This window comes from Amblyomma mixtum, chromosome 1, assembly GCF_055824585.1.
Source record: "Amblyomma mixtum isolate Tamu chromosome 1, ASM5582458v1, whole genome shotgun sequence".
NCBI classification, from domain to species: domain Eukaryota; kingdom Metazoa; phylum Arthropoda; class Arachnida; order Ixodida; family Ixodidae; genus Amblyomma; species Amblyomma mixtum.
In genome coordinates, this window is record NC_143012.1 from 275,890,331 (window position 1) to 276,131,273 (window position 240,943).

Here is a 240,943-nt window from a genome sequence, read left to right on the forward strand (position 1 = left end):
AATTATACCAAGATTTTCCGGAGAAAGCTGGAGCGTCTTCCAAGGCCAGTGTGCACAAGCGCGAGCACCCAAACAACGCAAGCACACAAGAGTCCTTTCACAACGAATCAAGCGATCAGAACGCGCCACGCAAAAGCCAAGGTCACATATACACGGTGAGAATGATGCAAAACGCCTGCATGACTTTACCACACCGCCTAAAATCCAAGCGCAACCCCGAAATCACACGTCCACGCGTTGACAGAGGCGGATCAAACAAGCAAACGATGCAAAAACGGCGGCTCAAATCCCGTCCGCCAACAATAAACGAAGCCAAGGCAATCCATGGGTGAAAATAACGCTTTGGGCCGGCTTTTCGTTATTTCCACCGGGTAGCAATAACGCTTTGGCTTGGATTTCCGTTATTCTCACCGGAAGTGTCTCCTGCGACCCGGTCGCAATAACGCAAGCGTTATTTTCACCCGTGACGTCGCATCCGGTTTGAAAACTGACGCCACGTCCGGCCATTTTTTTGTTGTTTTTGTCATGTTTGAGCCGAGCTACAGCCGAGCCAAGCATTGCTTGCAGTAGGAGAATGGCTGGACGGTGGGAGGTACGCGCGCTCGTGTTGCCCGTGAGCAATTTCTCTGTTCTTCCTGTCTTTTGGTATGTATACTGTATGTATTGAGTGATTGCCCGTTATAATGCATTCGGCATTTCATTTTGAACTTCCTTGCGCCCGAATATTTTGTGTTTGCAGATCACCAGGACTAGCACTGAGCCCGCTTGCCCGGCAGTGGACACAAAGGCCCTAAAGGTGAGACTCGTCTGTTTTATCCTGAGTTCTGCTCAAAAGCTCAGTGCAGTTCGACAGAAGAGAATATGCGCTGCGTATGTTTTTGTACCTTTTGTCAGCCCGGCCCAACGTAACTTTTGGTCATGTAAAACAGGCATGTTTAGCGTGCGCCCGAAAAAAAGGCGGGAAACTTTTGACAACAGTCCAGTTGAACTAACCGTTTATGCGGTGAGTTTTGTGCGCGGTCCGATTTTTGTGCCCCTGCTAATAGAAAAGTGTATAGATTACTGATTTAATGGTTCATTTTACAGTTGTGTTGCTGTTTATCCATACGAGCCGCTTTCCGAAACAGGGGCACTAATTGCGGCGAGATAAACGATTACGCTTTGGTGTCTGCAGCGCGTAAACATGTTCTTTTAAATTTATTTTCATTTCAGAAAACGGCACTTGAAAAACCGAAATGCAGTTTACTTGTAGGCACGGACCTTCCCGATTCCTGCATCGAGTCCGGCGTTCTCTTGCTGGCGCAGAGGCTGAACAAAATGGGACGATAGAATGCGGAAGCAGCAAAGGCTTTAAGGCGCCACTAGGTGAGCTCTCCACCTCCTGTGAATTTTAAAACTAGTGCTGTGCCACCTGCACTGAGCTTCGGTATTACACGGGGAAGGTGCTTGGACCCACGTAGCTAACGTGATGTCCTTTGATATTTTGGAAGCTTGTGAGTTGCATAAAGCTCACAAGGCACTGTTGCAGTGTGTGACAGGTCATTGGTCAAATGTTTAGGGGAATCCCCCAAGGTGGAGTAGATTTGTAATAAGGGAGTAATTACTCATTGGCATCCACCCGAGCGCAGCCATACGGCTACAAAGGAAAGCTATACAGCTTTCTCAGAAACTTCGTAGTTAAAGAAAAATTCGTCCTGGTCCGGGGTTCGAACCCAGGACCACCGCTACACCGGAGCAGTCACTCTACCAATTGAGCTAACCAGGACGGCAAGCTTATGGTAGGGCGAGATCGAATTGATCAATAACTCGAAGTGGGAACAGTGTTGGTCAAATGTTTAGGGGAATCCCCCAAGGTGGAGTAGGACGAATTTTTCTTTAACTACGAAGTTTCTGAGAAAGCTGTATAGCTTTCCTTTGTAGCCGTATGGCTGCGCTCGGGTGGATGCCAATGAGTAATTACTCCCTTGTGACAGGTCATTGTGGTAATGATGATTATGTGGCCATTTGCTTTGCACGGGTGAGTGGCAGTTTTTCGCCCTGGCTGTCAAGTAGAAAGAAAAAACAAAGAAAACGTGGGAACATTAACTCTCAACATGGCTTTCACCTGCAGACCCCAGGTGAACAAAGCCTGCCTGTATAGTAAACAAAGCAACTCGGCTGTTATGGGTCTAGCAAATTATAATTTTGAAAGTGGGCCTCCTGCTGTGAAACCGGGAACGTTTGTGCCCCTAGCGATAAGCAGAGGCGAGAAGCCATAGGCGAATGTAGGTAGGCCAGGTAGCTGAACGAGGGAGTAGTTCCCATATTTGAAGAACACATGGGAAGACAAGGACGAGGCGTTGTTTGTGTTGTTCCTTCTATGTTTGTCTTTTTTTTCCCCCACAAGTAAAAGCCGATATTTGTTGTAGTTTCACTTTTTGAGGCAGCCAAAAGATAGAGCACAGGGATGACTCACACAGCATTAGTGTTTTCGTTTCGTTCCTACTGTTTTGTGTACTTGCACCTCTTGACCTCAAATGCGGCATTGTCATGATCTTACGTGGCGCTATGCTGATAAAATATGTGTGCGGCACACCTATGGGTGTGTGGCGTTCAGGTTCAAGCACGAACGTAGGGCTTCCAGTGCAGTAGGAATTATGAGAGGAAAAAAAGCCTCAAGGATGGGGATGGGCAGTGTAGCTCTTCAGTTTGCTTTTTGTGAAAAATTCTGTGGCAGGAGGTTACATGTCAGCCCACCCCTTATGTAATGCTGCCTTTGGGCCATTGAGGTACAGATAAACTGATAAATAAACAACAAAAAGTAGTTTCTGTTCAAACAGTATAATTTGCAGCTTTGGTGGAGGATTTTCTGTGGCCCCTTCAGGGAGTGTTTACCCAGAAATTGTAGTTATTCCTTAATGCCTCTTGGTCCGAAGAACCAAACAGTAATCAATTGCCCTCATGCCTCTTGATGAGGGAATCTGAGAGGTTGAGGTTAAAATGATAATTTACCATAGCTGTGAACAATAATGGCTGGGTGTATCGCCGGAGAGAACAGAGGTCATCTACTGGACTGAGTGGTAAGAATTTCGGGTTGGTTAAAGCACAGATGGCTTAACATCATATCGCCAGATCTTGCACTGTTGGCGTGTGTGATTGTTGCGGTGTGTGTGGCTGGTGAGCTGTCAACTTGGGTGTGACAGAAGTTGTAAGCTCAGCCAGACATGCCTGTGCTGTTTGAGCTCTGGGCTAGAGCTTTGAGCGAGGCCACTGCATTGTGTCCCTGTTGTACATTTGGCTTTTGTGGTGCTCCAACTTCCTCCTTCCCCCACCTTTGCTCGGAATGTCGCCATGGGAGTGAGAGAAAGTGGTGTGATGTAATTAGAGCAGTGGCATGGCCATAAGATCCATCCGCACAGTACCACTTATAGGTTGTTTGCTGGTTTGGCACCGCCGTCAGGATTGAGGTGAGTTGTGAGTGGGCCACTGTAGAAAATGACATTAGAGCAGCAGCAAACGTGGCACCAATGGTGGAGAGCAAATTTTGATGTCTGTGTTGCCATTGTTGTCAAAGTTATCTGTGAGGCCATCAAGGGCAGCACCTGTTCTGAATGCATCGCATAGCAGTAGATCAGAACTTCACCTTTACACTTGGGTCATGGGCCTCACTGCAGGAGGTGTATCAGTCAGTTCAGATTTCACGTTGAGACGCATCAAATTCAGCAACCTTACTACTCATAAGTACAGTGAAACCTCATTAAGGCGTACCTCGTTGCACTGCAGAAAAACTATGTGCAAAGCGGCAATATGCCCAAACTGAAAGCGGCCTGAATATATCCACTTACCTGGTAAAAAATGATTCCTGATCAATTTTTTAAAATGTGCACTCGAAACCTTTTAACTGCATAGCTACCGTTCAGCCTCGAATGTGGCTTGAGCAGTGTATGTAATCCGAAGGCAAAATAACCGCTGGTCCTTAAGGGTCCTTAAAGAAGGCAATCGTAGCAGGGGGCGGCAGAAAGTTAAATGGGCGGATGAGATAGGAAATTTGCGGGGAATACTGTGGCCGCAACTGGCGAAGGACAGGGTTAGTAGGAGGGAGACATGGGAGAGGCCTCTGCCCTGCAGTGGGCGTAGTCAGGCTGATGGGGATGATGACACTGCCATCCTGCTGCAGAACATCTGCAAAGAGCCCTTTACAGGCAGCGTAGCTGTCAATACTGAGAGCTTCGCCGTGATGTGACACACTGCAGCTTATTTAATTTGGGAAGCAGGCTATCCATGACAGCGTTGGTAATATGAGAACGCAATGAGAAGGGGCTGGACCACAGCTGCACAGTGGCGCAGATCAGCCGGCAACGCAGCAGTGGTAGGTGCGGCGCATGGAGGAAAACTGAAACTGAATGTGACAGTGATAAGCAGTAGCTATAGCAGTGGCACGTCTGCATGGCTAGGGTCGTGGCTGCTCCATACCTCGGCACCATGAGCGGTGGCTCACTCACACTCACACTCATTACCACTCGCACTCACTACTACTCACACACACTCACACTCATGTCCATTCACACTCGCAACCACTCACTCACACTCGCACTCATGACCACTCACAACCACTCACTCAAACTCGCACTCATGACCACTCGCACTCACAACCACTCACTCGCAATCACACTCATGTCCACTCACACTCACAACCCCTCACTCACACTCACACTCATGACCACTCGCACTCACAACCACTCACACGCACTCACACTCATGTCCACTCACAGCCACTCACTCACACTCGCACTCATGACAACTCAAACTCACAACCACTCACTCGCACTCATGTCCACTCACAACCACTCACTCGCACTCATGACCACTCGCACTCACAACCACTCACTCACACTCATTTCCACTCACACTCATACTCATGTCCGCTCACTCGCATTTACGTTCAGTGTACTGTTTCCTTGTTTGCTGACAACGGAGGGGATGAGAGATTTACTGGCGCGGCGACTGCCCTCGTAGCTCCCCCAAAATTATCCTCAGTCGCAAAGATGTGGTGGTGAGCTGCCCAGGCTTTGTCGGGCTATTTGGCCAATTTGCACAGTTTCGATGCTCGAGGAAAGTAGTCACTCATCACGCATATTCCATGCACCGAATGCTATGCACCTGTGCTCCTGCGCTTGCTGCTGAGACGATGATTGCCTGTATAGCGTCAGCAGCTGAGATGCTTAGACAAGTTTTTGAACAGTGTCCATAGGCGTGCGCAGGGTTCTCCATGAGAATGAGCAAAGTTTTAGCGCAGTGCCCCCCCCCCCCCTCCTCCCCGCCCCCCACCCCAACCACCTCTCACCTAGGCCCCTGCCGCCAAAACGGAGAGCAAATATGAGGAATGATTATAAAACATTTATTTCCGTGTGATAGAATTGCTAAATATACAGGATATTATAGAGGTGTAGTTTTTTATTTTAATCTGTAACATCGGCAGAGGAATATAGGGTATAGAGAGGATATAGCGCGGCTGATTTTTTTGACGCTCAAAATGTGAACAAGTGAGGGGCAAGATTCACAATATTTCCAGCGTCTCCACAAGAGGTCTTGTCTCCACCCAGACGAAGACAGTCCTCTTGTTGAAACGTTCGCAAACACCCTGAGGCTTTCCCTCCCTTGTTCACCACGTGAGTACCGGCAGAGGAAGGCAGTCATTGCGTCGCTGAAGCATTGATGTAGCATCGCGCTTCCGGAGTAATTTCCGTTCTCTCTAGACCACAGAAACTATGACAGATTTGTTTTTTAGTTACTGTCACAGCAAAAAAGAAACTGAAAAGATTGCCTCCAAAATGACCTGGCAAGTAAACAGTTCTTAAAACGCAACATCAGAGGTCTTTGGCCGTTCAAAAACCTGCTTGGCGGTAGCACTGCACTGTAAACAACGACCGAATAGGTCCGACAGATTAAATGTATGCGGCAGACTTGGCTATTTGGGGGGAAGGGGAGGGGGGGGGGGGGGGGGCGCACCTCCTTCCCTTGTGCGTGTGCCTATGACGGTGTGCAAGTAATAATAATGAGTTTGCCTTGACAATATTCTTGGATGGTGTCTAATTACCAAGATTTGGTCTTCCTTGGCAATGACGTGTCCGTGACTCTGCATCAACTCATTGGAGTCAAGTGACGATTATGAATACTTTTCGCGGCATGGAAAATGGAGCGTGTTTTTCAAAAGATCGAGTGATTTCCTCACGCAAAGGAAAATGGCTGGAATGGGTCGCAAGTAGAGGATTTCCCCGCGTAATAACGATGCTAGGGGAGGTTGCCATTATCAATCCATTTACAAAACCTACTAAGCTTACTATGTGTGACCGATATGTGTACTGTACATATCTGCAGGCAGTACGTTTTCTGTATTGCCCATAATCCCTGTCTGAAGGAAGTTTTACAAACCAACGCGGTGTTTTTGAGGCCAGTGCATGCGGAGACCACATGCGCATCCGCGTGGTAATAGGGGGTGCTTACTTTGCACCCGATTATTCTCCAACGTCGTTCTCGGAAGAATGCATATGCAGCTAACTTGTTAGCCAATTTGAGCCAATCTGAAATGATATGAGTTTACTGGGAAAAAGCGCCATCCAGAAGTTCTTGGTGGAAATCGTAGTATCTGCGTCAAATGATGCCTCATGCTGTCCATGCAGATATCAGTTAGGGCAAGATTGCTGAAATCGGTGCGTGCCAACAGAAGTTAATGCCCTTGCTGTACACGAAAAATGAACAAAATCGCATTTCACGAGCTCATTTCGGTTTCACTCGCCAAATGCCGAAGATTAGGCGGCACAAATGAGAACCAAGCCTCGCAACATGCAGCGGAAGCTTGTATGCAGTTGTTGACTTGTTAGGAGAAGGTAAGTGACGCCAACCAAGTAAAATACAGAAAAAACGCGACGTTTCGGGACCGGCTCGGCCCCTTCTTCACGGTGTGACTACGGGCGAGCGCAGCTTGGCTTTTTAAGCCCCTGCGTGGAGGACCTCCGGGTCAATGGCCGCAGCCCATGGACATAGGATGAGGGGAGAGTCCCCAGGGAACGATTAACATTCTCTCGTGTTTGCTGAATGTGCCACGACTCGAGTAGAAGCCTCCTACGTGGGTTAGCTTCCGTTTCCAATACAATGGTGCTGTCGAAGTCAATTGGATGGTCACACCCTTCGCAGTGTTCGGCCACAGCGCTGCGTTGACGATTCATGTGACGGACGTCCGCTTTGTGTTGGCTCATCCTTTCCGCGAAGTTCTTCGTTTCCCCTATGTACGAAGCCGGGCAGACGGAACACGGAATTTTGTACACGACGCCCTGGGCCTTTTCTCTGGGCTGCCGGTTTTTTGGGCGGGGGAGAAGGTGACCAATAGAGCTGGTCGGTTTGTGCGTTGCCAGCACCCCTTCTGCCAGCACCCTAACAAGACAGACTTCTGTCGAATGTTTTCTTTTGAGTTGTTGACTTGCCAGGGCAGCCCCCACCTGCTCATATTGCCACCGGCGTAGTTCTGCTTACATGACGCTGACGGGAGCCTATTCATGACCAAAGAAAAAACATGTTTTTTTGGACTACGGGAAGAGCGTGGAGGAGCTTAATATTCAACTTTTTCCTGTGCTGCGAGCACAGTCCAGAGTCGCATATGTCGGCACCCTTCGAACTGTTTGTGAAAAGTTCCTGGCCCCCCTTCCGCCCGCCGCCCTCAGTTTTCTGTTCTCTTCTGGTCACATTTTCGGCTGTGGCGTCGTATGTTTTTTCTTCAGTGCCTTAGCAGCACTCGCTTGCACGATACCTTTAAGCGAAACGAAAACTGTCGTCCTAGCTTGATTCTTATTAACTTTCAGTCGCGTGTACTGCTTTTCTTCTTTATTTTTTTTTCTCGAGTGAAACGGTGACAATACTCAGGCACATTCTATTTTTTATCCCTTTCCCGAGTACATAAAAATTAATTTCGACCTGTACGTCCAACCAATCAAAAAAAGGTCCGGCTATTTGGTTGCCACCTCATATCCACTGCCGAAAATCGCCGAAACGTTTCATCACAGTTGAGTTTCCCTCTCAATCTTGTAGAGGTAAATTACGTTGATGATGATTATTGAAGGGTGCTTGACGTCTTGCAGATTCGATATTGCTCGATCACGTTGCCAGAGGACACTTCTGGAGAGATTAACTTTTTATTACCAATTAATAAAACAAAGAAAGATACAAGCAAGGAGAAAACTTGTTTACATTTGACTGACCAGTAGCTTTACGTGACGAAACCAGCCCTCGGTCCCGCCCAAACACTTGATTTTAAACCGTATGACCCTGCCGTCGGTGGAGACAGTAACCAATCAGGTAACTCCACAAACATCAACCCAATAAATCATTGGGGAAAGGAAAACGTCGCCAATCAACAACTGTAAAAGGACAACACAGCCAAGGATCGACACAGCCAATCAGTTATTTTGGAAAAAAGATAACTCACCTCCACAAACACTGCCCAAATATGTACATTTTCCACCATCAAGATTTCGGAGGTTTCTCCCTTCGTCCCGCGAGCTCCGCAAACATTCTCGATTTCCCACGGTGCAGGTTGTTTCAACCTCTGGTAAACTCAGGTTCGGGGAAAGTCACCTCAAGGCCCATCTGTTGAGTACCGTCACTTACAAACTGTCTTCAAGCCTGTAGCTAGCGTGGCAATGTCCTGTTGACCGCGCCTCAAGTTGTCAACGCGTGCTGCCATATAGACATGGGACAAAAGCTACACGACGAGGATCCGCCTTTCCGCAAGAACGTGCACAGTTGGATGCGACATGGCGTATATGTTCCCGGAGGGTGTTTGACCTTTCCCTTATTATCGGAATCCGTCGCTATCCCGCTCCCCTTATACCGCTGGGCAGCCAATGTGATTCATCCCCCTCCCTGCAGTTGTGCGGAGGGCAGAAAAAAAAAACTCAGTGGACATTCCTTTATCGCGAACCCGGACGCGACAAACAATGCACAGGACCGCGAACTTCACTACCACTATCAGCACGAAACAATAATTTCTGGCGCAAATTAAAACATAAAATATTGCCGTTTTGGATATCTCCTTGGGCGTCAAAGATATTACCAAGCCTGATGCTATGCACACACAAAAAAAAAAATTATAAAAGCCACATGCTTGATTTCCGACGCTGGGCTCTTTAAGTACATGATAGAAACAAGAATCCTCTGGCGTTACCGAAAAGCGCACTTGGTTTTCGCGTCGTTTCCGGGCTTGAGCCGGGTTTGTGCAGTTCAAGACCTGGGATAAAGGAGGTCGGGTTACCGCATGGGTTAGAGCCTATCAACAAATTACGGCCAGACGAGAGCTCTGCAATGCGCACACCTGGGCAAAGAAAAAAAACCGAAGTCCACTGCAGCACCCGAGGTCCCAACTTACGGTAGTTATTGCCGAGCAGCGGACAGTCGTTGTTTCAGCAGTAAGCATTTTAACTCATATGTATACGAGATCGAGCCATGCGGGGAGCGTGGCAAGAGACATATATCTATATTTTCAGGACTAGCAACGCGAAATTCGATAAAGGGTCTCAAAAAACTTGTAGCGGCTCATTGCATCCGCGAAGGGCCTGCGCCCGTGCCAACGGTGAACTACAAAAGCAACGAAAGATTGCCGTTCCCGTGCCAGCGGAATCCTTTCCTTCGGTTGTCCAGACACCGGCATGATGCCTTATGCTGCCTCGAGCGCCTTCAGTAGTGAATATTTTCTTCCCCGCAGCTGTCAACAACATGAAAATAGCTAAGCGGGTATCAGCGTCACGAAACATGGGCGACCGACTTCGCTGTCGCTTCCACCCACCACTCACATCCACTCATTGCCACTCACATCCACTCATTGCCACTCACAACCACTCATTGTCACTCATATCCACTCACAACCACTCATTGCCACTCACGCCCACTCACATCCACTCATCAATCATACCCACTCACCTCTACTCACGCTCACATCCACTCAATCGCATTCGCACTCATGTCCACTCACACTCACACTTATGACCACCCCCACTCACATCCACTCACTCGCACTCACGTCCACTCGCACTCACGACCACTCACTCGCACTCACACTCAGACCACCCACACTCACATCCCCTCACTCGCACTCACACTCTTGGTTACCGACACTCATATCCACTCACTCGCACTCACACTCACGTCCACTCGCACTCACGACCACTCACTCACACTCACACTCACAGACGTGAGTGTGAGTGAGGCGATATGAGTGCACTCATGAGTGAGTGTGCCGACCTATGGGCTGCTCGTACACCAGCACCTGCAAACAGGTTAGTGACGAGCCTCGGGTGTGGTGGGGACAGGCTGGCACCCCGCTTTCCTTACAATGGGAGGGAAGAGTTCTCTCTTTCCAGATGCGTCAAGAAGCTGCAAGTAGGCTAGGCATGTCAGCAACATGTCTTAATATGTCAGTGTGGCGTATGCATTAAAGCACTCATGAACTTTCCTTTTAAATAATATGCATTTTAAAAAAACTGTGCAGCCAGTAGTTTTTTAAACTTTGGCATATCCGTATCTTTACCTTCTCTCAGTATTGGTCACCTGCTACAAAACTGGAAAACTGCTCCTAATGGAATTTTGGCTTGCGGCAAAGACTGTTCCAAAATGCTCGTGGCCATTCCCTCCTCTCCACATGCTGTGTGGTGTGTAATATTCATTTTTCCCATGGGCATTGTCACATATGGCAAGCTGGGTGGTGTGTCATTGTTTGCGTAAGAACTTAAGGGCACTGAGAAATTCCCTAGGCAGCTGCTTGGCCACCCACTGATTTCAAGGTGATTCCACTCTGCTTTTCAATGAATGCTAAATCCTGACGCGATGGTGTCTGCAAATTTTTTTGCCACCTTCCCCCCTCCCCCCCTTTTTTTTGTCTCCTTCTTTTATTATTTTTTTTTCTTGGATGTTGCAAGTGCTGTTTTATGCAAGAAGCTTGAATTAGGAGCTTTGAAAAATTTGATTGCTGGTCTGCACATGATTGTCTCCATGTCCAGGTTTTGCGCCATTTCCTAATCCCTGGCATTTATTGGCACTTTCACTTCATTAAAAGTTTTGTGTGTGTGTGTGTGCTGGCACAAATTTTGGAAAGCTCTTTTTCTAGCGCTTGCAAGTTCCCATATTTTCGTTTTTCATGGGGCTGGAGCTTCATGGCACGTCCAGTCCATCAACTATTCCTTGGCGTTTTGATACTTTGTCCCATTGCAAGGAGCCGCCGCTGCTCTTAACTCTTTCCTTACCACGGGAAAAACGACCATTTTTCACATGTCTCAGACAAAATTTTTTTTTAGAAAAGGTGTGATAGATAAAATTATATAAAATGCATAACAATAATTCAGATAGAATGCGCTTTATAATGAAATTTATTTGAACACATATTCTGCTTGAAATGCTGTGAAAAAAAAATCAGTAAACACAACAAAAAGTAAAAAAGAAGAAAAGTTTTGTGTTTATATGACAATAACTTTCCAAACACTTGTACTAAAAAAATTCTAGAAACTACAAAACAATTCAAATTCTTTCTAAAACATGGCATTAAAGTTTGAAAATTATAACTTGAATAGTTTTCGAGCTAGAATTTTTTTCCTTCATGCCTCTTGAAAAGGCTCGTTTGAGAGTGCCCTTTATATGATTTTTACAGTCCAACAAAAAAAAATTGGAAGGTAATGTTATGCGCCAAACGAAAGCTTGGTAAGCGTGGTTTAAAAAATACAAATCAAAACTTATTTAATTTACGTCAAAAATTCAAACAAAAATATAAAACACAACAAGTATAGATGTGATATTGCGATATATAGTATGCGATAAGTATAGCTGCGATGTAGCTGCAGAATCGAAATCCGACGTTACAACATCTTCGTCCGAGTCACTGCTGCTCGGAGGATCTTGAAAATCAGCTGCAGAGGCTGGAGAATCAAGTGCACCGGGACTCTTCCGAGCGCGCGAAGCGCCCGACCTCGACGCGACGCCATCCTCACCGCGTATTATGTCGCAATAAGCCTATGCTCCAGGGGCACTTCAAAAATGCACGACTGGCGGGGAAATTACCAACTAGGCCGAAAATGGAACTAACCGTCTGAACAACAAACCAGATGCGCCCGCACAAGCGGACAGGAAAAAGAAAGCGAAACTATCAGGCCAACGTTCCGGGATCGGTTTGCGCAGTTACAGCGTCTGAACCAAAATCCGACAATGCAACATCGTCACCAGAGACTCTACTACTCGTAGCATAGATAATAATTGCAGTCAACGCAGTAGAATTGCGCGCAGCAAGGTTTTTCCGAGCGCGCGCCGTCTGCGCGCCCGACGCCATGCACGGAGCGTCCGCGCCGTACCCTCCGCTTCAAGGGCGTTTCAAAAATTCGCCCGTCGTGGGAAAATTGCTCTCTACGCAGAAACCGAAACTGTAGTCTCTGGAGAACAACTTAGATGGCGCCACATCACCGTAACGGCTACAATGAGGAGCTTCGGTTCGCACAAACAGACCGGAACGAGGAATCTGAACGCACAGGCGAGCGTTCTGGGCTCTCGTTGCCCAGTTTGGGCTTCGAAACAATACCTGATGATACAGCATCGTCGTCAGGGTCTGTGCTAATCGATACATCAAAAATAGGTGGTGCAAACGCAGCGGAATTGAGTGGAACGGGGTTTTTTCGAGCGAGCGCCATTCCCGATGATGACGGCTTGTTCGGAGTGCCCGACGCCGCACACCCAACTTCAAGCGCGTCTCAAAAATTGCCGCATTTGGCAAAAATATAAACTAAACAGGAAGTTGAAGTTTAATGTGTCAACAACAAACCGAATGACTCAGCAAGTCCGTAGCGGCCGCGGTCGCGCTGCCGTAGCGCTTCGAATTTTTCGATCACCGGTGATCGAAGCACAGTGGCGTGGTAAGGAAAGAGTTAAGATGCTTTGTCTCCTTGCTTTTTTTCATAGCCTTCTCCGCAGTGCTCAGGTGCATTTGGGCAAAGTATCGAAAAATGATGACTAGCTTGGCTGGCATTTCTTCTTAGTCAATGAATGCACCATGCCGTCAGAATTTGACGAAATTATGGACATGTACACCGGGGAATCGTTTCAGAAAGTTATCCAGGATTTATATTGTGAAGAAAAATAGTGTAACACGCATAATTTTTGGGTTTGTATACGGCAGATTACATGAACCAAGAACAGAATAGCAAGGTTCTGCTATATTTCTCTGAAGGGCTGTGATGGCTTTACAGGGTGTGAAGGACTGACTGAAATTAACGCAGTGGTCTGCCGCAAGTTTCAGCGGTACTTTGAGTGCCCAGCACACGGTCTGTTCTCATTGGTGTGGCATATTTTTGCTTCTAACGTGTGAGGCATGGCAGCCTGTCTGTTTTGGGTGTCTTTTTCTTGTCGTCCATGATGTGAGCGTTGTATATACTTGTTCATTCTGTACAGGTTCCCCGACTCGAGAGTAAATTTGGGCTGGTGCATATGGATAGGCATAGCTGCATTCAAAAGTATTTTCTGTGGAATAAGCCGTAGTCATAGCAATGTGCAGAATTCATGCACTTTCAGTGTACTCATGCAAGGAGCCACGCCACCCTAGCGTGGCATCAAAATCAATCTGAAAATCTTGCTCTCAGGCCTCGTCAATCTTGTAGGCCATTGCAGAAACAAACAGAGGCTAGTTTCTCTCTGGTTCTAGCTGTAATGAGATCATTAAAAGCTGATATTTTTTATGGAAATCTCTTGGTGCTTGTCTCATGGCATTGCTGCTGTCGAAAGGGATGCCAGTGTGAGCACAGGGTGCCTTCATTGGAAAGGCAGGAAACGGCAGTACTTTTCACTGATCGAAAAATCAGCCTTTGGCCTTTGAAAACCTGAAATAATCTCTGGCAGTACAATGAGCAGTTTATGAATCCCCTGAAAGCATGCGGAGTGTTTCGTTTAGATAATTTTCCAGCATTTTCTCAAAGTGGTGCTCTTTGTTTCTTCTGTAAAAGCACATATGGCCACCACTCTTATGAACCATTAAAGGAGAGCAGAAACTTGTGAGCATAATTTTAAGAAACTTCCAAATCTAAGAGCCCAGATCACTGAGGCACTTTTCGTCAGGCGAGAAGGAAAACAGCTGCCGAAATTGCTGCACAGATTCCGAATTGAAATGTGCCAGCATCTGTGGGCCCGTTATGGCTAGGGATTCCAATGTGGTGAAACCCATACACAAGAGTTAAGCGGGCCATGTCCCATCAAGAATGGTGCATCTTGGACAGCATTCCACGGTTGGAGCTGTCTCTAGGTGTCACGAGGCAGCGTGGAAGACGTAGTCTTGTTAAAGCTCTCACTTACGTTGTAGCTTGAGCTGCTGTTCATTGATTTTTTTTTGTGTAATCTTTTGTTTCTCAGCAGTGTGCCACATCACGTCTTTTCAGTGCGAACTGTGGCAAGAGCATCTCCACTTGCCAGCTTGGAAATTCAAGCTGTCAGGTTTTTCCCTACACACAGTTATGCTTTAGGCAAATTTTACCATTCTACATGATTTCCCCTCATTCACTGAGATGCTCAATAAGCATTAGGATGTGATAAATTATGAGAAGTAAAATATTTGTGTGGAATATTCCGTTTCATTGCTGCATTTTGAGGAAACATGTTTTTATTGTAATTTTAACTATCTGTATTGATATCTGAACTACTCTAGAATATTCAGTTGTATTTGCTGTGAATTTTATTGCTATTATCTGCTTCAAAATGAAAAAATTGATGTTGCCACGCACCTGGTAGAGAACATCAAATGCTGGGAAGAATAAAGAAAAGTGTAGCCACCTATAATAAAGAGATGGACTTCGTAAAAGGAGCTTTCTCAAACAAGGGAAGCAAATCTCTTTTCAATGTAGCTTCATTAATTTTTTTCTGTGAATTGATCATGTAAACTGTCCATTAATCGCCACTATGTTTCTCGCTTCGGCCGTCGGGAATTCAAAATGAGTACCTTGCTGGACACCCAGTTTTAATTTTCTTTGTTGAATGGTTCAGCTCGCCTAGATAGCATATTTAACTCAGGAATGCATTTAACTGCTACATTTTAGTCTTTTTGTCCGCATATTTTTGTTATTCCATGCACACCGCAAGGAAACTCGACTATGTAAACCACGCGGAAAGGTATTTGTTTGAGGGGGATTAGATTCTTATTTTATGTGCAATGTGGATAGCAGCAATGCACTGCACTGGGTGCATTTCATCCAATGCAAGCAGATGCTGCTTTCAGTTGGCATCTAGATCACAAGGCCTTATCCAAGCTGCAACGGGAACAGGAGCGTTGCTGAGAACTAGCTCTAATTTCATACGCAGCAAAGCACAAGGAAAGCAAATATTTATTTTAAAAATGCATTGTACAAAACAAATTTTATCTGCTTATGAATGCACAATATACTCGCGAGATCACCAAAAAGACTCCCAGAAATTGTTGCACCCTTTTATCCTTTTGGAATGGGCGGAGTGTTCCAAAGCTAAATACAACGCTGAAATCACGTATTCGGACTGAGATCGTCCCAAGTGAGCTGCTTGGTTTCAGAACTCGACGTTGCCCCTCACCCACTTGGCTTTGTTAAGCATATTGTAGTACCGGTCGGCAATTCGAAAAGCCCTGCTATGTACAGCATGTGTACGAGAGCAGACGACGCAGCAGTCTCTTTGTTACTTTTGGAGCCCGCGTGACCAGGGTTGCTGCTCTTGGGAGTGACGTCATAACACACCCCGGCGCTCAGAAAGCGAAACCGCTCAGTATAAGTAACACGGTAATAAATTATTTATAGTGCATATATGAATCGTGCAGCATGTATCATGTGTATGTGCCCTGGGGCAATGCAATATTTGAAACAAAGACGCCAACCAACAATTTGGTGTCCCCCCTATTTTAAGGTTTTGGGTTTAGCATATGGAGCTTTTGACCTCCTGTGTGCCAGCGTCGGAAGCCGCAAAAGGAAATGCGGCAGTGTTGTGGGTTGGCCAAGCTTAACTGCCAAGACTTGAAACCTGATAATTTCATTCTCTTAATTAGTACTGGTCTGACCCAGTGAAAACCTTCCGTTGTTTGTCTTGACTATTTTCATTCTCTCTTGAGCTCTGTGCACACTACTTTTTGTGTGTGGTTCTTCCAGCACATCTTCAACTATGTTGCTTTTATCCTTTTTTTTTTTTAAGATCTTTCAAATGTCCATGCACAAGGCCACTACAGGAGTGCGTAGGCTGCTGCGATAGCCTGTTGGGCGATGTTTAACAGTACCTTTTGCTGGGCTAGTTGGTGTGACATTGTGTTCAGGAAAGTAAAAACAGCACTAAATTCTACACAAACCACACAGAAAGACTGCAGCGCCCGTCTTGTCCGTCCTTCTGTGGTTTGTGTAGAATTTAGCACTGTTTTTACTTTCCTGAACACAATTGGGAGATGTCCTTATCTTTTTCTCTCTTGCATGCATTCCATTTTTTTGTGTGTGCATTTGTTTGTGGGTTTCTCCTGGTGGTTTATTAGTTGCATTTTACTTTACTTTTCTGAGCTTGCCCACTTTTGTTTTCTCTTTTCATGGCATCCAACCCTGCATATGGCTGACACTAGGGGGGAGACTGCAGCAACCGACCTTGCATGACGCAGCATTCTCTGGTCCAAGGCACCTATTCATCGTTCCAGGCTACTGGCTCAAGAACGTGCTCACAAGGCTGCACCTTGGCCTACAAGCAGAATGACAATATACCCATTGCTGCCAGAACTGCTGTACCAAATAAAGTATTCCTACCAACGTGCCTTGTCGGTGATTAATGAAGCATATGAATAGATTACTAACAACTTGGTTGGCCCTATAGAAAAATCATGCTACAAAACAGTCGGTTGAGACTATACCCAGCCTCCACATTGTTTCCTCTGCAGAGCCGCATATTGCCTTTCTGTTTATGCCCCTGCAGCAGAAAATGCTGCACAAAGTTAATGAGGAAAAGAAATTTCACTGACAAGCTGCCTTGAGACTTCTGCTAGAAGGGTACTGAAGCCCAGTGAAAATGTAGATCAGGTAATGAATGTTCGTAGGTGCTGCACGTGTACTTTCGATGCATAGGAGGGACCAGTTTCAACTTTTTTTTTACAGGTAGGTAGCACCTTTTCTGATTGCACCAACCCTTGATGTGGGATGCTTCTGCCTATACCACCACCTCATATAGCACTGACAGTGCTAGGAAAGCTCTTGCTGAATGTTAATCTGGGTGCTTTTAACTGAATGGTCTTTGTAGGTATTTCAAAAAGGTGAGGCAACCATCCTAGCACTACTGGGGTTCCAACCCACTGCAAATGAGGCAGATTCTGTAGCGCTTGGCTCTCGCTGGCAGTTAGTGAAATTGGTATCTCCCGAAACTGCACTCTGAAAGAGCGTAAAGAAAACTCTTCCACGGTAATTCATGCCATCCAACATGATATGGAAAACATCACGTGGCTAGTTCATCCATTGTTTTCAGGTTCAATACATCTGCCAATTTCTATACGGTAGCTTCAGTCTGTTGCAAACTACATTTCTCTTGAAGGCAATTTTTGAGCAGGAATTGGGTTTCACCCAGTTTTCATGGTGATGCTTTGGGCGCACAAACTGTGTAATGTTGGTCTTTGCCTGTTAACAAAGGGCCCTAAATGATAAAAATTATATTTGGTAAATTCGATTTACAGTCTTCTCTTACCGTTTCTGACCTATCTTTCCTCAAACAGAACAGTGGCTGATTGAATTCGCATCACTTGTTAATGTCTGATTTAATTTTTTTCTTGCTCTAACCTTTCTTAGCTGCTATGGGCCATTATTGCCCGAGAGGTATGTAGGGTCCCAGACAACACCAAACGTCCTGAGGACGTCCTCATATGGTCAAAACGTCCTCATCCCGAACAGGACATTCTCAATACTTTTTGAGTGCATCACAGCAAAATATCCTCATAAGGATGTCCTCAGTTTGTACTTCGCGGAACGACTGGATCCAGGACGAAAATTTCTCAAATGTCCTACAAACGTCCTATCCCAGGACAATATTGTGGCATTGAACTGAGATGAAACCAGCTTTATCTCTCGCACTCGGCTTTCATTTCGTAAAAACTTCAGGTTTATTAAAAGATACTTGTGTACAATAGAGATGTAATGTAGGAAACCATTCTGACTGAAAATATTGCGTGCCTTCAGGAGATATCTTAAGTTATTTTGGTTTGCAAACCTGGTCACATGTACTGCATGCTTCTGATGGGGTTGGAGTGTGCAAATTTTTGGGCAATTTGTTGGATTGGCTATTCCACTGAGATAGTCATTGTTGCATGTAGAATAGCCTGTAACTGCCAAAAAATATGGTGAACGAACCAGTTACCTGTTGAGTATGCGAAACTTTTGCAAAATTTGTTTGCTAAAACACAAGACAAGAAGCACGAAGAAAGCAGTTTCACAACCACTGCGCACACTGCCTACAATAATTATGAAAACAGTGACCCACATTCCCTGGGCTACATCATCGTCTGATGTCCTAAAAACAGACTGAGAAAGTCCTCCAGAGATAATCTGAGGATGTCCTGAGGACATACTGAGGCCGGACAACAGGACTAAATGAGGACCTTTTGAGGATTAGAAGAGGACGTCCTCAGGACAACACAATGTCCTCAAAAATTAATCCTCAGGACGTCCTGAGGATGTACTTATGCTGTCTGGGGTGTGTACTGTACACACACGGAAATCGCTTCATTCAAATCTGCGGTATTTACAAAAAGGTACTTCGGTCCCGTCAAAATCACGTATTTCAGTGCGACAAAACTGCCGGTAGTACACGCTTATTCAACGGCCGTACAGTTTACCTGTACTGGCCGATGATGAAGCATGGCAATGCAGCGTGCTGCACGCGGCCATCGTGTTTTCGACAGCCCCCGGACCGATAGTCTATGAAAGGCCATTGCACTATGCGCGCGTTGCTTGGTGTGGGTGTGGTCTTTGCGGCTGCTTCACTGCAGTTTTTTTTCCCCCCTGCGCTCCTGTCACGACGTGGGGCCAGTTTATTTTAGAACGTGCGAGGCCGATCGAGTGGCATCTATGAGGCGACGCTAATGCTGCCAGTGCTGATGAGCGGTCGCGTAAGAATGACAAGACCAGTGAATGAATTAAACTCTCTGTTCGGGCTTTCTTTATTCCGAACACTGTGTCAAGAACTATTTTCGGTCCCCTTACCCTTAATTTCAAATCGGCATGATTTGAACAAATTTTCAGACCCTTAACAGTTTATGCAGAACCATTGGCGCTTGGCGTTGCAACGATATATATCCTTTTCATGGCGCGCGCACAATTTGGCTCCAACGTGATGGTCCTTGCCTTCATCTTCAAAAGTCTTGGCGCAAATCTCAAAAGTTTACTCGCAACAAACATAAATATAAGACTGCTCAAAGAGAGCAGCACGCGGCTACAAAACCACCGTGCCGCACACACGTGTCCACTCTTGGCACCCTCAGTTCGAATAGAATTTGACCGAAAGTTTCAGTTAAGAAAGCGAGCACGAAACAACGAGAGTTCACCGTGAGTGCGTGTGTTTGAGGAAAGGTCGAGCACAATAGGTTTTGCCACTAAAAGCACTGATCGTGGTGCTTTCGTGCGGTACAGCGAAACGGTGATATCGATACGAGATGGAAGTACGCGTTATATGTTGTTCCGCAGCTGGCGCTTCTATAGTCCACACAATGAAAAGTGGAAGGATTGATTTTTTTTTCTGCAAATCAAACCTCGAGTAGAACCCCGCTGTTACGTTCGCGGTTGCTGCGTTTTACCAGTGCTACGTACGTTTTCATGAGCCAGTCCAGCTGAGATCGAAACCCATATTTGAAACTCGATCGATCGCCTGTATCTGTTACATAATGCAATTGTTGCATAATTTCCGCATCGCATGCCGCGGAAGTCGCCTCGCGGTGATAGTTTACACCGTTCCGGCATTTGTTCAATGCGTGTGCAATGTCAGTGCCGGGTAGAAAAAGCGAAACTATACACTCTATCGGCGCTTGTCCGCCGCTGTGTTAGGCGACTTCTGGCGGGAAGCCCCCACGCCAAAGCGAGCACGCTTACAGAATAGGTGATTTTTGGTGCGGCTGTTGGCACAGTTACATTACCGCTGTGATGCCAGCGCGAACGACCATAACGCGCGAAAACGAAACTATGCCGCGGCAGACGGCACACGAGATGCAGTTGCGCGCGTTGGCTCCGACGGTTTTGTTTCTGCCATCCGCTTTATTCTTGTCACCTGCACCTTATGATACACAATTTCGAGATTCCAATAGGCGATGATCCTATGGGATTAATGTGGCCACCGCAATAAGAGCGAAGAGGAGCGCGCGTACCGCACCTTCGCACGCTCTAGGCATGCTCCCTCTTAGCTGCTAAAACCCTTCCACAAACAGCTGCTCAGAAGCGGAATCGAAATTTGAGCTATATGTATAGTTGGCATAGCATCATGGAAAAAATGGCACACTCATCACTTGTGTTGTTTGGTCTTCTTTGCTCATGCAGAACGATCCTGAGAACCACACAGCCTTGCTAATTCCAGAAAAGGATGTGACGCACATGTCATAATAATAAAAAAAACTGCAGGCAACAGTGCATAATTTTTTTTCACGCTAAACATTCATCTGTTACCTGGCTGTTAATTTTTTTTTTTTTTTGCGGTCCTATGAAAAACTCTGCAGCAATGTGTTTTGTTGCATTTGATGCTCTGGTGCATTTAACAACTGTGGACACTTGAGTGCACTCTCAACTCTCGCCTTAGGTCGTACACACATATGTGTAGCCCAAAAAAATTTAACTTCATATTGTCTCTCCCAGATGCACACAAATCACATACATCACCACCTGGACAACATGACCACAGATTTCATGCATATTCAAGAATGCTGATTCCATGGCTGCAGTTGAGGTTTTCGGCCAGAAGCATGGGTAACGGGGCGAGCTGGCACAGGTTGATTGCTTGCAACAGAGATGTAATCACTAGCGAAATGCGTCGTAGTATGTGCACCGACATTTGCAGCTGAACTGGATTTTACTGAAATGTGAAATTTTTAGTAGTCACTGAAGAAGAAAATAAGTAAAGCGTGTATTGCAGAAACAAAAAAAAATAAAATTAATTCAGCTGGTGAATGTGAGAGTTTTCAGTTGCAAAGTATATATGCCAATCCTAATTTATCTTTGAGAAAGTACTCTACAAGCTATAATTAGTCCAAAAGTGATGGCCTACAGAGTGTTTCACTGAAGATGTGGCAATTTTTTAAATAGATTAAATACAGCTAAGATATTTATTTAACCCGCAGGCTTGTAAATTAATATATAATATTTAACTTTTTACCAGTTACAGTAATGCCCCTTATTATAGCTGACCATAATATCCGCATCAGTTTTTAGATTTCTCAAATTGTGATTCTCTCGGCTGCAGTGCACTGAGTTTGGGGTGCCCAAATGGGCGAAACTGCACGGGCCAGGTGCACTCGCAGCCACGCCTATGAGTGCATACCCAGCTCTTTCCTCGAGCAGTTCCCACTGCGGTCACTAAAGTATATACACACTTCATTCCCTACTACTGTTTTTCAAGCTCAGCCAGTGTAAAAGCAGATCCCTTTAAGAGCTGTTAATTCCTTACAAAAGAACTAATCCCAGCTGGGACACACCTTGCACAGAAAGATTACAGCAGAAGCCTTAACACAGCTGCAATACCTGCAGGTTTTTGACTGGTATCAACTGAAAATGTAGACAGTTTAGTCTGACAAATCCCAACTGACCCCTGCTGCACAACCCTGTGGTTTCCATAGCTGGTGACCACTCGAAATCTGCCATGCTTGTGAAGTTGACCTGCTATTGACTAGGACAAACATTTGGCTTTTATTATGGCATTAACTAGAACTATTTGCAATGATATTTCAGGCACACTTCAGTTTTGATTACACAGTTTCACTTGGTTCCAGCTCGAACAGTGAAGCTGCTTTGCAAGAGAAGGTGTGGCATCATATATTAGCAAACAGCTATGATTCTTAATTTGAAACTGTGGCCAACAGATTTCTGGTTGAGGCTGAGCGATATTAGTTCATATCAGCTGCAACTATGTCAAATTCTCAGTTTAGGATGTTTCCCTTGCACGTATGTAAATCCAGATGGCAATTGCCCAGTGAAAGCAAATTATATTCACCTGAACTATAGCTTATCTACTGTCTTCATGACTGTAGAAAAAAAGGTTTAAAGCTCCTTCAAGTAAGTGCAATATTAGTACAAGACCCACTTAATTTTCATTGAAAGGTATGATGGCATTTTCATCAAGCAGAGAGATACAGTAGGGATTAGAACTGCAATGTGGGACATGTGTCATATGGTTACTTGGTCATCACAAAGCTGAACTTTTCTTATTAAATAGAAGTAGAAATAATTTGCTTATTGTTCAGATGTCAGGTTGAAAGCTCTTGACTTTAGTTGTTACCAAAGCTGCTGAGGCAAGAAAATTGTGTAAAGCACACATTTTACCCCATTGAAGGTGAAGCATGGAAGAACATACCATCAGATGAACCTGTGCTCACTGAAAAAATAATGCAGACAGTACAATAAGAGCCAGCAGCCCCTGTAAAAGAATTTAAAGGCCCAGATTGCAGTATAAATCATTCATAAATCAATATGTTCAGAACAATCCTTGCAAAGTTTCAAATCAGGTTATTTACTGAGCAGAACAAATAAAATGTACTGCACTCATTCTGCCCACACATTTTTGATAAGGCATGAATGAATGCCTGACAGTGTAACAGACCTCTTAGCTGTTTTTCTTCCATTCACACAATATTAAATTAAAGATTACGAACAGCCTGACAATTGTAGATACATAAAGGCAAACTGTGCAATTACTCCTACCGGAAGCAAAAGAATCAAAACAAGCAAAAGCTACAAGAAACAATTATTACAGGTACAACAAATACAGATTAATTTTTTTTTCTTTTTGAAATGTTAGTCATTCTGATCCTAGTGTATCAATAATGAGAGTGTGATATTGCAAGAAGTGTGCTATAAAGTAGAATTCCTTTTCATGACATAGATTCTATTGTGCCGCGATTATACATTGTCAGCCTCACCTTATTTATGTTCTTTCCCAAGATGCCATCTTGGAAAGGCACTTTCATTTAACCTGCACGCACACACACACATCTTTTTCACTGCCAGAAAACTGCGTGTGGTAATGCAGCAAAACACTGAAGAATAATACAGCAGCTTCAGCTGCCCCTTAGGTTGTGCACAGATGGTACAGTAAAGAGCTCTTTGTGTGATCCACCAAAGCTGTCAGGTACATATATGCCAGTGTGCTGCCTTCCTGTACCTTGCTAAATTTTGTGGTTCCGCAACTTTCGATGGGAAGTGAATTTTGTTGAAAAGTTTCATATCTAAAAATGGTGATGAGTAATGTCTGTTTGTAAAAAAGACTATGGAAAGACCTAGAAACAGGAAAATGCGAACACTTGGTGACATAAGACAGCTATTCAAAACACATTTGAAACATTCTTCAAGCTTTATTGCCCACATGGAAAACATGAAGGAGTTGAAACAAATATTGTAATACCTTATCTAAGAGTATCATATCTGAGTTCTAATATTTTTTTTTTCTCATGGATACTAGAGTCAAGGATTTCACATTAAAGAGCAACCACAGAATCTTCCGTAATGTGACACAAACATACCATAATAAGCTAAGCTACCACTATAGTATAACAGAATATTCTAGAATATTTGATTCAGTTCACATATTCCATTGAATTTCAGCTGCAGGAGAGAGAACCGCGATTAAGTAAAATACCACTCTATCATTAGCCTTTGAAATATTCCTGAATGAGATCATTTTTTTTTTTGTGCGTTAGCTGAAATTCCATTGTCAGAAAATGATTTAAGCATATAATTTATGTTTTCCTGCAACTAATGCATTGCTGTCTCAAAGTGTACTTGATCTGTGGGCAAAACTGCGCTGTCCATGCACTGGAAGACCAAGCACCTGAAGTTATCGAGCTGAAGCCACTAGTGATTAAATTTTTTTAAAGAGTATGGAAGATAAAATAGAATCCAGCAGTTTACCAGCCTCTATATATTGGCAGTTTACCACCAGGTTCAGTTTGGTTATTTAATTTAATAATGAACGTCTATACAAAAAATTCTCAAGGATAGCGAAAAAGGGAGCTCAAAAGTCAAGCAGGTACAGTTTGCTTGGTAAAATCCTATGTTTCATCACATCAAAGATTTTCTGAACACTGAGAAAAAAAGTGCAGTTAAACAATTTGTCAAATGACGAATACAGCTCAGCTGCAAATTTGTCAAGAATTAATGCAATGCCCCTTCTTGTAATATCGCGTTTCTGATGATTAAAAAAAACAGAGACAGTTAAAAAATTTTTTCATGCATTCAAATAGGAATTTTTCTAGTATTTGGGATGGGGTCAATGACAGGTAAATTGGTCAGTAGTTCTCAATGCATATTTTGCCTTCCCTTTAATAGTGGCCTATATCAAAGCTTATCAAATCATATGACAGAATTTTCCTGAAACCCTTCAGTCAAAAAGAACGGAATGTTTGCAAGAACATGATGATACCATGGTAGCAATGAAGTGGGCATATTTTGCCTAAAAGTGCACTAACTTGGACAGATCCCCCTTCGAGAGCCTCAGAATGTATGTTAAAGCAGGTGAAAGTTTCTTCTAGTGCGCAAGTGGTGTCACGTTGTGTTACTGCCATTCTTGTTGCAAGCCTGAAATATTGATTGAAATTATCAGCTTTTTATGATGGATTATTCAGCAAACCATCAGTGCATTGAGAGACCTTATCTCCTCCGTGAAGGGGGTTAATCTGCGACACCTTTGCAGGGTTTTTTTGTTTAATTAACAATAACAGTAACAATGATGATAGTGCTTTGTAAGCATTAAAACAACTCTAAGTCTAAGAAATGCTTCTGAAATACTTTGGATGCAACTGCAGCACAAGCACTTACATTTGCATGAAGGCACAAAATAATCTTCTTGTGACAACATGAGAGGATCTCTTTTGCAGCCTTCTTGTTCCTGACAAACCTCTCACCACTCCCCAACTTCGTTCTCTTCAGTGCATCCTCTTAAGATACACACCTCACCCCTGGCCATTTTTTTGTCTACCATCTCAGAGCTTCCCCCTGCATGCCCCATTTGCTATCATCCCTATGCTAATCAGGAACGTGCCCTCTTTTCTGCCCCATAATCATCATCATCAGCCTGACTGCACCCACTGCAGGGCAAAGGCCTCTCCCATGTCTCTCTCCAGTTAACCCTGTCCTGTGCACAGTTGCGGGCACCGTACCCCAGCAAACTTCTTAATCTCATCCGCCCACCTAACTTTGTGCAGCCCCCTGCTATCTGTTTGCCTTCTCTTGGAATGCACTCTGTTACCCTTAAGGAGCAGTGGTTATCTTGCCTTCACATTACATGCCCTGCCCAAGCCCATTTCTTCCTCTTGATCTCTACTAGGATGCCATTAACACGCTTTTGTTCCCTCACCCACTCCGCCCTCTTCCGATCTCTTAACGTTACACCTATAATTTTCCTTTCCATAGCTCACTGCGCTGTCCTTAAGTTAAGCTGAACCCCACTGACTTTCAATTACAGCATTACCCATAGCATCGGACAAGCTGACATGGACCAGATGGCTTTGGTGACCCTGGCACAAGATATCCACGGCGCTTCATGTTGCATCATAATAAATCTGTTTCTCTCTCTCTCTCAGACTCACATACAGCTGCTGCAGCATCCATGTATGCGTGTGTTCCTTAATTTGAATGTGGGTGTTTGCACTGCAGTTACATCTGAAGTGTCAAACAAGCTTTCCTGGGACCTCGTTTTCCTCTTAATATATTTTGTTTACTGGTGATTATGTTGGAGTGCCTGTCTATTCTTTAGCTTGGCGGGTGCCATATATCAACTTTCTTCCCTTTGTGTAAATTAAATGGATGATTTGTTGCTTCACCCCACGTCTTTAAATAATGCTGCTCATTCGCCTACTTCTTTTTTATATCGTATATAGGACAGTTGACCACTTGCTTTTGTTCTGCTGTTCAGTATGCTGTAATGGGTATGTGAGTGCAGTTTACGACCACATAGAATGAGACCATGGTTTTATGCGGTTTATCGTACATCCCAAAGTGACTCAGACTATGAGGACGCCGTAGTGGTGGGCTGTGGATAATTTCGACCACTTGGGGTTCTTTAACGTGCACCAACATCGCACAGTACAAAAGGCCTCTAGCATTGCGCCTTCATTGAAATGAGGCCAACAAGGCCGGGATCAGGCCCACATCTTTCAGGTCAGCAGCTGAGCACCACAACTACTAAGCCATCATGGCGGCTTGCCCATGCTTTTCATTCAGTGTTTCGGTATATACACTGCATTTGTCATCACCTGTTGGGTCACTTTGTCAAGCCACTGACAGCAGTAGCTTTTTGTGGCTGCTCCCTCTTTGCACGAAAAGAAAATTCAATTTGAATTTAAAGAAATTATGCGTTAAAATATTTCGTTCCATCACCTTACTTATTCACTCTCAAGGCTCAAGGGCGTTATTTAGAGAAATGGGTGAACAGAACAAATTATTAACAGAACAAATCAGTTGCAGCTTTCTTGAAGGCGATGTTATTGACGATCACAGTGACAAAGGCAAAAAAGTAGTTCCAGTCGTTACTGGTGTGTGGATAAAATGAACATATGACATGCGAGAACACAGACTTTAAACATGTGGTCATTACGTGATGAAATATAGGGCTCATTGTAGTGCTCGTGAAACGCTGAAAATCAGTGCACCAGAGGAAAGAAATAGAAGTTGTAAAACAGAAAACAAGACTCTCTGTAGTGTTGAAATTGAATGGTAAAAAGAAAGAAAAATTTATAGTAAAGCAAAAGAAATATCAATATTGTTTTGACAAATTTGGCATCAAAAAAAGGGCATTTGAAATGTTAAAAACATCTTGCCATCCTAATATCACTCCCAAATTTTAACTAGAATTGCAGACAATTTTAGAATGTGTGGTAAAATAACTATTTTGATTCAAATTTAATACCCGCCTTTGCTGCTCTGCCAATGCCAAAACTGGTAAATTTTCTCGAAACATGTAATACCTAGGAGCACAATTTGAAACACTTTTTGTATAACGTGTCCATACCTCTGGACTGTAAAGTTGAGATTTCGGGGCATGGTCAAAGGTGTCTACCACTCATATTAATAAGACAGCAAGAGCTGAATTACAGCTATCCAACATTAAAATGATCATTACACTGCAAGATCAAATAGCCCCAGTTGAAGGACTCATTGTGCTTCTGCAAGTTTCAGTGGTTCTCGCTAAGCTGGTCCCAACAATACACGATCCCAGCTCTTTGAACAGCACTTCAAAAAACCTTGTTAGCAGAAGCACGAAGTTGGCAGTGCACAAAGTGCCATGAAATTATGGCCGACCATGCTCACGTCGAGGACCTCATTTCAACAGCAACATACACAAATATCTACACAGTAGCAAGATTTATTACAATGAAAAAAAGGTTTTCCTTGCTGCTAACCAATACCAAGTTGCCGATTTTGAGTATTTGCGACACCTACGGACAAATGAATTGTGCCTTGTAAATTACTTCTGCTTATATGCATTGCTTACAAGGTGAGTTATTATTGAGAAAGTTGGCTTAGAATTGAAGAAAGCATATTATATCAGTTTGAGTAGTTTAAGCACACAAAGAAAGAATGAAAACATGGGAAATGAGCTGCAACCAATCAATTTATTTCCTGGCTGAAGCACTGTACACAGGAAGAAATGAATCATTATTAGTATATATGGCTTCAATGCAAAGCAATACTGCAATTCAATAAGAAATTCAAAAGACAAGCCAGTTATGAAAGTTGTTCACGTGCCATCATGTCTGTGCTATTATAACCGGTACCCTAATCTCTTAAAAGACGTTCAATCTCATAGGTAAATGAATGTGACTTAAAGGGGGAGGGGTATACTCCATTGCCACGCCATCTAGCATGACCTACTGACAGAATTAAGTATTCCCACAGAACACCACTGCAGTACACCAATTGTCTGGAATGTCTTTTCTGACACCCATGCTTCCTAACACAAAATGTGCGTGGATTCAGGCAAGACCGCTTGAGAGAAGTGGTACAAAACAATTAAGGATTCAGGCCACCTTTTTGATGTTAATTGTGGAATATATTGTGGGCTTAGGGCACAACTGCTGTTAGCTTCGGTGCATAGGGCACACTTTGTCGTGAAGTTTCCATTTTGCCTTAATAGTAGAATGAAACTTTGGTCACTGACCATGTCGAACACATTGATTGACATTTCAGAACCCTAACAGATTGCTCGTCCAAAATGAAGGACCGGTCATGAAAAAGCAGCTCCTTAACTAATCAGGGCAATGACTTTGCATAAGCCTGGTGAAGGTTTGTTTCCCTTTGCTCTGATGACTGTCTTCAGCATTATCTATATTATAAAGGATTCCAGGTGCAGCCACACTTACAAATTTCTTTCAGTGGCAAAGATTTCCACATTATCCCAAGCAATTTCGCGCCCTGGTTGTGCATGTTCTGCCACAGCAGCTGTTCGATTCCTGCCGACATCACTGCGATGCTCTTTCAGCCGCCTGGGTATGTTTCTAGCTGTCTCCCCCTACGTAGACCGAATTAATCGTCGCAAGGTAAACGATTCCAGGGAACTTCGAACGAGGCAGAGCATCTTCAACATTTGCACAATCCCCGCGCAATTTACCAGTTATAGCACGTGGGCAATATTCACCTGGTGCGTTTTGAAAACTCCTGCCCTTCGTCTAGAATGTACAGGGTCGTCCACTCTTAGAACGAACACGCTAGTGCGTGGCCCCACTCTGGAGGGCCACTACGCACGACACGGCCGCGCATCGAAGCGAAGTGGTAGATGACGTGAAGCACCACGTCCAGGTCCAACTTCTCCTGCGCCACTTGGCTGCGATGAGCGGCCGTGCCGTGGCCCTCCAGAGTGGGGCCACGCACTCGCGTGTTAAGGGTGGACGACCTTGTACATACGGAACCACTGCTCGCTTCAACTGACGAATGCCTCAGGGACTGCAAAACCACCGTGCCTGGATCGTATTTATGACCCTGGCCCCACGTTGTACTGAATTCACATTATTAACATGCATATCCTCTTCGCAAATCAGGTTGAATGCTCGAAACAAATGAGCGCACATATTCATGTCGATTAATTATAACAAGACTTTCCGGAGAAAGGTGGAGCGTCCTCGAAGGAACTGCACAAGCGCGAGCACCCAAACAACGCAAGCACACAAGAGTCCTTTCACAACGAATCCAGCGATCACAACGCGTCACGCAAAAGTCAAGGTCACATATACACGGTGGGAATGATGCAAAATGCCATAGGAAAATGCCATAGGATGCATCACCATAGGAAACTTTACCACACCGCCTAAAATCGAAGCGCGACCCCGAAATCACACGTCCAGGCGTGGACAGAGGCTGACCAAACAAGCAAACGATGCAAAAACGGCGGCTCAAAACCCGTCCGACAACAATAAACGAAGCCAAGGCAATCCATGGGTGAAAATAACGCTTTGGGCTGGCTTTTCGTTATTTCCACCGGGTCGCAATAACGCTTTGGCTTGGATTTCCGTTATTTTCACCCGGTCGCAATAACGCCGGCCTATTCTCACCCGGGGCCCGATTCTCGATATTCGCCAATCCGCCATGAGCGGGGCGTACCCGTGACGTGTGAATCGGGGCGGTCCGAAAATGCGTAACAGCAGAATGTAATGACGACATTGAAGAATAAAGAAAAAAGTATGACAAAAAAATAAACGGTGTCGTCTGCTACTTGGCGCCAAGTACAAAAAACACCGCCGAGTTGCGGCGCGAAGGGGAGTTAGCAAAGTAGCGCCGTAGAGATGGACGGTGAATTGCGTTGCGGCGGCGGTCTCGGCGTACTCGCCGCACAGTGATGGTGCTGAATGCGACGCTAAAGACCCTGTGGCCGGTCGTCACGGAAATAAGAGTTTAGCGGTAATTGTGCTGCATGAAGCGAACGCTTATTGCCCGAAGCCATCGCGTAGCGTGTCGCGTCTCCGTACTTGTGAGATGCGGTCAGCGTCACGGGGAGAGGAATTGGCGGAGAAACGGCTGGCTCTCGATCGTAACCTCAACGCGTCAGTGGCGTTGGAAAGCTTTACCTCACCGTGTCACTTCTTCAGGTGCATAGACCTTAACACTACCCTTGGTTACGTTTGCAAGCGGCCGCGCACGAAACGCGACTGCGAATCGCGTCAAGTGCAACGCTATGAGCGCGTACGTCTTATTATCAAAAGCGTCAAATGCGAAAGCAAAATAGGGAGATATTGTTTCCCGCCAGTACTTAAAGAAAAACAAAGCTAAAAGTCCACTGTCAACAGAAGCATGTATTTCACAGTGTTGGCGTTTCACTTAATCTCAATAGGACATGGCACTCATCTTTTGCTTTGTGAACATTAACTAAGCCTGCCTGCAAGCAGACTTCACGGACTTTATATAAAAGCACCTCACGAATGCATGGCATAGAGTGGCAGGTACATAATTTCATTCAAATAAAAAAAGGCTTTCAATAATGCTATTTGATTTCAATGTTTGAAAAGGCCCTCAATCTCGTTAATTCTGTCTAACAATGAGCACACAGCACTTACCAAGGGCATATAGGCAGGTGCACCACTCGTGTGATGCAAGTACGCACCAAAATGTGAGAGGTGAAACAAAATTTGTCATGCCCATCCCTACAATTCCTTTGCTGTAGGACAACAGTAATGCATCCACAGCAGCACCAGGCAGCTCCTTTCAATGCAGCAAGATTCCTTGTAAGAGGGCAATGTGTGATGTCAAGAAAGGTGAAGTCAGCTGGAAAAAGATATCTTCACATATGCTACTCAACATTGGGGAACGGGACGAATATAGAGGGGGATAATGAAGGTGGAGGGTGATGCCACATCACAAACAGGTAATGCAGTGTGCAAGACACTTGCTTTATTTGCTTCATGCAAGTTATCGGTTTGGTTTATTGGGGTTTAACGTCCCAAAGCGACTCAGGCTATGAGAGACGCCGTTGTGAAGGGCTCCGGAAATTTCGACCACCTGGGGTTCTTTAACGTGCATGCAAGTTATTATCATATCATGCACATACACGCGTATTATCTAGTGCGCATGTCATATTAAGCCTGAACATGGCTCTGGGTCAGGTCAAGGAGCTGAAGGATAATAAAAACAACGGTGAGTTAAGAAGGAAGAACAGCAACACAACAAGAAAAGCACAAGCATGCACAGCAGCAAGATAACACACAAATGGGGCAAGAAATGCAAGGCTAACATGACCCACAGTATTTGAGGGAGGCAGCATCACAGACAAGCAGTGGTATTCTAGCAAAAGGTCTCTTAATGCAGCATGATAACATTGGATGATGTGGATTGGTTTTGGCAAGCCCTGTGCACTCCACGAGCAATCTACAAGAGGCCTCAGTCATGTTTCTAGCCTGATGTGCAAGTGCATGACTTTCCCTCTGTGCACACTCCTGACCACATACATATCAGGGCCATTGTTGGTTTTCTTTGAGGGGTGGATCACAATGCTGTTAGGCAACATTTGCACCATACACTGATGCAATAAAGACCCTGTGATGCCACTATTGCGCACTGCAGGAGAGTAATGCTCAATGAAATGCATTCACTCTCAAAGTACCTTCCTTTACTGTGAACTAAAATAGACAACCCTCTATGTACACTCAAAATATGATATCTACAGTTATGTGAAGGGCACCATACCAGATGTAGGTGCTGAAATGTCGGCAAATGTCTGAAAGGACACTGAGGACTAATCGAAGTTGCTCTGCAACAGTAGATTACCACATTCCTATAACAAAGGGCCTACCTGTACTGAGAACAAAGCTTGTGTACAGCTCAGAGATTATTTGTTCAAAGAAGCAGTTCAAAATTACCATGGTGAAGTGCGTTGGCAGGAAGGCTATTACAGCCCTTGGTTGGTAATAACTTTATTAGTCCCACTTCAGTGGATCAGGTGAGGGTTAGTGAAGGGGTGTTGAAGAGGTCGGCGACGGCCCTCAGGCCACTTTAGGTGACCAGGCACTGTTTGGCTGCAGCAACCTTCAAGGCCCAGGCCATGATGCAAAGCTGAAGCTCTGCCTGTGAGCTGCGCAGAGAAGCCTCCCATCGCTCCTGTGATTCCACCCCTTGGAAAGGAGGTTTCGGTTTGTTTGGGCAAGCCTGATATGAGCGTTTAAAATCCGCTCTGGTGCTCGAGCATAAGTGACAGGTTGGAGATTTCTCCCCTCTATGTATGTATTACACTCCACTGCATGAAAAAAAAAAAAAAACAGAACACTTAAAATGCCTAGTGGTGTGTGCACATGGAGGGTAAATTGTTTTTTTGAGCATGATTAAGGCAGCTTGAAAAATGGTAAGCAAGTCTGACTCAGAGTTTCCACGAAGAGAGTGTTGAATTAATGAACAGAAGCTATTCACCACCAATATAAGGATAGAACAGGTTGCAAAATGTTGATGAAATTGGAGTCATTGCAAGTGCCTGTGCATAAAATTTAAGCTCCCTGAAAAATTACCGTCTTGTACAGCTTTGCTGGCTAATTTCTCTTAAAGTTCTAGCAGAAGTATGAAACCAAACCAAGTCAGGTGGAAACAGGCTGCTATTCTTTTTTCACACTATAAGAATAATTTTCTTTTCTCACTACCACCAAGTAATATCATTAGTGCTGTATTGTATATGATGGCATCGCAATTGGTGCTAAGAAGTTATTGGGTGCCATGTGCAACCAGAAAAGAAAGGTATGGAAAGCCTGCACACACCACTGTTATCCAGCCGGCATTGCGTCAAAAGACAAACCTCACGCGTGGATGTCCGCAGTGAAAGTCACTGAAAAGAGTATTTGTAATCTGAATCAAACGTCAGCACACATCTGAAACTACTTCACTTTATAAAATAATAGATTTTACGTACAGAAAATTAACAACTTTCTTTCTGCCTTGAAACCCATGACCCCTGGATCGCCAGCCAGGCACGCTACCAACTAGACCGTGTAGGCACATTGACTTTGCTGAGGTACAAAGGGGGGGGGGGGGAGTGATGTGTGTGTGCTGTTGGCTTAATTTGAAGCCTAGCAATGTAATTACTGCAGTGAACTAGAGATGTGCCAATTAGTGAGAAACTAATTACAGTAACATTACGTAGGTGAACTGCAGTGTGGAAGAGTTCAAAGATAAGAATTGGGAACCTGTGTTGAGGCAACTCTGATAAATGTGTGAACCCGAATGAAGAACAGTGACTATGTGTGTGAAGAGAAACCGCTGCAGGGAGCCATGAACACTGTCGTGTCATACCCATGAATGCTGAGCTTAATTGTGCCCCTACATTTTTTGGGAGCGAGACAAGTTGCATTGCCTCTTAGGTGTTGCAATTTGCTTAAAAAAAGTGAGGTGTCTTTTACATGCAGAGTGAAAAGTTTGTGGAAGCCATTATTGGCAAATTAATTAATTTCCATCACTGAACTTCATACATCCAAGAATTCATTATGCAGCCTAACTGCGAATCATTACCTAGTGCAACAATGCATATTGACGAATGTGTCTCGTCTACAAAGATAAGAATTTTTTTGGGACAGACTCGTCTTTCATAACCGTTTGACAGTGGTGTACATGCACATTAGTGTTGCCTAGTTTGCAAACTTAAGTAGCCAGCAGTCGCCTTTGCTAAACAGAAAAATGGCAGCACGTACACTGATATGGTCCAGTCACACTAAGGGTTCAGGGGGTGAGCAGGTTGTCTAGGATTTTTCATAAAATGACCAAACAGCATCCCCAATTTGCATGAAGCAAAACGCAAGGGAACATGTCAATGAAAATGGGATCGAACAGAGTTTCACTGGGAGGACAGGTGGGCAGTGATCTTCCAATGCATGCATTCAAGGTTGATGGCCCAGCACAGAAAAAGAACACAGACCGCAAATCCTGGAAAGAGAAAAAGATCCCAAACCTGGGAAGACCGCCTGAGTAACCCAGAAAGATCAACAAAGTTTACTACTACTACTACGACTATTATGATCCATTTCCAGTTGAATTATTGGACCGGATCATGCCCTTCCAGCTACAAAATGCCATTTGGAGCTTTATTATTGAAACACAAATTACGTCCAGCTGCATAATTTATGCCTCCATTTACCTTCAACTGAATTAATGTACAATTTCTAGGTTTTCGTCACGGGTACAAATTTGAGCTAGAAGATGGGAATGGGTACACGTGTCAGAGCGCTGGCCAGGCCTTGCATTTTCATCTGGGAAAATGACCATGAAACAATTACGTGACTTTTCCTTCAGGAAAAATAGTTCACTGCTGTATAACTACGTGCAGCATGTGAAAGAAGCAGTCAAAAGCAAGCAGACAGAGGCAACCAAATGCCATGAGGCAAAGCATGTTGTGATTTCATCACACAAACAGTGCCACACAAGACGTATTGCACCCTGAAGAACAGATGTTGTAAATGACTAGAGACACAGCGACCATGCTGTATGTTGAGCATGTTGTGGACTGCTGGCTCTCAACAAACACCAAAGCAAACAATGCATTGGTGAAAGCATGTCCAGTCAACACCCAGGTGCTGGAAGGAAAACATTTTGGTGCTTTCCTGTCCTTCACTGAACTTAAGCACCAAATAAAATGTGCGTTGTGTACAAGCAGAACACGTAGGGAGGCACCACACGAAGGGATGGCACTTCTTCACAATCACCAAAGCATGTGTTGAAGCATGCACTCAGCAAGTTGGCAGACGGTAGGCTGAAAACACTTGGGGCACTTCCTGACTCACACAAAACTGCAGCACCAGACAAAAATGATTTCTACTGTCATGGATATCACCAATATGGTCCTATTCAAAGAACAGCACCAAAATGATGAAGACTTCATCAGCTTCCTGGCAGTATGCTATCAAACTTGAAGCAGAGCAAATGTATGCTGATTACTTGTGGCATAGCTACACATGACAATCACGGCAGTGAGTGCAATTCTCGAAAGCAGCTGCTGATCATGCACTTCCTGTCTGTCAGGTAGAATCCAAATGGTTCTGTGTCCTCCTCCCTGCTGTAGATGTTGGTGCTCCTTCTGTTATCACCACCTGCCAGTGGTGTCATGGTCCTGCAGCTGAGTGTGGATGAATATGTTGTGTTGCACAGTGCAAGCTCCGCTGACCTTTGCAGAGAACTCTTGACCATGGCGTACCATGACCATGACACCTTTGCAGACACCTCATGTAATCGTTCAGGAACCCGGTATCACCACCCAGCTAGGCAGCCAGTCCAGCCGAGGGGTGAGCGAAGATGAATCTGGCATCATGGCTCCCGAGCACACGAGACCCCACGGTGAGAGTAGTCCACCACATCTGCATAAGATGCAAACCATCACCTGCACATTAATCAACGCTGTGCACTGAAATCTTCCAACGAGCTAGACATTGCGTTTCCAAATATGAGAAATTGTTGAAGCCTCAAGTTCAACTATTGTCTAGTTTTACGCACAAATGTAAAATACGCTGACTGCAAAATCAATCATTAGTATCAAAACGAAGTGTTGCCATATAGCTAGAGGTACTTGATGACACATTTCCCAAACTGACGGATACAAATAATTAATACACACTTTTTATACTCAAGAAAACCACCACAGAATGCACTGCAAGGAAGGGCACAAGTTCAACTGTTTATGACTACCATGAGTTTTTTAGTATATGCATGCTTTTTCGTTTTGCACCAATTGAAATGAGGCTACCTTGACATTGCGGTCACTAAGAGAAATCCAAAGCCAGAGAACAACACTGCGTGTCACCCACACCTATCTCCACTGTCACCTGAAAAGTACAGACATGATTAATTTACATGTGGTTCTATTTACACTGTTCTTCCTTGCTCAATAAACTATATATAAATGCAGACAGATATCATTAGCCGCATGCAATCTTACTGCAGGCAAACATGCTATCCCTTCATGCCTGCCACAACACACTAAGCACGTGCTCACCAGTTTAACGATTTCCATGCGGGCAGCACATGGAGAGAGACTGCACATAAATGGGTCATGGATGGATCCCGCACAGATTCTTGTGAGCTGGAACCTTCACCGGCAGGAACACCACACCTGTAAATAAAATGTACAAGACTCATATATATTTGTTTTCCGTGTGCCCTTAGGGAAATAATTTTTTCCACCCTCCTACGGTAATTTCCACGTGACTGCTGCGTAACTGATGATGTAACACTGTTATGAAAATTTCAGCTTGAATAGCGAAATCACTTTAGTGTGCTTCATTAATAATGCTTAAGACAGGTTATAGTATTCTTTTACAATGTCACGCATTTTTTTTTTTTTTTCACACTTAAGGAAACGACGCCTTTCAGCTGATTTCACCGATGCTGCCTTTCACATTCATCAACACCAAACACAAAGAAATCGATCAACGTACTAGCATGCTAGGCTTTGTTTTCTCAACTTGGCGCTGTGTGCAAAAACTGAAACACAGTATGAAAAAAGCAACGCGAAGTGCCGAATACAAATTTCGGATTCTTGTTTTAAAGTCATCTCCAGCATGGATGCGAAAGGAATGAGAATGATGCTACACACACACGGATGTCTCGTCAAGAAGCCCGACACATTCCTGGAGTTTGTTGCTCGGCCGCGCGAACACCTCTCGTGTCATCCGCTCATCACGCGAGGCAAAGCCCATCCGTTCAGCGACGTTTCACAGCTGGCGATCGTCCCTCAGAGCTCGACAGTTCGGCACTGCTTCTCGCCGCAATGCATCCTTGCATAGCCACCACATATATGCCTCGTCAGATGATTGCACAGACGAGCTGTCTAGTCAGAGACAACTCGAAAGCATCGCGGTGACCTCGAAAGTCGCTCACCTTTCCCACTTCTAGGGTTTAACAAACGACGAATGAATGCAAGGAGCAGCAAATCGCAGCGCCGGCACCGCCATTCGAGCAATTTTCGCGCTTCACTAACCGCACGGACGGATGATTTCTCACCGCGAGCGAAGGGTTTGCAACGGGAGAGCAGTTAGCGCCCCCATGCGGCTGTACGCTTAAGCCTTCACTATTAACGCTCTCGAGGGTTGCTTATTTCAGATGAGCTCTTACAACGCGATATCATTACATTGTGCAATCAAAACAAGACTTTTGTAAGCTTAGTTTTGTCTTGAAATAAATACCCGTTAAAATGCGGCTACCTAACGCCGTATAAATCAGCATTTCACTAACTCATTTGCATGATTCGGGTACCTTTCGCCGGGCGAAATGATGGCGGCGAATTTCAGCCATTTTTTGCAATGGCGGCACAACGTAAACGTGATGAAACGTCATTCTGACATCACTCCAAAATGTGTGCCTATCACGTGATTTACGTGATATTGTTCCAACCAATCAGATTTTAGGAAGTTGCCATTTCCGGTGTGCAGCTATTTTCTCCGAATTGGCAAGTCGAGCGCAAGTGCTCTCGCACGGACCGCTTGTAGCTTCTTTTCCCTTCACAATCACATATATGTACCAGCCGGGCACCAAGAATAGCGCTACGAAAATGCATTTTCAATGCCACGTCAAATCGACGTCACCGCGAAAAGTGCTCGCGTAACCGACCCTGATTGACACGCCCATTGACGGCGATTGACACTTCTGACAGCCAATCAGAGAGGCAATATGGCGCCGACAGGCGAATGTGAATATCGAGAATAGGGCCCCCGGTCGCAATAACGCCGGCCGCTTGGAGCAGTCACAGCAGCCAGCCACAGCCGCCACAGTAGCCACAGCCTTGTCACAGTTTAGTTTACCGTAGACCGTAGCTGATCGTAGGTCGTGGGCTGCCGCAGGTGACAAACTACATGTTTCCAGTTCATAAGTGCGGTTAGTGCAAAAGGAAAAAGGACTAAAGTCCCTCAAAGCTGTGTTGAGTCGTGTCGACAACACTTTTTCGAAATGGAGTGCAACTCTTCGTATTGTGAAGATGAGCCAGCTGAGAAATGCCCTGGGAAACGCCAGAGAACTGAAACAGAACCCGAAATGGTACTTAAAGAAATGTTAACGAAGCAGCTTGACACCCGCTTTTCAGTCAAACAGTTAAGTGTAACCAGAATCGTCTACATTCTGCCCTGTCTTTGTGCGTTCTTGGTTTTCACTGTATGATTTACACGGGTATCAAACGTTTAGTCTTGCAGAGCAACAAAAACATTTCACGGCTGCTGGGAACTACGTGGAGCTCTCCTATGCCGGCACCCGATCTTTGGACGAGTACAAGGCAGATGACTCGCAAGAACGAGGGAAACGTGCTTTATTACAGTGTGGCCTTACAAGCGAAGAAGTCGAACTCTATCTGGAGTCGAAAGATACCGCTGTGAGTCGCGTGTCATTGTGCATTTGGCTTATGTGCGCGAAAATGTCACAGATTTTCAGCGCTACATCTCAGATACTCATCGAAATCTACTGCTTAGCGGAATAATGCTGATATGCAGTTTGCTGGATTCGTATTACGGACAAGCGTGTCGCTTCGCTTAACTATTTACGATTGCGTGTTGTATTCTATTTCAGACAATGAAACAAAAGCACCCTTTGATGGATCCAAGTTCATTCAATTCCAAGATAAAGGAAATAGAGTGGAAGATAAGAAACAGCAAAGATAGCGCCAAGAAGCAACTTTTTGATAATTTTCAGGGCGAAATGTGTCATGGCAATTTAAAACTGAACAACATCATGACGCAGTCGGAAGAAATCACTTGCAATGAATTACCTGCGAAGGTTCTGAAAGATCCTATGAGCCACATTGCAGACTTTTCACAGAGGTTGATGGAAAGAGTAATGAGTAAGAGGAAAAATAAAAGGAAAACGGAACCAAAAACTTGTTTGTTGACCACAAATGTCGACGAGCAGCATCCAGCAGAAGAGATCAGTGGAAGCACTGAAAATGACACGCCTCGTCCAGATCCCACGATCTACCATGTCGTAGTGCCCATTCCTGAAAATGAAATAGCATCAGAGAGACTTGGTCTTGATGAGATCAAGAAGTTGCCACGTTTCCAAAACTACAGTCCAGGGAACAAGAGCCAAGTAAGCTGACACGTTCTGTATTACTCGTGATGCCCCTCATTTTCGAGGGCATATTTCATATCATTTTGGAAATAAGCTGACTACCCAGAGCTTTGGTGTTCTAACGTCTGCAGCTCTGCAGGGCAGACTGTAATTGCTAAATCATTGACAGGAACTGTTTCTGGCTCACACATTTCACACTTCTGTGTTTGAAAGTAACTAGGTATAGTAGTTTGTGACTCCTACACCTATTTCACGCAGGTGCTCTACCTAAAGAACCTCCATCACAAAGTGGACATTCGGGAACTCATGGCACTGTTCTGCCGCTTCGACGAAGACACTTGCAGGGTGAAGTACAGGCTCCTGTCGGGAAAACTAAGGGGACAAGCGTTTGTCACTTTCCCATGTGAGTGCACGGTCCGTGTAAATTTTAGGCTTGGCACAAGAACTTTCTTTTGCATACTGTGTAGCACTGTTTCTCTCATTTCAGGTGTGGAGGCAGCAAGCAGAGCACTGGAGCTGTGCAACGGCTATGTTCTGCGAGGCAAGCCCATCATTATCGAGTATGGAAGAAATGAAACATAAAAACCCTGCCATTACCAACTGCCTAACTGTATACTGAAGTGCAACTTCTGTGTGTAATCGTACTTTTCACATGCATCTCATCCGGTGAATCACCACGTCAAAGGAGTTTGCATGTGTCATGATGCTTTTGATAATGCATCGTATTCCATTAGCAAAGTCCATATTCATCATCTAAAATGATGTTTGCACCCCTCTCTATGTCTCACTACTTGTGTAGAGAGTGAAGTTGACAATTATTATTAGTCATGAAAGGAAAGGTGCAGTTACCATGTTGCCCAGGGTGGACATGCGAATTGTGCCATAAGGGAAGAAAAGGAGGGAGAGAGTCTCTCTACTTGAGGGCTGTGGCTTAACTTTCATTACCTAGAGTTCCAACATGCAGTGTCATCGCATAGCATATGGGTTTCTTTGGCATTTAACTTGCATCGAAATATGGCCGCCCATTTGCATGTACAGGGCCCACAGAGACAGCTGTCAACAGTTTTATGTCCTTTCAGTGTGCTATTCCATCCTTTGATCCACAATGCAAGTGCACTTGGCAGCTGAGTGATGGCATATTGATGTTGATGCTTATCTTCTACCTGCAAGTTTCTTTCACCTTACTCATTTCCACTGCACTACTCAACAAGTGCATTGTAAAATGACGAACCCCAAGATAGGGCAATGTTTGTATTCACTTTTATTTCTTCAAAGTGACAATACAATACAAAAAAGATGAAGAAAAGTCTCTACTGCTGGCTGCTATGATGCTTCAGGCTTAAGTCGTTCTGTCCAATCATATGGCTTCCACCATTTGGCAAATTCCAGGACTTTCTTTTTCTGCTCATCAAAGTTTTCATGACGCTGTTTCAGCCACAGTCTTGGTTCCAAGTCTAGCATGCCACCTACCACTTCCTGGAACAACAAACATTTCCACTGTCAAGAGCTGTATGTATGGTTTGTGGTTATACTATACTAGTGCCTATGTTCCTTGCCACTAGGAAGAGACAGGGTAAGAATTTTCAAAACTGAATACTGAAGCATGCGTTATTAAGAAGATTGAAAGTCCTTTACACTGCCATCTTGAACAATGTTGAAATTCTGATGAGTGCGTGTACATGACAGGTATTTTTTGAACAATTGTGAACCAGAACATGATACAGGCTGCTAATCTGGAGCAGCTTGGACCGTTATAACCTCTCTGGTGACGAGCTGCTGCCCATCACCAGAAATTGCATCCGTCACACTGACTTTCTGGAGCATATTCACGAAAAGAACCAAGTAGAAGTTTCTAAAAAAAAAATGTGACTGTTGAACACAACTAAAAAAACAAAATGTTACGTACGAAAGGGCTAAAAAAAGAAAATTACAAACAACCAATCATACCTCAAACGCTACAAGGCAAGGTGCTATTGAAAAAATAAAAATACAAAATGCTTCTAGATAACAATAGATGAACGTAAAAGCTCTTGGAATTTAGATGTTAGTTTCGATAGCGATGCATGAAGGTAAGTTGTTGGAATCTTCGACTGTGCAGGGAATGAATGATCTCGCGAAATGATAAGTATGACAGATGGCCAGTTTAACTTAGCATGGACATTCATGACCCGGAAGAATGGCAGTTGCGGGCTCGAAAAAATCATGAGGAAGTGGTTGACGACACAACATATGAAAAAGAGTTACAAGGGTGGAGACACCAAATTTTGAGGCTATTCGCAAGTTTCACATACGGTGAAGCCTCCTCCAAAACCACCAGAAAGATGATACCAGCCGAAGGTGAACATCTTGGACTGACGTCTCTCAGCCAACTTCTGTCGCACAGTGCTTTTAGCAGCACATTATTGCATTTTGAGTGGCACTGTTCACACAGCCACGGAACAATACATTAATGTAACATCCAAGCACTCCTGTAAAGCACATGTAATGGGCAGAAAAGTGAAGCAATCGCATTTTCTGTCCACTGCAGTGCTTGAATTGTCCGGTCAAAGGCCAGCCTTTCGGAAGGCACTGGTATGCAAAGTATGTTCACGTGAGCAGATGCCACAACAGTCCGTATGTCACAACTTTTGGGGCCCACGTAACAAACGTTCTGCTCGTTGCTGCTCTTCCCTGGTTGTGACATCGTTGCACACCCCGGCACTCAGAAACTGAAATTGCTTAGCATAAATAATACAGTAACAAATTTTCTACCACGCATATGTGAATTGCGGAGCATGAATAACACGTCCTGGGGCAATATGCAACGTTTGAAACAAAGAACATGCCAACCAAAAATTGTGTGTCTCCACCCCCTTAAACGGACTATGTTGTGGTAGCTCGCTAAGTCTTCAAACTGAGTGCGAGTTTTTAGTTTAGTTTCACACTGGTGTGGTGTGAATAATCTGAGAAGATGAAATGCACAGCACGGTTCTGCAAGGCTTCAATGTTACTAAGTATGCCTGCTCAGGATCCCATATAGCTGATGCAAATTGAAGTTTGGGACGTATTTGTGTCACCATGCTAGTTGTTTTACATTGATGGGGGCCTGTTTAAGATGCTTTGTGAAGGCCAGCAAACGGTTTGCAGAAGCCAGAGCTAGACTGATGTGATGGTATCATGACAAGTTTGACTGAGGGTGAACACCAAGGTACTAACTTATATGAGGGTGTAAGTTCAAGGCCAGGGATAACTGATGGATATAGGGTTGCAGCGAGTGAAAGACATCAGTTTAGCTTTAGATACATCGAGGAACATAAGCCAGCTAAACGTTCGTAATCTTGTTTCAAAATAGCTGCCACCTCGTTGCTGGGCCACAGAGCACAGCTTGTCCTTTATAGGATGATATTTATGGTTATCGCAAAGAAGTGCATAAATACATTTTGGCTGTGATGCACATGTGAACAACATATGTTCATAATGTGATGCAGCCAGCTGCCATCAACATTTGCTATAAAAGACAAGGGCAAACTTCCTGGTTAGTAAAAGAGTCGGCAGATGAAATCTCGACCACAAAACTACTACCCTCGTTTTCCTTCACCTTCCCGAAGCAGAAAACGAAAACAATAAGAATAAGCATGATGTGTTTGCAAAACTCGTCATCTCAATAACCCTGTAACGGCAGCCAAAAACATAAGTTTGATAGTTGTACCTTTCCGAAATACACTGGGAAGTCCTTTTCATCTTCAATAACATGAGCAAATCCTCCTTGGAGACCAAAATCTACGGAAAAGTAGGGCAGGCCTCTGGGGATCTGCAATGATAACAGCGGCTTAGACATCATGTCACGGGGCTAAGAGGCAAGGTTTCTTGCACTACCCCCTTTCTCCATTTTGTTCTGCTTACAGGCCAAATCTGCACCGACTTCCTTACAAAGAGTAGGAGAATGGTGCCCATGGCCAAACCAGCTTGGTTAAAATAACTAGTGCCATTATGTTATGCCACAACAACATTACAAATGAATTGTTTATTAAGTGAATGCATGGCCATAAAACAAAAGAAAATTAACAGTAATCAATGTGACAGTCGTGATCAACAGTTTTTTAGTTCTTGGGTGTTTAAAAAAAGTGATCACACCCTGTTGCCTCTTGCAATCATTGCCGGCATGACTGATTTACAACTCATGTTTGCGACAAGAATGTAAAACGTGCATTTTTGGCAAGAGCACAAGACAACAAATGGCACTATAGTGCATGGCAGCCTTTTGGAGATGCACTTTTCTTAAACCGGCCACAGTCTCTATGCCTCTTCCTAGTCCATGGTCTATGCGACAGTAATCCTGAACATAACTGTAGATGAAATGCAAAGATCACTGCAGGATGCTACAGCTTTATTGCACTGAGAGCCACCAGCTCTTATCGCACAAATAAAAATGCTTGGCATGATACAGAAAATGGGCAGCATCACTGTTCTCAAAGCTTCTACCCTCCATAATGCTTTGGCACTTGCACTGTTTGACGCATTACGACACAGTAGCCATACAAAAAAAGAGCTCCACGCAACTCTGCTAACTGGGTACAGAGCTGTGTTGAAAGCAATGGCTTTCCTTCTTTCGTTATCAATTTCTTTCATTACCATTTACAAAAAGTTTCATGGATGCTACTAGCGTTTGATACATCTTCCTAGAGTAATTTACAATAGGTACCGCATTTACTCACATAATTTGTGCACTTCTTTCGTAAAATTAAGGCTTCAAAAAAGGGGTGCACTAATTACGTAGAGATTTTGCAAACAAGTCCTAAAGAAAAAAAAAACTCTGCAAATGCCATGTTGCCCCATACCCGCTTACGACCCACGTTAGGTAGTTCCCCGTGTGATGGCATGTGCGCAGCTCAAAGCAATATGGCCCAAAATACGGTAAAACAAAACTGAAGTAAACATACGGAATTCCGCAAGCTCTTCTTTGACAGGTCTACCAGCTTTTTGTTTTGGGCCCATTCACTTTCACATTCCAGAATGGCTTTCTGAAAAAGGGAGACAACAGACCACAGATACATATCGATTACATGATCTTTGTAACCATTGTGCAACTAAGTGTGCCAGTGTCCCACTGCACTGGTGCACACAGAAGGCACATAAAATTTCTTTCTACTGTTACTGTGCACTTCCCACTAATATCAGTGCTACTATTCCAATTACTATGCAATGTTGCTGAGTGTTTGCTTTACACAGTCACGGAGGCAGGAACACTACTGCAGTTCTACAAATAGTACCTATACAACCCACATGAATGTATGATAACTGACAAATCTACACCCAGTGCGGTGGCTCAGCGGTTAGGGTGCTCAATTACTGAGCTGGAGTTCCCGGGTTCGAACCTGACCACAGCAGCCGTGCTTCAATGGAGGCAAAACGCAAAAGGTGCCCATGCTAAAGATCCACAGGTGGCCGAAATTATATTCAAGCCCTCCACTGCAGCACATCTTTCTTTCTTCTTTCACTCCCACTTTCCTCCCTTCCCTTAAAGTGCAATTCCGGTGTCCATCAAGAGATATGAGTGTCCACCAAGATGCTAGACAATTACTGAGCCATTTCCTTTCCTCAAAAACCAATTTTCTAACTAAACTACACACTATTTTTTGTTACAAACCGATGTGCAGAACAAGAAGAGTGCTAGAAGCAAGTTTAGGCAAATCATGAAGTGAACCTGTACTTGAAACAAGTGCAGTTTTACATGTTGTCCAATGCCTTCACAAACATACAAGGCAAGTTCATGTGTGCTGTGATACCACTCACCTTGAAGTACATTGGTGCCAAATTTCCTACATCCATCGGCACAGGTAAGCATTCTATAACAGCATGTGGATGATGCCGGAATGCAACTGCTGTCTCCATAAATACTGTGTCTTTTCCCATTTCCTCAAACATTTTGGTCAGGCCTTTCCTGAACACCTAGGTCATAAGACAGAAAGATTAAAGAACTAACACTATTTAGAACTGCATCAGAAGTGTGTTCCTGAATTTAGGAGCTATAGCAAGCTACCATTCAACTATGGCTTGAATGTGGAACCAACATAGTAATGTGCAGTCAGCTTTTTTAGCTAGACAAGCTCTCTCTGGAACTAAAACAGCACTTTCAGGCACCATTTGAACAGAAACTAGACACAAACATTCAGTCAAGAAAGACTGTTATATTACTTGCAACACCTTTTTGACAGAAAGAGGTTCTTCATCAGCAGAGAAATACAAAAGTGAAGGCTGAAATTCTCTTTCTCTCCCTCTATGGGAGAAAGGGAAAGAGAGTCTTGGGGAAAGAGAGTCATGGCACCCAAAATTCGTAATCTGTCACTATAGTATTGCACGGCACTTCACTCTACAGTTTCACCTGGTATTCATGCATAGACAGCCAATAAAGAAATGAAAAAGTAAAAATCCTTCTGGAACCAAACGCTTCTGGTATTGCACTACCAAAGATATGCACCTTTAGAGTCTAAACATGGCCCTCTGCAACATTTATTCTCACACTGCCCTTTTCTTCAGCAACTGTAAAAACTCATAATTGTGATCCTGATGGTGATATGGCTGTATAAAAATGAACAGTATGTAAATGTAGCCAGACTCAGTGTTGAAATTTTAAGTTAAATTGCATTTGCCACTGAGCACCTGTGGAAAGCAAGACTGATAATGACATTATCAAACACAACTGACAAGTTTTCAACTGTCGCATAACTACACATTTTCTCGTCCCGACGCACCCTTTAACCCATTAGCTTCCAAAGACGGCGAATCGCTGTCCTCGCTTTAAAATATTTGCGTTAAATATGCGTCAACAAATGGCTCCACATGCTCTGCTGTTAATTTCCGGATAGTAGTTTTCATGCCATATGACACTAGTTGCTCACTAGTTTCGAAAATGTATTGCAGGAAAGAAATTATTTTCTCGCCGCATTTTTTGGACACAGCCATGTCGTTGTGGGGAGACTGAAGCTTCAGGGACGCTGAAATTCATGCACTGCTCTTACCCTAAACCATAAACTTTTAGATCAGTGCTTATTTCACCCGAACAAGAGGCAGAGAACACAGAATAAAAAGCTCTGGGCTTCTGGGCCCAATGTAAAAAAGGCACAATTGCAGCGGCACAGATGATACAAAGAGCAAAACCAAGGAAATTACAGCCAGAGAGAAGAAATCACGGAGATGAACACGACCAATCGATGATAATAAAGAAGAATGGCAGACAATAACACGTCACGTGAACTCAAAAAAAGATAGGGGCATAAAGCAAACAGAATTTAGCAGTGTAGGTATATGGTGCAAGCCTGAAGCTGTAAAACAAACGCGTGCGCACGGTTTCCACAAAACCTATGCTGACCAACTAAGTCATGGCACAGAAAGGATCGCTTAATGTGACAAGGCACTAAAAACATAACAAAGAAAGGATAATTAGCCTTTGAGAGAATTCAGTAAACCAGCTTCAGAAAAGGCAGTGATTTCAAGGCCCCTCTTAGCTACTCTATTCAAAAGTAGCGGGAGCACATAACATAGCATCTGCGCACCGTAGTTAGCTTGTGGGGTAGGTATAATGTACAATTTAGTGCGACACAGTGAATACTTTGGTATGGTGGTCACAAGTTTCAACACATTAGATAAAAAGGAAATGTTCTGTTTGATTTCTTGTTTGCAGCATTGAGCTAGGCGAAAGTCGTAAAGATGAAGAATGTTTGTTACATTAGCCATGTTTAAGAGCTCTTTAGCAGGGTAATCGGACACATTTAGATTTGTGGCAAGTTGTCGCTGATGCACAGCTAGCCTAACCTGATGTCGCCTGGGATGACTTCGTTGGTGCGGATGATGACACTGACTTTGGAGAGCCGTACACTGAACAAAATATTAGTACGCGAAGTAAGAACGCTCTCCTATTGCCAGAAATGTGATGAAGACAATGAAGAGGACGCTGACCTACCACCAGCTGCCGATATATATTGTAGGCAGCAACGCTATCGGCGAGGGGCATGCGACTGCTCTGGAGAGCGTGCAAAGTGCTGTGATAGGCTCTGGTTTGAATAAACAGACGCATATAATGGACTTACATTGTCTGACTTTGCATTTTTGGCTGTAACATAGGAAGTCCACTTACTATGAACCTCGGATACAACAAAAGCAATCGGCATGACCGCCAGGTTTGTTATAAGTGGACTCGGCTGTATTCATCAATGTGATGTTTTTTCTGGCTGTTTACATTAGCCACTTATTGCACCAAAAAGCGACTGAAAAATAATGCGCAAGACTGAGAAGAGAGTTCATCTTGTCGAGAGGATTGTTCACAACACTGTGTTGTCCCAATACACGAGCACCAGAAATCAGCTGCACCTCAATCCCAAATGCGCCTCTCAGTGGCACCATTTTGATCACCATATACCTCTGAGTGCGGCATACCAGAAAGCATTATGCAAATGTTCAGTGAGCAAAGCCCAAGAAAAAACAGCGAGTACTGTCGGCAGTGTGACAAGTGCCACTTCACACATCTGAATTGCTTTAAGTTTTTTTCACAAACAACAAAAATTTTACTTGCTCTGGATTTGCAACTGTCTCAATAACCGCATAAAATAACTTCTTGCATGTGACCTTTACAGCCCGAGTTATTACCAATTCTTTCCAGCAACCCAGTCGTGCTATGCCCTCGTGAACGAAACGGCAGAATAGAATGTGTTGAAGGGGCTTCTGAGGAAAGTACACCCTTCCAATTTTTTAACATGAATGCGCGAACATCGATTGGTTGGTTGGTTGGTTTATGGGGTTTAACGTCCCAAAGCGACTAAGGCTATGAGAGACTCCGTAGTGGAGGGCTCCGGAAATTTCGACCACCTGGAGTTCTTTAACGTGCACTGACATCGCACAGTACACGGGCCTCTAGAATTTCTCCTCCAAAGAAATTCCAGCCGCCGCGGTCGGGATCGAACCCGCGTCTTTCGGGCCAGCAGCCGAGCACCATAACCGCTGAGCCACCGCAGCGGCCGAACATCGATTGCCCGGCAAAGCAGTGCCAAGACAAAGCAGAGCGGAAATCGGGAGAGGGAACGAGCATGCGCACCGATCATGCTCCTCGAACTAGCGTTGTCTGCTTGGCTGTTGTGTTTCATGCAAAGCAGCCCCTGCAAAGCAAGTTTTATGGCAGAGTTCTGAGAGCACTTTTTTTTTGTGTGTGTGTTCTATCTAGTGCGTGTTTGTGGCTCTGGTCTGGTGCAAATGCATAATGTTCCAAGCACAATGGTAGGCCCCAGTTAAATTTAGGAGTAGCATCTTGAGAGTATTTGTTTTAACGAAGTAATTGAGCAAATACCGAGGGTCCTCTTCAGTAAGTTTTTTGTAAGTAATGATTGCAACTGGTTCTAGGGCATGCTAAGCTGTTTGCAAATGTGCGCTCTTTTCAGAAACAGCCACGCTATATGCAGCGTATAAAAACAACTGCTCTCAGCCTCTTGGCGCTCCGATGCATAACAGCCAATGATCGGCGGTAGGGGTTGCTTCGCACTAATTGGAACAGCCTAGCAGACGACGCTTACTCCAGCAGCAGGAATTGTGGGCATGACCTTGCCTCACATTCTTTCTCCTCTCCCTCTTTATCCTCTCCACCAGGCAGTCGACGCTCGTGCGTTCATGTTAAAAAAAATTGGAAGGGTGCACATACACTAACTAAATCATTAAATTCTCTCATCATGAACACCTGAGAGAAATAATGCACTTCTACACGAGCGTGAAAGTTGCACAGTCCTATCTGGTGGCTCTTTCATGGTCACATTCTGGCAGGTCAGGAAGCTCTCCCCGCGCTAGGATTGCCGACCTTTGAGCATGCAAAAAGTTACGAGAGGAGAGGGAAAGGTGCGTAGAGGCTGAAATTCAAATTTTGACTACGGACAACTCGGATTCTACAAAGCGCACTAAAAAAGTCCTTGCTACAGAATATTCGTGAAGCAGCCTCCTTGAATGCCCAAACGAAAGGAATTTCAGCCATATTCTTCTAAAACAAACACATTTATGGCCACTTAGTCATTTTCTTTGTCACTCAAATCCGTTTCCGCAATGAAAAATTTGCTAGTGTTCTTTAGCAAAACATTCCACACCGTGAGTGAAGAAAAAAGTTACAACACCAGAGAGCACTTCCTAGGCCACTAGAACTTTGCAATGTCCATCTTTATTTCTTGTAAAAGCAATCCTTTTACTCTAGGCCTGAACTGGCCCTACCATTCTGTCCAGCAGAGATTTCAAATGAAGCTGACATCACTGACTTCATGAAAACAGCTTTAGACACTTCAAAGAAAGTTTATAGGCACAATCATAGACGCTATACTGCAAAGGGTTATCAAGACAGTAATTGCTCAAGAGGTTCAAAACAATGCTTGTGTTGTGCTATTCATGCATTCATCACGTACATACCTGCACTTCAAGCCAGACATCTTCATCAAGTAATGTTCCAGAACAAACATGTCCCTGTGGGACGATTAGACAGTGGCCCTCCGTCAGTGATTGATGTGGTGGTAAGCATAAATAAGTCTGCAAAGTGAGCACAGAATAAACAACTGCATGTTACATTTTTCACCCAGTTTACTAAATTTCAACGAAACGTTGGCTGCTTACCCTTATACCAATGGCAATGATCAGATGCTTTTTCATCTCATGACTATCAATGCAGTATTTGCACTTCTCCAATGCTTTCGACATGTGCTTGTGCTCTGTCAGAAAAAGATTAAAAAAGTATGTTCGCAATTAGTTTCAGTGTATGCTGGCATAAAGCATTCAACACATCTGCAAATTACAACACAATACTACAAGATTCCCGCTTTACCTGCAATTTTTAAAAGTTCACTTTTGCTCTCATTACAGCTTTTTGAAAGTATGTTTCTGTGATACCACAAGAAAAAAAAAGGCCTTTCAAAAGACCTAAAATGCTTGATAGCGAACGAAACAGATTTCAACAATAACAAAACAAGGACGATACCTTGGATGGCTCTCATTCGGTCCCTGGCATCCTGTTTTGCAGAAGAATCGTACTGGCTTGCCTTATCCATGGCAGCATCATCAAAGTCATAATCTTGACTTGTCGAGGCTCGCACCTGGACAACGTATTCCCCACATGCGTACGTTCTCAAACAAAAATTCTCAAAGCCCAACTGCGTCTCTTTCGGAAGCTGTACACAGACACTACCAGTGTAGCAAGACGAATGTTATCATCATCCTCTCACCTTGCCAGCAAGGCGTGCAAACTCAGCATTTTGATCTTCAGCCGTCGTCATCTTCTCCCGCTCAAACTGATAACAGAGGAAAAGACAAGGTAACTCAGGTAGTGCAGTGCAAAAACAAAAAGAAGTCAGTCTAGCTTGTCAGCAATATGCATAAACATTAAAGGAACTCTGAAACAATTTGAATGTTGTGTCCTGATGCATAGACTTGGCAGAGAGAGTTCTTGCAGCTGTTCAAGTTTAGGCATTCGACACAAAGGGAACTCTGCAGAACAAAGATTCATAAATAATCTTTGAAAATTCCAAACCTACACCTGAGTCCTTCAATAGGGCTTTATGGTCATGAAACTTCATAACTCTATGGGAGAACTTGGTGCGCTGCCCAAAACAGCCGCATGGCAGCACTGGTGTCAGTTGAGGAGCATGTTTTGACGAGCAGTGGAGCGGGAAGCTATGTACTGCGTAGAAAGCGATTTTTTGCAGCGTGGTGTTTTCTTGTTTGGGCTGTTTATCAGGCACAGTGTCGAAGTATTTGAATGCATGTATTTTTGTGAACCACCGGTTCCGGCTACAGGAACAACGGCGACAAAACGTTTCCCATCTGACAATGAATTGAGAGAGACATGGAGACATGCCATACCCCAAAAATAAGTTGGTGACTACCTTTCGATTCCCAAACATGCGTGTTTGTGAGAAACATTTTGATCCCATGGACATCATTTGACACACCAAGTTCTTAGTGAATGGGGATGCTGCGTTACTGCAACACGAGCTGCCCAAGCTGAAGCCTAACGCTGTTTCTCAGTTATTCCAAGGGCTTCCATGATATTTGACCAAGCCCAATCCACGTTCTTGACCATCAACGAAGCAACACCGCATCACACCAGAAGCCTGCACAGGGATAACTTGTTTCCGAACTACCCAGCCATCGACGACACTACTGAAGCAGCTAACGACGGTGAGCATCAGTGTACACGGGTCTCTAGCATTTCATCATGATCAAAATGCAACTCGCTCCTCTTGGGTCAGCAAGAAAGCACCATTAGCACAGAGCCACCACGGTAGCTTTGGTAGCACTAGAATCACTCCTCAAACTCTACATTATCGTACTACTAAGCACATCATGCTCAAAACACATAACAAACAGCTTACCATTTGCTTGAGTGAATGTCGGTCGTCATCAGCAAAGTACCGGACCCGTTCGCCACCCCTGTCATGTGTAGCAACCTGTAACACACCAGCTCACTCATTGAAGACATCGCCTAAAGTAGCGCAAATCATCAAATGGTAACTTCTGCAAGCACGGATTGAATTTCTAAGTGTTTTGCAATACTCAAGTGCTGACCACTTGAAGGAGAGCTTACTGCCAGAGCACTACACTTTCAGTAGACTACCAACATTTGTTTCGTATAAAACCAGAATGAGTACCATAAGAATATAGAGACAGGCTATATAGGAAAGTGGTAAAACACTTTACAAGGTGAACACAGGCAGAAGGAAAGGAATAGTGTTTGTCCCACGTCCTCCTTCTGCCTCTGTGTTGGTCTTGCAAGTAAGATTTACTACTTTCTGAAACCATGAACCACCTAGCCTGTCTACAAGTGTTGTTGAAAGATAAGTTAGTTGTACACAGTCTACTCCTTGTCGGAGTCGACACAGCTTTTATAGGTGAACTTTCTTATTTTTATAGTACCAAACTTGCAGAAAGATTGTCGTGAAAAAAAAACGTGGCAGCAGCCTAGAGTTTCTTTCAAATTTTAGTCAACAAATGGTTCATGCTGTCACATTCTACAAAAATTTTTATCAACTTCAGTTTTTTCTATGCAGAACATTATATCCATGCCTGCATAATGCACTCATTACTGTCGTTTCAAATTATCAACACAGTGAAAAAATGAGAAACTAATTCAGAAATATAGGGACATAACTGCACAGAGAATTCATCAAGGATAACAATGCAAAAAAGCACGAGAAAATCCAAGAATTCATTGTCATGATATGCTTTTTGCAAGCTGGGCAGTCAGGTCAAAAACAATTTTTAGAAAACTGGCATTGTCTTGGAGATCACAGGTAGTTTTTGCTACCTACAGTCACAAAAAACATTTTTAATGTTTCTGCTGGGCTGTTTTCGGGAAAATCTTTCAGGATATAATTAGAAAGAGCTTATAGACATGAAATCTGGTGTTTCTAAAATGCAATTTTTTCTTTTCGACCTTTTCACGATTTGAAATTTGCGTCCACCTTTAAGACGAACTTGACGGAACCAGAACATTTTTCTCATCATAAGTTCGTTTAAGGGGAACATTAGTCTTAGAAAAAAAAAGTTATTAATGAAGTCACAACCAGAACATTTTCTGGGAACGTGCGTTTGCACGCTGGTTCTAAATATATCACTTAATTTCATGCAGAACTATAGTGCTTTGCACTTATATATTATGTCTGGAGAGGAATTTTAAGAAATTTTGCTGCAGGGAATTTTCTAAATGCATGCCATTAATTTGTCTTTACATCAAGGAATACAGTAGGAATAATATTATTATCTCACCTATCATAGACCTTGAGTTATGGGGGTTTGAAGTTGCCACGTCAGAAATGGGGAAGAGAAGTTTGTATTCCTGTTTCTGGAATGGCAACTTCAAAACCCTATAATTCAAGTTTAATGATAGGCGGGGAAACAGGGAAATTAAATTTTGACTCTCACTATGAAGCACAATTCCGTTCTATCAAATGTGTTCTCCAGTTTCTGTGGAACCCGAGTATATCACAATAAAAGAACAAAAACAACAAAAGCAGCCTCGCATAACAATTTCATGGCACGGAATGAACACCCACTTTTGCTTTCTTCCTCGAAGATCCACCCGCTTCCACGGGTTCTGACAGTGGGTGTTCAAAGCCCCGACCGTCAGTCTTGGTGAGAATGACCACTTCCTCACGACGAGAGCCACGTTGTGCTCCATCGGGGCACACACTGGCACCAGCACACTCTCTCGCCTTCCTGGCTTCCTCAATTTCCTTCTTGAGCTTGTCATACAGCACCGTGTTACCGAGCATTTCAGCCTTTATAAGCTTGGCACCAAGCGTATTCAGCTCTTTGTCCGAAAGTATCTTGGCCGGAGCAGCGCTCTCTTTCCTGCTCTCTGGGTCGGCTTCATCCATTTGCGCCACTTTCTTACTTGGACTTGACCTTTCAGGCACACTCGAAGCCTGGCTCTTACTTGGCAAAGAATTTCTCTTTTCGAGCGTGCCTTCAAGCTTCCCAGCGCCTTGTTTGTCTATCAAACAAAAAAGTTAGTGCATGTTCGACCAGTGAGCACACTGGACATACAAATCCAAATGTGTACAATCTCAACTTTGTGTCACAAAAACAAGCAGAAAAAAGAACCTTTTGATTCCTTGTAGAATTCCTTTTTCATCCAGCTCGGCTTTGATGATGACGATGATGATGAGTGCTCCCTCTTGTAGTGATGCCCGTCACCGTGACGATCGTGAACTGAGTCATCCTCCAGTGGTCTCTGAAATCTTCCCCGTTCCCCAGAGTGCTTTTCTGATCCCGGCTGTCGATGCTCCCTGTCTAAGTATAAACAAGTTCGGTAAACATTTTAATATTCACTGAAAACAGTTTCTAAAAGAATTTCCACCTCAAAGTGATACTTACGCTTTGTTTGGTAGGGTAGTTGGCCTCCGCTCTCATCATCTGAGCCTGGTTTCTGCATTCGTCCATATCTTTTTGACGAGCTGTGCCTCTCGTGATGTCTTTCTCCTCGCACACCTGCTCTTGACTCAGCTTCTGCAATAAGGGTCTCCAATTTTTCTAATGACTGAAACAAACAAAACAACAATACCATTAATAGAGCAACAGTTCCAATTATTCCAGTTTCATAACTGCCAAACAAAGAAACACTTCCAACATTGCATGTTTCATTTAAACATGGTTTCTTTCCTAAAGAAACATTACTCGGTGTCTGAATAAGAGCTGTAGAAGAGTGCACACAGCAGTAAATAGGGTATGGAGCCAGACTTCCATTTAGAGAGGATACTCTGAGTGTCTTCATTAGAATGAACTGGAAGTAGGTTAGCCTTCATTTTGCCAAACCAGCCAAACCAAGTGATCTGGCATTTTTCTAAAATGGTAAATGGTGGGCTGTCATTTTGTATGAGTCAGCTGTTCATGTCTCAAGAAGCTCACTTTTTTTTTGCTGCCGCCAAGACTGCACAATGGTTCACTTGTCATTTAGCATGCCCAAAATGGTTTTGCCATGCCACGACAAAACTTCAAGGGGCTGAAGTGACGCAGTTCTCATAAGTGTGAATGCCAGGCATGAAAGAAAAACATAGCCAGGCTGAAAAGAAAGAAAAGTCACTCTTCAGTCACATCATCATCATCATCATCATCATCATCATCATCATCATCATCATCATCATCATGCTGTGACTGAAGAGTGACTTTTCTTTCTTTTCAGTGGTTTCAGGCGTTACTTGGTCTATCTGAGGAGGCATTAAGCCCCCTTTGTCACAGCATTTCACCCCCGAGCACCAGGCCAAGGAAAAGCTTGGAGCCAGGAAAACCACTGGGTAACCACTGCACATCCAACCCTGCAAGGCCAGCGCTGCCAGCACATCCGAAGCCAGTGGCATTGCCATTTCAAGAAGAAAAGAATAAATAAATGAAAGTGCATTAACTTTCATTTATTCACCAAATGACAGAGCAAACCATTCCTTCCTTCAATCAGCAAGCAACAAATAAAGAGGCTGTAAAAAATGAAGACAGCAAGAAACCTGTACTTTGGAATATATTTCTGTATGGCACTAATATTGTGTAGCACTGAGTCCGCAAAACTGGCACAAGTCTGCAGCTTTACATAACACTGTTGTGAGTCAGTCAGGTAGCACACAGAAACTGAATGGAGCTGCACTCACAACCTCGGATGAAGTTACAGATAACGAACTGCAGAATGCTACCATAGAAGCAATGCTTGTGTTTTAAACGCAGTATTCAGCCATCTAGTACTTAACAGAACGGACAGCTGTTAAGCAATGTTCTGCTTATACAATAGCAGTCAATACTTCACACTGCCAGCAGAAATAAGCTATTGCATTTTCTAGACTATGGTCCACACGCGGTGTATAGTCTGCAGGGACAAATTTCGGCAGAAAAAAAAAAGTTTTTACATTGGCCGCTGATACTTCAGGGAAGCAGCCCAGATTTTCTTTAGGTGCTTCAGGTAAACAGCCAACATCTGTATACTTTTTCCATCGACCTCAAATTCTTTCTCTCCTGCTCGGTTCGACTTGACTGCTTGCGCACGCTCCACTTCACTGAGCTCGAATGCTGCCAGGAAGGAGCTTATCTTTTCATAGCCGAGCAAACGCTCTTCAAGAAGGACTACAAGGCCTCTGGCATTAATTATGCGTCAAGGCTTTTCACAAGCAATCACTGAAAAGCAGCCACTCTGTGTACCACCAGCAGCATTTGCTTGCATATCGAAGCCGACTACATTTCAGGGCAGATTTTGCTATGTGATTTAGCACGGCAGCTGACATCAACAGCCACACTATACTTCTTCACGTATGACACCTGATCTTAAAAAATTAAAGGGACACTGAGGAGAGCTCTATTAATATTTTTTTTTTATAGCAAAATCCGATAGTTCGGCATTTCATGGCTTTGTTGCCACTTGGCCGGCAGCGAAAGATGCATTTATTTCTAAGAAATTTGGATTCGAAGTTGAAAAAGTTTTTCCCGCCGCTCTGATTCAAACTTGGGATTCTCCTATGACGACACAGGACTAAGTGACGTGAAACATGTCGTGCACATGACGTAACGCAGACTCCGTGATTTCTAGCGGCCATCAGCGCGGCCCAGCAGCAGACGAAAAGAAAGCTACCGCCGGGCGCACGTTGAAGGCATCTATCGGCTATTGCGGCCGTCGCTTCGTTTACGTTTGTACCAGCGTTTTGCCAGCGTTACAATGGATCCCGTTCTCGAAGTCGTCAACAAAGTTCTCGCAAATAGACACCTTTAGCATACCGTGTACCTTGTTACCATTAGCGGAATACCGGGAGCCCCCATACCGCTGTGAGTAGGCCCTGATTGGTCCCGGCGCTGCAGGAGCGCGCATAGCTGTCGTGTACGTGGCGCCATCTGGCGACGTCAAGGAGATTTGCGCATGCATTTGCCGCGCCTCAGTGGTTCGTGGTTTCTTGTGTCCTAGTGTTGCTAGAACTGTTGGTTCTAGCAACACTGTTTTGTCCTATGACGTCATGAAGCTTGTACTTGCGAGTTTGGCCTGTGGCGGCGATACCTGTATTTTGGTTCTTGCTCTTTTCTACGTTACAAGAGCTTTGTTGTCAGTATGAATGGCGTTTTTGTAATCAGGAGCTGGTATTCTGTCGATGCAAGTCAACTTCAATTTCTCCTCAGTGTCCCTTTAAGTTATGTGTAGTCCGTACCACCTGAAATTCCAGCTTTTAGACATGTATAATCCGCAGACTATGGTCCAGAAAATACAGTAACTCTCAACATCATGTTGCTACGGCATCATTCACTCACCCCATATCGCTCAGCTGCAACTTCCTCCTTTGATCGCCCTTCCTCGGCTGCCTGTTCACGTATCCTCTGGTAAGCCCGTCTCAGCCACTTAAGACCTCCATCACCAACAGATGACGAGGCCAGCACTGGCTCGGCTGGTGCAGCCTCATCTTTGGGCAGTCCAGTCCCACCTTCTTTCCAATATGGATTCAACTCACGTTGATGCTGTCCAGGCTGAAACAGCACATGTACTCAATCAGAGCTGCAGCCGACTGTTGGTTCGGTTTGGTTTATCAGGTTTAACGTCCCAAAGCGACTAAGGCTATGAGAGACGCCGTAGTGGAGGGCTCCGGAAATTTCGACCGCCTGGGGTTCTTTAACGTGCACTGACATCGCACAGTACACGGGCCTCCAGAATTTCTCCTCCAAAGAAATTCTAGCCGCCGCGGCCGGGATCGAACCCGCGTCTTTCGGGTCAGCAGCCGAGCACCATAACCGCTGAGCCACCGCGGCGGCACAGCCGACTGTTCCGTTCCGAGATTATAACAATTTGTTTCAGATAACACACGCACTTAAAACTTATCTCAGTTTTCCCACATGTGGGCAATATGCAAATATGAGTGTAATGGCACTGTCAGACCTGAAGCAAGCACACAAATGCACTGCGGCTATAGCTACCAGCGTTGGAGTGTCAGCCATTGACACTGAGAACCATGGGCCAAGACATAGCATTTATCAAGATTGGGGAAGTCATACCATTCTCATTATTCGTGTTTTCATGAGCCGCAGCACCGCGAGTGGAGATTATTTCGCACCAGTCATCAGACACTTGTGCTAATCTCTTCTCGCTGCCAATGCAACTGTCGCACCATGATGCCTCCTGCAAGCAATGACTGGTATCACAGTACTCTTAACACTGGCCTTGACAACAAGCAACATAACGTGCAAACTTTGAACCTTTTAGCTGGCACACAACATCGGACAGCACCAATAGCATGTGGGACGCACCACAACTTTTTGCCCTCGATTGTACAAAACATAATTCGTTAAAATGTGACACATCCCCCAAGACAGGTCAGAAGCAAGGCAAGCATGTGAGTCGTATTCATATTCTCTTTGAAAGTGTGTGGCTTACAATACACACAACTGTACTGCACATGACCCATTATAATAATTATGTCTAATTGACAACGATTATATACGCACCTGGTCCATGGTCCTTAACGTCTTTTCTCTCTGTTCTGTTGGACCGCTTCTCTCGCCTCTTCTCTGCGCTCGATGCTCCTTCGCAGATATTGTCGGAATCACGTCTTCAATATTCATCCATGCGTCCCTCTAGGTGAAGAATACTGTGTTTAATTGGGCAACATGTTATGTGTCACCTGGCTATTTATGAACGGCAGGCAATAGTACATAAGCTGCTCAATGCAACTTCTCGCCTGTGCAGCGCAGTCAGAAAGAAACTACTGGGAGTTCAAAAAACACGAATGGAAACTAAGAGAGGAAGCCAAATGCTCAACCGTGTTTTCAAAACTTCAAATGTTCTTCTTTTTTTTCCTTCGGACTTATATAACGAAACACAAAAACAGTCATGCAAATTAATATTTCTCACCTGAACTCCTCCCGACGTTTCGCTGACGCTTTCGTCAGGCACCTGTTTCGAAGAGTCTCGAGATGCTCGGGACGGTGCGTCAGTCCATTCATCGCTACTACTTTCGCTGCTACGGCTGCTGGAACGCTGAAAACGTAACACGTACAACGTCTACCCATACTGCTGCATTAGAGAGGTGGTAGTTGCTAGTTAAAAACGGAACTGTGAAGAACTCACTGATCGCTGAGAAGCTTTCTTCGCCTTCATAGAGCGCTTTTTGTGCTTGTGCTTTTTCGATCTTTTCGTCGCCTGTAAAAACGCCGGAAAATAGCAAGCTTGAAAACCTGGTGTGGACGGTAAGACTCCACAACTTACACAGGGGGATGATTCCATTGCCTTTTCGCAGGATTTTGTGTACCAGTAGTAACACTACGCACCGCACAACTTGCTACTTTGAGTCGCGTACGGGCTAGGCACTAGTGAAAAATCCAAGCGATAGAGCTTTTGGCCCGCTCGTTTGCAGCTCGGAGCATTGTTACAACACCGAAATCATTTCTGCTCATACAGCACGAAGGGAAACCACAGCAAACAGCCGGTAAAAACATAACAACATCAGCTGTTGTGCTCAGCATGGGAGCACTGCGCAACGAGCGCCAAACGGATTCGGTTAAATTCGGCCACTTCGGCTTTTTGTGGCTTTCTTGCTTTCCGCTTGTACAGCAGGCCAGCAACTTAAACATATTGTTAACACAGACTATCAAAAATATGTATTAGTTTTTGAAAACTATTTTGGTAAGTATTGACATTTTTTAACAGACGGATTCTAGGTGGGTGAAAAGAGGTCGAAAACAGATCTTTATGCGCACGGTAGAGCGCGAAATTTGTATTCATGTAGTCCAACCATTGTCGCACGTTCCACCAAGGAGCTGTTTTTGCACAAGGGCGAAGTGTGCCTGTGTACTAGACGCGGAACGCGTACTGTATCGCTCAGATTTCTTCGCCGCAGGACCCAGTGAAAGGACAAACGAGTTACTCTTTCCACTGTGAATGGCGTCGCTGTCGGCCAACGCTAACCACCCTGCGCCCCTACCTCCGCTGGACAATGACAGCATATCAATTCTATGACAATGTTGCCCCAGTGGCCGTGGACCGTAAGGTACAGCCCAAGGGGTTTGGTTCTAAGCTGTGCTCTGGGGTTGTATAATGTAGAGTAGTGGGGCTCTTGCAGCGTCCACTCAAATCCGAACTTTTGGAGGCACGAGGACGAGAGTACCATTCACCTCCAAAAGATCTGGAACGCTGACAACGCATAACGAGCCACAGAGCATGGTCGAGCCACAGAAAAGCCCCTTGGGCTAAACTTCTGACTAAGTCGGTACATGTGTTCGCTTAGGGGAATGGCGAAAGAGTTGGAAGTCTCTCTCTCCCTCTCTGGCACTGACAGAAATCCTTCGCGAGAGATGATCAGTTAGCAGACGTGCTCCGATTCCTGTCCGGTATTTTGCACGAAGTAGAGAACCTGGATTCTGAGTGACGAATATTGTAAAATCTTGATGTAGCTATGCGTTGTATATGTGATTTGGTTTTGGTTTCAGTTCTGTAGATTGTCTTGTGACTTGTCTTTGTAAATGTGTACGGCCGGCGTTATTGCGACCGGGTGAGAATAACGGAAATCCAAGCCAAAGCGTTATTGCGACCCGGTGGAAATAACGAAAAGCCGGCCCAAAGCGTTATTTTCACCCATGGATTGCCTTGGCTTCGTTTATTGTTGGCGGACGGGATTTGAGCCGCCGTTTTTGCATCGTTTGCTTGTTTGATCCGCCTCTGTCAACGCGTGGACGTGTGATTTCGGGGTTGCGCTTGGATTTTAGGCGGTGTGGTAAAGTCATGCAGGCGTTTTGCATCATTCTCACCGTGTATATGTGACCTTGGCTTTTGCGTGGCGCGTTCTGATCGCTTGATTCGTTGTGAAAGGACTCTTGTGTGCTTGCGTTGTTTGGGTGCTCGCGCTTGTGCACACTGGCCTTGGAAGACGCTCCAGCTTTCTCCGGAAAATCTTGGTATAATTAATCGACATAAATACGCTTTCATTTCGCGTAATTTATGGGTTGTGCGAGTAGGCATATGTGTGATTCAACCTGATTTGCGACATTCATTACAACGTGGGACCAGGGTCATAAATACGATCCAGGCACGGTGGTTTTGCAGTCCCCGAGGCATTCGTTAGTTGAAGCGAGCAGTGGTTTCGTATGTACAAGGTCGTCCACCCTTAACACGCGAGTGCGTGGCCTCACTCTGGAGGGCCACTGCGTCCTTCACGGCCGCTCATCGCAGCCAAGTAGCGCAGGAGAAGTTGGACCTGAACGTGGTGCTTCACGTCATCTACCACTTCGCTTCGACTCGCGGCCGTGTCGTGCGCAGTGGCCCTCCAGAGTGGGGCCACGCACTCGCGTGTTCGTACAAGTTGACGACCCTGTACAGAGGGCAAAACACATGCCTAGAACAACCAAACTGTGTGTTCCGGAGCTCCCAAAGCCGCTGCGGCCAAGAAGGCAAAAAATGACGATGAAATTTTATGAGTTTAAAAGCACATGTTTACATCTAGACCCTTTTTAACCAAGTCTTATCGCTAGTTACCGCGTGTGACTTCCGAAACACACTCGGAGCGTGTTCTAGATATGCGTTTTGCCCTCTGTACATTCCAGACGAAGGGCAGGTGTTAGGCAATAGGTGAATATTGCCCACGTTCTAACTAGTAAATTGCATGGGGATTTTTTGAAATGTTGAAGATGCTCTGCCTCGTTCGAAGTTCCCTGGAATCGTTTACCTTGCGACGATTAATTCGGTCTACATCGGGGAGACAGCTAGAAACATACCCAGGCATCTGAAAGTGTCGCAGTGATGTCAGTAGGAATCGAACAGTTGCTGCACCTGGAGTCCTTTATAATATAGATGATGCTTAAGACAGTCATCAGAACAAAGGGAAACCTTCACCAGGCATATGCAAAGTCATTGCCCTGATTAGTTAAGGAGCTGCCTTTTCATGACCGGTCCTTCATTTTGAACGAGCAACCTGTTAGGGTTCTGCAATGTCAATCAACATGTTCGACATGGTCAGTGACCAAAGTTTCATTCTACTATTAAGGCAAAATGGAAACTTCACGACGTGTGCCCTATGCACCGAAGCTAACAGCAGTTGTGCCCTAAGCCCACAATATATTCCACAATTAACGTCAAAAAGGTGGCCAGCAGGTCCGGAATCCTCAATTGTTTTGTACCACTTCTCTCAGGCTGTCTTGCCTGAATCCACTCACATTTTGTGTTAGAAATATATGGGTGGCAGAAAAGACATTACAAACTATTGGTGTTCTGCATTGGTGTTCTGTGGGAATACTTAAATCTGTCAGTAGGTAATGCTAGATGGCGTGGCAATGGAGTATACCCCCCCCCCCCCCCCCCCCCTTTAAGACACATTCATTTACCTATGAGATTGAACGTCTTTTAAGAGATTAGGGTACCGGCTATAATAGCATAGACATGATGGCACGTGAACAACTTTCATAACTGGCTTGTCTTTTGAATTTATTATTTAATTGCAGTATTGCTTGGCATTGAAGCCATACTAATAATGATTCATTTCCTGTGTACAGTGCTTCAGCCAGGAAATAAATTGATTGGTTGCAGCTCATTTCCCATGTTTTCCTTCCTTGTTTGTGTGCTTAAACTACTCAAACTGATATGCTTTCTTCAATTCTAAGTCAACTTTCTCAATAATAACTCACCTTGTAAGCAATGCATATAAGCAGAAGTAATTCACAAGGCACATTTCACTTGGCCGTAAGTGTCACAAGGACTCAAAATAGGCAACTTTGTATTGGTTAGCAGCAAGGAAAACCCTTTTTTCGTTGTAATAAATCTTGCTACTGTGTAGATATTTCTGTATGTTAGTTGCTGTTGAAATGAGGTCCTCGACGTGAGCATGGTCGGCCGCAATTTCATGGCACTTTGTGCACTGCTAACTTCGTGCTTCTGCTAACAAGGTTTGTTGAAGTGCTGTTCAAAGAGCTGGGATCATGTATTGTTGGCACCAGCTTAGCGAGAACCACTGGAACCTTGCAGAAGCATGATGAGTCCTTCAACTGGGGTTATTTGATCTTGCAGTTTAATGATCATTTTAATGTTGCATAGTTGTAATTCAGCTCTTGCTGTCTTATTAATATGAGTGGTAGGCAACTTTGACCATGCCCCGAAATCTCAACTTTACAATCCAGAGGTATGGACACGTTATGCAAAAAGTGTTTCAAATTGTGCTTCTAGGTATTGCATGTTTCGAGAAAAATTTTTACCAGTTTTAGCATTGGCAGAGCAGCAAAGGCGGGTATTAAATTTTAATCAAAATAGTTATTTTACCACACATTCTAAAATTGTCTGCAATTCTTGTTAAAATTTGGGAGTGATATTGATATTTCTCTTGCTTTACTATAATTTTTCCTTCTTTTTACTATTCAGTTGCAACACTACAGACAGTCTTGTTTTCTGTTTTACAACTCCTATTTCTTTCCTCTGGATTTTTAGCTTTTCACGAGCACTACAATGAGCCCTATATTTCATCACATAATGACCACATGTTTAAAGTCTGTGTTCTCGCATGTCATATATTCATTTTTTCCACACACCAGTAACGACTGGAACTACTTTGTTGCCTTTGTCACTGTGATCGTCAATAACATCGCCTTCAAGAAAGCTGCAACTGATTTGTTCTGTTCACCCATTTCTCTAAATAATGCCCTTGAGCCTTGAGAGTGGATAAGTAAGGTGATGGAACGAAATATTTTAACGCATAATTTCTTTAAATTGAAATTGGATTTTCTTTTCATGCAAAGAGGGAGCAGCCACAAAAAGCTACTGCTGTCAGTGGCTTGACAAGGTGACCCAACAGGTGATGGCAAATGCAGTGTATATACCGAAACACTGAATGAAAAGCATGGGCAAGCCGCCATGGTGACTTAGGGGTTGTGGTGCTCAGCTGCTGACCTGAAAGATGCGGTCCTGGTCCCGGTCTTGTTGGCCTCAATTCAATGAAGGCGCAATGCTAGAGGCCTTTTGTACTGTGCGATGTCGGTGCACGTTAAAGAACCCCAGGTGGTCGAAATTATCCACAGCCCGCCACTACAGTGTCCCTCATAGCCTTAGTCGCTCTGGGACGTACGATAAACCGCATAAAGCCAAACCATAGACAAGCATGGGCTCATTCTACTTGGTCATAAACTGCACACACATACTCATTACAGCATATTGAACAGCAGAACAAAAGCAAGTGGTCAACTGTCCTATATACGGTACAAAAAAGAAGTAGGTGAATGAGCAGCATTATTTAACGACGTGGGGTGAAGCAACAAATCATCCATTTAATTTATACAAAGGGAAGAAAGTTGATATATGGCACCCACCAAGCTAAAGAATAGACAGGCACTCCAACATAATCACCAGTAAACAAAATATATTAAGAGGAAAACGAGGTTTCAGGCAAGTTTGTTTGACACTTCAGATGTAACTGCAGCACAAACACCCACATTCAAATTAAGGAACACACGCATGCATGGATGCTGCAGCAGCTGCATGTGAGTCTGAAAGAGAAAGAGAAACAGATTTATTATGATGCAACATGAAGCGCTGTGGATATCTTGTGCCAGTGTCACCAGAGCCATCTGGTCCATATCAGCTTGTCCGATGCTAAGGGTAATGCTGTAATTGAAAGGCAATGGGGTTCAGCTTAAGTTAAGGACAGCGCAGCGAGCTATGGAAAGAAAAATGACAGGTGTAACATGAAGGGATCGGAAGAGGGCGGAGTGGGTGAGGTTACAAACTCGGGTTAATGACATCCTAGTCGAAATCAAGAGGAAGAAATGGGCTTGGGCAGGGCATGTAATGCGAAGGCAAGATAACCGCTGCTCTTTAAGGGTAACAGAGTGCATTCCAAGAGAAGGCAAACAGATAGCAGGGGACAGCACAAAGTTAGTTTGGCGGATGAGATTAAGAAGTTTGTGGGGATACGGTAGCTGCAATTGGCAATGGACAGGGATAATTGGAGAGACATTGGAGAGGCCTGTGTCCTGCAGTGGGCGAAGTCAGGCTGATGATGATGATGGGGCAGGAAAAGAGGGCACGTTCCAGATCAGCATAGGGATCATAGCAAATGGGGCGTGCAGGGGAAGCTCTGAGGCGGCAGACAAAAAAATGGCCAGGGGTGAGGTGTGTATCTTAAGAGGATGCACTGAAGAGAATGAAGTTGGGGGTTGGTGAGAGGTTCGTCAGGAATAGGAAGGCTGCAAAAGAGATCCTCTCATGTTGTCACAAGAAGATTATTTTGTGCCCTGATGCGAATGTGAGTGCTTGTGCTGCAGTTGCATCTGAAGTATTTTAGAAGCATTTCTTAGACATAGAGTTGTTTTAATGCTTACAAAGCATTATCATCATTGTTACAGTTACTATTAATTAAACAAAAAACCCTGCAAAGGTGTCGCAGATTAACCCCTTCATGGAAGAAATAAGGTGTCTCAATGCACTGATGGTTTGCTGAATAATCCATCATAAAAAGCTGATAATTTCAATCAATATTTCAGGCTTGCAAAAAGAATGGCAGTAACACAACACAACACCACTTGCGCACTAAAAAAAACTTTCACCTGCTTTAACATACATTGTGAGGCTCTCAAAGGGGGATCTGGCCAGGTTAGTGCACTTTTAGGCGAAATATGCCCACTTCATTGCTACCATGGTATCATCATGCTCTTGCAAACGTTCCGTTCTTTTTGACTGAACAGTCTCAGGAAAATTCTGTCATGATTTGATAAGCTTTGATATAGGCCACTATTAAAGGGAAGGCAAAAAATGCATTGAGAACTACTGACCAATTTACCTGTTATTGACTCCATCCCAAATACTAGAAAAATTCCTATTTGAATGCATGACAAGATTTTTTAACATTCTCTATTTTTTTTGATCATCAGGAAGGCAATATTACAATAAGGGGCATTGCATTAATTCTTGACAAATTTGCAGCTGAGCTGTATTCGTCATTTGACAAATTGTTTAACTGCGCTTTTTTTCTCAGTGTTCAGAAAATCTTCGATGTGACGAAACATAGGATTTTACCAAGCAAACTGTACCTGCTTGGCTTTTGAACTCCCTTTTTCGCTATCCCTGAGAATTTTTTGTATAGTCGTTCATTATTAAATTAAATAACCAAATTGAACCTGGTGGTAAACTGCCAATATATAGAGGCTGGTAAACTGCTGGATTCTATTTTATCTTCCATACTCTTTAAAAAAATTTAATCACTAATGGCTTCAGCTCGATAACTTCAGGTGCTTGGTCTTCCAGTGCATGGACAGCACAGTTTTGCTCACAGATCAAGTACACTTTGAGTCAGCAATGCATTAGTTGCAGGAAAACAAATTATATGCTTAAATCATTTTTTGACAATGGAATTTCAGTTAACGCACAAAAAAAAATGATCTCTTTCGGGAATATTTCAAAGGTCAACAGATAGAGTGGTATTTTACTTAACTGTGGTTCTCTCTCCTGCAGCTGAAATTCAATGGAATATGTGTACTGAATCAAATATTCTAGCATATTCTCTTATACTATAGTGGTAGCTTAGCTTATTATGGTATGTTTGTGTCACGTTACGGAAGATTCTGTGGTTGCTCTTTAATGTGAAATCCTTGACTCTAGTATCCATGAGAAAAAAAACGATATTAGAACTCAGATATGATACATGTTTTCCATGTGGGCAATATAGCTTGAAGAATGTTTCAAATGTGTTTTGAATAGCTGTCTTATGTCACCAAGTGTTCGCATATTCCTGTTTCTAGGTCTTTCCAGTCTTTTTTACAAACAGACATTACTCATCACCATTTTTAGATATGAAAATTTTCAACAAAATTCACTTCCCATCGAAAGTTGCGGAACCACAAAATTTAGCTAGGTACAGGAAGGCAGCTCACTGGCATATATGTACCTGACAGCTTTGGTGGATCACACAAAGAGCTTTTTACTGTACCATCTGTGCACAACCTAAGGGGCAGCTGAAGCTGCTGAAGTGTTTTGCTACATTACCATGCGCAGTTTTCTGGCAGTGAAAAAGATGTGTGTGTGTGTGTGCGTGCAAGTTAAATGAAAGTGCCTTTCCAAGATGGCATCTTGGGAAAGAACATAAATAAGGTGAGGCTGACAATGTATAATCACGGCGCAATAGAATCTATATCATGAAAAGCAATTCTACTTTATAGCACACTTCTTGCAAAATCACACTCTCATTATTGATACACTAGGATCAGTATGACTAACATTTCAAAAAGAAAAAAATTAATCTGTATATGTTGTACCTGTAATAATTGTTTCTTGTAGCTTTTGCTTGTTTTGATTCTTTTGCTTCCGGTAGGAGTAATTGCACAGTTTGCCCTTATGTATCTACAATTGTCAGGCTGTTTGTAATCTTTAATATTGTGTGAATGGAAGAAAAACAGCTAAGAGGTCTGTTACACTGTCAGGCATTCATTCATGCCTTTTCAAAAATGTGTGGGCAGAATGAGTGCAGTACATTTTATTTGTTCTGCTCAGTAAATAACCTGATTTGAAACTTTGCAAGGATTGTTCTGAACATATTGATTTATGAATGATTGAGTGATTTATACTGCAATCTGGGCCTTTAAATTCTTTTACAGGGGCTGTTGGCTCTTATTGTACTTTCTGCATTATTTTTTCAGTGAGCACAGGTTCATCTGATGGTATGTTCTTCTATGCTTCACCTTTAATGGGGTAAAATGTGTGCTTTACACAATTTTCTTGCCTCAGCAGCTTTGATAACAACTAAAGTCAAGAGCTTTCAACCTGACATCTTAGCAATAAGCAAATTATTTCTACTGCTATTTAATAAGAAAAGTTCAGCTTTGTGATGACCAAGTAACCATATGACCCATGTCCCACATTGAAGTTCTAATCCCTACTGTATCTCTCTGCTTGATGAAAATGCCATCATACCTTTCAATGAAAATTAAGTGCGTCTTGTACTAATATTGCACTTACTTGAAGGAGCTTTAAACCTTTTTTTGCTACAGTCATGAAGGCAGTAGATTAGCTATAGTTCAGGTGAATATAATTTGCTTTCACTGGGCAATTGCCATCTGGATTTACATACGTGCGAGGGAAACATCCTAAACTGAGAATATGACATAGTTGCAGCTGATATGAACTAATATCACTCAGTCTCAAGCAGAAATCTGTTGGCCACAGTTTCGAATTAAGAATCATAGCTGTTTGCTAATATATGATGCCACACCTTCTCTTGCAAAGCAGCTTCACTGTTCGAGCTGGAACCAAGTGAAACTGTGTAATCAAAACTGAAGTGTGCCTGAAATATCATTGCAAATTGTTCTAGTTAATGACATAATAAAAGCCAAATGTTTGTCCTAGTCAATAGCAGGTCAACTTCACAAGAATGGCAGATTTCGACTGGTCACCAGCTATGGAAACCACAGGGTTGTGTGTGATCTCAGCAGGGGTCAGTTGGGATTTGCCAGACTAAACTGTCTACATTTTCAGTTGATACCAGTCAAAAACCTGCAGGTATTGCAGCTGTGTTAAGGCTTCTGCTGTAATCTTTCTGTGCAAGGTGTGTCCCAGCTGGGATTAGTTCTTTTATAAGGAATTAACAGCTCTTAAAGGGATCTGCTTTTACACTGGCTGAGCTTGAAAAACAGAAGTAGGGAATGAAGTGTGTATATACTTTAGTGACCGCAGTGGGAACTGCTCGAGAAAAGAGCTGGGTATGCACTCGTAGGCGTGGCTGCGAGTGCTCCTGGCCCGTGCAGTTTCGCCCATTTGGGCACCCCAAGCTCAGTGCACTGCAGCCAAGATGAGAATCACAATTTGAGAAATCTAAAAACTGATGCGGATATTATGGTCAGCTATAATAAGAGGCATTACTGTAACTGGTAAAAAGTTAAATATTATATATTAATTTACAAGCCTGCGGGTTAAATAAATATCGTAGCTGTATTTAATCTATTTAAAAAATTGCCACATTCAGTGAAACACTCTGTAGGCCATCACTTTTGGACTAATTATAGCTTGTAGAGTACTTTCTCGAAGATAAATTAGGATTGGCATATATACTTTGCAACTGAAATCTCTCACATTCACCAGCTGAATTAATTTTTTTATTTTTTTTTGTTTCTGCAATACACACTTTACTTATTTTCTTCTTCAGTGACTACTAAAAATTTCACATTTCAGTAAAAACCAGTTCAGCTGCAAATGTCGGTGCACATACTACGACACATTTCGCTAGTGATTACTTCTCTGTTGCAAGCGATCAACCTGTGCCAGCTCGCCCCGCTACCCATGCTTCTGGCCGAAAACCTCAACTGCAGCCATGGAATCAGCATTCTTGAATATGCATGACATCTGTGGTCATGTTGTCCAGGTGGTGATGTACGTGATTTGTGTGCATCTGGGAGAGACAATATGAAGTTAAATTTTTTTGGGCTACACACATGTGTGTACGACCTAAAGTGAGAGTTGAGAGTGCACTCAAGTGTCCACATATAGTTGTTAAATGCACCAGAGCATCAAATGCAACAAAACACATTGCTGCGGAGTTTTTCATAGGACCGCAAAAAAAAAGTAACAGCCAGGAAACGTAGCAGATGAATGTTTTGAGTGAAAAAAAATTGTGCACTGTTGCCTGCAGTTTTTTTTTTATTATTATGAATTGTGCGCCATATCCTTTTCTGGAATTAGCAAGGCTGTGTGGTTCTCAGGATCGTTCTGCATGAGCAAAGATAGACCAAACAACACAAGTGATGAGTGTGCCATTTTTTCCATGATGCTATGCCAACTATATATATATAGCTCAAATTTCGATTCCGCTTCTGAGCAGCTGTCTGTGGAAGGGTTTTAGCAGCTAAGAGGGAGCATGCCTGGAGCGTGCGAAGGTGCGGTACGCGCGCTCCTCTTCGCTGTTATCGCGGTGGCCACATTAATCCCATAGGATCATCGCCTATTGAAATCTCGAAATTGTGTATCTTAAGGTGCAGGTGACAAGAATAAAGCGGATGGTAGAAACAAAACCGTCGGAGCCAACGCGCGCAACTGCATCTCGTGTGCCGTCTGCCGCGGCATAGTTTCGTTTTCGCGCGTTAGGGTCGTTCGCGCTGGCATCACAGCAGCGATGTAACTGTGCCAACAGCCGCACCAAAAATCACCTAGTCAATAAGCGCGCTCACTTTGGCGTGGGGGCTTCCCGCCAGAAGTCGCCTAACGCAGCGGCGGACAAGCGCCGATAGAGTGTATAGTTTCGCTTTTTCTACCCGACACTGACATTGCACACGCATTGAACAAATGCCGGAACGGTGTAAACTATCACCGCGAGGCGACTTCCGCGGCATGCGATGCGGAAATGATGCAACAATTGCATTATGTAACGGATACATGTAGGCAATCGAGTTTCAATTACGTAATACATGGGTTTCGATCTATGGCAGCTGGACTGGCTCATGAAAACGTAGCACTGGTAAAATTCAGCAACCGCGAACGTAACAGCGGGGTTCTACTCGAGGTTTGTTTTGCAGAAAAAAAAAATCAATCCTTCCACTTTTCATTGTGAGGACTATAGAAGCGCCAGCTGCGGAGCAACATATCACGCGTACTTCCATCTCGTATCGATATCACCGTTTCGCTGTACCGCACGCAAGCACCACGATCAGTGCTTTTAGTGGCAAAACCTATTGTGCTCGACCTTTCCTCAAACACACGCACACGATGAACTCTCGTTGTTTCGTGCCCGCTTTCTTAGCTCAAACTTTTGGTCAAATTCTATTCGAACTGAGGGTGCCAAGAGTGGACACGTGTGCGCGGCACGGTGGTTTTGTAGCCGCGTGCTGCTCTCTTTGAGCAGTCTTATATTTATGTTTGTTGCGAGTAAACTTTTGAGATTTGCGCCAAGACTTTTGAAGATGAAGGCAAGGACCATCACGTTTAGAGCCAAATTGTGTGCGCGCCATGAAAATGATATATATCGTTGCAACGCCAAGCGCCAATGGTCGGGCATAAACTGTTAAGGGTCTGAAAATTTGTTCAAATCATGCCGATTTGAAATTAAGGGTAAGGGGACCGAAAATAGTTCTCCACACAGAGTTCGGAATAAAGAAAGCCCGACCAGAGAGTTTAATTAATTCACCAGTCTTGTCATTCTTACGCGACCGCTCATCAGCACTGGCAGCATTAGCGTCGCCTCATAGATGCCACTCGATCGGCCTCGCACGTTCTAAAATAAACTGGTCCCACGTCGTGACAGGAGCGCAGGGAAAAAAAAAAGAACTGCAGTGAAGCAGCCGCAAAGAGCACAACCCACACCAAGCAACGCGCGCATAGTGCATGTAATAGCCTTTCATAGACTATCGGTCCGGGGGCTGTCGAAAACACGATGGCCGCGTGCAGCACGCTGCACTGCCATGCTTCATCATCGGCCAGGACAGGTAAACTGGACGGCCGTTGAATAAGCGTGTACTGCCGGCAGTTTTGTCGCACTGAAATACGAGATTCTGACGGGACCGAAGTACCTTTTCGTAAATACCGCAGATTTGAATGAAGCGATTTCCGTGTGTGTACAGTACACACCCTACATACCTCTCGGGCAATAATGGCCCTTAGCAGCTAAGAAGGGTTAGAGCAAGAAAAAATTTAATCTGACATTAACAAGTGATGCGAATTCAATCAGCCACTGTTCTGTTTGAGGAAAGATAGGTCAGAAACGGTAAGAGAAGACTGTAAATCGAATTTACCAAATATCATTTTAAACTTTTAGGGCCCTTTGTTAACAGGTAAAGACCAACATTACCCAGTTTGTGCACCCAAAGCATCACCATGAAAACTGGGTGAAACCCAATTCCTGCTCAAAAATTGCCTTCAAGAGAAACGTAGTTTGCAACAGACTGAAGCTACCGTATAGAAATTGGCAAATGTCTTGAACCTGAAAACAATGGATGAACTAGCCACGAGATGTTTTCCATGTCATGTTGCATGGCATGAATTACCGTGGAAGAGTTTCCTTTATGCTCTTTCAGAGTGCAGTTTAGGGAGATACCAATTTCACTAACTGCCAGCGAGAGCCAAGCGCTACAGAATCTGCCTAGTTTGCAGTGGGTTGGAACCCCAGTAGTGCTAGGATGGTTGCCTAGCCTTTTTGAAATACCTACAAAGACCATTCAGTTAAAAGCACCCAGATTACAATATTCAGCAAGAGCTTTCCTAGCACTGTCAGTGCTGAATGAGGTGGTGGTATAGGCAGAAGCATCCCACATCAAGGGATGGTGCAATCAGAAAAGGTGCTACCTACCTGTAAAAGAAAGTTGAAACTGGCCCCTCCTATGCATCGAAAGTACACGTGCAGCACCCACGAACATTCATTACCTGATCTACATTTTCACGGGGCTTCAGTACCCTTCTAGCAGTAGTCTCAGAGCAGCTTGTCAGTGAAATTTCTTTTCCTCATTAACTTTGTGCAGCATTTTCTGCTGCAGGGGCATAAACAGAAAGGCAATATGCGGCTCTGCACAGGAAACAATGTGGAGGCTGGGTACGGTCTCAACCGACTGTTTTGTAACATGATTTTTCTATAGGGCCAACCAAGTTGTTAGTAATCTATTCATATGCTTCATTAATCACCGACAAGGCACGTTGGTAGGAATACTTTATTTGGCACAGCAGTTCTGGCAGCAATGGGTATATTGTCATTCTGCTTGTAGGCCAAGGTGCAGACTTGTGAGCATGTTCTTGAGCCAGTAGCCTGGAACGATGAATAGGTGCCTTGGACCAGAGAATGCTGCGTCATGCAAGGTCGGTTGCTGCAGTCCCTCCCCTAGTGTCAGCCATATGCAGGGTTGGATGCCATGAAAAGAGAAAACAAAAGTGGGCAAGCTCAGAAAAGTAAAATGCAACTAATAAACCACCAGGAGAAACCCACAAACAAATGCACACACACAAAAAAAAATGGAATGTATGCAAGAGAGAAAAAGATAAGAACATCCCCCAATTGTGTTCAGGAAAGTAAAAACAGTGCTAAATTCTACACAAACCACACAGAGAGACGGACAAGATAGGCGCTGCAGTCTGTGTGGTTTGTGTAGAATTTAGCACTGTTTTTACTTTCGTGAACACAATGTCACACCAACTAGCCCAGGAAAAGGTACTGTTAAACATCTCCCAACAGTTTATCGCAGCAGCCTACGCACTCCTGTAGTGGCCTTGTGCATGGACATTTGAAAGACCTTAAAAAAAAAAGGATAAAAGCAACATAGTTGAAGATGTGCTGGAAGAACCACACACAAAAAGAAGTGTGCACAGAGCTCAAGAGAGAATGACAATAGTCAAGACAAACAACGGAAGGTTTTCACTGGGTCAGACCAGTACTAATTAAGAGAATGAAATTATCAGGTTTCAAGTCTTGGCAGTTAAGCTTGGCCAACCCACAACACTGCCGCATTTCCTTTTGCAGCTTCCGACGCTGGCACACAGGAGGTCAAAAGCTCCATATACTAAACACAAAATCTTAAAATGGGGGACAACAAATTTTTGGTTGGCGTCTTTGTTTCAAATATTGCATTGCCCCAGGGCACATATACATGACACATGCTGCACGATTCATATATGCACTATAAATAATTTATTACCGTGCTACTTATACTGAGCGCTTTCGCTTTCTGAGTGCCGGGGTGTGTTATGACGTCACTCCCAAGAGCATCAACCCTGGTCACGCGGGCTCCAAAAGTAGACAAAGGGACTGCTGCGTCGTCTGCTCGTACACATGCTGTGCATAGCAGGGCTTTTCGAATTGCCGGCCGGTACTACAATATAATTAGCAAAGCCAAGCGGGTGAGGAGCAACGTCGAGTTCTGAAACCAAGCAGCTCACTTGGGACGATCTCAGTCCGAATACGTGATTTCAGCATTGTATTTAGCTTTGGAACACTCTGGTTTGGTTTGGTTTATGCGGTTTAACGTCCCAAAGCAACTAAGGCTATGAGAGACGCCGTAGTGGAGGGCTCCGGAAATTTCGACCACCTGGGGTTCTTTAACGTGCACTGACATCGCACAGTACACGGGCCTCGAATTTCTCCTCCAAAGAAATTCAGCCGCCGCGGCCGGGATCGAACCCGCGTCTTTCGGGCCAGCAGCCGAGCACCATAGCCACTGAGCCACCGCGGCGGCCGCTTTGGAACACTCTGCCCATTCCAAAAGGATAAAAGGGTGCAACAATTTCTGGGAGTCTTTTTGGTGATCTTGCGAGTATATTGCGCATTCACAAGCAGATAAAATTTGTTTTGTACAATGCATTTTTAAAATAAATATTTGCTTTCCTTGCGCTTTGCTATGTATGAAATTAGACCTAGTTCTCAGCAATGCTCCTGTTCCCGTTGCAGCTTGGATAAGCCCTTGTGATCTAGATGCCAACTGAAAGCAGCATCTGCTTGCATTGGATGAAATGCTCCCAGTGCAGTGCATTGCTGCTATCCACATTGCACATAAAATAAGAATCTAATCCCACTCAAACAAATATCTTTCCGCATGGTTTACACAGTCGAGTTTCCTTGCGGTGTGCACAGAATAACAAAAATCTGCGGACAAAAAGACTAAAATGTAAACGTTAAATGCATTCCTGAGTTAAATATGCTATCTAGGCAAGCTGAAGCATTCAACAAAGAAAATTAAAACTGGGTGTCCAGCAAGCTACTCATTTTGAATTCCCGATGGCCGAAGCGAGAAACATAGTGGCGATAATAATGGACAGTATACGTGATCAATTCACAGAAAAAAATTAATGAAGCTGCAAAAGCTGCATTGAAAAGAGATTTGCTTCCCCTGTTTGAGAAAGCTCCTTTTACGAAGTCCATCTCTTTACTATAGGTGGCTACCCTTTTCTTTATTCTTCCCAGCATTTGATGTTCTCTACCAAGTGCGTGGCAACATCAATTTTTTCATTTTGAAGCAGATAACAGCAATAAAATTCACAGCAAATGCAACTGAATATTCTAGAGTAGTTCAGATATCAATACAGATAGTTAAAATTACAATAAAAACATGTTTCCTCAAAATGCAGCAATGAAACGGAATATTCTACACCAATATTTTACTTCTCATAATTTATCACATCCTAATGCTTACTAAGCATCTCAGTGAATGAGAGGAAATCATGTAGAATGGTAAAATTTGCCTAAAGCATAACTGTGTGCAGGGAAAAGCCTGACAGCTTGAATTTGTAAGGTGGCAAGTGGAGATGCTCTTGTCGCAGTTCACACTGAAAAGGCGCATGACGTGATGTGGCACACTGCTGAGAAACAAAAGATTCCACGAAAAATCAATGAACAGCAGCTCAAGCCACAACGCGATTGAGAGCTTTAACAAGACTACGTCTTCCATGCTGCCTCGTGACACCTAGAGACAGATCCAACCGTGAAATGCTGTCCCAGATGCACCATTCTTGACGGGACATGGCCCGCTTAACTTTTGTGTATGGGTTTCACCACACTGGAATCCCTAGCCATAACGGGCCCACAGATGCTGGCAGATTTCAATTTGGAATCTGTGCAGCAATTTTGGCAGCTGTTTTCCTTCTCACCTGACGAAAAGTGCCTCAGTGGTCTGGGCTCTTAGATTTGGAAGTTTCTTAAAATTATGCTCACAAGTTTCTGCTCTCTTTTAATGGTTCATAAGAGTGGTGGCCATATGTGCTTTTACAGAAGAAACAAAGAGCACCACTTTGAGAAAATGCTGGAAAATTATCTAAACGAAACACTCCGCATGCTTTCAGGGGATTCATAAACTTATCATTGTACTGCCAGAGATTATTTCAGGCTTTCAAAGGTTGGTTTTTAAATCAGTGAAAAGTACTGCCGTTTCCTGCCTTTCCAATGAAGGCACCCTGTGCTCACACTGGCATCCCTTTCGACAGCAGCAATGCCATGGGACAAGCACCAAGAGATTTCCATAAAAAATATCAGCTTCCTATGACCTTATCACAGCTCGAACTGCAGAGAAACTAGCCTCTATTTGTTTGTTTCTGCAATGGCCCACAAGATTGATGAGGCCTGAGAGCAAGATTTTCAGATTGATTTTGATGCCACGCTAGGGTGGCGTGGCTCCTTGCATGAGTACACTGAAAGTGCATGAACTCTGCACATCGCTACGACTACGGCTTATTCCACAGAAAATACTTTTGAATGCAGCTATGTCTATCCATATGCACCAGCCCAAATTTACTCTTGAGTCCGGGAACCTGTACAGAATGAACCAGTATATACAATGCTCACATCATGGATGACAAGAAAAAGGCACCCAGAACAGACAGGCTGCCATGCCTCATACGTGTTAGAAGCAAAAATATGCCACGCCAATGTGAACAGACTGTGTGCTGGGCACTCACAGTACCGTTGAAACTTGCGGCAGACCACTGCGTTAATTTCAGTCAGTCCTTTTTTCCAACTTGGCCACTTTCTTGATCGTATTCCTCCCAATTCACTCATTTTTACAGGTAAAGAAAATTCCCCTGATGGTTCAAGGTTGCTACACACCCTGTAAAGCCATCACAGCCCTTCAGAGAAATATAGTAGAACCTTGCTATTCTGTTCTTGGTTCGTGTAATCTGCCGTATAACAAACCCAAAAATTATGCAAGTTACACTATATTTCTTCACAATATAAATCCTGGATAACTTTCTGAAATGATTCCCCGGTGTACATGTCCATAATTTCGTCAAATTCTGACGGCATGGTGCATTCATTGACTAAGAGGAAATGCCAGCCAAGCTAGTCATCATTTTTCGATACTTTGCCCAAATGCACCTGAGCACTGCGGAGAAGGCTATGAAAAAAAGCAAGGAGACAAAGCATCCTAAGAGCAGCGGCGGCTCCTCCACACTACACAAATGCAATGGGACAAAGTATCTGAAAATGCAAAGGAATAGTTGATGGACTGGATGTGCCATGAAGCTCCAGCCCCATGAAAAACGAAAATATGGAAAGAACTTGCAAGCGCTAGAAAAAGAGCTTTCCAAAATTTGTGCCAGCACACACACACACACACACAAAACTTTTAAAGAAGTGAAAGTGCCAATAAATGCCAGGGATTAGGAAATGGCGCAAAACCTGGACATGGAGACAATCACGTGCAGACCAGCAATCAAATTTTTCGAAGCTCCTAATTCAAGCTTCTTGCATAAAACAGCACTTGCAACATCCAAGAAAAAAATAATAAAAGGAGACAAAGAAAGGGGGGGAATGTGGCAAAAAAATTTGCAGACACCATCACGTCAGGATTTAGCATTCATTGAAAAGCAGAGTGCAATCACGTTGAAATCAGTGGGTGGCCAAGCGGCTGCCTAGGGAATTTCTCAGTGCCCATAAGTCCTTATGCAAACGATACACACCACCCAGCTGGCCATATGTGACAATGCCCATGGGAACAATGAATATTACACACCACACAGCATGTGCAGAGGAGGGAATGGCCACGAGCATTTTGGAGCAGTCTTTGTCGCAAGCCAAAATTCCATAGGAGCAGTTTTCCAGTTTTGTAGCCAGTGACCAATACTGAGAGAAGGTAAAGATACGGATATGCCAAAGTTTAAAAAACTACTGGCTGCACAGTTTTTTTAAAATGCATATTATTTAAAAGGAAAGTTCATGAGTGCTTTAATGCATACGCCACACTGACATAATAAGACATGTTGCTGACATGCCTAGCCTACTTGCAGCTGCTTGACGCATCTGGAAAGAGAGAACTTTTCCCTCCCATTGTAAGGAAAGGGGGGTGCCAGCCTGTCCCCACCACACCCGAGGCTCGTCACTAACCTGTTTGCAGGTGCTGGTGTACGAGAAGCCACGACCCTAGCCATGCAGATGTGCCACTGCTATAGCTACTGCTAATCGCTGTCACATGACTTGGGCTTTCTGCAGCAGATTTCAGTTTTCCTCCATGCGCCGCACCTATCATTGCTGCGTTGCCGGCTGACCTGCGCCACTGTGCAGCTGTGGTCCAGCCCCTTCTCATTGCGTTCTCATATTACCAACGCTGTCATGGATAGCGTGCTTCCCAAATTAAATAAGCTGCAGTGTGTCACATCAGGGCGAAGCTCTCAGTATTGACAGCCACGCTGCCTGTGAAGGGCTCTTTGCAGATGTTCTGCAGCAGGATGGCAGTGTCATCATCATCATCAGCCTGACTACGCCCACTGCAGGGCAAAGGCCTCTCCCATGTCTCTACAATTAACCCTGTCCTTCGCCAGCTGTGGCCGTATCCCGGCAAACTGCTTAATCTTATCCGCCCATGTACCTTTCTGCCGCCCCCTGCTATGCTTGCCTTCTTTAAGGACCCTTAAGGACCAGCGGTTATTTTGCCTTAGGATTACATACCCTGCTCAAGCCACATTCGAGGCTGAACGGTAGCTATGCAGTTAAAAGGTTTCGTGTGCACATTTTAAAAAATTGATCAGGAATCATTTTTTATCAGGTAAGTGGATATATTCAGGCCGCTTTCAGTTTGGGCATATTGCCGCTTTGCACATAGTTTTTCTGCAGTGCTACGAGGTACACCTTAATGAGGTTTCACTGTACTTATGACTAGTAAGGTTGCTGAATTTGATGCGTTTCAATGTGAAATCTGAACTGACTGATACACCTCCTGCAGTGAGGCCCATGACCCAAGTGTAAAAGTGAAGTTCTGATCTACTGCTATGCGATGCATTCAGAACAGGTGCTGCCCTTGATGGCCTCACAGATAACTTTGACAACAATGGCAACACAGAGATCAAAGTTTGCTCTCCACCATTGGTGCCATGTTTGCTGCTGGTCTAATGTCATTTTCCATTGTGGCCCACTCACAACTCACCTCAATCCTGACCGCGGTGCCAAACCAGCAAACAACCTATAAGTGGTACTGTGCGGATGGATCTTATGGCCATGCCACTGCTCTAATTACATCACACCAATTTCTCTCACTCCCATGGCGACATTCCGAGCAAAGGTGGGGGAAGGAGGAAGTTGGAGCACCACAAAAGCCAAATGTACAACAGGGACACAGTGCAGTGGCCTCGCACAAAGCTCTTGCCCAGAGCTCAAACAGCACAGGCATGTCTGGCTGAGCTTACAACTTTTGTCACACCCAAGCTGACAGCTCACCAGCCACATATACCGCAACAATCACACACGCCAACAGTGCAAGATCTGGCGATATGATGTTAAGCCATCTGTGCTTTAACCAACCCGAAATTCTTACCACTCAGTCCAGTAGATGACTTCAGTTCTCTCCGGCGATACACCCAGCCATTACTGTTTACAGCTATGGTAAATTATCATTTCAACCACTCAGATTCCCTCATCAAGAGGCATGAGGGCAATTGATTACTGTTTGGTTCTTCGGACCAAGAGGCATTAAGGAATAACTACAATTTCTGGGTAAACACTCCCTGAAGGGGCCACAGAAAATCCTCCACCAAAGCTGCAAATTATACTGTTTGAACAGAAACTACTTTTTGTTGTTTATTTATCAGTTTATCTGTACCTCAACGGCCCAAAGGCAGCATTACATAAGGGGTGGGCTGACATGTAACCTCCTGCCACAGAATTTTTCACAAAAAGCAAACCGAAGAGCTAAACTGCCCATCCCCATCTTTGAGGCTTTTTTTCCTCTCATAATTCCTGCTGCACTGGAAGCCCTATGTTGGTGCTTGAACCTGAACGCCACGCACCCATAGGTGTGCCGCACAAATCCTTTATCAGCATAGCGCCACGTAAGATCATGACAATGCCGCATTTGAGGTCAAGAGGTGCAAGTACACAAAACAGTAGGAACGAAACGAAAACACTAATGCTGTGTGAGTCATCCCTGTGCTCTATCTTTTGGCTGTCTCAAAAAGTGAAACTACAACAAATATCGACTTTTAACTTGTGGGGGAAAAAAAAGAGACAAACATAGAAGGAACAACACAAACAACGCCTCGTCCTTGTCTTTCCATGTGTTCTTCAAATATGGGAACTACTCCCTCGTTCAGCTACCTGTCCTACCTACATTCACCTATGGCTTCTCGCCTCTGCTTGTCTCTAGGGGCACAAACGTTCCCGGTTTCACAGCAGGAGGCCCACTTTCAAAATTATAATTTGCTAGATCCGTAACAGCAGAGTTGCTTTGTTCACTATACGGGCAGGCTTTGTTAACCTGGTGTCTGCAGGTGAAAGCCACATTAAGAGTTAATGTTCCCACATTTTCTTTTTGTTTTTTCTTTCTACTTGACAGCCAGGGCGAAAAACTGCCACTCACCCGTGCAAAGCAAATGGCCACATAATCATCATTACCACAATGACCTGTCACACACTGCAACAGTGCCTTGTGAGCTTTATGCAACTCACAAGCTTCCAAAATATCAAAGGACATCAAGCACTTTGTCCACAATGTTCCCCTTCTTAAGGACTCTTTGCAGTATCACCTGTAATAAGCTCTTAATAAAAGAAAGCTTGCTTTTCCAGTAGCCTCATACGCTCCATGCTAGTTAGCTACGTGGGTCCAATCACCTTCCCCGTGTAATACTGAAGCTCAGTGCAGGTGGCACAGCACTAGTTTTAAAATTCACAGGAGGTGGAGAGCTCACCTAGTGGCGCCTTAAAGCCTTTGCTGCTTCCGCATTCTATCGTCCCATTTTGTTCAGCCTCTGCGCCAGCAAGAGAACGCCGGACTCGATGCAGGAATCGGAAAGGTCCGTGCATACAAGTAAACTGCATTTCGGTTTTTCAAGTGCCGTTTTCTGAAATGGAAATAAATTTAAAAGAACATGTTTACGCGCTGCAGACACCAAAGCGTAATCGCTTATCTCGCCGCAATTAGTGCCCTTGTTTCGGAAAGCGGCTCGTATGGATAAACAGCAACACAACTGTAAAATGAACCATTAAATCAGTAATCTATACACTTTCCTATTAGCGGGGGCACAAAAAATCGGACCGCGCACAAAACTCACCGCATAAACGGACTGTTGTCAAAGGTTTCCCGCCTTTTTTTTCGGGCGCAGGCTAACCATGCCTGTTTTACATGACCAAAAGTTACGTTTGGCCGGGCTGACAAAAGGTACAAAAACATACTCAGCGCATATTCTCTTCTGTCGAACTGCACTGAGCTTTTGAGCAGAACTCAGGATAAAACAGACGAGTCTCACCTTTAGGGCCTTTGTGTCCACTGCCGGGCAAGCGGGCTCAGTGCTAGTCCTGGGTGATCTGCAAACACAAAATATTCGGGCGCAAGGAAGTTCAAAATGAAATGCCGAATGCCATATAACGGGCAATCACTCAATACATACAGTACATACATACCAAAAGACAGGAAGAACAGAGAAATTGCTCACGGGCAACACGAGCGCGCGTAGCTCCCACCGTCCGTCCATTCTCCTACTGCAAGCAATGCTCGGCTCGGCTGTAGCTCGGCTCAAACATGACAAAAACAACAAAAAAATGGCCGGACGTGGCGTCATTTTTCAAACCGGATGCGACGTCACGGGTGAAAATAACGCTTGCGTTATTGCGACCGGGTCGCAGGAGACACTTCCAATGTGTACTTGGTAATTGGCTATATACGTCCCGTGATTGTATATTGCCTAGAATAGTGATTGGAAAGAGTGAGTGAGTGAGTGAGTGAGTGAGTGAGTGAGTGAGTGAGTGAGTGAGTGAGTGAGTGAGTGAGTGTGTGTGTGTGTGTGTGTGTGTGTGTGCGTGTGCGCGCGCGCGCGCGCGCGTGTGTGTGTGTGTGTGTGTGTGTGTGTGTGTGTGTGTGTGTGTGTGTGTGTGTGTGTGTGTGTGTGTGTGTGTGTGTGTGTGTGTGTGTTCCGGAGGTCCTTCGCCCCCCCCCCCCCACACACACACTTCTTGGCATGAAATGTCTTTTTCTTTATGGGTATGCTTTGGTCATGCAACAGGGGCCGGAATACTAACCACGATTTTCGCACACGCTGAAGCCACGTGCACTTAATTACTGCATCCACTGGAGAAGATATACCCATAAATAGCGACCATGAAGCGACTGAGCCTCGACGAAACCTGCCTTTCGCGACGAAATGTGCGTGCCGCAGCCTAAAAGGTACACGCTAGCTCTTGCGCAGCAACAGCAGTTTTCGAGTATGTCGCGAGCACAGGTTGCGGGAGCTAGGAGTCACACCAGTCAGGAAAAAATTTGACTGGCGCGCATTTACGTGTTTTTTTTTTTTACACTTCAAGTCCATTTCTGCGGGTTCGATATGAAAATACGAGATCATTTCGTTAGGCAATGCGCAGGGATGTTGACATCTCGTGAGGCGCAAGGAAAGAAAAAGACCAGGCACGCACACTGCGTTGCTCCTCGCGACGGCGCAGAACACCGTTGATCAGATGTTGATCCGAGCAGCCTATTCCAGGAAACAATCATCCTACGATAACGGGTTTCGGCAACCGCAACTCGAGCCAACTGGCTATCTGCAAGGAGTTGGTCCAGGCACATCAACGGGACGACACCATCAAACAGAGCGCCTGAGAAGATGCGCTCGTATAACCAGCCTCTTTGAGTCTACCACTGAACCTGTAAGCAAGCACTGTCGAACGAGGCAATAAATTATGGCCTCTGCGCGGGAGTCCAGGGCCGGCTACGAAGCCACCGAGGGCATCGAAAAAAGGCGACATGACGAAAGAACAACCAGCACCAGAACAAGGCGGGACACTGATACGAAATGGCGTGCCGAAGAAGAGACGCGAACCATTTCGGATGGCGGCAGTCGTCGCTGGGGTAGGTCGCACACAGCTGCCGCTTCAAGGGACAGCCGTAACGAAAGGAAGGAGCACGTCGCCGAAGCGAAAGATGGTAGCGTGCAGCGGGACGACCACCGGGAGGCGGATGAGCCAGATAGGGACTCCAGCCGTCGGCAAGCTTCTGGAGGAGAAAAAGAGCGCGACGATGCTGGAGCAGGGAAAGACGCTAGCGGGACCAGTGCTGGCAGCGACAGAACGTCGTCCTTTTCCAAGCCCGGCGGCGGAACGGCCAGGACAGGGTCCACAGCTTCTAGCAAAGATGCCAGGCTCCATCCTCACAGCAGGGACACTCGAGACGACTACAGCCGAAGATCGACACGAAAAGAGTCACGAGATTCGGAACCTGCAGGACTGGATAAATCTGAAAAAGCGACTGATGATCCAGGAGTGTCTCGCGAACGTCGAGAGCGCAAAGGAAGCAGGGAAACCAGAGAAACAACTACAGCTGACCGGGCAAAGGAACCTCCGAGATCTAAAGAACGTACTGCTAGGCAGGGAGACGAAGCGAAAGGCATGGAGAAGACGCAGGCGGCCATTTCTGACGAGCAGTTTGACGAAGAGTACTCAACTGGCTCTGAGGATTACTGCGAAGAGATCAAGGAAGAGATCATAGAGCCCAGTGCCGACGAGTGGCGTTTTGGAGGAGGTGGGGCCGTGACGCGTCGCACAACACGTACCACCACGACCAAGCGAAAGTACGGCAAGCCGAGTGGTCGCCACTCAAATGACCGTACCATTTCAAAGAAGCCAGGCACCAGCGGCGATAGAAAGGGCCGCGAAGAGAAGCGTAACGACAAGACAAAACAGACCACTAAAGGCGAAATAGAGGAAGAGTCGCGCCCGTCAACTAAAGACAGCAATGACAAAACAGATCCGGAAACGTGCCCTTGTTGTGGATCTTGCTGGCCAAGCCACACGGCAGACACGCGAGCGAAACCAGTTCGAGGCCAAAGTAGAACCTGGCGGCGTCAATACCGCCTTGACGACGAAAACCCCGTCGGGGAAGAATGGTACGATGTACGTAATTTTGGACCCAGGCAGAGCTGGCGCTCTTTCCAGAGAACCGGAGCTTTATCACGCGACATGGCGCCCGCGGACGGGATGCTTCCTCTAAACGCGCCCCCACCAGCCTCATTGCCAGCGTATGCCGCACAGCTACCGCCATTCGTCCCATACGCAATGGGTCGTGGCCAAGAAACATCTTTCAGCGCCTACCAGCCAACCCTTCCGGGTACCTATCAACTATCCATGCCCGCGCCTTCACAAACCTTGTTCCCTGCGCCAATTGCTTTGCAGCAACCATACATGGTACCGCCTTCGGCTGCGGGTCCGTACTGCGCGGCAGCTCACGCCCCGTCTATGACAACCTTTCCAGTGGCACCGGGTTTTTACTGCCCCGGCTGCCGTGCACAAGCGTACTCCGACCACTGCCCGACCCCCGCCCCAACAATGAGCATGGAAGACTTCCTACGCCGCGAGCAACGCGTACGCCAGGAAGAGAGGCTGCGTCAGGAGGAGCGGCAGCTACGCGAAGAGAAGCTTCGGCGCGAAGAGCGTCTTCTGCAGGAAGAGCGGCTGCGCCGCGAAGAGCGGGCCCGCCAGGAAGAGCGAAGGCGGCGCGAGATGGAGCGGGAGCGGGTGCGGCAGGAGGAACAGCTGCGCATCGAGGAGCGGATGCGAGAGGAACGCCGATTGGCCGCGGAAGCCCGCCTCGAGGAACAGAAGAAGGAGCGGCTTGAGAGGCAACGGCGCGAGCGGCTCGATGAGCAGCGCCGCTACAACGACAGGCTACGCCAGGCGCTGGCCGAGCAAAGAATGGCCGACCGTGGAGCGCTGTACGGTGGTACGAGCGGTGTCCTGGACGAGGTGTTGTTCAAGGGCAGGCTGCGACCGGCAACTGCTGGCTCTGTCTACGTGGGCAGAGTGGCGTCGCAGGACGGACTCAGGAACTCCGACCTGCGTGAGCTACTGCTCAGGGATTCGGAGCGGAGGCAGCCAATGCGAGGCCTCTCCACCGATCGGCTCCGAGATTCCGCGAACATCGCCGGTCGCTCTTCCCGCTGGGAAGACGTGCGTCGCTGAGAAGGGCGATCCACGAGACGACCAGGCGGACGCCTGGACCCGTTCACGTGGTTGGACAGGCGCACGACCCGGCAGCAGGCACTAGACGTCGCACACTTCCTACGAGCTGCAGGTGCTGAAAATTGTTGATTTGGAAATAGTTGTTCAGTGTCGGCGGGACAGATGCGTACATGCATATGTAATTCTTTGGCGCAGCTACCTTACAGAATGGAATGTGTTGACACACTGGTGCGCTGCTGTGAACTGTTGTTTTCCCGTACCTATGCATGCAAGACGATGCGCGCAGACTCAAATATGTCTTAATGTGCCCGGAATTCCGCTTTTTTTTCTTTTTTTTGTGAGTGCTTGATAATGCGGCTGAATTCCGAGTTAATCACCTAAATATACTATGTGCCTGGGGTGTGTATGTGCACGTGGGTATAAATTTATCGTGCATGCTGCAAACGCCAACTGCGCCCGGCCTATGACCTATGACCTAAAGCTCCTTCATCCGCTTATTTTACTCATAATGCATGTGAAGACAGCTCGCGCTTTCCAAGTAACTTTGCAGTTCGTTGCAACGCTATAGACCTTATGCGAAATGCACTGCCATCTAACGGTCGCCGCGCGCGATCCGCCATGTTGGAGGATAGCCGCCGGATTCACAGTACGTACTGGTGCACGCTCGTCGCGCGCGCTCGAGTGTCACCGTCCTCAGTGCGCCCACATATTGCTTAGTGCCTTGCTGTAAGCAGAAGGGTCACAAAGACGCCCAGGGAAAAAATGCAAGAGCGCTTCATTTGAGCGCATTTCTATTTTTGGACTGCGATCCCCGACATCCGCGGCACAAATGTTGCAGAACCGTCCCTACAAGTCGAGACATCGCGCAACACATGTCGTTATCGCCATGTAGCAAATGAAATTAGAAATAAGCTTTGTAGGCACGAAGAAAATATCCCACAAAAGCTGTTTTTCTGCTCCGATTGCCCGTGAAGTGCTGCGATTATCGGCCTCGCAAGAGAGTGATCGTGATCAGCTGTTCAGTGGTACGGGTCGCGCTTTGTGAGAACCGTCGCTCCTAGTGTTATCCGCTGCAGCGGTCACACGCGTTAGTTTTTAGTGCGAATATTTGTTTCGACGGAAACACTAGCAAGGGTCAAGTGCCCGTGGCACAGAACGTTTGCGCTCTGCAAGTCAGTCAATCGTTTCTGTTGGACCAGGGAAAGGTGCCTATTTTGTGGAGCGACGGCTTGTATGCGTGTAGCGATTTCACTGAACCAGCCGGTTTCCACGAAACCGTGTGTTGTGTAAACAAAAGAAGAAAGGACCGTAAGGGCAGCCGCTCAAGCGGTACCATATTTCCAACTAGCAGCGGGAATGCATAACGCGCGTAGAATCCTCCAAAAATATCAGTGCACAACTGCTTGCTCGTCGTGGTAAAACCATAGACAGTGCTGCATTCACGGGCTACGTGCTTTTAACGGCGATAGTCCAAGAATGGTAAGCACTTGTGTAGTGGGGTCGTGCGGCGACCCAGGGGTCTATGTGCCCGGTAATAATAATAAAATGTTTTCTCTCTCGGTCTAGGGCACTAGGGCAAACTAGGGGCTCTAGAGCACTATATAGGCAAACAAACAAATGCTGTATAAACTTTGCAAGGAAAATGAAAAGCGTCGCATGTTGAGAGGCTACTTATTTCGACACTACCAACATGAGCGTGAAGTTTACTATCGTTTGCTTTCGGCGCCGACACAACGCACAGAAAACGCAACCACAACAACAGCAATTCAAGCAGCACGCCCGTCCGCAAAAAGTATCGAACCAAATAAAAACTGACTCAAACTAGACCGAAATGCGCACATTTTTAGCCGTAAACGAAAATTACACTTGCTTCGTGCATTTCTTGGTGTTCAGCGTCGTCAAACATACGTAGGACTCCGTGAAAAACTTGTAGCTCCGTACTCGGTGGCGTTCGGAAAGTGGTTTTGGACGCGTAGTAAGTGTCTGCGAAGTCACTTAGAAACTTGGGCAGCAGAAACAGGTCGACTGACCATTCAGTCATGTTTACAGGCTCAAGTGACAGTAAATAAGATTTTCGAGCCAGCACAGCAGTAAGGAAGCAAACGCAGGGCACGCCTAAATCCAGACAGCAGAGGCGGAACGAGCTTCTGTCATACTCCAACATGGCGGATTTCCACTGGTTCTTCTTTTCTCCGATAGATGGCAGCAATTTTGCATAAGGTCTATACAGTGTGTGCATTTGTTGCGATGATGAAACTGATCCACTTCAGCGGCGTGTTCACAATATGGACTACCCCGACCGTCGAGGAAGGAAATAAAGAGAAAACGATCGAACCGTATGCATACGATTGCACTGCAGGTGCGGATGGCTACTGTTGCTAAGCTCCAACTGACGGGCGGGCCTTCTAGCAGATCAGCCGCACCGCCAAGTACTTGCGTCCCAAAAGCAAAAAACCACGTGCGCGTCAGACCGCCATGTTGTTGCGTGCCATGGTTGCCTGCCTAAAGGGCAACTCCGGTGTTTTTTGTACCTTCCCTTATTTTACTGCAACTTTCACGGTACGTTCTCCGCAGTTTTGTGGCCCTTTGTGACAAGTTTCGTAGCGGGGCGGTGTTTTGTTGCAGGTCAAATAAATGTAAAATTTTTGTATTTCGCGGCCTCAATCGAGAGGATTTCTACGGGCAACCTTGCGTAAGTTACGTCCGTCTGTGTTTACTGAAAGAAAATTTCGAGCCGGCTTACGGTCACTTCACTCGTATAATGACCCAAAATTCTCAACAGTCGTCAGTTTAGCTGATCAAAGAAAACTGAAAAATTGGTTTTTGAAGAAAGGAAGGGAGTAAGGTGGGAGTGGAAGAAGAAAGAGGTGCCGTAGTGGAGGGCTCCGGAATAATTTCGACCACCTGGGGATCTCTAACGTGCACTGACATCGCACAGCAAACGGGCGCCTTTTCGTAAATTTCGCCTCCATCGAAACGCGACCGCTGCGATCGGGTTCGAACAAGGGAACTCTGGCTCAGTAGCCGAGCGCCACCACTGAGCCACCGCGGCGGGTCCGATCATGGCGCACAAGACAGGTTCATCATCATCATCATCATCATCAAAACGTTTATTTCCACCGAAATGAGAGCCCTTTTTGGACCCCCCGGCACGCAGGCCAATAAGGGAGCCCTACTTAGGAGCCTCGCAAACTAAGGTCTGGTGAAGACACATTGTCTCTTCACGGCCTCAGCCGCCAGGCGGATGGCTTGTTGCTGCTTAGCGGGGTCCTCGCTCCGCAGCAAGGTCTCCCAGGCTTCTCTATCTTCTATCTTTTGCTCGGCGCCCGGGCTTCCAGCACATTCCCATATGACATGGTCGAGAGTGCCCCTCTCCCCGCACGTTATACAATATTGGTCTTTCTCCTCTTTGGAGATTGTTATGTATACCCAGAAGGGGCTTATATGATTCCCCCCTTGCAATATTCTCCACGCAATTGCCTCCTCTTTTGCGAGGGAACGGTCGGGCGGCGGATAGACCCTCCTGCTCAGCTTATTATAATGTTCCGTGATCTCGTGGTATGAAATTAGGCTATCTTTCAAGACAGGTTTGGAACAGTATCCGTGACGTCATCGTGTGGTGAAAACCGTTTCGGTGCCCCGTTTTTTTTTTTAATTTTTAAAATATTTCTATTTGGTATATTAAAATGGTGTTTTGTACCGCAGCAAGGGGACTCTTCGTAATGTACACGTAACTGTCGACTCGAAATGTTCCAGAAACCTCCGGAGCTGGCCTTTAAGCGCGGCGCACAGTTGACGGTTTACACATTTACGCAACGTCGCGGGTACCATTTTGTCGTCTCCAGCGCTTTGCATGCCAGAACAGGCGGTGGTAAGCCCAATATGCACGCGCGCGGCCTTTCGCCGTGCTTCACGTGCTATCATGAGCAATATGAGTAGGAACAAGGGAGCGCGTGCCCGATAACCTCGAACCCTACTTGCAGCGACACGTGGAGGCCGCTTTCAGAAACAAAGTAGGGAGGGAGGTGTGTTGTTCCATTTCTCAGAAGCAGAAAACACAGCAGAGCCCTTTCCACAATGTTGCGAAAAGCGGCCGCCGGGCATCGCCACAAGAAGGGTTTGAGGATGTCTGCCACGCGCTCCCGAGCTCCTTCTGCTCACGATAGTATACATACAACAAAACGGCGGCCACTGTGACATCGATGGCCATTACGTCCATGCGCACGCTCTACGAAGAACAAACTCTGGAGGGAGCGTGACGCCACGCGGCGAGCTTTCGCAAGCCAAGTAAGTGCTCATGAAGCCGCTCTTTCCCCCGTTTCTTGCTCTCTGGGTCAGTCCCTCCACGGCATGCTTCAAGGTCATCGTCGGACGCTCCCTCCTGATTTTTTTTCCCCCTCCAGTGATTTAGCCCCAGCCGGAACTACGGCCTGAACCACTCAACCGCCCTAGCCACCCCATCTCAGGTTTGTGGCGCCCACCTTGACAATATACATACCCAATGGTCCTGTCCGCGCGTCACGTGCTACTCGAATTTCTTGCCGCGCCCTAGAATTTCTAACTCGGTTTCGTCGAACTTTTTTTTGTTGTCCTGAAAACACTGCGATTTAGCCCCAGAACGCTTCCTGTTTGAAGGAGGCGCGTTTTTCGAGCAAGGAGTTACCTCAGAAATAAAGAGAAGCATCAAAAGCTGGCTGGCTGGCTGGTCACCTGCACCGGCGCCTTATAAAACACTCCGCGGACTGCTTGGCATGCCGCGTTGCCTTATCAAAACCAGTGCGACTCTACACGTGTCGCCCGCTCCAGTGCGAAACGTTTTCATACCCGCCGCGGTGGCTCAGTGGTTAAGGCGCTCGTCTACCGAGCTGGAGCTCCCAGGTTCGAACCCGACCGCACCGGCCGCGTTTCGATGGAGGGGAAAAGCAAAAGGCGCCCATGTGCTGTGCGATCATCAGGTTGTTGTTGTTGTTGTTGTAGCCTTTGACAGAATGGCACATACCCACACTGGGGGATCGGCCAATAATCGGGAGGTGGTCGAAATTATTCCGGAGATCTACGGCACTTCTTTCTTCTTTCACTCCCACCTTCCTCCCTTCCCTTACGGCACGGTTCAGGTGTCCACCGAGATGGGAGACAAATACTGCGCCATTTCCTTTCCTCAAAAAACCAATTTTAAATTTTCAACAGACTATTAGAAACTATGCTTTCAAATGCCGCGCCATTGAATCCGGAAGCGCTTTGGGGACAGCACCCATGCTTGTTTGTGCACAATAAAGCCGTTCATAAGGAAATCAAATTTAGACATGATTATAGGTGCAGACATAACCCACGTGTTCAGCAATCGTCAAATCGCGTCCAAGTAGCAACCAGTCCAAACCACCGTGGTCCAAACAAGCAAGCAAATCAAGCAATCTAGATTAGCCAATCCAATCCAACAGCAGCGTGGGTACGCTGCGCGCCTGTCGTACGTGCTGCAGAGATGTAGATGAGAAGTTCTGTCAGTGCGCTTTGCGTTTTACCTCTCTGCGTGGAAGCTTTTGCTAACATAGGCCGCTCTTCGAGGCTAACGTCTCGAGCGATATCAGAAGACTGATGGAGGCCCCCCAGTTTCCTTCGTTACAGCCCAAAATAGCCGACCAACCGTGGTTCTATGTTGACCGGCCGTGGGACGACGAAATAGAGTTGACACAGCTTGAAAAGGAACACCAGAGCATGGTACTGTACTGTGTAGCAGTTGATAGGAGCCTTGCGTTTGCACTTGGTTTTTGTACATGTGTACGTGCCTCTGTCATTTCAGCTCACCAGCATCGCGCAGAAACACAATGACCTGGTTCCGATTGGGAAAACTGCAGCAGAAGTAAGCTTCGCCGATAGTTGCACTCTCAACTCTCCCAATAAGCGCATGATAAATTTTCTTTCTCATGGCAATTTAACAAATCCTTCTGGCGCCGCTGGCTGGTTTGCGCTCAAGCCTTGCGCAAGTCGGCATTTCGTGTTTCGCTTTTTGTATAACATCGCCCGGACCTACACACTGCCAGCATGATTGGTATTCAGAAAACCGTTCAATGATATTCGCTGCCATGGGACATGATAAAACGCATCGGTGTGAGAACGCAGTGGCCTTCTGAGCGCCTGCGACGTCTCGCTGCATTTCGCTTAGAGGAGCACCAAACTTACTTTCGCTGATGAACGAGGGAGCTGCGTTAAGCTCTGGTCCGCCACCATGGCGTGTATTGCTGGTCACGCGAAAATAAACAGAAGAATTCGATCTGCATGCAAACACAGCGCGAATAGCGAAATGCGCAGTGTCAAGAACGTTGCGAAACTAACCTATATGTCGTTGGTTCTTGCATCAAGGTCTTCACACGGCCCCATGTTTTCAACTGCGTAAGAATTTAGCCGACTTTCATTTGCACTGCTTAGCAGTCGGACACCTCAGTGGCTTAAGATGTGTTCTCGAAAAGTTGCAGGATGAGGATGAAGAGGATGATGAAGACGATGACAATGAAGATGACGAGAGTGACAGTAATGAGGATGAAGATGATGAACTTGATGCAGATGACATTAATTACGACCAAGATTCACCGGTAAGCGTTAGGTCACTTGTGTGTCGTGTGGTCTGAACTGATCCACTGATATCACTGAGCGCTGTATATCTTACAAATTATTGGGGCAGTACACAACTGCTGTTGCTGCACATTGAAGGTTTTTAACAATGAAACATGCTTGCTGTTGCTTGTGCTAACACGTATGTGGTAAAAGCGTACGCTTGCAATGAATTATCTTTTAAATTTTCATTTACACATTGCTGAGCTGACAAGCAGTGCAAAAAGCTGCCAAGTGTTTACGTTATGTTGTGTAATGTGCTAAACTCAGCCAAAGCTGCTGCCGCGGTGGCTCAGTGGTTACGGCGCTCGGCTGCTGACCCGAAAGACGAGGCTTTGATCCCAGCCGCGGCAGCCGAATTTCTTTGGAGGAGAAATTCTAGAGGCCCGTGTACTGTGCGATGTCAGTGCACGTTAAAGAACCCCAGGTGGTCGAAATTTCCGGAGCCCTCCACTACGGCGTCCCTCATAGCCTTAGTCGCTTTGGGACGTTAAACCCCATAAACCAAACCAAACCATCAGCCAAAGCTGCCTACGTATGTCAGGCAGTGCAGTAGCTGGCTGCCATGGCAAATAACCAGTCATGGTTGGTTGAGACTACTGATGATGCTGGGTGGCTCTTCTACAACAGCTGTCGTCATGATCAGCAGCAGCTTGACTACGGCCGCTGCAGGGCAAAGCTGCTTTCCCCCTTTGCATTGCTCCTGAGGCTTTCTTTACTTCCTCTTTTGTTACTGAAGGGATGTCCCATTGCTGTGCACTACTATCTCATTAATGTTCTGATTACTTTGCCTACTGTACAGATTTGTGTAGAACTCTTCAGCTACTTTAACTGTCTTATCCATATTGCTAATGGCATTGCCCTGTGTCTCTTAGCTCATATGTCTGGTTTTTACCTTTCACCATAAAACAAAAACAGAGAGACAAACCAATATATGCTGCAACACTCTGCTCCTTTCTTTATGCAGTGCATAAGTTTGCATTGCTGAGGGAAGCTACAGACATTGCAATAGTCATCTTCACGTCATGAAATGAAATGATTTTCTTCTGAAGTGATCCGTTTCATTGATGCTATGACTTTGGTGAAAAATAGTGCATCAAAGGCTAAGCACCAGGGTACCAAACTTGTTGCTTGCATCAGACCTGGGCTATCTAGTTTGTGAACCAGCCAAGTTGCGTTCGGCTGTTTGTGTCAGTACCATCGCATTATAGCATGCAGCGAAGCTCAGCATGCAGATTGTAAGTGCCGTCGATTTTTGCTAACATTATTCACGTTGATAGCATTTGTTGCTGTGAACATACTGATAGTGTTGCTGTGAACTGATGGTTTGCAAATTGAGCTCAGTATTCTGTCATTTTTTATAGTTGTATAATTTACTAGAACTTCTAGCCGAACTGTATATAGTGGGGGCCAGGCTTCGTCAAGCTGCAGTTAAGCAGCTTTTACCTGTTGCCCCCTTTGATCCTTGAGAGAGAAAATGAAGTTTGATTTGAAACTGATTTAAGAATGAGGGGGGCGGGGGATGCATTTATGTAAAGGGTACTGATGGCCACTTTAATGCTTGAGGGAACTAGAGTCACTCTGCAGGCACATTTCATGCTTACTCTTTCCTTCGCAACATGTGAGATAAATTATAGCGGGTATTCTTCATGGTCAGAATTTTGCTGAATGCAGGCTTGTACGTATTCTGTAGTTATCTTTGTGAAATAGGCAGAGATTCCTTAATGTTGCTGGGGATGTCGGCCTATGCTCCTAACATGCTACTCCAGATGGCAGTGATGGAGAACGCATGCACAGGCTGTTCACAGGGTATATATTATTAGTGCTGTTACCCTCAGAAAAGTCGGCAGTACTTTTGCCTGAAGTGAACCATAGGTGTCACTCCTACAAGGCCTACAAACGTTTTTCACATTGAGGCAAAAGTCTGTATGCAATCATAAGGGACTGCCATGGTTATGTAAAATATTGTTGCTTTAACATTGTGGCTTCAATGTGCTTTTCTTTCTTTACTTGCAGATGTTCCATTAGGTGCATCACAACTGACGCAGAATGACGAATAAACGTATTTTATTATGTATACTATTGTTGTCTGGAGAAACCTCAACCCCCTTGTTTATCGCAAACACATCACTGCAAGATCAGGTGTTCAACCATGGGTGTCGTTTCGTTCTGCAGACGCCTCCAAGAACCAAGCAGAAATATTTTTTGTTTCCTCATTTAGCCAAGGCCTGAGCAGTGTCCATGTCCTTTCCCAAAGCCTCTCTTGCATTTGCCGGCTATTGCACAAGGAGAGTGGCTGAGCTGGTGCACATTCTTCAAGGTAGCATCCGGTGATGCCTTCGAGCTCATGTGAAAGAGCTGCATGAAGCACAGTCTTGACGCTTTCTTCTGGTGTCTGTTGAGGGACATACCGGGAATCAGATCAGCCACCTCTCAATAGCAAGGCCCCAATGGTTGAATACAAGTTCAGCATCAGTGAAGAAGATATGCGAGAGCTACTTTTCAGAGCATAAACTGCACGTGAAAACATTTCGCGATTCCAGGTCTTCTTTTATGTAGTACTGCATGGCAGGTGACCTTGTGATTGTTAATGTGCACATTATTTCTCTTGACGGAAAAGGAAGGCAAGAACTTTTTTACAGGTTGAAGCAGACATGCTGATGTGTTGACCAAATATTTAGGGGAATCCCCCAAGGTGGAGAGATTTGTAATCCCGGACCAGGACAAATTTTTCTTTAACTACGAAGTTTCTGTGAAAGCTGTATAGCTTTCCTTTGTGGCCGTATGGCTGCGCTCGGGTGGACGTCAATGAGTAATTACTCCCTTATTATGCTGATGTGTTATTGTATGGCGTGGCACATTGAGTTTAACGTCCTGTAGCTGTACAAGGGCTGTGAGAGACTCTGTAGTGGGATGCTCCAGATTAATGCTGACCACAGAGCGTAAGTGGTTTTGCCCCTGTCGAAATGCAGCCACCGCAGCAGTAAAAGTTTTGTCATTCTTGTGCTTGCCATCAGGGAATATCAAAAATCCATAACTCTTGCCTTACCGCGTGAAAGTGGCCAAATTTAGGTGTTTTAAAATGCAAATTGTTTCTTCAAGAAGTAAGTGCTAAATGCACCGTGCATCGTAATACACCAGGCTGCAGCTTATTGATTACTTTCAAATTAAAAAAAGAAAAGCCAGAGTTGTGCATGCAAAACTCTTCGAAAATTTATTGGTTAAGGTATGTCACCACCTTTTTCAAAATTTTTTAAAATTTTGACTATTAAATTTTTATTTCACATTTTCCTTATAAAACACCGTTTTATATGATATTCAAAAGCAAAAAAGAGGGAAAAAAATCCATGCTGGTATTTATTATTCACAAAAAATTGCCCAAATTTGGCTGTTATGCAAACATTCATAACTAGCGAATGGAGAGCAGGAATTATAAACTTTTTGGCACAGAGTTAGCGAAATAACCGTACTGTGCAACCAACTAGGATCTTTGCCATCCGATGGTTGGGAAAAAAGTTATAGCAAAAATGCCAAAGAAATCGAAAAAATGTGTTATTTTTGTCTGCATTCCTTGACATTAAACTAGATTATATCAAAACTCACCATTCGATTTCATTTATCCTAGTTCATTAAACAGGCTAATAACAAAGGAACGAGCGTGCAAAGTTTTAATCAAAAATATTTATTCATTTCGATGTTATCACTGTTTGCGCAACACGAAAATGCAAAAAAACAAGTTTTGAGAAAAACAAGATTAAAGCTTTTCAATCCTTGTAGAAACAAGATCATCATGCCCTAGGAAGTTAAAATCCTCCAGGTCCATAGCTAGGGCCCTCCTTAGCTGACATGAGCTCTCTTTTGGCATTTGTTGCTGCCCGTCTTTTTTTTGCGGAGATGTTTTGCCTCACCCGTTGATTGACGCTGGGCCTTCATCACACGGTAATGGTCACTGGTGCAACATGCTACGAGAGTGTGGTGGCCAGATCCGATGCCTGATTACCTCAAAATATCTGGTGTACTTCTTTTGCCATCATTGGAGGACGAATCCGGTAGCATTCAAAGCGATAGCGTGAAGGGCGCGCATAGTAAAAAACTGAGACGCTTGTAGCGTCATGCGCCCCTCTTGCGGAAAGTTAAAGCAATGTATAAAAAAAGGAAGCCTTACAAATTGATTTTGAATAATCTTTTACGTATCAAACTAAAACAAAACGAAAAAATTTTCAATATACGCCATTGATTATCGCCGAGTTATCATTTTCTGTTACCAAACCACATCAGTTTCGGTTTCAGAACTGTCCACCACCAGTTGGAAAGTTGGCTATAACTTTTTAACAAAATAAGATACGAACATTATTCTTGCTGCAAAACATTGTTGAATGTTTGGGGATTCCCAAAATGCAAAAAAGAAAAAATGTCATTTTTACAAAAAAAAAAGCCTTTTCAAAGGTGGTGACATACCTTAAATATGTTAGTAACGAAAAAGAATACAAGCAAAAGAAAAATAAGCTGCTGCACTGAGCCAGAAATTATTGCAAAAAAATTAAAATACAAAAACGTTGCACACACTCTTAGCTACCAATCTTGTGATTTTCAGCTGCGTACATAATGCACTGCACTTTCTGTGGTCTTTCTAGTTGGGCAATATGACTGCTATGCCACTAGAGAAAGCAGTCACTTGAGGTCATGATGTGGATGTGCTGCACATTACACTTGTTCTGAGTCTTTTTTTTTTTTTTTTGCAGTTCCCACTTTTTTGTATATTTTTTCTGGTTGGTAGTAAGTGGGTGAAATGGGGGCGTGACCTTCCTTGACACCATCATAATTATAAATCTGCTAGTGCATTTGGTAAAATATCTTGGAAGTATGTTACTAATACCCTAAAGCACAAACAAAACCACTCTCATCGTTTAAAAATCTGGTACACTGCATAAAATACAACGTGAGCAGTAAAACGAAACATGTGCGAGCACGCGTTGGTGTCCTGGGCCATGTCAGTCGAAACTGATATCCGACCATTCTATCTGGCTGTCTAATACAGCAATGCTGCTCTAAAAAAAAAAAAGCATAAGAACCGACAAAAGTGCTCAGTAGCCTTTCGCCTCTGAGCAGTGTGTAACGAAACGGACAGCGTTTAATTTTTAATTTTTAATTTTTCAAAGTTTCATTTTCATGCCAAGGAAAGAGTTAACTGTGATTGAAAAGACTGCCTTGGACATCCAGCATGGGTTACACATGCATAAGATGGTTGATTATACATTCTACATTTCGCTGCACTTACCCTGGCCCGGTCTGAACAGACCTTGCATTCTAGTAATTCTCTCCCCAACTAGACAGTGTTACAGGTGGAGGTGTTGCAGCTGCTCACCGTAAAGTCACAGACTATGAAAGCTTGCCAATATTGCATAGTATCTTAAACAGTGCAATTTGTCGAAAAAAAAAATCTTATGCTTGCACCACTTAAGGGTGCAGTGCAGCCAGTTGCAAAAAGTTCCTGAAAAATGCGCCATCAAACAAATTTCTCGAGGCCTTCATTTGCAGACTGTATGTGAAACATGCACTTTGGTTGTTAGAAAGGTGCACAGTGAACCATTCAGCTATAAACTTTGTGTCTAGTTTGTAAGGATGTTCAGTTTCTATAGCGCATGTCGAGTTCCATGGGGTTTCGCAGCCGACTGCTAATTTTGTCAAGGCAAACACATGAGGCTGTTGTGGAGGTAACGTTCACGAGATCTGCTTCTGAGCAAAAGCTAGACCGAGGTAAAATGCACTTTTATTCTTTATTCGTGATGAACGATGGTTAAATTAGTATACTTTTCTTCCAAACATTTCTGCATACTACAGTATTCATAATTAGTATTCACTGCATTCACAATTCTTGCTTCTTAAATGAAAAACTTTAATTTCCAAATGCTCATTAGGAACCGGGGGAGTTGAGGGCACACAGGTGCAACAAACTTATGCAAGTTTGCCTTTTGGTTTTCTATTAGTACGTTTTAATTTATGGCATTTCACCTGTGCTTCTCAGGGTTGTCTGGATGCTGTCCACCTCAAAATTCTGCACTGGCCAAGCATCCGTATGGCTAATGACTGCCTCTGCTGGAGTTCAGTGCAGCAAATTGATATTTTCAAGGTAATGGCCCTAGTGTTACAATACCACTGAATTGCACTTGCGAGTTAAATTTACCATTTATTGTGAATGTTCTGAATTGTCTTCGAAGCCTTGTCTCATAACAACACACTCAGATGTATTTTTCCGGTCAAGTACAGTGAAAACCCTGAACACTTGCCTTGAAAAAAATACCAGCAATGAGTGGGGCCCACCACACCCTCTGGTAAAGTTGAGTGTTCACAATTCCTGGATGAATGCAGTTGACAGTCACAGGAACTTCCATAGCTTGCAAACACTTCCCTAATGATATGGTGAGCAACACCTGTGCCGCCTTAGACTGTGTGTAACCACGATAACAAGAGTATTTCTTCCTGTGAGGAAAGGACAGAGCTTTAATGTTTACCAGGAGCAAACACCTATAAGCAATACATATATGCACACCATCCCAATGCAGCTGGGAGAATCTAAAAGTGAGTAACAACTAGCTTCAGTAAGCGCCAACATGTGCCAAGCTTTACAGTTACTTTGTTATATTGCTATAGAAGTTTTGTGACAGTAGTTCCTTCAATTGTGGTTCCCTCAGAGTGCATTTGATATATTTTTCTCTCAAGACATGCAAATATGTGAGTGTATGCAAAGAAAACGAGATAAAACACTACCTGTAATCATATACCTCCAATGTTGATGAGTCAGTGCACATTACCACTCTTTACAAGTAACCAAAATTTATTTACTAATTAAGTGAAACTAAATGCATGTTAAGAAATGAGTGTTTATAAATTTTTTAATCAGAGGTGTTGAAACCTTGGCCGACTTGGTATGGTACAAAACCCCTCATGTCTCAATTTGAAACATTTGAGGAAATAAATTAAAATGGGATGAAAAAATAGTAATATCATGCAAAATTTGGGACTGTCGTCTCGCATAGCTTGCGCCTCATATAAAATTTGTGAAAGACATTGTGATATTCACTTGGTTACACACTTAGATAAACCAGCTCTTATACAGCAGCACTTACATAGATATTAATGCCTTACATCAGCTTAACTCCTGTAAGCCATGCTACTCAATTAATTGGCCTCAAATGTTCAACCACGGAGTAAGAAATGGGCTTGTGTGGGCTATTTGTCATAAAAAAAAAAAAATGCCGATGATGGCAAAGGTATCTTGTTTCAAGGACAGAGATGTAAAAAGACATGCACTCATCCTTGCTTCTGTGAACATGTTTTTCGCACTATTTTTAGTGAAGAATAGTTATTAATCACATGTCCACATCTATGAATTAATTTACTATCTCTGATGCACATTTGTGCACCTGCTTTGTATACTTGACGGAAGCCAACAGTCCCCAAAACCAAGGAGCATAGGAGATATTTTAAATTTGTGGTGTTGATCAATGAGAGATTAATAGTGTAATTGTTATATAGCTTAAAGACAACTGATAAGAAAGCAGAAGAAAAAAAAAACCACATGCCACTGGTGAGAGCCAAACCCACGACCTCTGAAATTCGCATCTGGTGCTGTTATTTCTCACTCGGTGTATTGTATTGTAAACAGCTGCAAGTGAAAGTAATGTTTGGTGGGGTGAATCAAGTAAGCTGGTTAAAATCCTTACAGAACACACCCAGTCATTAAAGCTTCAGCGGGCAGAATCACTGTGTTGGTCAATAATTTTACCTAAACCTCGTCAGCAGTCTGTGTGCAACATGGACAGAAAGCCAGGCACAAAACAAATACAAGTTGTGGCAGTGTTGCCATGAAGAGTTTGTCTCCTACCTGCCATTAAGGTCATCCAGATCTATGCTGGCGGCCTTGTGTGCACACGAGGACACATTAACAATTCTTGCTGCGTGGCCTTCTTTACCAGCTGCAGTGAGCAGAGGCAGGAGTAGGGCAATCAGCAAGCAGTGCCCGAGGTAGTTGATGCTCAGGTGCGATTCAAAGCCATCTTCAGTTTCCTGGTACGGCATCAGCATCACGCCAGCTTGACAAAAGACAACATGACTGCAAACACTACACTATTTGTAGCTTTCAGTATGAACTTACCATTACAAATAAGAACATCAATTTTGCTTTCATTTTTGAGTATTCTTTCCGCAAAGGACTTTACGGAAGACATTGAGCTCAGATCAAGTGGCAGAAGCTCAACTGAAATATATATATAGTGAACACAGTTAGGCAGTGACTTGGACATGATTACAAGCATGGCAACAGTTCGAACCTTTGGCTGTGGGATGGCTTTCCAGTAACAGCTGCCTCCTTTCTTCAGTGAGGCTCGCCTCTGGGCTACCTATAAAAATTGAAGGAAGTGATATCACGAATGCGATCTCTGTACAAAAGCTTCTTACCTTTCTGTTTTTGACTACGTTAACGCTATTTGCTATGCTTTCTCTCCATTTCTAATTAGAGAAAGGGCGTTACCATCAATAACTCGGGCGCCCAGAGATAAAAGCGTCCGCATTGTTTCGTGTCCAATGCCGCCTGATCCTCCAGTCATGACAACAGTTTTGTTTTCCATGGATTCATCTGAAATGACGAATACGATTACGAACGACTGTTCTTCGCAACTTTCGTCACACATCATACCAATTTCATCATACATCGGCATGGCTTACATGATATGCGTTCCCGCGGCGAGAACAAGGTCTTGAGCCTCAGAAAGCACTCCCAGAGTAGATAGTAGGCGGAGAGAATGTACAACCAGAGCATATCTTTGACGAAGGAAGCCACTTGGTTGATGACCGAACTCGTGTCCTGTTGGTGCATGGTGCAAACTTTCGAACAAAAATCCCGCCTTGGAACGCGATTTCACAACGCGCGTGCTCAAGCGGCGCCACTGGGAGACAGCGAATACGGCAAAACCCTGCAAAGACGCCACCAAGCATAGGGCGAGCGCCAAGAAAAACAAGGTGTTTTTACAGGTGTTTGCTCTGCGTTCGCAGGCTACGCTACGCTGTGCCAAATTCACTTTGAGTAAGTCGCCCGCCGCGCGATTTGTATGCTGCCTTTTCCTTCCTTGTCAGGGACCTTGAACGGACACCAGCGCATTACTTTCAAGTTTGAGCGACATAAGCCGCCCCTGCCGCCCGGATATCTGCACAGCCAAATGACGCCCTCCGCCATGCAGACGCTTTTCGCACTATGTTGCCAGCATGCCCCGCTGTCTACAGCTTATTTTTCCCAGCCAAAGCTCTACTTTCAGCGGCCTACACTCGAGTCATCATCTTTCTGCTGGCTGTAAATACAATAGCGAGTATTCTTTTGTGTACATGTAAAGCACATGCAGCGTCGCTGAATAATTATTATAGCCCTTTCCCACCTTTCTCATTCTGTGGCCCTATGCTGTTGTCTTTTAGCGAGCTCTCGCTTCAGCTTGTAACCTCTGCCATCTGAATTCATACAGACAGTTGCGCAAATCAGAGAAAATCGAAGAAAAATTCTCTCGGCTTAACTGGCTGCGAGATGGCGCTACGGGTACCATTGCTGCGATGTCTTTCAGTTTTGGATCGTTGTCGCCACATACGATGGAGATTTCCAAAAAATTCTGACTTAATCAGGCAAGTACCCCACCTAAATGTAGTATAAAACAAAACTGACCACTAAATGCAACCTCTGTGCGAAATTTGAGCCCGAACAAACGCGCGGTTAAGCCGAGAGAATTTTTCTTCGATTTTCTCTGATTTGCGCAACTGTCTGTACATCTGTCAATATGTCCTTGCAAACCCCATATCAAGAGTCGATGTCAAGATACGACAGCCTTGCTCTTTTAATACCAAGTTCGAATGAGGTAATCTTCTGATTTGATCAGAATTATAAATCCACATCGTCTAACTGCAGCATTGGTGACCCATAAAAAGCGGCTTTCGCATAATGCGCGTTTAGCGTTGCATTAATCGCGTGCATATGTGTGTGCATGCGTACACAGGGTGTTTCACATAAGACTTTACACAATTTTTAAAAATAGGCTTTTTGAGTTAGAAAAGCGTTTTTTTTTTTTCGGCATAGCACTGTCAGCAGTGTAGTGCATCAGAATGCATCTAAGACGTGCTGGCTAGCAGGATGGTTAACTAAAATTGAATACTTAACTTTTTAACTATAACTGGTACGCACCTTAATTTTTCAGAGGCATGTAGCACACCGCAAGTAAGACTCATATCATTTTCTAGAATTTCGAAAACGCGGATACCTTCGGAGCGGTCACCCAACGAATTTTGGCCATTTCACCAAGTTACTAGCACTGGAGAGGTCGCTTTGCCTGCAAGCTTCAGGAAAGCGCATGTATTCTGGCCCCATGTAGTCAAAGTTTGTTGCGCCACAGCACCGTGGATAACTGCATTTTCGAAATTCTATAAACTGATATGGATATTACTTATGATGGGCTACACGCCTCTCAATAATTACGGATTCTAACGGCAATAGTTGAAAAGAACTATTCAATAATAGTTAACCAGCCTGCTAGTTAGCACGTTTTACCTGTATTCTGATGTACTACTCAACTGACAATGCTATATAAAAAAAAGTGCCCTTCTAACTCAAAAAGCCTATTTTTAAAAATTGTGTAAAGTCCTAGGTGAAACACCCTGTATATGTAATGCCCAGCATTCAGTAGGTAGATTTGTACGCGTGCTTCCAACACCAAAAGCAAACCTCGAAAGGGACACTAAAGTTTTGATAATTTACCTTTAGTTCCGCTTGTTGCTCAGGTACAGAAGTCCACAATGCTCACCTGCAGGACTTTCTTTCCCTAGATTCCTCAGTGCGGGTCCATTTTAACACACCTTAAAATGTGCGAGCACAGTTTAACCAAGCTCTCAGAGGTCATGCCACGTTGCAGGGTCAAGGCATGTGACTTTTTTGGCCGTTGCACCCACCTCAGTTTAAACCCATTCAGACACCACTCACCATTTCTCTACAGATAAATTTTTTTCTGCCTTCATGAATGCCGCAAAAAAGCCAGTTAGAAAGAAACATCAACAGTTGTTTCCTCACAAGCATGTGCAAAATTTCATACAAAGCTTCCTAATGGTTAGAAATTGCAACACTGCAACACCAGGATTTGTCAGACGAGCACTCACGGGATTACAATTTTTCCAAAGATGGACATTACTTCCTGCGTCCACTAGTGAACACGAAAATGCACATCAGTTGTTATATGAAGGCTTCTAAATTTTGTCTATAACAGAGAAATTATTGCTAGCTGCAGCGCACTGAAAAAAAAAAAATGGGTGACAAGCAGCAAAATACTCTCACGCCGGATAGGCATGCAATAAGACACATACAGAAAGGCCTGCAGACAGCTGTAGCTGTTCTGACGGCTCTTTTGCTTAGTTTTCTCCAAAGCCTTGTGCAATTATTGTTGGCTCACTGCTTGCTCTAAGCAAATGCATTTCTTACAACCAATTCTGCACACAAAAATCTTGTTTAAGTTTTTTTGTCATATGAAAAAAAGTGATGTGCCTTATGTGCCTTGGTCAACCATAGTTTACGTCATTGCTTGCTAAATAAAGTAACTTCGTCTCGAACAGCTTGTTGAGAGATGTGGCTAATTTATGGTTGCATTTTTTTGTGAAATATAGCTTCAAGTATATTATTCCTAGATAGTAACCATGAAGTCCCCCATTTTACTTAACAAAGGAACAAAATAGCACTTGCATGATGAATTGCACTACTAGTCAGAACTTAAGCAGAAATCTATAGTATGATACAACTTTAAACAACAGCAGTTGCTAACCCTGGGCCGCAATCCGCGGCATCCTGCCTTACTCCGCTGGCCAATCGCAACAGTAAACGAAATCAGCTTTTTAATGTTTGGCTATACCAAACAATCCAGGTATCAAAATCCTAGAGCTCATAATTTTTTCTTGTGGCGAGATTCTTGTTTAGGTAACAAAATACGTTTAAACAGCAGACTACTTTTTCCTCATGGAGGAATTCTGTGCGCGGAGGCTGAATGTGGGCGGAGCTTCACTGCAGACTAAAGTTGTATCCGATTATAGGTATATGCTATTGCCATGCATGGGCACAGTGCGGGAAGGCAAGATGATGCAAGCAGCATACACATTCTACACTTTCATATCACAACTACCACGTTGCGTTACTGCAAAAATCAGTGTGCATTTTATTTGTCTTTAATTTAAATATCACATGAAAATGATGGCTTTACAGCAATAATGAAGGCTCTGCACGAATATTCACATGCTCATGTGCAACAAGGTCATTTCTTATAAGTTACACTCTAAACAAAATGAAAACCTGCCAAGCATCTGCCCTTTTTCACCACAAGTATACACACACAAGAAACCACTAATTTCCGAAGACATCACAGTCACACATCAGACAGCAGCAAGATGTGTAGTAGTCGTGGTGGAATGGTCAGCGTGCAAGCCAGAGAGTCAAGGCAGCAGGCATACTTGAGGCGAAATGCTAGAGAGCACAGCTGTTGAAGTGTGGGAACACTGGAAAGCTCCACAATGACAGGCTGCAATGATGCAGCCTTTTCCAGTGACTTCAGAGTTGTCCATCGAGGCCTGCCCATGAAAGGATTGGCACGCAGCATCCATAGAGCCAATGGAATGCTCTTCAGCAGTGCGTAGTGTAGGACTGTGTTCCCCGCGGAGTCTTGTGCAAATGGGTTTCCCCCGTATCGAACAAAAGTTCTGACCGCCGTCTGTTCTCTGATGTACACGGCTAAGTGGAAAGCAGTCTGTTGCAAGCAGTCAATGTAGACGTTACAGTCTGCTCCTTGGTTCAGAAGACGCTGCACCACAGCAGGACTTGCGTGCGACATCAGAGCACAACTCAGTGCAGTCATGCCGCGGCTGTTCTTCCCATCCACCTGACAAAAGGTAGCACAGAAAGAGAGAGTCAAGCATGTGAATGGAGACACAAATTTAAAACGTGACGTGGTTTAAAAATTGGAGGGGAAACTTAAGCTCCGCCTTAAGGGTGCGAGACGCTAGCGTTAATGGGTTGATGGCCATATATTCAGATCCGCCACGGTGGCTCAGTGGTTAAGGCACTCGTCTACTGAGCTTGAGTACCAGAGTTCGAATCCAACCACAGCAGCCGCATTTCGATGGAGGTGACAGCAAAAGGCGCCCGTATGCTGTGCCATGTCAGTGCAGGCTAAAGATCCCCAGGTGGTCAGAAATTATTCCCGAGACTGCACCTCTTTCTTCCTTTCTTCTTTCACTCCCTCCTTTACCCCTTCCCTTACAGTGCAGTTGGGGTGTCCACCGAGATATGTGAGACAGTTACTGCGTCATTTCCTTTCCTCAAAAACCAATTTTAAATTTTTTTCCATATATGCGGCATTGATCATTCTTGACTTTACATTCATAGATCCCTGGGACTCCTCACACTATTCCTGGGCGCAGTGGTGAAGTAGTTAAGCGATGCGCCACTGCCCTGTGATGGTAGGCGCTGCCAATAGTGGGGCTTGTACGACCCAGGTTGCTCTTCCCGAGCAACCTCTCGCAACCAGTCATTATTTTAACTGCCACCTGCTGCTGTGGTCAGTTTGCTCAATCCGGTGGGCAGGTGTAATGGTGTCACAAGGTCACATGACCCAGGTGACCCACCTAGGTTGCTTCTCCAGGGATTTTGCCTCACAACATCAACACCACCGCCACCGGATTTTCTGCAGGACGAGAGCCTTAACGCTACCGCGCTAAAATATGACACCATTTGCTTTATGATGGCCCTCAAGAATTTTCTTCCTTGAAACAAATAAGGTCGTGTCCGCAGCTGTTTCTGTACACACCAGTACACATGCTAGCTAGCACTAGTATACTGCTAAGAGCAATCAAACTTTCCCAAGTTCTCCAGAAAGCTAAGCAAATGATACCTGTATGTGAATGCCTTTTAACACAACAGCAATTCTTTCAGCATGGTTGGTCAGAAATTTTGAGGTATTCATTTTACTTTGTAAAAGCAAGGTAAACAGTTCCATAAATGCAGTCACTTTCAATACTGACTTTCAGACCTGCTTTTTTGCTGCCTTCCAGTGTTCTGTTTCCATCCAAAATAACAGTCTGATGCTAGCAGCACACTTAAAATCCATGACTATTTCAAGCATGCCACTGCTTTCGCAGAGTAGCAGTTCAGAACACTGAATGTTCAGATCACCATTTTTCACAAAAGCCCTAGGGTAGCAAACTCATCCCAGCATGCCAATACTTGCAGTGGTATATTTGGTAAACAGGCAGATAGCTTGAGGGACGTGTGCCAGCAAATCTGTGAATCTGAAGCGAAACTCTTAACTCTATTTTTGTAATTACTCACCAGAGTTTAAAGAAAACTTAACCTAATGTCAGCTTTGTCGTTCTGAATGCTTAGTACACAATACAAAGGATGTGAAATTTTCATGGTTTGCAGGGATGCAGAGAAACAGATCTACTCAGTCAGTGATCACTGGTTGTGATTAGAAAGGCTCTAATGTGTGCACTCAGTTTGATCGCTATGCTGACTCTGTCGAATGATGAAAGCAGTATGCAACAAACAAATTGAAGTTTGCCTGTACCAATAGATTCCTGTATTGGACTGAAAATATTCAAGACAGTTTTTTGGGTGCAGATCCAAGAGGCTAGGTCGCACCACCAATCACTTGCAAACAGTGATTACATCACAGAGTCCTTTTCGGTACTGATACCATGAGTTTGATTTGAATGGTGGGCAGAAAAATGTTCCATCTTTAAACCCAAATTTCTCAGCAGTAAACCTGCCTTTTGCTGCGAGACAGACATGAACATATGCACAAAAAGAACCACACAACCGACTTTTCACTAAGGACAACCACTGTATGAAGCTGTCCTCGATGTCTTGTTATTCAAGATGCCCATGTGATCTGTTTCTCTAAGCCCCGTGCAATGTGCAAAAGAAGTGGTGTTAAATCAGGGAGATCATTTGTGACGCTATTTTAAATAAACACTGCACAGCCAGCCATGTCTGGCAGCCTCACCAATGCTCCAGCAGCCAGCAAGCGATTAACCAGCTCGATGCCATCTGGTCGCACAGTGCAAACGTGGTGCAGCGGGGTGTTGCCCTCGTTATCAGAGGTGGCGGCACAGGCTCCTTGGGATAACAAGTAGAGGATCACGCCACAATGACCAGAACTGCAGGCGAGCGCCAGTGGTGTTGCTCCTCTTTCATCCCTGTGTTCCATGTTGCTGCCCTTGAGCACAAGAAGCCTCACCATATCTACGAATTAGCAAGAAGAATAGTAACAGCAGATAAGAACTCCAGGACTATTCGCCCTCGTACACGGCAAAGGAGTGATGACGATAGCTGTGCCACTTTTGCTGCATCGTCTCCACAGACAAACATGCAGGTGTGAAGTGGATGGTGATCAGTCACAGAAGTACAGCATGGCTTCCTTTTATTTGTGTCCTTTGTGTTTTTTACCGTCAGCCCTGACCTGTCCTTCTTGTGACTGTGTGCACAATATTATGTCTTTGTCACCTAGTCAAAATGCAGCAGCCAAAAGCATGCCCTTTTAATGCCTCCATCAGTGATCACAGTTAACCCAAAATACAGAACAGGATGGTACATACTGAGAAGCATGAATTCATTGTCTCATATAGGGAGTGGGTTCGATTCCCACCACAAGCCGGTTTCCCACCGGTTTCTTCAAATGGGCACAAGATTATACCCTGTCCTGGTGCTTGGCTTTCTAGGGTGGATGGCTTGGGCAAGGAGCCTCCGCCTTCAATATCGGTACTCTGAGCTTGAGCAGGCACTTTGGAAAAAAAAGGGGGGGGGGGGCACAAGGGAGCTTTACTGCAGAAAGCGAATTTAACTTAGTTGTTTGAAGGCGGAACAAATCACTGGCCCGTCAACGCAACAGTTTGGTCCAAGACCCTTTTACCAAGCATTTCACCCTAGAAAAGTCGAGCACCCGAGGGGAATTTTCTACCAAACAGAAAACTAGTGGGTACACAGCGGCACTGGGGACAGAACCGAGCACCTCCCTAATGCAACAAGGATTCCCTACCACAAAGCCACCGCTTCGGCAGTGAAGTAATGCCACTCAACGCTTCACTATAATGAGCGGACAAAGTAACAGGTAAGCCAGAGAATACAGAAAGAACACGCGTACCAATAATGTCATCTCTGCAGCTGCCAGCAGCCAAATGCAGTGGTGTCCTTCCATAGCCATCAAGGGAGGAGACGTTGGCACCACTATTGAGCAAGAGCTGCACCACGGGCAAGTTCTTCCGCAAGACTGCTATGTGCAAGGGTGATGATCCAGTAGATGCAAATTGGTTCACACTGCAGCCAGACTTGATAAGGAGCTCAGCTGAAATGCACATAAACATTAATATAGAAGAACCTTACAGCAATGTAGAAAGTCGACAAAAGGATGGATGTTTCTCCACCTGGGAGGAAGATATATATAGACAATAAACCTGTTTACTCCTGCTCCTCCAGTGCAGCACTATCACTTCATCATCATCATCAGCCTGACTACGGCCACTTCGCTTCAGTCTACTCACACTAGGTAGCTAGGAATGAGTTTGTGTGTGTATAATTCAGCATATGAAATGGCAGTTGTAGCAAAACAACATTTGCATGATCTAAAATGAATGCTACAGCTTCATCTCGCTACAAGCCGAAGACAGCGTTACACTGTGCCATCCAGCTTGGCGGCGAGCCTATATTGAGGTGAGGCAGTAGGAGCCAAGTTTGGCTATCCAGTACGCTGATGTCGTGAGCTGCAGTTCTCCTGTCAGTATGTGTACACGAGTTGATGAGACAGCAAGCAAATAAAGGCTGATTAAAATCAAATGACACAGCTGCGTAAATTATTCCTGGACAATGATGCAGTTGCACAACAAGAAAGTTCAGTCAGAGTGGGAGTAAAAATATTACACATACAAGTCACATAACAAGAATGACTAGAAAAAGAAATTTCTCATTGCTATAACATATGCATAAACCTTCAAGAGCACTATTTCCTGCCTGCTGAAACAAGCCTAGGAGGCAGATCCACTATTCCACTTTCACACGGAAATGAAGACTAAGTTTCTGTCTGCATTTGAATGTACTGACAGAAAACAATGGGTGCAGGCCACTGAATACTTACTCATTTTTAAGAGGTCTTTCTCAACAGCAATGCATATGGCAGGTTTGCTTTCACCTCCCGTCATAATTCGTACATCTGGATCCACTGGTGCCCCTTCGGTGCCACGAAGCAAGGCCCATGCCACAGGAGTGTCATTATTATTGAGGGCAGCCAGAAACCGGCACTGTCGTTTCCATCTGGGCTCTGTATGAACAGCAAAGAGCAACTGATTACCAGTGCAGAGGCTTATATTTCTGCATGCATTATCCCCATGCACTTTAGCATGCTGCATTCGGCGTACGTAAGATTTACTTGGCGTACATCGATGCCCATCTTACAGTCGGTACAGCTTTGAATGGAAACCTTTCTATCGTATTACGGCCCTTGATCTTAGTTTAGTGTAAATATTTTCGTGCGTCACCAGCAAATGTACTTGTTTATGTATCTGACGTCGAAGCAGTGAAGTGGTGCTGGACACTGTGCTGCACTTAAAACTACGTATCAGTTGCCATTTCCGCACTGAACTGAGGCAGCGCTCAAATGAACACTTGTAAAAGGATAGATTAGTCATGAAATCGTTTACGGTAAGCCGACCTGGTATGACAAGTAAAGCATGCTGCGCTCTTTAATAGGGCACAGCATACACGCCGACAGCTATCACGAACTATATGCAGCGTGTAAACACTACGCTGCGATTTCCGTAAACACAGGGGAAGCCGGAGGGACCGTTCAAATACACACTAAAGGACTTGCAAGCAGCACTTACCAGCTCCATTCATCGTCAGACAACTTTCTCCTCGAGACGCGCTAGCAGCAATGAGCGAGACGAACAGAATGGTTCATTTCTTTGTCAGACGGAGGGGCCGACGCGGACACAAAACAAGCGGCCAGTAGCATGCCCCCTCGCAACACCGGCGCAGTCAAGGTCACGGGAATGCCCGGTTCGGCCCCGCCTCGACTGTCGTTTCGCAAGAAACAGAGGAAACTTACTTTTAGTTTTAGTGAATTGAATCTTTCCGCCAGGTCCGTGCCAGCCAGCTGATCGCGAGAGAAGGGTGCTACGTGGGGAGAACGTGAGAGAGAAAGAGAGAAAGAGATAAAACGGGCGAGTGAGTGAACAGGAAAGCGCGCGTGCGCGGGACATGTTGCCAGGTCGTACTCATTCTGGCGCGCAGTTTGGCCGCTCGGCCTACAGCCTAATGGAGACGAGAGATGATTGTGATGGAGACACCAAACTGGGCGCGCACAATTTGGTGTCTGGGCACGCTTCTGACAGGCTGACCGACAGGTGCCTTGATGGCCAGCACTTGTCTGTACTCTGGGACAGCTTTCTGTGGCTATGCAGTGGAAGCTACGAAGGCGAGGCGCAAGACTTTCGCAAGCGCGCTCTTATCGCGCGCATCCACTGCGTAGCCGCAGAAAAGCTGTCCCCAAGTGTATATCCGGCTTGGGAAATGGTGGAAGCAGTGATGTTTAGAAAGACTGGTTCCGATGCTTGTGTGATTAAGACATCAGCTGCCCGGCCAAAGAAAGAGGGTCATCTTCGCAGTGCCAGATAATTGGCACTGCTCCGGTTTCGTTGTTTGTCTTTTATATTTTTTTGACTGATGAATTTTTTAATGCTCAGCTAAGATATCTAATGGCCTCTCTGTGTTTTTTTTTTCGATTTTGATATGGTATTGTGTAGTTGATGTAGTCGACACAACAAACGTCCAGATAAAACAAATAAATGGGCAGGTTTATTAGCCTGCGAAGGTTACATAAGAATACAGAAAAGACGGAGCACAGCACGCATGTCCTTTTCCGCAAGCGAGTTCTAACGGCACTGCCCGTGTCCCTCTCTCCGACCGGATGTCGAGGGGGCCGCGGTAACCGGCGAGCGGTGTCCAGATGTGGCTCCGCGCCTCTTGGGCCTCCCGCTGCTCTTCCAAGAAGGGGAGCGTGGTCGCCGGTGCTCGGAGAATGGCGGCCGCTGCAGGACTCGAACGGCCGGCGTCGCCTGTGCACTTGTCTCAAGAAACCGGAGCGCCTCCGTCGACAACAGTTGTTAGTGACGTAGACCTTACTTATTGTTACACGCGTTGTGTACCAATAACTTTGCGTCTATGCTGTTTAATCGTTTTCCTTCAGTACAGTTGCAAGTTAGCGTTCGTCTGTGTTTTTTTTTCTCTCCTATGTCCTGTCTGTATTGCTCAACGTTGTCTGCAATCAACGGAAACTTTTCTGAGAGGGTTTCCATCAAAGCTAGCTAAATTTCCTTTGGACTGCTGCGCTTGGATGTATGCTAATGAGTATTTATTCATTTAATACAAATCTTCTCCACGTCGGGGGGTTCCCCTAAACATTGGACTGAACAGTTTTGGAGAAAACGATATGGTGGACTGTTTGCAACGCGCTTACAGAACTTTGCCCTAAACTTTCAAGTTCGGCACTCTCAAGAAGTGTGACGAAGAAACTTCGGCAGCGGCTATGCAAGAAAAGATCAGTATGACAAAGTATGGCAGAGTGCATGGTACTCTGCCTTGCAAGAGCGACCGGCGACGCGGATGACTTTTCGTGATTCATTGGTTTCGAGCGCCAAGAAGGAAAACGCTGCCGAGAACGAAAAATCATCTGCGTCGCCGCTCGCTGCACACTCTTGCAAGGCACAGTGCCATACGCAACAGCTGCGTCACACGAAGGAGGTGTTTCACACCGAGAGCCGCGGTCTCGCATGCGTAATTAGACGAACTGGGACGAAATTTTAGACATGCGTATCTCAGGGCACAGGCGTGTTACTAAACTTGTACGAAATGGAATAGCCCTGAAAAGTAAATGCCTCCAAGTTCTCAATATAAATATGCACGCTAACTTCAGGCAATAAAAATTTTAGCTAATTACTGAATTTATGCGGACAATTAATTACTTCAATTTGTGTCCGCCTGGCCGCATTACCAAGGAGCAAAAGCAGCATTAGCGTACGGGGATTCGCATGTTTAAAAAAAAATCAGTAAAGTCTAACTTTGAACACCCTGTACTATACGTGCACTTCAACATGTGAAGCTCGGTGCGGGCGTATGTTTTCTGCCCAATGGAAAGGCGGATATATGTTGAGATATGCTGAAAAAAAAATTGGGGAGGACACTTAAGCTCCGTCTTAAGGGTATGACACGATATCGCTTTGGTCATTGGTAGTAATGGTCATGCTCTACTTAATATTCATAGATCCGTGGGAGTACTCGTGTCACTCCTGGCGCATCGGTGCAATGCGCCACTGCCCTGCGATGGCAGGTGCTGCCACCGTTGGGGTTCATCATCACCATCATTATCATGAGCCTGACTACGCCCACTGCAGGGCAAAGGCCTCTCCCATGTCTCTCCAATTAACCCTGTCCTTCGCCAGTTGCGGTCACCGTATTCCTGGCGCATCGGTGCAATGCGCCACTGCCCTGCGATGGCAGGTGCTGCCACCGTTGGGGTTCATCATCACCATCATTATCATCAGCCTGATTACGCCCACTGCAGGGCAAAGGCCTCTCCCATGTCTCTCCAATTAACCCTGTCCTTCGCCAGTTGCGGTCACCGTATTCCTGGCGCATCGGTGCAATGCGCCACTGCCCTGCGATGGCAGGTGCTGCCACCGTTGGGGTTCATCATCACCATCATTATCATCAGCCTGACTACGCCCACTGCAGGGCGTAGTCAGGCTCTCCCATGTCTCTCCAATTAACCCTGTCCTTCGCCAGTTGCGGTCACCGTATCCCCGCAAATTTCTTAATCTCATCCGCCCACCTAACTTTCTGCCGCCCCCTGGTATACGCTTGCCTTCTCTTGGAATCCACTCCGTTACCCTTAAGGACCAACGGATATCTTGCTTCGCATTACATGCCCTGCCCAAGCCCATTTCTTCTTGATTTCGGCTAGGATGTCATTAACCCGCGTTTGTTCCCTCACCCACTCCGCCCGCTTCCGATCTCTTAACGTTACACCTATCATTTTTCTTTCCATAGCTCGCTGCGTTGTCCTTAACTTATGATGAACCCTCTTTGTTAGCCTCCACGTTTCTGCCCCATAGGTGAGTACCGGTAAGATACACCTGTTGTATACTTTTCTCTTGAGAGATATTGGTAAACTGCCATTCATGATCTGAGACAACCTGCCATATGCGCTCCACCCCATTCTTATTCTTCTAGTTATTTCCGTCTCATGATCCGGATCAGCTGTCACTACCTGCCCAAATAGACATATTCTCTTACTACTTACAATCTCTTGACCAATCATCAATTTCACTGTCACCTGCCACGGTGCGCAGTTTGCTCACAATCCTGGGCAGGTTGGGATTACGCCACAAGGTTACCTTACGTAGGTGGCGCACTTGCCTCCTAGGTTGCTTCTCTGGGGAATTTTCGTGAATTTTTCTCTCACGGTCAAGGACGCCGGCAATGACGCCGGATTTGCTGCGACGCGAGCTCCTTAACTCTTTCGCACGATATCTGCGTTCACCACCACCTCTCGTTTGGCTCAAAAAAGAAAAAAAAAATGTTTCAAGCGTGGACCGTCACGCATGCAGTAGGTGAGGCGCTGGCACACAAAGGCCGTAGTTTAGCACCTTTCATTCGATAGTTCCCCATGGCGAAGTGGCGTGCCGATGCAATATGCAGTTAAAGTGGTATTAACGCTACAAGAGCTTCCGCGAGAAACAACAAAACAAAACAAAAACATCCAACCAGCTTATGTGCGTTCAAGTTTATACGTGCATACCGACAGCTGTAGCTGGCAGACTGCTGTTGGGTGGACCGTACACTGGTTATTGGTGAAATGAATTAGGGAAATTCGCGAAGGTGGAGTAGATTTGTAATAAGGGAGTAATTGCTCATTGGCATCCACCCAAGCGCAGCCATACGGCTACAGCGGCAAGCTAAACAGCTTCTACAGAAACTTCGTACTTAAAGAAAAATTCGTCCTGTCCCGGGGTTCAAACCGGGCCCACCGCTTCATCGGAGCAGTACGAACTAAGCTAACCGGGACGGCTAGCATGAGGTAGGGCGAGAGAGAACGGATCAATAACTCGCAGTTAACTCGAAGTGGGAACAGTGTTGGTTGAATGATTGCATTATTTACCGTCCTATTAACAATCACGCCGATGCTCATGCCCTCCAAACTGACCTTTCACACATAGAAACTTGGTGCAAAACATGGTTAATGTCCCTGAATGTGAAAAAAACTTCGTTAATTTCTTTTCATCGGCGACGTATTTACCCAACTCCTTGCTACGTACTTTGCGGTTCCGTTATTTCTCCGACATCAACATGTAATTACCTGGGAATTAACATATCGCATGATCTTTCTTGGTCCACCCATATCCCTGCCATTACTAATGAAGCTAATCGTGTCCTGTCTTACTTACGACGTAATTTGCCAGTAGCTTCTTCGTCTATTAAAACTCTCGCCTAGATAACGTTGGTTTGTCCCAAGCTGGAATATGCATGCGCAGTTTGGGACCCCCACATTTCTTATCTAACTAAAGCACTTGAATCAGTGCAAAACCATGCAGCTAGATTCATCCATTCAGACTACTCTTATCATTCTAGTGTGACTGCCATGAAGTCAAGAGCTAACCTGCCTGACCTCGAGCTGCGACGCAAAATCTGCCGACTCATCCTTTTCCACAAGTTTTATCACTTATCATTCGCAGATATAAAACCAGCTCATCACGTGTCCCCTCGCACCAGTCACAGCAAAGCCGTTTATCCCCCCCCCCCCCCCCCCCCCCCGCGCAAGCACCACTGCGCACCTTCATTCCTTCTTTTCCCAGACTGCAGTAGACTGGAATGGCCTGCCTGCCGATGCCGCACTCTACACCAGCCCCGTCCATTTTAAAAAAAGCCATTGAAAATGTTCTGTTTTAAACCCCATGCCATTCATTTCAGATTCATTTTGTGTATTGTTTCCCCTTATGTAATACCCCTATTCAGGGGCATTTGAGGTGTACAAGAAATATAAGGGAATCCCCCAAGGTGGAGTAGAACACCTTGTTCCCATTGCCCCGCTCATAGTGTGCGCAAATTAAATAACCAAGTTGCACAGGCTCTTATCCGTCGGTTACCCTCGCGGATCAGTAATGTCCTTAGTACGAATTTACTCATCAGCGTAGACATATATCTGATAGATGCATGCGTGCTGTGCGTGCGTAATTGCAAGGTGTGGAGCAAAGTGGGGCGCGTATGCGCCACTGCGCGCGCGCAGCAGGCACACGTATACGTCGCCGCTGAGCAGAAACTGCTCGGCTTATCAGGGCTGAAATGCTAGGGAAATGAGTCTTTGACCCCACCTTGTGCAGAGCGAAACACCTTGTGCTGTGGCACTCTTTGGCCAAGCTGCCCCTGCGCCATTAAAATTCGTCGCCATCATCATCGCTGCGCTAAAACTCTTTGTTACCGAACCCCAACAAGTTGGCCATGTATGATCCGTATTTTCAGCCAGAAAAGAAAGGATAGCTGGATGTGGCAAGAACCATGTGGCATCAGAGGTGTAATGTCGGGGTAGATATTCAATTCACTTGTTCGGTGGAAGTGGTCGTACGAGTTACAAGTGATGGCGTATAAGTGAAGGACCTAGTGGTACGAAGTCTGCGAACCGAGGCTTCATCTGTCAGCGCACTGCGAGGTCCGCAAACGCCGGCCAAGATTCGAAGAGGTTAGTATAGTAGGAACAACTACGAGTGCAGCACGCGGTGTCAGCTAGTCCAATGCGAAGCCTTAGTGCTCAAACCTTCGCTAGACTTAAAAACGTAGTGCACGCTGGCTGGAGATGACTGTTGTTCACTCGAGCACCTCGAAAATTTGTGCGGAAGCTCTACTCCAGACGAGCGAGAGTCTTGTCGTCTTGTCTTGTGCTCCGAACTAACCCGAGCTACTCGGGTAATTTCGGAGGAGCGTCAAGCCAGCTGTAGCCAATGGGAAGAGCGCGTCGTGCCACCTGTAGATCACGTAATCTTGTAGCTTCATTACAAATATCCCTTGCAGTAGGAAGTTAAATGAATGATTGGCCACGAGAGGTTGCTTGGGAAGAACAACATGGGTCGCACAATACTTCCGAGTGTCTGTGATAGAAAAATCTAGCTGCCAGTGAAGTGTCGCATCGCTTAACCGCAGCGCCACTGAACTCGTTGTGCTATGAGGCTTCTCATCGATCTTCGAATTTCAAGTAGAGAATGACCAATTCTGCACATATATTCTGCATATAGGGACCAATTCTAGTATATAACCCATTAAAGCTATCGCGCCATATTCATAAGGCGTAGTTTAAATGTCACCTCCAATTGAAGAATGAACGTATGCTTTCGCACGTGTGCTCCGTTTAACCGCGTCAAACCCCTGCCACTTTTTTTAAGAATCTGTGCTCTGGTCATCACGCCTAGTCTGCAAAAACCGCAACGTATAAGGATTAAAATCGCCCGTTACCGCGCGGCTAGCTGTGAGGAAGCACACGATGCTCTCGTTCTAAACAGGAGACGTGCTAAAAGCTCTGCAGAGCAACTGAGCCAAACTATACAACATTTCCGGTATCCGTGATGATAATTCAGTGGGTTGCGTCATGCATAAGGCGTACCGCAGTCCTGCCCTGAAGGTGCCGTCTGTACGTGTTGCAAGTGCGTATGCAAGAAGGAAGCCACGCCGGCAAGGAAGCGGCTATCCGCATTCAATGCCGCAAAAAAAAAAAAAAAAAAAAAACAAGACTCGGCACGGAGTCGTTTTACGCGATAATGATCATCAGGTTTGTTGACCAAGCGCAAGTTTTCTTGGGACAGGACGCGTCACTGAGGTCTTCCAGTTCGGTGACGCAAGAGTAAAGCATCAGCGACGCATACGAAGGAGGAGCGGTCCTACGACGATATCTTCACAACCTTGGGACTCTGGTCATCTGAGCTGTCTTTGTTTCGCTAGTGCCCATGCGTTAGGTTGTGTAGGTGCGTCTGATGGCGGGAGGGGGGGGGGGGGGGAGATTTTGGCGCTATCTGCAAAATCCCTTCCCCAACGAAGCGACAGTCAGATGCTATGGCGTGTGCGAACGAGTGAGCGATACGCCGCTGGTCGGCAGTGTCGTCGCGATTGCTCGCCCGCGGTGCAAGGGGTCTAGGGCTCCGCTGGCGACCGGTTTGGTACGGAGTACTCTGCGTCGCTGACGACCGCCAGCTCGGTTCTCTCTCAATCATTCGCCGCGTCGACCACGCAGGGACGTCGATTTCGCGCGCTTGCGCGCGTGCGTTCCCTACTGCGCGACCATGCCGTGGTCTACGCCGAGGGCAGCGGCCGTGGCCGCACTGATCCTGCTTTCCCTGGCAGCCGCCGCTGCGAGAGGTGGGTGCTCCGGGCGACATTTGCACGCCTCTCACGCACAGCTTGCTTTTGCTTCGCGCTCATATGACAACCCCGGTGAACAACGTCGTTAGACCTTCGAGCCTCTTCTTGGAATACATGAAAGTGCGAGTGCAGCAGCAGAATGTTTCCTCGTGCGTACATCCGTACCGAGAAAGAGACAGGGATGTATGCGGCAAAATAATGACCCGCTCTCTCTTTCTCTCGCTTCTCCTTATATAAAGACGCGCCGGTGCATGGGCGAGCTGATGTCGGCGTTTCACAACTTGCGCGCAAATGTATCAGAAGCAGTATCCACTTTATATCATTGGTTTAGAACCTTTTGCTTTTCTGAATCCGTCTCTTTTTTGCCATTTAACCTACGCTTTCACTCGCACACGATTACTCAGACGCTCCACTATACAAAAGTGGGGGTTTTCAAGTTTTTGTTCCGCCTTTCCAGACGACCCTCTCTATGCGTAGTGTATTAACATACAAGACGTGGCGTATTAACATATAAGACGTGGCGTATGAGTCGGGTATATGGTACGAGCACATGAGACTACTTCACTAAAAACTTCTCCGAAGGTTACTTAGAACATCTTTGATCATTACGCGAGGCCAATTCGTATTAAACATCAATGTGTTACAGAAAGTGGCGCTTCTTTTAATGATGCTGTGAATGTTGGTCGGGTTATAAGTCTGTCTCAGCGGACATGCTGAATAGTTTTAGAGTTTCTGGTTACAGAAAAAACAAGTCCGCGCGGGGGGTTCAAGTAGCCGGACACTACATTGACACCTCGGAGAAGTGGCCTCAGGCCAGGCGCACGGCTGTAAAGGCTGTTGCGGGACGACGAGGAAGGAGGTCGGAGTAGGACCGAACGCAAAAAAAACCTCGATGTTGTGAGTACCGGAGGAGTAGGCCTGGGTCATCTCACCCTATGCCAAGTTCTCGATATGTGGCTCGCTCAGCCCTGGCCTGAACACGGATGGTGGTGGTCTAAACATACAGGCGGAATCAGCCTTACATAGACCTGTCGGCAATTGCTCCGCCTGAGTCACTGATTTAAGAGATTGCGTCCCTACCACTGATCCATAAGGCCATTGTCCTCTGTGCGTGTTCTAGGTCTTCTACTTCATACATCTGGGACTGGGACTCCGTGGCTAAACGCGACCCGTAAATCGGCTCACGCTACTCTCGGTCTGATTCGACGCATAGCTATGCGCTCTGGCGGAGCGCGTTTTTATACTGCCCGTCAGCTCGTGCGCTCCATCCTTCAGCCGCGGATAGTGTACCAAGCGCAATTTCATCGCCTCACCCGCCGACAGTGGGACTCCCTTGAATCAATCAATCGGGAGGCTATGCGCGCCATAACTTATCTTCCGCGTATCACACCCATACCCATTCTTCAAGAGTACGCTCAACTTAATACATTGAGTGAACTTATCGACCAGCGTGAGGCAAACAGAGCACGCAAGATGTCGCTTCAGCTTCATCGTTTACAGACTCTTCCTCCATGGTCATACTGTCAGCTCACAGACAATCGCCCCTCTGCTTCGACGCCGATAACAGCCGCCCATCTTCCTTCAGGGTGCATAATATACACCGATGCATCACACACAGCAGTGCAGGGAGTTACTGCAGTTTACAGTCCCTCACGTCCTCATTTCAACTCCCGCGCTACATATAGCACGGATACTTGCTCCCCCCTGGCCTTGGAGCTTCAGGCGATACACAATGCCATTGCTTCCCTTCCACTCGTACCTACTTTCGATATTGTACACATTTACATCGACTCCCTTGCCGCCCTTAAGCAGCTTAAGGCTGTCCGGCGCACATTCCAAGTTACACAATCCATTCACCAACTTTGCACAAAATACCCCTGTCCTGTGCGTATACACTGGATTCGCGGGCATGCCCAGGATCCGCATAATATTCATGTGGATACAATGACACACCTTGACACATCCGATATCCCGCCACCTTCCCCTCTTCCCTCAGATCCGTTCCTGTCCCATGTTTCCGAGAAACAGTCTTTGCGTCAGCGAACACGCGCTCTAATTCCTCCGTGTTCGTACCCTCTCCCCCGGAGTCTCACTCGGGAGGAGGAGGTATCTGTGCGCCGGATTCGGACAGGAGCGGCTCTGACTCCTTCTGTGCGTCATCGGTGGCGTGACAAACGTTACGAAGTGACAGACAAGTGTCCCCATTGTGGTGCTGCGCCCGACCAGTGTGATGAAAAACACTTGCTGTGGACTTGCCCGGCTACAGCTTCCGTGAGACGACGTTTACTAAGAAAGGTTGGCCTGCGATGGGACGTTGCAGACGACTATACCAAGTGGACGCTAGATAATCGCTATATCACGAACTTTTGCCGCTTTTTAAGCGAGGCTTGTTTGCACTCCTTTTTGTAACTTTCTTTCCTTTTTCATTATGCCTGATGGCAAACAGCTCGAATAAAAAAAAAAAAGAACTCCAGTAGTGATAGTGACACTCATCGTCGTTCAGTTCGGAAGGCGTCAGGGTACACAAGTTCCCGCCCGTGCCATTCTGCGTGGGGTTGCTACATTACAAAGCACTCCTGGTGTCGAGATGGGCCTATTTGGCGTTCTTTGTCAGGTGGTACCCCCACGCGGAGTGGCACAGGTCAGAACGTAAAGGTGGGGTCTCCTACTTTTGCTCAGGATAGTACGTACAGTTTGCGCTTTATGTTACACCATAAGTGGTTTATGATCCCCTCCCAAGTAGTGACGCCAATACTTTAAACCTGCAGAACACTGGTGGTTCATTGCACTCTTCGTAGTCTAGTGACAATTGCAGTTCCTGCTTTGGGAAAAAATAATTTAGTTTAGCAGCAGCGTACTTTTTGGAACACGTCGCGCATCTAATTTGCTTTATGAAGCTGGCGTTCGGAATAGCAGATACCTCACCAACTGCACCCCTCTCCAAAGCCCAGGCAAACCCAGCCAGAGGGAAACAAACATCTTTTGCAGAGTTATAAAGGGGCGCGAAGCCAACGCTCACTGCAGCTCAGCAGTAGAGCGAATTTTGGGGCGGATAAAGCATCTGATCTGCTTTTTGCAGCCGGCGAACCCGGAAGCACGCGTCCTCATCATCAGTACGTGTCTGTGAAGCCAAGGGCAATCAACTCGGAGGACTACAAGTATTTCCTCCCCGACTATAAAGGGCAACGAACTCGACGTTCACCACAGTTTGGCAGCAGCTCCCTCGGCAGCCTTTTTTCTGATGAAGGTACGCATTTAGCGTTCCTCTTCTCTTCGAGGCCGTCCGAAGGTCATTATTGGAAATATGTCGCCTTAAATTGTGCGCTAACTGATCGTCGGAAATGAAATTGCCTCACACAGGTCGCTCCACAGGTCCGACGGAATTGTTTTTAAAGGTACTCGTTTCAAGAGTCCTTCCTCAAAGTTTCGGTCGACGAAACTTCTGCATGCTGAATCGCGTGTGTGGCGCCGTGTCTGTTTCGTGCTACACGTTACAGCAACTGCACACATTTCCTAGTGGGCGCGGCACACGGCGCAACTGTCGCGGTTCCGTGCTTCGTGTTCTTTATGCAGAACCCCTGCAAAACCTCTCCAGTCGCCCATGTGTCGTCGTCTGACAAAAAAAAAAAATAGACGGTGTCGACAATGTGCAGTGAAGGAAATTGGTACAACTCAAAAGAGAAAGCGCAACTGACGCCCAGACGGGGACAATATCGTTTCCGCAATCAAGCAAAAGATTGATATGGCGCTAGTCATCGGGGAAGGAGATAAGGAGACGACACTAATGGAATATAAAGTAACGCAACGCAAGGTGGTAGAACAACGCGCCCTTAGTGAGAACAAAGGCAGCGGAACGGAAAGCGATCGCGGACCTGAAATGGCGGCAACTTGCATCACAACTGCCAGCTGTTAAAGGCATGCCCTCATCTCTGGCCATCTGTAGACGACTACAACTCTTTGGAGGGCATCGTGCACCTGATCTATTCTTTTGCCTTTTTGGTCAAAACTTAGCATTCACCTATTAGTTGCCAGTCGTGAACTGCTGTCGAATGTATCTTCACTGTCGTCTTACTGCTGTGTATTTTGTACTTTGTTCAAAACACCGTAAGATGAGATAGAGAGATAGATGTGTGTTTAAAAAAAAAAAAGGCAGAAAGCTAGGCCTGGTACTAGAAGCCTGACTACACCCTGCAGTGGGCGTTGTCAGGCTGCTGCTGCCGATGATGATGACGTAAGGCGATGGGTACAGGAGACGCGCGAATGTGTTTGCAGATACAGTGCAATGCAGCCACGACTTGAGGTCAGCGCTGCTTGGGATGCGTATACGCATACCTGAAGCACCTTGAAAGTTTGGAGAGCTTTTGGTCGTGTGGCCATTTGACACCCTCCGACAAAGATCCGCTGCCAAAACGCGCTATTGAAGTGGTCAGCACTTATTCGCCGAGTGTGCGTCGAGCAAACCTAGATTACGTGGTCCACTGTTGTATGAGTGTGAAAAGTCATACATATAGTTCGCAGAGTCTGCTCGTCTAATTAAGTTGTAGTGACGCAAGCGAGTAAATCACCCCAAATAACAGTTTACGTAGAAGGCTTGCGTGGTCGCGCTGATGGCGACGCAGACGCCTCAAAGTCATGTTCAGATCCAAGAGATGAGAGCGGAACTTTAAAGTCAGTCAATGGTTTGCCGCATGCATAGTTGAGAGCTTTAAAGCATGATCTGCGAGGGATGTCACAAGTTCAAGAAAAGTTGTCGGACGCATATGGATTTCTGGAAACGCGTCGTAGATGCGCAATTTGCCCGACCTCCATGGTGACGCCGGGATGAGTTTGGTGATGCGTGTGGTGACGCCGACATCGGAAAGCCATGCATTGACGAAAATTATAGTAGACGAAGTACGAGAACTCCCGCGCTGCCAGAAATCTGATGAAGACGATGACGAGGAGTTCCTGCTAGCGAGAGTGCTTCCACCGCGGTTAGTTGCATGGCGTCCCTAAACTAGCTTGTTCATGGCAAGGGTACCGGCAAGAAGTATGTGAACGCGCTGGAGAGCTTGCAAGCAGATGTGCATGAAAGACTTACGTTGTCGGTGGTGTACAGGATACCTTGTACTTGCGGAGCGGTTTACATTGACCAGACGGGGCGATGCATAAATGTTCGTTTGAGTGAATATTGCAATTGCCGCTCCAATGATTCTTCATGCAATCTTACCCGTCATTGGGAGAAAGGTACATGAACTCCTCTTTTCTCTAACACCGTCATCCTCGCCAAACATAAAGATAGGTTAACACGTGAAATTATAGAGGCATTTCATATTCATGATAGCAGTGGCGGGTGCATCAGCGATCCTTCTATCGCTCTCAATGATAGAGTTTTCTTATTTATCCGAAAGTACATCTAACAGTATCACGCGCATGCGCCTCAGTGATGATGTGTGTGTCTCACGTCTCACTGTATGATCAGTAGTTTTGGTTGTCTTCGTTTACTTTTGGGGCTTTCCTGGATAGGAAAGAAATTAAAGAACGTTCTCTTCGAATAAAAATCAGTCGAGAGTCAGCGCTTGTGTTGTGTCTTTCTTCGTTCGTCTCGTTTTCCCGCGCTTTTTTCACTATGAATCAATAACAACTCGCCTAAATCGCAGCCTTAATTAAGTCCGCTTACTACGAGCCTTAGCATACAACGAACGCATTATGCGCGACTGCTAGGTTCATTATAAGTGGGCTCGACTGTATTCCTACCATTTCGCAGTTTTTATTCTTATGCCAAGACGTGGTAATTTTACAGAATGTGTTAATGAGCGGACCCCACGCGAGGAAACACATTTGCGCTTGCTGTTACGCGGAAACCGTGGTGGCGTCATATTCAGTCCTCCGGCCGTGGCACCCTTTAGTTTCAGAGCAGCGCCGACTCTTTTACCGGACGCCGAGGTCAAGGACTTACGATTCGCGCACTCGTTCTGTGCCAGTACTACGCGGAATGGCTTCGGCTGAGTTGCCTTGCAACACAGTTGGCGCGCGTTCAGACTCGTGACGCACGTACATTTAACGACGGCAGACGCTGCTCGGAAAAAGCGTTACGCCGGATTGAGAAAAAAGAGTAAGGGAAGTGAAAATAAAAATAAAGGAAGGAGCAATTAATCCGTCTTGCCTGTCGGCCGCTTTTAACAGCAACGCATGGTGGTATTTGACTCATGACGGGAGAAAAGACGCGTGGACTAGTGTTGGAAGAGAGCGCAGATCCTTCTTTCACTGGCGGAAGGCGCTGGCCGTATTGCCTCATAGGGGCGAATGCACTGCGGTGTGAATGAGTTGGCCCACCTTCCTAGTGTCCCTCACCGCGCGCTTTCATTTTCTGATAACCAGTAATCATCATCATCATCATCATCATCTCAATTGATCGAGGGGTTTTTATGTTCCAAGGCAACGTTCACTGATACCCCAGTACACGTGTGTTTTTGCGTCACCTCCACGGAATGTAATCGCCGTGGGGGTGACCTAACCCGCTGCCTTGTACTCAGCGCCCGAACATCATAGGCATCGCGGCGGCGCGACAATGTTGGCGCTGCAGCTTCAGTGTCTTTGCTTTCAAGTGTGGTGCTCCATAGTCTGAATTGACCCTATGCTTTCGGATTAAGCCAAGAAGAGGACAGTAGAAAGAAAACAACAATGAGAAAACGATGTTCTCCTGTCTCCTTCCTCCACATAGAAAGAAAGAGAAGGCACAGACAGAGCTCGCATAAAGCCTTTGCGCCTCTTCGATGTCTTGCAGGAAAGACAGGGACTCGGTTGGTGTACCCTGGGTATACACTTTTTATTTACAGAGGACTACGTACAACAACAATTTGACAGCATTGGATCTCTCTGGACGCCCCGTGAACCCGCGTGCCTGGCTCCAGCCGAGACCAAAATCACTTGGTCGCGATCGCGGCATAGAACACCGCGTGCGTCTTGCGTCCCCTCCCCACAAGTAAAAGTAAAATACCTAACAGAGAAACTTTCCCATGACCCGACTATGACGTAAAATTAAAAGGCTTCCACACCCCATAATTTATGTTAATGGGCCTTTTCTCAGTTGTATACGCCGCGTGTAAACACCGCCTGCCGGTCGCGGTGGTGCTCGAAGTGTGCTGATGCATGCTGCCCGGACGGGGGAATCCGACAGTTTCGACGAGTTTTGTACGCCGCGCAGAGCGCCGTTTCAAATGGTTAACGTAGGTGCCGCTTCATATTGTTATGTGGCCCGAAGTCTATGTCGGCACAAGGACGTGCCGTAAAACGATCTCCACGCCACGCAGCTCCGAAGCGGTCGTCAGGCCGGGGCTACTACCATCATGGCTCCACCCGGCGAGTCACGAACCACTCCTTCTGCTCCCTTCGTGGTCATGGCTCCTCCCCGTGACCCTGGTACCTTTTCTGGGAACGATGGCACCGATGTCGACGACTGGCTCAGCCTATATGAACGAGTGAGCACCTATAACCGGTGGGATCCCACCGTGATGCTAGCGAAGGCCATCTTCTATCTTAGTGGCACGGCCCGGGTCTGGTACGAAACCCACGAAGAAGAACTGACGAGCTGGGACACTTTTAAAGAAAAGCTCCGTACTTTGTTTGACAGACCCGATGACCGGAAGCTCTCCGCAAAGAACCAGCTCGCGTCGCGCGCCCAGTCGTCAACCGAAAGCTATGTGGCATATATCCAAGATGTCTTGGCGCTTTGCCACAAGGTCGACGCCGCCATGACCGAGTCCGACAAAGTGAGCCATATTCTGAAAGGGATTGTGGATGACGCTTTTAATTTACTGGTTTGCAAAGACTGCACCACCGTGGACGCAATCATAAAAGAATGCCGTCATTTCGAACAGGTTAAAAGCCGCCGAATTCCACAGCAGTTCTCTCGGCTCCTTAATACTGCCGCCACTTCTTCCTGTGAGGAACAACGATTACCGCCCCGCGCCTCTTCCGATGATGACCCCGTTGCCGGCACTGTGACCCGCATCGTTCGCCGCGAACTGGAAGCCCTTGCGCCTGTTCTGCCCCGTCCGACCGCACCTGATAACTCTCTACCCCGCACCTCCACCAAAGATGTTACGTGGCCCGAAGTCTATGTCGGCACAAGGACGACCGGAGCACAGGGTACAGATCACAGCCAGCCCCGAGCGGCAAGCGCGCACACACCGGGCACTTCCTCTACGTCATCTTCACGGAGATTATCCGTTGCAATATAGACCAAATAAAATAAATGGCGCCAGACCTTGCACTCCATTGACGTTGTCAGTTTTTTTTTTATACAGCGAAAAGCGGTTATAGGGAGCTCATCCGCGATTGCCCTGAGTACGCCGTGATCACGAGTGCGCTGCATCCGCTGCACGCGCCACGCGTTGCCTTCGTCGTCTTCGGATGTGGCGCGAAAGAAAACGCGCCCGCGTAACGCATGGTTAGTGCGCGTGAAAGAACCACAGATCGTCGAAATTATTCCACCTTCCTCCCTTCCCTCACGGCGTGGTTGAGTCTAGGGGGTGTTGTGTTGAGGTGTCCGCCGAGAAAAGAGAGAGGAGACATTTGTTTAGCCAAAAGAGGAATTTGCTGGAGCTGCGTAATCGGTGCCCCTTGTCTATGACTTCGCTAGCGCCAGCTTACTTGCGGATTCGCTGGATGATCCAGCCTTGCTGGTCCAAGTTGTCGCTGCTCAGGCCCGACACCCACTGCTTGTGTGTCCAGTATGGCGGCCCGCTTGTACGAATAAATTAGACAGTCTAGTTCCCAATGTTATCTTATTCGCAGCCTAAACGATCCATTAGTTTTGAGTAAAGGAAAGGCGCATAAATGACTCAGTGGGTACATCAATGGCACTGCGAGATGGCGGTGTTTACCCGAATCGCGCATTCTTCTCGTGTAGTCCGACATGCTGTTTTGTTCGCTGAATTGACAGCCTATACAGCATTACCTGAAAAAGCAGTTCTCAAATGCCATGGCAAGCGCACGAGAGAGAACCATGCGCTTTAGCAGGCGGCGTCGCAGACGATACGCCCGGTCGCCTCCGGCTGGATTGATGCAAGAAAGGAGCATCCTCTTTGAAAGGGGTGGTGGCAGTGGCCACCATGCTCTGCTTTTTTTAGTTTTTGATTTACCTCTGTTATAAATTTGTCTTAAAATTGTATCAGGCGTCCGCCAGCGCCAAGTATGTGTGTAATCACGGTGCTAGTCATTTGATACAGTGCGCGGTTCGTTTATCATACTGTTTGAGGACTGTCCTCAATGTAAACCTTGCTATCGTTTGAAACGCAGTATCTGCGAGGGAATGTAGCGGGTGCGTCAGAAATGTCAGACTACACGAGAAGCTTGCGCGATTTGGCGAAACACCCAGCGTATAAAGCACCTATTGGAGGTGTCTGGTTTCACAGGATACGTTTATCGTGGTGTTTGAAAAAGAGAGCTTCTAAACGATGTAGCATACTTTCTCACACTATTGCTCTGCAAAACACTCGCCAAATGTTAACGAACAGCCCACTCCAAGGGTAGTTCGTGAAACGAGGAAATTATTTCAGAAAGTTTTACTTCCTATGTGTTCCTATGGGCCGCGCTCCGGCTCCGTACCCCCAAAAGGGAATCACCCCCAGGCGCACATAACGCGCTGGTTTAAAAATACGCCGCCTCCGAAATGACGTTCCACACTTTTACAACCTGTTCTAGGATAAACTTGGCTATTCTTCACGGAGGGACGGCATCGTAGGTGCGCTTTGAAATCAAAAACTTCTGTGAAAACTTTTGCTTCCATGTATTCCTATGGGCGTTAAGCCTACTTTTCACCTCCAGTCGAATCCGGCTGCCGGGACCCCCCCTTTTGTATGCAAACACAGCGTTGAGCTATACACAACTATTGTCCCATGACACAAGAGCATAAGAAAAATATGATGTGCATGGTGTAAGTGATCGCCGTGTGCAAAGGCTTGTGCGCTTTTGACGTCTCATTACGAGTTCCTGGGAGCGGTCTGTTCTGTACGGCCGTGGCTGATGCTGCCTTTATATTCTAGCGCGGCAGACGTGTCGAGCAAGGCACCTGGTTCGGGTCGACGAGACCACCGACGGCACCTGCATGCCTGTAAACGAGTGCCTCGAGTCGCTGAAGGACGTGGGAAGGCTCAAGTTCCCCATGTTCTGCGGCCTACGCGGTCTGCTGCCCATCGTGTGCTGCCCCAACAAGGACCCTCCTCCGCCCCCGCCGGCGCCCCCTGGTGAGTCTATATTTCTTTATTCTACTCCCTGCATGGGCATTTGCATTATAAAGGGGAGGGGCACATGAGCAGGAATTGAAACACCAAAAAAAAAAAATGTAGGGGCGATCAATTGGAGAAGTTAAGTTCAGAGTACACGAGACTGGGGAAGTAAGACACAACACAGGAGGCAGTGCTCTTCAATATTGCTGACCCAAAAGACGCGGGTTCGATCCCGGCCGCGGTGGTTGAATTTCCTTGGAGGAGAAATTCTAGAGGCCCGTGTACTGTGCAATGTCAGTGCACGTTAAATAAGCCCATGTGGTCGAAATTTCCGGAGCCCTCCACTACGGCGTCTCTCATAGCCTTAGTCGCTTTGGGACGTTAAACCCCATAAACCAAACCAAACCAAACCAAACAAAACCAAACCAAACCATCAAGTTAATACAGGCTTTCATTGTGAACAGGATCGCTTACACAGTAGCATATTTGAAATGGAAGAAAAATGAGCGCAGGCTGAAAGTTCTAAAATGCAAATCATATAAAATAACACTTGGGGTCCGTGTCAACGAGGGAACATAGTCTACTAAGCATACGCATTGACAACACTGTAGACGAAATTATTGAAGGCCACACGGTTTTGCCGGAGATACGGCTATCAGGAAGCATGACTGGGAGGGACGTATTTGACAGATCAGGGCTCTCATTCATTTGGTCTATGGGCTCGTGTGTTTCAAGTTGTTCTCCCCAAGCAATGCGAGGAGAAATAGCCCCCGCAAGCCTCATTTTCACATGGCATTTCCACAGTCACATGTCGCGTGAAGTCGTGTGGTGGGAGAAAAGATGTCCAAGGCTAGAATGCTCTGTCGCGTTGCACAGCGGTCACGCCGTTGCCTCTCGTATGTATACCAACAACAAAGGCAGAAAAAAATAATATGAGTACCAGCCACAGCAGCCGCAGCAGCCGCAGCAGCGACAAACAGCTGTCGCTGAGTTTTGCGTCTTACCAAAGTCGTGGTCTTACCCAGCAAGGGTAGGTTTTGATAAATTCTTTTATTGGTATGTATTGCCAGGTCGGCTGTTTTTTTTTTGTCAGCAAGAGTTCACGCATAGTCCGCCGCGTGTTTAGTGATTTCCTCTATCTTATTTTCACAATAGTGGAGTTCACTAAAATGCGGATGACTATGTGTCGACCCACGAGGGGGAGGTAGTCAGTGGATTATCTGTCAAACGAGGATGAATAGCAGAGATGGAAGCTGCTGGCCTCACATCGTACAGCCTTTGTCAAAAGTTTGGAGCCCAGAGGGTTTGCTTCTGAAGCACGCTGCCTGGTTCGTAATGCATATTCAGCACTCCAAATTTGCTGAAGGTAAGAAGATTTCTGGTCCTGCCTCCTCCAATGGGTAGGACTACCACGAATGTTACAGGAGTCCCACTGCGAGGATTAGAAGCGAACCCCCTGGGCTCCAAACTTTTGACAAAGACTGTACATCAGAATACATCATGACAGATTCTCATACAGCCTATAGAAACTATGTGTGGGACAATATCGGGGCACTTTGGCAGCCTAAAGTGCGCTAGGCGAAAGCCTTTGTCGCGCTACTCCGACTTCCAATGACTGCTTATGTTTGTTACGGCTGCACCGCTTGGGAGCCATCCTCCTCCACTAGATGCCGCACACCGAATGACGACGGAGCAGCGCTCGACGCCGTCAGCTCCACCTGTCGACGAAGATGACGTCACCTTTTGGCAGCTGCGCTCGTCGATGAGTCACCCGAGGCGCTGGATGTAACGCCGGACGGAAAATAAGCCATTAAAGGCTTTCGCCTTACAAAAAATTGCAACGCTGGTCTGCATAATCCTGTATGAATCAGGAGCTTACGCATCCAGCAAACAGCTTGATTTGGATACCAGTCATCAGCGGGTATAATTAGCGTGCACGTGCCGCCTGCCGAGAATTTCTCTCCCGGCTTCCCTCTTCCCCCCTTCCTGGAGATGGTGACTCATTTCAGCCTTTGATAACTTCTGCCGAAATTGATTTGGATACCAGTCATCAGCGGGTATAGAGAAATGAGCGTGCACGTGCCGCCTGCCGAGAATTTCTCTCCCGGCTTCCCTCTTCCCCCCTTCCTGGAGATGGTGACTCATTTCAGCCTTTGATAACTTCTGCCGAAATTGATTTGGATACCAGTCATCAGCGGGTATAGAGAAATGAGCGTGCACGTGCCGCCTGCCGAGAATTTCTCTCCCGGCTTCCCTCTTCCCCCCTTCCTGGAGATGGTGACTCATTTCAGCCTTTGATAACTTCTGCCGAAATTGATTTGGATACCAGTCATCAGCGGGTATAGAGAAATGAGCGTGCACGTGCCGCCTGCCGAGAATTTCTCTCCCGGCTTCCCTCTTCCCCCCTTCCTGGAGATGGTGACTCATTTCAGCCTTTGATAACTTCTGCCGAAATTGATTTGGATACCAGTCATCAGCGGGTATAGAGAAATGAGCGTGCACGTGCCGCCTGCCGAGAATTTCTCTCCCGGCTTCCCTCTTCCCCCCTTCCTGGAGATGGTGACTCATTTCAGCCTTTGATAACTTCTGCCGAAATTGATTTGGATACCAGTCATCAGCGGGTATAGAGAAATGAGCGTGCACGTGCCGCCTGCCGAGAATTTCTCTCCCGGGTTCCCTCTTCCCCCCTTCATGGAGATGGTGACTCATTTCAGCCTTTGATAACTTCTGCCGAAATTGATTTGGATACCAGTCAGCGGGTATAGAGAAATGAGCGTGCACGTGCCGCCTGACGAGAATTTCTCTCCCGGGTTCCCTCTTCCCCTCTTCATGGAGATGGTGACTCATTTCAGCCTTTGATAACTTCTGCCGAAATTGATTTGGATACCAGTCATCAGCGGGTATAGAGAAATGAGCGTGCACGTGCCGCCTGCCGGGAATTTCTCTCCCGGGTTCCCTCTTCCCCCCTTCCTGGAGATGGTGACTCATTTCAGCCTTTGATAACTTCTGCCGAAATTGATTTGGATACCAGTCATCAGCGGGTATAGAGAAATGAGCGTGCACGTGCCGCCTGCCGAGAATTTCTCTCCCGGGTTCCCTCTTCCCCCCTTCATGGAGATGGTGACTCATTTCAGCCTTTGATAACTTCTGCCGAAATTGATTTGGATACCAGTCATCAGCGGGTATAGAGAAATGAGCGTGCACGTGCCGCCTGCCGAGAATTTCTCTCCCGGGTTCCCTCTTCCCCCCTTCCTGGAGATGGTGACTCATTTCAGCCTTTGATAACTTCTGCCGAAATTGATTTGGATACCAGTCATCAGCGGGTATAGAGAAATGAGCGTGCACGTGCCGCCTGCCGAGAATTTCTCTCCCGGGTTCCCTCTTCCCCCCCTTCCTGGAGATGGTGACTCATTTCAGCCTTTGATAACTTCTGCCGAAATTGATTTGGATACCAGTCATCAGCGGGTATAGAGAAATGAGCGTGCACGTGCCGCCTGCCGAGAATTTCTCTCCCGGGTTCCCTCTTCCCCCCTTCATGGAGATGGTGACTCATTTCAGCCTTTGATAACTTCTGCCGAAATTGATTTGGATACCAGTCATCAGCGGGTATAGAAAAATGAGCGTGCACGTGCCGCCTGCCGAGAATTTCTCTCCCGGGTTCCCTCTTCCCCTCTTCATGGAGATGGTGACTCATTTCAGCCTTTGATAACTTCTGCCGAAATTGATTTGGATACCAGTCATCAGCGGGTATAGAGAAATGAGCGTGCACGTGCCGCCTGCCGAGAATTTCTCTCCCGGGTTCCCTCTTCCCCCCTTCATGGAGATGGTGACTCATTTCAGCCTTTGATAACTTCTGCCGAAATTCTACAACAGCTACTTTTAACCAAGCAAATCAATCCCAATCCAAATCCAGCCAAGCCTTTGAACAAACCAGAAGAATGTTATCTGACACAACTGCAAACTATGTCATTACACAATCCAGCTAAACTTCACGAATAACTGCAGAAGCATTTAAGTCGGAGTGCAAATTCTGTGGCCAACCATCACCATCATCATCAGCCTGACTACGCCCACTGCAGGACAAAGGCCTTTCCCATATCTACCCAATTAACCCTGCCCACTGCCAGCTGCAGCCACACTATTCCCAAAATCTTAATGTCATCCGCACATTTAACTTTCGTCGCCTCACTGCTGCGCTTCCCTTCCCTGTGCATCCACTCCGTTAGCCATAGGGACAGAGACCTGAACGACTCGGAGGCGGAGAGCGGGCTCGGCGCTCGTCGGACAGCATGCTCGCCGCTCTCCGCCGTGCTCTGTTTAAAGCTGACAACGAACGCTGCATTGAGTATGAGCAAAATAACCGCAACGGTCTCGAACAACAATATCGTTCCGTCTGGGTGCGGTCATGGGAGATGAATATGGTTGCATCGTGCGTCACAAAGTGATAAAGCCGCGATAAATAAACATTGCAAAGATTTGCGGCAGTATTGGTGTGGGCCTGCCTGGTTAGTAATTCTGTAGGTTTAATGGAACAGCCAACGTGGGAAGGATGGGAGGCGGTCTTGTCCAGCTCGGACGTCGAGGATCAACGAGCCCTTGTTTAAAGAGCACGGACGGCGGCCTCTGGCAACGCAATCCTGGGCTGAGGATCCGATCACTTTCCCCCAATTCCCCCTCAATTTTTGCCTTAATAAACGTTTCCACATCATCATTTTCAGCAAAGATTAAGAGAAGGCCTTGTGTTGCCACCTGAATGTTCTTTTGCAACTTGCGTGCAGCAACCCCGCCGCCGGCGCCGCCTACCCCGGACCAGTCTCAACCGGTGGTCAGAGAACCGTCAGTAGGTAAGGGTAGCGTTCATGCACTTTTGCTTTCAGTACACGCTTGTAGGCACAGCCTTTTCTGCGAGGAACAGAAGAACGTAAATTTCGCGTACAGACAGGATTTGCTCGTATTTTGTTGATGTCGGATGGGTTCATGGCGACTGAAAGTTGCAGGCTGGCACTTTGCGGTCAGAAAGTTCTTTACTATCTGCTATTTTATTTAGATCATGCTTTTAGCCTCCCAAAGGCTGTTACAGGAAAGGACGAAATTGAAGCTCAAAAATAAAGGGGCATACAAATGCGGGCATAGGTACTTACTTATATCAAGAATAAAGAAAAGACACTGCCTCCTAGAAACCAATCAGCAGTTGGAATGCCAGCGTGACAATATATTGTCGGAAGCATTTAATTGTAAAAATGCGGAAGGTGTGATAGAGATCAGAGTGCGATACAAAGGCAGTCTCGTGAAAACTCTCTCAGAAGAAAGAACGGAGGCATATGAAAACTTATACTCAATACCCATGGGTAAGTGCGTGTGTTGTCCATGGTGGCGCTGCAGATGGGGCCCCGTGCACGGTCAGCGAGTCCGGACAGCCTGGCACGTGCGTTCCCCTGGACAGCTGCGCGCCGCTGCAGGAGCTGGTGCGCCAGAAGAAGTTCCCTCCGCTGTGCGACCTCAAAGATGGCGTCGCGCACGCCTGCTGCCCCCGCAACGAGCTGCGAGGGGCCGCAGTCACGCCGCGGCCACCGCTCGAAAGAATCGTCAAGATCAGCGGGCTCAAGTACGAGAACGGGAAATGTACGTGCGCGCCAAGGGGGACCGCATTAACGAATAGTGTGCAGTTCTTATTTTCGGATCTGTTTTATGTTCACTTTGCACCGAGTCGACTGGTAGATCCTCGCAATTGCAGATCTCGTCGCTTGAGCGAATGGCGAAGCAAGATTAAAAAAGTGGTCGGGTTCTAACGCATTTAAACCGAGTAGACCTGCGAATGCATGTGTTCATTCTTCTCTTCTTCTTTCTGGCATCTGCATATGCACGCAACCGCGTTTCTCGCTCTTAATTTTCCCCTCCTGTCTCCACTCGGCTGCAGCTGAAGCAACGCTCCTCCCAACTAACTCGAGCTTACCCTAGTTATTACGAGGCTTCACACAAGATTCTTGGTTCGGTTTGACCCCGTTAAGAAGTGATTTCCCTCTACCCGATTAAACTAGGCTACGGTATGGTTACAACAATCTTCGAGAACCCTTTCATCAGGTGCAAAGAAGTACGGCGTAGTTAGAGCTGCGGTATGAAACGAAGCGTATTGACAGACGATCGAATCACTGGAAATTATGGTTTCATTTGTTTTGTCTGCGCTTCTTCTCTTCATTCCATGCTGTGCTTGTGGTTGTCAGTCCTCTGCCGGTCACCTTGGTATTTCTTCCCACTCTGCCTTCACATCGTTCGCGGCAGTGAGCAGTCGTTCCAGCGGCGCTTCCTTCTCTGAGCAGCCTTGCTCGACGGCATGGCGTAATTACTCGAGCCCTGCCTTCTGTGGTCCATAGGAGTCTTTTCCTTGTTAGCATAATGGTTTCCAGAGGAACATCCAGAGCCACCATGACGAGCGCATCAAGCGGGAAGTCACACCTTAGTGCGCAGTGTGGAAGTGTCACGAGAGTGCTGCAGTTGGAGAGATGTCACCCTTACACTTATTACGCGTCTTCGGCTCAGCTGACGCAGTCATTTCGGCTTGCTTCTCTGTTATCCTTGCTTGATCCACGGACGCCTCCAACTGTCCGCTTCGTCGCCCGCTCTCGCTTCTAAAGCTGGACCTTGAAATGCAATGCTTCTGTACTACGTTGTTGCGGCAGAACTTTGCGGCTGTATTCGAAGAATTAAACTAAACCAATTTGAGGCAGAAAATGAGCGTGTCAGCCGTTTTAATTATTTACTTCATTCTAAGCGGCCCTTTTTTCACGATCGCGATGCCCAAAGTGGGGAAGGGTGCTTAGATTAGAAAAATTAGAATGACCTCCAGGTACTCAGTCACTCTCACTTCATAAATGACTTGGCCACAGCGTCGACATGGACCTGCCTCCATGCGTCCGAATTTCACGTAGCGATGGTTGACGCGGACGCTTTCTGCAGCCTTCCAGCCGTCGACGTCTTCTGGTCAGGGTTCCACACCCATTCCTGTCGAAGGTCTGTTTTAAAAGGATTGCTAACTGAAACAAACTCGCTGTCTTCTTTTTGAACCTGCGAATGTCGGGCCTTGCGCGGTCTTATTGAAAATGTGGTCCTGTTGCTTCAACCACCTCATGACGCAGGCTCGGTCTACGCTGAATTCCGCGGTTGCGCTGTGGTTTCTGTTGTCTTCGCCAAACGTGATTAGTGTTCGCTTCAACTTCGAGGTGTAGGCAGCCTTCTTCGAACTCATGTCCGACTTCCATTAGGGCTTTCGAACAACTGGCACCATACAGTGCAACGGCGCTCTCTCGAAGCCTAATTCCGTGGAGCGCCGCCCATACCAGGCCCCCGTGAAAACGCGCTAATAGCGTTATCGGGATCATCTGTAATTGACTTTGGGACGGTTTTTGGCGTTCTGTGCCACCTTTTGTCGCGTGATGCCGGATCGTACCGACACAAAAAGGCGGAGATCGCGCCGCGGACGCCGCGCGGTCGCGACTCGGAAGGCTCGACTACTGTGTCAGCAAGCGTGTTTGGCGTCTTGGCTTCGTGCGTGCACATCCTTTCAAAAAAGAAAAAGAAAGTGACGCTCAGATTCGCGTACAAACTTTGCTCCGAATCTTTTTACGAAAGCAGAGGGTGGGGGGCTTGGGATCGCAAAGAAAGTGGTAGTATAAATTTCAGGTGACTGCATCAGTTTCGACAACTATGCGTTGCTATGAGCATCCGGTCAGAACAATGTATGTTTTCAGATTGCGGCAAGACACCTAACAAACCTGGCCACATTGACTTCATACCAGTTGTGAAAGGTGGAAAGGACGCCCAGCTTGGAGACTACCCTTTCATGGTAAGCTTTCGCTGCAAGTGGAACTAAGCTGTTTCAAAATCTTGTCACATACTTCACCCTGCTGAATTGACGTTATTGACGTGACTTTGTGTTGAGGAGGTGTGGAAAGTTGCAGTGAAAAGAGCAAAATTTGAGACGAGATTGCGGGGAAGGCACACAAAATGGCTCTATCTTTAGTGAGTTTTCGTCTTTTTGCAAGCTGAGCTAAATTCATATTGCGAAAACATTTTTTTACGAGATTTATTAATGTCGATTAAAGGAGAAATTTGTTCGAGTTGGGATGTGTTCATTATTGCACAGCGCACCAAAGACGGGAAGAAAGACGGTGGTAGACACGAGCAAGCGCTGACTATCAAGTGGGCCTAATGGGCTTACTGAAGAACGAAATTCATATATAAGCCTTAAAAGAAATAATCACAACCAGAAAGTTATCTAAAAGACACATGGCAGGGTAGGTATTCTAATTCCCTCTTAGACAATGCAACGGAAGGGCTGCTGTTCATCTCTTTATATCGGCGTCATGTTTATATCGATGAGCATGATCTTTATTCATAGGTTACCCCGCATCGCTCGAAGGCGTTACCGCAGGGTGGTTACAGCATTGAAAAAAATACATCCTCGTGAGTACAGCACACCTGCATTTCACTCAGTCGATTCCATTCGCCGATTGTTCTAACAAAAAAAAAAAAAAGAGAGTTTGCGTAAGTGCCAGTCCTTGCGTGATACTCGCGAATTTTGAGATTATGGTCTGTGCGCCTGGAAACATAGTGAGGCTTCTTCAAATAGGTTTCTCTATTAATACCGGTTTTATTAGGAAATATTGTGTATAAGAGTTTAAGTCTATAGTTTTCTTCGGCGGGAGGCAAGTAGTTCCCATTTGAGCTGATTCTTCATGGCACTTACGCTATTCCGCCTTCGGAATCGTCCTAAGACAAACCTGGCTGCACGGTTTTCAATTCGTTCAATGTGCTCAGTGAACGTCTTGTTCGAAGGGTTCCAAACCGCACAGCCGTACTCCAAAATAAGTCTGACGCAACTCAGATAAGCAATGTTTTTTAAATTCACATGCGAACATCGCAAATTGTGTTGAATAAAATTCAGTGTTCTACTTGCCCTGCACACCAAGTCATCAATGTGCGCGTACCAGGAACAATCAGATGCCTGCGTTATGCCTAAATACTTATTTGCTGCCTCTTTACGTATTAGTTCGTTGTTAATCATATATCGAGAATCAGTTGGTTTTTTCTTTTTAATAAAACAACCATGAATGCACTTTTTGACATTTAAATTCATTTTCCAAGTGGAACACCATGATTCAATTCTTGTTAGGTCTGTTTGTAAACATGAAATATCGTTGTCAGTAACAATTTTTCTGTACACAACGCAGTCATCGGCAAATAACCGCAGAGAAGATGAAATTTCATCAGAAATGTCAGTTACAAAAACCAAGAACAAGAGTGGTTCCAAAACCGAGTATTACGGAAAGCCCGATGTAACATTTACGTAGCCTGAACGTTTCCCATTTAAAACAACACATTGTCGCCGCTGAAACAAATAATTTTGAATCCAGTCAAGTACAGTTAAGATTTAGAGTTAAGTAAATTTTTGCCCAAAAAGTTACGATCACTGGCGGTTACAACGAGGGGCTTACGAAGTGTAGCTTCTTCGTTGCTTTCATAACGCTATTCTTCCAACTTGATCTCCACGAGTCGAGTTTGCGGAAGACCACCGAGCACGCAGAAGACCATATCATCGAGCTGGTCGTTTTAAGCAAGAGTGAGCGTGTATGACGTCATGAACTATTATTTTCAGAAGAATCGACTGTTGGGCAAGGTGGTGCATGGCATGACTCGATGATACTAGGCGCAAGAGTGGACAGGACGAAGCGCATTGTCCGTGTTCGCTCTTCGTTCGTCCTGTCCACTATTGCGCCTTGTATCATGGAACTATTATTTCCACTGAGCAGACTTCGAAGGATAGAGTTCGTCACAGTCGTAGTATACCAGAAAAAGTAGTAGTAGTCAGAAGGGAGCTGGAAAAATAGAAGGTAGAACGAACGGGTTCTTTGGAGTTGCTAAATTTTTCCTTTCGATATTTAAAACTTTATTTGAATTTTTATGTACATAAGCTTTCACAAAAATTCAGGGGGCACTTTGACTGTCTAAAGTGGGTAGAGGCGGAAGCGTTTTCCGCACCACCTTCGCTGTTTCTGTGGCACTGGTGGCGCCACATATATTTGAGTACTAATTACTAAGTGATGGCAAATCACTAATTAATTGTTAATTACTGATTAATGCCTGAATACTAATTAACTGCTAATTAATGACGCTTAAGCTGCGCCTTTAGGAGTGGGACGCGACAGCGCGTTGTAGCGCTGCCAAGGAGTCCACGGAACGCCACCACCCTTCGGCGCGATGCCTTGCCCTTTGAACGCAACGCTTTTTGAGGAAAGGAAATGACGCAGTAATTCTCTGTCATCTCGGTGGACACCTGAACCGCACCGTAGAGAAAGGGAGGTGGGAGTGAAAGAAGATAGATAAAGAGGAGCCGTAATGAAGAAAATGAAAATTGTATTTGAGGAAAGGAAATTACGCAGTAACTGTCTCACATATCTCGGTGGACACCCGTCAAAATTCAGGGGGGGGGGGGGGGGGGGCATTTTTTTTTACCTAAAGTGTGGTCACTGATGTGTGGTTAAGATGTTAAGCTTCGCCCCTAAGAGTGGAACGCCACAGCGTCTTGCAACGCTGCCAAGGAAGGAGTCCATAGAACGCCATCCGCCATTCTTGTACGCTTTACTCTTTTGAGGAAAGGAAATGTATGTGTCTGTCATATCTCGGTGGACACCTACACCTCGCCGGAAGGGAAGGGAGGAGGATGGCAGTGAGTGAAGACACCGTATTCACTAGACGCGCCTTTGTTCATTCCAAACCATCGAGCTGGCATGGCGGAGTGGATAGCGTGCTCGTCTCTCACGCCGCAGACCGGGGTTCGATTCCTGAGCTCGACCAATTTCTTAATCGCTTTTATTTATTTATATGGCCTGACTAGTAAAGCTAATTAGGCTAATTGGGTAATTAAGCAATTAACTAAGCTCAGTCCCACTTGGAGCATCACTATACGATCCCTTCAATTGGTTGTATGGTTACTAGCCAAAGTGCAATTGGCCCCGTTTGAAATTCGCGCACTGTGACGTCACGACCGTTTCCGCCCATTGAAAAGCTATTGGCCCCGTTTGAAATTCGCGCACTGTGACGTCACGACCGTTTCCGCCAATTGAAAAGCGTGACATTTTTTGTCGACAACTGCTGCTTACAACGATGAGACATTAAAGGCTTCCGCCTTAAAAAGTGGGCTTTTTAATTGGCGGAAACGGTCGTGACGTCACAGTGCGCGAATTTCAAACGGGGCCAATTGCACTTTGGCTAGTAACCATACAACCAATTGAAGGGATCGTATAGTGATGCTCTAAGTGGGACTGAGCTTAGTTAATTGCTTAATTACCCAATTAGCCTAATTAGCTTTACTAGTCAGGCCATATAAATAAATAAAAGCGGTTAAGAAATTGATCGAGCTCAGGAATCGAACCCCGGTCTTCGGCGTGAGAGACGAGCACGCTATCCACTCCGCCATGCCTGCTCGATGGTTTGGAATGAACAAAGGCGCGTCTAGTGAATACGGTGTCTTCACTCACTGCCATCCTCTTCCCTTCTCTTCCGGCGAGGTTTAGGTGTCCACCGACAAATGAGAGACAGATACATTTCCTTTCCTCAAAAACCAATTTACCGACGAGCGAGGCGTAGAACCGAATGGGCGATAGCGTTCTATGGACTCCTTGGCAGCGTTGCGCGACGCTGTCGCGTTCCACTCTTAGGGGCGAAGCTTAACATCTTAACCACACATCAGTCACCACACTTTAGGTCAAAAAAGTGCCCCCTAATTTCAACGGGTGTCCACCGAGATATGTGAGACATTTACTGCGTAATTTCCTTTCCTCAAATACAATTTTAATTTTCTTCATTACGGCTCCTCTTTATCTATCTTCTTTCACTCCCACCTCCCTTCCTCTACGGTGCGGTTCAGGTGTCCACCGAGATGACAGAGAATTACTGCGCCATTCCCTTTCCTCAAAAAGCGTTGCGTTCAAAGGGCAAGGCATGGCGCCGAACGGGTGGTGGCGTTCTCTGGACTCCCTGGCAGCGCTACAACGCGCTGTCGCGTTCCACTCCTAAAGACGAAGCTTAAGCGTCATTAATTAGCAGTTATTTAGTATTCAGGCATTAATCAGCAATTAACAATTAATTAGTGATTTGCCATCGCTCGGTAATTAGTACTCAAATATATGTGACGCCACCAGTTCCACAGAAACAGCGAAGGTGGTGCGGAAAACGCTTCCGCCTCTACCCACTTTAGACAGTCAAAGTGCCCCCTGAATTTTTTACACGCGTTCGAAGTGCTTGGAACGCAAATAGCATTTTTCGTCAATTGCATTAGCACGCAGTGAAATATACTCTTTGCATTCGTCTCTGTACGTTAGAGCAACACGTGATTGGCAGATGTGTGTGCGCCTGCATATCACAATATCCAACGATAACTAAAGACGAAGGCGAATTCCAAATAGGCCTAACGCGCGGAGACTTGCAGTGTCTCAGGAATTCCTTGGACAGATCGAACGTTTGCTGCTGTGTCATAAGCAGAGCTTCAGCAGCACTACTGGCACTTCCAGGCCTGGAGGGGGAGCAGGAAAGTTGTTGTTCACCACACATTTGGAGCGTTGGAGATGCTATGCGAGTTGCCCTGAAGAGTAGAAAAAGAAAAGACCCAGTGCCGTGGAAAACTTCGAAGAGGGCGGTACAAATGATTCTGTCAAGAATAACCACATGCGAAGTCGCCGACGGGTACGCTGCGTTTTCCAGTTGGCGTCCCACCTCCAGTGGAGCCGGGGAGTTCTCGGGTACAGATTGCGATAACGCTGGCTTCGAATTTCGTTTCCCCCTCCTCTCAGGACGCGCGTTCTGAGTACTTCACGTCGTTTACTCGGTCAGCCTTTACTCGGCGCCCAGCAAATCGAGCCGTCGGGAATTCCCCGCGTTTGTCGGTAACGTTTCTGCCGATCGGTGGTCTCTGATCGCTCGTCTCACGATAATGGATTTTCTTCCATTCTGCTCGAACACAGTGCCGTCTTCGAAAATAAGTGAGCATTTTATTTTTTTTTCTGGGAGTAGGTGGACGTTATTTCAACTTCTAACCGGGAATCCTTCTTTTTCCTTATTCTCGGAACCGTGTAGACTAACAATGCAGTCATGTTTAAGGGCTATTTTTATCGGCAACAAGAATAGTCAAAAGAATAGGTAGACGGTAAACAAAACAGACTGCTGTCTTGCACAGATCAACACTGGACTTATATTCTTCAAGTTTGGAGATATATTATAATGAACAATCGTCAGTCTTTCATCGGTTTCAAAGCATGCTTTTAGGAAGGGCGGTCAGTTCAAGGGGCCGGACGTGTTACTACTTCGAGACGAGACGCTTCTGACGAGGCCTTGCAGCCTCTCCATCCACGTCATTCCCGTGCGTCAATGGGGCTGGCAGGGAATTTACTCTTGTAGAGAACGCCTCGAGTATGCTCAGCGATGTGCAACTAAACGATGTCGGTCAACTACAGAAGCAAAGAATACTGTACCTTTGTGCAGGAAATGAATGGAAACGTAGACGAAGAAAGGATCTCCTAAACTAACTGAAATATATTGCTGCTGAGACACAAAGTTAGTATACGTAAATCTGAACTTCTGATGGGAAGCGATATTGAAAAAGACTCGAATGTTTAGAGTTTCGGCGCTTTCTTTTACATTCAATGTTAACATAAGTGGTGCGCTTTATCCAAAGAATTGTTATTTTTCAGGCAATGTCATGTACTTGACGCCACTCTTAGTACGTTACACAAAGGCGCTCAACTTTCCTCAATTCGTTGTTGTTTGTTTCACAGGTGGCGGTGTTTCGGGACGGCGTTAAGGTCCTCAATTTCTGGTGCGGAGGTACATTGATAGCCAGAAGGGTGGTACTGTCAGCAGCCCACTGCTACTACAACTCTTTGTAAGTACACCTCCATGCCACCACCAGTCGTCATAGAGGCCTATTCGATGAATAAATTTTCATCAGTGAAGGCGCTCTAGATTTGTTAAAGCCATGACTGAAAGAATGGTAACTGCTAATTTTGATGCACTTGGCAGGGATATACAAAGTTATTAAGCTAGGACATTTTAGTTCATATCATTATCTGGAAGTTGTTATTCATACCAGCGTACTGGGCGAAGAATATGGTCTGAAGGTCACAGCTGCCCTGAAACGTATTCCTTTTCGTTTTAGCAGCTTGGTACAAGCTATGTTGATAAAAGGGCATGTCAGGGATGTCCTCCAAATGTGATTCCTGGAATGGAGCAGACAGTGAAAGTGAATATTTTTCTTCCTGCACACGATGCTGCAACTAACTTTTGCCAGGCTTTACAAACCCAACGACCCACTATACGGAAATTCGACCGGTGCAGAGTTATAGTTAGTCGTCCTGTGAAGGCAAGCATAACTTTAAAAGACTTACTTTGTTGTATCTAACTTCAGCGCAAAATTTTCGATGCAAAGTTTGTTTGGCAAATTGAGTCACTTCCATTCAATTTTAGTTCTTGAAAGTATGTTTGGTGTGATTTTTTTTTCTAGCTTAAAATAAAGATCGCGAGTTTTAAAAATTGTCGCGTGACTGTGCGCTCCTGCGTCCTGATGTTATCACCCTCAAAGGTGCCATAAATGAAGGGAAAAGATTAAGCAAAGCCGCAATGAAGAAACCAATGGCTGGTCGCACCTGTGGTTACGCGAGGAGTTGGCGCACTTTGCTGGATCATGAGGCTGCAATGGGAGCGTGACGAAGCCGTCGCCGTCTTATAGCATAGTACATATACTTTGTTTCCAACGTAGGTGGTCGCGCCTACCCCTAGTTCCTAGGAATAGGAACAAGTTATCCTAGTTCCTTCAATCGGAGCACATTTGATTGGTTTATTGGTTTATTGGGGTTTAACATCCCAAAGCGACTAAGGCTATGAGGGACGCCGTAGTGAAGGGCTCCGGAAATTTCGACCACCTGGGGTTATTTAACGTGCACTGACATCGCACAGTACACGGGCCTCTAGAATTTCGCCTCCATCGAAATTCGGCCGCCGCGGCCGAGATCGAAGCCGCGTCTCTCGGGTCAGCAGCCGAGCGCCGTAACCACTGAGCCACCGCGGCGGGATGGAGCACATTTGAGCGAACCTACACTGCGGCGCGAGAGCGCATAATCACGTGACAATTTTAAAGTCTCGTGGGCTTTATTTTATGGTAAAAAAGGAACCACGCCAACGTCCATTTAGAAAATCAACTTAAATGTGCTTTTCTCAGCTTGCTTTTCTAGTTTTATTTTGTAAATTAATGGTTGCAATTAACGATTAGAAAGTTAACGCTTTTGCCTTTCTTAATCAACAAAGTAGGAGCATTTATAGATATGCTGTTCTGTTCAGGACGGCTATTTTGCAACAACCGAATATTCGTAGTACGAGTCGTGGTTTTCTTAAAGCTGTGCACAAGCTAGCTGAAACATCGTATACATGCTTCATATAAGACTTCCACAATTTTTAAAAATAGGCTTTTTGAGTTATGAGAGCGCTTTTCTCGACATTCAATAACTATTAGCTATTCAATATTAGTTAACCAGCCTGCTAGTTAGCACATCTTAGCTGTATTCTGATGTACTGCGCCGCTGACTAGCACAGTCAGCGGCGCAGTACATCAGAATACAGCTAAGATGTGCTAACTAGCAGGCTGGTTAACTAATATCGAATAGTTAACTTTTTAACTATTACTCTTAGGCTCAATAATTATTCATAGGGATGTAGCCGACCGGAGGCAATACCCGTGTTAGTTTTTAGAATTTCTAAAACACGGTTACCGTCGGCGCAGTGGCTCAACAAATTTAAGCTGCATCGCGCCAAAATACATGCACTTTCGAGGAGCTTGCAGGAAAAGCAACCTCCCCAGTGCACGTAGCTCGTCGAAATAGCCAAAATTTGTTGGGCCACAGCGGTGATGGTAACCGCGTTTTCGAAATTCCAGAAACTGATATGAATGTTGCTTACGGTGGGCCATAGGCCTCTCAATAATTAAAGATCCTAACAGTAATAGTTAAAAGGCTAACTATTTAATATTATTTAACCAACGTGCTAGTCAGCATGTCTTAGCTGTATTCTGATGTACTACACCGCTGGCAATCGCTCTTCTAACTCAAAAATCCTATTTTTAAAAATTGTGTACAGTCTTAGGTAAAACACCTTGTATAGTTTGGACGCAGCCACGAGACGCCTAGTGTACAGTCCCTCCGCTATGCGCTCTAGTATGTACTTTGCATTCTGTTTCCTCTTTCTTCTAAAAGCAGTTTCATCTCCCCGCACGCATATTCGTTTGTTATGGCGCCGCCCCTCTAATCATTTGAAAGTCCGTCATCGGCTACAGCACAGTTCGTGATGTTGCTGCAGGGAGGAAAGTTACATTTTTCAGATGCAAACGTTAATAACGACAGTCCAAATGCGCCAACACGTTTACATCCACGCACCTATCTCTGCGAGTCTTTACGGGCGCTATTCAGCACAAGTTTGAGGCTCGCTTTTATTGCGAAAGCAATGCTGCTTGCACTTTTCTGCCATCGATGGAGGTTCATCCTTCGCTCCGGCGCAGCTGCGGCGCGCTACCACGTGACCGCGTGACGTCACGACAAGAGGAGAGCTGGGGGCCCAACTCGTCTCATCGATGAAGGCTCATTAATTTATTAAATCAAATTAATTAAATTAATTAATCTAATCATTTGATTAAATTAATTATTCTAATAAATTTTACTTAATGCACGAAGAAGAATCTATGAGTAGTGCGGAGCGATATAATCACAAGAGAAGAAAACGCCGTGCGGAAGAAACGTCGGAACAGAAAGAAGAGCGGCTTGCTAAAAGAAGAGTGCAGTATACAGCCAAGATACCCTATTACTACTCCTTTTTCTCTAAAACTCCTAATCATTCCAACAGTTCACCGCCTGTGTCTTGGCCGCTCCCCCGTAGTGGGTATGTGCCATTCTACTTGAGGCCAACCAACCAACCAACCAACCAACCAAGAAAGAGCAGAGCATTGTGGTGATTCGAGACGGTGAAATCGTGGCTCAGCGACGTGAAGAACAAGAGATAAGAGTTGGCGAGTTCGAGTCTGCTACGCGTGAATCCGAGTAACGAAACTACCAGCAGAACCAAGCGCAGCCAGGTATTATTGCTTTCGCAATCAGCCAGGCTTAACCAAGCTAAGCCTTCAGCCAATTTTTACCCAAGCTAAGCCTTCAGCCAATTTTTACCCGGTCGCCTGGACATAAACGGCCGCCAAACATGCCCTTTCTATGGAGCCCCCTATAATAGCCGTATTTCTTTTTTTTTTTTTTTTGGGGGGGGGGGGGGGGAAGGGTTTTCTATGCCCTAAAGGTTTCCTATGTGTGCGTGCACATTGTATGCTGTCTCGCACTCGAATCTGTGCAAACATTTCTTTTTTTCGCGTTGCACTCCTACAAACATCTAGATTCCCGGCCAGCGCGAGCACAGAGAGCGCAGCTCTCTGGCGCCGGTTTCTGCGTTTCGCGGCGTCACCATCGCCGTTGTCCGTTGTAACCAGCAGTGGACACCTTAGTCGCGCTTTAAGCTGCGGAACCAATGGAGCGGGAGCTTGGAAAGCAGAGGGCAAAATTGGTAAATTTTTTTTGAGGAAAGGAAATGGCGCACTATCTGTCTCACACATCTCGGTGGACACTTTAACTAGAGGGAAGGCGCATAACTGCTCCCTTGGAACAGTGGACACCTCAATCGTGCTTTAAGCTACGTGGTGGTTGTGACAGATGTGCGCTGCATGCGTTGGCATCGACAACGTCGTGCCAGAAACGCCACGCTGAAGCCATAGGCCATCGGCGTTCATTGTGTTATTGGCGTTGGCGTATAGAACGTTTTACACCCCGATCATTTCAAAGAAAGGAAGTGCGCATATGCGCATAACTGGCTCCCTGGGTCAGTGGACGCCTGCATCACGCTTATAGATACGTGGGTTGATGAGAGAGAGATGAGGGCTAGCCGTATGCGTTAGTGCTGACAACTTTGAGCGAACTCTCGCGACCGACCATTAACTGCCACCTGCCAGGGTGGCAATGTGAGCGGAGACTTTAATGTAGATATAAAGACAAACAAACCTGAATTCCTTACCACTAATGTGGGAGAACATCCCGTTCCACTCGCTCGTAAATCCTCCCACGGCTGTGGCAACCTGGCGAAATACTCCTCTAATAATAAAGTTTTTCACCACCACCACCTTGCATATGCATAGATCTCTTCTTTGAGAACCAGCATCGGTGCAGCAGGTCGAGCATATATTTATCTATTTCTCCTACCTCAAAGCTTCCTTCATGACAATCAAGAACTGTTAGCGGAGTGTTTCTTGAGGAAGGAATATGTGTGAAAAATAACAAGTTGCCTGTAATTGTACACACATGTCTTGCTTGAATTCTTTGCCTCAATCTATCGAAAAGCTGAAACAGCTAATGTGCTGCGCTCAAATTTCGCATTAGAAAGTAACGTAATCGTCGGCAATTTTTTCTTTCTTTCCTCAGAAGCGACACTCACTACGTGGTCCGCGTCGGAGGCGTCAGCATATCGGACCAAAGCAGCGAGCCCTTTGTCGAGCGTCACGTGGAGTCGGTGCACATCCACCCCGACTACGACGACCGCTTCCACTACAACGATGTGGCGCTGCTGTTCCTCAACGCATCGGCATTCAAGAGCTACATACGCAAGCCGGCAGCTTGCCTTCCCGAGCGGGACTCCCTCCCCGACCGAGACGACGCCACCGTGCTCGGATGGGGACACGACACGTTCGGTGGGTGTTCCCGCCGGCTGACATGACTGGAAAACGGTTTCTTCAGCTTTGCTTCGCTGGCGGTTGCGCTAAAGGGCAGCAGGCGCCACGAGGTGTTGTCCATGCACTCCTATTTGAAACAAACAAACAAACAAACAAACAAACAAACAAACAAACAAACAAACAAACAAACAAACAAACAAACAAACAAACAAACAAACAAACAAACAAACAAACAAACAAACAAACAAACAAACAAACAAACAAACAAACAAACAAACAAACAAACAAACAAACAAACAAGAAATTATTCGGACCAACGAAACATCTCGACAAAGGGACGGCTGGAACAGAATACTGTGGTGCCCCTGTCCTAATATATTCTTGGCTTTTTTCAATCGGACTCCCGCTTCGAGTTCACTATTAAAGGGCAGTTAGGTTGAGGTGTTGTTTGTCACTGGTGGGATTAGCCTTGCAAATGTTCTGCCGGCTACTGTTCCACTGTAGCGAAACTCAGACATTAACTAAAATCACCAGTCTACGTTGGCATGTGCCCAAACCGCGCAGTAGTCATCAAATGTAGCAGTCACCATCTGTATTCAAAGTCACAGTCCCGAAGAAAGTTGAAAAGAGGGCGGGAAGCCTCCTTCCTTCACATATACGAGCAGACCTACGTGAATATGTATTGTAATCGAGGGCTGTAGTGCTGGGCAAGAGAGAAAGGCTCTTTAACTCGCGTATTAAGTGTTTGGGTAATTACTAATGCCTTGTAAAACTATTGTGAATTGTAACTAATTTTTCCGTCGCTAAAGGTGGATTCACACGGAGGACCGAATCGCAGGTCTCGCGGAACGAATCCGAAGACGTCACATCACGCCAGAGGGTCGTCCGCGGGCTAAAGGATTCACACGACGGACGTGAATAGCAGACGAGAGAGCGGACGGAAACGTAGTCGCAAGCGTAAACTATATGCAAACTTTGTATAATCGACTCAAACTTTAATAAGGTGGATTGTTGAGCTAGTTGGCGCATGATCTCTTAAAACCACCTGCACAGCAGAAACAGATACAAGGAAGAAAAACACAGACGTGGGCGAGGCTGCATCGTTCACGTCTGTGTGTTCCTTCCTTGTGTCTGTTTCTTCTCTGCTGCTGGTTTTAAGCTACTAAAGCTGAAACGAAACATCAATACACAGTCGTTCTATTGTGCAGATACAGCCGTGACACGGATGGATGGACGCCGGCTCTTCTCGTGAACGAGACCTTTAATGCTCTCGCATTAATGACGCAATAACAACAAGCAACGAAGCATTTGTGATCAGATCATTAACCCGCCAAACAATATTGAAATTAATGCATATTGTCTGTTTGTAAAATGGCCTGAGGCAGGGAATGCATTCAGCTACTGCCTGTGGGAAAAAGGAGTATTTGGACGAGTTTATTCGGATTGACAAGAGAGTGTAAATTTATCTTTGAGAGAACTTCTTACAGCTCGTGTGGAACGCTGTTCGAAATAGAGGTTTGTAGTTAGGTCAAAGTAACAACGTAAATTAATTATATTGCCAAACATTTTGTTGTAACTGGCTTCATCAGAGTTGCGGGATTGAAAACTACGGTTCAGAGGAAATGCATTCGATCTTAGCGCAACGCCATTGTTCGGTGTCAGTGTAGGCGTCTATAAACGCAGTGAGCTGGTTGGGTGAATCACTCATTGGATAATTTGCATTCGACGACGTTTGAACACCTTTAAAACTGCTTGCAGGAGGCCGGCTGCAGACGATTCTCCAAGAAGCTCGGATACCTCTGGTTGATAACCCATCGTGCGAACGCGCATACCAGAAGTTGGACAGCTTCGAGAGCAAGTTCCCTCGCGGCATAAATGGCGATTTTCTGTGCGGTGGGAACACTACGGACGGTGGCGTCGACGCTTGCCAGGTATACAAATGGAGCTGACCGTGTATTCCGTTTGCTACGCTTACGAAAGACGATGTGATGATGCGTGTGCCTTTCCATGATGTTCCTTGGCTCCCGTTGCGAATTCTCCTCGTCCGGGAATGAAGATCTGTAGAAAAAGAATGACACATGGGTGAGGGAACAGTTTTTATGGAAGCTTGCCAGCGGCAAGCCATTCATCATCACAATCATCGACTTGAGCCAAGCTACATCCATGTGAAGGACAAATGCTTCTTCAATATCCCTCCAATTAATCCTGTCCTGCGCCTGCAGCGGCTACTCTATCCGAAAGAATTTTCTAATATGATAAAATTTGGCTCTCTGCATTTTACAACAGTGTTTCTCTACCCTTGGCATCCACGCTGTTGCCCCATTTCACCATCACTCAAGCCAACACCCAACTTACACCAACTTACACTCAAGCCAACAATTGCACAAAAGGCGCGGTTTCTGTCCATCACTTGCTCTTTGTTTTCACACTGCCAGCATTCTGAGCAGGTTAAGAAATGTGCCGAGACACGATGGCCGCGACTAAGGACAGAGCTGGCTGGGGCTCAGTGGGAGAGGCCTGTGTACTGCTGCTCAGAGCTAGGGTGATGGCGATGGTGGTGCACATTTGCTAAAATTTGCGACTTTCCTGAACAGTCACTAAAATTTCGGTTTACGTGAAGCGTTCGCGTCACGACGTTGTTTCTAAACGACGATTACGGAGCCAATGTTGCATCGCTGCATTAAGTGACATGTAACAAGTGAAGGCGGACTAGTTGGTGGTTGACAATGGAGTGCATATTGTAGCCGCGCACAACGACGAGGGACGAAGAGAAGAAAGCACAGGAGAGGAAAGCACAAGCATCAGCTCCACTTCAGTATCGTTATCCAAGAAAGAATTTAACTATCTAGATGCTAACTTGTGCCACGCGCGCCCACGTGCCTGTATGGTGTGATGGTGTCGGCTGTTTACCAGGTGTGATTAAGAATCTTGTATAAATGTGGTTTTCCTTGTAGCAAACCTTAGTTGAAGTTCCGCGTCTTGTCCTGTGCTTTTTTCTCTTCGTCCCTCGTCGTTGTGCGTGGTCGCAATATGCACTCCATTCCATTAAGTGAGGCAAATATTGCGACCTTGTGTAGGTTGGCCTTAAAAGCAATGTTGCCGGTCAATGCGTTTTAGGCTGTCAGAGAAATAATCACTTCCTAAGACCCGGTACCTTTATTCATTTTGCAGCAAGATTCGGGAGGGCCACTGCTGATAAACTCCGACCGGGACGGGCGGAACTTTTTCGAAGCTGTTGGCATCGTGTCGTTTGGTGTGGGCTGCGGGTCGGCCTCTTACCCCGGCGTCTACACGAGAGTCTCGAACTTCGTGGACTGGATATACAACGCCATGGCGGACGTCCTACCGGATGAGCAAATATTCGTATAATTTAATAAAACTCTGCGCGTGTGCTGCGCGCACGCTTATCACCCCTGTGCATCTGTTTTCTTGAGTGCTTGTATAGGGCTGATGTTAATAGCCGTGACAATTACATGCTCGTCCCTTACAAGGGATGTTAAATAAGAGTGTAACGTTTTTCGAAGCCTATTTCCGCAGTTCCGACGCTTAAAAGCTGATGAATATTTTAATACGGGCATCGGCATGGTCCTCCTGCCAGAAAGTGAGTGATCTCAGAGGTGGTATCTCGTGGTATCTGGGATTAAGGGCAGATGGGAAGCCAACGTACGGCTCGACTTGTCGTTCTAATATTTCAGAACCTGTTCAAGAAAACATTCAAAATTTTCAGATAGCTGCTAAGGCTGTTCACTTGCTGCGAAGTTTCGTAAAAAAAAGCACAAACGTTCAGCATATTCACGCTATCAAAAAGAAAATTGATCAAATGTTCTTAAATTGGTCAGGAACATTTCTGAAATGTATATTAAAGCTGTAAGAAATGAAATTTCTTTTAGTTACCGACGACAACATCTTTTTCTTAACCAAAAACATCCGTATCGCTATTACGCTTCTTTCTAAATAATTTTTAAAAGTACCGGTAACGCTTTCTGCGGAGACAAATTTATTTATAAAAGGAAACTTGACGAGCACATAAAGCTGATTGGTTTAGTATATGCAAGTGGCATGTAGTAATCTCTTTTCCCTCCCCCTCCTTCCCGAAAAAAAAAGAAGAAACCTTCGGTGAGTGATCTGCTAACTGCAGAGAATGTTCTTTCAATGCACAAAAATAATGTTTTCAGAAACTGGAGTTAGGAGTTTGGCAGCGGATCCTAAAATGAGCCTATTACATAGTTTTCTGCATTGTTTCGTTCAAACTGCGTTATGATGCCTTCACATTCGTTTTCTTCTTTCGCTCCGCAGAGCCGTAAAAATGTTTGTTAAGTGGATGTTTCCCAAGTAGTTCAGCGCCACATGGCAGAACGCCCCTGGTGTAACATATTTGGCTCCGCTGAACTATCACGTTTCTTTTTTGCTAGATTTGCGGTAAAACGAGCTATCGCTGTCTCCGCAAGGTATTTCAAAAGCACGAAGCAGCTGCGAGCTTCCGTATACTCCAAAAACTAGGGCGCGCGACAAGCAAGAGAAGTGGTCGCCGTCCAACGCTAACGAAGAGCGCCAGGCTGCCCTAAACTGAATAAATCAAGGAGAGAAGATTTTTTGATTTTTTGTGAAACTTATCTAAAAGAAACCCCGTTTTCATCTCTTTTCCTTTGTTTTGAAGCTAAAAACAGCCATGCAAACGCCTGAGGTCACGCCTAGTTTAAGGAGCGCTAAGGAGAGGCTCGAGCTACTTTTAAATATCTTCCATTGCTGATACTAGCGAGCTGTTTGAGGAATATGTTTTTCAAAAATCGTAGCTTTTTTAAAGATAAATATAAAAACATTATTTCCTTTGCCAATTCCGCCTACCATCTTCTTAAGCAAGGCAGCGTAAAACAGAAATTTCTGTGAGTACACCGACTACTCCCCAGTGTTGTCGGTAACGCGTTACAAGTAACGGCGTTACCGGTAACGCGTTACTTTTTTCGGTAACTTAGTAACGTACTCGTTACCATTTCGGAACTGTCACGGGTAACGTACTTACGTTAACATTGTTTGGTAACGTGAGGTGTCACGTTACTAGTTACTTTTTTATTTCAATTGTCCCCCTTCGCCTCTATTTCAGAAAAAAAAAAACGCCGAAAATGATGTTGCAAATAAACAAAATCTCCAGGTGCTCTCGACGACCCTTGTTGCGGCTCGCATGCATGCCAGAAAACACCTGCCCTTGACGACGCACACATCTAAAAAAAAAAAAGCGCGAACACGCATTTACACACTTGTCCCAAACCACGCACACACACAGCTCTCTAAAGAGTGGACGCATGCCGAGCCACCGATTGGCCATTTGCAGAAATCTGTAAGTCGGTTACTCCGTAAGCTTGTTTTCCAACCAAAAGGTCTCGTTCCCAGGCGACCCTCTCGCATTCTTTGCGTGAGCAGTTCCCCCTTCTGAGTAAACTCAGGAATGTCGCCAGTTTACTTCAAGATGGCCCCTAGAGAGCCATCGAAAGAGTACAATGGTAGAGCACAGAAAAGGGGATTGCAGTCAACTAGCTGGATTGCAGAGGGAAGAAAAGAAGATAATGGGCCTTTGTTCCTCTGCGGGCAGTAGTGAGCTACCTCATATTAAACTTTCTAAAAATTTTCTGCTCAACAACACTGTCGCTCCAACTTTCTCCCTTCATCAACATTGTTTTCAAAATAAATTTTGTTTAGTTATATCTGCAACAACAGCTACGTATCTGCATATTGAGCTCTTAAGCGACCGAGGCTGACCTTGAACACGTTAACATAAACACTCGCATTTTTGCGATAATGTGTAGGTTCAAGTGAAAAAAATTTTTTTTTATGTGCGCAAATATATTTTTTTCCGGAACTATGCCATTTAAGCATTTCTTTATTGCTACGCAATTTCCGCGTAATTTCGTAAGCAGACGCACACCAGAATTACTGTAAATTTGTTGAGTACAGCTATGTTTTTTTTTTGTGAAGTTGAAGTTATGTGAAAAATGAGCTTTATAAAATTGTTATCTTGAGTTCTTACAGCGATGACGCACTGATTAAAATTTATGGCCGTGGATAACGGCAAAGTAACGTGCGATGCTTTTTCGGTAACAGCAACGGTAACGCGTTACCTTTTTTTTTGTAGGTAACGTGGGGCGGTAACGCGTTATTTTATTTTGAGCGTAACGAGTAACGTATTTAGTTACTTTTTTTTCGGTAACGCCTACAACACTGCAGCTCCCGAGCCGGAAAATCAGAATTCGGATAATCCGGAGAATCGTTTCACCAAGAGCCGACGTCTGCAATCAGCTGCGGATTTTATTACGAAGCGGGCGAGCCACTCTGATACTGCAGTCAAATAACGGAAGGATTATAAGGCAATTTTCTGTGAAATTTATCGCCGCTGAACAAGCTGCGAGCATGATATAGCGTGCAGTTTCTGGAAAGTGTAAGCTCCATGTACCATACATTTCTAAGGTAACTTAACTTGTAGCTTCAATCCAAAGGCATAACGTACACTTCGTTATGATCTGCTTGCATTAGTCTTAATGGAAGGTAGGTTGCTTTCCTTGGTATTGATTTTCAATACTCCGTATGGTTCACATATAAATGCATAAATTCCCTGTCTGTCCGCCTAAGACAGTCTAACAGCTCAACAACCGATCAAATATCCAAGAAAGGCGAGTATAATGCTGCACAGATTTTCTTCATGTCCCCCTCCTTGTTTCACGATTCGCCTTCTCGATCGTCAAGCATAGCCGTGCATGAGAAAGAGAGAGAGTCAAAAGAAAGGGTGGGCGTCGAGGATAACGAGACAGTGCCCAGTTGACTACGCTGCACTTGGAGTCAGGGGGATGAATAAAGGGTGCGAAGGAGAGAAGAAAAACAGTTGAGTTCGTTGCCTTCATGTTGTCGTGTTGTCCTTCGGTCTAAAAAACAAAGAACGCCCGCATTCTGTGTGCAGCCACCATCAAAGAGCGCTCTGTCGTCCTCGCTGAACTAGCGCAATTCTGTGGAGTCCAAAATAGTTTTTCATAACTCGTGTGTTCCCTGGGTGCTTAACTCACCCCTTTTGCTCGCCTTTGTGATGGCGCTTTCCTGCGAACTCGCTGCCACGTGTTCGGGTACCAGGAAGTTTGTTCGACACCTGTCCCGGCGGTCCCATTTTTGGGCGAAGCGAAATGCAAGCACACTCGCGTACGGGGATATTTTTTGAGCGCCCAAGAAACGCTACTCAGTCGAAATCGGGGCCCCTGCACTACGACGCGCTCGCATCGCCCATAGCCCGGCATTGAAACCAAAAGATCAACTTTCGCCTCTTCTCAATTTCCCCTAATTTCGCTATACTGAAAAAATAAATAAATAAAAAGGGACAGAAAGCAGGCGAAAGAGGAAGTTCGTTCTAACTGCCTGCCACCATCGGTAGATGTCGCTCGTAAAAGAGGAGGGGTTTCCCCGCGCTTGATTACGCGCATGCTATCGTGGCGCGCGTAGTGAGACGATCGTTGCCGTCCCGTGTGCAAGATTGCTCAGTCGCGGGGCCGTACCGAGAAGTGTGCGCGACGAGCGACGGATAACGTCCGAGTTGCAGCGCCGACACCTCTTGGGCCGCGGCCCGGAACCGGAAACGGAGGCAAGAGAAAGGAAACGGAGGAGACGCCATGCGTACCACCAGCCGGCGTGCGCGAGCTCCTGCTTCGGCGCCACAGCTCGTACTCTTTCTGGTTTTCCTGTCGGTGTGTCTGCACGAAGAGGCGGAAGCCGCAAGAGGTAAATGCAAGGCTTGCTCGCTTCTGATATTGTGCGGTGTGCCTTCGGCGTGGCCTTCTGAATGGGCAACAGCGTCAAATGTCACTCCGTTTCGAGGAGCAGTGTGTGATCTGAGATGAAGCGGTCACTGAACGCTAAGAACGAAGGAGGATCTCAGCGTTAACACAAGGGGCTTCCCCCACGCGCCTGGGCATGAAGTGGACGGTTTTTGCGCCGTCCAGAAACCGCAGAAAAGAAAGGAAGGCAGTTCGACCACAGAGAAAGAAAAACATTTGGAGCTGCCGCACTACGGTTTAACGACAATCACCTGCGGTTAAAAAGTGAACTTCATTTTTGGGCAGCGAAATCCAGTTTTCGTTTTTGATGGATCAGTTTATGAATGGACCGGCTAGTCATCGCATAGTACCAAAACCGTGTCGAAGGAGGTTTTTTTCAAGGGTATATTTTCTTGGTTCCTAGTTTATGTGGAAGATAGTGCTAACGGTGACGCCTTATAGCCCTGATACATAGAGGATGATATATTTTAACCCTTAGAGATTTTTATTTTAAAAATTGTGAGAGACACGCATGTTCGGACTGTTGAGCAGGACTGCACAGCAATACGAACATTATGTATCTCATATGGATCAATATTTAGCCTATTAATTAACTTAAATGAACTAATCAACGTTCTTATTTTTTGCTTTAAGGGAGAAATATTATATAGCGAAATTGATGGCCGTGAAAATCAAAACGTGAACTCTGTTTTCAAATTTTCTTACTCGGCAACGTGGTTCGAAATATCGAACGTCAAAAATATGCATTTGAAGCTGGTTCAGTTGGCATTTCCGCAATGCAATGGATGAAATGGTGTGTATCGAACTTATGCTTCAAATACACGTGGAGTTGGTGTATTTGACGATGTAGAAGAAAGGGACGCTTGGATACCATGCGCAGCGACGCCATTTTATATATATGTAATGTGGGAAAGCCAACTCAACGAGCTTCAAATGCGCATTTTTGACGTTCGACATTTTGAACAACACTGTCGATTAAGGAAATTTAAAAACAGGGCTCGCCTTCGACCTTGACGGCCATCAATTTCGCAATATAATCTTGCCCACTAAAATTAAAAATAAACAGTTCATTGCCTAACTTAACGTAATTAATCGTCTTAATATTGATGCATATGTGGCACATAACGTCCGTCTCGTTGTACAATCCAGCTGAACAGACCACAATAGCAAAACAATAAATGAATGAATGCTTCAGGCAGCGAGACGGGACAGATCCGCCTTCCTGATTCCAGATCCGCATTCCTGATTCAATAATTTCTCTGCTTGAGGGACTGATGCTCGGCGTACTTCCGTCCCCATGGTCCACAAGTTAACTTGCGCCACCTTCCTATATGCAAGCTCTGCTGAGGAGGAATTAAGACCCGAACACCGAGAACAGCATAGCCGATATCAAATTACCGACCATCTATTTTAAATGGTAAAAAAGTCGGCGTGCATTGCTTACCAGACGAAGAGAAGCACAATATGTTCGCATTTCCCTAGTTTGGATTTACAGACTTATACTTTCATACTTATATACTTGATAGTTTCATCGCATGAGTCTTCAAGTAGTGTAATGTGGATCTGAACCTGACATCTGACCGAGACGAGAACATGTAAACTGTCGCACTCATCGCGCTGCGCGTGTGTCTGGAAATTCGGAAACGGCGAAACGAGATTCTCAAATTTCATCGCTGTAGCATGGGCGCTGACTAATGGCGAGATCTTCTTTTTCGCTTCATCATTGAAGCTGACAGTGCCCATACAAAAAAATAATAATTAAAAGCATATGAAGGTTCTTCTTGTTATATCTTTGTAGAGATTGGGTGGCAGCCTGAGCACCCTGCTGCCGAGTGCAAGGGTATACTGATTCGGACCCACGCGACAGAGGCGTGGGGGGAGGTGTCCCGTGCGCTGAGACTTCTACGCTCGACGGAGTATTAACCAACATCTGTGGCAGTAATCGACCAACCACAACAGCACTTATCAAAGCTTCGTGGTGAAAAGCCCCCCTACAGCCGCTTTTATTGTATGCCACCCGCCTCGTGACGCACCCGGTTCGGCGACTGCGCAGGCAAGAAACAACCATGCCGCGCGAGACACCCCAGGCGAGACTTCGAGCTCACCGACGGCACCTGCATGCCCGTGCACGAGTGCCTGCAGTCGCTGAGTGAAGTCGGCCGACTCAAGTTCCCCATCTTCTGCGGAGTCCGGGTGCTGCTGCCCATCGTGTGCTGTCCCCTTCCGGAACGAGCTGCCAGCCAAACTTCAACGACCGCGCCTGGTGAGCTGACCGCAATTGCGACCCGGCCGTAAACAGCGTTTTTTTACCGGGAACTGGCCCTTTATTTGTTTCCACTTGATGCCAGGTTATTCAGCGTCACACTCGCTCGTTTCTAGAGCAGGCAGTAGCAATCAGGAATGTTCCATGAGGTGAAAAAAAAATATTATGAAATATGTTTGCGCTCATGCGACCTAACTTGTACGACAGTCCTAGAACGATGTGCGAGTGAATTCGCCGGTGAAAAAAATGCAATGTCTTACAACCGTATTATGCATTGTGAAAGCTGGGGTCGTCATGTAGTTCTGTACGTTTGTGTGCTCATTGTCAGTTGTTTTCAGAAGCATGAACTACCATTTTCAGCCCGCACCTCTACGCATGTTGTTGTTGCTGCTGTGTCCTTGACTAAATGGCACGAGGGGGGATTGACCACACAGGGAAGCGAGTTGCCTTACGCGCTTCTTTCTCCCGGTCTAACCTTGAAGCATGTGCGAGATTTCAGCTTTGACCCAATACAGAAAACAACTAATCCCCAAGGGTTAAAAAAGGTGGTAGGATTTTAACGTAGTTTCACTGAGAAGACGTGCGATAGCATGTGTTTAGCCTGTTTGGCGCATTGCTGCGTCGTCGGCGCGTCTGGCAAAGTTATTAGACTACGGTTAAGCTCTGATCGAGGTTAAGACGATCCGATCTGTTCGCGCCGGAGATGGAAGTTGATGAAGAAGGCGATGCGCAATGCACAGCGAGAGAGTGTGCTGCAGTTTAACACGATGATTGATCGGCTGCTGCGATATCATAGTGCCTTCGTATAGTAGCCAACGAAGCTGATCTGTTCGCTGCGCCGCGGGTTCGGAACCCAGTCACGATATTATTTATTTTATTTCTTCGTGGTCTGTTGCTATGCCAGGTTTGGCTAGGGTCACACTCAAGGTCACCATCCCAATGGCTGCAGCTGGCGTGACGCCCCTCCGAACTAAGCCGAGCTTACCCGAGTTACACCGAGGTTTCACAGAAGATTCTTGGCTGGGACCGTGTTAACTAGTGGTTTCGCACTAAAAATGTTTACTGGTCAAGACGTCGTTTTCAGTCAAAAAGATCGAAGGAACGTTTAAGTGTTGCTATAGAAGAAACTCAACAAAAGGATTGTGTGTGCGTGCGATATGAATTCGCAGACATTCAAAGGGTGAATATACTACTGAATGTGTTTCTTCAAGCGACAAGCTGTAATGGAAATCCCAGAGATGTCGGCAGCGCAAGTCGACTCGAGCGGGTCTGGGTGCTTATACAGACGTGATAAGACAAGCGTTGGCAACTACGGTTCGTATTTCTGAAAGGCCCTGCACGAAGGAAACTTGATCGCGTTGCTTTATGAGAAAGTCCCCAGGAAGAAAGCCCCGAGGAAGAAATTCTGAAGTAATGCGAACTTAAACACGCTTTTACCTTGCTTGGTTGCTGAGTCATAAACTCTGTAATGAAAGAATGCGTACCGGTTGGTTAATGCAGCCGAAACAACGGTGCCCCTACAAAAAAAAAAGTAAACTGAACACACTGCGATCACTTTTTGCCTTGCTATTCTTCTTTAAGAGTGTAACTTAGCTTGATATTGCAATGCCAGCGTGTACTGTATGTCCCAGCACACCAAACTGTTCAGAGAAAACACCTATATCCTTTTCTTAGGCAAATAGTTTTCCTTTTGTATAAAGATCGAGTAGCGGTTCAGCAAGGAGTTGAATGACCTTTTGTACACGGTTTAAAAAGGAATAGTAAGTCACTTCTTGGGACAAAACGGTGCCGCTTTTTAAAGTCCATGTCAGATTAAAAGAAGAGCCTTGTTACAGGCTAAAAGCTTCTCTTTTACGAGGCGTGGCTCATTGGACGGTTGGCTGTATTCAGTTGCTTTCTCCGAGCTTTTCCGGGTCAGCCCAAGCAGTCCTTACTATGCCACATGTCGCAGTTCCGCATGCGTGGATAGAGTCTTTTACGCCTACGTTTGCTACATCTCCACCCTCTCCAACCCCCGGATTCCTTTCGTCTGAGCTGGCGCATTTCGTTGTCACACTTTTGCAGTTCAATCCGTTAATCCTCTTTAGCAGCCATACCGCCTGGACAGCAGGTTTCAGGTTCACGCTCTCCATCACAACGCTCATCCCACATCGCACTTTCGCCCCCACCCGAACATACATAATCCTCGGAGCTAAGGGCCTATTTAATAACCTTCGCCAATGATGACCGCTTTGCCCAGACGAAGACAGCCCTCTTGTCTTAGCACTGGCTAAGCACACTGAGGCTCCCCCCTAAACCCTTGTTCACTTTGCTTTGTGCTGTAAAGAACCCTATTTTCCTGCTCTTTTTCTACCATAGACCTGTGTATGTGATACGACGGCTGAATAGTATCCTTACAGAACAAGAAAAGTAATAAAAATGCGACTTGCAGATGAACTAACCAAGCAATAATTATGAAGGCTTATGACTCTACAATCAGTAGTTCTGGACAACCACAGTGGTCCAACGGGAAGGAAGTTATTTATGAGCCCATGAGCGCTTGCCTGCGTTGTTTCCTTTCTGTCTGTCTGCCGTCTGGCTGCGCTATTCCACCCAGTATGCGCCTATACCGAACTCGCTCAAGTTTCCGTCCCTCTTATTTTCAGATATCCTAAGATTGCACCATAGGAATCCGCAGATCCCTCCTCGGGACGCTTCTAGATTTCTGCTATTTATTGTCAGAGACGCACCGCACTGGTTTTCTATGGCAGCATTACTTGCTCGGTGCGAGCGCAGGACAAATTTTGAAAGAAAGACTTCGCTAAGCATCGGAAGTTTAGGCCATTCCCACCAATATGCTCACAACAGTATCTTACAATATTCCGCAGTTGCCTCACAATTTAAAGTTTTATTTTATTTACAATACTACCAGTCCCATCAGGAACCATAGCAGGTGGGCGAACAAAAATGACAAACATGATAAAAATTTGAGCAGTGCACTCTGGAATTAAAAAAAAAGTGAATACAAATCAAACACAAGTGAACAGAAAGGAACAAGCAAAATAAAAGAAAAGGTAAACGTTAGCAAGGAAAAAGAAAAATACCCGTCTAGGAGTCGGGTGGAGTATTGCCATAAGGAATTCAATTAGAGCACATGGGAACACAGCAGCGAAAAAAAAAAGAAGTTACGGCCAAGAAAGGTGAACTTGTCTCAAAAGGAACAGTGTCCTCGCATCCTTAGCATTTCTTTCATGCAACAAAACTTGGAAGTTTGTCAAGTGAGGGAGAATTTGCCTTGTTTAAGATTTGATGGCTCCAAGGCAGATTGAAAGCCCGAACTGAGGTATTTGTCGTTTGACCTGTTGCTTTTGTGCCTTCATGCACATTAACCCCAGAGAGATCGAAACGCTTGCACACAAGTTACAAACAAGGCATAGACCGCTCAATCTTCTACGTACTGCACAGACGTAGTGCATTTATGAAGAAGTGATGCACTCTCACAGTTGAAGACGAGATACACCACCTATGGCGGCAACACTTCTCGCGTATAAGTGAGCTAATTGCTGAGCCCCGTTGCGAGATTCTAATGTCACGACACTTAACTTTATCGAGTTTTAAATCTTTACTGAGTAGCTAGCTGTTTGAATGGCACCTATATCTGTACCCAGCCTGTTAGGTTTTATTAATTATACTGAGATTATGCACTCCGGGAAGAGAAACAAGACAGCAGAAACGTCTGGTTTCACCTAACAACTGGAATCAGATATACTTATTTTAACGTGCCAATCGAGAAAACAGCAAGGAACCCCGACGTTGAGGGTTTTGAACAATGTGGATAGCGCGGTGATCTTCCGTCCGCATTAAAAGTACAGTCGTTTTGACTGTCACTGCGTGGACACTGCCGCCAAAGAATCTTTCTCGAGATTGAGCTTTAGTGCTCGATTCGAAGATATCTGATATCTGAACCAAGCGCTTTGGTATTCAGAGCCTGCCCGCCCTCCTGTCAAGAGCCGACCACAGCAGGCCCCGGTGATGCTTGCGGGACCACCAGAAGGTAAAACTTGTTCTGTTGCTTTAAAAAAAAAAATTGGCAGTGGTTTAGCTCTGGTTAAACCTGGAGGATTGCGAAAGCAACGAGGAGAGATAGGCGATAGAGAGCGCGCGGCAGCGGCGGCGACCCCGGCACGCTAGCTATGCGCCGCTACTGCGCATGCGCAACTGGCCAGCGCGGCGGCAGTCACCCGCGCAGCGACGGCGGCGGCACGCCAGCTGTGCGCCGTGTGACGTCAGTGCTCCTAGCGCATGCTTGCGCATGCGCAGTATGGCCGGCGACTCGCGTAGTGTTGCTTTCGCAACAAAACGTCTTTCTCGAGGGTGACTTCATTAGGGTCCCCGTTGCGGTGGTGTTACTGCGTCACTCTTACCTTTTATGTGTAGTTGTATTTGCAAAAAAAAAAATATGGCCATTGCAACTGCTCTAATTTCCCGTATACAGTCTGCAATCTGTGTAGAGTCTGCAGAACTCTCAGTTTTGAAATGCTGTATCGCCCGCATCTATAATTCTATAGTTGGTCACTTCTCAGTGCCAGCTGTGAGCCTGTTCTGGTTGCCTTCCTCGAGCTTTTATTTTGTTTTGTACCGTCAAAATCGAACAGTATTAACTGTAACTTATCCTTGAAAGAATAAAGCACGGTGGACACGGGCAGCCTGTGCCCGTTCGCCTGAAACAAACGAAATATTTTGTACGTTCAGTGGATAAAGAGGATGTCAAGAGCATGGGTTTTGTTTATTTGCAAGCGTCTTCATCCATTTTTCGAAAACAACGTCTTCACAACCTTTTACCATGCAGTTATCGATAATTAAAGTCGGCGACGAACTGCCAAATTAAGACAACGCTGAACAGTCTGCCTGCCGGAAATAATATTGTAAACGCGATTGTCGCAGCTTGCTTTTGCCTCATTACCAGTGAACGCGGCTTTAATGCGTTTTTCTTTTTTAAAGCGCGGATTTTAATGACGTAAATAGCGCCGCGGCTGTTGCCGGTGTCTTCTTCGCCATTCAGTATTTCACAATTTTGTGAGTGTCAGACTGTATACGTTGACAATGTTATTGCATATCTTTGCAGGTGGTGAAATACCCTGACAGGAGAGTTTATACTGTGAAACTTTATAGAATACTTTACTAGCCTTTAGAAAAAACGGCAAACAATTACGCAACTTGGAAATGCCGTCAGTTAACGTCAGATGAGATCAAGAATTACGCGATTTGAAGATGGCGACTATTGGGCCAGAACTTGTTTTGACCGGCTAGACTTTCATAATTATTAAGTCGATGTTGCGAAGGGGACAGACTTTTGCCTTGTGATGGTAGGTCTTTGAGGATTTGTGTACAGATGTAAAAATTAACAAAAATTGCAACAACCAGAGATGCTTGATTGATTGGAGCACTTGCTACAAAAATAGCGTTTGTCATTATATGCTACCTGTACACGAAAGATTCCCTAGACAGGAATGAACTTTTCATGCAGAGTCAAAGAATGCAAATCAGCGTTTTCATGACGGTCATTCTGCAGCAGTGCCAGAGGCTGCCGCTGCCTGCGAGACCCCATCGGGCCAGCGAGGCAGGTGCCTGCCGATGGAGGGCTGCGAAGCTCTGCGCGAGCAAGTGATGAGCAAGAACTTCCCGCCACTGTGCGACCTACGCGGTACCACTGCGTACGCCTGCTGCCCGACGCTGGATGGTTCGCGGCAGACCACCACCCTCGCGACTACGCCGCCGCCCACCGACGCACCGGCTGCGTCTACCGACTACGCTTTGCGCATGCTACTGCTCACGTTGGAGAACAACAGACGTAAGTTATTTTATTTATTTCAGTATACTGCAAGCCAGAGTTGGCCCAAGCAGGAGGGGCATACAACTAAAAAAAAATTCTAAAAGAGCATCAGGTACAACACCGCGAGTCAGTAAACAGGACACAAATCCAGAGCCATCAAACAAGATACTAGGAGCCATACAATAAGTTCTTGAGCTCCTTCTCAAAATTCCTAGACTTACATAGACCCGAAGGAAGGCCATTCCACTCCGCGACAGTGTTCGAAAAAAAACTGTTCTTAAATCCACTAGTTCGTGCGAAAATTGGTTCTAATGACTGCTCATGTACATGACGTGTTCTCCTAGTGCTCGACAGCTTCACACAATCAGGAAGATCTGCCTTCAAATTTCCAGACATGTAATTATGAAGCAGTACTAGACGGGTAACTTTTCTTCTTATTGCCAAGAACTGTAAATTACTCTTTCGAATTAATGCAGTTGGAGAGTCTATCCTTCTATATTTCCCATAAATAAAACGAACGAAGTGGCCGCGTCTACACCTTTAACTGACGGCGCATCAAGCAATTAACTGCCTCTCAATGCTGTGCAATTTTTCATGGAGTTCCTACGGGGTGTGATTTCTAAAATTAGGCACTGGGAGGTTTGTGAAGTACAGCCTTTGTCAAAAGTAACCAGGCTCCATTGTTTGCTTCTCATTCGTATAACAGAGCCCTTACGGCTACCCTAAATAACAAAAAGTTCTTTGAAGGTAAGAACAGGGGTTCTTACCATACAGAGATTTAGAGCTTGAGGGCTTGCATAATAGCTTCACTATACGACTGAGAAGAAAAACGTGTAGCCTGGTTACTTTTGACAAAGACTGTACATTTTTTCATACTTATGCGGGGCTTAAGTAATTTTTGGGGCTTAAGTAAGCTGGCATGCTTGTATTAGAAAGTATAGGAGGCAGTCCTATTCCTACACTGCTCCATTTTATTAGAATTCTCGTAGCACGTGTGTGTTACGAGATATTCGCGTTCAGACTTTCAGCTTGATCCGCGTAAATGCGCATGCGAGGTGTTGACGATTAGTGATGATCGGCGCGAAACTTCCACTGGCGTGACGCGTCGTTTTGTCTGGCAATGGCGCAGAGCGACCGGGGAAGCTGACAGCTGTTTCCATTTCACTTTCGGATATCTAAAGGGACGAAAAGCCCGGGACAACAGCTGCGTCACACTAGGGTGGAGTTTCACGTCAACTAACGCCGCCTGGCATGCGTCTTTGCGAGCAATCAGTCGAAGCTCTGGAGGCGCATATGAAACGCGACCGCCTCTGTTTCTATTACAAACATTGACGGCAGCCGCAGTGGCTGAGAAGTTTACAAATATATTTTAGTTTATTAGGTGCCTGACGGTGAGAATTATCACCTCAGTTTGTGGCCCCCTGGCCGCGTAACTTATATGTAGAAGTGATTTTAACGTACCTCTCAGTGTCTAATTTTCAGAAATCTGTAAAGCTTAATTTTTAGCACCCTTTATGTCGCCCGTTGATGAGCTCGTGAGATGTTTTTGCGTGACTTTCAGGTGTGTTTCAACCGATTTCGCGGTTCCAGCTTCTAAGAGGTTTAAGGCTTGTTCCTGTATTGGCTAGCCCCATATTTCCGACAAACTCGGCACTATTCTCTGGTATTATTTGGCTTAAATATAAGCTCCAGGGTTGTGTTCACAATTTCTCTGCTGTCGAAAATTTCAGTCACAATAAGTTCTTTAGTACAGGTAAAAAGCCTGCCGACTAGTGATGCAGCATACTTTGACGACCTTCTCCCCAGATATGCAAATAATTTGCTTGCCAAATTGTTAAACTGGCTTGTAGAGGAGTATCTGTACAACTTTCCGACCCATACTACTGTTTTCACAGATGCCTCCCAGCAAGACGAAAAGACGGCTATGGGCATTTGTTCCAGGCCTTTTGATTGGAGTTACTCATTTCAGGCCCCTGCCCATACGCCTGCATTTCGTTGCAGAGTTTGCAGGGATTGAGTTGGCCTCACAAAAGATCCCTTGCAATGTTTCTTAGGTTATTATACTTGCTGACAGCCTTTCTGTCCTGACAGCCCTCGAAGGCTCAGGGGACGCACTTCTGAGTCGTACACTTTCCACCACATATTAAAGAATTGCCGTTTCACTGAGTACGTGGCCATTTTCGGCATTGCTTCTAATGCCATGTGTGATTAAACTGTGCCCTTTTGGGACCTGTGGTTCCTCTTATTCCAAACACTGCGCACTTGACAATAGCCCGCTTGCAACGTTTCCAGCATCTGCACTCTTTGAGCCATCAGCCTCTCCTTTCTTCAGCGGACTTTCGACATTCGGCATTCCCTTGGAGCGTCCGCTTATGCACTTCCCGGGCACACGGGGGTGGCAGGGAACCAAGAGGCCGACAGGATAGATCGAGGATACATTACTTTCCGAGCATCCGACGAGACCGCGGAACTCGCGCCAGCACCCAGGAATACTCGGCCATACTACAGAACTATAGAGGCAGAAGAACGCGATATCCCCCACCGCACAAATCTCTCAGCAGAGAGGAAGCTGTCACTTGGAGACAATTACAAACAGGATCTTTCCCAAACCTACATATACTAAACAAAGTGCCCCCACGATATACGGGAACAAATATCCCTGGTGCGGCGAAAAACTTCCTCTATATCACATCGCATGGGCCTGCCAAAACATAGACGTGGTCCCCAAGATACAAAACCCGAGTGCGGAGCAATGGGAGACTCTGCTGCCCAGCAACCACTGTGAAGACCAACGAGGTCTGGTACAGCGAGCTCAACGGGCGGCAGTGGCCAGCGGAGCCCTGGACTGAGGACAACCGACCATTGATTATAGGCGGACGACTTCGACAGAGAAGGCTCGTGGGGATAGAACCAAGAGGTTTCTGAAGATGCCCCCAAACCGCAGAAAAAAGCATTAGTAGAAATAAAGTTTTCCCTTCCTTCCTTCACGGCAATGAGAGATGTTCCATGAACCTCTTGCGCTAAAGAATACCACACCACGATTAAATCTTTATTTGTGCCGATCGGGGTTCTCTCTGTCGAACCTTTGTGAATCATGCGGTGAAATTGAGTCGCTTTCTCACTTTCTCCCCTCCCGTCAATGGTCTGCACCGCTGCAAAGAGCTTATTTCGAGATCCCCCAGCTCGATTTGGGCTTCCTCTTTCTATTCCGGTTCTCCTCTCCTTTGGGGCAAGCGTCAAGGGATATGTCCGAAAACCAGCATGCGATTTTCTTCACGGTTACATCATTGCGTCAGGGAGATTCTTTTGTTAGTCATAATTTCCGAAGTTATTTACTTTTCACTCAAACTTACCAATGACTGCAACTTAATTACGTCAGTGTGTTTCCCCTATTTGAATATGCAATGCACGCTGGCCAATCCTCCATTGTGGGTATGTGCCACTCCAACACAAAACGAAAACAACAACTGCGGTTGCCGATTTTGCTAGTGAACCTGTAGACGCAAAGGTAGAAGACAAGAAAACCTCTTCCGTTTCGAATTTTAAGCAAAGAAAAAAAATGAAATGTTGAAGAAGGCACACGTCCGGTCGTCAACGCGGAAAGAAGGCAACAAGGGGTACGAAAAGAATAGCTCAGCTCAGAAAATACGTTCGACATTCAAAAGAGATTTTTAATAAATGATAAAATGCAAGCTACACACTTTTTGCCAGACAATAAACTCATAATATGTACAAACATGGTCATCACTGAAATGTAAACAAACTCGATCATCGATTTTTCGGTTTTTTCACCAAGTCAAAAAAGTAGGCACTGTCAGCGGCAATGAAATATGTAATGATGGCTATGATGGTTCCTTTACGGGATGAGCATTTCTTCCTGCCCAGCCGCATTTAATGTTTGTTAGCAAAAAGAAACCACCACAATCACCAATGTGCAATCTCAAGAAAAAAAAAACAAACAAAAACACTGTGCCCCGGTTTACGAAACGCGTTGCGCACCAGTGTCGCAGAATTAAAGCGTACATTGCACGTGATCGCAGCTTGTTTTCTTTTTTCAATTCGAAGACTTGCCATGGGCCATGAACAGAGGCCGTCGGGCAAGGACCGCCCTGGCCCTTGTCCTTCTAAGGGATACCTCCTCCAATCTCGTGAAGTTATCAGTGAGGGGTTAAGTCACGTAGGAATCAGGACACGTGTACTTCTCCTTATAGAGGACGACAGGATGGGAAAAGATCAAAATGGAGGCTAGTGGCGAAGGCATTCGTATTTGGGGCTTGGTGTGTAAGAGCGTCTGCTTTCCTCTGGTCAACATTCTGAGTATATTCTCGTGTACAATGTATCTGAATGCGTTTCATTATTGTCATATTGAGAGCATGTATCTCCTGAGGTATGCTTACTGTCCCTGTCACTCTCTTTGTTAGCCGCTAAAGAGTCCGTGCAGATATGGGCTTCTCTTATAAACGCCATGCTATTTATACACTCCATCAGCTTTTACTCGTTCTTATTCAAGCTGCTAGCCTCTAACATGGCATTTGTTTTATTATTTTGAAAATTTTCTCTTAATGTTCGGTTTTTTGAAACATTCAAAACCATCTGCAGATTGTGGCAAGTCTACAGGCGGGCCTCCTAGGCTCAGCAATTTCAGGAGTTCTCCCACCGTGGTCAGAGGCCGCTCGGTCAACCTCGGAAAATATCCCTTTATGGTAAGTTGAGGGCTGGGGCTACTCTCCATATGCGCTAAAGAAAAAACGCGGGATGCGAATGAATAATGCCACCTCAGAAAGAAGGAGATGGAGAAGTTGTCGGACTGAGTTCGGAAAACTGTTTACGACTGGGAGGTAGTGAGCGAAAACTTTATGTCACCACTCATGAGATTGGTGCATTATGAGTACAATCTCGTTATAACGATGTCGGAAGGGCGCCGAACCTTTACCGGCAGCCGTCTTTTTCTAGGGAACTACAGCCGACTAATAAACGCAACACAGTAAAGAAGACACGTACACGTATCATAAGCCATCAATGAGTTCAGAAATAAGTCCTTCTGTCTTTTTGAATTTGTCTTCGAGTGCATGCCTTCGTCTACAAAATATACACTTCTACGCTACCATAAATGCCATGAGGAACAGCGTGTAGTTTTGGACCACATCGGGTGTTGAAACGTACTGTGCAAGAAACAAGAGCTTCTGCTCTATCGAAACTTGGTCAGTGAGGCCATAAATTTGATCCACTAAATCGTGGTCATTAAACAAAAAAAAATCCCATTGCAAGGGCCTTGATGTCTTTTAAGTATTTAGACATCGCGGGCCACAGCCATGAAGTTTTTACTATTTACTAGGGGGAAAGCTGGCGGCTCTGCACTTTATCCACCATGGACGCCCACGGCATGCCGGGAAGACAGCACTTCGGATTGACATCTGGTGGCTTGTTTACTGTGCTGGATTTTTTTGGTTGTGCAGTTCCGTTTTTACCATTGTATTTTCTAAGGATGTTTTGTGCGGTGGTGTAGTTATACAGCTACACGCGCAGTTCATTTGATATCCGAAGCATCCGAATGAGCTTGACTCGAAGTGAGCTGAGCACACTGTCTGGTGCCTGCTAAGTCTAAAGTCCGTTTGTTCCCACGCTGGGAGCCATTTACGCAACAAGCTGGGTTTGCTCAGAGGGAACCTGTGCTACCTGTGCTTTGAAAGGTGAAAGAAGGCAACAAGGTTTTTTTGTTTTCGTGAATTGAGAACTCAGCATTCGGCTCCTGTGAACACTGTGCGCATTTCTAGTGGGAGTCTCGGAGACATTTTTTAAAAGCGCAAAGTACTTCGACAAGCGCAACTTATCTTAATCGTGCTCTTCGACGATTTTATTTGCTTTATTTCGAAGACTGGCGGTGGACGCACATTACATGCAGAAACGACTTCCACTTCACGAACTAATACACTGAAATACCGGTATGTGGCACTTGTCAGAATTAACACAGCCGTCACTTACGGGTAGGACAGGTTTCCGCTTACTAATTAACGTAAGCGCGGCATCAAGATATGGCGTGAAAACTAGTTTCTCATAGAAAAGCGAGGGCTCGGGCAAGGTTCTCAAGGAACGAACGATAGCCTATGCACAGACATGGGGCCCAAACCCGCAACAACAGACGACACCAGTGAAGCGTTTATATTTTCTATAATGCGTAAACGGAAGGTTCTATAGTGTACTGTTTTAGGCGCTAACAGTTCTTTTGCAAGAATGTTTGCTCTAAAATTGCGTCTGTTAAACACAAAAAATTAGTTTGCACGTTTCGCTATATTTGGCGGCATGAAGAGGCAGTCCTCTCCCTCGCCATGGGCAAATTCTGTTATCGTTTACGCCTGTCTGCTTTTCTGCGCATTCATTGCAATGTACAGTCAACATATTTTATAGCAGGACATACTGACTAGAAAACAACGCTTCCTTGCAACATATAATCTGCGAAAATTTGTGTTTCTGCAGTTGCAGTTTTAGGGCCAAGACAAAAGCGATACCCTGTCTTCCCGGCATTCCCAGGGTGGATGACGTGCCCTTTAAGAAACTTGCATAGACGGTGGCGCCAGCTATCCCTCTCGGTATTAATTACAAACTATATGGCCAGAGCATTGTCCAGAGACGAGCTGTTGCGCTGTCTTGCTTCGCCTGCCGGGGCAAGTGGGCTGCGCAGCCTGCTCAAATTAACCGTTGAGTGTGCTCATGCATTCGAACTGCTGGGCGCTGTTTTTACCATTGAAATGCCCGTTATATTGATGGGACCGAAGCCCCCGTCTGATAGGAAGGATTCCAGTCAACGCGACTCCAGTGTGCCTTAACATGTGCGCTCCTTGTTTTTGCACAGGTGGCCATATATCGAGACGAAGTGAGCGTTCTCAACTACTGGTGCGGTGGTACCCTCATCACCTACTGGGTAGTACTCTCGGCTGCTCATTGTTTCGCCTACTCACTGTGAGTATCCCATAGAAAGATTTCAAATGCTGCAGTTTTTTTTTTATTTTGCTGAGCTTGCGGATGCAAATGTCACGATTTCTGTCCATTTTGCCTTACTTCAAAGACGAGCTTAATTCAAGCGAGCAAAGGAATCTGAAACGGAAGAGAAAGGACAAGCGCAACCCGCTAGTTTAGTTATACAATGTCAATGACGGGCCGGTACTGCACCAATCTGGGCACGCGGTCATTGTCGCCGAGCAAATGTATGCTGCTTGGAAACCGAAGCAGATGCTATCAAATAAGTGAGGACGAGCAATGGCATGTTTGGTTTGGTATGGGACTAGCTGGAAAATTTCAACAACCATGTTGTGGCCTCTGCACGTGCTGTCGTCACGAAAACAACGTCAACGTATTCAACGTCATAAAATCGCATGAACTGCATAAGTATTTCCTGCAGTAAATATCTAAGAGACGTCAAAATATCCAAAAGAGCCAGAAATTCGTAAAAAAGTGTTCGCACTTCCGATTTAAAAACACCAGCGTGTCATTTAACAACGTATAGCCTGAGCGCCCGCCGAAATATGCCTTCCTTAGGGATGCTCGTCTCCGAATGACCAAACATGGACGCAGCGCTTACATTCAGTAACGGTAGCATGTCCCGAGTAAACTTCCAGTGAAACTCCCAATGGCATTCCAAGGCACATCACAGAGGTGCTACATCTTCATATGGTTGGGTGAAGTGAACCATCGCCAAAAGTGTTTTTTGAGAGAGGTGTAAAACAGACCACGAAGGAGGCTAGAGGAGCAAAATTACAATCGCAGAAATGAATAAAGTTGGCGTTGGTACTGATAAAAAAGACAAAGGCATACGTAAACGGTTTCTGCAAAAAAAAAAAGAAAAATATAACAATGTTTTTGTATTTGACCTTGAATGTTCAAAATGTCTCCTCCAGTTCACCCATTATTATTATATAAAAAGCAGAAAGAAGGCAGATTTTTCCAGCTTATCTGCACAGAGAAAAGATATTTTACGAAAACGTACAAAAAATCATAGCCCAAAAATCACAAAACTAAATATTTGCTACCAAAAGTGATTCTTGGTCAGTTAAAAAAAACGAGGACTGATGAATAGTAGGAAACGAATCCGAATGATCTAAGCGGTGTAGTTGCTGAGAAAACGTGTTTTAAATGTGCTTTAATATATGTTTCTAGCCTGCCCTGTGCCCTTGAAAACGCAGAGGTCGTTCAGTATTTACGGCCTTCAACTTCGCACACAATCTTGCGTGCTAAAATAAAAATTAATAATTGTCTTATTTAATATTAGTTAATCGTATTTTGCTCGAACTTAATCCCGTGAATATAATGTCCGCTCTGCCGCACAGTCACCATGCACCGGACTGCACCGAAGTATCTTTCACGGCTTTTAAACCCAAAATCTTTATCGAATAGTTTGAAACGCTTTGTATATAGGAGAGCGAGAGAGTCGACTTGACATACAGCACCGACTTCGTGCGATTCTGCTGCAAACACATTCAAAACGTCCGCAGTTTCGGCGATGTCTTGCATTAACGGCAGTAACTTTTGAAACAACGAAGCAGCAATAGCGCGAATGGATATCGGCGAGGCTTGTCACCGGCGGGCATCAGTGCCGTATTAAGGCGAAAGCCTTTAATGGCTCATTCTCCCGTCCGTCTGTCCGGCGTTACATCCAGCGCCTGGGGTGACTCATCGACGAGCGCAGCTGCCAGAAGGTGACGTCATCTTCGTCGACAGGTGGAGCTGTCGGCGCGGCGGCGTCGAGCTCTGCTCCGTCGTCAGTCGGTTTAGGTTTTATGGGGTTTAACGTCCCAAAGCAACTAAGGCTATGAGAGACGCCGTAGTGGAGGGCTCCGGAAATTTCGACCACCGGAGCCCTCCACTACGGCGTCTCTCATAGCCTTAGTCGTCAGTCGGTGTGCGGCAGCTAGTGGAGGAGGATGGCTCCCAAGCGGTGCAGCGATTCCGCGCTAAGTGGTTCGGGTCAGCAGAGGAAGGGCGACGTCCCAGTCGCAACAAACAAAGGAAGTCATTGGCAGTCGAAGTAGCGCGACAAAGGTTTCCGCCTATCGCACTTTTAGGCTGCCAAAGTGCCCCCATAGTTTTTTTCCCTGCCTTGGAATTATTTTCGCTGCTCCTATAAGAGGAGGAGGCGAGTAAATCTTTGCGCTTTAACAGTGGAAGCAACTGCCGTACTTTGAACAGGCTTTCCACCCTGGCACCAATTGCGTCGTTCTTCCTGCGCTTGTGGTTGCGGGTTGGCGCCTTTCCATGGCTGTTGTGTGTACCTCTGGCCGAAAAAAAATTTAATTCCCCTGCTACTTCTGAAAACTATCCGAGAATGCGTCCAGATCCCCTTTTTTCTTCAAGCTCAACTTTCTACCGAAAATTTCCTGAAAAAGAAAAAAAATATCTCAATGGAGCATCACTGCTCACACAAGTTTCAACGAGTGTTTTACGTTACACGAAGATGTTATTCCGGTCTCTTGCCCTACCAGCTGGTAATGCTGGCGAAGTGACGTTATTACCATAGCAAACTTTCACAGAGGACCTCCGTAAGAGCCGTTCGTGATTGGCTGGCGCTTTATACGTTGCTTATTGTGACTGGCCAGTGCATAGCTGTTCCCAGACTCCATAGCGTTCTCACGTATAGGAAGCTGTGCGGTTCAAAGGTTGTTTTCATACACCTCCCCTCCCGCATGACCGCGCGGGGGCGATTGGTAGGAAAACTTTATTGCTCACCGATAACGAGCACCACGGCACCCAAACGAGAGAAAAGTTGTAAGACTTCAGCTACTGATGGTCATGCAATCTGTGGCTGCTGTCGCAGGAACGATACCAAGTACATCGTGCGTGTGGGCGGAGTGAACATCTCGGACACGAGCGACAACACGTTCCTGCAGAGGAACGTGGCCTCGGTACACGTGCACCCAGAGTATGACGACCGGCGACACTACAACGACGTGGCGCTGCTGCGGCTCGAACTTCCCGCGCGACACCGCAGCGTGAAGCTGTCGTTCGCCTGCCTGCCGGACGCCGCCTCTTCGCCGCCGCCGGCAACCCATGGCCTGGTGGCGACGGTGCTCGGATGGGGCCACAACGCCTTCGGTGCGTGCGCTCGGATGCGAATGCACGATTAGTTGGAGGAGATAATTTAATAGATGGAGGAGCTCGATTAATGAGCAAATCGCGTAATTAATGGCAGTCCCGTAAAGGAAGTTGATGCGTACAAATACTTAGGAGTTAACAATTACTAGCACCCTTTCTTGGTCCACACATATTCAAAACACATACACTTGGCTTTTTACGACACAAATTGAAACAAGCACATTCGCAATTAAAATTTCAAGGCTATAATCATTTACATTGCCATAACTTGAGTACGCTGAAGTGGTACGAAATCCTTTATACGTTAAAGACAACCAAAAGTTGAAATCGTTCAAAGACGTGCAGCTCGTTTTATATTTAATAAATATATGGCTACAGATTTTATCTGAAAGCTCCCCTTCGACAATAACATCGCAACACTGGAAACCAGAAGGAGAGTTGCGCGGCTGAAATTGTTGTTTGCGATTTACAAAAAGCCCCAACATCTTAAACACTTATGTTAAGCGATTTTTGTCGCGTCTTTTCAGGCACCGTCATGTCTGTGATTTGCAGCCATATGCCGCGCTCACAAAGTTTTTCAAGTATAGTCATTCTTTCCACGCACCATAATGGGGCGGAATGATTGCCTCGTGCGGTTTTTTCTGTGGAAAACTTTGAGTACACTTTTATCAGTGTATTACAATCCTGATACTAGCTCGGCATTTCATTGAGACACTTTTAGAATCTTGTGCAAGCGCAGTTCCGTATTTGATGCTCTTACTGTTTATCTTTTTTGTTCAAATCTGATCTACTCATGTACAGTGTTAAAGAAATTTTTATTTATCATGTTGAATGTATTCTTATGCACTTGGTAAGTCGTTGTGCCATGCCATTTTTTAGTATCTGCTTCCCTTGAACAAAGCGCACGTTTAAAGTATGTTTCCCAAATCGTTGATGACACGTGTTTTTACCTCATTTTAGGTGGAAACACAGCGCGAAAGGAACGAAAGACAAAGATGAAGGAAAACCACACGGACGAGCGCTGACTCACAACTTTTTTTTATTCAGAAAAAACAGACATTTATAGTTAAAAAGACACATGACCTGACGTCATCCGCGCACATGCCCAGAGTACAACAGTCTAAAAACTATATCATGAGTCAATAACAAAATCTTACAACACGATTTCAGAACACAGTGCTTTTCGGTTCAGATTCAGTGCTTTTTCGGTTAATCACGGTGTTCTGAAGTCGCGTTGTAAGTTTTATTATTGACTCATGATATAGTTTTTAGACTGTTGTATTCTGGGCATGTGCGCGGGTGACGTCAGGTCATGTGACTTTTTTAACTATAAATGTCCGTTTTTTCTGAATAAAAAATAGTTATGAGTCAGCGCTCGTCCGTGTGGTTTCCTTCATCTTTGTCTTCCGTCCCTTTCGCGCTGTGTTTCCTCCAAAAATGAACGTATACCAACTCGCCCAAATTTCCATTCTACTAAAGTGTTTCTACCTGTATCTTACCACCTGATTGCTGTTATCCAACGGCATTATGTTCCAAACAAATAAATAAAAGAAACCCATTTTTAAAAATTAGTGGCAGGCTTTCCCGAAACACCTGGCATTTCGGCAAGCAGGTAGAGTTTCAAACTCCCGATCTGACACACAGATAATGTGACGTATTCGCCTAGGAAGAAATTAAGATCCCATCGTTTTTTTTTTTGCGCTTTGGAGCCAACTGTTAAGTGCTGATGTGAAACTCACGCAGGAGGCACACTGCAGACGACCCTCCAGGAGGCCCAGGTGCCGCTGGTGGACAACGATGCCTGCGACCAAGCCTACCGCTCCCTGGGCAGCTACGACCGACAGTTCCCCTCTGGCGTCAACGATCACTTTGTGTGCGCCGGGAACACCACAGAGGGCGGTGCAGACGCGTGCCAGGTTAGACAGACGCGCTTTCAAGGATGCGTTGGCCGACCACTGCCGTTGCAAAGCACTGCTTACGGTGTGGGAAAAAATCGCTTTATAAAAAACCGAAACATGTGAAGCGATCACTTCGCATAAGTACTCGTGATGTTCGAGGTATTTTAACCCAATTCTATCATAAGAAACAACTAGGAGAGTAGCGGAAGTATCGTCGCAAAATTAGGTATACCCACAAACCAACGTGAGACAAGCGAATCGGTGTTCTCTCCGCCAGAAGCGTGAAGGAAATTTAAATGCGCGATTATCAGTTCCGTATTGAAACATGTGTACAGGTTTGAATGGCTTCAGGAAATAGGAATATAGGACGTTTGGTGTCGTTTTATAGGATTAACGTCCCAAAGCGACTCAGGCTATGAGAGATGCCGTACTGCATAATTTCAATAACCTGGGGTTCTTTAACCCCAGGTGGTCAAAATAAAGGAATACATTGTCCACAAAGAGAAATGCAGGAATGCATTGCCTAAAAAATTGGAGGCGACACTGAAGCTCCTTCTTAAGGTTATGACGCGGCAGCTTTAGTGTGGCAATGCCCATATATGCGGAACTGGTAATTCTCGACTTAACATTCGTATATCCCTGGGAGTCCTCGTACCGGTTCCTGGCGCAGTGGTGCAACGTCTCAGCGATGACCATGCGATGGCAGGTGCTGTCATCGATGGAGCTGGCAAACCTTTCGCGACCAGTCATTGATTTAATTAACTGTACCAACTGCCACGGTGGTCAGTTTGCTCGCAATCCGGTGGGCAGCTTGTGATGACGCCAGAAGGTCACATGACTAGTCTGCCCACCTAGGTTCTTCTCCGAGAATTTTTCGCTCACAACGCCGACGACGACGCAGGATTTTCTGCCCAGCGGGAGCCTCAACGCAATCGCGTTAAAAGAGCGTAGGCACAGCACACGCAAGCGAGGCAAGACCCTGGGACACGCGATGGTTCTACAGGAGTGCTCCTGGGACTTGAGGGGATCTGAAAAGTGCGCTCCGTCTGAACATGGGGGCTGCGTCTCACCAGCTTCGCTGCTAGGCTTTGCTACTGCATAACCGAGTTTTAAGGCGAAAGCCTTTAATGCGTCATCGTTGTCGACAGAAGGTTGTCGACAGAAGGTTGTCGACAGAAGGTTGTCGACAGAAGGTTGTCGACAGAATGTTGTCGACAGAATGTTGTCAGCAGAACGTTGTCAGCAGAGGTGCCACGCTTTTTCTAGTCAGACTAGAAAAGAAATCTTTGTGCATGACGGGATTCGAACCACCATCCACCCGTTCCGCAGCGGAGCGTGCTAATGGCTACGCTACTTCCTGCCAACGCATATGCAGTTCTCCTTGTCTAGGACGCTGGAGAGTGTTTTCAGAAAGGCGTCGGATCAGACGGATGCCTCCCAAACGCCTTCCAGTGTCTCAGCATTTAAGATTCACAAACAGTTGGGTACTTAGCTAACATCTTAACCACACATCAGTGACACAAGCAGCAACATCGTGCTAAAGGCTTTCGCCTCACCGCACTTTAGGTCAACAAAGTGCCCCCCGGAATTTTTTTTAAACAGAGGGTGCACAGTCATGGAGAACTTAGCCTGAAATGATAGCGCCAGGACCAAAAACTACCCGTGGCACTGTGAAGCTACACGAGCTAAGGCCACGAAATAACGAGAGAATGCCCAGAGCGAAATTGCGCAGGACAGCGCCTCGTCTCCTTATCTCGTCGTTTCTTCCCGTTCTCATGGCTGTACGGAGCCAATGGTAATTTTTAGTCGCCGCTCCGTTAATTTAGGTTGTGTTGCCAATGGCTGTACTGCTCGTTGCGAGTGCTTTATTAATGCGAGACAAGTCGTGCGGCACAATTCGTCCTTGCAGCACAACGATCCAGACACGGCCAGAAAAATTGAATGCGCATTTCTGAGCACCTTCCATTATTCTAAATCCGCAAACAAAGGTTGACAGGGTTCCGGAATTGCCTTGCGTAAGGCCCAGTTTTGTGCCAGACAGAATAAGGGTAGAAGGGGACTTAACCTGACGGCTCTGTGAACATCTCAGACAAATAACATAGCGCTGACAAAGCGCAAAAGGGTCTTCTTGCTTCCTTACGGCTCTTCTATAAGTGCGACAGTGCTCCTAGCGGCCCAGAAAACGGAGCAGGAAGTCGAGAAACGATGAAGCCTAAATATTGGAAATTGAATTTCGCTGTTCTTGTTGCATGTTTACAAAAATATTTTAAGGTGGACATGAATCTTAATGCGTCCTGGAGTCTCAAATATTTCTTGCGGTGTAGGTGGTTCAGGGTGCCTTTAAAGCAGTTCGAACTGAAATGTCCTAGCCAGTATGACAAGGCAGAAAGGGCAATTTTATCGACTCTTTTTCCATACTCGACAGGCAAGCACGCTTGTAAAACTGCGATAGGAAGTGGATCATTTACTAGCGCGCTCTGTTCTGTTATGTTTTCAGCAAGATTCCGGGGGCCCTTTGATCGTCAACATAGGGGGCCGTGCGGACGAGGCCTACGAAGTGATCGGCGTAGTATCCTTCGGCGTCGGGTGCGGAACAGCCGCCTACCCCGGGGTGTACAGCCGGGTGTCATACTTCCTGCCCTGGATCCTCAACACCACGGCCATGATCCTTCCCGAAGACACCTTCTCCCCAAACTTCATCTGAGCGCCGGCCGAATCAAGTGGCGCGGAAACCACAGAAGCGGTGCCTTCAGACAGCGCAGAAATCACCTTCAGTGTTAAGGGCTCAACTCTCTTCGCAGTAAAGCGCCGTGGTATCCAACGGACAGAACCGACATTTTATGCGCGCAAAAGGCCGTGACAAGCAAGCAGTCGCATGAAGCAAGTAGCTATGCGTTTTCTTGCGCAGGTAATAATAGACGCACGCAATATTTGGGTGCTGAAGATGTGCGATATAGTAGAGGGAATGCATATTCACGTGCAGTAGTTTCCGTGCGTAGCATGTCGTAAACTAAGTGACTATACAAGATTTAGAAAGGCCTCTGTCCTTGTGAAACGAGACGTAAGCGGCGTTCAGATAAAAACGCATGGCAAGAGACACCTGATGGCTGCCTCGTTCCGTTTTTGAAGAAAATCACTGGCTCATATAAACCTTGTGTTGAGTTCGTGCTCTTAGTATTTCTTACTGTGTTCGACCGCACATGCACGCGCAAGGTTGGAATTCTTTTGAAACCTCCCCTTTCTGAGATAAAAGCGAACTATATGCGCTGGCGGCTACTTGAGAGGGAGAGGTCTTTTGTTAAGGGCGAGTCTAATCTGCACAGAAGAGCTTTGATTAGGTTTAAGACAGCCAGAAGGAGAAGAATGCTTGTCGCAGTTATAGTATTATAGGGCTTACACACTAGTGTGACAGAATGACATTAAAAAAAAATCAAATTTCTTAATGTTTTCATGTGGTGTCTTTTGTTCCCGGTGATGACGAAAAACCTTCATTACAATAAAAGAAAGGTGCTGTAAGCACGGGGCGTACCCGTATGACAGATTTGGTGTTTTCAAGCTCACGTAAGCATGCTTTCTCTGCAGGGCACCGCTGCATGGTGTTGATTATATAAAAAAACGATATTTAAACAGCGCACTGAAGTCCTTAAGTATGATGGGCGTCACGTGTGGCGCCAGTTTTAGTAGCGACCTGTTTGATTGTGTCAAGGCTGGAGAGCAGTGATGTTCGGTGCCACAACGAAAAATTCTCAATCTTTGTTTTGGACAAATTCCCTGTACCGTTTTGCATTAACCCTTTCATTTTTTTTTACGTTTCTAAGCACTTTTTTCATTCTACAATACAGTTCATCGATATTAACGATTCACAAGGTTCAGAAACATAAAACGCACAAATATCATGCATGCACAAACGCATCTTGCCGAGCAAGCAAACACAGATGCAAGACGCGCACTTCACAGTCACCAGCGCGCTCCATCTCGTCAGCTCAACAGTTTTCCCCGACAGCTGGCAGGATAGCGCACTGCACACCTCACGCAGTCACGTCTCAGTTAATGCAGGCTGTTCTACATAGCACTTTCAATCGAAACAGTTCAGCACTGTACACAACATACGCACATCTTACGTTGCTAAACATTCCAAACACTAAAAAACCGTCCATAAAATATGAAGACAAAGAAAAGGAATGACAACCTTCATTGACCAGAAGCATCGTGCTTCCTCTTCTCCTTCTCAATCTGAGCATCCGAATGTGAAGACTGAGAAAGGTTCACTTGGAATTTCAAAGAAAACAAATGTGTTAAAAGAGGTAGTTGCTGCTTCGCTTTTAAAGCAATATTCATGGCGGGAATATCTGTACTCCAGTGGAATTGTCGCTCTATCTCATCTTCTTTCCCCGACTTACAGCAGCTTGCTTATACTTAAACATATTCCAGACATTATTCTAATGTAGGAATCGTGGCTCACTCCTAATCGCTCATTCGAAATTAAAAATTTCTTGGTTTCTTTTTAGAAATGATCGCCCAAACGACAGTTGTGGGGCCTTATTAACATTGATTTCAACGAAACTGTTTCATCGTGCTAAAGTGTCGCACAAAATTATGCGCCCTGATTGTGAGATACGCAGGTGTCCGTAGGACAGATGGGCTCGATGCATTACTGCGCAACCGCAGAAGAGTAGTTCTAGCTGGGGACTTCAATCCACATGACGTTATTTAGGGTTTCAGAGCAGATTATAGCGGGCATTTACTTTGGTCTTGGATGTCAGCAAATGATGTGTGCTGTTACAATAGTCGCGCATAACTTACATGACGAAAAATTCTCGATCAGATATTGATTAAACGTTAGCTGTTAGTGGTACAGCTGTATCTTCGTGGTGTACACTTGACTGCAGAACGTCAGGAGACCACTACCCAATCACTTTCATCATTGCGTGCAGTCCAGTTAGGGCGACTGGTTCGGCGCATAAATTTATCAATACTACACTGTTCAAGAACCTTCTAGGTGAGGCCTTCTCGTCTGTTATCCCCTCCGATAAGTCTGACCGGGGTCCTCAAGTATTAACTTTCGCGCTCGACGCCACTTGGCAAGCAGTCTTTACAGTATGGTCAGGCGTTGACAATAAGACTCCTTCGAGCTGGTGGAATGACGACTGCGGAAAACACTATCGACAAAGGAAAGCCGCATGGAAGAGCCTAGCGCATAACCAGTGCCAAAAGAACTGGATAACTTACAAATTCTTTGCAGCCTCTTTTAAAAAAACGATATCTAAGGCTAAGGATGATTACAATGCCAGTCTGAACACCTATTTGTCTAACGCAGTCAACCGGAAGTCTGTCTATAGATTCATGGGACGTACTGATGTTCCGCCCTCCTCTCATATCTCTCAGTCCACAGTATTGCCACCTCGGGACGAAAAAGATCAACTATAGTCCATAGCTCAAGGCCTTGCTGTGGGTTTTCGTGCCCGCACTATCTTTCCATCAACCCGGTTTCATTTGGGTGCAGATTTCACTAAGGCATCTATATCTGATTTAGTGTCGGTAATTAATTGCCTGCAGTCTGCTGCCCCTGGGATCGACAGAGTAACAGTTGGCATGCTGAAAATCCTAATGCAAGACTTTTCCCCTTACCTCTTTCAGATTGTGAACTGGTCTTTGGAAAAAGCCTGGGTTCCACAAAATTGGAAAACAGCGAAAATTATTTTATTGCTGAAAGAGCAGGGGAAGGGTTTTGATCTCGACAATATCCGGTCGATTGCTCTAACATCAAATTTGGTTAAGCTTGTAGAACGGGCAGTCTTCAGCCGCCTCACGAGTGATATTCTGAGTCTTCAAGGATTTAGCGAGGCTCAGATTGCTTTCCGCCGGGGGTGTTCGATTTGGACCGCGCACATAGACTTGGAGAGCCGTATTAAGGTTGCTATGAGGCAAAATGAGGTATCAGCTCTGGATACTTTACATATTGCAAAGGCTTACAACAGCGTTGAACACAGCATTTTGCTTCATAAACTAGCTAATGTACAACCTCCTTTGTACCTATTCGCATGGATAAGAGAGTTCTTAAGGAATAGAGCATTCTTTTGCTCTAAGGGTACGTTAACTTCTAACACATACGCTCAGTCTAGAGGTGTTCCACAAGGCTGCGTTCTTTCATCGTTATTGTTTAACGTACTAATGCGTGATATCCCTATTCACCCAGCCGTCAAAGTTTATGTGTATGCGGATGATATTGCTTTTTTCGTTTCTGCCAACAACATTCATATCCTGTATCAATTGATGCAAGAGTAAATTTAAATGCTCTGGAAGTTTGGTTAGACAGCCTGAAGTTAATCACTCTACCCTGATCCCGCAAGTTGATTCTACAAAATACTTGGGTATAACATATGACCCGCATTTAGAATGGCGACCTCACATTAGAAGCATTGTGCTTAAGGGAGAGCGTGCTCTTGGCCGGTTGGTGAGGATCAGCAACAAAAAATTTGGTATGCGACGGGACACTCTACTCCTTCTTTATAAGACCTGAACTCGGCTCCGTGTTCTTTTGTGGGTGACCAAGGTGCAAGCGTGAAGCCCTGTTTGTTATGGAGCGACGTGCTGTGCGCCTTTGCTTAGGTCTGCCTAAATCAGTAGCTAATGCTGTGTTGTACTTGGAGGCGCGGATACCTGATCTCAATTCGCGGTTTGAGTTTATTGCTGTGCGGACACGCCGCGGTGGCTCAGTCGTTAAGGCGCTCGGCTGCTGACCCGAAAGACGCGGGTTCGACCCGGCCGCGGCGGCTGAATTTCAATGGAGACGAAATTCTAGAGGCCCGAGTACTGTGCGATGTCAGTGCACGTTAAAGAACCCCAGGTGGACGAAATTTCCGGAGCCCTCCACTACGGCGTCTCTCTTAGCCTGAGTCGCTTTGGGACGTTAAACCCCATAAACAACTAATCTGCATCAATACACAGCCGTACTATTGTGCAAATACATTGGAAGGAAGGGAAAACTTTATTTACACTAATGGTTTTTCCTGCGGTTTGGGGCATCTTCAGAGACGTCTTGGTTCTACCCCCAGGAACCTTCTCTGTCGAAGTCGTCCGCCTCTAATCAGTGGAAAATTACCGGGTGATGCGACCGGCAGCAACAAGAATGGATCAAGGGAGCAGAGCAGGCCTAGGCGAAGAATGCCGCCACTCCCCAGAAGCGACTACAAGATCATTATTCGACCTAAGAAAGGACTCATGGTGAAGTCCCTCACCACCCAACAAGTAGCGTGCGCCATTGTCATGGCGTGCAGCCAGCAATGCAAGGATGAGGACCTACTTGTAAGGCTTCGCACCGGATCCAATATCATTATCGTTAGCACCCCGAACGAGCAAACGGCTCAGCTAGTGCGGCACATTACCCGTCTCAAATTCGACGGAAAGACTTATGATGTAAACGCTTACGTGGCGGCGCCGGAAGACGTCCTGCGCGGCGTGATCCACGGTGTAGACCCAGGTACCCGTCCTGAAGAACTCAAAGCACACTTACGAGTCAGAACTCAAGGAGTCACCATACTTCAGGCAAGGATGCTCGGAAAATCCAAGACGGCAGTGCTCACGTTCGACGGCCCAGTCTTGCCGAAATTTGTCATTTATTACGGAGAAGTACCATGCTACCAGTACCGCCCCACTAGGCAAGTGTGTTACGCCTGCTTCCAGCAAGGACACCGCTCCGACGTGTGCTCCACACCGAACATTATTGTGTGCGGACTGTGCGCAGTTTCGAACCCGCCCGACGACCACGAGTGCGCGCCCAAGTGCATAATCTGTGGCGAGGCACACCGGACCGGATCCAAGGAGTGCCGAGAGAGATTGAAAAAAGCGAGGCCAAAACCCACAGGAGGAAGAGGACGGAGCGACCAACGCGGGCGACCACCCAAGCGATGGCTCAGCTCAGAGGGAGAGACATCGAGGAGCCGATCGAGGTCCAACTCCTTCCCGCCTCTACCACCAGCCGGCCCACAGGAGGGGGAGCAGCAAGAGAAAAATACATTGGAAACAAATTTGTCAACCTCTATACTGGCAAGAATAAGCTTAGTATTGAGGCCACTGGGAACCGAAGCAACAGTTGAAAGGACAAACATTTGGACGACGCTTAACCTGCCCTAGAAAGCACAGCGAAGTAGCATTACGACAGATGTGTCCGCGTTTTGACGGGTGTCCACCGAGATATGTGAGACAGTTGCTGCTTAATTTCCTTTCCTCAAATACAATTTTCAGTTTCTTCATTACGGCCCCTCTTTCTTCTTTCACTGCCACTTCCTCCCTTCCTGTACGGTGCGGTTAAGGTGTTCACCGAGATGACTGAAAATTACAGCGCCATTTCCTTTCCTCAAAAAGCGTTGCGTTCAAAGGGCAAGGCATCGCGCCGAACGGGTGGTGGCGTTCCGTGGACTCCCTGGCAGCGCTACAACACGCTTTCGCGTTCCACTCCTAAAGGCGAAGCTTAAGCGCCATTAATTAGCAGTCAATTAGTGCTGCGTGATTAATCAGTAATTAGTCATTAATTAGCGATTTGTTATTACTTCGTCATCAATTATGTGCGACGTAATCCAGTGGTGACGTCACCAGTGCCACAGAGGCAAAGTGGTGCGGAAAACGCTTTCGCCTCTGCGCACTTTAGACAGTCAAAGTGCCCCCTGAATTTTCCGTTTGCTACGCTTACGAAACGCGATGTGATGATGGGTGTGCATAACGTTCCTTGGTTCCCGTTGCGAATTCACCTCGCCTGGGAATGAAAATCTGTAGACAAAAAATGACACATGGGGGACGGAACAGTTTTATGGAAGCTTACCAGCGGGAAGCCATTCATCATCACCATCATCGATTTCAGCCTGGCAAGATTCGTATGAAGGACAAATGCTTCTTCAATATCCCTACAGTTAACATTACCGTGCGCCTGCAGCGGCTGCTCTATACGAAAAAAAAATTGTAATATCATCAAATTTGATTCTCTGCATTTTCCACCAACGTTTATCTACCCTTGGCATCCCAGCTGTTGCCCTCTTCCGCCATCTTTTACGCTCAAGCCAATAATTGCACAAAAGGCGCGGTTTCTGTCCGTCGCTTGCTCTTTGTTTTCACATCGCCAGCATTCTGAGCAGGTTAAGAAATGTGCCGAGACAGGATGGCCGCGGCTAAGGACGGAGCTGGCTGGGGCTCAGTGGGAGAGGCCTATGTCCTGCAGTGCAGAGAGCTACAATGTTGCCGATCACTTGCGATGATGATGATGATGTCCTCAGGCTTAATGGCACATACCCACGGCGGGGGATTGGCCAGGGAGCACTGCGGATACGAACGCACTCATGTATACAAGGAGTGGACTATTTGGACAATTTTGTGTTTAGACTAGAATGCGTACACAAAAAAAAAGGAAAAGAAAAAGCAGTGAATTGTCATTCTAGCAATGTGTTGTAGGCCTCAGTCCTATTCCTAAGACCGGGTACTTTTTATTCATTTTGCAGCAAGATTCGGGAGGGCCACTGGTGATAAACTCGAACCGGAACGGGCGCAAGTTTTTCGAAGCTGTTGGCACAGTGTCGTTTGGTTTCGACTGCGGGTCGGCCTCTTACCCCGGCGTCTACACGAGAGTCTCAAACTTCGTGGACTGGATATACAACGCCATGGCGGACGTCTTACCGGATGAGGAAATATTAGTATAATTTAATAAAACCCTGCGCGTGTGCTGCACGCACGCTTATTACTCCTCTGCATCTGTTTTCTTGAGTGCTTGTATACTGTTGATGTAACCGTGACAGTTACACCCTGGTCCTTTCAAGGGATGTCCGCAGTTCCGAGGCTTAAAACCTGATGAATATTATAACACGGGCATCGGCATGGTCCTCCTGCCAGAAAGCGAGTGATCTCAGAGGTGGTATCTCGTGGTATATGGGATTAAGGGGAGATGGGAATCCAGCACACGGGCCAATTTGTCGTTCCAATATTTCAGCACCTATTCAAGAAAACATTTAAAATTTTCAGATAGCTGTTAAGGCTGTCCACTAACTGCTGCGAAGTTTCGTAAAAAAAAAAAAGCACGAACGTTCGGCATATTCACGCTATCAAAAAGAAAATTGATCAAATGTTTTTACACTGTTAATGGACAGTTCTTAAAAGCTCGTAAAAGAGGAGTGGTTTGCCCCGCGCTTGATTACGCGCATGCTGTCTGCGCGCGCGTAGTGAGACGATCGTTGCCGACCCGTGTGCAAGGCTGCTCAGTCGCGGGGCCGTACCGAGACGCGTGCGCAACGAGCGGCGGATAACGCCCGAGTTGCAGCGCCGACACCTCTTGGGCCGCCGCCCGGAACCGGAAACGGAGGTAAGAGAAAGGAAACGGAGGAGACGCCATGCGTACCACCCGCGAGCGTGCGCGAGCTTCATGCTTCGGCGCCACAGCTCGTCCTCTTTCTGGTTTTCCTGTCGGTGTGTCTGCACGAGGAGGCGGAATCCGCAAGAGGTAAATGCAAGGCTTGCTCGCTTCTGATACTGTACGGTGCGCCTTCGGCGTGGCCTTCTGAATGGGTTCCGTTTCGCGGAGCAGTGATTTTGTGTGTTCTGAGATGAACCGGTCACTGAACGCTTCGAATGAAGGAGGATCCCTGCGTCCACACAAGGGGCTTCCCTCACGAGCCTGCGGATGAAGTGGGTGGTTCTCTGCGCCGTCCTGAAACAGCAAAAAAGAAAAGAAGACATTTCTAGCATTGAGAAAGAAAAAATGGCAGTGGCTTAGCTCAGCTACTCCAGGCTATACGTAGCGAGAGGTACGGCATTCCTTGGTTTGCTTATCGTCATGTCAGACATTAAAAACGAGACTCGTGGTGAAGGCGGTACGTGTTATTGAACGTTATTGACTGCTAGAAAGACGGCCCGGTGATCCGTAAAGTAACCGTAAAGTCCGCTTGAAACGCGCGCGTCGCACTGGAACACTCAGTCTGATCTAGTGGTCGGTCATGCGCCGAGCCTTCACGTCCTCGGAAGACGGCTCATCCAGCTGGGCCAACGCGCGACGCTGCAAGCACTCCGCGTAGTGGCGTCGCCTCTTGGCTAGGCGCTCTTCTCGCTCCTCAGGCGTCTCCACCGCTCCCTTGGCCTTGCACCGATCGTTCTTCCTTTCCCCGACAGCCAACTCCAGTCCACAACCTCAGGGTCGGACGAGTTGAGCTTATCATGTTTGCGAAGCCGCTCAACGTCTACCTTCTTCTCCATGGCCAGATCAAGCTGCTGTGCCATGGCAATGGCTCTCCGCTATGTTGTTGTTGCTGCGACTGAGAGAAGGATGAAAAGGAAAATGCACGGGCCTGCCGACTGGCTCGAGCCGAGCCACCACCGCTGCTTCGTGCAGGTAGAGGAGAATAGACCGATTTCACAAGCAGTTGCGCTACGCCACCGCCGCCGCGATGCACTCTGGGAGTTGTGGTACTCCGGCCGGCGGCCGCGTCGGCGCGGTGCGTGGCGCACGCGCAAGAAGCAGCCCTGTTAGCGTCGCCACACGATGTTTCTCTGCATGAATGCTGCATTTGCGGCACAAGTATGGACACCTAACGAGTGTCATGAGCTCCGACAACTGTGCGAAGCAGAGGGTCCCGGATTTTCCGTTTTATAGAAGAGAAAAAGTACCCAAGACATTGCGTAGCAGCTGTTCACGAAAGACAGGTGAAGAAGTCCTGTTCAGAGCATTTGGTTTGGTTTATGGGGTTTAACGTCCCAAAGCGACTAAGGCTATGAGAGACGCCGTAGTGGAGGGCTCCGGAAATTTTGAACACCTGGGGATCTTTAACGTGCACTGACATCGCACAGTACACGGGCCTCTAGAATTTCTCCTCCAAAGAAATTCAACCGCCGCAGCCGTGTTCAGTGCATTTAGCCGTATTGTCCCTGTTGATCAGTGGACATTGACAAATGGCAAATTTTCAAGTTCTGAAGCTGCATGAAATGCCTTTTACGTGCCGCTGAGCTTTGGCGGTCCCTTAAATTGTTAAAAAGAAGGCGATAGGATTTACCTTCGTGCTGTGTCGTTAAGCCATCTCTGCAGAGATTTCTGCCCGGTGCAAGGTTGTGAGGGAACAATTGTTCTCAGATTTATTGTTATATGCAGGAATCCACAATGTTCGTTTGATACATGTATTCACTCGTGATGTCTCGAGCGGCCATAGCAGCGATAATGCTTTCTCTATTTCACGGAATGAGAAAGCGAGGCTATAAAACTGTAGAAATGTGGAATAATTCCTAACGTTTTGTTGCTCACTGGTACTTGAGCATAAGTGGGATTCCAGCATTAGCCACATGCCATTTATGCCGGGATATCACCCACATTTTGCCCGTTGTTTTCGAAAAAAAAATGGGCGATCTACTGTACTCGTACTGCGAAAATAGCGAAAGTGAGTCGTACTGGAGACGCCCTGGCAAAAGATTAATTAACCTAAATAAAAAAGTAATTAGTGTAGCAATAATCAAAATAAAACTATTGGTCACGAAATAAAAAACCCCTATACCCTAATTAGACGTACTCAAAAGCTCCCCAATTGGCTTTTCTTTTTCTCATTTTGCACTGAACACAAGCATTTGTCACATCTCCATTTAGAAAAACGGCATAGCTCGCTCGAATGCTCACCTTTCCTGCTGGTGACGCGCCGAGCACGTCGTGAATACACTTATGTGTTTACGTGAATAAAAAAAAACTATCTCATGGCCAGTTTTCAGCAAGGGCTATGATGAAAACATAAAGACAACAAACGCTGTGCACAACGTCTATAGCGAATGCCTGGATGAATACAGCGAATACTGAAACAGCTAAATGAGGTGGCAAGAAATGTAAATACTGTCCGAAGACGTTAATTAAATCGCGTGCATCGCTATTCGTTGAAATATTCTGCTGACAAAAATAACGAAAGCGGCGGTCAAGCGCGTTTGCATCGTCACCTGCAGCATTTTCCAAAGCAAGGTTCTAGTAACAAGCGCAGCGTCGCCACCGCGTTCACTCCACTTCAAGGGGCAACTGACCACCCTCTCTGCGCTGCTCCAACCGCGATCAGCATTACACCCCTCGAAACTCCGCCGTGGAGCCTCTGTTTCCTTTATAGAGCTCAACACAATAAACGAAACTGCGGAAAGTGTGACCGGGTATAATGCTTGTCAAAGCGCAAAGTAATGTGGGCTGTCGTGCAGACGACGCCACGAAGGACTACAACCAAGATGGCGGCTGGCTACTTCCGGTAAACGCGCGCATGCGCAGTAGGCTTTGTGAAATCGGTCTATTAAAAGATGAGAATGAAAAGACGCGCGTCGCAACAGCCACGTCCGCCGAAGCGAAGACGTTGGCTGAAACAACAGATACCCCTCCATTGGCTCTCCGCTACTGCATCAGACCCTCCCTTTGCGCATGCGCAGTAAGGCGCGCCAGCGCTGACGTCACTCGGCTGCTCGCCCATGCGCACAACTGGCGAGGCAAGCGGCGGCTGCTCCGCGGTCCCGCTGCTGCGTGGCGCCAGCTGCCTGCTTTAACGTCATTCGTCTCCTCGCGCATGCGCGCAACTGGCCTTCCAGACGCACGGCGCAATGACGAGACTGTGGGTAGTGTAGCTCTCGCAACAAAACTTTTGGAGCCGCCACACTACCGCTTAATCACAAGGACCTGCGGTCAAAAAGAACTTCCGTTTAGGGTAGCGAAATCCGCTATTTGTTTTTGGTACATCAATTTATGAGTGGACTGGTTTATCACCGCATAGTGTCAATACTGTGCCGAAGGATTTTTTTTCCCGCGTATATTTTCTTGGTTGCTATTTTATGTGGAAGATAGTTCTAACAATGACGCCTTATAGACCTAATACATAGAGCATTTATTTTAACCTTTGCAAATTTTTATTTTAAAAATTGTGAGAGACACGTATGTGCGGACTGTTGAGCAGGACTGCACAGCAAGGCGAACATTATGTATCTCATATGAATCAATATTTAGCCTTTTAATTAACTTAAATGAAGTAATCAAAATTCTTCATTTTTTTTTATTTAAGGGGGCAAGGTTATATTGCGAAATTGATGGCCGTCAAGATCAAAATTTGAATTCTGTTTTTAACTTTTCTCAGTCGGCAATGTGGTTCGAAATGTCGAACATCATAAGGTGTACCAGTTGTGGTAAACCTGTGCTTGACGCATAATTGTCTTGTTTATGCGTCATAAAACCCAACGCAACACAAGCAGCAGTTCTGGTAAAGCCAGGCTGTCCGTACTGGAAGATGGAAACTGGTCTGAATGCTATTTTTCAGTCAAGGCTGAAACATCGCTTGAAGACCGGAGCTGAGGACATAGATGTGTTTTAGAAATAGATGTGTTTTAGAAATGTGAGAGTTGGTGGTGGTGGTGAAAACATTTATTAAATCATAGGGAGAGGTGTTGGGGGTCGTGACCTGAAGGGTCACGCCCTTACGACCACTAGGTGGGATGCCTAGACAGGTACCCCATTGGCGTTTGCCGCAGCCCGGGCGCGCTGCGTTAAGGCCCTTTGGGCCTCGAGGGTGCAGCAACCGGACAGGGTCGCCTCCCAGTCCTCTCGGGTGGGGTTTGGGATAGGGGGTAGGGATGGGTTCTGCTGGCAGGCCCACACCATGTGGTAAGTGTCAGACAGCTCCCCACAGCGTGAGCACCGCCCGTCGAATTGACGATCGAAATGTTGCAGAGTTGCCGGGCACAACATCGTGTTGCTGAGCAGGCGCAGGAGTACCCGCTCGTTGACCTTCCCCAGCCCTTTGCACGGGGTGGGAAGAGTTTGGTGCGTGGATTTGTAATACTCGCATATTTATTTAAAAGTATAAATCGGATTGAAATCAGTCAGCAGCTAGACAACTCCGCTGGAGTAATGACGTCCACGTGGACGTCAGTATAATTGGCACATGCAACATATCTATGATCATGCTTTGCACACGCATCTTTGGACACATTTGCAATGTGCGAACAAATTGTAAAAGGAAAGCAGCATTTATATTGAAGAGCGGTACATATATTTTGGAGGTGGAGATTGCTGGTAGGATACGTCATCAGGCAATGACTCTGCTTAAAAAGTTGCAGTATTCTTTGCGAGCGTCAAGCACGTCGGCATTAAATTCGCTAGCGCGAGTGACGTTGAAGCTGTATCGGCCGTACACAAGCTCGCTGACATCAGAAATTTGTCTGCAAAAGGAGAAAGACGTCGTTATAGCGCCAGCCTGCTGTCAAGTTCCTCGTATACACTGAAAACTAAACAGCTCATAGTCATTTTTGCTGTCCGGACGCAAGCGCTAAAATAATGCTGACGACAAATGAAGAAGATTGGAAGACTATATGCAGACAGTAAAGTGAACCGATCGACTGACGAAACAAATTTTCGCTAAAGACCTCTTTCTTTGGTTATTAATTACAGCAGCACTTCTTAGTGCAGTGAGACTTTATAATTCGAATTCATTTAATTCAAGCTGAGGGTTCATTCCTTCAGAAGCTTTAGTGCCGTCTACATAGCGTACATGAAGGAGAACTTGATCGGGCGCCCTTTAGTTCACATGAACCAATTTTCTGTCTCATTCATGTTCCGAATGGTCGGTATTGAATTGTAGATCTTGATCTCAGCTCTAATCTCTCTCTCCTTTGTTTTTTTGGCTGCTCAAAAAGGGCGAAGTCTCACGATTCACGTAACACCTCGCGTCACAGCGTACACAAGCGCTTCAAAACGCCAAGCTAAAGCGTTTAAAAGCTCTGTGTTTTCTAGAACCATACCACGCATATTTAGGGCCTAATCTAAAAACTGTGCGAAGAAAACTCTGATTTCTTGAGATCAAAATGAAGAGAGCCGATATATGGAGCTAAAACATAGTCATCAACAGTCACACTATGTTCCTATGTTCATGTCTACTAAGAAATAAAGGCTGACATCCAGTTCTTCCGTGTGTATATCTGCCCTCATCTGACGTGTTATCGCAGCTTCTCTGCTTAGGAAGACAAGAGCGCGGGAGCCTGCTTGTATCACTGCTGACAACTTGCTGCGTCATCACTGGGCAACCCATCGGGCAGCATACAGCCCATAAGTTGACTGGAACACACCCGGTCCTGGCGAAGTGCGACCAACGGCTGATGACCTGCTGGCTGGTGACACGCATGGCATCGTGCTCGCGCGGCCGCCGGAAAGGCACCCCGAACAGAAGCCGCAGCATGTCATCCGAGCTCGACGCCGGGCCCGCGATCGCCGATGAGATGACGTAGCGGAAGACGCGATTGCCGCTGACCGAGGCCAACAGGCGACCCATGTCGCGCACGGGACACGTCACCAGAAGGTCGGCCAGAATCTCGTAGAATACCTCCGCCATGTCGTCGTTGTACCCCTGTGTACGACCCGAACGCCACTCATTAAGCGGAAACTTACGTCGGCCGGCATGGCTCAGTGGCTATGACATGTGAATGGTGAGCGCAATGTTTCCGGATTGAATCCCGACCTTGGCGACCGCATTTATATAGAGGCAAAAAGCTCAAAACCTGGTGCTCTGTGATGTTAATGCATGTTGGAGAACCACTTGGTCAAAAAAGCACACACACACAAAAAAAAAAACGGTAGATACACTTATGACTGCTTACGTGTGGGAATGTGAAAGTATTACTGCCCTGGGGTGCGTTATAGACGCGTAACGTTTGTACATGCTATAAAGTTATTTTCTATGAGTTTGTGCTTGCGTATTGCTTGCGCACCATTCTGCGAACATTCGGACCCTCACTCTGCACGTCGATGAGGTTAACCGAGTTTGCTTGTCACGGACAAAAGACGTATAGAGGTTTTGTTGTACAAGTGAATTTGAAAAAAAAAATGAATTCTGCGTATGTTTACCGTTTTCTTTTGTTTAAGCCGAAAGCTACAACCCGTATTGGGGATGGGGAAGCGCGGCCATCTTAGTGACTGTTCGTCAGGTCTGGTTGGACAGGATTGATGAAAAAAAAATTGAGTGAGATACTCGTACCTTTGTGTACCATTGCACGACGGCCTCAGCGGTGGAGGTGTTCAGGCCGACCTCGTGGAAGAGATCCTCGGTAGCCTTCTTTAGATTATCGGACAGATCTAAAATGCTGCGCACAAGCTGCGCAGCATGTAAGGTTTCGTCATCCATGTAGCCTAAGAGGACTTGTACACCGGTAATGCGCACCTGTTGAATAAAAGGGGAGTCGACTGAATTCTAGTAACTCTTACTCAAAAAGGTCATGCGAAAAAAAAAAAACAGTGCGCCAAAAAAAATCTGACCAGGCTTTACTCCTATCTGCCCGACATCGCCTTTACTTCGCTCACAGTCAGCACTGCACAGAGTATTATCTTGGGCCAGGTTTAGAGTAAACCATATGCCTTATGTTTTATGGCATAATGTTCTCTTTATTTACTGATAATTGCGTTCTTGTTTTCTCTCTACGACTTGTAGTTCTGCAGCAGTCAAGTTCAAGATTCTTGAACATCAGTTTTAATTGTGAGGCAACTGTGAAATTTTGTAAGGTACTGTTATAGAAATACTGACGTAATGATCCCTTCTTACAATACAGTAGAGTCTTTATTCAGCATCTCAATGATATTTGCGGCACAAACATAACGACAGAAAAGGCTTGACTAAGACCGTACACCACTACAATGCAAATAAAGACAGCGCAAAAAGAAAAAAGAGACCGATCATAGTACGAATATTTCTGAAACTAAATGTGCTCTCACATGCTGCGGTATTAAGAACGTTTGAAATGAGAGCAAAACTTACACAAGTGCAAAATGTGCATACATCAGTAACTATACAAAACACGCAGTAATGAATTTATGATTCTAACTTGTATAAATATGCACAAGTTTAATCTAACAGCAACATGATTAAAACACATCGAGAGTAAACAAGTGACCAAAAGGAAATGCGTAAAAAGTTACAAAAGATAAGCAAAAAGAAAGTATATTTCAGAACTATACATATTTATTGTGCAGGCATTTCAATGAAATCGATTCTATATCTCTATTATCATCCTTTGAGAATTCATTTTATAATGTTAGCAGTTTAAATTGCAACTGCTTTCCGTAACCCGCTTGGCGTTTGTTCAATTTTCATTATTCTGGGTTTTTCCGATGCCTATAAAAATCGTTATTTTAAAGTTCCCCCATTGTAAAAACTGACATAGCAAACCAATGGGGAACGACGACGACAGAAAAAATGTAACCAGCAAGAAATGCAAGCCTTCCGATGGGATATCTGAGGATATATACCGATTTTTTATAGCGGAATCTTGCCATATGAAAAAATTGCGTTCATAAGCAACTCCCTTTTGAAAGATGCGTTTGCCAGTATTTCTGGGTATGGCAGTATAAATGTACGCAACTTGGCAGTGTATAACCTGAAAGTCTACCACAATACCTGAAATGAGCGATAACAGGAGCTTCATTCATCTAGATGCCGACGACGATTTGATCTTCGATGTGTACCACACATCTAGCAAATTTAAGCGTACAATATGTACAGTCTTTGTCAAAAGTTTGCCCAGGGGGTTCGCTTCTAAGCCTCGCAGTGGGACTCCTGTAACATTCGTGGTAGTCCTACCCATTGGAGGAGGCAGGACCAGAAATCTTCTTACCTTCAGCAAATTTGGAGCGCTGGAGATGCATTACGAACCAGGCAGTGTGCTTCAGAAGAAAATCCCCTTGGCTCCAAACTTTTGACAAAGGCTGTACGTTTAACTTCCGTTCTTCCCCTACATTATCCATGATGGTCAAAAATTGGTCAAAAATGGGTTCGAACCCCGGACCAGGACGAATTTTTCTTTAACTACGAAGTTTCTGAGAAAGCTGTATAGCTTTTCTTTTGTAGCCGTATGGCTGCGCTCAGGTGGATGTCAATGAGTAATTACTCCCTTATTATACGTGATGTATGTTTTCTTTCCTTCTCGTTTCAGAACAGTAACAGCGCTCCTGCTTGATTATGCATGATAACAATGCACTTTGTTGTTCTTCCCGCTACCGTACACTTGTCACCAGCACAATGAGTGTGCTCTATAGGGATGAAAAACAGCACTCACCTTATCTTTCCGGAGCAACTCTTGCGGAGGAAAAGGAAGGAGTCCGCTGAAGGAGGGGAAGAAGATGGGAGACGTAGCTGTCTTGGCGAACAGAGGCGCTTCCACCTTGCGCAGGCAATTAAGGTCCGGGTCAGGGCCCTTCAAGCAGTTCAGCCGCTTGGCCTGTTCAACTACGCGCTGGCGTCGAAATTCAGTGTTATCGGGATACCTGGAATGCGGTAGAAGTTATTTTTTTTTTCAATTTGCCTACCATTTCGTTGATTTTCAGGGGGGACACCACACTCTTAGGAAGAAAGCTAATAAACAGGGAGTAGCTGCTGCTACTACTGCCTTCTCTTCACTGTTAAACCTTTATACTACCTCATTACTACGTCCCCGGCAGTCGCATGCTTTAGGTGGTACCCGTTACTATACTGAATAGAAAATGTCCGATAGCATGCTTGACCGGAATTCGAGTATTGATAGCTGCAACACCCCGGACAACATTGCTGCCTGATGTCATATGTGTCGTTTTGCACAGATTGTAATGTTCAGCAACTAGTTTCTGTAAACCGGGCTACATCATGCGTAAAGCAGCAGCGTTTACTTGGGGGCCAGTTGGTTCATGTTTACAAGGCAGCGTTCTTTTCAGCGCGACACATAAAGAGGGCTAGGTAGGCGTTAACTCACAACTGTTTGTTCAGAAAGAACGCACGCACATGTATGCACTCATGAAGTCATTCGGCAAACGAAATTATTCACAGTCTTACACACATGTCGCCAAGAAATATTATTCTTTTTGCTTCGAGCAGACTGGAGTGTCGCTGATACACATATAAGTCTTTTTTTCTGATTAAAAAAAAACGCTTCCAGTAGTTAGCGTTCCACAGTGTAATGAAATCTGCCTATAATCATTATGTTCGTACGACCTGCAGAATGTATGTCAAAAGAAGAGGCGTGCTTTTTCCTTTGGCATACATTCTGAGCATTTCCTACCATTTTATTTTTCTGTAGACATTAAGGGCTGGTAAAGGAGTTACTATTAATACCTTCCAGAGGTGGTAAATATTACTGAAGGTAGCTCCAGTCACTACCTTCTAGAGGTAGTAAATGTACTACCTAGCATTCGCTACCTGCAGGCAGTAGGTATGTGAGAAGCAGTTGCTACATTCATCGTTAGTTACGGAGACTACCATTCTTTTTTTTTTTCAACAGTGTAGGCAGTTTGCCCTTGTCAAGGGCGAAGTGACAGCAGTAACCCTACTGCAGGCACCCAAACTTCACTGCCTCCAATAGTGCGCCAATTCCTAGTATTTGGGCCTATATTCAAGTTCCGTTCTTCGAAGCGGTCACGGATTGAATGAGGCTATAAAACCGAATATGCATAACATTCAACTGCAACACAAAGCGTCGTCGGATCAGCCATGAAGTACTGAGGTTCGGTTCGCTACCGAAACGCTCTCAATTCGGAGACAACTTCTTGCTGCGCTGCCCCAACCAGTGCAGACGGAGCTACAACGTTGATACTCTTGGTAGCACACTTGCAACAATCGCTCGCGGTTCTCCTTTCTCCAAGGATCGCGGTGTCAAAGCAGTCTGGATGCCACCGAAGTTGCGTAGCAGCTAAGCGAGAAGACATCGACCACGAGTTTCGTCCTGTTTGCTAATGAACAGTCGGGTTCATGATACTGCTTTAAGTCCGTGTAAACTGGCTTAAAATAGGTTATCTTTAGCTCGCAAGAGCCGGTCATGCAAGCTTTATATATCACGGGCGCAGACGCACCACTGCACTTATACTGCAACTGAGAGCCACAACCACTTCCGCTGGATCAGCCAGGCGCTGAGCGTTTTCAATTCCTTAATGGAATTGAATTTGTAATACAGGCCTAGACCACAAAACCACAGACCGCAAATCATAGGTGTCGGCTACTGCCCAGAGCCCATGTCACGTATTCATAATTTCTGTGCAGTGCAGTGCCGTCCCTGTTACTCATTCGAGGCAAATAATGCAAATACTTGAGTAATATGCGCTGTGGGATTAGTTGGTTCATTCTCAGAAATCTTTTTTTGCGCACACAAAGACGACACAATAAGACAAGGAAGACAGGACGGAGCGCAAACTGTAGAAGAAACGTATTCCAGTAATATGCGTTGTGGGGCTAGTTGGTTCATTCTCAGAAATCTTTTTTGCGCACACAAAGACGACTCAATAAGACAAGGGAGACAGGACGGAGAGCGAACTGTAGAAGAAAGGTATTCCAGTAATATGCGTTGTGGGGCTAGTTGGATCATTCTCAGAAATCTTTTTGCGCACACAAAGACGACACAATCAGACAAGGGAAACAGGACGGAGTATTGCGCTCCATCCCGTCTCCGTTGTCTTATTGTATCGTCTTTGTGTGCGCAAAAAAGATTTCCAAGAATGAGATTACGAATTCTGCAATTTATTCCCCACACAATATAATGGGCGGCGCTACTCAGTGGTATTTATAAATATGCGGAGACACAATCTGTCCTTGAGGTGCAATATTCGAGCGGTGGTCATATACGCGTACCTCGTGAAGGGGCTCCCGCTCATGAGAATAGCGCGGCGGGGCACCGCACGAGCTTCCGCGACACCCGCTGCCTCGCTGAAGAGCAGGTACCCGGCGGCCGTGGCGCCCGCGCCGTAGCCAACCAAAACCACGTTGGAGGCATTGCCCCCAAAGCCGGCGATGTTGTGGCGCGTCCACTCGAGGGCCAGCATCTGGTCACCGAGGCCCACGTTTCCAGGAGCCTCGTCGCTGCCGTCGCTCAGGAAGCCCAGGGCGCCCAGGCGATAGTTCGGCACTACCACCACCACGTCGCCGAGTGCAGACAGGTACCTATACGGAACAGGCACCACGGTGCACATGTGAGCACTGGTTGATGGGAGTTTCAGCTGCGCAGACTTTATGTGGGTCCTTGTTTGTGGCTAGTACCGAAGTCTCATGAAGAGGAGCGCTCGCGCCGCTTCACCCTAAACACGAAAGGAGTAAAAAAGGAGTAATTGTCTCGCACTTCATTTCATAAAAGGGAGTGCGCTAGAGGAGAGCTTACTCCCCTTTTATTCACATATAGGCGTATTCTTGTTTAGAGCGTAGAACCCGTAGGTGATCCGCGAGGTCCTAATCATGCAAGCACGTCCAAAAGAACGTGAGAGGGTACTAGAAGATCATCATCAGCAGCAGTATGACAGCCCCCATTGCAGGGCAAAGGCCTCTCCCAAGTCTCTTCAATTAACCCTGTCTTTTGCCAGCTGTGGCCACCCCCATCCCTGCAGGCTTCTTAATCTCATCCGCCCAGCTACCTTTCTGTCACCCCCTGCTACGCTTGCCTTCTCTTGGAATCCAGTCCGTTACTCTTAAGGACCAGTGGTTATCTTGCCATCGCATTACATGCCCTGCCCAAGCTCACTTCTTCCTCTTGATTCCAACTAGGATGTCAGTAACCTGCGTTTGTTCCCTCACCCACTCCGTCCGCTTCTGATCTCTTAACGTTACACCTATCATTTTCCTTTCCATTGCTCGCCGCGTTGTCCTTACTTAAGCTCAGGCATCTTTGTTAGCCTCCACGTTTCTGCCCCATAGGTGAGTACCGGTCAGATACAGCTGTTGTGTACTTTTGTCTTGAGGGATATCGGTAAGCTGCCATTCATGATCTGAGAGAACCTGCCAGTAATCGCGTTCCTAATTGAAACACGGGGCTAACGGAATTGTTCACAACTAGGATCTTTCAAAAGCTGTGACGCTTCACTACGTCGCATCTTTTCACGTAATAGGTGTTTCTATTTCCGACCGCACCGTCACCAAAAACAGCAGTTTTAGAGGGCACAAATCCACCGTTCGCAGTTGGCAATATATCAGAAAGAGGACGTCGCGACAGGTTATTGCGCCCCCTAGGAACGGAGTAACGAGCAAGTAACGTGAGTCGCCTGGCGGCGGAGCGCACCTCCCGTCGTACAGGGGCTGCCTGTTTCCCCCCGTCTGGAAGGAGCCATCGTGCAGAAATACCAGCACGGCCTTGTTGGCGCAGGAAGGCATGCGGCAGCCAAGCGACGTTGTCCATATGCTGAGGTGCAGGCAGTCTTCGGACATGGCCGCCAGCGAGTCGTCGGAGGTTCTTTGTACGCAAGCAGGCTTTGACTGCGTCCCGTCGATCACAAAGCCCTGCGACAAGCGTATAGGACTTTTAATAGAATGAGCGAACGGCAAGCGTTGTCCGTAATACGGCTACGGTGATTGTACGCCGTGAGGGCTGCCTGTGCGGGCGCTAGTGATATTCATCTTGCGGTCAGCTCTGAAAACAGCGGCGGGGTCTGCTGACCGCGCTCCCCGGCGTTGGAGCACGTTTGCCATCCACACTGCCGCCTTATCATGGCCACAGCAGGTTATGTTAGCGGTTTAGATTTCCCATTTGTGTTTTCCAATGAAAAGCGGCAGAGATAAAGCCACTATGCGAGAGTGGTCGCATTTTCACTTTCAATGTCGCTGCAGTATCAGGGGCCCAATGAATGTAAGCGCTAAGTATTTTCGGAAAGAGCTACTAATGCCCATGTAAAGTAAAGTATTCTTAAACAGCGGATGAATGCTGCATGCGCTGTGAAGCTCCAGCACGTCAAGACGGTGACAAAGACTACTTTTCCGTCGTCTAAGCGAGCAACCGTGCGCCATGGAGCGCTGGCTACGCATACCCACATGTCGCGCTGCTGATAGCAATTTAAAGCCTTGCTATTAAATTGCCACCCCAGTAAGGAAACCAGACATTTCGACAGAGTTCTGGCAAAACGGTCGAAGGCTAGATGAAATTATATTCTGTGGCACCACCGTAACCACCCGGCCAGTTATTGACGATTGAACAAAGCAGGCTGAGAGGAAAATGGTGGCCTCCTATGCAGTGTATTGGAGTGCAGCACCGAAAGAATCTGTCATGCTCGCTTTTGAGAGCAGTACGATATGGCGCCGGAGTTAAACAACAAAAAAAATGTAGCAACTGCACCAAATGGTTGATTTTGGCTTGAAACCTGTCATCAATTGTGATTTCGAAGCGCTGTCAACATGGTCGGAAGTTTGGTCGGTGTGTACGTTGGGCTCTTGATGTTTTATTTTTTCCATTAACAAAATGCTAGCTGGATATCTCGTTCTTTTCCGTTAAAAACTTAAAACTACTACCGTTTCTGAGGGGCTAACAAACGTGCACGTTGCCCTCCACTTTGGCTTGGCTGCTTTGGCCTTTAGCTCCTGAACGCATAACAAATCCTGATCTCACCGGCCTCATTCTGACGGAAGCGGAATGCAAAGGCGTTCTTTCACTGTGCAATGTCAGTGCAACCTCGGATAGTCGAACTTAATCCGGATCCTTCGAATACGGCGTCCTTCACGGTCCATTCGCAGTTTCGGAATGTTAAAGTGGTATATACCCCTCTTGCCCCACCACTACTAAACCACACAAAATTAACAACGACCAAAAAACAAACAAAACGAGATGACCCTGTTTTGACAGTATTGTAGGCCTCTACAACCAAAATTATAAGAAGCAAACAGGTACACGTATGAAGTGTCATGCTTCAGTACATCTAGATTTCGAGTTGCAGAGCTGCGTCAGACATCATTGAAGTTGAAGTTGGCAGGACTGTGTACAGGGAAGGTTGTGTAAGTGCAACCAAAAGAACATTTTCATGCTATAAAGATAAACTATCTTCTTGACAGAGCGCACAGGAACGGGTCACTAGCGCAACATGGCGCGGCACATCGCATGATAAGCGGAGGTAAACAGGCAGCATCGCATACCTTTTAAGCTGTCCATATCAGAGTACTGCACGCTTTGTAGATTTGCACAAATTTTAGCAGCGTAACGTATGTTCACGCGCAAAAAAAAAAAAAAACACGAAGGCAGAGTTAGACAGAAATTGATTAAATGGAATACAACATAAAAATATCGAATCAGCAAGCACTACTAACCAGCAGGAAATATGCATAAATCAACTGATCAATGACAACGAATCATACATACTTTATTACTCCGGTTGGACATTCCTCATACTCGCCATAACCTTCTCCTTCTACGTTAACACACCTTACGGTTACGCATTCCTCTGCTCTTGTCATACCGTCTTCCTTCCATGGTAACCACCCTCCGTGTAGCTCCCATGGCAATCATCCCCCGGTTACACCAACTATTATTACTATATTACTACTACTACTACTACTACACCGACGAGAAACCCGGAAACGGGCGCTTAACAGCTGACGATATATTGGCAGCTTTACAGACATTAACAGTGGACACCTAAATATATTGTATGCGTTGACAATGCAACAGCATTACAAACTGCTGATGTCTGTACAGCGTGTTTTGTGTCATTCATTCATGGTATGATACATCAAAACGTATACTTGTCACTTCCGGTCTGGCGATGTTACTTCCGGTCCTGGCAATTATGTGACCGACTACGATTTTTTTTTTCCCCCGATGAGCCTGCTAAACAATTGCACTAAACGCTGCTGAGGAACGGTGGCCACAATAATAAGTGAGGTTCACTTTTCTGCGATTTGCAGGAATCACCGTCGGTTAAAAGGCTGCACAAAGGCATTGGAAGTGGCATGGCACCTTGGTGGTGGTGGCGTTGTAGTGGATGAAGGTGTTCCTGAAGCGCAGCTTTGCAAGCGGAGGGTGTGCGTAGGGCACGCCCAGGAAGGCGTACACCTCTGTGTGGCCCAGCACCATCTGAGTCAGGCCTTGGACGTGCCCGAAATCGCCGCTCACGAACACTTGCGTCGACCGCCTGCTGAGCGCATTGCCCACGACCACGTTCAGGCTCAGGATGAGCACCGCGACGGCCAGAATGGTGGACAAGGCACACACTAGGTCGGCCACCGTGATGAAGCCTCTGCAAAACGAAGTGTATGTACGAATATTTACAATTCAGTTCACGGTAACTTCCTAAGTTAGAATTCACTCGTCTCAAGGGAGTCATTTTTTAAGACTGTGTTGATTACTCTTGATTGGGTTTCGGAGTGAGATTGGGGGAAGGGGGGACCAACCCCCCCCCCCCCCCCCCCCCCCCCCTAAGACATCTAGCAGATGGCACGGCGTAGTCGAACATAGCCTAGCTAAGCGCTGCTTAGCAGAGTGGTAGGCCTTAGTGAGCGCTCCATAAACGGAAGGTTGCGCGACAAGCAAGGGAGACGTTTGGCACGTTTATGCTTACTTTAGACTATTTTTCCTGTTTTTTTTTTACTCTGGTCTTTATTATGCAACCTGATCGGACACCGTCCTATCAAATGCGCACCCGTTGCGAATGGTGCAGCGGCGACATCATTATCATTAAAAGCTTGAAGTCGGAGTGATGTTAGTTCAATGCGTTTACGATAATTTACAAGAGCGGGGAAGATTACAACGAAGGGAGTAATAGCTCGTTAGCTGTGTAGCTTCGTTTTTAGCAGTACGACAGTGAACGGGTAGTTGCTGATGTACATACCCTGGCTTGAAATTAGCACACCCGTCTCTTCAGCAAATTTTTTTATCCCGTGACATCCAAAGCTCGGCACTATCGGCAGAGCCCCAGTATTTTTTCTTCGTCAAAAGCAACACTGATTTGAAGGATAGCCTGGACGAGTTACAAGAATTGAGATTTGTCACTGCGCCGTGCGTGGCACATCTGAAACCAAGGACAGCGAGTACTTTGCCAGGTATCAATTGACTTCCAAACTTTTGCTGGCAGTCTTTAAACATCAGACGCGATACTCGGCGTACCAACATTTGACTGGCGACAGCAAAATATGCTCCGAGCCTGCGAAACTCTAAGTTCTTCATTCTACCAGCCTCGCGTCACTGCGCACTTCTCACCTGGGATGCACGTGTGCCGCTACGTTAGAGTACATGCTCCAGAAGCTGAGCGCCTGAGCCGAGCGCATGTGGGTGGTCTTGGCAACGACGGACTTGGTCGAGTCTGGAGTCTTGTCGCGGGTGTGCTCCGTGACCGCCGCCCTGGCGTCCTGGCTCCCTGCTCGCGCATGCCGGCGCTTTTCGGTCCGGCGGGATATCGCCCGGGAGCGCTGATCGCGGTGTTTATCGCGGTGTCTGTCGCGGCTGAGCCCAAAAGTGTCAGCCATGGCCGCCAGTGTGCTTCTTCTACTTCACCTTCCGTTACCCAGTGACGAATGCAGCTGTTGTATATGTGGATTTGGTTTCGGTTTCAGTTTAGTCGATGTCTTGTGTCTTCTTCGAAGATGTGTACTTTGTAATTGGCGATTAAGTGTCATGTGGCTTAAAGTTATAGCTAACGGTGTCCTCGTCAATTAAGTACGGTTCACCGTACCACTAAACCAGTGAACCTGCTCTCTGTTCTTCGGGGCTTCGCCCCCACCTCACTGGCGACGATGGGTCGTTAGGGCCTACGTTCACGGCCACATCGTCATGGTTCCCGAGTCTTACAGTTAGGTCGCACGACACACGTCGTAGCAAATAATATCTGTTAGGTTTGCATTCCCTTGTTTCATCATTTGAAGCTTCGTCGGCACAACTTCTGCAGCACACGTGGGTTCACGTGTCTTTATTATCCGAGACCAAGCGACAGCCGCCAGCAGGGAGTTGTAGAATAAGTAACCGCAAAGATGTTCCATCTCAAGTGACTGCCTCGTCTGCATTCATTATTTCGAAGTGACTGTCTTTGGCGACGCTTTTTATGCGAAGCATATTAACGTAGGTTTCAGGCCTTCGCGCGATGCCCGGCGGTGGCCACCATTGACCTTCAAGTGACCTTCAAGTAGGTCACGTGACATGACGTCACGTGATGACGTCACACCGGCTGCAGATGGGGCCTCATATCGCGCCGTCGGTCGCCTCCCGGCGGTGGCCACCATTGACCTTGAAGTGAGATCACATGATGTGACGTCACGTGATGACGTCACACCGGCTGCAGATGGGGCCTCATATCGCGCCGTCGGACGTCGCCCGGCGGAGGCCTCCACGCATGCCTCCACGCTTCGGTTCGCGCCGTCGCGCGCGACGCGGCGGCGGCGCCACCATCGCTGCATCACGTGATATGTGATGTCACGCCAGGGATGAGGCGGCACGCGCCCGCCGTCGCGTCAGTCTCTGTGCCCGCAACCGCGCCAGCGCCTTTGCGCCGGGCGTGTATGCGGTCAAGATGCCTCCAAACGCTAAGGACATGCTTCGCATCCACTGGGCTTAACCTTGATAAGCCTCCAATTTTAGTTCATTGTAGTGTTTGAGAGCTGAGCTCTTTGGCGCCCGTTTCGCGGCGTCGCCGTCGCCGTTGCCCGTTCGGCGTTCATTGTGTTCATTGGCGTTGGCGTTAACGCTTTACACTCCGATCGTTTTAAGGGAAGGAAGTGCGCAAACTGGCTCCCTGGGTCAGTGGACGCCTGAATCGCGCGGTTGTGTTGTTGATGCGGCCGTATGAGCCGTTGCCTAGCAACCGTCGCGGTGGACACGCGAACCGCACCGTACAGAAAGGGAGGAAGTGGGAGTGAATGAAGAAATACAAAGAGGGGCCATAGTGAAGAAAATGAAAATTGCATTTGAGGAAAGGAAATAACGCAGTAACTGTCTCGCATATCTCGGTGGACACCCGTCATCCGTTTGTAGAGGAAGGAAGGAACTGGCAGTGAAAGAATAAACAGAAAGAGGGGCAGTAATGAAAAAAGAAATGAATTTGAGGAAATGAAATTACGGAGGAGATTGCGCTGCTCGGAGGAGAGGCCACAGGTGGCACGATTCCAGCGCACGGAAAGACACCGTGAAGAACGAGAAGAAGAAAGGACGAGCGGTATGTACTCAAAATCCCCACCTCCCCCCTTCCCCTACCCCTTCCAGAGAGGCATGGGAGACTGCCCTCCTCAACCGCTCCTCGCTTGAGTCCCAAGGGGCTCTAGTGAAACGGGCGAGAGACGGGGCCTCGTCATGCGGTGTCCCGGACTAGGGACGCCGACCATGTAGCGGGGCCACTCTGTGGCTCCCAAACTCTTTTTCACAATATAAAAGTTTGGGAGTGGCTATTCTCCCGGCAGCCGTGAGAATTCCTCTCCTACAATTCTCACGGCACTCGCCTCTGATTGGCTGTACACGGTCACATGATAACTGCCGGTTGAATAAGATTTTGTTATTCTCCCGGCAACCGTGAAAATTTCGGCAACGCAATTTTTACGGCTGTGCGTGATCAAATGATAATTTAAGAAGTTTGTTGCTCTCTCCCGGCAGCCGTGAACCCTGAACATCTTTTCCTACCTTTTTTATTATTTTAATAAAACTACTACCACCGGTTGAGCGTTCCTAGACTTCTGCGGGCAGGCGCCTCTAATTATCATTCATGGTTTCAGCGTTTCAGTAGTTAATGTGGTTGGAGGAGCAATTGCAGCGTTGGTGCAGAAGTCGACTCCGTCAGCGGAACGCTGCGGTCTTTTCACCTCTCGGTCCAGCCATACATGTTGCCTCACGTACTTTTCTTTTTTTTTTTACGTAAGTGCTAAAAGATAGTATTATTATTATTAGCACTTTCAGGCGTTGCGCGAAGTTTTCATCTAACCAAGAACCTGAAGAACGCGTTTCAGCGGCCTTGGGCGCATCGTGCTGCAAATTATCGTCACACGCGGTAGTGCTTCCCGTTTACTATTTATAGGTCGACTGTTTAGTACTCGGTTCACAGAAAAAAACAATGACCTTGAGTAATTACGTGATATCCTGACAGAGGTCCTGACCCGGCAGCCGTGAGAATTGTGTTTGCGAATTTCTCACGGCACTCGCTTCTCATTGGCTGTGCATTGTCATGTGACCACTGCCCGGCAGCCGTGAGAATTGTGTTTGCGAATTTCTCACGGCACTCGCTTCTCATTGGCTGTGAATTGTCACGTGACCACTGCCCGGCAGCCGTGAGAATTGTGTTTGCGAATTTCTCACGGCACTCGCTTCTCATTGGCTGTGCATTGTCACGTGAAAGATGTAAAACAAAGAACCATTGTGAAAGAGCTTTTCCCATCATCTGCACTGCACATATGTGCATTTCACACATTGCAGGCCTTTCGCAGGGAAGTGAGCGTGCAGAAATTAGGCATTACGAGAGGAGAGCAGGAAACAGCTCTGGATATCCTACAACGCATGGTGTATGCAAAAATGAAGAGGCTTATGAGGAGCTTTATGCCACGCTGCGGACATCAACAGCAACTCCAGTAGTGGAGTACTTTGACACCAACTGGCACTCCATTCATGCAGAATGGGTAATGGGTATGAAATGGGAGTCCGGGAACTTCTTCAATTCAACAAATAACCGAGCTGAAAGCATGAATGCAAAGCTGAAGCAACTTGTTGAACGTTTCAGCTCTCTTGAGATGTTTGTTGAAAAGTTCTTTTCAATCATCTATGCTCAACGAAATAAAAAAAAAACGCATAAAGCAGCTGTTATGCTACAAAAGAGAATAGTTGTGCCAAATGAAGACGAGGCCAGTGAACTGTATTCAAGGTTGTTAACACCGTACGCCTATGATCGCGTTCAAGCGGAATTTTCTGCATCTATCGCCGTAAAGAAGAGTACTGATGCACTGGCTGAGGCAAGTAAATTCGTGCTACGGTGGAGCACTGCACATGCCCTTTCAGGAAAGCTATGTTGCTACCTTGTCGCCATATTTTTGCCCTCCGAGAGTCTGCAGGTCGTTTAAAATATGACAGAAACCTATGTGCTTAACGGTGGTGTTTAGATCAGTACGTGGAAGGTTGTGGCATGACAGCCACTGATGATTATGGTGGACAGCCAGTGCAGGTGAGCACTCGGAAAAATAAAAAAATTCTTTCTGCGCACCAGAAATTTAGAAAGGCAGCAGCCATTGCATCTAAGCAGGCAGACCGTGCATCAGAGGGCTCAACAGCAACATTCACAAGGAGGCTAAAAGTTCTAGAAACCATTCTGGAATGTTGGAATGCTGGGAATGAAGTTACCGTAAATGAGGTAGTACAGCCGGAACAGTGCAATCAGCAGGAGTTCTTCGATAATTGTGAAGAAAGTATTCAGCCTGAACAATTGCAACAGGAAAATGTTGAGACGCCGATTGCACTGGGCACTAACACCAGGCCAGATATGAGCAGCGCGCATCTCTCGCATGAAAATGGTTCACTAGGCAGCTCTGACACTCCTGAGGTTGCCTGTCAAGGTCAGGAGGGAATTGTTGGAAATTCCAATTCATTGTGTACAAGTGCTCAAGCAGAAACGAGGGACACACATTTGTCACGTGAAGAGGTCCTACACGGCACAGCTGACACTGCTGCGTCTTCTGGCTGCCAAGGTAAAACCGTCCAGGATGCTGACACACTGGATATGATTAAAGTGCCAGCTCCAATGAGAAAGTGTGGTCGGCCAAAAGGGCAAGTTTTGACCGTCATTGGCTTGCCAAAAAAACGAAAAAGGACTGACAGGCCTTATGGACAGCTTACTGTGAGGGAGAAAAAACTGAAAGTGTTGATGTGGCTAACAGGGGCAGGCAATGCAGCTGATGCTATGAAAGGGAAGCTTCTCGATGAAGACTCGGTCGAGCAAAGGCTTGAATATATCCATAGTGGTATTCGCAACGACTGTGTGGACATCAAATTTGTGCGGCGTTACTTTACCGAAGATGGATGGCAAGCTGTGGAGATGGTTGTAAAAATCAAAAAAGAGCAAGAGTGGAAGTGTAGTGAGTGCAGCACAAATTTAGAAGATGAAGACTCAGTAAGCTGTGACTGGTGCCTGGCTTGGAGTCACCTGCCCTGTGTTGGACTAAACAGCCAACGAAAGACCAAGTTATGGAAATGTACAGACTGTAGCAGCACAGCGACAAATCAGTAATTGTCCTTGTGTTTGCAATTGGAAATTGTGTGAATAAACTGAAAAAACTGCCCTCATCATTGTAATGCTCCCTTGTAATGTCAATACTTTGAGTGGCTGACTCGCTTCTCTTGGTCGTCAAAATACTTCTTTTCTACGCAGGCTGCCTAAACAAGGCACACAGCGACGTAATTTACTTGGAATAAAATTCTGTGCCATCGAGGATGTTTGTTTCACTGGAGTGTCGGTACCTCCGTCAGGATATCACGTAATTACTCAAGGTCATTGTTTTTTTCTGTGAACCGAGTACTAAACAGTCGACCTATAAATAGTAAACGGGAAGCACTACCGCGTGTGACGATAATTTGCAGCGCGATGCGCCCAAGGCCGCTGAAACGCGTTCTTCAGGTTCTTGGTTAGATGAAAACTTCGCGCAACGCCTAAAAGTGCTAGTAATAATAATACAATTTATTAGCACTTACGGAGCAAAAAGAAAAGTACGTGAGGCAACATGTATGGCTGGACCGAGAGGTGAAAAGCCCGCAGCGTTCCGCTGACGGGGCCGACTTCTGCACCAGCACCTGTTGTTTGCCGTGTTGAGACGCTGATGCCCGGGCGCCGGCAGCGCCATTTGTCTTGAGCGCAGGGAAGTGGCCAGCGTCCCTGCCGCTGGGCGGTGGCGGTGGGGGCGTAGTCTTGTTCCCGGGCGGTGTATTCACCGAGGATGATGATGATGACGTTTTGTTGTCGATGCCGTCAGCCTCACGCGGCGTTCCGCCACCGGCACCTGAATTGGGATGACTGGGCTGCCGGCCAGGTCGCTGTTTTCCAGGGAACTCGGAGCGCCTAGCCTTGCGGCCGGGCACCTTGAGCTGCCTGAATTTCCCCGTGCAGTCCCGGGAGTTGGTGGCGTGGGCTTGCCCACAGACTGCACAGGACGGAGTGCACTCATGCGGTGTCTCCACCCCGTCGACGGTCGACACCGCACTGCCACAAAGGCCACACTTTTGATCCGGGCAGGGGCATGTGTCCGCTCGGTGTCCCACGGTACCGCACCGCACGCAGGCCGGGATCGTTTTCTTATAGGCACGCACAAGGGCCCACAATCAGCAGGGGATCGCGGCCCGCTACTCTTAGCGCGCGGCTAAAGAGGTCCGCAAAAGTCACTCGCTTGAGTTTGGGAGCGCAGTACACGTTGAGTATATGCAACGGCGGGTCCCTGCGGCGGAGTGGTAGGATAGTCACCATTACATAGGAATACTCGAGCTTGAGGTCGAGATCCACTAGGTTGGCTGTGTAGTCTTTGTGAACGAGAAGACAAGACGCGGGGTCCTGTTGGAACGTCGTGTAATTTGAAATTGTGGCGCCCAGGCCTGGCTCTTGGAGGGCAACCACGGCTGGTAAGGACCCGAAACATTCAAGGTAGAGGCGGAAATTGGCCCGCTTAGTGCGGTCCTTAAAGCCTCTACAGTTCCACTGTGTTATTGAAGTTGACATGGCCGAATTGGAGATGGCGGAACTCCTTTGATTAAGGTGTCTCGCCATGATTTAAAATTCTTGGGGGGGAGGAGGAGGGATTGGCTGCCTCAGAGCCAGCTACTTGCGCCATCAAGGGGGTGATGATGGAAGGAGCGGGGCAGCTGTCCTCATTGTCCGAATCAATAATCAGACGGTTGAATTTTGAAGGACGGGATACGTCCATAATGGGCCCCGTCCGACGGAGGAGGCGGGGGTTGTCCAAGATGTGTTTTGATACTACCGCGGGGACGGCAGATTTGACCTTGGTCAAGATTTGGTCCATGGCGGTCTCGATCATAGATCGTAATTTAGAGGTTAAGCGCTCCTCCATCGCGGAGATGGCTGTCACGAGGGCAGGCGAGATCTCCGCGTCGCTTTCACACGAACCCCGTCCACCCAACACGGCTAGGAAACTCCGTGACACGGGATACGTGCCCGGACTTAACCTTCACTCGCAACATACAACACGCAGATTGGCTCAACACCGAGGAGACCCTCGGTAGCGACCACTGCATCATTAACACTACACTACGCACACGCCCTCTCAAGCGTCCTAGAACACAAGCCCGTATCCCAGATTGGACGAAATTCAGGCAAAATTTTAACTCACTTGATAATACACCCATTTCCGCGCAAGGCTACACAGCATGGTCCCAACAGCTGCTGGCACACCTTTCCTCGCACGAAACACACATCCAGCTCTCAGAGGCGGTCACGGACGTGGATAACCACCTTCTACACCTCTGGGAAGCCCGTCGCAGCCTCGTCCGCCGTTGGCGACGCCAGAAACACAATAGAAAGCTTAAAGCTCGAATTGCCGAGCTTACCCAGAAAGCGGCAGAGTACGCGGCCCAACTCGCCGACTCCAACTGGGTAGATAGATGCAACACGGCCGCGCGACAAATGTCCAGCCGAAACACGTGGCGTCTCTTTCGAGCCCTAATCGACCCAACCCAAACACGAACCGAAACACAAAAACATTTGCAGCGAGCCATGCACGCTTTTCCTGGCAACACGACTCAACTGGCACAGAAACTTCGGTACCAGTATCTGTGTACAGCCCAAGACCCCTGTGGATCTGCGTACTCTTATGCAGGCAGAGAGAACACGGAGCTGGATCAACCTTTCCAGCTCCATGATCTGCGGGCGGCTCTCGCCAAAATGAAACGGGGCACTGCGCCAGGACGGGATAAGGTCACCGTCAAGCTTTTGACGAACCTGCCCGACTTGGCATACCAGTCCCTCCTGGAATACGTCAATGCGATTTGGCGCGGGGACACCCCCCTGCCAATCGAATGGAAAACGGCTTTGGTCACTTTTATTCCTAAAGCTGGCAAACCAATTGACACAGATAACCTCCGCCCCATCTCTCTCACCTCATGTGTGGGCAAACTAATGGAGACGATGGTGCGGGATCGGTTATCTACATATCTTGAATACAAACATGTCTTTGCGAGCACCATGTTCGGATTCCGCCCACACAGATCCGCACAGGATGTCCTCCTGCAACTCAATCGGGAAGTCCTTGACCCCCTCGAATGCCCCCATAATGACCGGGTCGTACTCGCCTTGGATCTTAAAGGGGCATTTGACAATGTAACACATGAGGTCATACTCACTAACCTAAGTCACACCGACTGTGGCCTCAACACATTCCGATACATAAGCCGATTTTTAATGGATCGTCAATCCTACATTCGAATTCAAGATAGAGACCATGGTCCTTACCTACTCGGCACGCGGGGAACCCCTCAAGGCGCGGTACTTTCCCCGCTGCTCTTCAATCTGGCCATGATGCACCTGCCGGCCCAGCTGAGTGGTGTCGCCGGCGTGCAGCACGCCCTGTACGCCGATGACATCACTCTGTGGGCCACGCAGGGCAGCACAGGGGATATTGAAACCAGCCTGCAAACAGCGGCGACGATAGTAGACCGCTACGCCCGCCGCTGCGGTCTTCAATGTTCCCCTCAAAAATCGGAATTTGTGCACCTCCGCCCCTCACAGAAGTGCACAACTAAAATATCTCTTTCTCTCGAGAGTGGTCCCATACGCGAAAGTGATGAGATACGGGTACTCGGACTCTACATCCACAAACACAGGCGGCCAGACACTACATTGGCCAAACTCCGTAAGGTGGGGGACCAGGTGGGCCGCATGGTCCGCCGGGTTTCCAACAAAGGCGGAGTGTTACGAAGTAAGGATGCCTTGCGGCTGGCAAACGCCTTCGTAACTAGTCGAATTCTCTATTCGACTCCTTATCTCCACCTACGGAAACAAGAGGAGGATGCCCTTGAGGTCATCCTTCGCAAAATTGTTAAACGTGCCCTTGACCTCCCCATCACTACTTCGAACAACCGGCTTATGGCCCTTGGGGTGGTGAATACTTTCCGGGAGCTCCGGGAGGCGCACCTTACAAACCAGTACACGCGTTTATCGCTAACGGAGTCGGGTTGCCGCCTTCTTGCTCGACTCCATATACAACACACCCCTCCAATGGAAGACAGGTTTCGCATCCCGGAACTGTGGAGACGTGCCCTCCACGTGCGGCCTCTTCCAGCAAACATGTCACATGAAGACCATAATGGTCGGCGCCTGGTACGAGCGGAAGCGCTAGCCCGATATTATGGCAACAAAACAGGTGTATACTACGTGGACGCCTCCGGCCCTCACCACGGGGGATGGTACACGGCCGCGGTAGTTCACAACAGCAACACAGTTAACGGCCTCACTTTCAGAGCCCGCAGTGCAACACAAGCAGAAGAGGTCGCGATTGCTCTCGCGGCCTCACATTCCAATTCAAAATACATAATTACCGACTCGCGAGGGGCCTGTCGGAACGTCGAACAAGGCAGCACTCCCTTCCTAGCCTATCGAATATACCAAAATTGCATACGGGATACGGACCCCGCACACCGTCACCTCATATGGGCCCCTGCTCATCAGGGGTTGGCAGGAAACGAGGCAGCAGACGCAGCCGCCCGCGCGCTCTCTCACCGGGCTGTTTTCTCCTCCCCACCTGATCAGGAACCCGATTTTAATCCGGTTTATACGTTCAAAAATATCGCAACCTACTTTCAAGATAACCATCGCCTTTACCCTAGCCCATGTAAAGGCCCCAAGAAGGCGGATGAGCGGCTTCTTCTCCGCCTCTTCACCAATACATTGCTGTGCCCGGCAGCACTAAAACATTTTGACCCCTCCTTTAGCGGCAACTGCCCGCACTGTGGTGCGGTGTCTTCGGACACCTATCACATGGTGTGGGCCTGCCCCTCCAACCCGGCCATTCCCCCTATCCCCAACCCAACCCGGGAGGACTGGGAGGCGACCCTGCTCGGCTGCCACGACTTACAGGCCCAACAAGCCTTAGTCGGGCGCGCCCGGGCGGCGGCTACCGCCACTGGGGTCCCAAACTAGGGACCTCCACCTAGTGTTTGTAAGGATCGGTCCTTTACGGGCCGATCCAAACACCTCCTGTTCTGAATAAATGTTTTCACCACCACCACCACCACCAGCACTGCAATTGCTCCTCCAACCACATAAACTACTGGAACGGTGAAACCATGAATGATAATTAGAGGCGCCTGCCTGCAGAAGTCTAGGAACGCTCAACCGGTGGTAGTAGTTTTATTAAAATAATAAAAAAGGTAGGCAAAGATGTTCAGGGTTCACGGCTGCCGGGAGAGAGCAACAAAATCTTAAATTATCATTTGATCACGCACAGCCGTAAAAATTGCGTTGCCGAAATTTTCACGGCTGCCGGGAGAATAACAAAATCTTATTCAACCGGCAGTTATCATGTGACCGTGTACAGCCAATCAGAGGCGAGTGCCGTGAGAATTGTGGGAGCGGAATTCTCACGGCTGCCGGGAGAATAGCCACTCCCTAAAAGTTTTCACCACCACCACCGCGAGCATGGACGGACACAGCGAGCATGAGCCACTACAGGCTTTCGCCTCAATAACAGATCCGTTATGCTTATATTTCCAAAAATTCTGCACGAAAGACTGGTCCTGCAGGCGAGACTTGCCATTTGACGTGAGACCCTCCTTCGAGCATCGTCAGCAACTTGCTGTAGAGGACGGTTTATTCTTGCAGCCCGTGTGGTGGTGCCAATCGCGTTGTTGTTGCCCTCTGTTGGAGTGGAACATACCAACCGTGGGGGCGTGCTGGAAAGAAACTTTGCACTTTCTGCACGAACGACACTTCCGCAGCTAACTCTAATGACTCCTTCTGGTGGCCATCAGTGGCCAAAGGCGTCACAACCACCGTGAAACACTGACAAGAATGCATCAAGATGTCGAGCAACCGCTACATGCCCCTTCGACAAACTGAATTTCCTTCTAAACCATGGCAGCGCGTTGCAGTATCTTGGCGCTCAGACCAATGGCCAAGCAATTGGACAGGCCAAGGTCATGTGAAGGTCAAGCCGGGGACGTCAAGGTCACGTCAAGGTAAAGCAAAATTTGGTCACGTGATCGACTTTGGGCTCGCCGAGGAGAACTCGGCGTTTACGTGATAGGGCGTGACGCCAAGCCATCTTTAACCGAGCACTGACGGAAGGAGCTCCGGCGCGCCTAGGAATAAGTGGCATGCGGCGTCCATGTGCTAGGCCGTGACGTCACGGCTTCCTAAACCGAGTACATAACGGAAGTAGAACCGGCGTGCCCGGCACGAAATGCACATGTGGTGTTCATGTGCTAGACCGTGATGTCACGGTCTGCAGCAGCGGCGCGCCCTCGCACGAAGTCCACATGTGGTGTTCACGTGCAAGGCCGTGACGTCACGCGTTCAGGCGAGCATAAAAAATTAACGGTGTTTTAGTATTGATTAAACCGAGTGAGAAGCGGTAGCTTCACGATGTTTTAGCCTGTAAAATACTAAATAAACGCTCAACGAACAGCATAACATGACTTTGCCAGGCTAAACCACCGTGAAGCTACCGCTTCTCTCTCGGTTTAACCAAAGCTGAAGCACAGTTAATCTTTTATCGTTAAATCACCAGAGTGCAGTCAGCTAAGGTAAGCAGATGACAAGCAAGCATTCCGGGAGTGACATGAAGTCTTGTCCCAAGCCACCTCGCCAAGAGTAGTTCAGAGGGGCTCCAGCCTTTTTTCAACTACACGGCGTGCAGCAACTTCCCAGCCCTCTGGAATGGGATAAAGTCTGTATTATGGACCAGAAGCGGAAAGAGAACTTGCAAACGCCACAAGCGAGCCTAGGTCTTACACTGCTGACAGCTACGTGCGAGCGCAATCGGACTCATATTGTACATTTTCTCAGGCCTGAGGGAGAGAAGGGACATAAACGAGGCACTCCGGACACGGACGATTCCAGTTCATCTAGGATATTCGCACACAGCCTTCGCAGAGAACACCAAGAGTGAACGTTGCATCACACTGCCCAAGAGACGTTCTCTTGTCTCTCAGAGGAGACGATGCAGTCAGTAGCCACTGCATGGGCTAGGCAGAGACGGCTGTAGGCTGCGCGCGTGTCGTGGATCCAGCTCGTGCTAGTGTTTACATGGCCTGGCTGGAACACACCCGTACTGTTTTCAGCAATCTAACGTTTTTAAGAGGGAACAACTGCACAAGCATGCAGCCGCCCGTTGCCCCTTTGGTACACGTGAGAAACGTGCTGCTTTTGTTCTCACTAGCTTCCTATTGGTGGACGAATGACACTGACAGTAGTACTTAGAAGCGTGCTCGCTGCTGAGTGCAGACAAAGTTTTGCCTTAAGTATTTCTCGCACCTGTGCATACCATTTCATCCTAAATTTTCTAATATATGGACACCTGCGTTTTACTTCGGTTTATTGAGCGAAGAATGGCTGCATTTCACACAGCACATAGGGTTAAACTACTTACTTCTTCTCTTTCATGACTATTTCAGAGCTGATGTGTAAAGCTTGTTTAACCGCTTACTGCTTGTCTTTATAAGCATGAAATGCTCAGAGGCGGAGTCACCAAGGCTTCAGGCGAGCTTTTGTACCGGCACACTGCCGTGACAGCAGTGAGCCAACATTCGCTAATCCTGTCATTCGCTCCGTGGAGCTGGTGTTCCTGTCGCGGCATAAAATTTCCCTGTCAGTGCTGCGAAAAGAAAAAAAAATTGGTTTCCTGGAAAGCAAATGACGCAGTAACTGTCTCACTTATCTCGGTGGACACTCGAACCGCGCTGCAAGGGAAGGGCACGAAATGATAATGTTGCCTGCCTGCAACGTGCGCAGCGAATTTCGCATTCACAGAGACTGCCTACAATGACAACAACGGCGCTCTCGTTGCACACAAATAAAATACGCAAGCGATTCGCAACTACAACACATTGTAACTGGGCGATGTAAATCTTACGAGATTTTTTGTTTTGCATATAAATTGCTTGGCCCAAGTACCAGACACGCACTGAAGAACGGGGCACCATGCACCTAGGGGGCGCCCTCCTCCCTCGCCCTCATAATCCAGCTGACCTACCAACTGACAAATTACCTTGGGCACGTCCTGAAAAAAAAAAAAAAAATCCCGGCTACGTGCCTGTCAAATACGGAACACCATTATTTCAGCGCCCAGGTTCGATATATTTACCAGCTGGTAAGAAAATTACTGTATTCATTAATATACATAGAAGCGGAAAGCACAACACGTACAATAGTAAAGCGTTTGAAGAGCTAGTGCGCAGAGAGCAAGCACCAAGTGCAGCACTCCAATGGCGTCACTCCATCGGCGTACACATACAGCTAAACATAGCCGGCCACTTGGCTAGGCGAGGAGGCTCTTCCACAATCCATGGACCTATAGCAGCAGCATCGGGCAGAAAGTTCTTGATAGATTGAAGCATTCTGAAACGTTTCTGCGATGATCGAATCGGACCGAATATTTTCTTTTGGGCATTCCTAGGTGAACATCTTGAAGCCTAATATACAAGTAAAGTACTGGCGTTCTACAGAGATGTATCAATGATATCTTGAAGTTCTTGCACCCTTAATAGGTGGTTGCAATGTACGCAAGAGAATGTTCAACGACCACAATAACAGTAGAAGAAACAAAGCTTGCACGTCCCGACAAAGAAGGTGCAATGCAATTATGCTGGGCAACTGCGAGGGGAGAGTACATCATCAGATATCGAGGCCCTTAAATAAGTCGCAGTGTTCCTGACGATCGTCGAACGCTCCGGGGTTCCGGTCGCTGGCCCCGGCGGCGGTGATGTCGAACTGTCCTTCCTGCTGCTCGTCCATCACAAAGGTGTCGCTGGAAAGAGAGGAAAAATTCGCTTGGAATTCACAACTTCTGTAAGTCAAGTTTTCCTCAAAGACTGTGTTGCAAAAATAGCCTATAGTGTACTTTTATACTTATTGGTGATAACATCAAGTAGGTACTGGAGAGAGGAGGGCATCATTGTACCCTATCCACAACTACCCTCTACACGCGATTTTCAAAGCACGTGGCATCCATCCGGGCGTACTATCATCTTTTTTGAAAAAGCACACAGTGGAGGGTGGCTGGCGTATATCTCTTTTTGCTGGAGATGCGAATTTCCACGGGCGCGAAATGCTGATGCCGGCCGGATTTCTGGGTAGGGGTGGTGTGGTATAGGAGTGTAGGTCAAGCGTGCGTCACGCACAGCTGATCATCAATCCGTATATGGCAGTGTCCGGCGCACACCCTCGGCCGCTTGTCACAGCGAGAAAGGGTGTTAGGTTGGGGTTTAGGGGTGCAGCATTGACAGCATTGGAGTAATCAGGTTTAATAAGCAGACAAGGCGCATGGCCGACGGGGATAGGGGTTTAATGCTTCGGCGGCATGTTTAGATGACGTCACTATGTTCAGACCAATCAAAATGACTACGTCGCGTAACTAGAAAACGTAACCTCAACACCTATCGCTGTAAGAAGAGATCATCCTGTGGAACTAAATCATGCTAAGCCGCCAGGCTTACCCATTACGTGCGAAGTAAGCGAGCAGCCTGATGAGGCTGAGGCTGGCGAAGTGCATGGCTTTCATCTTGACTGGCTGCCCCAAAGGTTGGCCGAACACGAGCCGCAGCATGGCATCCTGCTCCGAGTTCGCACCGGTCGAAGAGACAAGGAAACGGGAGATGCGGTTGCCAGAGTCCGAGGCCAGCCGGCGATGCAGTTCGCGCACTGGACACGTCACTAAAAAGTCCGCCAGAAGCTCGTAGAAGGCTTGAGTCGATTCCCAGCCGCTACCGTTCTGCAGATGGCCAGCCGATGTGCGCAAGTCAGTGCGCTGTGCCTCACGAAGTAGTGAATGCAGCATGACATTCTCATCGACAACATCGAACGATAACCGCATTTGGCTTCAACCAGCTCGGTCACCAGATCGCTCTATAAGACGAAGAAGCTATCTCGGACATTCAGGAAAAGAGAGGAGGGTATGCGCTAGCGATGTTTCTTCAGCGTCGCCGGAGCTCGACTGAATTCTCAGGGTATGCGCATTCTCATTGGCTAGCAGAAAGACACTGCAACCCTCCGACCACACTCATTAGAAAATGACTGCTTGAGGATGAATCACAACGTCAGTAACTTTTCTGTTACGGTAGGTTAAAACTACAACTAAGTGCTACAACTGCAACTACTACTAATGACACCGAAAAAAGTTTAATCTGCTGAACTCCCAGAGGTATGACCGCTTATGGTGGCCTAGAGAGATAGAGAAATGGACGGAAAAGCAGGGAGGTTAACAAGGCGATGCCCAGTAGGATACCCCACACTTGGGGCCTAAATGACCAATATGCCAGGCAGCTCTCATATCCACCTAAAATTAGGCCTTTTCAATCCGCCTGCCTTAATCTACGACTGCAATCTGGGTAGCATCCAAGACATTGTGCGGTGTGTGGGGTTTGGGAAAGTATGCATCTGAAGCTGGCGCCAGTCTATGGCGTCCGCTCTGTGGAGGGACTTGTGTGGGCAGCTCTTTACACCCGCAATCTTCCACTCCCGGTGCGAATGCCCCGCCCTACCGGAGCACCAGCAACCCATACGCTATCCCACTTTCTCCTCTTGGGAGGCTGCTCTGTCCAGCCCAGACCCACACGACCCGAAACGGCTTATCAAGCGCGCGCGCAGAATAGCGACAGCCAACGGAGTCCTGGACTAAGGACCCCGGCCGAAGACGATGGCGACAAACTACCAATCAACCATTGAGCACGCGCACCGAGTGCGCAAGGGAATGGAAAAGAGAGGCTTTATGACACACATGACGGAACACAACAGTCATTGAAACCAAGGACCAGAGGGGATTTTTTTTAATTGGTGGCGTTAAATACTTACAAATTAAGCGTTATTAATTTGTCGCTTAAATATAATTTACAAGAAAGCAGAAAAACAAACAACTATACGCCGCCGGCGCGATCCGAACCTACAACCTCGGAATTTCGTGTCCGAAGCTCTACCAACTGAGCTACGGCGACGGGTGTCCAATCTTCTGCTTTCCGTGGTATTCATGTGTAATGTAACCGAACCTTGAGTATGTTCACCATCGCCACCCTCGTCCATAGCGGTGGACGTAGTACGCCGAAGGCAAAAAACTGGAGTCGGATGTCGTGGTTTTGGATCTCAGCGGCGGTGTATGGTTGGCGGCGGAATATCCCCTATGCTTCTTGGTTCCGGGACAGTTGGCTTCCGCAATCTACTAATGGTTAAATAAAGTTTTTCCTCGTCGTCCTCCTCAAAACTAGGTTAACAAAACTTTCTTTCCTCGATGCAACATCAAACCGGAAGAAGATAGAGCCTGCTCTGTTGTTCGTTGCTTTGAGACATTTTTGCAGGACAGAGAACTTCTGTGACAGCAGTATCCATGACTGCTGCGCGGCGACACTCACAGCTGTTCTTGTAACGCATGTTCTGCTGTACTGATTTCATATACTTGGCCTTCGCCTTCACACATACAGCTAAATGCGGGGCCCGCCATCAGTTGTTTCAATCTGCTCACGTACACTTGAACGTGTGTAAGCACCTGATACTTGGAAACGAAAGCGACTTACAATAAGCATGCGCCTGCTTAAATTTTGCTACTGAGATCTCTTCTTGGCGCATTTGGTTCCGGAACACGCGCACATTAAAAAGACTACTGTAGATAAGACAGGCGCATGTTGATTGGTTTCGTTAGGTTTATGGGGTTTAACGTCCCAAAACGACTCAGGCTATAAGAGACGCCGTAGCGAAGGGCTATGGAAATTTCGACCACCTGGGGTTCTTTAACGTTCACTGACATTGCACAGTACACGGGCCTCTAGAATTTCGGCTCCATAGAAATTCAACCACCGTGGCCTGGAACAAACCCGCGTCTTTCGGGTCAGCAGCCGAGCACCATAACCACTGAGCCACCGCGGCGGGTGAGGCGCATGTTGACTATTGCTGGTCTCGCTTCTTATAACTTAGCTAAATTGACCTAAGAACAAACTAGTGATGTGTGTAGTGCTTGTCGCACCCCCTTGAGTGTTGGTTCTAATCTGATCTGAGCGGAGATGTGAAAGGACTACGAATGACAGTTTGGGCTAGGTTGCGGCCTGGCTAAGTACAGCGCAGTGAGACTGGCGAATCGCTAGATTGACGCCCGTGTTCTTTTCTGCACACTTTAAGCAGATAATCTTGGTAATCCACCAGCACGCTATTCTCGCTACAGTTAGGTTAATTTGTATCCTCCATATTTTCGACAGCTTTGTGTACAGACGCCAACCACAAAAGATATGGAAGCGTGTACCTTCTGGCCTCGTTTTCCGTCCGCTAACCTGTCACGAGAAAGGTGCACCAAATATCTGAAGAACAAAAGCACCTCGCTCTCATTGAAAGGAAAAAAATACGTGAAACAGTTCCCGAAAAGTGTGGCCAGTTTTATTTAAAAAAAGCACGGTCATAATGATACTTACGAGTACATTGGTGACAACAAAACTTGAAGCAAAAAGTTGGAGGGAAAACTTGAGCTCCGTCTTAAGAGCATGACGCGATAGCTAATGAGTTATTGCCCATATATCCAGAACTGGGTATTCTCTACTTAACATTGACAGATCCCTGGGAGTCCTGGAACCACTCCTGACGCAGTGGTTCAGCGGTTGAGCGATGCGCCACTGCCCTGCGATGCAGCTGCGGGACTTGTGCGATCTAGGTTGCTCTTCTCAGCAGCCTCTCGCGACCAACCATTAACTGTCACCAGACACGGTGGGCAGTTCTCTCACAAACCTCTGGGCAGGTTGTCATGACGCCACAACGTCACGTGACCTAGATGGCCCAGCTACCTCCCAGGTTGGTTCTTTGGGGTTTTTTGCTCACGGTTTGTTTACGCCGACCCCGGATTTCTTCCCTGATGCTATCGAGTTATAAGGTGAAGGAAGTAGAAGCGTTGAGCTGTGCGCCTAGACACATGGTCAGGCGCTAGAAAACCCCCCGCACAATCCACCCCTGCAACCTGGTTGATATGTTACCTTCTTATATTTGTCCTCGGCAGCCTTAAAGTTGGTGTAGTTTAGGTCGAGGGCGTCGAACATGTCAGGGGCGGCCGCCGTGATGTTGGAGAACCTCTCTTCTTCCCTGATGACCATGCGGGCGAACTCTGTGGCGAGATCCCTTTCGTCCTTCATGAGACCCAGAAGAACATCCACGCCGGACACGCGTGTCTGGGAGGGAAGAAAACGGCGACATACTACTCACTGTGTTCCTGCTAGTGACCGCGGTAATCATGGGGCACGTTTCGAAAGCACGATTACCTAGGTGACTCAGCTACGGTAGCCTCAGAAAGTCTCTGGTCACCCTCGCCGTCGCGTCCTCCCGCTTTCACTGGCGCTGGTAGTTTGGCGTATCTATTGCTACTGTAGCTCTTGCCGGCGCTCGACGAATGACGTTACCGTGGATCGCGTCTCGCGGTCTTGTCATGTGTAAATACCGTACGAGGTTAACGACTGTTGTTCTTCGTGAAAAAACAAAAACAAAAACAGGTGTCGTTGGCTGAGTGGCATCACATACGCGGTGGGAACGACCTTAAGCAGTTCTAGCGGCAGTTCTTTACTCGGATGATTACGTTCGTGCGGATGACATCCCAGAGCTGCGGGCTCTTAGGAACCGTTGCACGCAAAGTATGAGCACTCCCCTAGCGCTGGGAATCTGATATGGCCGACCTGCCACCAGCTTCTGTGGACACTGCAACCATGATTAGTTATATTACGTCCTCAGAGCTGATGGTTGGTAGCAAGGGTCTCGCCGCCGCCGCCACCATCACATCTGAGCCGAGTGTTTAGCGATAAAACAGCCTGTGTTCGTCCTATAGTTGATCTTTTTCTAAGTACCTACTCCATTATGACTACGCACTGCTGGCATTGTGCTGCAGCATTTCGTCGCGGCGCAGTAGACCTTATTTTACTCACCCTTTTAACTAATTTCGTCTTTGAGGACATTAAGTAGAATTTTATGAAGGCTCGCACTTATGCTTCCCCCTTATGGGATCGCCGAAGGTAGTCGAATCGGCCGTTATATCGTTCGCACATTCCAAGGAATCGAGTTAGCATGATTCCAAGAATAGCAAGTTATTTATCCTGAGCCGTCCTTATTTCCGATTTAATTCAGTGCCATGTCTGAAATGTGTTAATTGCTTCTGCGCGGTTAATTCGCGTGGAAAACGAACGGGAACTAGAAGAGATACAGCGACACTGGTCACGAACACGGTCACGTCACAGCGTCGGATGTGCACATCCGACTACAACAGCGGAAATGCGTGCAGGTCTCCGAGCATAGTTCATCGTTGAGAGAGGAACTCAAAAAATTATTATATCGCGTGTTACGCGCCTCTTACATCAATAGGAACCAAGTGTTCAGGAAAGGCGCTTTTATTTATCCTTTGCCGTGAGCGTCTGCCGACTACAGGCCATGCGGCGACCTCGCAAGGAGTCTCACGTCCGTAAATACGCGCGGTAGCTCAACGTGAGCTAGCTAGGTGACGTGTACAGCGGCGCCGGTCATATCAGGGCGTACGATTGGCAAGACAAGTGTGCTGGTCTCGGGCCCCATGAAGCACGCACCTCTTCCTTCCGCATGAGCTCCCGAGGTGGAAACGGAATGATCCCCGTGAAAGAAGGGAAGAAGACTGGAGGCAGAGCTGTCTTCGCGAACAGGCTGTAGTCTGCAGCGCGCAGGCAGGTATGGTCCGGGTGGTCGTCCTTCACGCAGCGCATCCGATCGGCCTGTTCCCTCACGCGGCCGCTAATTAGCCGTGTATTGTCGGGGTACCTGCATTTCAGCCGTACGCCATAGCTCTGTTGGCTGCCATTCGAGTATTGGGAGAGAGAGGAATGTGGTACAGCGGCTTTCGGAAATAAAATTTGCTAAGGTAGCAGCTTGGGAGAGTTGGTGGTGGTTCATTCTAAACCAGCGCAAAAAAGACACGGACAGGAGGAAGAGACGTACACACATTTCTGAGTCAGCGCCTGTGTGTACGTCTTTTCCTCTTGTCCGTGTCTTTTTTGCGCTGTTTTAGAATGAAGGCTTTCAGAAGTTTCCTCTTTATTTCGTGAGTGACGGTAGCAAGGCTTTGTAGTAATTTTTTCAGTCCTCTCTTGAGGGAAGCATTGGCGAGCGCTGCACAGTGACGAGTAAACACCGGGTAGAAACGGACAAAAGTGACGAGCAACACAGGCGCCGAACCGTGTTTCCGTGTTATTTGTCCTTGTTTGTCCCTACCTAACCAGTGTTTAGTCGTCCCTATGTAGCGCCCGCCAATGCTTCAGTTGGTCGACTAACTAGTCCGAACATTAGCTGTACACTCCTGGAGCTCTGCACGCCCGGGGAGAAGAGCTGTGCTCACTCCAAAGCATCTAAGCTCTCCACGAGTGCCACTGAACAGCTCGGCGACTGTTCTGGCCACGATGAAGCTGATCTTTCGACTTTTCTGGCTGATGAACTTTCGTCAACCAGTGCACCTTCTGATATGTACCCTTCGTGGAACGTTTGAGGGAGCATCGTACCTCGTCAAGGGACTTCCACTGATCAGGATGGCTCGTCTGGGCACCACCTCTGCGTCGTAGACGCCTGCCACCTTGCTGAATAGAAGGTACCCCGCGGCCGCCGCGCCAGCGCCGTATCCCACCAAGACCAGGTTGGAGGCGTTGCCGCCGAAGTTGGCGATATTGTCTCGCGTCCATTCGAGGGCCAGTAGTTGGTCGTGGAGCCCGGCGTTTCCGGGCGCCTCGTCGCTGCCGTCGTTCATATAGCCCAGCGCGCCGAGGCGGTAGTTGGGCACCACTACCACGACGTCGCCATATGCGGCCAGGTACCTTGAAGGGAAGTTCGTCCGCGCAGAAAAAACTTTTAGCGGTGGTAGAAAGAAAAAAAACATGGTTGGATCGAGCGGAGACTTCCGTTAGGCGCGTGATAGTGTGACCAGGACAGTTACCGCCGCACAAAACCATTGCATTCGTAGCGTAAGCCAGTAAGCATGCATCTTGGCTCTTATCTTTGCGGAACAAGGCTGCTCAGCTCAATGTACTGAGTGCGAGTGGTGTTTGTCGTCCGCACACCTAGGGGCACAGGGGCAGCTAAGACACATCATACGCGAGCCGCGGGAAGAAGGAGACAAGGCCGGGCCCGTCGCTTCTGTCATTATATCTTCATAGTTTCTTCCTCATTAGGCAAAGGGCAAAATGCGAACTGCGCGTGCAATATATATCATTATGCTCAGGCAATTTTTCTTGCAACGTTTTGGTACTATATTTCTGGAATATATGAATAATACTGCGTGTTGTTCTGCAATCTGTTAGAGAAAAACATTAAGGCCCTATTCCTTTAATCCAGTTCATTTTATTGCACTTCACGCAAAAGGAACTTTTTTGTGGCGTAGAATTTTCTGTGACACGCAGCAAACATACGAGTTAAAATTTTTGCACCATGCTGTTTTTTTCTCTTGCCACTGTTGTTTGTTATTCTTTACTTGTGCTAATCAGTCCGACCAAAAATGTTTATCGTTGTACACTTAGAAGGCATGTATTCATAACTTCAGCCACGAAACATGCATTTTTGCTTTTCTATCTCTGTGTATTCGTCACACAAATGTATCCAAGACGCTTTTGGCAGAAAACAGCTTTTCTACACTGCCTCATTCTTAGAGAAAAGGAATGCACAGCGGATTTATTTGTAATAATAAGCGTGACACGGAAACAACACCATGCGCTTCTACCAACTTAAATGACCACATGAAAGGACAGAAGCAAATATCAAGTATATAAATTGTTACAATTTATTTCTAAATAATGAAAACTCCACTCATATATTGCTCACTTGATACTTTAAAGGAACCGCCACATGGGTATTAAATGTTTGTCCAAATACATAAAGCAGCCTTTAGCACTTCAAAACCAAAGGCCATTGTTCCGCAACACACAGAGTGACTGCCTTCTGGCTGCAGGAAGGCTACGATTAAGGCAAGTGATCCAGCCAACTCATACGACAGCTGGATCGGCTTGAAGCCAGAAAGGACATCGCCATAGTCTTTTCTGAAAGCGAAAATATGGCGCTGCAAAGCTGCGAAGTTTAGCAATCGCAGTCTTCTCAGTTTCGAGGACAAAAATTGCTGCACATCTGCTGAAGTGCCGGTGCTTTTCCGAGCGTCTGCTGAAGTAATCGAAGTTAATTTTCACTCAATGCAATGACGTTTCAGCGGACTATTTCGCATAAGTTCGTTTATTCGAAAAGTTTGTTCATTTGGTATTTCGCAGACTAGTCTGTAGGTGCGGTTGCCCTGAGTGCGTACTTTCCGTCGTACAGAGGGTGGCTGTTCCCGCCTTCCTGGAACGCTCCACCGTGCAGGAACACGAGCACCGGCCTGTAAGCGCACTGTCGGGAGCTGCACTGGGCCGACGTGGTCCAGATGCTCAGGTGCAGGCAGTCTTCGGACACGGAGGCAAACACGTCCGTCATGCTCTGCACGCACGGCGCTCTCGCTTCCGTCGCGTAGATCAACGGCACCTACGGACGGAAAGAGGTCTGTGAGCAGTTACCGGCCCTGTAATGGTGGACTCGCACTGGTATGCTGAGGCCGTAGCTTGGAAGCGTATAATAATGACACTAGTTTGCGCCAAGCATGGACAAAGTAATAAACATCCGGCCTGCCAAATCTTCACAGGGCTTGAGGGGCAGAGCCCGTCAGGCAGCGGAACTGAGTATACATATGCACAAGCCATGATGAAACGTCACATAAGCTCAGTAAGCAAAATAAAAAAAAATACACAGGAAAAGAACGTGCTCTGTAACTGAATGCTGAAAGGTCGCGCAGAAATGAACAAGTAGTCATATGGCAATACCCTAGATCAGGGGTTCTCAAACTTTTTTGCTTGGAGGAACCCCAAAAGCCTTCAATAAGTTCCAGAGAACCCCCCCCCCCCCCCCTTCCCCACCCCGCTTTCACTTACCAGCAATGTTGTCGAGTGCATTTTTGCAAAGAGAGAGTTGCAAAAGTTAAATGTTTATTGCACAGATTAATACAAATACTAATGTGATGGGTGGTACTGCTTCCCTTTTAAGAGCAAGTCAAAGCGTGGCTCAGTAGCACTTAGAGCCAGTCTCATATCAGCTGCCGGGTCAGGGCCGGTGAGGGTTCTCGCGGAACACAAGAAGACAGCCCGCGGAACCCCTGTGTTCCGCGGAACTAAGTTTGAGAACCCCTGCCCTAGATGAATGCAATTGAAAATACAGTAAGAGAACAATATTAGGAGGACGCTTAAACTTCGCCTTAAGAATAGACGCGATAGCGCATTGTCCTTCTTTTTTCTTTTTATTTATTTTATTTCTAATTTCTCACTGATTGCCAATCTACAATGACATTACCGATCACGTTAATTGATTACGGTTTGGTTTATAGCTTATGGTTTGGTTTGGTTTATGGGGTTTGACGTCCCAAAGCGACTCAGGCTATGAGATACGCCGTAGTGAAGGGCTCCGGAAATTTCGACCGCCTGGGGTTCTTTAACGTGCACTGACATCGCTTATGCATATTCAACGTCCCAAAGCGACTCAGGTTATGTGGGACGCCGTAGCGGAGGGCTCCGGAAATTTCGACTATCTAGGGTAATTTAACGTGCACTTACGTTACGTGATAAGCATTGTGGGGACCTTGCCCCTCCTCGTCCCCTGTGGTTGGGTTCCCCGCGATGCACCCTCTCGAGCTTAGTTACCTAACAAGGGAGGGCGCCGGTGTCGCAGCGCCACGAGCGCCACGGGTGCCGTGATTGCTGCGCGGGGGGGGAATGGGGGGGGGGGGGGGGGGCTCTTTGGGAACTAGGACGCGCGCTGGCGTTCAGGCGCGAAGCTCTTCGCCGGCGGGCGAAGCTCTTCGTCGGCGGGCAAAGCCTCATGGGGAGGAACGTTCCCCTGCACCTCGTCCCATCCGGCCGCGCAGTATGCACTGCCCTAGCGTGGGCGAACATTCGTTCGTAACCGTGCTGGTGAGTCGGCCAACCTCGATTCCTTAGCAAATTTTGTTGCTAGCTGGCGTTATTGTTGTTGTAGCAATAAATGCCTTGTTTGTGTCAGCCGGAGTGTCGTTCCTTTGTTCCCTCAGAGCAAGGCCCGCCGTGTTCGGCGTGCGCTCGGTAGCATACGCGATCCCGGGACGGGATGCGGCGGTTTTGAACGATATCAGCTGCGGTTAAGCGGAGAAAAAGTATTTATCTCCCGTATTAGAACACCACAGCGTGATTACGGGATTTTACGTTATAAGCGGTAAAAAAATGCGCACAAAGCTATCAGCCCGTTATTTTTTACTATAATCTCTTACTATCGTTTCATATCTTGTGGAGCGTCTGGGAATACAGAAAGGATCTCTCGGTCTAAGAGACCGTGTAAGAACATGCGGGATCTTATATTTATTAAAACAAATGTTTCGAGGCAACAGTTTATGTGAAGAGACGATCAAAATCTGGAGACGAAAATATTTTAAGAACATCGAAATTAGAACCAAGGCCACAACCATAGACGATATTTTTTTTTTTCAAATCAGAAAGTAAAATAATGTTAATCCTAATATTCCAAGGAACTGCGCAGTGGCCGTAAACAGCTGTGCCATTTTGCAGTCTACCATAACCAAGAGCATTACAATTACTTTACCTACTGTCCGCCTTCACTATACGGCACCTCTTTCTTCCTTTCATCTTCCACTCCCTCCCTTATCCCTTCCCTTACGGCAAAGCAGCCGTACGAAATTTTGCAAAAGGTTGAATTTGAGAGGATGCCAAGCGCATCCTCAAAACAAAACCAATTAATAGAGGAATATCCACACTATGGACACCTGCTCACGAATCTGTCCCTGGCAACGAGGATGCGCACGAGCTCGCTCGAGATCTCTACTACCGAGCGGCCGTAGAGCAACCTGAATGCAGAGAATTAAAAGATAGCATTGCCACACATAACGAGTTTACTGAACAATACAAATCACAAAGAAGGAGATTTCCACCCCCGGATCGATCTCTCCCCAACAATGAGGCGCGTATCTGGAGGAGGCTACAAGCTCGAAATTACATCCTGGGTTCTACTTACCACAGACCGGGGATGCAAACGATGCGAAATGTAAGAATTGCGGAAAAAGAGGCACTCTTGATCACATAATTTGGGAATGCGCCGATTCTCCGGGAGCCGGCATAAACATAAACAGTAGAGAAGCCTGAGAAGTTTTGCTGCGGAGCGAGGACCCCGCCATCTAGCAGCAAGCCACCCTCCTGGCGGCTGAGGCCGTGAAGCAACGATGTAACTTCACTAGTCCTTAATCTGCGGAGCATCCCTACCCGCGTCCCAGGCCTGCGTGCCGGGACCGGGGTTCTGGGGGTTCCTTCTCGGTGGATCAATACAAGTTGTATTCATTCATTCAGTTACGGCGCGGTACGGGTGTCCACCGAGATATGCGAGACTGTTACTGCGCCATTTCTTTTCCTCAAAAATTAATTTTAAATTTCATCCCAGCCCGCTTTTCGTTTTCATAATCGTACTTTCACCGCTTTTACGTTGCCTCCCTTCAGTGTAGTACCTAATATTGCAGAATACACGGAAGGATAATTTGGAGCATTTTACAAAGACTTCAATTCATATCTTTGCATTCCTCATCACTGGTTTGAAATCAGTGCACGCTAAATCTGGAGCACTCGACTAACGCGTCCCTCATAGCCCTAGTGCTGCGACTTCGGTACGTTGAACCCAACATAAGGTAACACAACATAATACAGCATATTGAGCATAAAATCATTAAAAGTAATTATCCTGATAATCTTCCATTGATGAACACGACGAAAAAAAAAACCTAGTCTGCTCAACAGCTAACAAGGGCCTCGATTCCGGCAGCCTTGACGCCATAGTTATCATAAGAGGGCTCTCGCACAGCTTCCGCCCTCACCGTTGCATCACACTCGCGGTAATACAGCACGTAGTACGTCCGCTGATATGGACAAGGGTGGTGCTGGTGAACACACTAAAAATTTGGTTACACTACACATAAATACTCCCGAAAGCTGAAGATTCGACAGTCGTCGCTGCAGCTATGTTGGTAGGGCTCCGCACGAGAAATACAAAGGTCATGGGTTCGGATCCCATCGGTGGCATGTGGTTGTTTATCTTCTGCTTTCTAATCAATTATCTTTAAAATAATTACGCTCCTAATCTCCCATTGCTAAACCCCACCAAAAAGTGTCCCCTACTCTCCTTGGTTGGCTTCCGTCCGTTGGCGTCCATCACATAATGTAGTCAAATATACAGCACGCAGAGACTAGCATCCTCACGATGGCATAGTCTAAAACAGACGGACAACAGTCAGCTCATGCAAGCACTGATGTATTCATGCCTTCTCTGTTATCTTCCTCGCCACAGCCTCCGGCATACAGAATTAGCACAAGAAACTGAAACATCTTATAAGAAAAGCGCAGAAAGTTATACGAAGGGGAGCGCACGTATATACACAGCCACGCTCAATCACTCAATCGCTCAAGGACTCAGACAAGTTAGCTTACTTCTTAGCGACCACTTCAAACCCACATTACACTTTACGCCTATATCTACCCTACCCCTGGACCACGCGATGATTGCCCCACAGTTCTTCAAATAAAATGGCAATGCCGGACCGTTCCGAATGACCAACTCACTCCTAATCATTACCACCTCTATCTCCTCATAGAAGCGGCTGACAGACGCCACAGTCGGTAGTCAGCAATGGCTAATAGAGCGCGCCGAGACTCTGGCACCCACACATGGCGCCACGGAGAGGGGTACACGCCTGAAGACTAGTGAAACAATTCAGGTAAAAATAAACTGCTGCTACTGCGAGCGCTTTTGCATTTCGGCTCCATAGAAATTCGGCAAACTTGGGATGGCTTCGAGCCTGCGACCAGATGCTGAGTAGCATGCAGCTCGCCACTTGCGAAATGTAATCCGCGTGCCACTAGGATTCAGCTCTCACAAGTGGCAGGCGAGGAAACGCACCTGGGCCGCGGGACCTTCGCCGTATTTCGTGCGCGTTCGTCGGAAGCGCAGCTCTGCGATCGGCTCCTCAGCGTAGGGCACACTCAGGAAGGCGTAGACGTTGGTGTGGCCCACCACCTTGTGTATACGTCCCATGACGTTGCCAAAGCGACCGCTGACGATGATGTGCTGCGCGCTGCCTCTGTCAAGCATGTCAACGAACACCTTGAGGCTCAGGATGAGCACAGCGATGGCCAGGATAGTCGCCACAGCACACGCCAGGTCGGCAACGGTGATGTAGCGCCTACGGAACGAAGTGCATGCGCTCTGAAATTGCATTATCGGCACTTTCCAGCAGTAGCGCGTTTCCAGGTTCAGCGGCGTTGGCTTCGACATTGCCGTAACATCGCGCCACGTTGGTTGGTTGGCATGCAGTGAAATGATGCATGACGTTACTGAAGTGCGCCATGGCAACACGTCACTCTCAGTGGTCTGAATATAATGACGTGACAGCCCAGTGACAGCACAGTGGCGTCACACGCACCCTATACCAGTGAAGACAAACTATGGATAAACAATATTATGAGAGGACTTGCTTTTGGGCTAGCTGGTTTTGGATTATTTTTTATTTTAAAGGCGCCAGGAAAACAGGGCGGAACCCGAAGGCTGACGACAGGACGAAGTGCCTCTTGTCGTGCAAATCACCTCCTGCAGGCGACAGGAGGCGCTTTGTCTTGTCGTCTCCTTTGGTGTTCCGTTCCCTTCCCTTCCGCTCGTTTTCTTTTTTTTTTTTGCGCCTTCAAAATCAAGAATGAGGCAGTACTGTATTCAGCGCCGTAAACAACTGCCCCGGAATCTCGGATTAGACTGGTCACAGGTGAATTTTTTTCACATTTATATGACGGTCAGATTATGAGCTTTCATATGCAAGATCTTTCAGAATTACATAAGGTGGCGCGAGAGTGAGCTTATAAGAGGCGAAATAAATCGACTGTGGGCACATAATAAAGAACGCCCAGCAAACGTATGGCTAATCGCTAGAACGGTTGGCCAGTTACAGTGTACTTGTACATAGCGCATGGGTGACCATGTTAGCAAGGGAGACAATAACCAGAGCTGCAACCGATCACGAACGACAAATGTACGTGTTTACAATAAAGAGCGTTTTTTGTGGCTATGCCATTGTAAAGCAGAACCACACGAAGCTGCAGAGACAGCTCCCCTTGCATCTGTGACTGCCCACGGACTTAAGAACGCGACTCCTTTTTGCTTGGATCCCCGCAACGTCGCCCTGCTACAACGCCCTGTGAGGTTGTTGCAGAGCACATTACAGGAACAGAATGGTGCATATCTACACACGGTAACTCTTACCAACCATGCGTAGCTACGCAGGACACGTGCGGGTACTCACTTGGAACTTATGTGTGCCGCTATGGAAGAGTACATGCTCCAGAAGCTGAGTGCCTGAGCCGAGGGCATCTGCGTGCTCTTGGCGACGGTGGACTTGCTCGAGTCCATGGTCCTGTCGCGAGCATTCTCCAGCGACGTGGTCGTCCCCGCTCTGACGGATGGCGGAGAGAAGACTTTTGCAACCTTTCTCGAGTGCGTTCTCGAGTGGGTTCTCGAGTGGGTTCTAGACAGCTGCTCTTTCATCTTGCTGCCGGAGAACATCGGAACCTCAGCCGGGCTCGCCATGGGTCTTGCTTCTTCTTCTGATTCTCGCTCGTGCGCATCCCGCGAAACAAGGTTCCTCTTCTTCTTCGCCAGTGAGGGCTTAGTCGTCGCCATAATGAGCTCGATTGGTAGACTGAATTAAAAGATTATTTTTCAATAGGAGGTCAAACCGTTAGGGCTCCAAGTAGGAGTTTTATGTGAGGCCGGGAGGAGAGGGTTCAAGCAGCGCCTGAGGAACTGGTGGAGGAAAAAACAAATGCAAATGAGAAGTGGAAATCGCTGGAAGTCGCTACACAGTATCAAACACCAATTGTAGCCAAAACTATTTCTACGTAATTTTCTGTAAACTAGTTAGCTAGTAGCAATAAAAATTTTTTAAAGAACTCACTTTTTATTGAGTACACCCATTTGAATCAGTTAGCAGCGGTTATGAATTTCCCTGCCCTTTGGAACCCCTGCCCCCGCGTGAGCCAATCAGAGTAGAAGAAGACAAGAAGAACCAAAGCGCCGCGTTATCTTCACACCCCATCAGTACTCCGACGTCTCCTGATTAGGGCCTGGCGGCAAAGAAGTGACACCTTCGGCAAGCGCAGTGAGTTAGAAAACATCCCTTACGCGCATCTCACTCTCGCATGACGCGGACGCCGCAGCAAGCGAGCGCCGTTAATGTGTGCGGCGTTGCGGGCTTCGCTTGTGCAGCCTTCTTTATCTCTGGCTGTCGAAGTTCATTTACGTAGATACGGAACCTCTCTGAGCGTTATCCGTCCGAGGGTATGTCGAAAGGTTTTTTTTTTGTTCCCACAGCGCAGCTGTTAGGACCCGCCGCCGCGGTGGCTCAGTGGTTATGGCACTCGACTGCTGACCCGAAAGACGCGGGTTCGATCCCGGCCGCGGTGGTCGGATTTCGATGGAGGCGAAGTTCTAAAGGTCCCTGTACAGTGCGATGTTTGTGCACGGTAAAGAACCCAAGGTGGTCGAAATTTCCGGAGATATTTCCAGAAATTTCGAAATTTCGTTAACGTGCACTGACATCGCACAGTAGATGCCTCTAGAATTTCGCCTTCTTCGAAATGCGACCGCCGAGGCCGGCCGGGATCGAAACCGCGTCTTTCGGGTCAGCAGCCGAGCGCCGTAACCACTGAGCCACCGCGACAGGGCAGTCTCATAGGGAGAATACACGTTCATGATATAGGCATGCCAGAGGCTACTCCAGGACAAAACAGAAAAAAATATTTTTCTAGAAGTATAAATAACTCGGGCGCCGATTAACGTTTGCGGCATTCTTTTAACAAGCCACGCCACACGGAAGACATGCATTCATGCTAACTGCGAGCACGCGGAAGAGACCACAAGCTATATGGAAACAGGGACGCTCGTGTCTTATGAGCCCGACGCTGACTGGCGCATCGTCTAAACTCCGTATAAGCGTCCAGGCAGAGGCTGTCATGTTTCAGGTCACACTTAACGCTATACATGTGGTACGCACACATCTTTTCAGAAGCGGAAGTTGTGTCACATGGTGAGGTCACAGAGCGAGTGATCGAGCAAAAAACATTCATTTGCTCATAAATTAAGTTTCGGAAGACTGGCAGGTGGTTCCCTCAGTCCAGGGCCCCTACAGCGGCTGCCGCAGTCTTTGCCCGGTCCACCAGTACCACAGAAAACTTTGTGAATAATTACTGCAATAAATATTGCGGACGCAGCTTTACAATCAACTCGAGGTCATAATTCTTGTCATTGTACAAACGCTTGCTGCAGGAAGGAATGTTTTAGCGACAAGTATTTTTGCCATACTGAAAATATTGTCGTCGTGATTTTTTTTTTACCACATTGCGGTTTCTAAATACAGCTTTTTACGGTTTCAACATAACAAAATGCGCGTGGGGCCAACTAATAGCGTTAATGTACCGGATGCTACAAAGCGCAATTCTTTTGTCGTCCGTTTTCTGTGTCTGTGTGGGTAATGTTTCAATTCGTCCATCTTGGTATTTGAGAGTGGCGAGAGAAAAAGGAAATAAAAAGAAACCGGTGATACTCTCTAACCTACGCTTCCTAATGTCCTACTGAAAAGACGGAAAATCTGTCTTCCGTGCGTAGACACCGGGGCAGCGGACATTCGACATCGCTGCCATGGGGGACAGCGGCCAGCATGAAGAGCCGGCAGTGTACCTGAAAGCCTTTTACGGCTTAGTGAAGATGGCAGTGTCAGCGATCTCCATGCCACCCACTGACGCGAGTGAGTAGATGGAATGTGCCAATGCAGATTTTCCATTTCGAATCAAATGCTGAGGAATATTAACCTTGTGCGGTTGATTTTCGAACAGGAACGATTACTACAAATGACTTATTTTCAGCGGGCCCAAAATTTCGCGAAAGCACATTAACTCGCAGTTCAGCAATATTTCGCGGGAACTAAATTTCATGAAGTGGCTGGCCCCTTAACTTTCCCTTTTTCCACGAGAGACACTTTCAAGCTTGTATGCTGCGCTTATATTATTCACTGGCGTTGAAGCAAGGACAAACAGCAATAAATGTAATTTTGGACCTAGGAGCAAACTTAACGACGGCGTAGAGCCGCTGTGCAATACAGATGGCCCACGCCAGGCATCGGGGAATTAAACGTCCGGATCGCGTCAGTCGGGCTTTTTTTACTTATCGTAGATGTACCTAAGTTAAAGAAACAAAACCATCTGCTGGATAGTTCTGAAACTTCGGAGCTGCTGGTTAGCTTCATGTCCTTTAATCACATCGATCACATTACATCAAATCGGAATCGCATCAAGAAGCCCAGGAAGACCCACAGATTCGATTTTTGATAAAGAAAAAATATATTCGAAATATATCTAAAATTAACAAAAATATATCATTCTCGCTGTCGTACTGCATGCACTACCGAGGAAAAAAGTCTCCGGGACGCGAGAAGAGCAATCTAAGCCCACATGCGCCATGTTTTTCAGCGATCACCTAATTTCATTATCATACATCAGAGCACGTGAGTCCGGCTTTCCCTTTCTAAGTTCTCTCTAAGGCCACCGGTTAACATAGGATATATATTGGTTTTGGCTGCCGCTCACGAACCCGGGAGACTTCAGTGCCCGATAGTACTTTGCATTATTATCTTTTACATTCATGAAACACGGACGCTTGGTCCCAATAGACATCTGATGCCATTTGCCGGCTTCAGAGCCTGCCTAACTTAACGGGATTTATTATTCAAAGATAATTGATGAGTTACGTAAACGAAAAAATCCTCACCTCATTGTAACGTTATGCGCTTCCTCCTTAGAACACATGGAAAGATGTAACGCATCGGCTGTGACAGCTCCAGGAGGCGTTTCTTAGTGGCTACACTCGGGAGCTGCAAAGTGCCTTTGTCGCCATAGCCGCTTTGTTGCCCATGCACTAAACTGCATTTTTGTAAAAGAACACAGTTGTAGCCATAGCTGTAGTTACGTGGAAAATTTTAACCTTCAGCGTCACGCTGAAAATACCACAGAGAACATCAACTTTTTTTTTCTTTTACACATGCTGCCCCTGCTGACGCATACGGCTTTCGCAAGGCTCTTGCGTTTCAGCCGTTCTAAGTAAGGTTCCTTGCCATTAGCTGTTATTTACAACAAACCCATCACGTCTTTCCAAAGGGCAGGTTCAGGAAGATAATCGTGAATAGGCTTGGTTTGTGAATGAATGGTTGCCTCCCGTGAGCAGCTCAATCGCAATGTCGGGCGCGACGGCATTCAAGGTGCCGAAAAACAAAATCGTGTATTACGCACAAAATCCCTTGCAAATACTTTCCGCAGTCCAGGCTAAAACCCAAACTATATCTATTATTAGTGGCTGGGCCCGAAGTTACCAGTCATCCTTCTTCCAATACGCGCTACCTTCACCTCGACGTTCTTCCCTCTTCAGGTCTGATTGAATCCATCATGACGAGAAAAGAAACCGACAACGAGTACCTCACCTACATAACCGCGGTAAGCTGCACTTGTAGCTCTACTTATACTTCTTGCACATCTGCAAAATGGTGCACACATCAACTACGCCGCTCATGAAGTCTGCTTCACAGCCTGACTAGAGAAACTGAGGTTGGCCTCTATCAATGAATTACCGCGTTTCATCCCCATTGAGGCTATATTCAGCGAAAACGAAGCTTTAATAACGCGGAAAAACTAAAAAAAAATGGAATACTGGCATCGCAACCACTGGACCTTTTCGCGATAGATGTCACGACAGTTTTACAGCGTCAGCAGATCATTCTCGCTGTACCCGTCGTCACGCGCGCAGTAGCATGGCTGGTCACGGGACCAGCACCATGACGTCACCCAAGCGAGAGCACGACACGACCGACCCACCCACGTGGCCCTGCACAATGACGTCAACGCAAACTGAGCCGTTCGGCTGCCTACATTACGCCGATGCCATGACGTCACCCAGAGCATGGCTCGAAAAAAAGGAGACGGGGAAATGTCCCAAATCGCCACAATCGCAAATTGCGAAATCCTTAATCGCGTAAGCATAAATCGTAAAGGCATACAACAGCTGCGTTGGATAAATGCATTAATGAAAAACACATTCGTCCAGGCACGTTTTTATGGCACGAATCTTTGAGGCCATGCGAACGATAATCACGGTGTTAATTCTAGGTCTTGATGTCGTGATCCTGAATCGAATTTCGGGGAAATTTTGAAATACAATTTAATGACTAATAAATGCGTCCGTTGCTGCTGGAAACAGCCAAAGAATCAATTTTTACTGAGAAAAAATATTTCATGGCGTTGTCCTCAGTGCCCCTTGAACGCCTGGAACACAGATCCTCAGCCGTATATAGCACAGCGCGTGGCAGTTTAGCGGAGACAGTTTGGATGTCAGCGAATGAGCGGTGCGGTGGCATATATCCATTTCTCGCGGTATTAAGGCGAAAGCCTTTAATGCCTCATACTGTAGTTAGCAGACGCGTCGGCAGGAATGTCGACAGACGCGTCGGCAGGAATGTCGACAGACGCATCGGCAGATTTGTCCGCCTTTCGGCGTCACTGCTTAGAAAGAAACTGCGCCGAGGGTGGGAATCGAACCAGGGCCTTTGGCATTTGAAGAGGAGACGCTACCACTCCGCCACGAAGGCTCAAGGTTCCAGCATGAATAAAGGCGCATCTAGTGAATGCATAGGTATACAATAAAAGGAATAAAGTGAAGGAAAGGAAAATAAAAGTTAGAAAATCAGCAAAAATAAAAGCAAAATAAATCAGGATACGAAAATAAAAATAAGAAACAAATAAAAACAAGATAGGAGCAAAAATAAAAAGAATATGAAAAATTAAAAAGTAAATACAAACAAACAGTGCGCCAGGAAACGCTTTCGCCTTGCAGCACTTTAGGAAGCCAAAGTGCCCCCTGAATTATTTGTATTTCCCCACCTCTACGTACCCCGCAGCTGTTCACGTACCAGCCGATCCTGGCCCTTGTGGCTGCCATCCAGATGGTGCTCATGATAGGCTCCTTCGTGGGCGGCTTCTTCTTCGTGCTCGCACGCATGGTGGGCGCCTTCGGGGGACGCAAGGTGCAGAACATCACCACGCAGTACATGCACGTGCTCCAGTTCTACAGCGTCTTCATGGTACTCTTCCTGGCACTGAATGCGTGAGTACCGCACCTTTTCTCTCAAGCTTATCGAGTAATCAAAGCAAATACCTAAGGCGGCCATGAGCAAGTAAGTAAAGAGTCTAGAAAAGCTCTCTTCTCAAAATACTTGCTCCGATGGGCGATCCACAGTCATAGTGTGGTGGAACCTCGAGTTACTCACACGTAGCCTTTTCAAAGGGTCCTGTGAACACCTCGGCTGGCTGACAACCCGCACCGAATAGTTTACGTCTCTCATCCGCGCCTATTGCCATCGTTTCTTGTGGGTTCGGATCTCATCGGCGGCATGTGGTTGTTTTTTCTACTTTTATTAATCACCCATTGATAAAAACCACAAATTAAAAAATAGACATCCCCTATGCCCCTTGGTTTCGGCGACTGTTGGCTTCCATCGCGTGTGTCTTCCTAGTGGTTTTAAAATAGGAATATATATAAAATCGAATCAACTCACAATTTTTCCACCAATACCCATATAGTAGCTCCCTGGAGAGCGACTCAGTTTCACGCAGTTACTTTTGATGCAGCCTGCACCGAAAATTGAATTCATTGTATAGGTCACGCCGGGAAGTAAATCATTCACTTCATAGATACATGCTTAGAGGGCCGAAAGGTAAGCTTTTTCACGGTTTCCATGTTCCTGACCGGTGCGGCCCCCAGCGCATGAAAGGCATTCTCTAATTTACTTAACCTTATTGTCACGCGCCAGCATCGCACACCGACGGGTCATGAAGAAGCGCTTCCTCGGAAACACACCTAGTGCCACAAGCTTGGCACACGTGTTCGAACCCAAATACCCAAGTACAAGCTCAAATACCCAGCAGATTAAGTTTTAGAACCTCTGATCTCCGCACCCGACCCCTCGAAATTAGCTTTCACGCCTCAGCAAATGCGGTACGCCCGATCTGCACCTCTCTGACTTCAATTAAACATCTAATCCAGGACTATACCATGCTCCACTGTGGCTCATTATATTTTCTAAGATGAGTGGGATAGTGACTGACACCGGAATATTGTTGCGTAACAAACTCTTACCACGTAAAGCGTCAACGTTATGCTACGGCGCATGTAGGCCACGTTACCCTCTTCCAAGCAGCCATCTTCGCAGCCACATACAGGCCGTGGACATTGCGAATATTTATTAGGTGTGGCAGGTCGGGGCAGGTCGGCGTCTTATGAAAGGATAATGGCTTAGGTAGCAGATCTAAGTTCATAAGGTACGATCCCACACGCAGGTGTAAATTGGGCTCCGAATTCCCCCTCTCCGTTCAACAATAGTTATCCGGCACAGTGTGGTGCCACTACTTGTTGAGGAGTCGCACCTCTACCTCACTGGCGCGCTTATCCCTGTTTACGGTTAGTAAGCAGAGATTCCGTTTAACAAAAATGGGCGGGATATTTTCCAGGTTATTGCTCCCTCGGTTTGGGACAAGGGAATAAATAAAACAAATACTCCCAGCTGAGCGCAACCCCGACGCTATAAACTATCCCAACTCCACCACCTTGGGGTATTACGTTAGGGGTATTTCTCTCAATAACTAGATTATTACTTTAGCCGCATCAGTATCCCTTCGTTCGCTGTTACTTCCTTAAAATTTGTATGCCTGGAACTCTCGACGTCCTCTCGATCATATTTTGTTTTTGCATGCTTCGATGCCAGTTGTATACGTGGAGAATGACTGCTAAAAAGAATTTCATCTCATAACAGATGATTGACACACACAGGTTTTTCTAAGAATAGTAGAGACCCACGACGGAGGATGTTTTCCGCAGCATCTCCATCTTCTGCCTTTGGGGCAGCACCAACCACTTCGCCACCGCTGTGGAGAAGAGCGAGAAGATCTTGCAGCCGGGCGTCACCGGGGTGCGCCGCTACATCATCGGAACTGTCAAGGTGCGCGCACTGCCCTGTCTCAGCGCCACAATTTTCCTCCGGTGATAATCGTTATACTTAATAACGACGACGTAGATGACCTCCCTTATGTAATGCCCCAACGGCACCCTTAAAATAAATAAATAAATAAATGATGATGATGATGAATGTGCAAAGCGGGAAGACCAACTTCAGGAGAGCTCGAGGAGATGTTTTTATACCTCGAACCAAGTTGCCGATTCCGGAAATTTTAAAATGCGCGTACACATTCAATGTATTCAGCTTTGGTTTTTTGACAATATTTTAACCCTTGATCAAAAATGGAAAAAATTGGCTACTCAATTTTTGCTAATTATTTGTGTTTTGTTCCACTTTATCATGTAAATAATGTATGTCCACACGGTTGTATAATTCATTTGTACAAAGCGTACTGGTGTATTCTTCATGGATTTTAAAAGAGCAATCTTATTTTATAGTTTAAGAAATACAGTGTATTACACTTATGCTCCAACGATGAGTAACTGGCAATGTTTCATGCGTAAATAGCAAGATGATTATCAAATATTTCCCCTTAAGGCTGGCGTAGGAATAATTGCTATTGAGCATTCATTTCATTTTGAGTAGTGGCACAAATGCATTCCTCTGTCAGAGTGTCCCCTCTTGTGATAATTGCGCTTAGTCCATTTGTCACAGTCACCTTTTTATATGGTAAATGAAGAATTTGCATTGCATTTAAATCTTTAACGCTCCCTACAAGAGAATGACTTGCGTATACAAGGCTTTTGAGTGAAGCGCGGCTGGTTGGTGCCGGTTACTGATGATTCTACCCATGACGCCGTATTGACGCATCCACAGGATTTGCGTTCAACGCTCAACGAGATCAAAACAACGAGGGCAGATATGTTCACTCTCATCACGACCTCAAACCAAGGTTGGTCCGTCGTTTCGCATTTTCTTCAAGTTCTTATACAGGCGTTCGAAAAGAAAGAAAGAAAAAAAAAAGGAAGAGATTTACAAGACTTTTCTTGCGTACAAGTAGCGTGGAAAGCAAACGGAACACTGTTGTGAGATCAAAATGCACTGACGGGAGGTGTTGGAAATATTTCAGAGACATGGTTTCATAACTTGTGCGTTTGCAGAAATAATGCGCCAGAACACTATTCACTCGTATTTGCGAGACTCCGAAAGTTAACGCGGTTAGATAGCTGAACCGCGTTTCATCTATATTAGACGCGAATGACAAGTCCTCTTTGGGCGTGATTGGCCAATGTTACTCTTCGAGATAGGCGATATTCTTGCGCTGTCTGGTTCGTTACCCCAGTCGTCACTGGGCTCATTCGCCGGCCGACCCGGTCGAGATATTAGCTTAAAGAAATACTATTATTCTGGCTGTTTCATTTCCGTGTACTCTGGAATACCACGGGAGTTTGACTGCTCGTGTAGTGGCTCTCACAGCCTCGGAGATCTCTTCTGGGGGCTGCTTCTGGCTTAGTGCTAACCTAACCTAACCTAACCTAACCTAACCTAACCTAACCTAACCTAACCTAACCTAACCTAACCTAACCTAACCTAACCTAACCTAACCTAACCTAACCTAACCTAACCTAACCTAACCTAACCTAATCTTAGCTAGCCTAGTAGCACATTGAATTTGCCTCGATGTGAGCGGAACGAAAGTATAAGTCGCTAACAAACGGCCCGCTATAACAGACACCTGAGGCTAGGTTCATCAAGTTTCTCCACAATCAGAAAAGTTTCGAATGGAACGCGCTACAAGATCACGACGATTTTTCTTTGAGCGAACAATTTAATTACGGGGCAAGCTGACCCGCTACGTGGTTTGGGGATGCAAACCATTGGAGCGTATTCCTCAGCATTTTCTCAGTTCTTGGGCGTAACTTTTTCTTTTTCCAGATTACCGAAAGAACATCGCGTTCCACGCAGATAGCGTATTATCCGATTGTGGACTTCCAACCCCGTCTCAACTGGCGTCGCTCAAGGAGTGTACGTAGCAGACGCAACTTTCAATATAGTAAAACCACCGCCATGCGTGTCTTTTGCGTATGTTTATTTTTCTTCCCTTTTCACTCGGCAGTTCTCGACAGCGTCAAGAAAGTAAGTACCCACGAAACTAAGGAAGAATAGGCAACGGAATTACGTATCTCCGCCATCTCTCACTCAGTGCATACAAAGCGAACATCTCGTGTGAAGACAGCACGTAACAGTGCGGTATACGTCACTCATTCTTAAAGGGATACTGAGCCAAACTTTTGGAGCTGCTGTTTTACAAGTAAACAACAGCTTAACTTTCAAAATTGATAAATGCGACGAGCATTTTAGCAAAAAAAAAAACGGCGGATGCATTTATTGCCGTATCGTTGCACCTGGCGGCCGCCTGTGGAAGTTGCGACTAGACGTCATAACACCCGCGTGCCCACTGTTCTCGCTGGAGCACGACTGCCATCGCTACTCGCGGGTTTTGCCAGTTTTGCGCCGGCAGCGTCGGAGGTTTGGAGCTTTAGCGCTTGGTGTACCCAAACTGCAGTGCGACATCGCGCGTGACGCGACCGGTTGCCTGTCGGACGAGGGTGTCATGACGTCATGCTCTTCACCTCGCGCAGGCCTGGAGGGCTTGGTGCGTGCTCTTAAAACATCGAAAATAAAACCATCCGCTGCAAAATATGTCAACGCGACTAGATTTCGGTGTAATCTCATTCCGAAAATCTATTTTCAGTGTTTTTGTGCCAGTTTAAGATTTTGCTTCAGTATCCATTTAACCTACACGGCTTATTGCTTTTCACTGTTATATTACTACAAGCAAGGCGATTAAGTACCACCGGTTATCTTCTTTCTAGAAACGCATCACCATTTCTGCATGTTCTTGTGCGAGATTAAATTGCAGTGTATACAGACGTGGTACTGGGGTCTTGCTCCAGCAGTGCATACTGTGTCATGTGATACCCTTGGAGCTCGATATAGCCTGGTTCGACTGCATTAACCCTTACGCACACGCGTGACACGCGTGCCGAAAAGTCAGCAGCTGCTGGAGCGCATTCCGCACCCAGTGCAAAAACAAGGCCCTGTCGGAGACAGCTTGCGCTGAAGTAGCACCGCTGTAGAGTGGTAGCTTCTTGCATTTCGCGCGCTTTCTTTTAGGGCTCATGAGAAAACCAGCGTAAATAAACCTTGTTGCAAACATTCCAGTTCGCTGTTTCTTATGGTAATATACAACTTTAGAATTGACTCCTTATACCCGAGCTCGTTAAGGAACCCCAGGTAGGCGAAATTTCCGGAGCCCTTCACTACGGCGTCCCTCACAGCCTTAGTTGCTTCGGGTCGTTAAAACCCAATAAACTAAACCAAACCTTATACCCGACGCGAATACTTTAAAAATTAGCAGGTTAGTCGTAACAAGTTAACTAACTATACAGAACGAAAAATGAATACGGCGGACTCGGTCATGCGAATGTGAGGAGCACGCATATGGTTTCGCTCACCCACGACAACCCGTGTTTTTTAAAAACTTGGTTACGATTAGCTGGGACGACCGGTGTATGGTTCAGAAATAAACATTTCGACGTTCATTTCATCTCGAACTTTTTGTCCGTAGTGGAATGTGCAACTGCTACAGATGTGTTCTAGTAACTTTTTCTCGCTCGTGTCCCACTCGCATCTGAGGTGCGGCAAATTCCCACAAAGTTAACCTGCGGCTGTCTTTCGCAGTCGCAGGAGTGCTCGGCAGACTCCACATGCACGCAAAGCGTAGACGAAGCCGAAGCTGCCCGGCTGAAGATAGTCAACGTACGTATCCTCGGCATACAGATTTTTCCGGCCTGACATTCCTATGGGCAAATAGCTGCAGCGTGTTATTACGGTATCTATGCATGGGATTCTCTGGAATAAGTGAGGTGTAAATCATAGTAACAAAAACAATCGCGCAAATTAAACAATACTGAACTGCCCCCGTGGGTCTAAGTCAGAGCGTGGACGCTCGTGATAATGTTGTACCTGTGTATGCCTGGAGTGGGTGCCTTCCGCCAGCCACAATAGTTCCTCCGGTTTTCAGCGCATAGTTTAATTTTTATTGCGAAAGCAATACTACTTGCACTTTCACACCTTTGCCGTGCCGCGGCGGTGACCACCATTGACCTTCATTTGACCTTGATTGCATTATATTGGATTAGATTAGATTGGATTGGATTGGACTGAATTGGATTGGAGTAGATTATATTACATTATATTACATTAGATTACATTGGATTGGATTGTATAACCGGTGCATCCCCACAAGTCTAACCACAACCACCACCACCAGCTACACTACCAGCTGAACCATGGCGTAGGTACAGATATTACTTTCGCAATTACCGGGCTTAGCCAAGCTGAGCCACAGCGAATTTTTTTTTCAAGTGCGTAAGACTGAATTATCTGAATATAGGCTTTACTTCATTATCA

General features: G+C 46.4%; 12 protein-coding genes and 1 long non-coding RNA gene across 21 annotated transcripts; 7 read left to right on the top strand and 6 right to left on the bottom strand.

Moving 5' to 3' along the window:
- The first annotated feature begins 549 nt into the window (after nt 1–549).
- On the top strand, nt 550–16,790 carry LOC149371765 (uncharacterized). Of its 4 annotated transcripts, none has more exons than XR_016286922.1 (4): nt 559–613; nt 740–796; nt 1,213–1,365; nt 16,610–16,790. It is a non-coding gene; the product is annotated as an uncharacterized LOC149371765 (long non-coding RNA). The 4 variants fall into 4 exon arrangements; XR_016286923.1 differs by lacking the exon at nt 16,610–16,790 and adding an exon at nt 10,566–12,715; XR_016286924.1 differs by lacking the exon at nt 16,610–16,790 and having other exon boundaries at nt 550–645; nt 1,213–1,632.
- A 20,612-nt stretch (nt 16,791–37,402) lies between these two features.
- Nucleotides 37,403–39,809, top strand: LOC149371766 (RNA-binding protein 41-like). Its single transcript, XM_089566056.1, has 5 exons — nt 37,403–38,242; nt 38,334–38,517; nt 38,712–39,227; nt 39,468–39,612; nt 39,697–39,809. The coding sequence occupies exons 1-5, from the start codon at nt 38,103–38,105 to the stop codon at nt 39,789–39,791; spliced, it is 1,080 nt and encodes a 359-aa protein (XP_089422182.1). The 5' UTR covers nt 37,403–38,102; the 3' UTR covers nt 39,792–39,809.
- A 638-nt stretch (nt 39,810–40,447) lies between these two features.
- On the bottom strand, nt 40,448–59,211 carry LOC149371767 (pre-mRNA splicing factor cwf19l2). Its single transcript, XM_089566055.1, has 17 exons — nt 58,918–59,211; nt 58,780–58,851; nt 58,564–58,689; nt 58,158–58,286; nt 56,973–57,185; nt 54,078–54,240; nt 53,805–53,993; nt 53,255–53,694; nt 51,575–51,649; nt 50,426–50,491; nt 50,182–50,296; nt 49,821–49,915; nt 49,620–49,736; nt 44,982–45,137; nt 44,129–44,209; nt 42,898–42,999; nt 40,448–40,685 (listed from the first exon to the last, which is right to left on the bottom strand). The coding sequence occupies exons 1-17, from the start codon at nt 58,933–58,935 to the stop codon at nt 40,533–40,535; spliced, it is 2,310 nt and encodes a 769-aa protein (XP_089422181.1). The 5' UTR covers nt 58,936–59,211; the 3' UTR covers nt 40,448–40,532.
- A 23,014-nt stretch (nt 59,212–82,225) lies between these two features.
- Nucleotides 82,226–84,718, top strand: LOC149371768 (uncharacterized). Its single transcript, XM_089581067.1, has one exon. The coding sequence runs from the start codon at nt 82,226–82,228 to the stop codon at nt 84,497–84,499; it is 2,274 nt and encodes a 757-aa protein (XP_089437193.1). The 3' UTR covers nt 84,500–84,718.
- A 5,201-nt stretch (nt 84,719–89,919) lies between these two features.
- On the top strand, nt 89,920–93,182 carry LOC149371769 (anaphase-promoting complex subunit 15-like). Of its 2 annotated transcripts, none has more exons than XM_089566060.1 (4): nt 89,920–90,214; nt 90,297–90,356; nt 90,970–91,086; nt 93,122–93,182. In XM_089566060.1, exons 1-4 carry the CDS (start codon nt 90,092–90,094, stop codon nt 93,131–93,133), a joined length of 312 nt encoding a protein of 103 aa, XP_089422186.1. In that variant the 5' UTR covers nt 89,920–90,091; the 3' UTR covers nt 93,134–93,182. The 2 variants fall into 2 exon arrangements, with proteins under 2 accessions (XP_089422186.1, XP_089422184.1); XM_089566058.1 differs by having other exon boundaries at nt 89,923–90,214; nt 90,964–91,086.
- LOC149371770 (polyprenol dehydrogenase-like) lies at nt 93,156–100,340 on the bottom strand. The gene is made up of 7 exons (XM_089566057.1): nt 99,830–100,340; nt 99,636–99,740; nt 99,436–99,504; nt 99,261–99,362; nt 98,991–99,198; nt 97,393–97,585; nt 93,156–93,500 (listed from the first exon to the last, which is right to left on the bottom strand). Exons 1-7 carry the CDS (start codon nt 99,978–99,980, stop codon nt 93,252–93,254), a joined length of 1,077 nt encoding a protein of 358 aa, XP_089422183.1. The 5' UTR covers nt 99,981–100,340; the 3' UTR covers nt 93,156–93,251.
- A 2,968-nt stretch (nt 100,341–103,308) lies between these two features.
- Nucleotides 103,309–109,254, bottom strand: LOC149371771 (uncharacterized). The gene is made up of 5 exons (XM_089566061.1): nt 109,043–109,254; nt 108,298–108,480; nt 107,311–107,511; nt 106,174–106,412; nt 103,309–104,049 (listed from the first exon to the last, which is right to left on the bottom strand). Exons 1-5 carry the CDS (start codon nt 109,053–109,055, stop codon nt 103,540–103,542), a joined length of 1,146 nt encoding a protein of 381 aa, XP_089422187.1. The 5' UTR covers nt 109,056–109,254; the 3' UTR covers nt 103,309–103,539.
- A 7,062-nt stretch (nt 109,255–116,316) lies between these two features.
- On the top strand, nt 116,317–149,032 carry LOC149371772 (clotting factor G beta subunit-like). Of its 2 annotated transcripts, XM_089566062.1 has the most exons (10): nt 116,317–116,615; nt 119,698–119,865; nt 126,647–126,847; nt 131,608–131,673; nt 132,212–132,451; nt 134,575–134,669; nt 140,656–140,762; nt 145,375–145,640; nt 147,381–147,553; nt 148,794–149,032. In XM_089566062.1, exons 1-10 carry the CDS (start codon nt 116,540–116,542, stop codon nt 148,989–148,991), a joined length of 1,590 nt encoding a protein of 529 aa, XP_089422188.1. In that variant the 5' UTR covers nt 116,317–116,539; the 3' UTR covers nt 148,992–149,032. The 2 variants fall into 2 exon arrangements, with proteins under 2 accessions (XP_089422188.1, XP_089422189.1); XM_089566063.1 differs by lacking the exon at nt 119,698–119,865 and having other exon boundaries at nt 116,319–116,615.
- Nucleotides 149,033–153,093: 4,061 nt separating this feature from the next.
- Nucleotides 153,094–183,174, top strand: LOC149371773 (trypsin 5G1-like). Of its 3 annotated transcripts, none has more exons than XM_089566065.1 (9): nt 153,094–153,374; nt 155,484–155,693; nt 159,658–159,726; nt 161,245–161,523; nt 166,105–166,208; nt 168,356–168,462; nt 171,311–171,588; nt 173,332–173,504; nt 182,975–183,174. In XM_089566065.1, the coding sequence occupies exons 1-9, from the start codon at nt 153,266–153,268 to the stop codon at nt 183,170–183,172; spliced, it is 1,527 nt and encodes a 508-aa protein (XP_089422191.1). In that variant the 5' UTR covers nt 153,094–153,265; the 3' UTR covers nt 183,173–183,174. The 3 variants fall into 3 exon arrangements, with proteins under 3 accessions (XP_089422191.1, XP_089422192.1, XP_089422190.1); XM_089566064.1 differs by lacking the exon at nt 182,975–183,174 and adding an exon at nt 175,984–176,990 and having other exon boundaries at nt 153,097–153,374; XM_089566066.1 differs by lacking the exons at nt 159,658–159,726; nt 182,975–183,174 and adding an exon at nt 175,984–176,992 and having other exon boundaries at nt 153,096–153,374.
- A 5,365-nt stretch (nt 183,175–188,539) lies between these two features.
- Nucleotides 188,540–190,632, bottom strand: LOC149371774 (uncharacterized). The gene is made up of 3 exons (XM_089581080.1): nt 190,481–190,632; nt 189,576–189,853; nt 188,540–188,672 (listed from the first exon to the last, which is right to left on the bottom strand). Exons 1-3 carry the CDS (start codon nt 190,625–190,627, stop codon nt 188,540–188,542), a joined length of 558 nt encoding a protein of 185 aa, XP_089437206.1. The 5' UTR covers nt 190,628–190,632.
- A 285-nt stretch (nt 190,633–190,917) lies between these two features.
- Nucleotides 190,918–200,662, bottom strand: LOC149371775 (acetylcholinesterase-1-like). The gene is made up of 6 exons (XM_089581089.1): nt 200,397–200,662; nt 199,158–199,437; nt 196,500–196,717; nt 195,086–195,394; nt 192,552–192,759; nt 190,918–190,932 (listed from the first exon to the last, which is right to left on the bottom strand). Exons 1-6 carry the CDS (start codon nt 200,660–200,662, stop codon nt 190,918–190,920), a joined length of 1,296 nt encoding a protein of 431 aa, XP_089437215.1.
- A 13,091-nt stretch (nt 200,663–213,753) lies between these two features.
- Nucleotides 213,754–229,558, bottom strand: LOC149371776 (cholinesterase-like). 2 transcript variants are annotated; one of them, XM_089566067.1, is made up of 9 exons: nt 229,370–229,558; nt 228,719–229,218; nt 227,329–227,611; nt 222,623–222,837; nt 220,842–221,150; nt 219,900–220,107; nt 218,313–218,504; nt 214,809–215,083; nt 213,754–214,120 (listed from the first exon to the last, which is right to left on the bottom strand). In XM_089566067.1, the coding sequence occupies exons 2-9, from the start codon at nt 229,093–229,095 to the stop codon at nt 213,988–213,990; spliced, it is 1,992 nt and encodes a 663-aa protein (XP_089422193.1). In that variant the 5' UTR covers nt 229,096–229,218; nt 229,370–229,558; the 3' UTR covers nt 213,754–213,987. The 2 variants fall into 2 exon arrangements, with proteins under 2 accessions (XP_089422193.1, XP_089422194.1); XM_089566068.1 differs by lacking the exon at nt 214,809–215,083 and having other exon boundaries at nt 229,370–229,557.
- Nucleotides 229,559–229,565: 7 nt separating this feature from the next.
- LOC149371777 (uncharacterized) lies at nt 229,566–238,500 on the top strand. The gene is made up of 7 exons (XM_089566069.1): nt 229,566–229,573; nt 231,079–231,217; nt 232,891–232,955; nt 234,413–234,618; nt 236,389–236,509; nt 237,344–237,419; nt 238,403–238,500. Exons 2-7 carry the CDS (start codon nt 231,112–231,114, stop codon nt 238,498–238,500), a joined length of 672 nt encoding a protein of 223 aa, XP_089422195.1. The 5' UTR covers nt 229,566–229,573; nt 231,079–231,111.
- The last annotated feature ends 2,443 nt before the right edge of the window (nt 238,501–240,943 follow it).

What these genes read in the sequence shown, in the direction of transcription:
- LOC149371766 (XM_089566056.1), top strand. Translation starts at nt 38,103, where the DNA reads ATGGAGTGCAACTCTTCGTATTGTGAAGATGAGCCAGCTGAGAAATGC. An exon ending in ACCCGCTTTTCAGTCAAACA is followed by an intron (nt 38,243 to 38,333) that starts GTTAAGTGTAAC and finishes TCAAACGTTTAG; the next exon opens with TCTTGCAGAGCAACAAAAAC. An exon ending in GTCCAGGGAACAAGAGCCAA is followed by an intron (nt 39,228 to 39,467) that starts GTAAGCTGACAC and finishes TATTTCACGCAG; the next exon opens with GTGCTCTACCTAAAGAACCT.
- LOC149371767 (XM_089566055.1), bottom strand. An exon ending in CCGAATGAGAGCCATCCAAG is followed by an intron (nt 49,916 to 50,181) that starts GTATCGTCCTTG and finishes TTTTTCTGACAG; the next exon opens with AGCACAAGCACATGTCGAAA. An exon ending in TGGCACCAATGTACTTCAAG is followed by an intron (nt 44,210 to 44,981) that starts GTGAGTGGTATC and finishes TCCCTTTTTCAG; the next exon opens with AAAGCCATTCTGGAATGTGA.
- LOC149371768 (XM_089581067.1), top strand. Translation starts at nt 82,226, where the DNA reads ATGGCCTCTGCGCGGGAGTCCAGGGCCGGCTACGAAGCCACCGAGGGC.
- LOC149371769 (XM_089566058.1), top strand. Translation starts at nt 90,092, where the DNA reads ATGGAGGCCCCCCAGTTTCCTTCGTTACAGCCCAAAATAGCCGACCAA. An exon ending in AAAAGGAACACCAGAGCATG is followed by an intron (nt 90,215 to 90,296) that starts GTACTGTACTGT and finishes CTGTCATTTCAG; the next exon opens with CTCACCAGCATCGCGCAGAA. An exon ending in TTGGGAAAACTGCAGCAGAA is followed by an intron (nt 90,357 to 90,963) that starts GTAAGCTTCGCC and finishes GTTCTCGAAAAG; the next exon opens with TTGCAGGATGAGGATGAAGA.
- LOC149371770 (XM_089566057.1), bottom strand. Translation starts at nt 99,980, where the DNA reads ATGCACCAACAGGACACGAGTTCGGTCATCAACCAAGTGGCTTCCTTC. An exon ending in CTGGATGACCTTAATGGCAG is followed by an intron (nt 97,586 to 98,990) that starts GTAGGAGACAAA and finishes CTTTCCTCACAG; the next exon opens with GAAGAAATACTCTTGTTATC. An exon ending in TTGCTGGTATTTTTTTCAAG is followed by an intron (nt 93,501 to 97,392) that starts GCAAGTGTTCAG and finishes GTCCCTCAACAG; the next exon opens with ACACCAGAAGAAAGCGTCAA.
- LOC149371771 (XM_089566061.1), bottom strand. An exon ending in CTGCAGAGATGACATTATTG is followed by an intron (nt 106,413 to 107,310) that starts GTACGCGTGTTC and finishes GCTAATTCGTAG; the next exon opens with ATATGGTGAGGCTTCTTGTG. An exon ending in TGCTGGCTGCTGGAGCATTG is followed by an intron (nt 104,050 to 106,173) that starts GTGAGGCTGCCA and finishes ACCTTTTGTCAG; the next exon opens with GTGGATGGGAAGAACAGCCG.
- LOC149371772 (XM_089566062.1), top strand. Translation starts at nt 116,540, where the DNA reads ATGCCGTGGTCTACGCCGAGGGCAGCGGCCGTGGCCGCACTGATCCTG. An exon ending in GGCAGCCGCCGCTGCGAGAG is followed by an intron (nt 116,616 to 119,697) that starts GTGGGTGCTCCG and finishes TGCTTTTTGCAG; the next exon opens with CCGGCGAACCCGGAAGCACG. An exon ending in CAGCCTTTTTTCTGATGAAG is followed by an intron (nt 119,866 to 126,646) that starts GTACGCATTTAG and finishes TTTATATTCTAG; the next exon opens with CGCGGCAGACGTGTCGAGCA.
- LOC149371773 (XM_089566064.1), top strand. Translation starts at nt 153,266, where the DNA reads ATGCGTACCACCAGCCGGCGTGCGCGAGCTCCTGCTTCGGCGCCACAG. An exon ending in TCGGAAAATATCCCTTTATG is followed by an intron (nt 166,209 to 168,355) that starts GTAAGTTGAGGG and finishes GTTTTTGCACAG; the next exon opens with GTGGCCATATATCGAGACGA. An exon ending in CATTGTTTCGCCTACTCACT is followed by an intron (nt 168,463 to 171,310) that starts GTGAGTATCCCA and finishes CTGCTGTCGCAG; the next exon opens with GAACGATACCAAGTACATCG.
- LOC149371774 (XM_089581080.1), bottom strand. Translation starts at nt 190,627, where the DNA reads ATGGATGACGAAACCTTACATGCTGCGCAGCTTGTGCGCAGCATTTTA. An exon ending in TCGTGCAATGGTACACAAAG is followed by an intron (nt 189,854 to 190,480) that starts GTACGAGTATCT and finishes GGTCGTACACAG; the next exon opens with GGGTACAACGACGACATGGC. An exon ending in TCGCACTTCGCCAGGACCGG is followed by an intron (nt 188,673 to 189,575) that starts GTGTGTTCCAGT and finishes CTCCTTTTGCAG; the next exon opens with ACAAATTTCTGATGTCAGCG.
- LOC149371775 (XM_089581089.1), bottom strand. Translation starts at nt 200,662, where the DNA reads ATGGCTGACACTTTTGGGCTCAGCCGCGACAGACACCGCGATAAACAC. An exon ending in GCGGCACACGTGCATCCCAG is followed by an intron (nt 199,438 to 200,396) that starts GTGAGAAGTGCG and finishes TTCGTTTTGCAG; the next exon opens with AGGCTTCATCACGGTGGCCG. An exon ending in CAGCCCCTGTACGACGGGAG is followed by an intron (nt 195,395 to 196,499) that starts GTGCGCTCCGCC and finishes TGTTCCGTATAG; the next exon opens with GTACCTGTCTGCACTCGGCG.
- LOC149371776 (XM_089566067.1), bottom strand. Translation starts at nt 229,095, where the DNA reads ATGGCGACGACTAAGCCCTCACTGGCGAAGAAGAAGAGGAACCTTGTT. An exon ending in GCGGCACACATAAGTTCCAA is followed by an intron (nt 227,612 to 228,718) that starts GTGAGTACCCGC and finishes TTCGTTCCGTAG; the next exon opens with GCGCTACATCACCGTTGCCG. An exon ending in GCGAAGGTCCCGCGGCCCAG is followed by an intron (nt 222,838 to 227,328) that starts GTGCGTTTCCTC and finishes TTCCGTCCGTAG; the next exon opens with GTGCCGTTGATCTACGCGAC.
- LOC149371777 (XM_089566069.1), top strand. Translation starts at nt 231,112, where the DNA reads ATGGGGGACAGCGGCCAGCATGAAGAGCCGGCAGTGTACCTGAAAGCC. An exon ending in CATGCCACCCACTGACGCGA is followed by an intron (nt 231,218 to 232,890) that starts GTGAGTAGATGG and finishes TTCCCTCTTCAG; the next exon opens with GTCTGATTGAATCCATCATG. An exon ending in CATCACGACCTCAAACCAAG is followed by an intron (nt 237,420 to 238,402) that starts GTTGGTCCGTCG and finishes TTCTTTTTCCAG; the next exon opens with ATTACCGAAAGAACATCGCG.